This window comes from Bradysia coprophila, unplaced genomic scaffold (genome assembly GCF_014529535.1).
Source record: "Bradysia coprophila strain Holo2 unplaced genomic scaffold, BU_Bcop_v1 contig_197, whole genome shotgun sequence".
In the NCBI taxonomy this organism is placed as follows: domain Eukaryota; kingdom Metazoa; phylum Arthropoda; class Insecta; order Diptera; family Sciaridae; genus Bradysia; species Bradysia coprophila.
In genome coordinates, this window is record NW_023503460.1 from 1,164,162 (window position 1) to 1,432,362 (window position 268,201).

Genomic DNA, 268,201 nt, shown 5'->3' on the forward strand with positions numbered 1-268,201 from the left:
TTATATGGTCGCCAGTTCATGATCTTTTTGGTCCAACGTTCGTCTGTCCTTCTTGCAATATGTCCCGCCCAGCTCCATTTCAGAGATGCTATTCTTTCCATGACATCAACGACCCTGGTTTGTTGTCGAATCCATTGATTCGTCATTCTGTCTCTGAGTGTTATTCCGAGCATACTCCGTTCCATGGCTCTTTGTGTCACTCTCAATTTATCTTCGGATGCTTTTGTTAAAGTTAACGTTTCCGCTCCATAAGTGAGCACTGGAAGGACACAAGTGTCGAAAACTTTGCGTTTCAGACTATTATTCATTTTGCTTTTGAAAATTAGTCTGAGTTTTCCGAACGCTGCCCATGCAAGACCAATCCTACGTCTTATTTCTGCAGTTTGGTTGTCCAGACCTAACTTCAGTTTATGTCCTAGATATACATAGCTGTCGACTCGTTCAATGACAGTGTCACCAATTTTGATTTCTCTATCGTCCCCGATGTTGGTCATGACTTTTGTTTTCGATAAGTTCATCTTGAGGCCAACTTTGCTCGCCTCTTCACTTAACTGTTGTAGCATAAGCTGAGCCTGACCTAGATTCGCTGCTATCGGTACAATGTCATCAGCGAAGCGGAGATTGCTCAGGTACTCTCCATTTATCTTTATTCCCATTTTACTCCAGTTTAACTTCCTAAAAATACTCTGCAGAATCGCCGTGAATAATTTCGGTGAAATGGTGTCACCCTGCCTTACACCTCGGCCAATTCTGAATTTCTCCGTGCTCTTATGAAGTTTTATACATGAAGTAGCATTTTTGTACACATATCGAATTGTGTTGGAGTACCTTGAGTCTACTCTACATTCGTCTAATGCGTCCAATATCGACCATGTTTCCACTGAATCGAAAGCTTTTTCGAAGTCTATGAATAGCAAGACTATGTCGATGTTGTATTCACGACACTTCTCAATAAGCGTTCTCATCACCTGCAAATGGTCGTTTGTGCTGAAACCAGATCTGAAAGCAGCTTGTTCAACAGGTTGGTAGAAGTCGAACTTGTTAGTGTTCCTCTTCGTAATGATTTTCATAAACAACTTGTAGAGTGTTGACAATAGGCTTATGGGTCGGTAATTTTCCAGCTTTGTTATGTCTCCTTTTTTATGCAGCAATGTAATTACCGCATTTTCCCAGGCTTCTGGTACTTCTTCCCATTGGAGACATCGATTAAACAAAGCCGTGATTGCCTTTAATAATGAGTCTCCACCTAGTTTAATGGCTTCAACTGGAACACCATCTTCTCCGGGAGACTTTTTGTTTTTCATCTCGGCTACTGCAGCTTTGACTTCATCAACAGTTATGTCGGGCATATCCTCCGATCCCACGTTTCTTATTATTGGTCTATCTTCGGTTTCTTCCGTTGGGCTCTGTCTTGCTGAACAAAACAAATTCTCATAAAATTCTGTTGCAATGTTTAATATCGCATTTCGATCCGTTTGGATCGTTCCTGTTTTGTCTCGTAATTTGAAGATTTCTTTTTTGGCGTTTGTCATTTTTCTCCGTAGGACTTTCATATTGCAGTTAGCTTCAATTATGTTTTGAGCCAATTGGACATTATATTTTCTTTCATCTGATCTCCTTGCTCTGTTGATACTTTTAGACAGGTTCCGGTATTCCACCGAATCTCGTCCTCCGTTTTTTACCAACTCTGCTCTGCTTGCGATCAGGTCTAATGTTTCTCTGCTGAGTTTTGATTCTTTCCCTTGGACGGATTTGCATTTGGATTTCATGAAACCCATTATTGTATCGACGATTTTGGTATTCAATTCGTCCAATGTTTCACATTGATTGTTGACGTTATCTAATTCGGCAGTCATTTTCGTAGCAAATTCTTCATTTTGTGTGTAAAGCCGTTGTACGTCAATCCTTTCACTTTTCTGAACTAGTTGTGATCTTTGAAATCTGGTATTTAACGTGACTCTTGCACGAACCATTCGGTGATCACTACCGGTTGAAAAATTGTTTAGGACCGTAACGTTCTTAACGGTTGACTTACAGCCAGTTATGATGTAATCGATCTCATTTTTCGTTACACCATCTGCACTAGCCCAAGTCCATTTCCGTTGAGGCTTTCCTGCAAAAAATGAATTCATTGCGTACAAATTGTGTTGCTGTAAGAAGTTGAGTAAAGTATTTCCACGCTCATTTCTTTCAAACTAACTTTTATTAATGATAATTTTTGTAGTTTTTTATATTAATGATAATGTGTACATAAAATGGGGTTTAGAATACTAGATTCTACCAATCAAGCGCAGTGTATAAGCGTTATGCAATTAGACCGATGTATTTCAACAATGGCAAATCATGTTCATCACTGGTTAATCACTAAGACAAAAAGAGTGAGCAGCCCCTCGGGACATATACATACATCAATGATCGGTGAATGTATTTTTTGAACAGATAAGACCATAGGAATTCCATTTTCTTTAATAATTGTACCACAAGAATATCATAGGGTAAGCCCTTTTAGCACTGTTTTTCACACGATGTTCTCAGGCGTTCGAATTTTGGTTATGGAAACGTTTTTGTTCAAATAAAGAACTTCGTTACAGTGCGTAAGAAGTATTAAGAGTAATAAAAAGTGAGTATTATGTCACGGAATTACAATTACATTACATTTGATATTGCCCAACTCTACTCTGGAATGATAACCCTATGTAATTTAGATTACACGTAGAATATACTGAGTCTGACAAATATTGTCGTTCGGTCATCACCTGGGTTACCGATTTTTCAAACATAACAATAAATTATCGTTGACCAGTACAGCATTTAGGACTGACGGATAAATTCAACCATTTTCAATTATGTTTAGAAATTGACAAGAATCAAATATTTTTAAAGGATGGTATGAATGTATGTCAGCATTTGGGGTGTTACAGAAAACTGATGACATAGGTTATTTTGAAAATAATTTAGCTGGTCTGGCGTTGAAACAAGAAATTACAAGAAAAAAATAATAAATCAACGATAAATTGAGTACGTGCCTGATTCATATCATACACATAAATAAATTATCCGCTGACCGCCAACAAATAACCATCGAAATAAGTTCATAATTTGAGTTAAAAAAGAAATAGTTTTAGTGTACCTTGTGCATTCTTTCTAAGCAGTTAAAATTTGTTAAAAACTGAATGTTAATATGACTCAATGGAAAATGCGTCTCAACGTTGTGATTTTCTTATTTGTTTCTTTGAAAAGTGTGACCGCTCAAAGTACACAAAACATCAACGTGTGTAAGTATTATTTCAGCAACAAATTACTTCACGTTTTTCATTTTAATTACGAATCCAGACATAACTGACGTCATTATTACGTTTCTACAGAACTTTGAGCCATTCGGCTATAGAGCCACACAATTGTACCGAACGTATTGTTGAAGCATTGACTACTTAATTTCATTCAACGCGTCTCTTAACATCACATTGCAATGTGTATTATAATGCAGCCTTCTATGTATTTTGGTCGGTTAGCCTGACTCACGGTCAGTCTAACCCTAACACCCTAGCTTCTGAACCCATGAAACGATCTTTATAAAAAAATCCCTGGTTTCGTTGCCTGTCATTAAAACTGCGTCCAAAACAGATGCGTATACAACTTTTCATGCCAAGTGACAACGCACTGCTCCTAGCATGAACATAAGAAATATTTGGAGGCTGATGAAGTCACAGTAGGCACTGCGTTTCTTTCGTAAAGATAGATAACTTGTTTTCGTTGTGTGAGTTAAAACACACAATACAATCAATCTTAAGCGGTAGCTCTCATCACAAAAGCCTCCAAATTGGACATTTGTCAAAGTAGTGTTCATGCTAGGAGCAGTGCGTTGCAAGTGATCAAATTGCGAGAAAAATGCTGTAATTTTTTCCCAAAGCATGAAAATAATGATTGCATTCCTCTGATTTTCATACCTTCGAAATCAAGCAGATATATTTATTGATTTATAACTCTCATTCCATAAGCAGTTTTCAAACGAAATATAACACAAACATAATAACGTGAGGTTACGTTCAGTAGTAACAGTTTTTATGAATTAAAAATTATATTTATGGCGGTACCGACACATTTATATACACTCAGTATACACCGTTTATGAATCGATCAATATTTTCTAATCAAAAATTATGAATAAAATATGATTTCGTGAAGTTGATTGTGTATGTGAACAATATGTTGGTCTGCCGTTAAACAAATATGGTTTTGAACAGTCATATACAGTACGATGATAATGGTTAAGTTGAAGTGCTTTAAACTTTTTGCTGAATTTTCCAGTTTTTCTTTTTTTTTAATAATTTCATTTTTCTTATAGTATTCATTAACGAAGTGGATAACGATCAAGCGACTCAAGCCATTGACATCGCCCTTACATATATTCAAAAAAATCCAAATCTTGGCATGTCCATACAGCTCACAAAAGTTGAAGGCAATCGAACAGACTCAAAAAAATTTTTAGACACCAGTATGACTAAACATGAATAAACTTTAACATCTTCAGATATTGAATTAACTCTGTCTTGTTTAAGTTTGTGCTAGCTACACCGATTTGATATCAAAGAACCAGTCACCACACATTGTTTTAGATACAACAATAACTGGGGTAGCATCGGAAACGGTCAAATCAATCACATCTGCACTAGCATTACCGACTATTTCTGCCTCTTTTGGCCAAGAAGGTGACTTGAGACAGTGGAGAGACATCAATGAACAGAAAAGTAATTTTTTGCTGCAGGTCAGAATGTCCTCTCGTTTCTGTTAAATTTAATCTTAAATTATAATGTCGCTTGATACCTATAGGTTATGCCTCCTGCTGATATTATACCCGAAGTCATCAGATCAATAGTTCAGTACATGAACATCACAAATGCTGCCATCTTGTACGATAATTCATTCGGTATAACTGACTTTTTTTATAAGAAGTATATTCTGAGGGAGCAATTTTAATACGTATAACTCTGGCAGTAATGGACCATAAATACAAAGCTCTGTTACAAAACATTCCAACGAGACATGTAATAACAGCAATAGCGGAAGAAGCAGACCGTAGGCAACAAATCGAAAAACTAAGAAATCTTGACATCAATAATTTCTTTGTACTGGGCAGCTTAAGTTCAATTAAAGCTGTGCTAGGTTTGTAACAGCAGTAATATTGAGGACAACGTTTATTACAGTCAGATGCAGTGAAATTGCGAAATTGTGTGCATCAGCTGAAAAACAGCCGAAGCAAATTCATGCTGAAATTTCACTGTCTTTAACTGCAGTTGCAATGTGTTTGCGTAATCCAATGCCCTTATACAATCTGTAACTGTTTGCAGAATCTGCTCCAAAGGAGTATTTTGAGCGTAACTTTGCCTGGCATGTCATAACGCAGTATAATGGGGACATAACTTGTAAATGTGATAATGCAACCGTTATGTATTTGAAACCGGTATCAGATCCTCTGTCGAGAGATCGATTGGGACTACTAAAAACAACGTACAACTTAAAGAAAGAACCGGAAATTACTTCGGCATTTTACTTTGATTTAGCGCTACGCTCCTTTTTGACAGTCCGGTAAGAGACGAGTCTTTTTCGGCTGAATTTTTTCATTGTGCAATTCCCTATTTTAGAGATATGCTGATTTCCGGAACCTGGCAATCGAACATGTCTTATCTAACCTGCGATGACTACGACGGAAAGAATACACCGGAACGAGCTGTCGACTTAAAATCCTATTTCATTGGAATAACCGAACCAACTACATATGGAAATTTTTCGCTAGCTACGCGCACACCATTTAACGGTTACAGTTATATGAAATTTGATATGGACATTAGCTCTGTGTCTATATTAGGTGGTGCTTCTGTTAACACGAAAAATTTGGGTTCATGGACAGCTGGCCTTTCGTCTCCACTTTCAATTGTTGAAACTGAAGACATAAAAAATTTAACAGCCGATGTGGTCTATCGCGTTTATACAGTTGTGGTATGCGATTAAAGCAAAATTTAAATCAATCCACCTGCCAATACTATTTTCTTTTAGCAAGCCCCATTCATTATAAAAGATCCTGCAGCACCGAAAGGCTACAAAGGCTATTGCATCGATTTAATGAATGAAATAGCCAAATACCTGAAATTTGATTACGAAATAAAAGAAGTTGAAGATCAACGGTTCGGTAATATGGACGAGAAAGGGGAATGGAATGGAGTCGTTAGGAAATTAATCGATAAGCAAGCAGATATTGGATTGGGTTCAATGTCGGTAATGGCTGAGCGCGAAACTGTTATAGACTTCACAGTACCTTATTACGATTTAGTTGGAATTACTATAATGATGCAATTGCCCAGTTCGCCGAGTTCTCTTTTCAAATTTTTAACTGTCTTGGAGACCAACGTGTGGTTGTGCATCTTGGGAGCGTATTTTTTCACCAGCTTTCTTATGTGGGTCTTTGACAGATATAGTCCATATAGCTATCAAAATAATCGTGAAAAGTACAAAGATGACGACGAGAAACGAGAATTCAATATAAAGGAATGTTTATGGTTTTGCATGACAAGTTTAACACCGCAGGGTGGAGGCGAGGCTCCAAAGAACTTATCCGGCCGATTAGTTGCAGCAACGTGGTGGCTTTTCGGGTGAATTTGTTTAATATTAGTATGTTAGGTGTTTTACTTAAAGTTTACATTTGATTCCCAAACAGATTTATTATAATTGCTTCTTACACAGGTAATAACTCCTTCCTCTCTTCTTGTTAGAAATAAATGTAAAACGAAATTTATATTCGAATTGCAGCGAACTTAGCCGCTTTTTTGACAGTATCCCGTCTCGATACACCTGTTGAATCCCTAGACGATTTAGCTAAACAATATAAAATTCTCTATGCCCCATTGAATGGATCATCCGCAATGACTTACTTTAAAAGAATGTCGGATATTGAGGGGAGATTTTATGAAATCTGGAAAGATATGTCACTAAACGATTCGCTTTCGCCGGTTGAACGTTCTAAATTAGCTGTGTGGGACTATCCTGTTAGTGATAAATACACTAAAATGTGGCAAGCGATGCAAGAAGCTGGACTACCGAACACTTTGGAGGAAGCTGTGGCTCGCGTTCGAAATTCTACATCAGCTACAGGTAAAATGTACAATAACGCAATGATTTAAGGAAAATATTTTAACTGAAGTAAAAACCACAAAAGGCTTCGCGTTTCTTGGAGATGCAACTGATATCCGATACTTGGTTCTTACAAACTGTGATCTGCAAATTGTGGGCGAAGAGTTTTCACGAAAACCGTACGCAATCGCTGTTCAGCAAGGTTCTCCTCTTAAAGACCAATTTAATAATGCGTAAGTTTTGAATAATAATTCTTTCATCGGTCACACATAACTCTTCCAGTATTCTGAAAGTATTTCAAAGCCACCATTTAAGAGGCTTTTGTAAAAGTTATCATCAAAAATTCATTGAAAAATGTAAGCTTTTCATCTAAGCATCGATCGATCGTCTAGAATCCAGAGAATACATGAGATCTGTTCAAAATACTTATATTAATTTATATGTAAAATTAATGGACATATGTCTGATTAAAAATACTAGAATTCTGATGCTATTGAATAAACGTCAGCTAGAAAAATTGAAAGAGGACTGGTGGAAGAATGATGAATTTCAAAAAACATGTGAAAAACCCGAAGATCAAAGTGATGGCATTTCAATTCAAAACATTGGTGGCGTTTTCATTGTTATATTCGTTGGCATAGGAATGGCATGGTATGAGCAATACAATGAGATAATAGTGGGATAGAGAGGAATTACGTAGACGAAATCGTGAAGCAAAAGTAAACTCTGTGTAATATACACTTGAGACACACACACTTACACATTCCAATTATTTTTGACAAGTCGGTGAAACTGTTGCAGACTTTTCGAAATCAACTTTGACCACTTGAAACGATAGCTGCTACTATCAATTACACAGAAACAGTTCACTACCTAATTACACACATTTTCTGACAAATTTTATAATTTTTAAAAAGAAATGTCCCGAAATTTTAATATTGACGATGCTAACATTTTTATTATGCGTGACTACTGACCGTGAAAGTTTATAAATTCAGCCAACTGATTGAATTCTCCGATCGTCAAGTTTTCTAATAAAAAAAACATTCGATCGAAAAGGAGAAAAAATCACAAAATTAGTTCAATTTTGGGGACAATGAGAGATTGTTCACATGAAATAAAAATTTCAGTTCGATTAATATTTAATTTTCAAAGAAAGAAATGCTTTAAACCAATTTCGAAGAAAGAGTGAAAATACAAATTTCCTTCGCGCTTATATTTCAAAATAAGTACGAAAATACGTAAGAACCATAAATTTAAGGTACTCACACACACACTTGAATATTTCGTATTTGCTTTTGCTTCACCACTTGAACAAAATATTTGCATAGAAGGCCTGTCTATCCCACTATTATGTCATTGGGTATGAGTTATTTTTTAGCACATTATGTATGGCGTAGCGTAATCTGGCAGATGGTGCTAAAACAACGCATTTTTCAACTACGTAAAAAGTGAACTCGCACGTGACTTTTCGATTCCAAAATTTTGTAAAAGGATCATTATGTCAATCACAGGACATTTGCAATATTAAAGATACATGTGTGACCTTTTACGTAGTTGAAGAGTGCGTTGTGTCCCAAGAGTAATTATAGCCAAGGTTCTGAAAGAACCAGGTTAAGACAACTCTGAGTTGATCACGAAGGCGGTGACAAATTGTATTGTTTTGTTACATGAAATGGAGAAACCTCGTTTTGCGTTCAGCAAATTGTATTGTTTTGTTACATGAAATGGAGAAACCTCGTTTTGCGTTCAGCAAATTGTATTGTTTTGTTACATGAAATGGACCTGTTAATACAGTATTTGAAGCACGTATTTTTGTAACAGCCGAAAATTTTACCACTGTGAACAGTGGAAACACAAATTGACTTCAGCGGCTACGAAGTTTATATGGAAAAGGCAACGTAACAAAAACCAAATTCCGAATTTTCCTAAAAAACATTTTCTTCAAGTTGATTTCACATACAATCTGTACTGAGTGCGTTTATCGATTTCGGCGTCATCCGCCTTCGTGGGTGTCTTAAACTGTTCTTTCAGAACCATGATTATAGCTAGAGAGGAAATTTCGAATAAAATAAGGTTGTGTTGGCACCGTGTGCCAGATTCCCCAATATCTTACGTATGCGTTGCGGCTCCTAGTATCTCCATAAGCATAAAAATTAAAAATTTCGTACTTGAACTTTTGAAAAACATTTATGTGAATGAGGACGACATCGGGAGTGTACAAAAGAAATCCATGCCATATCGCATGCGTGCTCGAATTAGATATTTATTTGTTGTTTATGTATTCGTAATATCGCGTATGTAAAGCTGTAAATATTGCATGGACGAATCACTTAATTCCTGAATAATTGTGAATCGAGTATTTTCAGAATTGGTTCTACATACGTTGTGTTGACTCCCCTTCGGCAAACACAAGCCTATAAGTAAAAATAATTGTTTCGGTATAGGTTTGTTACAAGTAACTGTAAACACGAACTTTGACAACCCAAACAACGACAATTTAAATAAAATATCATTGAGGTTATGGTTCTGTGGATGAAATTTGACAATTCATATGGCCTTGGAACAAACCTATATGAATTCGAAATTATTCAAAAATTTCGTGTGGTCGCTCCATGTAATGCAAATATCTATTTCCAAGTACTTAAATGTTTGTCATGGCTGTCGTACGAAAGTCTGTGCTAGGAGGTGTAACGCTATCAGCTGTGATAAAGCTTCGTCTTTAATTAATTAATTTTGCAGCATAACCTTGGTCTTTGAATATTGGTATTACAAGTACCGAAAGAATCCAAAAATCACTGATGTTGCGGAAGCTGAAAATCGATTGAAAAATGATAATCCCAATGGTTACGAGAAGCAAGAAAAGGGATTTTTGAAAAATGCATTACTACGAACACGAACACAGCAACAATTTCCGACCGGATTCAGATCCAAGTTCTAATTGAAGAATAGCTAAGTTTAAAGTTTTGATGAAAATGGGTAACTGACAAAGATTTCTTTAATGCAAACAAATATATTTAAGGTGACTGAAAGTGGCACAAAAACATCATAAATTTTTCAACAACAATGTCCGATTGATTTTAGAAAAGACCTATATATCGTTTAAGCTTTTGATTTTGCGCTAGTTGATCATAGACATCTAAAATTTCATTAAATACTAGAAAAATAATGGACATGGTCCTTTCTGTATTAGTTTAGCGTTGATCTGATCCTAAGGTGAAGTCTATAAAATCGCACAAAATCACTACTTGAATCAAAATATTATTGGAAATTATGCCTAATTTCTAGAAGAATTTTTTTCAACGTTACAGCTATTAAAAGAATTTTTGTGCACCGGGCAACTGAAATACGACACATTTTGCCTTGATTTTTCGTTATGAAATGTCAGGTTTTCCCAACGATATATCGTGCGGGAAAAAATTCAAACGAATTTAATATGGTGAATGTGAAGTTTTAATTTTTTCAAGTAAATTGATGTCTATTTCAGTTGTCCGGTGCACAAAATGTTGTTCGTACCTCGACAGGAAATGACGATTTTTTCAGCACAAGTCCTAATTTTCCTTACTTAGCTTTGGTGCTGAAAAAATCGTCATTTCTTGTCTTGGTACGAAAAATACTATTACATGCCAATTTGGACAATCAAATAAAGTACGGCGAACATGTAGACTTTGTTGTATTTTGTCTACTGTAGTTGTATGCTGGTTACGTGGTTTGTATCTCGGTGAATAAGTTAATTTTTCAGCCCAAGCTCTAGAAGGATTGGTGCTAAAAAAATCGGTTCAATCGGTACAATAAGTACTATTACAGAAGACATTGGATATATCAACAACAAAGTTTCACAATTTGATTCAAGAAAGAATTTCCACGACGCAATAGTCATTCTCATATAAATTCAGTTATTTCATGTTGGTATTTGCCATGCCACTGCGTTACTGACATTCTATACAAAATAAGAGGTCTAAGAAAATCTGTTCTTGTGCCTGTTATTGGAGTGTGTTGTTCAAGTTCGTTACATCAGCTGTCACTTCTTTGATTAACAAGTGAAGAAATTATTGCTTAAAAACTGGAATTCTAAAATCTAACATTGGTTGTATTTGTATTTAGTTTAACCTAAAATCAAGTTAGCTCATACACGTTTCCACACAGTCGACATTTTTCAGTTGCATCAAGATTCTTCGTCGTTAAAGAATATTCTTTGTACAGTGATCTTAAGCAGTGTTGATGTCACCGTGTTGATTTAAAAGTAATATCTTCTACTTACATCGCACATACAAAAGTTCCTCGATTTTTCTTCCTTATTTTATTTTTAGAACCTTTTTTGTGTTTGACTGAAGCAAACAAATGCATTTTAGGTTAGATATTTACATTAGTTTAACAACTTCCCATTAAGGCTTCTTAGTTTATAACCTTGTATTTAACATTTACATCAGCTCTTGACTTAAAATTTCTAATTTATATGTACGACTTATACAGTTTTGAGTCATTCGCGTAAGCTCCAAAAAAAAAACAGTGTCGGATGAACAGCGGTCCAACATGCTCACGGCAGAGTAAAGTAACCCAGGCGAGAACGCTTGATTTGACTAGGGACTTGAATTATCTAGTAGCCTTTGTGTTTTGCGAATTAAATTTTTCAATTTATGTCAGTGTTCATTTGAGTTCATTTTCATACAGTGTATTAGGTCCCTTATTTGACGTTTCAAAAATGAACCGCTCCTGCCAGGTTTATTTTGCTCTGCCGTGAACATGCTAGAAATATTTTTTGAAAATTATCCGAAAAGAAAAATCAAAAATTTCTATCAATTAAGCACAAAACTGAAACGGTTTCCTATTTGTTTTATCGTATTATTGTAATGCAATTGACGTTAGTGAATTTAGATATAAATTTCCTTCAGCTGATCCATTAATTTAAACAAAACTACTCACACGTCTTTATACAGTTTTAGTAGTTATTTCAGCTACTTATGAACATTTTTGTTAGTATGAGTGTATCAGGTGAAAAATAGGTGAATCAAATACATGTCTAAATTTTACTGACGTCAACTGTAATTTCTCATTTTAAAAGTTTCAAATAATTAATTGAAGATGATGTCAATAAACATCAAAATATCTGCAAAATGAAAATGAATTTTTAATTTAATCCCTCTAGATCGTAACCGAAGAATAACTTCTAAAATTGGATATTATTTTTTTTGTCTATATAAGTCAGGCGACATACGATTGCGTCTGACCGCCGACATTATTAAATAATTATAACTCATAATTTTTATTTGAAAACTAATAATGTTGGGCTCGTTCGACAGTTTATATTTGACAGTCTACGTTTAGTTTGTACTATCTGTTACTGAAATCGAGACTAAACGAACTGATGTACACATAATGTTTAAAAACACGCACAATGTTGTTGTAGTTTGTATGAATAAAGTGAATAAAGAAAATCATTGCGTCTATTATCTGTTAACTGCTGACCTCATGAAAGCCGTAGGAACATAGCTTAAACTGGATTTTTGCGTATACGATGTGTTCTCCACCTCGGCTTCGCCTCGTGTCGACAATTTTCACATCTATTGCGTAAAATTGCCTAAATATTAGCGAAATACCTATTTTTTCTCACTATATCGATCATTACTCGGTCAATACATTTTCGTTCCAGTTGGCTTCGTCCACACGCAAAAAATTCATTGATGATTTGGGTAATAGAATTTCAATAGCAACAAACGAAAAGAGGTCAACTTTATATCTTAAACAATGAATTAGTTTAGATTTACAACGCGGCAATGCTATGTCTGTACTAGGAACGTTGCCATCAGCCAATGATCTTGAAGAAATTTTTTCTAGAATCTTTTATCTTTTGCCCAAGCAGAAATCAAATGTAAATTAATGGAAATTGATGTAAATTATGGAATATACAAATAAAAAAAATTTCTTCGACATTTATCATCATGACCTGTAGGGCCTACAGGCTATGTAAGTAAACAAGTTCGATTTATTTATTTACCCTAGCATTGAATTGGCAATAAAGTTTTTGTTTTAGTTCTTTCCAAAACTTTGTAAATGAGTTCTTAACAATGTAATTAAATTGTTGATGTTTTATCCGAAGATCAAGCAAAGCAAATTAACCACATCAATTAAATTCAACAAAATCAAATTATAAAAGATGAACATTCCAACTAAATTTAATACAAAAACTGAGAAACCGAGCGAAGACCACCGAAGAAATAAATGCTTAAAATTAGATTGTGTCAAAAGAACCGCCCTTCTGCAAAGCATAAATCGTTATAGTGCGTACATAAAAGCATGTAACTACATTATATATGAACTGTTGAGGTTTCTTAAAATGATCCTATTCTATAATTTCACATATGTTTTTAATTACACTCGAAGACAAATATATATTATTGGCCATGGAAATGAAGATAATATTTCGATGTGGTTACGTCGACTATAAGCACACTATGTAGACAGTTAACAATTTTTTTTTTAGTTTTTTTTCCTGAAAGAACGAGGAAGTGTTTAAGAGAATATTTTTTTTAACCCATATTGTTGCTTCATGTCTCTTAAATTCGAACATGAACATATAACTCACAATGTGGTTAGTTACGAGCAAAAAAGAAAATTTGGTAAAATAGGATCAAAGAAATTATAAATTTGGATATTACACGTGTCGAGTCGGGTGTTAAGTTATTTATTTGTTTTGTGGTCTATATTATAATTTGTCAGTTAACACATCGAATCTAATGATTACTTTTATTATTGAATTTGGTTAGTCGGAGGTTCACCGTTTACTGTAAGTTCCGGCATCAATTGAATTTTTGATACGATTAACTTGTATGCTGTTCTAACTTTTCATAAAAATTTAATTACATCTGATTTCGTAATGTTGTTCTAAACTTTGTGCGTGGTTTGTCGCTGAAACGAGAAATTAATGAAACCGCTACAATCAGTCAAAGTGTTACACGTTTAAGGAAGATTTATTCCTTGATCCCTAACTAAAACACTTTCTCACAAAATCATTAAAAACTACCATAAATCAAAATAGTAAATGGGAAATGAAGATAAAGTTTTCTTCGTCCCAATTTTTTGGTTTTCTTTTTCGTTCTATTCATTCTTAATTTTATGAAATTCGACTTAACACACTCACATAAAATGTAGAAAAAAAAATCTGTAATTCTAAGCGAACAAGAGATGGATTGACAAAATTGTTCAGTTGATCTCAGGACGTCGAACAAGTAAGATGTCGATCGGAAGTAATCTTTCAATAAATTAGTGCCTCGTAGCCTTAAGCATTGAGTATCAGCAACGCGCATTAACAAAGGAGTACAGACCTTTAATAAGTGAACGAAATAATCAAAACAGCGTAATGCTACGAATTGCCTTCATTGCATTTGTGATAATCACTCTTGCGTATCACGGTGAATCGCTTAGTGTTAATAATCTGTATCACAATAATAATAACGAAGAAAGTGGAATACTGCCGTTCGGTGATGATAATTATGAATTTGTGAAATTGGGAACTCCGATACATTTCTACATTGAAACTTATGACCATTTATATGTAAGATGTTAATACCCTCTATTCGACTGCCTCTATTCGATACTATTATTTTGTTCTGAATTCGGTTGATTATTTTTAGACATACTCTGATTCTGTTGAACTTTGACATCGGCGATAAAGTGAAGATGAACATTTTTTTTTGATTCAGGAAATTTAAGTCTATTTGTGTTGTTTCATTTCTGTACAAAAAAAAGTAATGCGAAAACGGTCGGTTTAGACTTGGGGGTCGAACATAAATTATCATGTAGGCTCGAGATTCAGATTGATTAATTTTTTGTTGTTTTTTTTTTCACTTTTTTATTTCATTTTTCGTTATTCCGTAAATTGTACGGTAAATTGTGATAGAGTTGAATATTTTTATATCTTATAATGTGAGAGGCTGTGCAAATCGAATCAGTTAAAAGATATGAGAGCCGAAGAAAAAAGGAAGCCTGACTGGCTTTATTTACTCATAATTTCATTTCATTTATTTCAGTTTAAAGTGATTACAAATACAAAAACATCTGCGTAGCTCTAGTGTGACGAAGTCAATTCGAAAGAGCTACGAAAATAAGTTAAAACTTATCCTATTTTAAAGGAGAATGATGTTTAGAAACTAAGAAGAATAAAATTACTGCTGTCACTGCGCTTATTTTCATATGAACCAACTTCACTGCTGTGACATTTCATAGGAATGAATCAATGTGAAGTTGTTTCACAAAAAAATAGTCCAGTATAAATTTAGTACTATAAAAAAATGTGGCGCCTCTACAGGCCAACCGACTAGGCGAATTGGCTTATCCTAACTTTTAAGTGCTTTCACTTTCACGTGACATAAATTTTTTTAAATTCTACGTGAAATCTTTACGGCTTGTCTGAACAAAAAAATAAGTTTTTTTTTGCTAATGTATCGAAAAACTGACTGTTTTCGAGGGTGCCAAGAATTAGTAGTCAGTAGAATCGTACCAGATGTTTCTCAATGTAATTTTTTTTTCGTACTCTATCTATGGCTTAGATTCTAAGCTTTCCAATGATATTATATTCGTTTCGACATAAAACAGTAAAAAGCAAAAACTATTATTAAAAATTCTTTGAGAAATAACTATTATACGACTCAATATCATTATGTTCAAAAACTGCGTATTATAGACAACTCGAGATCATAATGTTCGAAAACTGCGAACATTAGATGCCTCTGTTGCATAAAACGTTGTACGAATCTCGTTGCGAGATAATTTTAAGCTGAGATACGTTGCTTGGCATTGTTTTAGATAAAATGACTTCGAAAAAGTGAACCAGCAGCTAAAATTGCTGCTTTCACGTGCACGAAATTTTTTGAGTAGCGATACTAAGCATCAAATTTTCATTCCAAAACCACATTCATCCACATTCACCCATGCATGTTTGGTATTATTAGAAAGCTAAGACCAGTATCAGTTGGGGAAAACCGTTTTTTTGCGTTTCTGTTGCTTTTCGGATGTATGGAAACCGTTAGAAGTTCGCCGAAATTATCCATTTTTTACCCACAATTTCAACTACTCATAACTAAGTATGGATGAATTTTAAACCCAACAAGACCCAATCTGCCCCGAAAGTACATGCAATTACCTTTCTAATGACACCCCACACGAGCCTGTACGTTTCGTGGCCTACGAGAAATTTCCATAAGAAAAGTGCATGTTTTCGGTTTTTGGTCACCTTTCACTAGCCAGACAAGCTTCGACGAATTTTTTTGAAAGTGATTTTGGCTTCTAGGGACCAATACCTATCTAGGCACATATCAAAAAATCCACTAGAAAATGCGTCCGATTTCGGCAGGTCGTTTTTCAAAAGAATCCCTCGAAATCTTTTGCAACGGATTGATCGATGAAACACACATAATTTTACATTATTTGGAAAAGCGCCCGTTGCGCCACTCTACCTTTCGAACAAAAATTGTTTGTTATGACCAATACCCTCTCTGCAACCAAACGTCGTTTTGACGCAGTCAAAATACCACCTTATTTTGACAAATGTGACACTGATTTTTTTTGTAGTTGAGTTGCCGTGCCGCGTGGTTTTTTAAAGCAAAATCGACGTCACACGAAAAAGACAAATTTTAAACTTTGTTTGATTTTTGCACATCAAAGTGACGGAGCAACACATAAAAAAAAGACCTCACAATCATAAATTTCGAACACCGAAATGGTAACAGGAGACGTAATATTTTCAACACAAAAATGACATCGCTGCTCATACTTCATTATTTATTGTTAAATGTGTAAAATTTTCTATGACAGTATACACTGTTCAGTTTTACCACCTTAATTTTCCTAGTTTGGTTGCTAGATAGGGTATTGTTATGACCCAAAAAAGCGAAATACGAACAGAAATCAGAGGTTTGATTAAGTTTGCTTCAGTCAAACCGTGGTCAATGTAGTGAACATTTAAATAGTATAGATCATCTTCAAGGCCGTTTGAAATGCCATCCACGATAAGAAATGCCATCCACGTTAAAAAAATCTAATACAAATGAATGAATGAACGAAATATTTAATGAAACTTAAGTGAGGTTACGTGTGAAAGTACCGTATTTTGAAGATGATCTATTGTGGCAGGTAAAATATTAATTAATATTTTTTCAGGTTAACACCAACGGGATCATAACATTCGGCGTAGAATTTCCACATTTCGTAAATCTTCCATTTCCACTAGAAGTAAGTCAACGAATTGATTAGACTGCCATTTTGCCTTATTAAATTGTGCTACTTTGCTGTACCCAGTACCCAGCTATAGCTCCATTCTACTCAAACATTGATACAACAGACGCAAATGTAACGTCATCAATTTCATATTTTAAATCTTACGATCCCGAAATTCTGAACAAAGCAACGAATTACGTAAAGCTTGCATTCGATGAAGCTTACGATTTTCAAGCAACGTCAGTCTTTGTTGCTACCTGGGCTAATGTTGGTCACTACCAAGCTAAGAACGATGTCGGAAACACATTTCAAGTAGGTGAAGCGTATTCCGGCTTTAACACTTTCATTATATTCCTTTGTCTGCCGTGGTTAGGTGGCAATTATTAGCGATGAAATCGAAAGTTATGCACAGTATCTGTATCCAACGAGTGGTTTGAATTGGATTCAAGGAGATATTGGCGAATCTGGTCTACCAGACGTTCGTGCACAAGCTGGTTTCGTAAGTGATTACAAAATGATTTCCCTAAAATTAATTATTTACAAAAATTAACGTAAATTGTGAAAACTAGGTGTCCGAAGACGGTAGATTCTATTCACTGAAAGGATCAGGCACCGACAAAGTAATTTCATTCAACATTTGCCCCCATAAATCGTTTTATTTATTTATCTTTTCTCACCAGGCAAACTATTTGAGCGAATTGACTAATTGTGGTGATCCCGGTTCATGGTTGTTTAGAATCGGACCGTTAGGGGTCGAACCTACTAGTAATGTCCAGGAACCGGATTACGGTTCCATAAATGAGCCAGAAGTGGGTGTACCTACATGCGCGTCACTCGGAAGGTTAAAGTGTCATTCATCGGCAACATGTGTTGATACGAGTAAAGGATTTTGCTGTAAATGTAATAACGGATTTTATGGGAATGGTTATAGTTGCTTGAAAGATGATGTACCTGTCCGAGTGTCGGGAAAGGTTGTTGGAAAGTTAAACGACATTTCCATATCGTCTCAGCTTCAGTCTTACGTTGTAATGGCCGATGGACGGTCGTACACAGCGGTGAGTACTATGCATTTAATGGAGAAAAGCACATCATGTAGTGAATGCGTTTTGACAAAAGTATTTTGTTTTTTAAGGCATGTGGGTAGATTGGATGCAGAACGGTCCCCTGATCAAAAAAATAACAACAAAAACTTTAAATATTTCGTTTTTTACTTGCTACCCGTGTTATGGTCTAGGAATATATTTTCTTTTGGCCATAAACACATAGGTAACAAGAACACTTATTCGAGAGTTAGAAACTTGATTTCACCACGCGTGGTTCAGCTTAGTCCAACCATTGATAGGTTACTAACGAAGTTCGAAACTACCATGCGCACCTCTGTTCTGTGTAGAAAAAAATTTGTTCAGTTATATATGATAATTACTCATAGAGACGGTGGCTTCAATTTGGCATACTTTAAAATAAAAAATAAAATCGACTCACCCATGAAAAATTGTAAAAAGTGCTCCTGACCATGACTTTTTCAGAAATTTTTTGGATTTAAAGCTTTCTAAAATATGTGACTGGAAAGTAAAGTAGTCGTGTCGTAGACAATTTTACTACTACTAATAGATGAATTTGTGTCACACATTTTTTTTTGTGTCGCGTATTAGTATTTGAAACTAGAATTTTTTCGGTAAAATGTTTGCTTTTCTCTTTGCGAGTCGAAGCTGTAAGCGTCACCCCACCGATATCTGTTTTTTTGTAAGTGAATAACAGGACTTGCGTCACACCTCCACTATAAATACACATACCTCTATGAAAGGAACTAGAATTTTTTTGACCTGCTGAATTGTTAAACGTATTTGTTGTGTGCGGAAGGTCAATGAATCTGTAACCCGCGAAACTTTACGTCGAGTCTAGAGCTCGTTCAGGTGAACTTTTGCTTCACTTTTCTTATCAAAAATATACCAGGAAGGCCAGTCTTTACTTACTATGCCATTGTTCTGTGCCCAAAAAAGTCAGTTTTCGGAGGTGAGCATTGGAGCTTCGAACTTTAATTATTTTTTGCTATTATCGCGATCAGGGGACCATTCTGCATTTACCGGTAATTCATTTTGCACATAAATCGGTCAATTCAGTTTGATTTTATAACAACAAAACTCACTACTTTTATGCGTCGGAAATTCAATCAGGTTAACGACAAAGGACTTTTGAGTTTCAACCTAATTTCGTAAATTTTACAGTTCTTTGAGCCGCTGCTTTAGATCTTTCTTTTTCAATTTATAGTTAAGTCCACTCACTCCAAACATTGGCTACAATATGCAACTGTTGCAAGTCCTTGGGGGAACGATTGGGTGGCTTTTCGCGAAACTAAATGGTGACGTCAAGAACGGCTATCAGGTTATTGAACAAATAAAAGTGACGCTCACCGGCGATATCAATTTTCAATTGATTTACAATTTACAGATTACTGGCGGTAAATTCAATCACACAACAACGATTCGTTTCGACGGCACAAACCATCACTGTTTTATAACTCAAAGATTCGTCGGATTGAATGCGTGGGATCAACTTTCCGTTGACATTGAAATATCGGGAACTATTCCCGAAATTCCGAACAATGTTCCCGTGCAAATTAACGACATCACCGAAGAATACAACTACAATACAGAAACGAGTGTACGATCGATCGGAACACGTCGTGTATCAGTCAATGATCAAGATTACGTTCTGAACGTTGATCAGGAGGTACAACACAATCGACAACCGGCAAAACCAAGTCGATTTAACAATTATAGATTCGTTTTTTTCCGTTAGATTGATTTCGAGAAGTGCGAAATGTCTGAAGAGGAAAGTTACACGAATCAGCCGCCATTTTATAACAGAGTCTCTAAGATAAGTTCCAGTTATCAGAGTCGTGAGAGTGCGCTACGAATTGGCATGCTGAATAAAATTGTCGCCAACTTGGAAGCGAATCCATGTACTGATGGTACAGCACAGTGCGGTCAAAATACCATTTGCGTCGTTGATGGGGAAGATAGCTATGAAGTAATTTCGTCTTTCTTTTTCAATTTTATATTTTTGGACTCTAACTAACAATGGCAACTTTAGTGTAACTGCAAAAATGGTTTCACTTTAACACCGTACGCAAGTTATGATGGAATCCAGAACTGTGTCGATATTGACGAGTGCAGTTCCATAAACATTTGTGACGCAAATGCCGATTGTTTCAACGATCCGGGTGGATACAGTTGCAGATGTCGTGACGGATTTACAGGAAATGGTTATGCATGCCAACCAGTCGCATCAAATTTACATTCATCGGAATCTACTGTTCAGCCGGACCCGACTCTAACAACGCCAGAACATTATCAGGTTTTTCGTTTAGACTTTAACTGAACATGGAAGAATAGAATAGAAGAAAAATTTCTGTTTTCCAGTGTGATCAATGCTCAGATCGTGCTAATTGCTTGAACGGAGTATGCGTTTGTGCCGAAGGATATACCGGCGATGGTATTGTTTGTACATATAATTGTCCAAACGAATATGTATGGAATGGCGATACGTGTCTACCAGCTGTATCCGATGAAGATGAGGGTAAAAATTCAAAATTTTGTTCAAAAGTGTTCGCTTTAACCACGTCTGTACTCTTATAGCTGAAGTAGCTCCATTTTGCGAAATCACCGGCTGTACGTGTCCGACGGGATATGAATTGATTGAATATGCTGTTGGACAAACATGCCGTGCCTTGCCTGCCGAAGACCCGGAAAATGATAGAGAATCAGAAGGGCTACCGTGCGACATTGAAAACAACTGCAGTCCCTACGCACAATGTGAATGGGTCGAAAGCGAGCTAAGAAACAAATGTGTTTGCAATCCACAGTATGAGGGCAATGGTTACGTCTGCACCGAAGTGGAAGTGTCCTGCATTTACGTGAGTTTATCTTTACGACGTAATCACAATGCGATGACCTCCTTTAAGTCCCCGACAATTTTTGTGATGACAATTTTTGTGATGTCACAAATAATTTGTGACAACACAAAATATTTGTGACATCACAAAAATTGTCATCACAAAATATTTGTGATACTCAATATTTGTGATGTCACAAATATTTTGTGTTGTCACAAATTTTGAGCATCACAAATATTTTGTGATGCTCAATTTTTGTGATGTCACAAATTATTTGTGGCATCACAAAATATTTGTGATAAAAAATTTTGTGATATTACAAAACGGAAAAATATGGGTTATTCGTAAATTTTCATACAACGAAAACAAAGAAAATTTAAGCCACAATCGCATTTACACCGTTTAGTTCTTTGTTTACGTTTTAATAACAATAAAAAGTTGGAGGAACTTCCATTGTTCGTTCGTAAACGGAATGCTAAACGGCATAAGTGCGCGGATAGATGGTGGTTTCGCGGCTAAAATCAAATTTAAACTCGTAGCTCATAATAAAAAGAGGTACCGGGGACCTTATTAAAGTAGTGGCCAAAAGTTGTCGCCAAAAAAAAACTTGTAATCTCACTACCTTTTTCAAATCTCATCAAATCCTTGGACTTATAGGAAAGTAAGTTTCGGTTATTATCACAGAAATAGGCGTAAGTGGAAAAAGTGAAAATTCTATATATAGGAGGATTTTGTATTTTTCGGCGACAACTTTTGGCGACTACTTTATCCTATTAGACAAAAGTAGTCGCCCAAAATAAAAGCTAATAGAGATCGTTCTATTAGAGATCTCGTTACATTATGTAAAAGGAAAAATGCTATGGGTTCGTTCTATTAGAGTTTTCGTTACAATTTGTAAAAGGGCAATCCTGTGAGGTCGAACTAAATGCCTTTACGGCGTGAAGAGTTACACAGACTAATTATGAGACGATGCGAGAAAAAAAAATTAACTCCTAAGTTACCGACACCGTTCCGGCGCCCGGCTCACAGGATTGCCCCTTTTACAAATTGTAACGAAAACTCTAATAGAACGAACCCATAGCATTTTCCCTTTTACATAATGTAACGAGATCTCTAATAGAACGATCTCTATTAGCTTTTATTTTGGGCGACTACTTTTGCCTAATAGGATAAAGTAGTCGCCAAAAAATACGAAATTCTCCTATATAGAGAATTTTTACTTTTTGTACTTACGCGTATTTCTGTGATAATAACCAAAACTTACTTTCCTATAAGTCCAAGGATTTGATGAGATTTGAAAAAGGTAGCGAGATTACAAGCTTTTTTTGGCGACAACTTTTGGCCACTACTTTAATGGTCCTCTTTTTATTATGAGCTACGAGTTTAAATTTGATTTTCGCCGCGAAACTTAAGTTTTCTTTGTTTTTGTTGTATGAAAATTTACGAATAACCCATATTTTTCCGTTTTCTAATACAGTCCCTAAACTTTAAAAATATTTGATTTCAGTATATTTAGCTAATCCTTCTGTCACATCTTTTGACAGCTTTTTACGTTTTAGTACGTTTTCTCTCCCAGCAGCAAAAACCCTATCCCAGTACAAAAAGTATATCGAATGCCGCAAATGCATTTAAAAACGAAAATTCGTTGAAATACTTTTTTATCACACCAAATCTTTATCATTTTATACAAATATGTTCATCTTTATAATAACACAACATCGGTGATTTGCATGCAATTTAAACAAAACCAAATCAATTGTTCATGTGTTACATTTACATTATGGAATCTTCAAACTTGACCTGAGGAATTGAATTCCTCTTCGATAAAAAAAAGTTTTTGGAAATCCACTAAGAATTACTCGAGTTATCTTGTTATCAAGAGACAAGACAAAAATTCTTTTGAGAATATCTCCGAGCTCCCCAGTCTGTTATAGCCTATCTTCGAACTTAACCTAAAGAATTTAATTCCTCGTCAAATAAAAAAAATAATTTGGAACTCAGTTGAAGATTGCTCAAGTTATCGTGTTATCAAGCAATGAGACAAAAATTCTTTTGGGAATATCTTTAAGATCATCGGTACATCATAGCCCATCTTCGAACTTAACCTCAGGAATTTAATTCCCCGTCGAATAAAAAAAAAATTGGAAATCCATTGAGAATTACTCGAGTTATCGTGTTATCAAAGAATGAACAAAGTGTGACAAACATTTTCTGTATTTAAGATTTTTGGTCATACATTCATGTATTTTCAATAATAGTGAACATTTTGTGACAAACATTTTAGAGTGTTTATCATCCGAAGGACCCATGACTTTCAGTCAATGGAATAAATGCCAATATATATTTCGTCTTTAGTTCAAACATTAAAAAAAAAGTCAAAAATGTAAAAACAACTGATTTTGTCATGCAAAAATATAGATAAAAATTGATAAAATTGCCGACCACGAAAATATGTCGTCGATTTATATGCATTTTTTATGCATAGGTAAAAAAGACAGAAACACGCAACGCAATATTTTGTCTCACATCAAAGTTCGACTTCCTTGTAAGACAAATATTACGTTGCATGTTCCTGTCTTCTTTACCTATGCATAAAAAATGCATATAAATCAACGACATGTTTTTGTGGTCGGCAAATTTGTCAATTTTTATCTATATTTTTGCATGACAAAATCAGTTCTTTTTACATTTTTTATTTGACGAGGAATTAAATTCTTTAGGTTAAGTTCGAAGATAGGCTATAACAGACTGGGGAGCTCGGAGATATTCTCAAAAGAATTTTTGTCTTGTCTCTTGATAACAAGATAACTCGAGTAATTCTTAGTGGATTTCCAAAAACTTTTTTTTATCGAAGAGGAATTCAATTCCTCAGGTCAAGTTTGAAGATGGGCTATAACGGACCGGTGATCTTAAAGATATTCTTAATAGAATTTTTGGCTCGTCGCTTGATTCCACGATACCTTGAATAATCCTAAACGGATTTCCAAAAACTTCTTTTTAATCGACGTTGAATTCAATTCCTCACGAATTAAATTCTTTAGGTTAAGTTCGAAGATAGGCTATAACAGACTGGGGAGCTCGGAGATATTCTCAAAAGAATTTTTGTCTTGTCTCTTGATAACAAGATAACTCGAGTAATTCTTAGTGGATTTCCAAAAACTTTTTTTTATCGAAGAGGAATTCAATTCCTCAGGTCAAGTTTGAAGATGGGCTATAACGGACCGGTGATCTTAAAGATATTCTTAATAGAATTTTTGGCTCGTCGCTTGATTCCACGATACCTTGAATAATCCTAAACGGATTTCCAAAAACTTCTTTTTAATCGACGTCGAATTCAATTCCTCACGTTAAGTTCAAAAATGGGCTATAATAGACCGGAGATCTCTGAGATATTCCCAAAAGAATTTTTGGGTCAACGTTTGATAACTTGAGTATTTCTCAACAGATTTCCAAAACTTTTTTTTAATCGAGAGGAATTAAATTCCTGAGGTTAAGTTTGAAGATGGCCAATAACGGACGAGTCACCTTAGAGCAGGTCTTAGAGATATTCCCAAAAGAATTTTCGTCTCGTCGGTCGCTTGATAGCACGATAGCTTGAATAATCCTCAACAAAAAAAATTATTCGACTAAGAATGAAATTTGTGATGGCTCTGTCTCCTTATCATACGGAGTAATTTCGACAGAACTGAAATTACTAACGAAGTTAACGTTAATGGAAAATGATGGATCAATAATCTATGATTTGTTCTGAAAAGACTTCTATGCGTGATTTCTTGCTGTCTATGCTAGAAAAAAAATCAACGAGTGTGAACTTTGCGGCCAGAGCGAAGCGAGGGCCGTAAACACACTAGTTGCATACCTTATTGATGAGCAAATCGGGTCAATTCAGTAGATTTATTTGCTAAAAAAGTCTTTTAATCTAGAAAATTTCAACTACTGTGAGCTTTGCGGCCGTATTCACATGAGTTTAAATTTTATTCAAGAGGTAGACAAGAAATACCTCCTCTTTAAAGCATCTTTCAGCAGACAGCATAACTCTGATGAAGCATCTTTTGTTTGTTCTGAAAATTTCTTTGCAATCAAATAAAAGGAATGAACAATTTATGACAAAATAAGACAAAGAGGTGTTTTAAGTCAGTGCGGATCTTTGTGATGCGAATTTTTGTGATGTCACCAAATCTCACCAAAAAATCAAAATCAAAAAATCGCTAGGATTTAACAAACATTTTGTTAATTTTTTTTTCTTAATGATAATCTGTTTATTGTTAATCTTATGAATTAGTAATTTATCCTTTTACGAAATGTAACGTAAAGCCTTTACTGTAAAGTATTTTTGTACAATCCTTGGGAATTCATCCTTATACGAAATGTAACATAAAGGCGTTTGTACAATTCCATTTACGAAGAGAAACGTAAAGGCGTGTTGTTTCATCTTAGGGAATTCATCCATTTACAAACTGCAACGTAAAGGCGTTTTGTTCGAACTTGCAGATATTAGAGACATCATCAATATTATTGGCCATCATAATCACATATAAAATGCACAGCGGTAATACTTATACCGAATAGTTATTGCACATTTTAGAGGTTTCATGTCTCTCGATTTGTCGATCAAAAATATCCAAAATTGAAACATTTTCCGACGCTTCGTGACTTTATTGTCACATAACACATCATCAGCTATTAATTCAATCTTTAAACACATAAGATCACGTTAAAATTCCTTTTAAAAAAACTCGCACCTTACGTGCAAGCGAAATGACAAAATTATGTCTGAAGTCAATTCGACTACACGTAAGAAATTCTAATTTGATTTTTGTATTTATATTTCGAGCCACAGCTGATATTATGGCGTTAAGGTCACAAAATGTTTAAAGTTGTTTCAATTTATTGATTTTCGGACCGACGAATTGAGAAACATACTGAGCCATCTTGGTTAATAATATTGTTAACTATTCGAAACAGAATATTCCAAACAATGATTGTAGACGATCAAAACAGAAAACATTTTTACTGATTTAATACAACAAATCCAACATTTGAACAAGCAACTCCTTTGCATTTAGCTGAACTAATTTCGAAAATACTGATAGAAATTGATATCAAAGTCACAATAAAGCACAAAAATTAAATTAAAATTTACAAATTGAAGAACAAGTTTTATAATTCTCTTGTCGGTTGACTTTTGCACAATGAAAAAAAAAATCTCTAATGTCAAGCAACAATAATGAAATAATGAACAAAACGTATGAAAACGAGAGGGTAGTAGATCCGATCATAATTTGTTTCAGATGTCTGTTTAGTTTATTGAGATTGCGTCGCTCTTTCGTCCACAAAAATTTAATAAATTTGCATATCGTAGACGTAGGCAGGCCACAATACAATATTATTGAGTTATTTTGTAGTTTATCGAAATGTTTATTTAGTGCACAAATTTGGATAAAGAATAAGACATTCCTCTTCCATAATGTAAATGTAACACATGAACAATTGATTTGGTTTTGTTTAAATTGCATGCAAATCACCGATGTTGTGTTATTATAAAGATGAACATATTTGTATAAAATGATAAAGATTTGGTGTGATAAAAAAGTATTTCAACGAATGTTCGTTTTTAAATGCATTTGCGGCATTCGATATACTTTTTGTACTGGGATAGGGTTTTTGCTGCTGGGAGAGAAAACTTACTAAAACGTAAAAAGCTGTCAAAAGATGTGACAGAAGGATTAGCTAAATATACTGAAATCAAATATTTTTAAAGTTTAGGGACTGTATCACAAAAGTTTTTATCACAAATATTTTGTGACATCACAAAAATTGTCATCACAAAAATTGTCGGGGACTTAAAGGAGGTATGCGATGAGCGCTCAACGTTTAACTTGGAAATAGGAAAACATCTGTCACGCCCGAGCATCGTGCAGCTATGACGAAAAATTAGGAAAATCAATTTGCAGATGTGAAGCTGGTTGGGAAGGTGATGGTCGTCATTGCAGTCCCGCACCGGAGTGTCGCAGCGACGAGCAGTGTGGAAATAATGCGGTTTGTGAGTATGGCGTTTGTGTATGCCAGCAAGGATTCGAAAGAGACATTTCCAATTTGTAAGCAAAATTTAACGACAGCAACAGCGAAATCATAACTCTTTTTTACCATCCAGCTGTGTCCCCGGATCGTGCGGTGGAGCTATATGCGCTGAGAATGCTGAATGTCAATTGGATCCATTGGAGCAAATTTCTTACTGCAGCTGCCCGTCAGGCTATGAAGGTGATGGTATCGTATCCTGTAAAGAGATTACGCCACCTTGTAATATCCGAAATAATTGTGGATATTACGCGTCGTGTGCACCGAACTACAGGTACGTACAATTTCACGTTTGTAACTGGGCCCACCCGATCCATTTTGTATGTTTTCAAGGAATACTTCAATTTATGAATGTGTTTGCGATGTCGGATATACCGGGGACGGTTTCACTTGTGAATTGGAAATTAATTGCCAAAATCAACCGAGTCTATGCAGTGAAAATGCTCAATGCGTGCCAACGTCCGCTGGACTGCAATGCGTTTGTCAAGTTGGTTTTATTGGAAACGGGTCTGTCTGCTCGAAACCGCCCAGCCTAGAATCGGGATTCTTGTTACTCAGCCAAGGTGTTGCAACAGTGCGGATACCGTTTGATGGTAAACGAGGACAACCGGTCTCTATGTCAAATGTTAGTATGGTTTCAACAGTTTCAATTTCTTTTACTGATTTATTTCCTTGCACCACCAATTCAGATGGCAATTGGTGTAGACAAAGATTGCTCGCAGGGAAGGGTTTATTGGAGCGACATATCGAATAAACAGATTGTGAGCGTTAAGTATGACGGAACTGATCGTCAGATTTTCATAAAAGATGGTAAAAAAAACTTTAGTGGATGCGTGCGGTGATCCGATAAAATCTATTTATTCGTTTTGGTTTCCGCAGATATTCTCTCACCAGAAGGTATTGCAGTGGATTGGATCAATCGTCGGCTGTATTGGACAGATTCGACCAAAGACACCATCGAAGTAGCCAGTCTAGATGATCCAAAATTGAGAACGGTTGTTGTGCGTAAACATTTGGTAAATCCGCGAGGCTTGGCCGTCGATCCTCAACAAAAGTAAACAGATTCTTTTGCATTGACAATTCGTCGAATTGCCCTTTACTGAACCATTTACAGCAAATTGTACTGGTCGGACTGGAATCGAGATGGGCCGAAAATTGAATGGTCCAATTTGGACGGTACTGAACGAGAAATTCTGTTAACCGATCCCGATGTCAAATTGCCGAATTCATTGGCCATATCACAATCAACTGGCGAATTGTGCTTTGCTGATGCTGGCACAAAGAAAGTTGAGTGCATCGATACTTATTCGCCCCGTGCTGTTCGCACAATCGCTGCTAATTTGTCTTACCCGTTTGGATTAACCGTAACCGATGATCAATTTTACTGGACCGATTGGACCACGTAAGTTAATGCTATGCACACTTGCGCACTGCCGTTTTTTATTGGGCAATAAAGTGTTGATCTCTGATGTGTGCAAATTCAAATAGAAAAATCCGTTCAAAGACAAAATATATTGGAATTTTTCACAGGAAAAAGATTGAAAGTGTCGACCATCAAGGCAATCGATTAACGCCAATTTCCAGTCCACTATTCGGCAATCATAAAATGTATGGCATTACAGCAGTTGTGGAAAAGTGTCCATTGTTTTATAGTCCCTGCCAAGTAAACAATGGCGACTGTAAAAGTGATCGTATCTGTTTGGTGAATACGCGCTCACCGTCAGGCAAAGCCTGTAAATGTTTGGACGAATCGCGTAGTTGTAGCGAAACACCCAGCGACTACTAAACATTTTTCTAAACCAAAGAAAATGCGTTTTTATTTTGTTCGTTTTTTTGTGCAGAAATTTCAGGAAAATAAAACTTTAAATTTAACGGAGAATGAACAACTGCATTTTTGCTTAATAAAATTGATCGGCTTCGTGCCTCTGGCGATATCGATTATTTTGAAGAGTAGTCCTCCTGACCGTGATTCAGCAGTGAGAGGAAAACGTTCTTTCGGCAAAATGGTCAGTCCGACCTACTGTATTGAAGACCCTCAAATTATGCAAACTTCGGAAATTACAGGCGACGTCAGTGATATGTAGGCATAAGTTTACTCGTGCTGTTTTTCAGCTGGTCCACTCATACAGAAACTGCTCATATGTCTTTATGCGGTCTTACCACTGACACTCGCGTATGTGTAACTATTTCACTCGTGTAGAGAAACGGCTGCAGCCAATGTATGTCTAAATTGTACTGACATCGACTGTATTGATTTTTCGAATTCTTAGATGCCATTTACTCCAGGGTGCCACGTGCCAGTAGTCTGTAATATACTATTTCCGGGTGGAACTTATAATCTTAATTTCTACCTAACACCTAATTGTCAGCTTAACTTGAAGAAGGAAAAGTCAATGTGTTTCTTGCATTAATATTGACATTATTTGGAGGCTGATGTTTGGCTCGTGTGAGATTAAATTCGCAAAACTCAATTTGCGTTTGATGTAACATAACACTTAAGGAATTTTGAAAACCGACACATTTTCTGTTTCTGTGTTTTACTTGAGTTCCTCATTTCTCCACATAAAAGTACATGCAAACTGCACAACTGCACGAAGTAGAAAATGTGTCGGTTTTCAAAATTCCGCGAGTGTAGGATAAATTGTAGAAGGAAAAATCAATTTGCCTGTGAAGTAATTCCACCAAAAAAATTAGATTTTTTTCTAAAATTTATCATTTAGAAGTGGATTGATATCTCTTCTCGCTTACGAATGAAATATCATAGAAAAAAAGTGACATAACGGCTGCTCACCGGAGAACTATTGAGCTGCCGTCTTGGCTCCACATAAATTTAGAATCAGGAATCAATACGGAACAACATACAATCATCGCTACAACGATTCTGTAAGATGCACGATTTTTTGCCTAAGCAGGTCCACTAAGATTAGAACACACAAATGTAGACTATAATTTTAGCTATACTCTTTTAAGAGTGATATCGCCAAGACTTCAGGAACAAGCGGTCTCCGATTTAAATGAGTGATAGGTCATTCGATTCGTCGTTCAATTCTAGCGATATGATCAAGTGAGAGCACGAACTCCCATCACGTAGCAAATATTGGTCCGATAGAAAAACTAATTACTGTTCCGGACTCCTGAGATCATGCGCTATACGCTAGCTTCTTAGTTTGACTAAAATTCGCCGAGAAAATTTAATAAATTTTTTCTTCATATTACTAACACTTTATCTAATATATTCGCGACATAGCGAAGCGTTTTTCTATTGATAAGGTAAAGAAATAGTAGACGATAAAAAATAAATGTCTTAGAACCGTTCCAGCTGTAAAGCCCTCAGGAAGAAGGAAAAAATCGGCGTTTTGGCACCAACTTTTTTTCCAAGACTTCTGTAGGCTTGCAGCATGAAAATACTGGGTTCATTTATAAATGGAACGATAGTGGGCGAGGCCAGCAACAACACCCCATACTCAGTTCCGCTGAACAACGAAGCTGCAGGCGAGGCGGACTCTCCGAAAATTCACTATATTTCTAGTCATAACTCTTGTGGATCTACTCGCACCAAGCAGTGCGTAGGTCTTTCCAAGGCCGACATTCATACAACAGTACAATAATTTAAAACAATTTTTTCTTGAGTTATTGACGAAAAACTGTTTTCGGTACCCCCTGACATGTCCCCACTTTTGAACACTTTTCACAGAAAATATTTTTTTTTTGAAGAAAATGGCAGACACGTGTTCGCTAGAATTGAGAGACGAATCGAATGAGCTATCACTCATTTAAATCGGAGACCGCTTGTTCCCAAAGTTAATAAAATCACCTGAAGTCTTGGCGATATCACTCTTAAATTCTAAAAATAAAAATGATATTTGACGATCCTGAATTCGATGAGGTTGCTTGACAATAAACTTCGGAGCAAAAAAGTAAGTTTTCATCATTGCTACTGATGAAACCAATTTGAAAACCATAGAAACTTCACCCCAAAAAATCAATTAAAACTTTGTATTTTTGCATAATAAAATAAACATAAAAATCGAGAAATTAATTTCTAAAATATTTCTGTTTTTATTAAATTGCAGTGAGCTGCATATAAACATTTTATCTCTTTTTTTTTTGTATTTACAGGTGACGTGACCATATCCTTGTTTTCGTTCAATTCATCAACGTCGATTCCGCGGTAATGGTGTTAATATAAATAAGTCCACGCCAAATTGAAACCGAGCATGTGCAAAACAAAACAAAAATCCGTTCTAACTAAATCGGCTTGTATAGCAACGTGGTCACATATTTCTTTCGATATCTGTGAGTTGCACTCAATACCATCACGCCATCTTTAATGGAAAGGGCATACAAATGGTTCAACATAACGTGATTCGGTTCTGGCAATAGCGTTGGTTCGCACTAAACGAAATCCTTGTTTTAAATGCAGGTTCTTAGAAAATATCTGAAAACTTACCGATAATGGAGTGTCTTTGTTAAGAATTACTTGTAGCAAATGAGGCGGCAACACTGGTGGCCCGGAAACCTTTTCCCACGGTTTAGCAGCAGGAATGTCCTGTAATTGTTTTAATTTGTTATTTTTCTTTCGTTCAAAAAAAGCAACTCATTCCATTATTAACCTGAGAGTACTCCTTTTGAGTGGTATTTCCTCCTTCTTCGATGTCTTTGGCCAGTGCCTGGAATACTTCAAAATCCGATTTTCGCACGGATACTAAATTGTTCTTAGTGCCTATGTCGTTGTCAATATTTTTCTGAAACAATTAAAACCGTATGATCAATCATTTTTCGAATAAACAGCAGAGGGAAAGTGATTTTCCTTCATAATATTTAACGGCTCAACACATTGATCGAAAAAAGAATGCCTCATTTGATCTGTTGAGGCGCCACAATTTTTTGTTCAATGTTTCTTTGAGCTCTATTTTCTGGCGAAATAACTTCACCCTGGTAAATATGAAATATCTATGAAATGTCATTTTACGGTCATTTTTCGAGCGCCGACATGAGTATTGGAGAAAAACAGGTAAAAAATCGAAACGTTCACATTTCGGTCGCCTTCCACAGTGCCCAAAAAATAGTTTGAAAGTTTTGGATTCTAGGTTCAATTCCCATCTAGGCCGAGGGGTGACTCACTTCTAAATTAAATGAATTAAATGGTATTAAATGGATTTAATGGATTAAATGGAATAAAAATTGGATTAAATGGATTAAATAGGAAACGAGCCGTCAGAACAGTCGGAGCGTTTGCTGCGACTGAGCCCCGTACGAACCCGTACATCTATTGCGCACGTGACCCTAGTTCGTCCGTAGCCCTACTCTTCCCGTAAACGTCGGTAAGGTAAAATTCTTATGAAATTTGTACGTCTTAAAAATTGCGCATAGCGCAATTACGAAGCCCCGTACGATGTTACTTTCAAACGTAACACAAATTTCAAATTGACCTACAATTTCCTCAGTCCTATATTAACCTATATTTACCTATAAATAAACAATTTACTGATAAATATGCTAGTATATAGCTCAAAATAACTATCTATACCGTTATATAGCTCAATATACTATATATATTTATATATAGATATCCATATTTGGGATCCTTGAAACACCACACACATATACCCAATCACTTCCCACTGATCAATAACTTTGTAAGAATTATTTTCACCGATTTATATTGTTTTTACAAAAATCCAAAATGGCGGCTGACGGCCATTTTGTTAGGAGGTGGAAATTAGTACGGCTGCTTTACATTCGTTAGTACCTTTCAAACAAAAAAAATTCATGAAATTTGGTCAAATTTTACTCTAGATATTAACAAAAAACACCACCTTCACTCTACGGCCGAGTAACCTCATATAAGCTCACTCCAAGAGACCTAGCTCACGCTCCGGTGAACCGAATTTCATGAACTTTTTTTCCCTGATTGGTACGGTCAATACCTATCTAATAAAGCAAAATCTATCTAAATCCGTTCAAATTTGGCCAACGTTCAAGCAAAAACGGGTTGCCGCCCTGTACCTAGTTCACACCAAGGGGTCTAACTCACGAGTCGGTCATCCAATTTCCATACCCTTTTTTTTTCGTCGATCGGTATTGTAAATACCTTTCATTTGACGTATCACTTACAAGTGTAGCCTTTAAATGGCCAGAGATATCTTCGGAAAACGTTAAATCACTTATGGGGCCCCAGCTCGGGAGGGGTCGACCCAAAATCGCCCATCTTCGAACTTAGCCTCACTATTTTGACTATCTTTTAGGGAATTTTTTTTTTTTGAAATCGGATTTGATTTACTTAAGATATCGACGTGACAGACAGACGGACAGACGGCCCAAATTTTTATTGCGGATTCGTCATCTATGAACATAGGCAAACACTTTGCCCTTACCGTCTGCTTCGAATTCCATCAATTACACACGGCATCGTAATCCTATAAGCCCCTTCGTACTTCGTACGGGGCTAAAAACTTAATTTTACCAAATACTTTAAAAGTCTTAAAAATGGTTGATTTTGATTGAACGACGTACTACAACTAGAGATGTGCGGGCCGACCTATTTTCAAAACCCAACCCAACCCGGCCCGCTCCAATTTTTGAGACCCGAGCCCGACCCGACCCGAGAATTTCTTAGCAAGACCCGGCCCGGCCCAACTCGGCCCGTATTTTTTAAATAAGCGAAAAAAACCTAAAATTGTTATAGTTATAGTTCAATATGTTTTTCGAGGTCTTGGTAGTGTAAGGCAACCAGATTTATAGTTGGATATTTGTCTCTACTCAAAATTTTCGAACTTGCGTCAATAGGCTCGAGAAAAGCAACCAGACTCGCAACAAGGGCATCGCTCACGTGCTGGATCATGTACAATCGTTCGGTTTTAATCAATATCGCCTTAAGTGCCCACTCCACTCAACAAAAAGTACTCCGTGAGAGAGCAAACTGTCAAATAAACAAAGAAAAAATTGAAAAAATTCAATTCTGTCTCTCACACGGAGCACTTTTTTGGTAAGAGGAAACTAAGACTTAACTTCGTCAGACTCTTTCTGATACGACTCTAAGACAAACAGCAAGCTATTGAAACGAGTTGGTACTTCTTGTTTAAGGGTTGTTGACTACTTGGAGTTCAGATGTGACTTTTTGAAATATGTAACCACTTCCTTCACTCCTTCGATGGTAACGTCGATTTGTGGACAATCATGTTTTAGATTAAACAATCTTTTTGGATGGTATGGATTACCAGTGTCAGCACGTTTTCCAGTGTCAGCACGTTTTTCAACTTTTTCTGGATCGAGTACGGGTTTTACGCTGAAGGTCCACTCTAATACCAAGTTGATGTTGTGACAGTGGCACGGTTCATGATTAAGGAATACACCCTTGATGCTCGCCTCTCCATCAGTCACGACATTTGATTGTGCCATGATGTTGTCGATTTGACTTTCGTCGAAATATTGTTTCAAAATCTTCAAACAGTCTTCTCTGATATTTACTGTTTTTTGTTCGTGAAATGGCTCCATGCCAAGTAATTTTTTTTTGTAGAATCCAGTCCGAATCAATGAAATGGGCAGATAGTGCCAAACAGCTTTGTGAATGGTGCTTTTCAGTCCACATTTAACTCATTACATTACGGCTTTTTGTTCTCAAAAATATTCCAAACGCTTAAATGTAAGTGTAGCCTGAGCGTTCTGATTTTTTTTTTCTAAAAGTCCGAACATACTCGGGCCAACCCGAATCTTTGTTTTTGAAACCCGAACCCGCCCGAGCCCGACTAATTTTTGAAACCCGGACCCAAGCCCGGTCGGGCCGGGCCGGGTCAGGTAGGTGAATTTCGGGCGGCCCGCACATCTCTAACTACAACTCATACTACAACGTTAAAAAGCGTAAAATTCTACTTTTAGAAGTTTTTGGTGTAAAGTGGAATAAATAGATTAAATAAATTAAATACCATTTTTACCAATTTTTTTTTCTATACCTCACGAGTACTTAAACGGAGATCGTGCAGATCTAATTTTCGTAATTAGTTTACAAATTTTTTTAGGTGGGTAGCCTAATTATTTCGGTAAAACTAATTTTTTTTTTGGATTAAATGGATTTAATGTATTAAATGGAAGTGAGTCACCCCTCGATCTAGGCTATAAAAAAACAATGCCCAGCCCCAAAATCTCTCGATGTGTTCATTTCCGTCTATCAGTTTATTTATGTTCCTTGAAAGAAATGTTATCCTAGTGTAACTGTAGATACTACGCCTTTAGACTGTCGGACTGTCACCGAATAGGAGAGCTAAACGGTCACGCAATTTATTAGTTTGATTCAACTATTCAGCAAGCGCGATAGGTGGTGAACTGAATTTTTGATTTAGCGACACGGTTAATATTAGAGATGGTTGGGTCGAGGGTTCTTGAACAAAATCCTAAACTATACAAGAATGAAATTTTTGAGAACCGAGAGTCTGAAGTAAGACGAAACTGAAACCCAACTCGAATTAGATCTTTGAACCTCGAGAACCCAACGGTTTAATATTCAATAATCATCAATAAAGATACATTAAGTATGTGTAACTAGGCATTGTGTTACTTATTTCTCCATAGTAAAACTAATGGCTACTTATGAAAAATTTATTGAAAACCCGACACAAATTAAATGTTTGTTCGAAGTATTGAAACAACGAATCTCACTATCATTTCACAGTTGTAATGCTTAATCGGCAGCAACAATTCAAAGAAAATTCATTGTTTTCGACTTTTTTGAGGAAATATTCATATGAAAAAGTACTTTTTTAAATCATTTCCCGCACCTCCCACTGGAACGAAGGTAGATGTATCATGTTTGTTGACTCAGCGACAAGTGAATATCGATATGTTAAGGACTAAGCATTATTATACAAATTTCATTTGGTATTCTGCTGATTTGCTCATTTAAACTGATTGTGGTCTTTGTAGATACAAAGAATTTAAAACCAAAAACAAATACTGTCAATTCAAACGATCAAATTGCAGTTATACTGAACAAATTGTATAATTTAAGTGCGCAATGAAAATAGCATTTAACAGATGAGTGTATAGGTTAATTATCGTGCAAAGCGCTGCGTGAACTTTGCTATGGAGTGATGTGTCATGGGTTCTATCGGTGTAATACAAATTTAAAGAATTTGCTGAACGCAAAACGAGGTTTCTCCATTTCATGTAACAAATTTAAAGATCTGCTTCTTTCCACCTTTATATTCAGCCTGACTTGACACAAACCGTAACAAATACAATTGCAAACTCACCAGCTTAGGATCGTGCCTCCATTCCCCATCCACACAGAATTTGTATTGATGATCGCCTTCGGGCAGGTCTATAATAGTCACAAAATCGCCATGACTCCTTACCATCGGAATAGATTTCCAATCTGTGTCGCAAAAGTGGCTTTTAACATACGCAAAAATTGGACTACACAAAATTGATTTTTACAATACCCGAAAATGTTCCGCTTATATAAACCTGACGTCCGCCACCATCCCACTTGAATACTGTTGGTAGCGCTGGCGCTGTGTCCGCTTCATTTTCTTTGTCTTTACTTGCATCCAATGTGTTTGAACGCTTCCGTGGTTCTTGTTCAAATTCCGGATCGTGTTGGACCGGTTTCGTATAGTATGGTTCCTCTTCATGTGATCCTCCTTGAAAGATACGATTGTCTGGTCGTTTCTCGAACACAAACGCCTGACCTTCTTTTATAGGTGATCCAAGTATGTCGCAACTTGTACTAGATTTATGACGTTCGCGTGGCACCGTACTTCCTGCGTTACCCATTTTTGGAAATACTCGAAATATTTATTTCTTTCACAGAATTATTTGTGGACGTACAATGAAAAAAGTTTATTTTTTATAGAGGTTTGTCACTGTCAAAATATTATGGACGACCAAGTGTGTGACATTTCGAAGTGGTAACGAGAAATATACATTGTTTTTGTCAGGTTGCATTTCGATATGCAAACTGTATGATACCGGTAATACCACAAACTGGTACATCTATTATTCAAAGTATATAAACACTGAAGGAAACATTCATCGGATCACAAAAATAGAGCCCAAGTTTAGGTGAATAGGGTGAATATTATAAAATTTTTGTGTACTTGTGGCCAGAAAATACGTAATTACCGTATAAACAGAAACCAGGTTCTCAAAATACAACCTTTCCACAAGCCACAACAAAAATTCTCCCTTTAGGACAGCAATGTATAGCACATTACGTCCTTGTTTGGAGATTGTTATTTTGACGAGATGGAGGTTTGTAGCCCAAGCCGAAGACAAGGGCTATAATCCCGTGTGACAGACTAACAATCTCAAAACAATTAAGTAAGGTATTCACGCCATAAGTGCGCTTCAGAATCTGAATTTTCGATGAATCGATGGATGAACCAATGAATTAAATATAAATTTCAACGCATTCTTATATCAGCTGCCATTGATTTGGTTGTCCTGCGTTTCATTTTGAATATGCAGCGGACTTATGATGTGAATTTTACTTGCGAAGCCCTGCGAAAATGAAAATTGTTGCAAATGTCAATGGTGTGCCCCTTGAGAAAATTTTATTTTCGCAGGGTACTGCAAGTGTGTTTTAAGCGCTTCAAAATAACAGTTTTCAAACCTTGGCGCTCAAACACACACTTGTGAGTTCCGATCGTATCACAAATTGATCTCTCATGTTGTTAATGCTTATATGGAATAATTCTATGTAAGCATTAATGTATTACGGACACATGAACTTGTATACATGGCAGCATGACTATTCGATCGTATAGTGCACTCAATGATGCGCAAGCGTGCTGCGCATGTATATCAATGCTATACAAATAATATGCAATGTGCTATTGATGCGCAAGTATAGTGCGCAGGTATATCAGTGATATACAACTAATATGTAGTGTGCTGTATGATCTATGTTTTGTTGTTATGTATCATAGTAATTAAGAATGGACATAATTGTTATGGTATGATTCATCCTGATGCACATGCAGGATGCGCATGTCAATCATTCTAGAAGTTAATGACTTACGTGGGATTAAGATGAACCATTAAAGTAAATGTACTAATGATTCAATTGCGTGGGTTGATTCAGTGATAGCTCTTTGTTCTCATTAGAGTCAATGTACTAATAAATCAATTACGTGGGTTGATTCATTAACATCTCTTTGTTTAGATTAAATCCTTTGTTATATTTTAGTATAAATACTGTAACAATTGTTCGAATAAATCAGAGTTTAATTCTTCATTGAGAAGAGAACAACTTAAGTTTTACTTATACCAATAACGAACACGTATTATAGTAGTTTACTATACATAATTTGGTGACCCCGACGTTTGACGTGTAAAACGTTGGTAACAGTAATAATTTTAGAAAAGAATTTCTAAGGGACTGCAGCCCTGAAGGAATTCTTTAAGTGTTTGGACTTAGTTGGCAACCGTAAACCCTCAGCTCTAAGGCAATCGTTACGAAAGGAGCAAAGGAAAGTATTTGGACTTGGTTGACAACGGAAAGTCAAAGCTCTGGGCAGTTATTGGAACTACTGAAGGGAGCATAAATCAAGTATTGGGCTTGGTTGGAAAAACAAATCGCAGCTCTAAACCAGTCACATAGAGACGCTGAAAGGAATATAAATTAAAAACCGGTAAAAAATGTCAGACACCACGGCGATGCTCAATGAGCAACAGGTGATTGGGGATCGCATGAAACAAAGGGTGCAAGCATTCCAAGCATTGGCGTTGGAAAGAAAAAGTGTACAATACTTAAAAGAAAGAATTCAGAGAGTTGATGCTGATTGGGCAATTTTCTTTAAAAACAACACTGAATTAAAACAAAGCGATCAGGTAGAAAGCTCGCATTTGTACTTTAGTTCCGACTATTACAATAAAATTGAAAAAATAGTGAAGGAATATCGTGAAGAATTAATTCAGCACCTTGAGGAATTAACTAAAAGTCAGGATACAAATCCAGGACCAAATCCACAAAGCGGCATTACGGATCCAGCTATAATAAGTATGGTCTCAGCTAACCAGGATCCTGCAATGGTGGTGAATATTGCAAAAACAACTCTGGCTAACTTTGATAAAATGCTTCGTGAATACTATGACAATGAAGCTATTATGGACAAGATTGACGCAAAAGCAATGCGCCAGATGATCATCAAAAAATGGGAAATGATCACGGAAATGAACTCTAAAGTTATGTTCACGCCAGGGTATGACATTCATATCTACTTTAAAATGGAAAGTGGAATGGGCAGAATCTTCGCAAAAACAATCGAAGATAAGAACACAATGACATCAAATACGAAACTGCCAAAGTTGGAACTTCCGAAGTTCAAAGGTGACTACTTGGAATGGGAACCGTTCCAACAATTGTTCATGAGAATGATTGACAATCAATCAAATATGAGTGGCTCCGAAAAATTGGCATATTTAAAAGGACAACTGGAAGGTGAACCAAAAACGTTAGTTCAGGCATTACCAGTCATAGACGAAAGTTATGAAGCCGCATGGGATATATTGAACCGTAGATTTCGAGACAAGCATACGATTTTAAAAACCGCGCTGGATAAAATTTTTAAAGGAGAAAAAATGAATCCAAGATCAATCAGTCAAATGAAAAAAGTGTATGATAGCATCAACCAGGCGTACATGATAATCGAGAACATGAATATAAATGCGGCCTTACTGCAGTACATGTTTTATTACGCAGTGGAAGGACGAATCGATGGCCTTAGTATGAGCATCTACGAAAATACATTAACAGAAGTTGGCGAATTACGAAGCTATAAGCATTTCATGAAATTTATGAACATGAGAATTCATCACTTGAGCAGCAAATATGAGGCACCGAGTGAAAATGGTAAAAATTATCAAAAACCGCAAGGCAACCAAAACAATAAATCGAAAGTGAGCACTGCGCTAGTTGCAAATCAAAAAAGCAACAAGCAATTTAATAAAAGTGATAGTGATTGCTGCAATTGTAAAGAAAAAGAGCATAAAATAGTGAGCTGTCCTGTTTTCTTAAAGAAGACTCCTGCCGAGAGAATCAAAGAGATAAGAAAAAGTAGATGCTTCAACTGTTTAAAAAAAGGACATAAAAGCAGCGAGTGTAAAAGATCCAACTGCCCCAAATGTGACAAAAAACACAATAGCTTATTACATATAGAAGAAGCTAAAAAAGTGCAAACAGTGTTATTAGGAAATAACGAAAGAGAAGTGGAACATGTGTTCTTAGCCACTGTAGCAGTGCACATAATTGATAAAAATGGATCACCAGTGCAAGTAAGAGCATTGTTGGACTCCGGATCCCAACTTAATTTAATGACCGAACGAATGCAGAAAAAATTGGGATTAACATACAAGTGCGCAAACATGGAACTATTGGGAGTAGGTGAAGTAAAAACAAACGCCAAAAAACGAGCAATAATTATGGTCAAATCACCAGTATCCAGTTTTAAGGAAACTTTGGAAGTGTTTTTGTTGAAAACAGTTGCAACGGAGCAACCAGAAAAAAGGATTGACATAACAAATTGGAACATCCCTAAAAACATTCAACTAGCAGACAAGCAATTCAACGTACCATCAAAGGTAGATTTGATCTTAGGAGGAGAAATATTTTTCAAATTATTAAGATGTGGCGAAAGATCAATCGGTAATGGATTACCAACTTTACAAGAAAGTGTATTCGGATGGATAGTCACAGGAAAAGTACTAGGATTAACACCATCTCAAGCATATGTTGGCATTGCTACCGAAAGTGCATTGGAAACCCAATTGGCGAAATTTTGGGCAATCGAAGAAAAAGCTCAAAGCGAGAAACCATTAACACAACTGGAGCAATCTTGTGAGAAGTTTTTCCAAAATACTACAGAAAGAGACGAAAAAACAGGAAAGTTCATTGTCCATCTACAATTTACAAAACATCCATCCATTTTGGGAAATTCGGAAAAAATGGCAATTCGCCGTTTCCAGCATTTGGAGAGGAAATTTAAAAACGATCCAGATATGAAAAATGAATACGTGCAGTTCCTAAGAGAATATGAGAAACTTGGGCACATGACAGAAATTGGAAAAAACTTAGTTAGTCCAAAAAACTACTTCATTCCACATCATGCAGTACGAAATCCAGGCAGCAGTACTACAAAATTTCGTGTAGTATTCGATGGATCTGCAAAATCAACCAGCAACATATCATTAAATGAAATATTAGCCAACGGGCCGATTTTGCAGCAAGATTTATTTTCAATAATGGCCAGATTCAGAACTCATCAATATGCGCTATCCGCTGATATAACAAAAATGTACAGACAAGTGGATGTATGCAAAGAAGAAAGGCCGTATCAAATGATTGTGTGGAGAGAAAATGAAAATCAACCGTTGAAGTATTACGAATTAAACACACTCACATATGGAACAACTTGCGCTTCGTATTTAGCAATCAAATGTTTACATGCATTGGCTGAAAAGCATAAGGAAAACTATCCATTAGCATTCGTAGCAGCAAAAAGAGATTTCAATGTTGATGATCTGATGACTGGAAGTGATCAAATAGTAGAAGCTGTGGAGCTTCAGCGACAAATGATAGAAATGTGTAACAAAGCAAATTTTACGTTGCACAAATGGTGTTCAAATAGTCCTACGTTATTAGCTTCAATTCCAAAAGAGAAGCAAGAAGTTACTTTGGATATTAATGCAGAAAAGCAAGAAACAAAAGCCTTGGGCATAACGTGGGTACCGAAGGATGACATATTTAAAATATCTTATACACCGAAACAAAACACAAAAATTACTAAAAGAACAATTTTATCGGAAAGTGCGCAACTTTTTGATCCTCTTGGAATGGTAAATCCAGTCATCTTAATGGCAAAAGTGTTTATGCAACATCTATGCATAATCCATATGGATTGGGATACGGAATTAATTGAAGAGTTGCAAGACAAATGGAAAAAATTCAGAATAGAATTATTAAAATTGAATGAATTATCCTTTCCAAGAAAAGTAATAATTCAAAACGCAATAGACATTCAGCTGCATGGATTCTCCGATGCATCGGAAATGGCATACGGCACTTGCTTCTATTTGAGATCAATTGATGGTAATGGCAGCATTCAAAGCTCCTTAATCTGCTCAAAATCAAGGGTAGCACCTATCAATACCACAACACTACCAAGATTGGAGCTTTGTGCAGCTGTAACAATGGTTGAACTGGGGGAAAAATTAAAGCAAGCCTTAAACATCAATATTAGCAAAGCATTTTATTGGACGGATTCAGAAATTGTGCTTTCATGGGTGAAGGGAGACAAAAACTACAAAACGTTTGTAGCCAATAGAGTAGCAACCATCAAACGAAAAACAAATATTGATGAATGGAATTACATATATACTAAAAAGAATCCAGCTGACCTAATTTCAAGAGGCTTACTACCAGAGGACCTAAAGAAATCGAAATTATGGTGGCACGGTCCAGAATTTTTAATAAAACCAGAAAGTGATTGGCCAGAGGCAAAACCAGCATTCGTAAATGATCCAAATGAAGAAAAGAAAGTAAAAACAGTGCTTACAGTGAATTCGTCGGAGCACTTCATTGACAGAATCAATCACAAAAACTCATTTGAAACATTAAAAAATATAGTGGCGTACATACTGAGAGTGCAAAATAGGACAAACAATTCAAGTGAAATAACAGCCATTGAACAAAAACGAGCTGTTAAGATTATTTTGCAATATGTACAACAGGAATTTCATGTGGAAATGAAAATGATCAAACAAGGCATTGGTAGCAAATCGAAATTTGGACAATTGACACCATTCATTGACGAAGATGGAATAATAAGAGTTGGTGGACGATTAATAAAAGCAAAAATAAGTTATGAGCACAAGCATCCCGCAATATTACCGAAAAATCATTTCGTAACGCGATTGATTATGGAGGACATTCATAAAAAGAATCATCATGCAGGAGCGCAAGCATTGTTGTCATTTACCAGGCAGTATTATTGGCCTGAATCAGGAAAAAGATTGGCAACAAGGATAGTTAAAGATTGCGTATTATGCACGAGGTCGAAACCCATGTTAATGCAGCAAATTATGGGGAATCTACCAGCAGAGCGAGTTAATATAGCAAGAGCATTTGTGCACACAAGTTTGGATTTCATGGGACCATTTGACATACACAGCATGCCACGAGGCAAGCGAATAACTAAAGGATACATTTGCATATTCGTTTGTCTAACAACAAAGGCGGTGCACATGGAAGCAGCTCCAGATTTAAGCATTGACGGCTTTATTGGATGTCTAAAACGATTCATTGCCCGTAGAGGATTGGTAAAGAAATTAATATGCGACAATGGTACTAATTTCAGAGGAGCACATAATAAATTGGAAGAGTTGTATGAAATTATAACCAGTGAAAAGGGGAAGAGAAAAATCAGGAAATATTGTGTGGAACGAGATATAGATTGGTTCTTTACTCCAGCAAAAAGTCCGCATTTCAACGGATTAAGTGAGGCCGCAGTGAAGTCAGCAAAAATTCACTTAACAAAAATTCTACATTCAGTCCAAATAACAATTATCGAGCTTGGAACAATATCCGCAGAAATAGAAGCAATATTAAATTCAAGACCGCTTACGGCAATGTCTCACGATCCAAATGACATCCAGCCGTTAACACCTGGACACTTTTTAATAGGAGCACCACTTAACACAATTGATGACAGATTATTACCTTACAGTTCGAAAGCAAAATTATGGCACAAATTGGTAGCAATGAGAAATCAATTTTGGGAAAGATGGTCAAGCGAATACTTATCGGAACTGCAAGGAAAAACAAAATGGAAATCTGAAAAAGAAAACATAAAAGTGGGCGACATGGTAGTCATAAAAAAGGATCATGTAAAACCGTTAAAATGGAAAATAGGCAGAATCGTTGAAATAACAACAGACGAGCAAGGAAAAGTACGAGTTGCAAAAATAAAAGTTGCAAAAGCGGACGCATCAAATGCAATCAACTATAAAACAAAAAAAGTAGATACAAGCAAAATTCAATTGAAAACTCGTGTGATCACTAGATCAATTCATCAAATTTGCCCATTACCAGGAACTGCAAATGATGACGGCATAAATATTGAGAACAATTTTTCGAACAATGAACCAACATCTAAAAAATCAGCAGTCAAAAAAGCAAATAATGAAAATTTGAAAGACAAAAAGAAATTGAACCCTCAAGCAGAAGAATTTCAACCTATTGCTAGTCGAACTCGAGCAAAAGGATTGAAAGGAAGTATCCTGTTCCTATGTGCATTGTTTGCTCTAATACTTGGAATCAGTGCTAAAGAATGCGACTACACACCATTGCAGCATAGCCCTGGACTATTTTTCGAACAAAACGGAAAAATGGGATTAAGCACTGATAAATGGATAATAACGGGATACATTCGAATGGAACCGTATTGGAAACAAGAAGAGCAAATTCAATTTTTAATACGAAAATCGGAGGAAATATGCAATCGAATGGAAAGAGATAAATATTGCAGCGCAACAATTGACGTGCTGCAACAACAATTTTCATCATTAAGCACAACCAACGAAATATTTAAGTCGTTTTCTCAAGCAAGCGTGTTGAGAAAACGGAGGGGAGTACTCGATGATATCGGAAACAAATTGCCAAACGAAAAATTGTTGTCCAGAAAGCGTAGAGGATGGATCAATTTCATTGGAACTGGGTTAAAAGTGGTAACCGGAGTAATGGATGACAATGATGCTCAGCAAATAAGCAAGCAGATCGAAGAATTGAAAAATGATAACAATTATCTGGTTAAAGTAATCGGAAATCAAACAACAATTCAAGATCTAACGTTAAATATTATTAAACAACAAGAAGAAGGAATTAGACAGCAAATATTATATTTGAAAAACCAAATCGAGCTAATTCATAACCAAACCACTACAAACCACGGTACAACGTTTAATATGCTGGCAATACAAATAACATCATTGATTCAAAATCAATTAACGCAACAAAATGCAATACTTGATTTGGTTACGCACGTCCATCATGGCAAAGTTTCACCGATTGTCATTAGCCCCGCTCAGCTTAAGCAACACCTAATAGCAATATCCTCAAATATTACGAACGATTTAATGATACCTGGTGACAACATCCCGGAAAACTTGGCACACATATATAATTTGTTAGAAGCAAGAGTACGAGTATCAACGAATCAAATATTATTGAGAATTACCATCCCATTGATAAGCAGAGATATGTTTACATTGCACCATATAATTCCTGTTCCATTTCAACATGACAACAAATTTCGAGCAATAACAACGCCATATCAGTATATTGCATTGAACAAACGACAAGACAGATATTATATGTTAACACCTCAACTATATGCACAATGCTTGCAGTTCGATGGAAACGTAATTATTTGTAAACAAAAATATCCAGTCTATACTGTACAACAGGACGAGGCATTATGTGAAATGGCAATTCTTACTCATGCATCAAAAGAAATACCGCCTCGATGTCATACAACTATAATGAAGAAAAATCAAGCGTGGTCTAAATTAATAACGCCTAATAGTTTTATATTTTCAGTACAAAACAAAAGCATATTAAATATGATATGCAAAGACAGCATAACATCATGCACTGTGCAAGGTTCTGGCATAATTGCTATTTCTCGGCAATGCATGATACAAACAGAGAACCTTGAATTTGCCTCCGAAAATATTTATGATGAAGACCAGCCAATCATTATAACTCCAGCATTGAATGCTACTACAGATATTGACATGGATATTGATCAATTGATTCAACAACCCATGGAGAGTTTTCCAACGTATAACATATCTAACGAATTGAATAATTTGCAAGCAGCAGTTTCAGGTCCCTGCAATACCTGCAATATTGCAGGTACAAACTGGCAGCAAATGGCAATGGATCGTACGAAATGGAAAGAAGTTGGAGAGGCCTACATCCAGCAGTGGATAGAAACAGGCTGAAAAAGAAGAAGAAGAAGAAGAAGTTTCAGGTCAACAAAAAATCCTTCAACACCCAGCGGTTGATACTCATCACATACACCACTATACATTGGTGTATATTATCGTACTCGTGTTAATAGCTGCAGCAATTTGTATTTTTCTTAAAGAGCATTCAAAGCGGAAGAAATTCGTAATAAACAACGATGAAAAGAAAATAAGTCAAGGTGAAGTGCAATTGGAGAAACCTAGCACTGAATTACGATTCGCATAATGAAATTATTATATGTCAGTTTGTATTTTTGGTTACTAAAATTAAGGCGTACTTCTTTATATACTTACGTTTATTATATGACTAATTGATGAAATTCTTTTCATACTTACATTAATGATAAAACTTATTAGTTGACTCATGCTTGCTAGTAAATACTTACTTGAACTTTTGTTTCCATTTACATCGTTTTACAGTTACATAAAAAAAAAAATGCACGGTTTATGATTTTCTCACTGAAACGACTTATATTCAGAAAAGATCAAGAATAAAGTCATACTCGATTTCGAGTATTCGCAAAACACTTAAAACTCGTTGCAAGTCAATAGGTGGCGATACAAATGGAACAGCTCCCACTTTTAAAGGATGAGGGGCTCGAACAACGAATCCTCGAGATAGTCGATTGTTGAATGTCCAGACAGCATGTGGCCACCATGTTCCTGCTCGCACCACCAGTTCGATTGACAATGAGCGATGTAGCACACTACTCAGCGCTCTGTTATGTTGAGCTATGGCAATTTCGGATGGAGATAGATTGGGAATTTGTTCCCCACGACCATTAACACACACTCCTGGCAACACATTGGGTGAATCACGACCAATTAATGGATATCTTGATGCATTTGGAGGACCAGAGGTGAACGGTCCAATTGGATTTAACAAGCCAGATGTTCCAGCTACATTTCTGGCTCCGATGGGTGGCGATCTGTCAGCGTTTCCAGTAGAAATGGGAATATTGGATTCCACCGTTCCTGGACGAATGGCAGGACGACCATCTGTTTGCGAAAACGATACTTCAGGCAACGGTACAGTTGATGTCGTTTGTGCATTGAGCGATTGTCTGCGCGAAGAAATTGGTTCGTTGTTGTTAAAACCAAGTAGTGGTGGAGACGGATCCTCGAAAGTATCCCCAAATCCAGTTGTTAAGTCCAAAGGCTCGTCCGGAGTTTTTACCTTCCAAACAACCGTATCCCTAGATGATGATCTAGGACACGGCGTTTGAGAGCGTTTTAACGTAACTGACACACGTTTCATTGAAATAACACGAACGTAACGAATTGACTGAGTAATTGTTTGGAAAAAACATGTATTTATGGCCAAATTTAAGCAAATTCTGCATTTTTAAATTGTGGGAAACAAGTGTTCTAGTAATGTTTTACATATAATACGATAGAATTTGATTATTTAAGACTATTTGATACAATGATTCTAAGAAAAAATTAAGTAGAACTAAGGAGTTCTACGGCTGGGAGTATGTTAATGCTTATATGGAATAATTCTATGTAAGCATTAATGTATTACGGACACATGAACTTGTATACATGGCAGCATGACTATTCGATCGTATAGTGCACTCAATGATGCGCAAGCGTGCTGCGCATGTATATCAATGCTATACAAATAATATGCAATGTGCTATTGATGCGCAAGTATAGTGCGCAGGTATATCAGTGATATACAACTAATATGTAGTGTGCTGTATGATCTATGTTTTGTTGTTATGTATCATAGTAATTAAGAATGGACATAATTGTTATGGTATGATTCATCCTGATGCACATGCAGGATGCGCATGTCAATCATTCTAGAAGTTAATGACTTACGTGGGATTAAGATGAACCATTAAAGTAAATGTACTAATGATTCAATTGCGTGGGTTGATTCAGTGATAGCTCTTTGTTCTCATTAGAGTCAATGTACTAATAAATCAATTACGTGGGTTGATTCATTAACATCTCTTTGTTTAGATTAAATCCTTTGTTATATTTTAGTATAAATACTGTAACAATTGTTCGAATAAATCAGAGTTTAATTCTTCATTGAGAAGAGAACAACTTAAGTTTTACTTATACCAATAACGAACACGTATTATAGTAGTTTACTATACACATGTAATAAACTACCTACTCCGCAGCACCCACGTAACATACTATATGTTGCATCCTTCAAAGTATAAGAACACTGAAGGTGATGCAAATGCGCACTTACGCCCGGATACTTAAATTCAGTTCAGGTGAATTTATCTTGTTATGTTCCACACTTAGAAAAAGGGACGATAATAAAGTGAAATTAAAAAAAAAAAGTTCCACACATATTGAATTCATTCGCGTCAACAGCTAGTGGTAAGGCGAATTCGATCAAAGTTCAAAGTTTCTAAACAGAACAACTTAAAGAAAATATTTTTCTGAATTTGCTTTTGTCAATTTGTATTTTTCATATAAACTTCGCAGCCGTTGCCGCATTTGTGTGTCACCGCCCTCGTGATCAACTCAGAGTTGTCTTAACTACCTGTACTTTCCGATCCTTAAATTCGATTTCATACAAACTTAGCAGGTGCAACAACATTAGTTACAAGAAAATGTGATAACGGCAACCTTAAAAAAATTTATTCACTTGAAAGTCAGGATCCAAAATAACTCTGATCCGGCGAGGGTTTGCAATACATTCAGTACTTTGACATCCGTGACGCTTGGCTTAATGAGGTCGTTGGAAAGCTTAGTCTTGTCGTGTGTTGCAACCCAACAAAGTGAATGACTTGTGTGCAACATTAAACAAATTAATTGTAAGCGAAAGTAGGGTTCAGAATTGAAATTAAATCAAAAGCTGATTCTCTTTGTAAAAAAAACTCAAAAACGAGTAAATGTTGCTGAGCTGAATCCCATCCCAACTGAATCCCAACTTACAAAAAAAAACTTTCAAGTTTTAAAGTATCAGGTCTAATTTGTAATTTAGTGTTACAAACAGGTGTGCGACTTCATTGACAAAAGCCAATTGGTCAGCGAAAGATAATCGAAAAAAAGACTGCTCAAATTGCACAGCCAGTAAAAAATCGATCTTTTCATAAACAGAAATTACAATGAATAAAAATCGTCCACTCTATTCCTTCTCAATGTTCCTAGAATACATGCTGCGTTTCCTCTTTGAATAGCAATTGAAATTCTTTACAGCTTTACAGCTTTACAAAATAAAATAAGAGAAGAGATTTGTCGTGCTGCTGCACATCTGATTCGTATGACATTACCTCATAACATATCACCTTGGCGTAGAATTCATACGTTATTACGTATTCGTAGAGATGGCGTTAATTCACAAAGATAGCGCGATGACATCTCGCTACCTACTTCACAACTCATAGCGAATTTACACTCTGTCAAACATAAACAAAAAACTGGCTCGATTTTGCAATTGCGTGTATTTTGTTTAATATCTTAATTTATAAAGTTTTCATTTTCCTTCCGATCAGTAATTCTTCAGTCGCAGTTCATGTGCCGTTATGAAAATTAAAATCAAAAGCAAGTATTCGACTCATAAAAGTTTGCCAATATTGTAATATTGCCTTTGTTGCATTCTTTCCGTGTCCCACTGATTTTATTGATTTTGGAAACGAATTGAATAATTAAAAAGTTCAAAATTAATAAAAATTCCTGCAGATTGGATGGCAGTGGCGACATGGCGTTGGGTAGCTAATGATGAAAATTGTGGTATTTGTCGTATGCCCTTCGAAAATTGTTGTACCGAATGTACACTGCCTGGAGACGACTGTCCGTTAGTTTGGGGCGCTTGTTCGCATTGCTTTCACATGCATTGCATCGTCAAATGGTTGAATTCACAGCATTTAAATCAACAGTGCCCGATGTGTCGACAAAATTGGAAATTCAATGATAAATAGAACTGTGAGAACTGTTAAATTTTGTATCGATGTTTGAAGAAAATATAACCATCTAGTGTGTGCTGATCGTGCTGATTGAAACTTTTTTACGGAATATTTTAAAATTGAAAACTTTGTTCGACATAAGAAAAACAATTAACATTTTCCTGTAAAACATCGAACTTCCATCTAGGACTTGACACGTGAGTATGTTTTTGTAATTTTCTTGAGTTTATCAAAGTAAATCTTAATTGAATCGTCCAATTTCCCGAATATAATATTCGGTTACTTTTTCGGACACACATAATGTCGCTGTATAAGCAGTACTTTGATCGAACTTTTCGATCGCAAGTTCAGTGACAAAAAATGTCGAATTATGATCCTAGGCACAAACAATTCTATTTTGTAACTGTTGCTGAATTTTTTATAGCAATACCATCAGAGTACTAGCAATCTTTTGAGTTTCAAAATTTTTAAAAAGTTGCCGACAGCGTCAATCTTTGCGAGTCCTGGGAAATAGTTCTTAAATCCACAAAAAAAAAATTGGTCACGACGGACGGCGTTCGTTTCCAACGCAATGGTAAATATAGACAAGAAATGTCTGTTTGTCTATCATACTGAACTTTATCAAATCTTTTGATCTTAATGCATCAAATATTACATTATGTTAAGAAAGGATTCCATGTAACTCTAAATTTATTATTTTCGACGTTTCTGTCTGTATGTGGTGTAGAAATTTGGAATAAAGTTGGTCGTAAGGTAGGTTGCTAGGAATCTCGCGCCGCGTTATTCACAATAATGCACTTTTTGACACATTTTGTATAAGGAAGATGTCACTTTGTGAATTATTGTGAATGACGCGGCGCGAGATTCCTTAACACCGTAAGGTATCATTAGCAAAAGCCAAAACGAGCATATTATTATGGCATTACAGTGTGCAAGCGTTTTCACAATATTTTAATATTCATGTTAAGTTAATGGGTCTCTTCCAAGTGCAACATCGAAATGTCAATCGTCATCCACAGACAATATAACCAAACAATGTTGTTGACAAAATGTTTGGAAATGCGTTGAGGTTATGGCTATGTGAATGACGTTTGACAGTAAAGTGTACGAGCAATATTGGTAATGTTTCACTTATTGTTTTAATTAGTAAAAAAACGTGAAGCTAAAGTCAAATATGTGTAACATTAGATTATCGATACATTAGACGGACAATCGAGGCTTGCCGACATTGCCTCTCATGTATCGATATCCTATTTTATCATATGAGCGAAAACGAGACAACAACAGTTGCATTTATCAATAATTTCCATTTATTCATCTAGACAGCCGATTTATCCGTCTAGATAAATAACTGTGACGTTACAACATGGCGTGAGTATGATAAAATACAATATCTACGTCAAGTTTTGGGTCATGGGCCTACGTCAAGCCTCATCAAAAACCATTTTGAGGGATCTTTGCGCCATATTAATAATTTTTTTTACTTTATGCAATTCAGTGATGATATTTGTAACTTACGCCGCCTGTGTGCAATGTCGTATGAACGTACTAGTGTGATAAAAACCACGTGTTCATGGAGAAACACTAAAATTATCTTCGGTATTTATTCGATTTTCTTCATTGCATAAAACGTTGTATGCAACAGCAACACGAATCGTATGCTGGTATATATGGGATGTTATATTCGACCGATATAATAGAAAAATTCAATTTTACCGATAAACATGGACGTAGTGCGATTTTTTTTTTTTTTAATTGAGAGTGACTTCGTATGGGCTTTTGTAACTACGGTATGTGCAATTTTTAAGCTGAAGCGCAAGCGCTCGTATACGTACACGTCTCTTATATATACAGCCTTATAGCAGTAATGTACTATTTTTTCGAGGCAAAAAAAGATTTGCAAATGAATGGAATCAGTCATATTTATGTTCTGATAACAAACCATAAACGTAGTTGTAATTTTAAATTTACAATTTTTGTCGTGTTCAATTGAATGCAACCAAAGTAATGTTGTGTTCGCGTCGTTACGCTCTGCAGAAGTTGCTGCTTAAAAATGTCATAAAACACAATTTTATTACACAATACGGATAATTGAATGGAAAATTCATTTGATAACTGGAATAAACACAAATGCGGTAAACGTCAGCATTTATGCTGTGGACGTATAGCCGAATGTGACTAGCTATGTGAAAATTTAAAATGTTTCGAAAATTTCAATACAATCGCTAAAACGAACTGGTGTCCATACGTTATTTTGCACCAGCTGGTCACATACAATTCCAAAAGGGACCAGCTTGTGTAAAATAACGTATGCACTCCAGTTTGATTTAGCGATTGTACTTACTTCTGAAATATAAGTGGAACGGAAGAAATCAGCCTCAATACCAAGTACTAGTCTTCATTTTGCAACTTGATAGGACATACAATACGACAAGACCATAAACTTAACACTAAGATTTTGAGGATCTTAGTAAATGAGAGGCTTCCAGCACGATTCGATAGCGAGTTCCACAAAAATAGTCCATTTGTCATAAACTAACGAAATCATATTCTCTAAAGGATGCTGGAAATACGCGATGAAGTCGTATTATTTGTGCACTAGATAGAGAATAGTGGATTATACACCTCTGTCCACAAAATACCTTTTGACGATTTAAAAATCAGTTACCGAGCAGAAGGCAGATAAAAGCAGATTATCCAACTCTGTACAAAAGGTTTATTTTGACGATTTCAAAGTTATGTACCGAGCCGAAGGCGTGGTACATAATCCAAATCATCAAAATAAACATCTGGGATAGAGTCGCATACGCTGCCGAGAACAGATAGATCGAGATAAACAAATACTTACATATGTCTCTGTGTGGTATGACTAACATTATGCATCAGCTCGGAGATGGAGTTTGTGTTGATCTTTGCATCGACACAAAAAAAAATGAAATGCACCTGTGTCCAATTGTTTATTTTGACGAGTTGGATCATGATATGTGCCATTGGCTGTAACGCTGGTCCATTGGCTTAGGATCACGATCACCAACTCAAAATAAATATTTGGACACAGGTGCATAATATTTATTACTTCACGCCTCTTCGGTTCGAACAATGAATTTTACACAAGAAACCTCGTTTCCATCATTCGTGCAATTAATGTATTAGTGGACTATGCGTTCAATATACTATACTGTATTAAACTGTCTCCAAGCAAACAAGTGAGAAAATCAATTATTGAGAACAAACACGTAGTTCCCGTCATTGATTGAAGTGTAAACAAATATGCATAATGAAAAACAAAATCAACGTTTAAACATTTATTTCTATGTTTTATATTCCAACCGTTGTATAACATAAAAAGACAATTTAATTCGCAATAACAAACAGGAAACTTCGCGGTACTTGGTTTCGTTAAAGGTTGAATACATCTAATTGTAAAACTAACGAAAATCCACGGGGCTATGGTGTATCGTACGCTTATTTTTCTAAGTTCATGTCTCACTGTAATAGTGCAATAGTATGTTACGTCAATGTTTGTAAACATTTGTTTAGGCAAGTGTGAGGTTTGCGGAACGAGCCGAAGGCGAGTGGAGTAATCACACGTGCCTAAACAAGCATTTACAAGCAGTGACGTAACACATTTTACATGTTTGTGGACGGTAAGTGCATTTTCCCTGTCGCAAACAGTGATTTAAAGTGCACTTTACCGTGCATAAGCATGTAAACGAGTTTAATTCCGTAAACGTAAAATTTGGATGTTTTCTAATAATTCACAGGAAAGTAAAAACGGTAGCTAGATTTCCTCACATTTCAATAAACACATACCGGTGCCTCACGGCGTTTTGAGTCCTAATAAGGCTATGGTTCAAAACGTTCAAAACGTATGCCAAACTGCTACATTCCGTGATAAGAAAAACATTTGTCCTACGAATTTCGTAGGTAGAGCCATATCCAAAAAATTATGGTTGAAGAAATGTTCGTTTGTGATTTTATTGACTTTCACACACACGAAGCTCCATTTCTATCGTTTACGCCGTAGATACGTGCTGATGGCCATTGAAAAAGTCATAGAGTTACACTCTGATGGCATGGTTGCGCTATCATTTCTAAACATATCTGGGGGCCAGTGTATCTTTTGTGTGCCGATTAACATCAGCGCCACCATGTCACCTCTTTGAGTATAACTCTAAGAAAACTCATTGATCGATGAAAGGCGCGATGTTTGACTCTTAAGCATGTAGTGCGTTATTTTCAACGCATTAGTTCGTACGTCTCACACCTCTTACAACCAAGCCAACGACTCGCAAATCCGCTTCAAAGCCAGTATACCTTGAGTGTTAAATTCGCTCTGACTAAATTATATATTCCTCCTCAGTGAATGAGTGCTTGCTTATTGAACCGATAAGACACTTTACCTTATCTAATTTGCTTCGAACCAACTAAATACGATAAAATATTCATTTTACAACCATAAACAGCAACGTCAACTGGTGTTAGTGGAAATATAAACACAGACGAGCAACATATTTTTATTGGAGGGGCTTTTGAGTCACCTCAACTGTTTCATAGTTTTTAGTTTCGGTTCGAACTTCTATCTTGATGGTGTCTTTGTTGATTTGTTTTTCGATAATTTACTCGAATCGTTTTTTTTTTTGAAAGACAAATCCGTGTCTCCCAATTTGATGTGATGTGTGTAGCATAGCTGCCTTCTGTATAAAAATGAAGTCCGTGCTGTTATTATTATTTTGTAATATAAAGAAAGAAAAAAAGTTCGCTTGTATGTACTTTGAATGTAAGAGCATCCACAACGTGCGTTTCATGTTTCAGTTTCGAAAATCTTGTTTAAAACAAGCCTTTGCAAATTGCAACGATCATTACTGTTTCGAAACATATGACATAAGCAAGGTCTCAACGTTTAATTGGTTTAGGAGTCCTTTACCATCGTTGCTCAACTCTATGTGTGACACGCAAAAAATCGGTCAGATATCATAAGTTTTCCGGGGTTCTACACAAACTATACTTCCGCCTCTATTGTGAAGTGAAATATTGTTATTTAAAATAATTCCATAACATCCTATTTAAAGAAACCTCACAACCCTGTCAATATTTTATCATTTGATACATATTGATGTGATTTATCAGTGAGGCAAAAACATTTACCAAAACAGTAACGCTTAAACAAACGTTTGAAACTTACAACATGCAATGCATCTTACTTGACTCATTTAATATTAAAAAATTTATAGAAAAATGCTTAAGATATTACTCACGTTGAGGATGCTCTAATGCGATGCATGCGCACCATTTTCGCAAGTAAATAGAGAACGTTGTAAAACTTGTTGTGATTAGATAAGAAGTGGTTGTTGATGTATATTTCAGTAGGCAACTCGACGCAATGCATTTTCAAATGAAGTTTTAAATTTTGGTAGCCTTGTTGATTGGAAGAGAACGACAACAGTTCAAACAAGTTTTGTGAATAATATTTAAAAAAAAATATTTGGTCTGATACATCTTAGACCGTAAAACTTGTGTCGTGTATACATGAAATGTATGTAGCTGTTTCAACAGCAAAAACAATTTCATTTAAAAAGGTTGTGAATGATTGTGTTTTGTGTTGAGAGCCAAAACGTGATATTTAAAATGAAATATACTAGTGACGCAATTCTGATGGTTTCACACATACTTGTTTAAGGCAAACAGATATACCTTTACGTGCAACACAATTTACATGAAGAAATCGATCAGCTTTGTGTTAATCGTCTGAAATGATTACAACAAAGAAATCCGGTCCGCCAGTACCGCCACGACCAAATGCAACATTACTATCAAAATCACAAAGTAATTCATCGATGAGTCTGCCTCCAGGAAGAACAGTTATATATAAGTCACCATCACATGATAAACCTATGAGCGCTCATAATCAAGCCAATGATACATTACAACATAAGGTCACTAAAACAACTTTGCCGACTAGAACTTCGTATTCAGCCGACAACGATTTTACACCACACGGCGATGATGGTATATACAGTAATGGGACTGAAATTTTTATTGCAACCAACAATGCAATTAGTGTAAGCAATGTGAACTGTAAAAATGAACCAAATGTGATATTAGATAGTGGCATAGACAATAAATTGCATGAAGGAGAAAATGGTAGTGATGACAATAGAACTGTATGGGAAAATTCACACAAGCTTGATATTGTACAAAAATCACCATTGGCTAGCCCACGTCAAAACGTATCTAGTAAAAAATTTGTAAAATCAAACAGTGAGAATACAAGAGAAACGATGTCAATGTCACACGTAATTGTTCTCAGCGAAAAAGATCGAGTTATTAACAATAATATTGACGAATTATATTACAAAAGAGCTGTTGATGACCTGATAGAGATCCGAAATGAACAAGTAATCGCCCTAGTGGAACGCCGTATTCCTGACCAGTTCGGAACAAATTCTATCTTAGAAACCTCAGACAATCTGGAAAATGTGAACTGTTACGGTAGCGTTGTTGAAAAACTGTTCACCGAAATTGCGTGTGGCGAAAAGGCCCAAGAGAATCAGTTAAAATTGGAACAATACATTCCAGTACGAACACCTAGTCCGCTCAATGTAAACATCATCGATTCAAATTTGTTGCAAACGGCAAAACAAACTCTCCAGTCAGACGACGTCTGCGACATTAGTGAAGAAAAAGTAACCGTAGACAAGAAAGTAACTTTCCATGAGCAATTGATTTCGGAGCTCGCCGAAATGCATAAGGTGGAAAAGCCTATAACGAGATACTCCTCGAGTTGTTCCAACGATTCTTCGCCGAATGGTACTCATCGGTCGAGAATACGAACCGCAGATTGGGTTGAAGTCGGTGATAATGGTAAAGCAGTCCTGCTGTCAAGTTGTCAAATAAGCTTAGAGGATTCCGGTATGGAAGACGAGGAACGATTAGATGAAATTTCATCTGGAGTAGGAGATTCGTGGGATAGTGTAAAAGATTGTGTAGATGACAGGTAATTGTAAGCTGTAATTAATTATATAAAAAGGTTCATGCAAAATTTTTGACTTATGCTTATGCTTCCTAACACCTTCACAATAAACTACGCACTTTTTGAGTGTTCGACAACTCACTTCTGTGTGATTTGGAAGAATGGTCCCTTAAATAGGAAATTTCGGATGAAGTTCAAGGTGTTGACATCTACTTTTTTATTGTAGTTTGTTCACCTTAAGAAAACACAATTTTAGATTTATCAGAGTACTGAAAGCCATTGATGTTCGAATAAGTATAGCTCTAAATATGGTACTGAAACTGGACAAACAAATGAAAAAAAACAGGTAAAGAACAATTCTATAAACAAGGCATCAGAACAGTCGGAGCGTTTGCTGCGACTTAGCCCCGTACGACCCGTAATCCTATTTCGTCCGTAACCATAATACGTCCGTAGCCGTAATACGCCCGGAACCCTAATACGTCTACAACCCTCTAATGCGTCTGTTACCAAAATGCAAGTCAAGTTGGGCATGGTCAAATTTACTGAAAGTGTTTATTTTTAAAATTGCGCATAGCGCAATTACGAAAGCCCGTACGAAGTACCTTTCAAATAAAACCAACAATTTACGACATTATTTTAGAAACCCAAAATTTTTTGCCAACTTTCCATTGGGAAAACTAACTATTTATTTATTCAAAGCGAAAAAAAAGACTGCTCGCATACGGCGCAGTCAGTAAAAAAACGATCTTTTCAATCAACAAATATTACAATAAATAAAAATCATCTGCTCTATTACTTCCTGTTCCAAGAATACATGCCGCATTGCCTCTTTGTATAGCAATAGAAATTTTCTGCAACAGATAATCTTTGGAACGTGGCTCCCCTGATGCTCTCTTCATCAACGATCCCAACTTGTCAATAAATTTCTTTGTTTCTAGACCCATGCAACCTAATGATTCAAAGGCAAGGGGGGTAAATAAATAGTTTTCTTTAAGACGTATATAATGATTATGCTTAAATCTCTCCGCTTTATCTGCAATAGACCCTGCTTTCTTAGAGGATTCACTGATGTATGAAGGAGCCAAAGTATCACGTATTGTTACATCCCATTGGGTATTCAATTACCTCTCAAATAAAACAAAAATTAGCAAAATCGGATGATATTTACTCGATTTATGTGCAAAAAACACTTAGGGCCGAGTAGCGGCCTTAGTCCAAGGGCCCAAATTTGAAACTTTTTTTTGCCATCATTCTATTCGGCATTCAATTATCTCTCACGACCTTTGAGCCCTCCCAACAAGCCCGGGTTGCATCTTACCCAAAAACAATGTTGAGCAACTCGTCAATACCTTTCATTTGATATATCACAAGCAGCTATTGCGTGCGTATTTCGGTAGATATCGTCGAAAGACTGAAAAACACCTATAGGGCCCTAGCTCTGGAAGGGCCGACCCTACCATGCCCATTTTCGAACGCGTGTGGAAATTCATGCTATCCGCGGTATCCTGGATACCGGGAAGTTTTCAGAAAAATTCTTTAGATACCGGGAAATCGAAAAAATCGGGAAAAATATGTGGTGAAAAATCAAATTTACGATTTTAGATACCGGGAAATTTGACTCGGATACCGGGAAGAAAACAAAATTTCCACACGCGTTTTCGAACTTGACCTTACTTTTGTCGATACCAATCAGGGGAAAAAAGAATTTTGAAAAAAGGTTGTGATTTGCTCAAGCTAGAGGGGTCACAGACGGACGGACTGACGAATAGAATGCCGAATAGAATGATGGCGAAAAAAGTTTTAAATTTAGGCCCTTGGACTAAGGCCGCTACTCGGCCCTAAGTGTTTTTTGCACATATATGGAGTCAATCTCATCCGATTTTGCTAGTTTTTGCTTCATTAGAGAGATAATTGAATGTCGAATAGAATGATGGCAAAAAAAAGTTTCAAATTTGGGCCCTTGGACTAAGGCCGCTACTCGGCCCGAAGTGTTTTTTTTTGCACATAAATCGAGTAAATCGAGTAAATCTCATCCGATTTTGCTAGATTTAGTTTTTTATGGAAGGTAGTTGAATACAAAGAGAACGTGGTGAAAAAAGTTTCAAATTTGGGCCCTTCGACTAAGGCCGTTTTGTGGCCTTATGTGATTTTTACTCATAAATCGAGAATATTTCATCAAACTTTGCTTTGTTTCGTTTAAAAATTGAAAAAAAATTGATAAAAAAGTTGTAAATTCGGATTCCTAAAATTACATTGTAAACTTTTGTTTAATACTTGAGAAGTACTTCGTACGGGCTTTTGTAATTGCGCTAAGCGCAATTTTAAAGATGAACGCTTAGAGTTAATTTGCAAAAATAGGCAATAATGTCAAGTACGCAATAAGGTTACGGAAGCACTTTGATAACGGACGAATAAGGGTTACGGGCTTATTAGGGCTACGGTCGTATAATGGTTTCGGGCAAAATAGGTTTACGGGTAGTACGGGGCTCAGTCGCAGCAAACGCTCCGACTGTTCTGATGCCTTGTTTTTATTGCGGATTCGTCATCTATGAACATAACCAAATGCTTTGCCCGTACTGTCTGCTTCCAATTCGACGTGGTACAAACGGCATATTAATCTTATAAGCCCCCAGTACTTCGTACGGGGCTAAAAATAGTGATCATAGTCGACAGCTGCTAAATTGAGTGGCAGCCGAGGTGGCAGCTGTCGACTATGATCACTTTTACTCTTACAATGAGTTGTGAGAACTAAAACAAACCCACTGTTCGATTGGATCTCTTACGTTTTTGGTTTACTACTTCTTGTCTGATAAAGTTACGGTAGTCACAGAGAGCGAATGTCAGGCTACTCGTGCGTAGCATAGTAGGTGCTATAAAAAAGAAAAAATTAAAAAGAAACGGAAAGTACAGTGCCCTGGTATGGAAAATAAATGCACGAAAGGAACGGCATTAAATCTCTGCGGTTTGCGAAACTAATGACAGCACAGCTCAGTGCAGTGGATTAATTTGACGATTTTGTGTGCAAACTAATCGTAGTCAACCTCGAAAAAGCGGAATATTATTTAAATTCCTACAAATGCAGCAACAAATTTTAGACATTTTTTCGAGCAATTCAACGCTTTTATTTTCCTTGACTTCAATATCGAAATTTTACAGGTAGTAAAAGTGTTTAATTCAATTTTCCATTAGCATTTTCTATGGAACATGTTTTCCGAAAAAATATTTCAAAACTTCCACTCTTTGCGAAGTTGGCTGTGTTTAGTTTGCACACAAATTTTGTAATGCGATCGCACTGCAAGTGTCAGCCGAAGAGATCTTTAGGTGTTAGAAAAAAAGGTGTCCTCACTTTTCAATGAGAAACTATTCTAATAGCAAGAGACCGAAGCTCATTGATTCGCCATAGGAGGCGAACAGTGCATACTAACATTAAATATTTAAATTGTCCTATCCTTTTTGTAAAGCTCTGACTCTTTCTATTTACAGAATGTCGTTACCCGGACTACCGCCACTTCCAAAAAGTTTAAGTACTATTGAAAATACAGGTACCCATCCGCACAACACTTCTAACTTTGGATCGATCGAAACTCAAAGAGGAGTGTCACCGGTGAGCAGGAAGACATCCACTTTGGATACACAACTAGCTATACTTCGAAGAGAAATGGTTCGTACAATTTTGTTGGCTACTGTAAATAATTACCATTTTCACTAAAGTCCGCAGAATTAGATTAGTTCGATGTTGAATTGAATGGTCACAAGAAATCGTGTTAAATGCCGTGTTAAAAATTATTCGTTTCTCTTTACGATAACCTGTCAAGCTGTAAACATTCAATGAACAATTGATGATTCATTTATTTCTCTTAAGCCACACTCGACGGTGAAGATGAGTCATATTGAAAATTACCATAAAATTTATTTTATTTTCACATTGCGATAAAATTACTGGTTTGTGTTTCATGCATCGAATAAAATACAATTCCAGTTTCATTTTATATGGAAGATTTGCATATTTGAGTGTTTTGAACGACGCAAATTCGTTGATACACTTAACAATTTTTGCCGAAGATTTATAAAATGCACATCGCTGTCAATTCTTTGCTGTTCTATTCTCAGTTATTGGATTAACAACCACACCAGTTCACAATAATAATTGCTTAAATATGAATTTTTACGTGCTACGGCCTGTTTCATTTTCATTGCCTAATCACGTAAAGCATTGTACTTCCGAGGTTCCAAGTTGTGCATTTGACTTTTGACAAGTGGGGAAGACACCCCACTTATCAAATACACAACTTGGAACCTCGGAGGTAATATACTATTATCGCGTAGGGTGTGTGTATTGTGCGCTGTATACACGACGTACATAAGAGGAATCAAATTTACCCTAGAGTGCTAAAGGTTTTGCAAGCAAAATTATATCACTAGAAAAAGAGATGTTTGCCTACTGCGATAAAATACCTCACTGATATAAGGCTGTATATAAGAGACTCGTACTAATACTCGCGCAAGCTCTCGTATACCTACATGTCTCTTATATACAGCCTTATAGCAGTAATGTACTATAAACTTAATAGGGTTGATGAGTGGTCAAATTTTAGAAATTTCAGACATTTTTTTAGTTTGCATTGGGCCAAATCACATTTTTTTATTAAATGATTACAGTCGGAGAAATACAGATTACGGGTTTTTTAGAGATAGCATCATTTCTCTAATTCTCTCAATTGCCATTTGAAATAACATGCGCATTAAAAGAGAATACAGAAAAACGATGAAAACGATGATGTCTCTTAAAATCCTGAAATCTATTTTTCCCCGAATCGTTTTTCATAAACGTAAGTAGAAGTTCATTCCACCAGCCAAAAATATTTTACGTGCCAGAAGTTCCAAATTTTTTTTTTGACGAGTAAGAATACAGCACTCCCCTTCGTGCCACTCGTCAAAATAAAAATTTGGAGCCTCTTACGTAATGTACTAGTACGTGACTAGGAGGAAAGTCACCTTTTTGTGTGACGTAAATAACTATTACAATCTTCATGATCAAAGCGTTCGTATGCAGACGAAATTTTCAAGCCATGTTCGCCTATTGGCTACTCGGTCTCAGAATGACAGGTAGTGTTTTAATAAGGCAGGTACAGACAGACATCATCATTGTATTTCTATTGTTCATATGTAGGGCTACTTACAGTAGAGAAATTGCCCGTCATTTGCACATGCCTTATAACATAATATGGATCATCTTCGAATGCGTTTGGCACTGCGGCATTTTGTTTGATTAAAATCTGTCGCGTAAAAAATATCATTTTCTTCCAGGCGGCAGTTGTCAAACTTATACAGAGTTATAAGATATACAGAAATACATGAAATACGGAGTATATTTCTGTATATGTGACTTAATGAAAGAAACGTTCGTCTTACAGTCGGCGGCTCTGAAATAAGTTTGACATTTTGTTGAAGTTGTTTTCCAGCTGATCCACAAACGAAAGTGGTTATGCTCTTCAGAGAAATGATAACAGAGGGCGTTACTGCCGCCTCGTCGGATAGAATGCGTATGACGACATTTTTGAAAAAAATTGAACCCCGGCTGTCAAAATAATGTGGCTATGTCATCATATATGAAATAATAAAAAATAATTAATTTTCAAGCCAAACAAAGTGTGATTCTTTTTTTTTTTCATGTCAAATTGACCGTAACGAAATTTTTTCATCAATTGAACCCACCCGAAATATCATCGTATGAAATTTGAAAAATTTTGCGACGATTTTCAAACATCGATATGTTCACACAGAGCAAAAATGAATTACACTTTGTTTGGTTTCAATCCGTCAAGTCGAAAATAATTATTCAGCTTGTTGGTATTTGTGAGCCACCATATAGACATTGCATATAAACGCAAAGTAAATTTGACAGTTCACCCGTTGTATGAAAAGTGCCGTCATACTCATTCTATTCGGCTGGGCCGGCGCAGCGCCATCTGTTATCATTTCTCTAGCTAGCTTAAATGAAAAAAAAAAATTTACACCGCATGTGTGTGTAGTGGTAAAACCGTTTAAAGACGTAAAAAGTTCTTACTAAGAACACTTCCGTTTGTATGAGTGTATCAGCTGAAAAACGTCTGAAACTAGAGGCGTCACTTATTTTAGAATCGGCGACTGTACTTACAAAGACTTTTTTTTTGCAAAAAAGCAACTTCATGAAAAAACCGGCTTTTCAGCGACCTCGACAATACACGCCTGATATTCATTTACTTGCAAATCGCTCTGTTATTTTTATTTTCTAAAAAAATGAGTCTCTACCGTCGAGACTATTGTGTAAACAAAATTACGCGTCTTTTTTAGCTCTTACGTTGATAATAATTTGTAAAGCATTTTGATGATTAGGTCAATAATCCTTTTATTCATTCTTTTCCTTCTTTATCAATATAAATCAAATTTTTGCTTGTACAGTGTGTTCAAACTAAATTCGAACACCGTAAGATTTTTTAGAGTTTCTAAAGTCATTAATGTCAAATAGCAAAAATGCGTCCGTTTCAGCCTTTTTCTCAGGCGCACTTTTTATTTTGAATTTGAATTTTTCATCTTTTTCAATTTTTCGTTGTTTTGCTACAGAAAGTGTTCAATTTTAGGTTTTATTATTTTATTTTATAATTTGGAGGCTCAATACTGTAATTTACGTCCGGGCAAATAAAAGAATCAATAGAAATAAGTAACTTTTTTTAAAAGTTTTATCAGATTTTTGTCGTATAGTGGCCGACTTTTAATTTTTTGGTATAGTGGCCGCGCGACTTTCAATTTTGTGGACTATTTCGATTCAGCTGTTTGACAGTCTGGTCCATGTAAACAGGGAAAGTCAGTTAATTTTATAATCAGTTGTAGATGAAAGTAGCAACAGTGGTTTGTTTATTATCGTTAACAATACGACTAAAGATAGTGTATTCGTTGTTTTTAGAAGATATTTTTTTGCATGGAAAATATGTTTCGCATGGATAGCATGCTTCAGATGGAAAACATATTTCAGATGGGAAACATATTTCAGATAGAAAACATGTTTCACATAGGAAACATATTTCAGATATTAAACAAATTTCAGATGGAAAGAATGTTTCAAATTGAAAACATGTTCCAAATGGAGAACATGTTTCAAACGGAAAACATTTTTCTGATAGTAAACATATTTCCAATAGAAAAATATTTTAGGTAGAAAACATGTTTCAGATAAGAACATGTTTTAGATAAGGAACATGTTTCAGACAAGGAACATATTTAAGATAAGAACATGTTTCAGATAAGGAACGTGTTTCAGACAAGGAACATGTTTAAGATAAGAACATGTTTAAGATAAGGAACATGTTTCAGATAAGGAACATGTCTCAGATAAGGAACATGTTTCAGATAAGGAACATGTTTCAGATAAGTAACATGTTCCAAATGGAAAAAATGTTTAAAATGTCAAACATTTTTCAGATATAAAACATGTTTCAGATTCGAAACATGCTTCTGATGGGAAACATATTTCAGATAGAAAACATGTTTCAAATGGGAAACATGGTTCAGATAAGAAATGTGTTTCACATGGAAAAACATGTTCTGTGTGGAAAACATGTTTTGTGTCGAAATAGTATATTATCAGACGGAGAAAAAGTGCGATGAAGTCGCACTTTTTTGGTCCTAGGTATGAAAAGTTTTGTTTTTGATCCAGGTGGTGAAAACGTCCGAAAATGACATGAGTGGGTACGAAAATTGATGTCACTGGAAACGAAAAGTGATGCCACTGTAACGAAAAGTAGAAGAAAAGGTGAGAGAAAAAGTTGTTGTTTTGGCTCTCTACCTGGTGAGGAAATGTGAAGTTTTTTTCCGCCTGAATGAAAACTTTTTTTCTAATTTGAGCTGAATATTGGAACTTCATAAAGTACTTCATAAAACTTCGAACAGTTCTTTTTGTCTCTTTTACACATGTTTTTTCTTACAAATACAAATTACGGCATATTGGCTCTTCCTTTTCCTTTGAATTTCGATGAATCTAGAGCTTTTGTTTCATAACCCAGCTTTAGGCATTTCGTCAGAACATTTTCGAATGTTTGTATTAACCTTTACGAAGATTTTTTTATGCGATATTCCAAAGTATTAGCATCTAAATTATTCTAATAAGACTTTCCTCTTCGTCTAAAATGATTTTAGTTTTAGTTGAAACAAATGTCAGAGTTTACCGCCATTGATAAACTTACCTTTCGCGATTAAATTTAATTCAAGAAACTTCTAAGCTAGGCTTTGATTTTCTTCCATAAATGGTCTCAATAGAAGCCACACACACTGTACGGTCCGTTATAGTCCGTAGAATAAGAATGTGTGTTCTTAGTATTGAATCGACAAATGTGTCGTAAATTCTTTGAATTACCAAATCTGAAAAATTTTAATCAGTAGGGTAAAGGTTAGTCGTGCTTCTATACATTGACGCTGCCTTGTAACGTGTGTATAACCTTGAAAATGTCAATAAATGTTACGCGTTACCGAAGAACTATACTAATACTATTCATCTATGAAAAATTTACGACAAAAATCTGATAAAACTTCAAAATAAGTTATTTATATTAATTCTGTTATTCGCACAGTCTCAAATTAGAGTATCGAACCTCCAAATTATAAAATAAAATATTAAAACCGGAAATTAAACACTTTGCGTAGCAAAACAACAAAAACATCAAATCAAAAATTGCCAATGCGTCATATAGTGTTATTGACCTTCGTACCATTTTTTTACGTTGATTTTATTTCGTTAAGCAAAAAAAAAGGTTCCATTTTTCATCATAATATTTACATCACAAGAATTGAAAATATTCAAAACTCGTTCACTTTTTGTCACCATTTTTCAATCATTTTGAAAAGATCTGTTCGGTCTGTTCGAAGGCTTCCAAGGTTTTTTCAGCTTTCAAAACGTCATCGGTAGAGACATAATATAACAAAAAAATGGTTGTTGACTAATTGTTCGCAAACACGTTGGGATTGTAGCACTGTCATACACAGGCATCGTTTGTTTTCGGTTTGTCAAAATCTTTTTTACCCTAGCACTGACCCAAGCGCGAGAACATACTCAGTAGTCAAAACTTCTCGTATAAATTAAGTTTGTAAGGCTGATGTAATCATGCTGCGTCACAATTTTATATATCAGAAAATGGCCAATCCGTTAAAGAATCTGTTCAGGTGATTGGTTCAGTGCTATCTTATATGTTTTTACTGTACTATGGAACAAACCTATTTTTCAGACATTTTCACGAACTGTCTACTCACCTAAAACAGCTAAATAATGGTTATTTATGCAATCGAGGTGCAAAGTACTTTATTAGACTCTAGATGTTTCGTGTCATAATACACATCGTGATCCTAATAAAATACTTTGCATCTAGTTCCATACAACGTTTTATGACATAGATGCCTCTAAAATTTGCAAATTTTGCACATTATGATGCTGAGTGGCATGGCATAAAGAAATTATAATGGAATTAATTTGTTGTTGCAACCGTGTACATAAAAAGAATCTCTTATAACACTTAACTCGAATCTTTCAATAATTTATGGAAAGAAGTTTAATTACCAATTGAATTTCATTTCTTTCTTCATTGTTATTCCAATCCATGACGCTTTTATCTTGTATTTTAAGCTAGTGGATAGATAAACATTTTGTTCATAATTTTCGGTATATGAAACTTTCAGATAAAGAGCAAGTAACACATTTCCAAAAGGCTAAAAAAATGGGGGGGCATTCACAAACGAAACCTTATCACAACTTTCAGTTTGAGAAATTACCGACAGTTAATTATAGTGTGAGAAAAAAAACAATTTTTAACAACCGATACATTTTTTGAGCACCCCTCCCCCTTAATGGTGTGACGTCATTGTGTATTATTTCACACACTTTATGTCAAAACCAATTTATATCGTCCAATGCCAAAAATTTCACGAGGTTTTCTCGATCCCTTTCTATCCTCGACTTCTTTGTTTCGTGAACACTACCTCATTCTTCGGCCGATACATGTGTGAAAAATTATTCTGATCTAATTGTCCGTTGTTATAATTCTCAATCAGTTGGTAAAGATTCATCGGAAATTTATAAGAAAGAATTTCTAATTAATCCCATACATTAGATCTAGTGTGTAACCCCTTAAAAAACAAAAAAAAAATTGTTGATTGGCGGTGTAATATTATTCATAAAATGACCATTTTAAATTCATTTAAAATTTTCCGGTTTTATTTGGACATAATTATGTCTCTGAACCCATAGAGATTTGAAAAGGTCGTCCTAAATTCTTTTTTATTTGAAATTTAAACATAATTTTTTTTTTGCTATTATGGTCGGTTGGATATATGGATTTAGTTCAAATTATAACCGGGCCATTGAGAGATAAAACTTTTTTCTTTTCGTTCTTGTATCTTTGAGATTACGTTTTTTTATATTAAATGTATTCACCCCATTGCAAAGCTCACTACACAAAATGTAATTTGCTATCGTAATTAATCAAGGGCGGCTTTTGTGTCCAGTTCAGATAAGCTTAGAAAGAATGAAGTACAATTGAAGATGAAAATTAAAAAAAAATTAAACAACGGTAACTGGGAGCTGCGGGAATTAATTTTTATTCAAATTAGGGAGATCGCCTATGTTGGATCACTCGTTAATGATTCAAGAAACTGGTAACGTTATAAAAAATCACAAAATGTTAATAAGAAAAAAAATTACAAAAATTACATCTGCATGGGTAATTCCACCGGGCATTGCACTAGCATTTTAATCAAATTCGTCAATTTAACAACATCGTCTCGTTTTACACTCAGTCACATTCAATACCAGGACAAAATATGGATATATTAGGTACAATGGTACATACACGGTTTTTAATCCGGTTTGCAATTTTCCTGTCTATTTTATGATGAGTACAAAACTGTTGTTATTTCGTTCATAAAACCAGGTCATGATGTAAAACACCCTACGGTCGTTGAATATTTAATGCAAAAATAATATTTTTGTTTTTTTGTGATTATGCTGCTGCGGTTGACAATGGACGAGTTGATATTTTGTTTTTCTAATTTCGTTACACAGAATCTTAGTGTAATAGAATTTGGTCTCTACCCAAATATCGTTTAGACAATTGGAATTGTTAATTTTGATCGTGCATAGTTTTAAGCGCTTCTGGATCAGAAACATTACACTCTGTTTTCGCTATTATATGATAAGTTCTATTCTCTATCTATTTTGCCGCATTTATATTTATCTTGTGATAAATTCGGGATATGAAAGGTGTAAAATTGAAATATAAGTAAAAATAGTAGCATTTAGCACCCTCTCATAACTCGATTTAGTTGCTGACATCATCATACAGTTTAAAAAAAATTCTCCACATTAAAATGTTGAAAAAATGCTCAAAGATAGTCTGTTTTAAGAAAATTGCTTTTAACTGATGGTTTCATTATTCTCAGCAGAAAGGTGATAGGCGTATTCGAAATATAAGTTGTTATTGTTTTTGTTTTCTATTCTTTTTTCGATTTGCGCTCGAGCCTACGAGGCTGAAACTCAAAACGAACGTTCCGAAATACATTGAATTTACTGAAACGTTACCTAGTCAGCCCCGCTACTATTAAATTAACAAAATATTGTAAAGGGTAATCATTGCGAAACAAGAAATTTCAATTTCCAACACCATCTTTTCTTAATTTTGCATTTTATAGATGTTAAGAAAACATCTTTGCATATTTTTCAATTCAAGCCAATAAAATACGGAAATAATTGTACGAATTTTTCTTTTTTAGAATAAATTATGTTGGTTCAACGGTGTGTACTAACCTAATTGAAGCAATAGTAAAATTCAACTTTTACTTTTTCTATCTGGTTTTGTGTACTTCTAACTTCATTGTAGTCAATATACGTAAAATAAGATATTTTTCTCTGCTTAAAGCTCAATTTTGTAATTAAATAAAATAATAAATTGAACTTTGTTTATTGATACACAACTTCAGATAAAAAAAAACATTTTGTTGTTTTTTCTTTCATTCTTCCAACAATTCATAAGCTTTCATCGCAATGAAAATAATTCTAGTTTAAAAACGATTAATACATGAAACGTGATTTAATAGATAGCAGGGTGTGTCGTGCGTCTATGTAGTATTATAAAATCGCATACAACAATTAAAACAGTTTGAATTGGTTAAATTATGGTAATGCGGTCTACCAACTCTCAGTTATTGTTACGTAACGTACGGATTTCTGTTTCTATAATTTTGTGGATTGAAATAACGTTCTGTTTTTAATATCAAAAATTCCGACTGATATGGTCCTGATTCTGTAGACGACCTGCAGACTTTAATTCATCGAAATAAACTGCAGCCTCTGCAAATTTATTTCTATTCAAAAACGTGAGGTAAAGTTAACTTTACTGCACGGATCCAAAACTGTACCTCAAGTTTTTGAATAAAATACCTTACTTGGCAGTGGGTGGGGCAAATGATGGAAATGGTAAGTCTTGTGTGTTTACCGACCTCGGCTAAGCCTCGGTCGGCAAATTCCACACCAGAAGTGGCATTTCCACCATTATAAGTTTTGTATTATTACATGCTGAGGGCGTAGAACAGTAGTGCTTGAAACATGAAAAGTACAGTTTTCGACGCATGTAGGATGTAAAATTACTATCAATGTGATCTGAACTGCGGTAGAGCCGTTGTGTCACAGGTCTTGTATAAACAAAATGATTGATTTCTAGACATAAATTTCGTCACATTCTGACATTGTATATATTGTCTAGAACAATATAATAGTTAATTATGCCAATCTATCACCCAAATGTCTATATAATTACAATTTCGGAGAAAGGTTTCTGTAACTAAAACATAATAGTGTACACGATGCGAACACTCAACCCATCGCCATTATTAATTTATTTTGTTATATGATTACCAAGCTCCACTTGAATAGTGGTTGGTTAGTATTGAAAGTTCCACATTCTTTTATTTATATGGGTTAGCCGGGTTAGCTTGGCTGAGCAACAATATCATTATTTATATATACAGTTAGAGGCAGTGATATTTCAGCATGAAATTGTTTCAACCTTTTTTCAGCTGGTCCAGACATACAATGAAACCTAGTTTGTACGGTTTTACCACCTCCTCCAAACACTTGCGTGTAGCTCCTTTAACAGTAAAAACAGTAAACAAGAATTTACAGTTTTGTTTGTATGAGTGGATCAGTGGATCATCTGAAAAACAGCAAATTAATGCTGAAATTATTTTTATCACATACGCGCGGTGTTCGGATGTCAAAATTACTTAACTAGAAGAATTATTCAAAAATTACACTTCAGGTCTCGGCAAGCTTCGACTTCTTCGTGACAAGTGTGTAATATGTCTTATTTATTTATCAACGGCTTTAGAGCTAACTGATAACATAGCAAACATAGAAAATATAATTCAGTTTAATTCATCAAATTCAATTACATCGATGTCCAATGGACACGTGGCCGACGCATTCACAATGTAAAACGATGGGAATTGTGGCAGAAATTGCAATGAGCGCACCATTAAGTGGAACGAATTTCGGTTGACTGTATCCAGATCGTGAATTTTGAGGAAGAATAAAAACCTGTTGAAAATCTTGGACGTGATCGGTTCGCATAACCCATAGTCTGGCCCAAACGTATGAAGTCGTGGTTCCTTAAAGTACGTAAAGGAGTCGAGATATTTAATTTAAGAAGCAAATTTGGAGAGTCCACCCTGCCCTTAGGCAGATCGAAAACGAACATAGCACACTGGTTCACCCGCCTACCCTTCTACGATAAATCGATTCGAGACCCATAAGCGATAGTTTTGATCTCTTCAAATATCAGTGCCTCTACCTTTATGATGTAAATGAAATACAAATTTAATTTATTGTATTTTTTAGAATATTTTTCCTAAGCTTAACACTTATGAGATAATTCAGGCCCTCGCTCAAATCAAGCGCTTCTGCCTGGTTTCTTTTATTCTTCTGTGCTAATACTCTTAATTGTTGGTGAAATTACCTGATGTAATCACTGTTTTACTTGATCATCGGAGTGAAATCGTAGATGGGGTTTGCTGGTTCACGTTGATCGAAAATTTGAGTAAAATCCCATTTACGATTTGTATACTCTTAATATTGTCTTTCATTGATCTACACTGTACAACCAATATAATAGTCTTGTTACACATTTATTGACCTTACCTGATTCTTCAACATCCATATTGAGACATGAGACGTATCTGTGTACCGGATGCATTACTAAATAAACATCTGTCTATAGAAAAATATTAATTTTCCATCTTTTCTTTTGGTTTCCTTTCTTCAACATAAAAACACATAGGTATACTCACCACACTGCCAATTGAAATCAACCAGGTTTTCCTATAAGAAATAAGACAGGGAATTTAACGGAAATTTTCGCATTCACAAAACGAAAAAGTTTTGTCTTATTTCCGTGCTTAAACGTTTACATAAAATGATTGTAATAAAATTCATAATTCTAAAAAGTTTGCAAGTCTGAAAAATCGAAGCAGAATGGTGATTTGTTTACCAAGTGAAAAATGGAGTTTTCGTGTGAATTTTGTTGATCCGAGGCGTAGCCTAGATCAATAAACACGAAAATGAGACTTTTTATGTTTATATCGAGTTATTTAATGGATTTTACTTTACTAGGAAGGTAAAAGGGCCATTCTTTACCTAGGGAAAACTCTTTATCTCACTCGTAAAGTAGAACACTGCACACGGCCAATAATTTGATATTTCGTATCACGAAGAGGAAAAGTAACTCGGGCAGAAGCCCTCGGATACTTTTACTCATCTGGATAAGAGATATTAAATTACTTCCCTGGTATAGTGATCTAATATTACATGTTGCTGAGGGCGTCTAAAGAAGTGCTTTTCTTATACAAAAACTGTCATCAGAGAGAGCGTCAAAAAAACGTATACTTCTCACCGCATTTGAGTATAGAATGAGTATTTACGCCGCACGGATGAAAAATGTTTAGTATAACTTTTACTATTCGTTCTGTACTTCGTGAAAATATTATACGTTGCTAAAGTTTAGTCATACGATATCTAGATATTTTCGGTGTGTGTTGAGGTTTAAAATCGCTTTTATGAATTTAGTGCGATAAAGTACGATAAAATGCGATATAACATTGCACACAGGCTGCGTAAGTTGCAAATATCATCACTGAATTGCATAGACATCTATTATGCAACCGAGCGATAAATACTTTTACGTATTTTTTACCCCGAAATAGGACGCAATCCTTCGATATCATCATCATCAAACACAAACTCATCGATAATCAACAAACTCAATCTATGATCATGATCAATGCACACACGTCATCATCTGAACTACAGAGGAACCTATCGTTCGATCAAAGATTGTAATTTGCTGTGCTGTTCTCATGATCATTGAGTAATTTTGTTTCTCTTGTTTTCAGATTGTTTTGAACAGAAATTTAGTTCGATTTATCATGAAAGCCAAAAAAAGATGATGCAAATGTGACGAAGGCAGTTTGCTGCCAAAACTGAATGTTAATTTTTAATTTCTGATGGATTTCCCTCCCACCAAAATTGTAAATTAATTTCGGTTAAAATATTCAAAATTGAATATCAAACTAATTTTATGAATAACTTTGACATCTATATATAGTCATTAATAGGCACATGAAACTAAACGAAAAGCTCATTTGAAAGGCATAAATAAACGTTCAAATATTACCGCTGCTACAAATCACCGACCGACGGTGTTATTATGATATCATCACTAGTTGAAAAAGTGAACAAAGGTAGCATTGGAGTACATCATGGTATCATTGCAGAGCGATTAGTTTGATGCAATTTGGCCGATAGAATTCCTCTAAGACATAAACAAAACACAAAAATCAAAATTTTCATCGAAAAACAATCTAAAATCGGTATCAGTACACCACTTGCTTCTTTCTTCCAACTGAAGCGAAAATTGTATCGAATTCGTTCACTAAATTGCATAAATAACTAAATTGTGTATCTCTATGGTTTGTAAAACAAAACTTTGATTTTCCGATCCATCGCATTGTGGGTGTGCGTGCGCAATATTCGCTTTCAATTTACCGTGGATTTACATAGCAACGTAAAAGTGACAGATGCAATGTTTTTTAAATACTGCAACCCGAAATTTCATTCATAAAATTAAAATTATGAATGAAATTTCGAGTTGCCGTATGAGAAAATTTTTGCATCTGTCACTTTTACGTTGCTATGTAAATCCACAGTTATTTTTGAAGATAAAATGTCGGTCATCTGCAGGTCAATTTACATTTGAAATTAAAAAAGTATATGGTCAGTTGCTCACTGACTTCTAACTTCGTTCGGAAAAAATAATTTCTGTCACAGCACTGCTTCTAGCATGAACGTAGAAAATATTCGGAGGCCGATGAAATCACAGTAAGCACTACGTTTCTTTGTAAAGACAGATGAAGTGTTTTCGTTGTATGAGTTAAAACATACAATACAATTGTAAGCGGTAGCTCTTATCACTAAAGCCTCCAAATTTGACACTTGTCGATTCAGTGTTCATTGAAGGAGCAGTGCTGTGTTCAATTTTCTATACAATTTTTCAACAAAAAAGTAAATTTCGTGTTTTCAATTGTGGTAATTGAGTTACAAACAATTTTTTTTTTTTTATCGATGGAGAACCTATTTATAAGACACTTTGTCTCGTATCATACGCCAAAAAAAGTTAAAACTTTTTTTATAAATCATTTTGAAAGTCACTAAAAACACGAAAATTCGAATAGAAATACAGTATGTCATCAAAAATTTTTGTATTTCGATTCGAATTTTCGTGTTTTCAGTGACTTTCAAAATGATTTATAAAAAAAGTTTTAACTTTTTTTGGCATATGATACGAGACAAAGTGTCTTATAATTAGGTTCTCCATCGATAAAAAAAAATTGTTTGTAACTCAAATTAAAAAAAATTTATTTGATTATTCTAACAATGTTAAAATCTAACATAGATGCTTAAAAGTTTCTGTTTTATTGATGACTAATTTCTTCTTAAAAAATTTACATAGAAAGCTCATTTGAATAAAATTAAAAAATCACATCATGTACCGACAATTTATTTTTGTTTTAAATTTCGAAGATTCTTTTCTTATATTTCTGCAAATAAATTACGGCTAATGGACACTTCAACGATAATATTACATTTTGCCAGACTTCTACAAGCAATAAACAGTTTCGTTGAACAGCAAAACCTTTTCCTTTATTTTAAATTCACTACCTACTCTATTCAGTTCGAAGAGGATAATTGTAAAGAGTTCCATCGGGTTTCGTTAAAATTAGGTCAATAGCTTTCTATTCACTTTAAAAATTAAAAGTAACTGGCTCCGTGGATTTGCTATTTGAGGCTTTCCTTTAGGTCTAGGATCTAACATTTGGGTGGATCGGGTCACTTGAGTGACAATTTTTCCAATAGATGTTTGATAATTTTGATGATTATTTTTATTGGAAGAAAACCCTGAAATTTACAAGTGCTTTACATAATGAAGTTCAATTGATTCATTCTAAAAAATACGTCGGACAGTTTTTTGAGAGTTTTGAAAGTCATCGATGTTCCCAACCAATCACGTCTTTCCAGTCAAAGAAATTTGAATTCGCTTATGCGTATTCAAATTTGGCGCCAATTTTGCGATGACTGTTAAAACTCTGATAAATCTAAAATTTTGTTTTATCTAGGAGCTCGTTCAGAAACTCTTCGTTAAGTTTCACTGTTGAGAATTTTGACACTTCCTTCATAAAAAATATGTCAAAATCTTCACTTTGTGTAACGAATTTTTAGTTCCTGAACGAGTTCCTGAAGATAAACACACTGTGACCACTGTAATAATTTTGAAAAGGTTATTTTCCTAACGCACGCTAAAAGGCATTTTTCCCTAACTTGACTTGAAACAGTACTTTGTGTTTCTGCAGAAATTCTACAGTTGGATCAGATGATGATTCGCTCTGTTTCTGTTCATTAGATCATGGTGAACAAAAAATATAAAAAAATTAACAAATAAAGCTTTCTAACTAAATTTTTATTTTCATTCTAGTTCGGCCTGCGTCAACTTGATCTGTCTTTACTGTCACAACTATGGGCCCTAAACGAATCGATCCAAGAGTTTCGAACAATGATCCAAGAGCAAGAGGCACTGTCCCCGCCATCCCCATCACCATCTCCATCCGACACAAATTCTGTATCGTCAGGTGACGAAGGTGACTCTTCCATACAAGATCACAATCACCCGTCTGCCATGCAAATGCAACATCAATATAAACAACAACAACATGTACTCCAGCAGCAGCAACAACAGCAGACGACTCAGCAACAACGTATGCGTGCCGCTCCACCTCCACCACCAAATCGAAAAACAGTCAAAGTACCATCGCGGCCACAGATCTGATATTGCAATTTTAGTTGCATTTACTCAAAAGTGCAATTGTTATTTAAATCGTCGTCATCTCTTTTGGCTGTTGAACCGTAATTAATTTGTATTTTAAGTACACACTAAAATTTTTGTATTTTTATTCTAAATTTTCATTAATCGATTTATGAATGAGAATCTTAAAATGACAACAAGCATACTACTGGAAAAAGCAAAATAATAAAGATATTCCTGGTTACAATTCGCATTAACATAACAATTGAGCGATTGGGGTTGGAAAGCTAGCGACAGTCAGCTCAATACCTATCTCATCTTTATGAAACATTTTATTGGTGTCCGCGGCTATGTGCTTTTGTGTAAAGCTCACACAAAGATCAGACTTTGTTTCAAATTTCCATCTTCGTTCATAAAATTGTGAATCATCTATCAGGATTTAACAGTTCTAATCTTCTGTCAAAGTTAGATTATTTGACTCGCATTCGTACATTTGAACAAATGCTTCGCTCCCCAGATCTAAATTATTTTTTTTAATTCTAAAAAAAATACGGGTCCAATATTTTAGCCTTCCGGACCAGATAGACACCATGCCGGATGAATTTGAGACAATTTCTCTAAAATGAACAGGCCTACTGGGGACCTGAATTATCTAGTAACAAATAAAATTAGATCAACTTACATCGGTGTTCATTTGAGTTCACTTTCATAGTGTATTAGGTCCCTCCTTTGACATTCGGAAAATGAACAGCATCTGCCTAGTTTAACTCTGCCGTGGCTCGACCATATAGTTTAGTCGTCATTTTCAATCAGCTTTCGTGTAATGCCTCAAGAGTACCAAAGAATCATAAAACTTAGTGACCTTCTTCTGGCCAAGACATTTTTAGCCCCGTACGAAGTACTGGGGGCTGACAGGAACGTTATGCCGTTTGTGACATTTGGAATTCGATGCAGACGGTAAGGGCAAAGCATTTGCCTAAAGCAGAGAGATGGTAATATGACGGCTGGGACGCCCCAGCCGTTATCTTAGCATTTCTCTGGCCTAAAGTTATAGATGACGAATCCACAATAAAAATTTCTGTCTATCTGTGTACACGATAACTTGAGTAAAACGCAACCGATTTTATTTTATTTTTTCCTGATAGAAAATGACAATGGTGAGACCCCATATGATAGTGGAATATCTTGAGTTAGGGACGCCTAAGTAGTTTAGGGTTTTTTGAAGATATCTACTGACCTGACATTTAAACGCTTCACTTGTTAGTGATATGTCAAATCAAAGGTGTTTACAATACCGATCGGCAAAAACAAGTTTATCGAAATTGAATGCCCGACTCGTGAGGTAGAGACCTTGATGTGCACCAGGTACAGGGCGCCAAGCAGTTTTCCATATAGGTCGGCCAAATTTGATCAGATTTCGACTGTTCTTGCTTAATTAGATACTAGATAGGTATTGACCGAACCAATCAGGGAAAAAGGTTTATGAAATTCGGTTCATCGGAGCGTAAGCTGGGTCACTTCGAGTTCATTTTCATTCGGTGTATCAGGTCCCTCATTTGACATTCGAAAAATGAACTGCTTCTTCTTGGGTTTAGTGAAGACCGAGATTTAAAGTACGAAAATATTTGTTTAACACTGCCATCAAAACAATATGTAATAAATTCAAAATACATTTTGTTGGAAGGTACTTAATGTAGTTTACAATATAAATGAGCACGCAGCACTAGAAATAAGAATTCATTGAAAATAAAATAAAAAAGGGATCTTAGAACCGAACAAATTAACCGAACAAAAATGTCAATTTTGAAGAAAAGGAAACCAAAATAAACGACAGAATATCGAATTGGACAGTTTAGTGTAAGTGAATAAATTGAAGAGGACAACTTAATTAAACTGAATGATAATCCGCATGTCCCCTGTACATAAGTATATATTTAAGTTTAAGTGCATAATTACATGCCAAACTCGAAAAAGTAAGATTATTATCGTTAATTATAACCATCTACCGCTGGTGAATATCCATTTATAATAAAATACAAATTTACCGAAGAAAATAAACATAATTGAAGAAAACAGACTACATCTAGGAAAATGTTTCTTTTTCACGTGTGCGAGATTAACGATTAACGATTCGTTGATACTATCTGGCAATAGGATGGCTTCTACGTTGGTATGAGTACCCACTGTATTTCATTGTATTCCAGATGATTGGTGTGAATATTGATTTGATCAATGTTTTACAATAGAGCATGGACCGAGTTACGCACACTCATATGAAATTGTATACATACAGACTTGCTAAAGCGTACTAAAAAGCGGCCAAGTATTGAACTAATCCTACAATCTATGCAGATTTTGGTTCGAATCGTATCCAATTTGTCTCGCTTATCATTTTTTTTAAAGCTCAACATTACATTTCCAGTTTACTTTGTTGTCAAAGTTTAAGGCTGGATATATTGCTGTTTATGCCTGTGGATTTGCAGGCTTGAATGTTATTTTGGGTCTCGACGACGCCCTCTCCAAATTAGTCGTGGCCTAGCTTCACCGAGGAGTTGGTTACCACAAGCTTCCACTAAGTTGCTCACGAAATTCGAATTACAGTGTCTAATTCTTAAAAACCAGCCACTCTTCAGAATTTTAAATAAATCCACTAAATCCAATACACATTACATTCCATAATTTTTGGCAGTTATCAAGCGTACTATAGCTGCATATATTAGCGGGTCTTTTTCAAATGCCGAAATTTGCTTCAATTCAAGTTCAATTTTTACATTGATCAATTAGTTTCGGTGATCATTCTAGTAATTATTACGCACTACATGGAAATGGAGTTGATTTAAATTCTACTTTACACACATTAAATTGTTACTTTTGTTATTCAAATTCAATGCATAAAACGTATTATACAAAGCCAGTCCACTCAGCCAAATATATTTTCTATTGAATTGGCAATTGTCAAAAAAAAAATTCGAAGCCATTGATTTATGATGAAGAGAAGGTACATTCATCTCGCAGAAATTTTATTTTGTCATTACTTTTTCCTGCTTGACCTTTAGTATTTGTGTATTTACTTTGAGTTATCATGAATAATAAAAAGAATTTCTTTATAATTGCGCTCGAATAAAATTGCGCTAATATTATTGCGCCATGTATACACCCCCCCTGAACCAAAATAAAGTTTTACAGAAAATGCACCCAAAAATTGATTGCTGTTCTAAATAGAGTGACTCTAGGGGAGTTCAAAACGATGGTCCGTTAAGCTGGACCAGATGCCAGTGCCGCCACATCACACGGACAAAATGGACATTTGCCTAGGGCGCAGCGATTTGAGGGCGTAAAATTTTAGAAAAATGTGCTAATGTGTCGCTTCACTTGCATTTTAACATTATTGATTTGGACTTATATTTTTGCTGTAAAATACATAAGTTTTTCAAAATTTTCGCCTGCGGCGCAAACTTCATTTAATTTAGCTTTCTGATGTACTGTAACATTATTACAATTGAAGGTTGCATTAAATATCAATTGATAAATTTCCATACGAATATTTTTAGAACAAATTTGCAATATATCGTTAGTACCATTTGGAAAAATTATTGCCTAGGCTGCAATTGTGACTAAGTTACTTAGATAAAACGAACAAAACCGCGAGTTAACGCAACTCTTTGACAATAATTCAATTATTAGCATTATTATTAATTTAAAACCCTTGTACAAAATATCTCGGTAAAAAAACGATCTTTATTGCCCCGAATTCGCAATTAAAATACCTTTGGAATAAGCTTTCACAAGGAAAATTGCAAACTATTTAAACCGTGAAACTGACATTATTTGTTCAAAAATCACATGAAATTCAATCTCGGCTCAACTTGTAAGTTGTGAGAGGCCTACAAATTTAATGCAGAGTATCTGTACCTGCTCTCAGTACACAGGTGCTTACGAGAACTCGTCAACTTTCAGAAAATCCGACAGCTTATATTCAGTTTAAAAAAAAACTATTATTAAAATTAATTGTAGTGAGATGGTAACGTCTGTTGTTTTTTTCATTTAAAAATAATACCAAAACAGCTTTTGCAAAATCATATTTAAAATAGAATCTCTAACCTGAACGACATACAAACATGAAAGGAACGGCTGGTAAGCTGAAACCCATTATCAAGATATCAGACCCAAACACAATTTAATTCAACAAGAGATGAACGAAATTGCAAACACAAGACTCGTAACTCGATCGATGGGTAGGCAACCTAGACCATAAAGTTAACAATTCAACGCTAACCCTGAAAGTTAGTTGTACGCAAAGATAAAGCGAGGAAGAAGAAGAGTCTCGGGTAGAGGTGGAAACATTATTTTGCCTAGGGCGCCAAAAACCTGGTGGCGGCACTGCCAGATGCTTCCCCACAACATACATTTTTTTTCTTAGTTGTATGGGGTTGGGGTAGCATCTGGTCCAGCTAAACGGACCATCGTTTTGAACTCCCCTAGGGTCACTCTATTTAGAACAGCAATCAATTTTTGGGTGCATTTTCGGTAAAACTTTATTTTGGTTCAATGTGTTCAATGGTTCAATGGGGGGTGTGTGTATTTCTTGACACAATTATTATCGCATTCCAATTTTAGAGCGAAAGAGTTATAAATCCACGCCATTCATTAGTCGTATAAATTTATACGTCAGAGAGAGCTTTTTTCTCCTTTCTTACGATCTGACAGTTTTTCTATTTTGCGATTTAGTATGGAAATGAAAACTAAAATTGAGATATCTTTGCTGTTTTAAGTGGTTTTTCATATTTTTTTTTGGACCAAAATGTTTTAAAATGTGTTTGGAATCGATTGACATTAACAAAATAATAAAATAGAATTTTTTTTTTCACACAATCTGTTATATATAAAATAAATTTATGGCGTGGATTACAAAAATTTAATCAAAAGAATAAAAGAAATGAAAAAGTAAAATTTCTGAGTGATGAATGTACCTTCTCGTCATCATAAATCAATGGTTTCCATATTATCTTGACAATTGAAATTTCAATAGAAAATGTATGTTTTCTCAATTCCGGGCCATAATCATCACCTTTCCATGCATCCATTTAATGTCGTTTTGAATGTATTTATTTCACAGTGCGTTTTTGATTATTTTTTTCGCACTTGGGCTTTTTCACATTTTTTTCGCACGCTACATAGCTTAGTACCTTTAAGAAAGACTAAATTTTATAAATAAAAACTTTGCACAGACCAGGATTTGAACATCCAACACCAAAATTCTTCCAAACACCAAGCAACGACCATAGCCATTCGGCTACAGAGTCACACAATTATACAGAACTTGATTTTATTTAGCGCGTCTCTATACAGTATACATCACATTGCAATGTGTATATAGTGCAGGTTGCTTGATCGTTCAAATGAATTCATGTTTGCATGTGAATGTTTGGTAGAAATTTTGGTAATAGGTATTTTGCATTGGAAAGGTGATTATGGCCCGAAATTGCGAAAAACGTTGTATCTACCACGGTAGGTATGCCGGTATTTTTTCGCACACGACGTCTTGTCGACCTCGGCTTCGCCTCGGATCGACAATCGACATCTAATGAGAAAAAATACCTTCATACCTACCTTGGTAGATAAATAACTATTACTGATGGGACTGGTTTTGTAGAATAGATTTTATGCATCTAATAACAAAAACAAAAAATGTGTGTAAAGTGAATTTACATACTTTTGTTTTCCCTAGAGTCGAAAGTGGCGAATTACATCACTAGGGAAAACAAGAAAATTGGTTTAGGTTTCAAAAGCATGTAAAATCCATTACAAAACTCGGGATAAAAGTTGAAAAGACTCGTTTTCGTGTAGTTGTTGACCTCGGCTTCGCCTCGGATCAACGAAATTCACACGAAAACTCTACTTTTCAACTTTTTATCCCTTGGCATGTAAAATACTATTGTCTCATCTCTATTCGAATGTAGTGCATAATAATTACTAGAATGATCACCGAAACTAATTGATCAATGCAAAAATTGAACTTGAATTGAAGCAAATTTATTCGGTATTTGAAAAATAACCCGCTAATATATGAAGCTACAGTACTTTTGAAAACTGCCAAAAATATGGAATGTAATGTGGATTGGATTCATTTAAAATTCCCGATAGTGACTGGGTTATAATTGTTAACCGCTGTAAGTTAATATTTTGAAATTCATTTTGAATTTTTCCATGAACTGTCTCCCAATCTCACTGTACAAGTTGACTTTTAAGAAGGGATGTACTTAGAGCACTGCGCCGTTCAGCCGATGGACAGTTGGCGGCTAAAACGTAGCCGACACCCTTCGGCGGCCGGCTAGTATGATATTTATGGCGGCTAGCCGGCTCAGCCGGCTGAATAACATAATTAAAATACAGTAGAAGAAAAGTGAATACCGTTAGGTTTACTGATTTGGGACTAGTTTTGGATTTCAAATGATTCCACACAAAATGTGTTTAACAAAAGAGGACCTAGATTAATTTCATTTCAGTTGGCGATCGCGTGCCTACCAAAAATTCCGAATGTGAAATATTAGTCCTTTATTGGTTAAACAAATTTTGTGTGGAATCATTTGGAATCCAAATGAGTGCCAGATCAAAATACCTGACGATATTCACTTTTGTTCTCCTGTATTGCTACAATCGAATCAAATCTCAAAGAAGTACGCAAGTCAGAAGTCAGTTACAGAGATATTTGTTTCATATGGATTAGACGAAACCGCTTCCATTCAAAAAAGGAATCAAACATTCAACAAAGGCTTTAGCTGTTTAAGCTGATCTCACTCGTACTACAACTAAAACACGCGCACGATTTACCATTTCACATGTAGTACATTCATGACTTTATTGTACTGCCCTCTACCAGTCGACAGGTGCGTACACAATTTTGTAAGCCAACGAAAAAAATAGCTGCAAAATTCTCCCAAACTGTGTTAAAACCAAAACTTTCGCAAGCCATCTTCCGCCGCCGATTTTTAACACGGCTGAGGCGGCTGATAAGGGTAACGGCGGCGGTTCCGGCTGATGTGCTTTTTCGGCGGCGGCCTCGGCGTGGCTGAACGGCGCAGTGCTCTAGGTGTACTTAAACGTAGATATATCCTTACTCATTTGTGGCTTTTTTAATCCACTACTGGATGTAAGCATCCCAATGAAAGGTATTTAGCCATCAAACACCACGCGGGGTAGTGCGGGTCGGTGAGTGTGGACCACATGCTTTACGTGAATTCCGAACCAAGCCAACAGGTTAGCAAAGCCTTTAGGATTTTTCGTCTGGTGCTGATTTTATCTGCGCCTAAAGTTAAACTTCAAATTTAAAATTCATTGTGAATGGGTTACGTCATTCATGTCATTCTTCTATGCACGTTTCGTTAAGGACACCAAACACCTCAAATGCGCAGATTATGAAGCTTGGGTTCGCTTAGGAACGTTACTTTCATGCCACACATTGAGGAAAAAAACAATACAGAATTTACCCTCACCAGGATATTGAACCCGGATTTTCTTGGTGGAAGTACGTTACCACTGAGCCAACCCGTTCCTTGATGTCTTGATGGCTACAAATTCTAGACTTGCCGCAATCTGGTAAAAAATATGTTTTCTGAACTCAAATCAAATCAATTTTCTTATAAGATGAAGTTGTATTTAAGTGCGGTTCAAAATAATCTATGAATAGATTAGGAACGAAACAGCCCTAGTGTCGTCAAATGGAATCCAATCTTCTTTTTTCTCTTTTTTCAGGGTCAGCGTTTGATTTATTTTAAGGCCGATGTGAATTCTTCATTAATCGTGTTGTTACGGGCAGGGCCGTAGCTAGACAAGATTTTCAGGGCGGGCTCAAGCCCTTAGATTGAAACTTTATAAAAAGCTTTACGTTTATTGTGCAGAAGTAGATGTTAAAACGATTGTCGTAATTTATTATACTATTTTTGTTTGTGTTTACTAAAACTAGATTGTGTAAAGTATTAGTTAGTTGTGACAACGCGAGCGGAGGGAGCGAATTTTTTTCAGTAATAATGATAGAGACAATTTCAATTTTCATTTGATTTCTTTTGAACATAACATCGGTAGTCAGGATGACCATTTGATGCCGACTTCACTATTGCAACAACGCCCTTTCATTTTTGAAAACTTAAAGAAATGGCCATCCCCTCAAGAAAGACTCAAAGAATTGACTACAAAAAAAATTAGATTTCGAAAACGTACTGCCTTTTCAAAATCCATGCTTTGAGAAAAAACTTCCAAAAATTTTCTAGCGGTGCAACAGCCGTCTCAACTTGTCTATGAAAACCGCTGCCATGATCCGATATCTTTAGCAGCTTATCAGGTTTTAGTAGTTCAAGAACGAATGCTTTTTTTATGAGAAAGCAAATCGTACAGAAAAGCTGTTCAATGTCATTAACAAAGTCATGTAGCTACACTGGAAGTTACTTGTTGACGACCATTTAAAATTCAAAATGCGAAAAATGTAGCTACTGAGCCAAGTGAACGCTGAACATCTTTTATGACCTTCAGCTTTCAGCGTAGATCAGACCTAAAGCATTCATTTTTGACCTGAATTTACCTGATTCCGAGCCCTCAAACCTTGATCAGGATTTAGATGAACAAAAGTACTTGATGACTCAAAAATGAAAAATTTCAAAAATTTCGTGTTTAAACAACTAAACAAGTTTTTGTCTCAACACGTCCATCAAAGGTAATTCGGGATTAGGATAGCCAAAGGTTGAAGGAAAAAACGCTTTGAGCATCTTGAATGTTTTTCATACAGCGTCCTGCATTAAAACTCAAAATTGTTTTAAGTCTCTACCATGTAAATAGCCGCGCAGCGAGACTTTTTTTAATGAACTTAGAAGATATACACAGCAAATGAACAAACAGAATTAGGTTGATAAATACATAAGGCATATGAGAGACATCAACTTCAATCGATATGTCTTTAAGTTAACAGAATTTCCAGATGAACTCTAGAAGTTCCAGGGTGGGCTCGCAAGATTTCAGGGCGGGCTCAGCCCGCCTAAGCCCATTAGTAGCTACGGCCCTGGTTACGGGTCTCGCACTCACAATCAGTCAAATGGATTCAAATAAAATCTGCAAACTTAGGCTTAAAGCGCTTAAAAAGTTTTCAATAACATTTTTCGAAGAAGGTTGAGTGCCAGAGACTTTTGGAAAGATTAAAAATGAATCCATAAACAAGATTCGGTCTTTATAATCTAAAAAAAATTTCAATTTAATCCAGGATCTTTCTCGGTGCAGTTGGGTACCGACAAGAGTAATAAAAGAAATGCTGAGAGTTCGAAGACAAAATTTGTTCCAGCTTGGAGATGTATTATTTGTTATTATCCAATGCATGAGTGAATGGTAAAGTATTCAATCCATTCGTTCACACTTTACACACCTGAAAATATTGAATGAAATAAAGCTCTTAAATGAACAACATTTATGAATAGTGAATACGTGTACTGTAAAGCAAACACACACTTCCTAAAACGTATTCCCGTATGTGAGTTTAAAAGTTGCTATAGTGTGTATTGACTTTATAGTAAAATATACGACAAAACAATTTTTTTTTTGTGAATTGTACAAACACAAACATATGCAAAAGAACAAGAGATTTCAACAACAGGGTTTTCAAAAAGACTTATTGTTCTTCACAGGGTCATTCATAGGAAAAACAAAATATGAAAAAGGTAAGAATGAATCTTTCAACGCCCACGCAACCATATAACAAACATGAAATGTAGAAAGTCAATTCAGAATTTTCAAGTCGTTTTACGTCAGTTTACAATAAAAATAGCAATCTCACAATGAGAGAATTAAATTCATTATATTGGGGGCCTGACCTGCCCTCCCCAAGTATACAACCTAGATTAAATCGATAAATCGCTATACTGATTTTTGATCGAGTCAAATTTTATAATTGATCTACACTCCTATATGTGAAATTTCCAATCCGTCTCTGCTATAGTTTAATTTGTAAACTCAACACTCAAACGTAGAAAACAACGAACACCATATATTTAATGTGTTTGTGTTGAAGAATACATATAATTCCATGCAACATAATATCCATGCTGTTGAGAGTATGGTTTACTGACCAATGTTTAAGTTGATTGAAAATTTCCATGTAAAATCGTATGGGTTTGACTCGAAACGACACAAGAAGCAACCATACAAAGTTGTAAGGCTTGTTTGGTATCTGCTGAATTCGTAATTTGATTGTGGTTTTGTGACAAAATTTTCGAAAGATCGAGTTTAATTTTACCGAGTGTTTCATACGCAAAGTGTCGTCCCGAATGTGAAATAAAACGTGGTAATGGTGTAGAGAGTTTAATTGTTCGCTAAGCTAAAAACGCAAGTGTGAATTAAGTACATATGAAATAAATCATAGACTCTACAATGTTGAGAAAACTTTAAATTCAAACCAAACAAAAGAGCCGACGAAAATCCCTAGAATTATTTAGCTAACAAACTTTAACTTCTCTTTGACTAGGTATATCAAGAATTAAACGAAAAACAAAAATTATTCTTGTTCTTAATTTGTTGGAACACGGTATGCTGTTGATATTGTCTTGTTGAGTTATTGTATTGTGCGACGATTCTTCGAGTAGATAGTGCTATTTTGTGGCCTTACTTTCAAAATACTTAAATTTGTCTACGTCATAGCTAAAATTATTCAAATCTATTCGGAAACAAAACTTTTTCTTCATTTAACAATTTGGTTGGGTAGGTACTGTATTGTGAAATAAATATCAAGCAAAAAGAATTTCTTTGCTCAATTATATTATGTCCTATGACGGACGTGTGAAGTTGACCAGACAATAGCAGTCGATTCGATGAAGGACGAAAATGCATAGGTAGGCCTTAGATTTTGGTGCGAAACGCTTGCTAATACAAATACATGAAACGAATATGTCCTCTGCTCCTGCCTGGTATACTTTACTCTGCAGTGCTCCTATAGAATGATTTCCAATTCATGAAATACAAATACCTATACCATGTCACCTCTGTTTTTAAATGCATACTGACGGGTTGACAACTGAATGGTTTAATCAACAGTCATTTACAGATGAATCGGAAAACCTTTGATTAATTTGTTTTGACTGCTAATTTGTAAAACGAAACCCTAGAAGACCATATTGTCAGCTATGTCTGCAAGAGTGCAAGATCTCTAAGCCAACGAAGCTCGCGCTGCACCAATGAAAAATTATGTGTAATAGTAGGGCTTCACATACAATAAAAATTATGTTTTTGACATGTTTTCCATATTTCCAATCTTGTTTGCAATATGTAATCGTCAATCAAACATTTATCATCAAAAAGAGAGGAAATAATTCTCGCTGTCATTACTGGTTTGATGGTCCACTTTCTGTTATGGAATGAAAAAAGTTAAAAAATAAAATTCATCTTGGTTGGATAGATGTATGACAGTATGACCTCGATCCTAAACTTGATTTTTTTTGTTGTATATATTGCTACAAGCGATACAGTTATAAAAAAGAAATGTCGAAGGCTTTGTCAACAAAACTTTTTTAGACCCGTACGAAGTACTGGGATCTTATACGTTTACGCATACGTTAACACGTCGAGCTCGACTCCCTTAAACCTACAATGGTTGTCTAGAGATACCAAATCAGCAAAATGAACGTCTGTCAGCACAGTAACTTGAGTAAACCGAACCCGATTTTGAAAATTCTTTTTTCCCGTTTGGTAATGTCAAAAGAATAATCTTGGAGTGAGCTCATCCGGCTACTCGGTCGTACAGTGAAGGTGGTTTTTTGCCAACGAACATCTCGAGTAAACTTTGACCGATTTCATGCATTTTTTTTCGTTTTTCCCCTATCTAATAAAACGAAATTAGTCGAGATCCGTTCAAATTTGGCCGACTTACAAACAAAAACTGTATGGCGCCCTGTACCTTGTTCACACCAAGGAGTCTAGCTCACGAGTCGGTCATCCGATTTTTATTGTAAATACCCTACATTTGACGTATCACTTACAAGTGTAGCGTTTAAATGTCCTGTGATATCTTCGAGAAACCCTAAAGCACTCATTGGGCTCCAGCTCCAGAGGGGTCGACCCAAAATCACCAATCTTCGAACAGCCTTTCTTTTGACATTACCAAACAGGAAAAAAAGAATTTTCAAAATCGTATGCGTTTCACTCAAGCTATCGTGAAAAAAAATTAGCGAAAAATTCGTAACCAGTTCATGAATTAAATGGTTTACACAGTTTCCTAATAGAAATGACTCCGCCGCACATTGAATAAAATTGAAAATAAAATATAAAAAAGGCATAACGTCTTTCTTGGTCCAGATAAAAGAGAAGAGAAAGATCTCATAACCAGTTTTTGTACGAACCGTGTGCATATCCATCTACATGAAACAAACCACTGTAAAAGAGGTGTTTCCGATTCCACTCTCGTGTGCACAAGTGCGCATTTTATTTATAGAATTTGAATTTCGAAATCATTTAGTTCCATCGCAGACATTGAACAGAAGTAAGGTCATTGTGCATCAATATGACCGATAGTATGTGTGCTGTAAGGCAAAGGTAAAACAATAAAAAACGAGAAACGAACAGTGTCACTTCAAAACGTTGTGAATCGTTCTGAGAACAAAAATTCGTGTGGAACGAATCGAGTGATAATTAAGAAGTCATAATATTTATCCAAACACACATCACATTGCCGTCATGTCCACAAATACCAACAACCACAAATTAACTGGTAATATTAATAGTTTATCAAATAAACATCAACTACCGCCAACGTCGCAGCCTCAACCACAGCACCATCAGTCAACCAATTTAGGTTCAACCGTACAAGGAACACAGAATCAACAGCAGACCATTCCACCGCGATATCAGCCGCCCCCTCAACCACCTGGAGGAATTTTAAAAAACATTCCCAGCAGCAAAACCGTTTCGTCTTATTATACGGGTGAACAAAACAACGGGCCACAACAACTGAAATACCCTCCAGACGTTCCGAAGGTAGCTGCTGTTTATATTCCAGAAAGTGTACGTTCCGCCAATCCGAAAGTGATACCATCACGGTTACCGAACTATCGTCATTCAACCGGTCAGGTTTTGTCGCAACCACAACAAATAACTCAGCATACACAAATTCAAATACATCAGCCACCCCAGCAACAGAATTCCCGTTTAATATCCGACGAAAATCAGAACCATCGACAATCACAGCAATCACAAGAAATGTTGAAATTCGTAAGAAAACCGGAAAATGAAACGAGCGTCGCGACAAATTCAAATACTGGACGATTATCAGCAGAACAGAATCGTCATTTGCAGGTGAGTATTTATCCTTCTTAAAAGAAGGAAAAAAATATTTTGACAGTTGTCTTACTATATTTGACGTTTCGTTTTCGTACAACATTTGTTCGGAAAAAGTGTATTTTCCTGATATTGACATTAATTAATTTAATTTTTTCAATGCCATAAGTAAAGATTTCTACGACATATAACAATTTATCGATTTTTTGGTGGATTTAAATATTTCGTGCCATAATAATGCCTGATTTAAATAAAGTACATCTTGCTCTTGTATTTCTTGCTCAATAATAGGATATTATGTCCTTGGTTGTAAGTTTGTTGTTTGGGCAAAGGTGAGCTTTACGAAACCAGACGAAGGCGAGAGTAGTAATCACTCAAGCCAAAACAATAATTTACAAGCAAATACATAAGATATTTTATCGCGTACGGTGTATGCAGGCCTCTCACACCTCCTTATTTTTCCTTATTTTCATAAAAACCTCCTTATTCCTCTTTTATTAAAAGATCCTTATTTTCCTTATTTTTCGCAAATTTAATTGACGGAAATCAAAATTAAGAAAAAAAATTCCCTTGCCCGGCAAAAATAACAATTTTTATTATTTAACACAAAGAACTCTAATAAAAAGGTGGTGTCGTAGCTCATGATCGTTCCAACATATATTTGTGTGGTCTCGAGTCTCGAGTAGAACTATTTGATTTAACATGTGAATCACCCTTAACATTGTCTCAGACATGTGTCCTTATTACAAACAAATCAAGGTTTTAGCCTTATTTACTCTTACTTCTTTCAAATTTATACTTTTATACTTTCACCAATTTATTATTTTTTCGAAATTCGAACGGGGTAAAAAACAACAGCTTTTGCAGTTAACGAGATCAAAATCTAATCCAGCAAGTTTTTAAACTTGAGGGTGGGGTCAAGTAAGAATTCAAGCCGTAAGTACGTCTTAAATTTCAAAAATTTTGTCGCATCGAAAACTGATTGAAAACTACCGCCCTACAAAAACGATAGGCACGCTAGGGGTGACGCACTTCCATTTAATCCATTTAATCAACGCACTGCTCCTAGCATGAACATAAGAAATATTTGGAGGCTGATGAAGTCACAGTAGGCACTGCGTTTCTTTCGTGAAGATAGGTGACTTGTTTTAGTTGTGTGAGTTCAAACACACAATACAATCAATCTTAAGCGGTAGCTCTCATCACAAAAGCCTCCAAATTCGACGTTTGTCAAAGTAGTGTTCATGCTAGGAGCAGTGCGTTGATTTAATCCAAAAAATTTTTTTTTAGTTTTACCGAAATAATTAGGCTACCCACCTGAATTGTAATTGTAAATTTGTAAAGTAATTGCGAAAAATAGATTTGCACGATCCCCAGCTCGTTTAAGTACTCGTGAGGTATAGGAAATTTGTTTTTGTTAAAAATGGTATTAAATTTATTTAATCCATTTAATCCACTTTACACCAAAAACTCCTAAAAGTGGATTTTTTCGCTTTTTAACATTGTAGTATGAGTTGTAGTACGTGGTTCGATCAAAATCAACAATTTTTAAGACTTTTACAGTATTTGGTAAAATGAACTTTTTTCCTATTTAATCCATTTAATCCAATTTTTATTCCATTTAATCCATTTAATACCATTTAATCCATTTAATCTAGAAGTGAGTTACCCCTCGTAGGTACGTCAAAATGAACAGTGATGCGTTTTATTTTGAAGTGCACTTACAGTGATAATTGGTAAAGCTAAGCTTTGCTACAAATCTAATTCAAGCCTTAAACGCGCCCAAAATATCCAATCGTGATAAAAGTGAATTTTACGATACAACTTTACCAAAACGATACGTCAAAATAAACAATAATGGGTTTTATTATAAAGTTGAGGCGGACTTCCGATGTTAATTGCTGTATCTTAGAATAATTTCGATTTTAATCGAAAAATTTCTCCTCATTTTGCCTTAATTTCAACTAACAATTTCCTTATTTCTCCACAAAAAGCTAAAACCGAGGGATAAATCACTGATTTTATGACAAGGATTGTATGGGATCATTAGGGATTATTTGGTGATTATATGGGATTATATGAGAAAGTGATTACCTCCTCGGCTAAAACCTCCTTAATTCCTTAATAAGGAGTCCAAATTTAGAGTGAGAGGCCTGGGTGTGTGTGTATTGTGCGCTATATACACGACGTACATAAGAGTAAACAAATTTACCCTAGAGAGCTAAAGGTTTTGCAAGCAAAATTATATCACTTAAAAAAGAGATGTTTGCCTACTGCGATAAAATACCTCACTGATATAAGGCTGTATATAAGAGACTCGTACTAATACTCGCGCAAGCGCTCGTATACGTACACGTCTCTTATATACAGCCTTATAGCAGGAATGTACTATTTTCAACAATTTTGGTCAAGTCAAAGCAATACAACCTTTTTTTAATGTAGAATTACTGACCGAGCAAAACAACAATTGTTTTAGTACTTATTAAGTACTACTTAAAGAAGTATATCCTTGCAGGGCGGCATGTGACTTACTTTTCTCACTAATTCTGACTGTTTTTGAAAGAAGCGATAGTGACTTAATTTTTCTTGATTTTTTACTTTTCTCGCTATCTCCAACTATTTCGGACAAAACTATAGATAATCGGAACAATTTCTTATTTCAACTTAATATATTTAAAAAAAAATGTTAACAAATTTTCAAAGATGTGTTCGATATTATATGAATGTTAAGATGTGTAACGTCAAGTTTCGCCGAAGTCTTATTTTCGACATTTTTTTGAAAGGTAGTAAAATCCCTGTGTAGTTATAGAAAGCATTGGAAGAAGAAATTCAAATTATTATAAGTTTGTGTATTTGCAACGTCCAAAAATATGGCCCATTTGCTGGAATGAAGAAAATCGTCTCCTGGAAACCACAAGCTGATGTGATTTTTCGACATAAATTCAAAATTCATTTGTTAGTAACGAAAAACACATTAAAAATCGAAACAAAGTAAAAATGAGCTTTTTGGACAGAGTTCTATATTCTCGTAATTTCGCCTTGTTTTTGGAAAGCACGCTTTGGAACTTGACGTCCCACCAAAATCACATCTTAACATTTTTTCGATTCTTGTATTGTTGGAATGACGTATGTCGACCTCTAGACTCTAGAGTGCGTGCAGAATAAAACCTTTGCAGAAGTATCTGCAGGATTTTTTTCTACTGGTCCTACAGCTATACCTACCTAGCTTATATTCTACCAAAAAAATCTCTACGGATTTCAAATTCCCATAGGATGAGCAAACTAAAAGTGTAAAATGATTTTCCCTACTAAGAATCACAATTCAAAAAGCAATCGTTCGGGGAATCATGTATAGAAAAGAAAGGGGAAAATAATCTTTACTCGCTACATCCCCCAAACACTCGTTTTACGCCAATGACAGTTTCCAGGAGTAGTCATGAGTAAAAATACTGACGTTACATAAATAACACTTTATCATGGCGTTGTCAATAGTAATCAATAGTAATCAATACACGAATTTCGTGTTCCTTTTTCAAGATGTTTAATCCTCCCTCACGTTTCCAACAAGGACTAGAAAGTGAAAGTATGCGCTTCAAATTGACGATTTAGAGTTGATTTTTTTTTACTATCCGGTCACTTTTCTAAATCAATTATTAGTGAAGATAATTGATCACTTTTTTTACTATTTAAGAAAAATCACATGCCGCCCGGTCCTTGCGTTCGCCCATTTTATGTGCGCTGATACTGTAATTAAGGGCATATTTTTTTGAATTGGTACTTTAGAGCCTCGGCAATTCTCCGCTATCAAAATTTTGTCTCCGCCAATAACGGATTTGTTCCACAGTTTTTCCGGCTCTTTCCATCCCCATATATCTCCCACATATCTCGGCGGTTCGCTGATGGTAAATTTTCAAAATCTGTAAAATCGTCTATCAGCGGACGCCTGAGTTTCTATGGTGAATGAATAAAACTTGCTGGAGACGATAGAGCGTGAAAAACTACGGAACAAATCCGTTATTAGCGGAGAAAAAATTTTGATAGCGGAGATCGCCGTAGAATATGGGTTTGAAAACGCAGACCTCCGCCAATTGCAATAGTTTTGTATGACCAGATACCTCAGATCAAATTTTTAACACTTTGAGGCAATAGAGAAAGGACCAGTCTAATGCCTGAAACTACGATTGTAACGCAACAGACCGTTATTGGCGGAATCTGCCCTTAATGATTCAGTCTTTTGTTAAATGCGATGATGTTGATGATTAAATCGTATCACTGCATTTCTCGCATAACATGGTAATATATTAATGTCATCGAAGATAATTTATTTTGTTTGCAAAATTGAAAATTGAAGTGTCTATCAGCACAAAATATCACATAATGATGACAATAAAGATTATATTTTGAAATTTTTATCCGGCGCAAATATGCCGGGAATCGAATTTTAATAACGTTTTTCCCCATTTCACCATATTAATGATAAAACATTTTTTTCCCGATGTGTTTAATTTTTTGCTTTCGATTTTCAGACAATGATTACAGAACTGCGCACGTTGAAAGATGCCAATCAACGTTTGAGTGATGACAATCAAGAACTACGAGATTTATGCTGTTTTCTCGACGATGATAGGCAGAAAGGGAGGAAATTAGCTAGGGAATGGCAACGATTCGGCAGATACACAGCAAGTGTTATGCGGCAAGAAGTTTCGGCTTATCAAGTATGGCAAATTCATTAATAAGCATTTACTGAATGAACAGTTCATGATATTTATTTCACTAGAATAAACTGCGCCAATTAGATGACAAGCAACAGGAATTGATACGCGATAATTTGGAATTGAAAGAGTTGTGTCTGTACTTGGATGAAGAGCGAGCCAACATTGCCGCTAATGTATCTGTATGCACAAATTGCGGAGCATCGGTTAGGGCTCAACTGCGAGATGACGGTGATGGAAGTAGTTCCAGCACAAATGCTGACGAACCAATGCCCGCTGTTCGTCAATTCGAGAGACAAGTACCGGTATGATCTACTCCTCTTTTGTCGATAAAAATGTGACTATGATTGACTCAAACTTGAGTTTAATCTCTGATTTTTCAATTTAGGAACTTAATATTCGACCCACACTGAGTGATCAGACCCTTCAATACGTCCGTTCACTGGAACGGAAAATTCGGCAATTGGAGCAGGAAAATCACAGCGACAATTCTCAAAAGAATGGTTCGTCAACCGACCACATAACTGGTGGACGACCCGAAGCAGTTGTAAGGGCTTTGCAGATATTGGAGGTCCGTGAACAACTCGAACGCGAACGAACGGCGAATGGACTTCCAACCGTGTCCACTGAGCACATGGATGATGGGGAGAAGGCGCTAGTGCTCGAAATGTGTAATGTTGTATGGAGAAAGTTGGAGGATAGTCCGAACGGCCCTGAACCGATGTAATCGCTAGTTAACATAAAAATTGAATAAAAAACAGAATTTTCCCTGGTGTGTACAAACAAATATTTTATGATCAGCTAAATATGTTAATAAAACAATTTTCCTGCGTACAGTAGTTTCAAATTTTCCAATTTGTACGGGAACATGGTTTTAAGAATCTCCGTATTAAAGAAATAATCCCTCTAACTTTCTAAAAATTGCCTCCTACTTACTAGAAAATCGTCATGGAAACAAAAATGATAGAACAGCATAGAGTAATAGCATTTCTAAACGAGCCGTCAGAACAGTCGGAGCGTTTGCTTTGCTGCGACTGAGCCCCGTACAAACCTGTACATCCATTGCGCACGTGACCCTACGTCCGTCGCCCTACTCTTACCGTAAGTCTACTGCGGCCGTAAACGTCGGTAAAGTAAAATTCTTATGAAATGTGTACGTCTTAAAAATTGCGCATAGCGCAATTACGAAGCCCCGTACGACATTCCTTTCAAATGTAACACAAACTACACTTCTCACTGATCAGTGACTTTGTAATTATCATTTTCATCGATTTATATTGTTTTTGCAAAAATCCAAAATGGCGGCCGACGGCCATTTTGTTAGAAGGTGGAATAGTACGACTGCTTTACATTCGTTAGTATCTCTCAAACAAAAACGAGCCATCAGAACAGTCGGAGCGTTTGCTGCGACTGAGCCCCGTACAAACCCGTATATCTATTGCGTACGTGACCCTAGTGCGTCTGTCACCCTACTTTGACCGTAAGCCTATTGCGCCGGTTAATGTAGTTAAAGTAAAATTATTATGTAATGTGTACATCTTATAAATTGCGCATAGCGTAATTACGAAGCCCCGTACGACGTTCCTTTCAAATGAAACAAAAATTTCAAATCGCCCTAAAAATTTTATTTTTTTGAAGGGCCTAGTATCGGCCTCAGTCCGAGGACCCAAATTTAAAATTTTTTTCGGCCTTTGATTACCTTCCAAATGAAACAAAATTTTTAAAAAAACGGATGAAATTTGCTCGAGTTATATGTAAAATACACATAGGGCCCTAGTAGTGGCCTTAGTCCAAGGACCCAAATTTAATTTTTTTTCAACAACATTCTATTCGGCCTTTGATTACCTTCCAAATGAAACAAAAATTACGAAAAACGAATGAAACTTACTCGAGTTCTATGTAAAATACACATAGGGCCCTAGTAGCATTTCACTTCTAAGGCCCTAACTCACGGTCCACTCACCCGATTTTAAAAAACTTTTTTTTCCTGGAATGGTATTGACAATACCTATCATTTGCAGTGTCATTTACAGTTCCATCGTTTATTGTGCCATAAATATCACCAAAAGACCTTAAATCACTTAGGTGGCCCTAACTCACGAAGGGCCGACCCGAATATGCCCATCTTCGAACTTAGCCTCACTATTTCGACTATCTTTCAGGGACCCGAATATGCCCATCTTCGAACTTAGCCTCACTATTTCGACTATCTTTCAGGGAAAAAAAAAAATTTTTGAAATCGGATTTGATTTACTTAAGATATCGACGTGACGGACAGATGGACAGACGGACAGACGGACAGACAGAATTTTTATTGCAGATTCGTCATCTATGAACATAGGCAAACACTTTGCCCTTACCGTCTGCTTCGAATTCCATCAATTACACACGGCATCGTAATCCTATAAGCCCCTTTGTACTTCGTACGGGGCTAAAAATTCATGAAATTCGGTCAAATTTTACTCGAGATATTAACAAACGAGCCATCAGACTGTCGGAGCGTTTGCTGCGACTGAGCCCCGTACAAACCCGTATATCTATTGCGTACGTGACCTTAGTGCATCTGTCACCCTACTTTGACCGTAAGCCTGTTGCGCCGGTTAATGTAGTTAAAGTAAAATTATTATGAAATGTGTACATCTTAGAAATTGCGCATAGCGCAATTACGAAGCCCCGTTCCTTTCAAATGAAACAAAAATTTCAAATCGCCCTAAAATTTTAATTTATTGAGTATAAATACACATAGGGCCCTAGTAACGGCCTTAGTCCGATGACCCAATTTTTTTTTTCAACTACATTCTATTCGACCTTCGATTACCTTCTAAATTAAACAAAAATTACGACAAACGGATGAAATTTACTCGAGTTGTATGTAAAATACACATAGGGCCCTAGTACCGGCCTTAGTCCGAGGACCCAATTTTTTTTTTCAACAACATTCTATTCGGCCTTTGATTACCTTCCAAATGAAACAAAAATTACGAAAGACGGATGAAATTTACTCGAGTTATATGTAAAATACACATAGGGCCCTAGTGGCGGCCTTAGGCCAAGGACCCAAATTTAATTTTTTTTTCAACAACATTCTATTTGGCATTCGATTACCATTCCAAATCAAACAAAAATTACGAAAAACGAATGAAATTTACTCGAGTTCTATGTAAAATACACATAGGGCCCTAGTAGCATTTCACTTCTAAGGCCCTAACTCACGGTCCACTCACCCGATCTTTTTTCCTGGATTGGTATTGACAATACCTATCATTTGCTATGTCATTTACATTTCCATCGTTTGTTTTGCCATACATATCACCAAAAGACCTTAAATCACTTAGGTGGCCCTAACTCACGAAGGGCCGACCCGAATATGCCCATTTTCGAACTTAGCCTCACTATTTCGACTATCTTTCAGGAAAAAAAAAATTGAAATCGGATTTGATTTACTCAAGATATCGACGTGACGGACAGACGGACAGATGGACAGACGGACAGACAAAATTTTTATTGCAGATTCGTCATCTATGAACACTTTGCCCTTACCGTCTGCTTCGAATTCCATCAATTACACACGGCATCGTAATCCTATAAGCCCCTTTGTACTTCGTACGGGGCTAAAAATAGTCGAGTTTTGGTTGTGGATCATGAACAGGGTCGAACTGGCTACCTGACAGCCAATTAGGTGATCTTTGAAGCGACTGCTCCTCCCACTATGGCCAGTCCGAATCGGCATACTCTAGTATATTATACACGTACGTCGTTGATCGATGCTCCAAAACGGCTAGATGTTAATCATTTGATCAAACACACATGTATTCGGAAATCAATGCAACATGTTCTTCGCAATATTGACCTACTATTTGCCGACAAAATATAGACTATCTTTAGATACACGCATGGATTTCGATAAATAATGACACAGATTCATTGACTAAAGAAAACTGACCTTAACTTTCATTACATTATTCTTCCTACTCTCGAAAAAATGGTTTTCATTTGCATGTATATATGAAGAAAATAATTTCATTGTTAGCTCGGAAATACCAAAACTCTGCTGACACATACATAAGAAAAAAGAAAGTGATGCTGATGAAGCTGTAATAGTTTTATTTGGGGTTCTACAGAGAAGAGATAAATAAAATTTGGATTTTTTCAATGGTCGAGTGAATGAACATGATTATTCAGATGTGAAGTCTTACACTTCTACCGCTCTACAGAATGAATTTCTCATTGCTGTGTTGAATCGAATGGATATGCGATATTTCGAGAGAGCATTTTACAACAAAGATGATAAAATTAAAGAACATTTAAGTGGGTCAAGTTTGTGATCGGTTTCGTGTAATTGCAGCAGTCAAAGAATTCAGTTGAATTTAGAACGTCGATCCAACGGTGTGGTAAATACGATGTATAGACGAAGACAGTCTAATTTATCAATTCAAATTTTGAATAAATAAATTTTTTTACACGAAACGTTGTAATAGAGTAAACAATAATGGAAAACACCGAACGAGAAGCCGCATTACCACAGAAATTATTCCAATTTCAAAGTGGTTAACGTATTATGTAGTGTACGTGCGAAAATTAATTTTAATTACAAATTTAATTTAAAAAATTATCCGACATATCAACATATAAAACTGGGGGTTTTAATGGTAAATGAACAGTGCACTAATGTCTGTACCAATTAAAATTCAATTCATTTTCGCTGCAAACCACGGATATAATACCCGTATATTGTTTTCCCCTTTAATTGAATTACCTTTGACAGATTAGAAAAAGGGATAAAACATCATTCATTCTGTGTATGCAAAATTTACCAGTGGATATCTACCTATCTACTACACACATCAAATTAGACAACACAAAAGAAAGGACTGTTTGTTAAACGATTTTATGATTACACAATTAGTGTGATTTGATTATTTTTAAAATGTGTCGATGTAAAACATTAATTATTTCGGTGGTGTTCTGTGCCATTTGCTATACAAATATTGTTTTATCCTCACCGAATGCCTGGCCGAAAATGAGGAATTACGACATTTGGGAAACAATAAAGTCACCGAGGCATGAGCGATCTGAAGATATCAACAGTAACTCTGCAAATGTAACTGGTTCACGGGACAGTAGAGGTAAGAAGGTTTCAAAGCCATGCACAAATTGCGCATCATCATCATTATTTTCGCCATCGTCATTAACCTCTATTATCATTTACAATTTGAAAAATGACGATTTTCTGACCCGGAGACGAAAAGTTTAAGCAAAACGCTGTGTAGGCCTACCGCCTCGAGTGACAATTTACATATCTAGTGCATAAAAAAGCATGTAAGTTCCATATTTTTCAAAAAAAAAATAAAAATGGCGCAAATGTAGGCTACAATTTCAGCGACGCATTAATTGCCTTTAAATATTTACAACATTCTACTTCTATTGAATTTGAATCGCTTACCAAATAAATACCACGTGAAAACCTCTCTCATGATGAATTCTTGTCCGACCTACTTCTGAAATATTATTTCGGTGAGATATATGGAAGCTTAATATTCACGCATATATCATTTATGTCTTACAAGCGAAACATATAAACCATGAATATCAATGAGAACCCATCGTATACGCACGCACCCTACATTTTATCTTATTCTTATATCATGTTGCTATTATTATGATCACAATTTATGTGTTACATGTTAAATCGTCTCAAATCACCATAATTGTTGTATTATAGGCATGTGTGTGGAAATGGATTTGGCAATCTTTTATAACATGAAAGGAATAGTCATCTACGCAACAAGGGATAACAAGTTGAAAAGTCCACTTTCTTGTGCTTGATCCGGGGCGAAACCGAGATCAATGAACAGTCACATTGCGCAATATGGGAGGGACTGATCGATTCTTTTCGCGATTTTTTGTCACATATCAGCAGAAACACGAAAAATAAGAAACTCGTCTATCGGGCATTCTCAAAATATTGTCAAAATTAAAAGATTTTACAAAAAGAAAATCTATGAAAATTGCACTTCCCACTCAATTTCACACCCAAATCACATCCACCTTTAACTTAGTCAAATATGGTTTAACAAAGAAAATCGTCGTTAACGTCGCTTAGCGGTTGACTTAAAATATTCGTGAAAGCCACCAAAATGACGAAAAATTTGCAATGGCCAATCATGTAAACAAACACCAATATTGTCGCTTAGTGTGATGTGAGTTGCAGAAGAGATGACCCAGTAGAAATAAAATGACGGAGGTAATCTTAAAAATTACGTTTTATCGGAAACGTTTTAGTTTAAATGAGTGTATGTTTTCGGTGAAATAAATTAGTGCGAAAGCAATCACTTTTGACCGACTTTACGATAACACCTTCAGTTAGGGATGGGTCAGATCCCTCATTACGAAAGCCCGCCCTTCAAATAAACCAAAAATTAAATCACTTTAAGCCATGTAAAATTTTTTTTTTTTCAAATTTTTCAAATTTTTTCAATTTTTAGACCCGTACGAAGTACTGGGGTCTTATAGGTTTACGCATACGTTTGTAACACGTCGAATTGGACTCCCTGAGTAAGGGGAAACCTATTGTGGTTGTACATAGATGCCAAATCAGCGAAAAAAAATGTCCGTCTGTCCGTCTGTCTGCACGATAACTTGAGTAAAACACATCCGATTTCAAAAATTCTTTTTTTTCCCGTTTGGTATTATCAAAAGAGAGGCTAAGTTCGAAGATGAGTGATTTTGGGTCGACCCCTCCCGAGCTGGGGCCCAATAAGTGCTTTACGGTTTTTCGAAGATATCTCCGGACATTTAAACGTTACACTTGTAAGTGATAAGGAATACCGATCGACAAAAAAAGTTTATGGAAATCGGATGACCGACTCGTGAGTTAGACACCTTGGTGTGAACCAGGCACAGGGCGGCAAGCAGTTTTTGCTTGTAGGTCGGCCAAATTTGAACATATTTCGTCTGTTTTAGCTTTATTAGATAGGTATTGACCGTACCAATCAGGGATTTTTTTTTTTGAAATTATGTTCTCCGGAGCGTGAGCTAGGTCTCTTGGAGTGAGCTCTTATCTGGCTACTCGGCCGTACAGTGAACGTGGAGTATTTTGTCAATATCTCGAGTAAATTTTGACCGAATTTCATGAATTTTTTTTTGTTTGAAAGGTATTAACGAATGTAGAGCGTCGGTAAAATTTCAGGTATCCTAACAAAATGGCTGCCGGCGGCCATATTGGATTTTATTAAAAGTGATATATCTTGGGAAAAATGGTACTTAGAGAGTTTCTGTTAACATGGAAATAATTTGTTATGTGTGTGGGGTGTTTCAGACATTCCATATATGGACATATACAGCTATATACAGGCATATAGAGCTATATACAGGCATATAGAGCTATATACAGGCATTTACTAAATCTAATAATGTCTGTGGCTTATAACTAAATATAATTTCGAATGGTGGTCGTCCTGTTACGGTCGATGGTGCGTTGTTATGGTACATTAAAAATTTCTGTATTTTCTGCTGAATCGTCAATCCACTTCCGAGACCTAGTAAAAATTTTAAAAGACATTGTTTAACAGTACGAACAGATCTTTCCGCCTGACCATTCGATGGCGGATGGTATGGTGAAGAATTTATATAAATAATTCCATGCCTCTGACAAAACTTTTTAAACCCATGCGAATTAAAAGGAGGTCCATTATCTGCCACCAGTTTACTGGGTAGACCAAAAACAACAAAAAATTCAATTAACTTTTCTTCGACTTTAAACAACTGTGTACTAGTCATTAATTTAACATCACAATACTTAGAAAAAGCATCGCTAATCACTAATAAATCTTTACCGGCATGCTTGGCAAAATCTATGTGTATTCTCTCAAACGGAAATTCAGTTGGCTTCCAAGTCGAAGTAGTAACTGTTTTACCAACTGATTGCATTTTCTGACAAGGAAGACACTCATTCACAAGACGTTCTATGTCTTTATCTATCAGTGGCCACCACACATACTTTCTAGCCATCATTTTCATTCGAACAATTCCTGTATGACATTCGTGTAAGGTTTCTAACATAACTTTTCTAAAATTCTCAGGTATTATCACTCTGTTTAAATAATAGACACAATTTGACTCTGTAGACAGACTGTTTCTTTTTAAAAAATACGGATACAATTCCGGTCTGACTTTAAAAGGCCATCCCGATAACACATAATTGTAAACTTTAGACAAAATTGAATCTTTTTGAGTACCTTCCTCAATGTCTTTTGACTCTATCGGGATGTCTTCTCCAAAATTAATAAAATTTATTTTATCGACTTCCACCTCCGTTCCATCTAAAGGCAATCGTGACAATGCATCTACATGTCCCATTTTACTGCCACTTCGATGTTTAATTTCATAATCGTACATCGAAAGATAAATAGCCCACCTTTGCAATCTTGCAGCAGCAACAGGTGAAATTCCCTTACTAGGGTTAAATAAATCTCTTAAACTCTGAGCGTCTGACATTATCGTAATTTTTTTCCCATAAATATACTTGTAGAATTTCCTTAAAGCAAAAATTATAGCTAACGCCTCTCTTTGTGGTTGTGAATAATTTTGCTCAGCTGGAGAAAGAGTGCTTGATGCAAATAATACTGGTTTTTCTACCCCATTGACAATGTGAGACAGTATAGCACCTACTCCATATGGACTAGCATCAGCTGAGACTACCATTTCTTTCTCTGGGTCATATAACTCTAGGACTTGATTACTAATGAGAAGCTGTTTACTTCTTTCAAAGCTCTTCTGACAACTCTCTGACCAATCAAATTTTGAATCACTTTGCAATAATTTATATAACTCATGTATCTCACTAGACAAATTAGGAACAAACCTACAATAATAATTTAATAGACCAAGATATGACTGAAGCTGAGATACATTTTTCGGAATTGGAGCCTCAACAATAGCTCTGACTTTTTCCGGATTGGGATAAATATTATTACCCTCTAACACATGGCCTAGGTATTCGACTTTAGTTCTAAAGAACTTACATTTACTAAGATTTATCCGGACATTGTATTTCTCCAACCTGGACAATACTTCGAATAATCGACTTTTACATTCCTCAATAGTTTTACCACCAATTATGATATCATCAATAAAACTTTTGACTTTTTCTAAAGCAATCAAAATCTGATCCATAACTGACTGAAAATCCATCTGTGAAATGTTTATTTATATGTAAATATAGCGGTATATAGCTGTTTAAATAGGAATTTATGAAATTTGACTTCGTACGGGCTGTCTATATTGCCTCCGGCAATTTATTTGTGTATGATAACAAGAAAAACACTGGGTAATGTAAGTGAAAATTACCTAACATCTAATATAGGTTTTCAGTAGAGAATGAAGTAAAAGAAATGAAGAGTTTCACAGTAAAGGCTTTTGATACGAATAGGTGTTTCGTACGGGTCTTTTGGTACGGGTTTTTAAAATTTTTTAAATTTTTCAAATTTTTCAAATTTTTTAAATTTTTCAAATTTTTTAAATTTTTCAAATTTTTTAAATTTTTCAAATATTTTCAAATTTTTAAAATTTTTAAAATTTTTACAATTTTTTAAGTTTTTAAAATTTTTAAAATTTTTCAATCTACTAATTCTTCCAAAAGAACTGATATCAGTCAAAAACAATCGAAAGAGTAAAAGTGACGCAAGTCCCTGTGTATACTTCCAAAACAACTGATATCGCTGGAGGTGACGCATTCTGCGCTTGTACGCAAAATTTGACCAAAGAAATTCTAGAAACAAAATTTTACCAAAACAAGGCATCAGAACAGTCGGAGCGTTTGCTGCGACTTAGCCCCGTACGACCCGTAATCCTATTTCGTCCGTAACCATATTACGTCCGTAGCCGTAATACGCCCGCAACCCTAATACGTCTACAACCCTCTAATGCGTCTGTTACCAAAATGCAAGTCAAGTTGGGCATAGTAAAATTTACTGAAAGTGTTCATTTTTAAAATTGCGCATAGCGCAATTACGAAAGCCTGTACGAAGTACCTCTCAAATAAAACCAACAATTTACGACATTGTTTTAGAAACCCAAAATTTTTTGTCAACTTTCTATTGGGTATTCAATTATCTCTCAAATGAAACAAAAACTAGCAAAATCGGATGAGATTTACTCGCTTTATGTGCAAAAAACACTTAGGACCGAGTAGCGGCCTTAGTCCAAGGGCCCAAATTTGAAACTTTTTTCGCCACGTTCTTTACGGTATTCAATGACCTTCCATAAAAAACTAAATCTAGCAAAATCGGATGAGATTTACTCGATTTATGTGCAAAAAACACTTAGGGCCGAGTAGCGGCCTTAGTCCAAGGGCCCAAATTTGAATTTTTTTTGCCATCATTCTATTCGGCATTCAATTATCTATCAAATGAAACAAAAGCTAGCAAAATCGGATGAGATTTATTCGATTTATGTGCAAAAAATACTTAGGGCCGAGTACCGGCCTTAGTCCAAGGGGCCAAATTTGAAAGTTTTTTCGACACGTTCTTTTCGGTATTCAATTACCTTCCATAAAAAACTAAATCTAGCAAAATCGGATGAGATTTACTCGATTTATGTGCAAAAAACACTTAGGGCCGAGTAGCGGCCTTAGTCCAAGAGCCCAAATTTGAAACTTTTTTGCCATCATTCTATTCGGCATTCAATTATCTCTCAAATGAAACAAAAACTAGCAAAATCGAATGAGATTTACTCGATTTATGTGCAAAAAACACTTAGGGCCGAGTAGCGGCCTTAGTCCAAGGGCCCAAATTTGAAACTTTTTTCGCCACGTTATTTTCGGTATTCAATTACCTTCCATAAAAAACTAAATCTGGCAAAATCGGATGAGATTTACTCGATTTATGTGCAAAAAACACTTAGGGCCGAGTAACGACTTTTGAGCCCTCCCAACGAGCCCGCGTTGCATCTTACCCAAAAACAATGTTCAGCAACTTTGTTCTACTCGTCAATACCTTTCATTTGATATATCACAAGCAGCTATTGCGTGCGTATTTCGGTAGATATTGTCGAATTACTGAGAAACACCTATAGGGCCCTAGCTCTGGAAGGGCCGACCCTACCATGCCCATTTTCGAACTTGACCTTACTTTTGTCGATACCAATCGGGGAAAAAAAGAATTTTGAAAAAACGTTGAGATTTGCTCAAGCTAGAGGGGTCACGGACGGACGGACGAACCGACGGACGGACGGACGGACGGACATTTTTAGCCCCGTACGAAGTACTGGGGGCTTATAAGATTAATATGCCGTTTGTAACACGTCGAATTGGAAGCAGACAGTAAGGGCATAGCATTTGGTTATGTTCATAGATGACGAATCCGCAGTAAAAAAAATGTCCGTCCGTCCGTCCGTCCGTCCGTGACCCCTCTAGCTAGAGTAAATCACAACCTTTTTTCAAAATTCTTTTTTTCCCCGATTGGTATCGACAAAAGTAAGGTCAAGTTCGAAAATGGGCATGGTAGGGTCGGCCCCTCCAGAGCTAGGGCCCTATAGGTGTTTTTCAGTCTTTCGACGATATCTACCGAAATACGCACGCAATAGCTGCTTGTGATATATCAAATGAAAGGTATTGACGAGTAGAACAAAGTTGCTGAACATTGTTTTTGGGTAAGATGCCACGTGGGCTTGTTGGGAGGGCTCAAAGGTCGTTCCTCGGCCCTAAGTGTTTTTTGCACATAAATCGAGTAAATCTCATCCGCTTTTGCTAGTTTTAGTTTTTTATGGAAGGTAATTGAATACCGAAAAGAACGTGACGAAAAAATTTTTAAATTAGGGCCCTTGGACTAGGGCCGCTACTCGGCCCTAAGTGTTTTTTGCACATAAATCGAGTAAATCTCATCCGATTTTGCTAGTTTTTGTTTCATTTGAGAGATAATTGAATGCCGAATAGAATGATGGCAAAAAAAGTTTCAAATTTGGGCCCTTGCACTAAGGCCGCTACTCGGCCCTAAGTGTTTTTTGCACATAAATCGAGTAAATCTCATCCGATTTTGCTAGTTTTTATTTCATTTGAGAGATAATTGAATGCCGAATAGAATGATGGCAAAAAAAGTTTCAAATTTGGGCCCTTGCACTAAGGCCGCTACTCGGCCCTAAGTGCTTTTTGCACATAAATCGAGTAAATCTCAACCGATTTTGCTAGTTTTTGTTTCATTTGAGAGGTAATTGAATACCCAATGGAAAGTTGGCAAAAAATTTTGGGTTTCTAAAATAATGTCGTAAATTGTTGGTTTTATTTGAAAGGTACTTCGTACGGGCTTTCGTAATTGCGCTATGCGCAATTTTAAAAATGAACAGTTTGAGTAAATTTGACAATGCCCAACTGGACTTGCATTTTGGAAACAGACGCATTAGAGGGTTGTAGACGTATTAGGGTTCCGGGCTTATTAGGGCTACGGACGTATTATGGTTGCGGACGAAATAGGATTACGGGTTGTACGGGGCTAAGTCGCAGCAAACGCTCCGACTGTTCTGATGCCTTGTTTTTATTGCGGATTCGTTATCTATGAACATAACCAAATGCTTTGCCCTTACTGTCTGCTTCCAATTCGACGTGTTACAAACGGCATATTAATCTTATAAGCCCCCAGTACTTCGTACTTCGTACTATTAGTCCAAATTTGAAACTTTTTTGCCACGTTATTTTCGGTATTCAACCTTCCACAAAAAACTAAATCTAGCAAAATCGGATCAGATTTACTCGATTTATGTGCAAAAAACACTTAGAGCCGAGTAGCGGCCTTAGTCCAAGGGCCCAAATTTGAAACTTTTTTCGACACGTTCTTTTCGGTATTCAGTTACCTTCCATAAAAAACTAAATCTAGCAAAATCGGATGAGATTTACTCGATTTATGTGCAAAAAACACTTAGGGCCGAGTAGCGGCCTTAGTCCAAGGGCCCAAATTTGAAACTTTTTTCGACACGTTCTTTTCGGTATTCAGTTACCTTCCATAAAAAACTAAATCTAGCAAAATCGGATGAGATTTACTCGATTTATGTGCAAAAAACCCTTAGGGCCGAGTAGCGGCCTTAGTCCAAGGGCCCAAATTTGAAACTTTTTTCGACACGTTCTTTTCGGTATTCAGTTACCTTCCATAAAAAACTAAATCTAGCAAAATCGGATGAGATTTACTCGATTTATGTGCAAAAACCCTTAGGGCCGAGTAGCGGCCTTAGTCCAAGGGCCCAAATTTGAAACTTTTTTCGACACGTTCTTTTCGGTATTCAGTTACCTTCCATAAAAAACTAAATCTAGCAAAACCGGATGAGATTTACTCGATTTATTTGCAAAAAACACTTAGGGCCGAGTAGCGGCCTTAGTCCAAGGGCCCAAATTTGAAACTTTTTTCGACACGTTCTTTTCGGTATTCAGTTACCTTCCATAAAAAACTAAATCTAGCAAAATCGGATGAGATTTACTCGATTTATGTGCAAAAAACACTTAGGGCCGAGTAGCGGCCTTAGTCCAAGGGCCCAAATTTGAAACTTTTTTCGACACGTTCTTTTCGGTATTCAGTTACCTTCCATAAAAAACTAAATCTAGCAAAATCGGATGAGATTTACTCGATTTATGTGCAAAAAACACTTAGGGCCGAGTAGCGGCCTTAGTCCAAGGGCCCAAATTTGAAACTTTTTTCGACACGTTCTTTTCGGTATTCAGTTACCTTCCATAAAAAACTAAATCTAGCAAAATCGGATGAGATTTACTCGATTTATGTGCAAAAAACACTTAAGGCCGAGTAGCGGCCTTAGTCCAAGGGCCCAAATTTGAAACTTTTTTCGACACGTTCTTTTCGGTATTCAGTTGCCTTCCATAAAAAACTAAATCTAGCAAAATCGGATGAGATTTACTCGATTTATGTGCAAAAAACACTTAGGGCCGAGTAACTGAAGAATTATCCAGTCCAGTATCAGTGGAAATTCAGAGTAAAGCAAAAATAGCGACTGTTATATAAGAAACGTATAATTCGAATGAAGTAAAATATTTAATACAAGATTGAATTGCCAACTAGATTCGTGTAGATCAAATTGATTTCCAACACCACCTCTCAATTTGATAGTCCCAATCTCTCCCGTAACTTGACAAACTGCTTCGGTGGTAATGGCTTCGTCATGATATCGGCCAATTGATCTTCGGACGGTACATATTCAATTCGTGTGTCTCCATCCAACAATGTCTGACGAATGAAATGGTATTTCGTATCTACATGTTTCATTCGCTTGTTATCCTTCGGTGTGTCAGCAATTCGAATGCACGATTGATTATCTTCATACAGTGTAGTGGGCTCATCACATTCGACTCGAATCTCTTTGAGTAATTTTCGAAGCCAGATTGCCTCACACGCACATTCGGTCAACGCAATATATTCTGCTTCGGTTGATGATAAACTTACAGTGGTTTGCTTTCGTGAAGACCAGGAAACAACATTTCCAAACACTTGGAAAACGTAGCCAGATATTGATTTTCGGTCAAAGGGATCGTTCGCCCAATCAGCGTCAGCATATCCGGTTAACGGTTCAGCATTTTCATTACGCTTGTAGACCAATTGCAAATTCAATGTACCCTTGATGTACTTCTCGTTTCGCATACATGAAATGTTCCTGATTGTAATTTCCTTGATATCGACTGAAGAAATTTGCTGATTATGCCAAGTCTGGCCGGACAGACAATGAAACGTACATCAGGCAACCAATCAACTCACGATACGGCAAATCATTGTCAACATTTCCGGTTTTCCCCAATTTCAATCCAACTTCCATTGGCGTCACCACCGGTTTGCAATCACCACTTCGTTGAGCGACATACACGACTTTGTCTTTATACAGGATGTAGGCTGCTCCATTTTTGAAATGTATTTCCATGCCAGCTTTCTCCATTTTTCCGATGGAAATCAAATTGCAGCACAAATCCTCCATGTACAGTACGTCCCTCAGACAGCACTTTCTTTCACCGTTTCCGTTCGCCAAGATGCCATTGATATCTCCACTAGTGTTAGAAGTAATTGATGCACCTTTCTTAGCACTTCGTACTTTTTCTTCAGAAATCTTTCGCACATTGACCATCAACGAAACATCGTTCACCATATGACTCGTCGCAGCTGAATCCAAAAAAAATTTTACAATTCGACGCCGACGCTGCAAAGCACTGGAAACGCTAATTAACGCTTTCTGGTCTGCGATTGGTTTAGACCATTTCTCAAACATTCCAAATGCTATTCCAATCTCATCATCATCACTGTCATCGGAAAATTTGGAAGCCACATTTGCATTCTTCTCTGATTTTGATTTGTCCGGCGTTGACGGTGATTTCTTATCAAATTTCACTTTGCATTGCGACCATTTATGACCAGGTTTCTGGCAGCGATAGCATTTGAACTTGAAATTGGATTCACTCGCACTCATCGCAACTGAAGGATTTGATTTGCTAGTAATTGAACCTTCGCATTGTTTTCGTTTCGTGAATTCATCTAGCAGACGGCCCTTTACAAAACTGATGGTCAGTTTATCCGGATCCAACGTTTCCAACGCCGTGACCAAATTGTTGTAAGACTTCGGCAACGATAACAATAGGTGACAAATAATGTCTAAGTCCTCCAACTTAGCCCCAATCGCTTTTAACTCACGTACCGTTTTGTCGAAGACTAGAAAATGCTCGTTCATTTCATCGCTTTCTTCGTACTTCAAAGTGATCAGCTTCTTTCGTAGATACAACTGTCCAGCTACACTTTTTCGCTCGTAGACTGCCTTCAGTGCATCATACATTTCCTTGGCTCGCTTTTTATCTTGAACATATTCCAAGTGTGTGTCCGCGATACATTGAACCAGAATTGCCTTGCATTTCTTTTCTTCCTTCACACATTTGAGTTCGTCTTCGTCATCAATTGCTTGATGCATAAGCTCAGCCAAGTCATGCTCGATATAATCAGTCAGATTCTTTTCATCCAACAACACATTCACCCGAAACTTCCAGCTGTTCCAATTGGTCCCATCAAATTGGACGAATTTTCGGTATATGTTTTCTTCTGCCATTTTAATTTACTCAACTCGTTCTCTGGGCCCACAACCTGAAGAATTATCCAGTCCAGTGTCAGTGGAAATTCAGAGTAAAGCAAAAATAGCGACTGTTATATAAGAAACGTATAATTCGAATGAAGTAAAATATTTAATACAAGATTGAATTGCCAACTAGATTCGTGTAGATCAAATTGATTTCCAACAGTAACGACCTTTGAGCCCTCCCGACAAGCTCGCGTTGCATCTTACCCAAAAACAATGTTCAGCAACTTTGTTCTACTCGTCAATACCTTTCATTTGATATATCACAAGCAGCTATTGCGTGCGTATTTCGGTAGATATCGTCGAAAGACTGAAAAACACCTATAGGGCCCTAGCTCTGGAGGGGCCGACCCTACCATGCCCATTTTCGAACTTGACCTTACTTTTGTCGATACCAATCGGGGAAAAAAAGAATTTTGAAAAAAGGTTGTGGTTTACTCTAGCTAGAGGGGTCACGGACGGACGGACGGAATTTTTGAATTTTTTTTGCCATCATTCTATTCGGCATTCAATTATCTATCAAATGAAACAAAAGCTAGCAAAATCGGATGAGATTTATTCGATTTATGTGCAAAAAATATTTAGGGCCGAGTACCGGCCTTAGTCCAAGGGGCCAAATTTGAAAGTTTTTTCGACACGTTCTTTTCGGTATTCAATTACCTTCCATAAAAAACTAAATCTAGCAAAATCGGATGAGATTTACTCGATTTATGTGCAAAAAACACTTAGGGCCGAGTAGCGGCCTTAGTCCAAGAGCCCAAATTTGAAACTTTTTTGCCATCATTCTATTCGGCATTCAATTATCTCTCAAATGAAACAAAAACTAGCAAAATCGAATGAGATTTACTCGATTTATGTACAAAAAACACTTAGGGCCGAGTAGCGGCCTTAGTCCAAGGGCCCAAATTTGAAACTTTTTTCGCCACGTTATTTTCGGATTAGACGAATGTAGAGTAGACTCAAGGTACTCCAACACAATTCGATATGTGTACAAAAATGCTACTTCATGTATAAAACTTCATAAGAGCACGGAGAAATTCAGAATTGGCCGAGGTGTAAGGCAGGGTGACACCATTTCACCGAAATTATTCACGGCGATTCTGCAGAGTATTTTTAGGAAGTTAAACTGGAGTAAAATGGGATTAAAGATAAATGGAGAGTACCTGAGCAATCTCCGCTTCGCTGATGACATTGTACCGATAGCAGCGAATCTAGGTCAGGCTCAGCTTATGCTACAACAGTTAAGTGAAGAGGCGAGCAAAGTTGGCCTCAAGATGAACTTATCGAAAACAAAAGTCATGACCAACATCGGGGACGATAGAGAAATCAAAATTGGTGACACTGTCATTGAACGAGTCGACAGCTATGTATATCTAGGACATAAACTGAAGTTAGGTCTGGACAACCAAACTGCAGAAATAAGACGTAGGATTGGTCTTGCATGGGCAGCGTTCGGAAAACTCAGACTAATTTTCAAAAGCAAAATGAATAATAGTCTGAAACGCAAAGTTTTCGACACTTGTGTCCTTCCAGTGCTCACTTATGGAGCGGAAACGTTAACTTTAACAAAAGCATCCGAAGATAAATTGAGAGTGACACAAAGAGCCATGGAACGGAGTATGCTTGGAATAACACTCAGAGACAGAATGACGAATCAATGGATTCGACAACAAACCAGGGTCGTTGATGTCATGGAAAGAATAGCATCTCTGAAATGGAGCTGGGCGGGACATATTGCAAGAAGGACAGACGAACGTTGGACCAAAAAGATCATGAACTGGCGACCATATAAAAGACGAGCTATAGGTAGACCACCAGAGAGATGGACAAACGGAATTAAGAATATTGCAGGTACAAACTGGCAGCAAATGGCAATGGATCGTTCGAAATGGAAAGAAGTTGGAGAGGCCTACATCCAGCAGTGGATAGAAACAGGCTGAAAAAGAAGAAGAAGAAGAAGAGTTATTTTCGGTATTCAATTACCTTCCATAAAAAACTAAATCTGGCAAAATCGGATGAGATTTACTCGATTTATGTGCAAAAAACACTTAGGGCCGAGTAACGACTTTTGAGCCCTCCCAACGAGCCCGCGTTGCATCTTACCCAAAAACAATGTTCAGCAACTTTGTTCTACTCGTCAATACCTTTCATTTGATATATCACAAGCAGCTATTGCGTGCGTATTTCGGTAGATATTGTCGAATTACTGAGAAACACCTATAGGGCCCTAGCTCTGGAAGGGCCGACCCTACCATGCCCATTTTCGAACTTGACCTTACTTTTGTCGATACCAATCGGGGAAAAAAAGAATTTTGAAAAAACGTTGAGATTTGCTCAAGCTAGAGGGGTCACGGACGGACGGACGAACGGACGGACGGACGGACATTTTTAGCCCCGTACGAAGTACTGGGGGCTTATAAGATTAATATGCCGTTTGTAACACGTCGAATTGGAAGCAGACAGTAAGGGCATAGCATTTGGTTATGTTCATAGATGACGAATCCGCAGTAAAAAAAATGTCCGTCCGTCCGTCCGTCCGTCCGTTCGTGACCCCTCTAGCTAGAGTAAATCACAACCTTTTTTCAAAATTCTTTTTTTCCCCGATTGGTATCGACAAAAGTAAGGTCAAGTTCGAAAATGGGCATGGTAGGGTCGGCCCCTCCAGAGCTAGGGCCCTATAGGTGTTTTTCAGTCTTTCGACGATATCTACCGAAATACGCACGCAATAGCTGCTTGTGATATATCAAATGAAAGGTATTGACGAGTAGAACAAAGTTGCTGAACATTGTTTTTTGGGTAAGATGCCACGTGGGCTTGTTGGGAGGGCTCAAAGGTCGTTCCTCGGCCCTAAGTGTTTTTTGCACATAAATCGAGTAAATCTCATCCGCTTTTGCTAGTTTTAGTTTTTTATGGAAGGTAATTGAATACCGAAAAGAACGTGACGAAAAAAATTTTAAATTAGGGCCCTTGGACTAGGGCCGCTACTCGGCCCTAAGTGTTTTTTGCACATAAATCGAGTAAATCTCATCCGATTTTGCTAGTTTTTGTTTCATTTGAGAGATAATTGAATGCCGAATAGAATGATGGCAAAAAAAGTTTCAAATTTGGGCCCTTGCACTAAGGCCGCTACTCGGCCCTAAGTGTTTTTTGCACATAAATCGAGTAAATCTCATCCGATTTTGCTAGTTTTTATTTCATTTGAGAGATAATTGAATGCCGAATAGAATGATGGCAAAAAAAGTTTCAAATTTGGGCCCTTGCACTAAGGCCGCTACTCGGCCCTAAGTGCTTTTTGCACATAAATCGAGTAAATCTCAACCGATTTTGCTAGTTTTTGTTTCATTTGAGAGGTAATTGAATACCCAATGGAAAGTTGGCAAAAAATTTTGGGTTTCTAAAATAATGTCGTAAATTGTTGGTTTTATTTGAAAGGTACTTCGTACGGGCTTTCGTAATTGCGCTATGCGCAATTTTAAAAATGAACAGTTTGAGTAAATTTGACAATGCCCAACTGGACTTGCATTTTGGAAACAGACGCATTAGAGGGTTGTAGACGTATTAGGGTTCCGGGCTTATTAGGGCTACGGACGTATTATGGTTGCGGACGAAATAGGATTACGGGTTGTACGGGGCTAAGTCGCAGCAAACGCTCCGACTGTTCTGATGCCTTGTTTTTATTGCGGATTCGTTATCTATGAACATAACCAAATGCTTTGCCCTTACTGTCTGCTGCGACGTGTTACAAACGGCATATTAATCTTATAAGCCCCCAGTACTTCGTACGGGGCTAAAAATTTTGCGTCACAAGTGACAGATGTTGAGGAAAGTACTTTTAAGAAATTTTTAGCCCCGTACGAAGTACTGGGGGCTTATAAGATTAATATGCCGTTTGTAACATGTCGAATTGGAAGCAGCCAGTAAGGGCAAAGCATTTGGTTATGTTCATAGATGACAAATCCGCAATAAAAACAAGGCATCAGAACAGTCGGAGCGTTTGCTGCGACTTAGCCCCGTACGACCCGTAATCCTATTTCGTCCGTAACCATAATACGTCCGTAGCCGTAATACGCCCGGAACCCTAATACGTCTACAACCCTCTAATGCATCTGTTACCAAAATGCAAGTCAAGTTGGGCATGGTCAAATTTACTGAAAGTGTTCATTTTTAAAATTGCGCATAGCGCAATTACGAAAGCCCGTACGAAGTACCTCTCAAATAAAACCAACAATTTACGACATTATTTTAGAAACCCAAAATTTTTTGCCAACTTTCTATTGGGTATTCAATTATCTCTCAAATGAATCAAAAACTAGCAAAATCGGATGAGATTTACTCGATTTATGTGCAAAAAACACTTAGGGCCGAGTGGCGGCCTTAGTCCAAGGGCCCAAATTTGAAACTTTTTTGCCACGTTATTTTCGGTATTCAACCTTCCACAAACAAGGCATCAGAACAGTCGGAGCGTTTGCTGCGACTTAGCCCCGTACGACCTGTAATCCTATTTCGTCCGTAACCATAATACGAACGTAGCCGTAATACGCCCGGACCCCTAATACGTCTACAACCCTCTAATGCGTCTGTTACCAAAATGCAAGTCAAGTTGGGCATGCTCAAATTTACTGAAAGTGTTCATTTTTAAAATTGCGCATAGCGCAATTACGAAAGCCCGTACGAAGTACCTCTCAAATAAAACCAACAATTTACGACATTATTTTAGAAACCCAAAATTTTTTGCCAACTTTCCATTGGGTATTCAATTATTCAAACGAAGCCATAACGAATTATACATTGCCACATATAATGCCAGAACATTGTCGTCAAGACAAAAAATGCAAGAAATGGAAGAAGAGCTAGAAAAGATAAAATGGGATGTTGTGGGAGTGAGCGAAGTGAGAAAACCTGGAGAGGAATGCCTGAAATTACAATCAGGGCATACATTCTTCTACCGAGGAAGTGACAGTCAGATGCTGATGCACGGTGTCGGATTGTTCATAAACAAGCGGTGGTCGGATCGCATAATTCACACGAAAAGCATATCCGATCGAGTGATATACGTAAGCCTGAAGATAAATAACAGATACAGTGTCAAATTAATTCAGGTTTACGCACCCACGTCCACTCATGATGACGAAGAAGTAGAAAGATTCTATGAAGATGTCGAGAAAGCTCTGGACGAAAACCCTTCACATTACCAATATCTAATCGGTGATTTCAATGCGAAGCTGGGAAAACGAGAAGAAGACTCCGAAGTTTCTGTTGGTAGTTTTAGCAACGACCAAAGAAATGAGCGTGGAAATACTTTACTCAACTTCTTACAGCAACACAATTTGTACGCAATGAATTCATTTTTTGCAGGAAAGCCTCAACGGAAATGGACTTGGGCTAGTGCAGATGGTGTAACGAAAAATGAGATCGATTACATCATAACTGGCTGTAAGTCAACCGTTAAGAACGTTACGGTCCTAAACAATTTTTCAACCGGTAGTGATCACCGAATGGTTCGTGCAAGAGTCACGTTAAATACCAGATTTCAAAGATCACAACTAGTTCAGAAAAGTGAAAGGATTGACGTACAACGGCTTTACACACAAAATGAAGAATTTGCTACGAAAATGACTGCCGAATTAGATAACGTCAACAATCAATGTGAAACATTGGACGAATTGAATACCAAAATCGTCGATACAATAATGGGTTTCATGAAATCCAAATGCAAATCCGTCCAAGGGAAAGAATCAAAACTCAGCAGAGAAACATTAGACCTGATCGCAAGCAGAGCAGAGTTGGTAAAAAACGGAGGACGAGATTCGGTGGAATACCGGAACCTGTCTAAAAGTATCAACAGAGCAAGGAGATCAGATGAAAGAAAATATAATGTCCAATTGGCTCGAAACATAATTGAAGCTAACTGCAATATGAAAGTCCTACGGAGAAAAATGACAAACGCCAAAAAAGAAATCTTCAAATTACGAGACAAAACAGGAACGATCCAAACGGATCGAAATGCGATATTAAACATTGCAACAGAATTTTATGAGAATTTGTTTTCTTCAGCAAGACAGAGCCCAACGGAAGAAACCGAAGATAGACCAATAATAAGAAACGTGGGATCGGAGGATATGCCCGACATAACTGTTGATGAAGTCAAAGCTGCAGTAGCCGAGATGAAAAACAAAAAGTCTCCCGGAGAAGATGGTGTTCCAGTGGAAGCCATTAAACTGGGTGGAGACTCATTATTAAAGGCAATCACGGCTTTGTTTAATCGATGTCTCCAATGGGAAGAAGTACCAGAAGCCTGGGAAAATGCGGTAATTACATTGCTGCATAAAAAAGGAGACATAACAAAGCTGGAAAATTACCGACCCATAAGCCTATTGTCAACACTCTACAAGTTGTTTATGAAAATCATTACGAAGAGGAACACTAACAAGTTCGACTTCTACCAACCTGTTGAACAAGCTGCTTTCAGATCTGGTTTCAGCACAAACGACAATTTGCAGGTGATGAGAACGCTTATTGAGAAGTGTCGTGAATACAACATCGACATAGTCTTGCTATTCATAGACTTCGAAAAAGCTTTCGATTCAGTGGAAACATGGTCGATATTGGACGCATTAGACGAATGTAGAGTAGACTCAAGGTACTCCAACACAATTCGATATGTGTACAAAAATGCTACTTCATGTATAAAACTTCATAAGAGCACGGAGAAATTCAGAATTGGCCGAGGTGTAAGGCAGGGTGACACCATTTCACCGAAATTATTCACGGCGATTCTGCAGAGTATTTTTAGGAAGTTAAACTGGAGTAAAATGGGAATAAAGATAAATGGAGAGTACCTGAGCAATCTCCGCTTCGCTGATGACATTGTACCGATAGCAGCGAATCTAGGTCAGGCTCAGCTTATGCTACAACAGTTAAGTGAAGAGGCGAGCAAAGTTGGCCTCAAGATGAACTTATCGAAAACAAAAGTCATGACCAACATCGGGGACGATAGAGAAATCAAAATTGGTGACACTGTCATTGAACGAGTCGATAGCTATGTATATCTAGGACATAAACTGAAGTTAGGTCTCGACAACCAGACTGCAGAAATAAGACGTAGGATTGGTCTTGCATGGGCAGCGTTCGGAAAACTCAGACTAATTTTCAAAAGCAAAATGAATAATAGTCTGAAACGCAAAGTTTTCGACACTTGTGTCCTTCCAGTGCTCACCTATGGAGCGGAAACGTTAACTTTAACAAAAGCATCCGAAGATAAATTGAGAGTGACACAAAGAGCCATGGAACGGAGTATGCTCGGAATAAGACTCAGAGACAGAATGACGAATCAATGGATTCGACAACAAACCAGGGTCGTTGATGTCATGGAAAGAATAGCATCTCTGAAATGGAGCTGGGCGGGACATATTGCAAGAAGGACAGACGAACGTTGGACCAAAAAGATCATGAACTGGCGACCATATAAAAGACGAGCTATAGGTAGACCACCAGAGAGATGGACAAACGGAATTAAGAATATTGCAGGTACAAACTGGCAGCAAATGGCAATGGATCGTACGAAATGGAAAGAAGTTGGAGAGGCCTACATCCAGCAGTGGATAGAAACAGGCTGAAAACGAACGAACGATTCAATTACCTCTCAAATAAAACAAAAATTAGCAAACTCGGATGATATTTACTCGATTTATGTGCAAAAAACACTTAGGGCCGAGTAGCGGCCTTAGACCAAGGGCCCAAATTTAAAACTTTTTTTCCACCATTCTATTCGGCATTCAATTATCTCTCAAATGAAACAAAAACTAGCAAAATCGGTTGAGATTTTCTCAATTTATGTGCAAAAAACACTTAGGGCCGAGTAGCGGCCTTAGTCCAAGGACCCAAATTTAAAACTTTTTTTGCTATAATTCTATTCGGCATTCCATTATCTCTCAAATGAAACAAAAACTAGCAAAATCGGATGAGATTTACTCGATTTATGTGCAAAAAACACTTAGGGCCGAGTAGCGGCCTTAGTCCAAGGGACCAAATTTGAAACTTTTTTCGCCATCATTCTATTCGGCATTCAATTATCTCTCAAATGAAACAAAAACTAGAAAAATCGGATGAGATTTACTCGATTTATGTGCAAAAAACACTTAGGGCCGAGTAGCGGCCTTAGTCCAAGAGAGCAAATTTGAAACGTTTTTCGCCACGTTCTTTTCAGTATTCAATTACCTTCCACAAAAAGCTAAATATAGCAAAATCGGATGAGATTTACTCGATTTATGTTCAAAAAACACTTAGGGCCGAGTAGCGGCCTTAGTCCAAGGGCCCAAATTTGAAACTTTTCTCGCCACGTTCTTTTCGGTATTCAATTACCTTCCATAAAAAACTAAATCTAGCAAAATCGGATGAGATTTACTCGATTTATGTGCAAAAAACACTTAGGGCCGAGTAGCGGCCTTAGTCTAAGGGCCCAAATTTGAAACTTTTTTCGCCACGTTCTTTTCGGTATTCAATTACCTTCCATAAAAAACTAAATCTAGCAAAATCGGATGAGATTTACTCGATTTATGTGCAAAAAACACTTAGGGCCGAGTAGCGGCCTTAGTCTAAGGGCCCAAATTTGAAACTTTTTTCGCCACGTTCTTTTCGGTATTCAATTACCTTCCATAAAAAACTAAATCTAGCAAAATCGGATGAGATTTACTCGATCTATGTGCAAAAAACACTTAGGGCCGAGTAACGACCTTTGAGCCCTCGCAACAAGCCCGGGTTGCATCCTACCCAAAAACAATGTTCAGCAACTTTGTTCTACTCGTCAATACCTTTCATTTGATATATTACAAGCAGCTATTGCGTGCGTATTTCGGTAGATATCATCGAAAGACTGAAAAACACCTATAGGGCCCTAGCTCTGGAAGGGCCGACCCTACCATGCCCATTTTCGAACTTGACCTTACTTTTGTCGATACCAATCGGGGAAAAAAAGAATTTTGAAAAAAGGTTGTGATTTGCTCCAGCTAGAGGGGTCACGGACGGACGGACGGACGGACGGACGGACGGACATTTTTTTTATTGCGGATTCGTCATCTATGAACATAACCAAATGCTTTGCCCTTACTGTCTGCTTCCAATTCGACGTGTTACAAACGGCATATTAATCTTATAAGCCCCCAGTACTTCGTACGGGGCTAAAAACTAAATCTAGCAAAATCGGATCAGATTTACTCGATTTATGTGCAAAAAACACTTAGAGCCGAGTAGCGGCCTTAGTCCAAGGGCCCATATTTGAAACTTTTTTCGACACGTTCTTTTCGGTATTCCGTTACCTTCCATAAAAAACTAAATCTAGCAAAATCGGATGAGATTTACTCGATTTATGTGCAAAAAACACTTAGGGCCGAGTAGCGGCCTTAGTCCAAGGGCCCAAATTTGAAACTTTTTTCGACACGTTCTTTTCGGTATTCAGTTACCTTCCATAAAAAACTAAATCTAGCAAAATCGGATGAGATTTACTCGATTTATGTGCAAAAAACCCTTAGGGCCGAGTAGCGGCCTTAGTCCAAGGGCCCAAATTTGAAACTTTTTTCGACACGTTCTTTTCGGTATTCAGTTACCTTCCATAAAAAACTAAATCTAGCAAAATCGGATGAGATTTACTCGATTTATGTGCAAAAAACCCTTAGGGCCGAGTAGCGGCCTTAGTCCAAGGGCCCAAATTTGAAACTTTTTTCGACACGTTCTTTTCGGTATTCAGTTACCTTCCATAAAAAACTAAATCTAGCAAAACCGGATGAGATTTACTCGATTTATTTGCAAAAAACACTTAGGGCCGAGTAGCGGCCTTAGTTCAAGGGCCCAAATTTGAAACTTTTTTCGACACGTTCTTTTCGGTATTCAGTTACCTTCCATAAAAAACTAAATCTAGCAAAATCGGATGAGATTTACTCGATTTATGTGCAAAAAACACTTAGGGCCGAGTAGCGGCCTTAGTCCAAGGGCCCAAATTTGAAACTTTTTTCGACACGTTCTTTTCGGTATTCAGTTACCTTCCATAAAAAACTAAATCTAGCAAAATCGGATGAGATTTACTCGATTTATGTGCAAAAAACACTTAGGGCCGAGTAGCGGCCTTAGTCCAAGGGCCCAAATTTGAAACTTTTTTTGCTATAATTCTATTCGGCATTCCATTATCTCTCAAATGAAACAAAAACTAGCAAAATCGGATGAGATTTATTCGATTTATGTGCAAAAAACACTTAGGGCCGAGTAGCGGCCTTAGTCCAAGGGACCAAATTTGAAACTTTTTTCGCCATCATTCTATTCGGCATTCAATTATCTCTCAAATGAAACAAAAACTAGAAAAATCGGATGAGATTTACTCGATTTATGTGCAAAAAACACTTAGGGCCGAGTAGCGGCCTTAGTCCAAGAGAGCAAATTTGAAACGTTTTTCGCCACGTTCTTTTCAGTATTCAATTACCTTCCACAAAAAGCTAAATATAGCAAAATCGGATGAGATTTACTCGATTTATGTTCAAAAAACACTTAGGGCCGAGTAGCGGCCTTAGTCCAAGGGCCCAAATTTGAAACTTTTCTCGCCACGTTCTTTTCGGTATTCAATTACCTTCCATAAAAAACTAAATCTAGCAAAATCGGATGAGATTTACTCGATTTATGTGCAAAAAACACTTAGGGCCGAGTAGCGGCCTTAGTCTAAGGGCCCAAATTTGAAACTTTTTTCGCCACGTTCTTTTCGGTATTCAATTACCTTCCATAAAAAACTAAATCTAGCAAAATCGGATGAGATTTACTCGATTTATGTGCAAAAAACACTTAGGGCCGAGTAGCGGCCTTAGTCTAAGGGCCCAAATTTGAAACTTTTTTCGCCACGTTCTTTTCGGTATTCAATTACCTTCCATAAAAAACTAAATCTAGCAAAATCGGATGAGATTTACTCGATCTATGTGCAAAAAACACTTAGGGCCGAGTAACGACCTTTGAGCCCTCGCAACAAGCCCGGGTTGCATCCTACCCAAAAACAATGTTCAGCAACTTTGTTCTACTCGTCAATACCTTTCATTTGATATATTACAAGCAGCTATTGCGTGCGTATTTCGGTAGATATCATCGAAAGACTGAAAAACACCTATAGGGCCCTAGCTCTGGAAGGGCCGACCCTACCATGCCCATTTTCGAACTTGACCTTACTTTTGTCGATACCAATCGGGGAAAAAAAGAATTTTGAAAAAAGGTTGTGATTTGCTCCAGCTAGAGGGGTCACGGACGGACGGACGGACGGACGGACGGACGGACATTTTTTTTATTGCGGATTCGTCATCTATGAACATAACCAAATGCTTTGCCCTTACTGTCTGCTTCCAATTCGACGTGTTACAAACGGCATATTAATCTTATAAGCCCCCAGTACTTCGTACGGGGCTAAAAACTAAATCTAGCAAAATCGGATCAGATTTACTCGATTTATGTGCAAAAAACACTTAGAGCCGAGTAGCGGCCTTAGTCCAAGGGCCCATATTTGAAACTTTTTTCGACACGTTCTTTTCGGTATTCAGTTACCTTCCATAAAAAACTAAATCTAGCAAAATCGGATGAGATTTACTCGATTTATGTGCAAAAAACACTTAGGGCCGAGTAGCGGCCTTAGTCCAAGGGCCCAAATTTGAAACTTTTTTCGACACGTTCTTTTCGGTATTCAGTTACCTTCCATAAAAAACTAAATCTAGCAAAATCGGATGAGATTTACTCGATTTATGTGCAAAAAACCCTTAGGGCCGAGTAGCGGCCTTAGTCCAAGGGCCCAAATTTGAAACTTTTTTCGACACGTTCTTTTCGGTATTCAGTTACCTTCCATAAAAAACTAAATCTAGCAAAATCGGATGAGATTTACTCGATTTATGTGCAAAAAACCCTTAGGGCCGAGTAGCGGCCTTAGTCCAAGGGCCCAAATTTGAAACTTTTTTCGACACGTTCTTTTCGGTATTCAGTTACCTTCCATAAAAAACTAAATCTAGCAAAACCGGATGAGATTTACTCGATTTATTTGCAAAAAACACTTAGGGCCGAGTAGCGGCCTTAGTTCAAGGGCCCAAATTTGAAACTTTTTTCGACACGTTCTTTTCGGTATTCAGTTACCTTCCATAAAAAACTAAATCTAGCAAAATCGGATGAGATTTACTCGATTTATGTGCAAAAAACACTTAGGGCCGAGTAGCGGCCTTAGTCCAAGGGCCCAAATTTGAAACTTTTTTCGACACGTTCTTTTCGGTATTCAGTTACCTTCCATAAAAAACTAAATCTAGCAAAATCGGATGAGATTTACTCGATTTATGTGCAAAAAACACTTAGGGCCGAGTAGCGGCCTTAGTCCAAGGGCCCAAATTCCAGAGCTAGGGCCCTATAGGTGTTTTTCAGTCTTTCGCCGATATCTACCGAAATACGCACGCAATACCTGCTTGTGATATATCAAATGAAAGGTATTGACAAGTAGAACAAAGTTGCTGAACATTGTTTTTGGGTAAGATGCAATGTGGGCTTGTTGGGATGGCTCAAAGGTCGTTACTCGGCCCTAAGTGTTTTTTGCACATAAATCGAGTAAATCTCATCCGATTTTGCTAGATTTAGTTTTTTATGAAAGGTAATTGAATACCGAAAAGAACGTGGGGAAAAAAGTTTCAAATTCGGGCCCTTGGACTAAGGCCGCTACTCGGCCCTAAGTCGTTTTTGCACATAAATCGAATAAGTTTTTGTTTCATTTGAGAGATAATTGAATGCCGAATAGAATGATGGCAAAAAAAGTTTCAAATTTGGGTCCTTGGACTAAGGCCGCTACTCGGCCCTAAGGGTTTTTTGCACATAAATCGAGTAAATCTCATCCGATTTTGCTAGATTTAGTTTTTTATGAAAGGTAATTGAATACCGAAAAGAACGTTGCGAAAAAGGTTTCAAATTTGGGCCCTTGGACTAAGGCCGCTACTCGGCCCTAAGTAGTTTTTGCACATAAATCGAATAAGTCTCATCCGATTTTGCTAGTTTTTGTTTCATTTGAGAGATAATTGAATGCCGAATAGAATGATGGCAAAAAAAGTTTCAAATTTGGGCCCTTGGACTAAGGCCGCTACTCGACCCTAAGTGTTTTTTGCACATAAATCGAGTAAATCTCATCCGATTTTGTTAGTTTTTGTTTCGTTTCGTTTGAGAGATAATTGAATACCGAAAAGAACGTGGCGAAAAAAATTTCAAATTGGGTCCCTTGGACTAAGGCCACTACTTGGCCCTAAGTGTTTTTTGCACATAAATCCAGTAAATCTCATCCGAGTTTGCTAGATTTAGTTTTCTATGGAAGGTAATTGAATACCGAAAAGAACGTGGCGAAAAAAGTTTCAAATTTGGGCCCTTGAACTAAGGCCGCTGCTCGGCCCTAAGTGTTTTTTGCACATAAATCGAGTATATTTCATCAGATTTTGCTACTTTTTGTTTCGTTTGACAGATAATTCAATACCGAAAGAAAATTGGGATAAAAAAAGTTGTAAATTGGGATTCCTAAGATAACATCGTAAACTTTTGTTTTATACTTGAGAAGTACTTCGTACGGGCTTTTGTAATTGCGCTAAGCGCAATTTTAAAGATGAACGCTTACAGTTTACAATTTGCAAAAATAGACAATGATGTCAAGTACGCAATAAGGTTACGGAAGCATTTTGATATCGGACGAATAAGGGTTACGGGCTTATTAGGGCTATGGACGTATAATGGTTTCGGGCTAAATAGGTTTACGGGTCGTACGGGGCTCAGTCGTAGCAAACGCTCCGACTGTTCTGATGCCTTGTTTAAAATAGGCAAGAATATGTCCTAATACGTCCGAATCATCTGCCACTTTGTGACGCAAAATTTGGTAAAATTTTGTTTCTAGAATTTCTTTGGTCAAATTTTTGCTGTTACAGATTTTGCGTACAAGCGCAGAATGCGTCACCTCCAGCGATATCAGTTGTTTTGGAAGTATGCATAGGGACTTGCGTCACTTTTACTCTTTTGAGTGTTTTTGACTGATCGCGTAGGCGACGTTGCTCGATTTGTATGAAATATCACGTAAGTGACGTTGCTGTGGATGAAATTGTCGTTGTTCGGGTTGTCAAAGTTCGAGTTTACAGTTACTTGGAACAAACCTATACGAATTCACACATATGCTGTGATTGAGTGGTTTCAATCCTGTGATGTACAAAATTTTACACTCGTCACACCATGAAATACACAAACAACAAAACTAAATATAATACACACCGTTCAAGGTTGAATTTGAATGTATAGAAGAAGAAGGAGAATAAAAACGAAACCGAAAATACGCGATATAAAGCCGAACGAGTTGATCGTTCGATGTGAATCACACTACTCGGTGATACGGAGAGTAAGTTCCGCCTTTATCTATTTGACGAATAACATAAACAAACTCCACCATTAAGGAAAACATAGTCTGAATCCCTAGACCTGTTAGCAAGGGCTGCTGACCTGCTGAGAGAGAACTAAAAAAGTGTGGTTTTTGATAAATTTTGACGCGTGATATTCAGTGTTTTCATGGTTTGGCGAGTGTAAAAATTATTCTCGTGGCCTACGAATACGTATACTATAATTTCTTGGTTTCCTACGAATACGTATACTATAATTTCGTGGTTTCGCGATGCACAAAATTTTACACTTGCCGCACAAAATTTACAAATATTACAAATTAATGTCTTTGAGTTATGTCTCATCGACTTACGTGAGTTATCTACTGTTTAATATCTCCTTTTTCTGCCATAATAAACATAAAAATAGAAATTTCGTTTTCAATGACCCTAAATTTGCTAGTAGCCCGACCACGATGCAAAATCTTTATCATAAACAGTTCTTGCTGAGAATTATACATGGCATATTTGGTATCATTGGAAAGCTTAGACTTCAGGCTAACTGCTACAAGGTATGTCGTGTTGAAATAATCTATGGGAGTAGCCAAAATTCACAGAGGGTTGAAAAAAGGTGACTTTTCTGAAAATGTACCAAAAAAGACCACTTTCAAAAAAAATTTATTGCCATTCGAAAGAGCACATTAACCTTGTCTAGAAACGCTAATAAAGTGCTTGATCGAGAACTTCGTCGAGGTGGCATCACCCCTTGAAGAGGTGGAATTTTCGACATTCAGCTTCTATTGCTCTGCGACCAAATGACCGAGAGCAATAATTTTTACATGGTTGTTCTTAGAATTTGTCCCTCTACCGATTCCAGTTTCAAACACTGGTCCAGTTACTTCCGCGGAGCCAGGCGACGATATTCCTAGTTCTCAGAAACGGCTCAGCGGTTGCACCCGCAACATGTGCCGTTGGATAGTACACGCCTCCCCTAACTCAGCTATGAAAAGAACCGAGATGGAAGTCGACATGTTTATTTAAAGTTCGTTCAGCCCCACCGTGTAGGATAAATGTTTTTTCGAAGGATCAGCTCAGTTATAGTGGAACGGTTTTTCTGAGTCATTTGATGTCCCATCACTCCTAACAATACTCTTTTTTGGGTATTCTTTCAAGAAAGAAAGGTTTTTTCGCTTGAAAATGCCGTGAAATGCCGTTGAAAATTCATACGAAATTCAAAAAATATGAGAAGGGATCAGCTCCGACATTGCGTTGTGGTTTTTTTTTCCTCTAGGGTCCATTTTGCACTTCCATTTAATCCATTAAATCCATTTAATCCAAAACATTTTTTTTAGTTTTACCGAAATAATTAGGCTAAAATAGATTTGCACGATCCCCAGCTCGTTTCAGTACTCGTGAGGTATAGGAAATTTTTTTTTGTTAAAAATGGTATTAAATTTATCGCCCAATACAAAAGAACTGATATCGGTGTAGGTGACGCTTACAGATTCTACACGCAAAAAGATATGCGTCACAAATGGCAGCTGATGAGCAAAGTACGCGCAAGTTTTATCAACAAAAATCTTACCAGAAAAATTTTAGGAAGAAAATTATAATAAAAAAGTTTTCGTCACAAGTGGCAGATGTTGAGGAAGGAAAATTTTTATAATTGTGAAATATATTCCTTTAATGAATGGAATTCAAACGGAAGAAAGCCGAATCATCTGCCACTTTTTGACGCAAACTTTTTTATTATAATTTTCTTCCTAAAATTTTTCTGGTAAGATTTTTGTTGATAAAACTTTCGCGTACTTTGCTCATCAGCTGCCATTTGTGACGCATATCTTTTTGCGTGTAGAATCTGTAAGCGTCACCTACACCGATATCAGTTCTTTTGTAAGTGGATAACAGGACTTGCGTCACACATCCACTGCAAGTGGTTTTGGGCGATATCAGCTCCTTTGTAAGTTGTGATTTTTTAGAATTGGGTCGAAGATAATAGACAATTATACTATGCAGTTTGAACGAAAATATTCTTCTTAGAAAACTGTATAACTTTCTCTTTGATCTCAACCTTCCAGCTTTCATTTGACGAAAATCGAAAATTTTACGGAATTCAAAAATTTGATGAAAATCGAAAAATTCACGAATATCGAAAATTTGACCAAAATCGAAAATTTGAGGCACTTAAAACGCTCATAGCTCCCAAATAAGCGACTTTTTAAGAAAACCATGAAACACGTGTCGACTAGAATGTAAAACTCTATCAATTTGTCTTTTAAACGAACTTTCTAACTGCAGTATTTTCCGAGTTATGGCTGACATAGCTCGCACTTAAAACGCACATATCTCCAAAATAAGCGACTTTTTAGGGAAACCATGAAACACGCATCGACTAGAATCTAAAACTCTATAACTTTGTCTTTTACACGAACTTTCTATCCGCAGTATTTTCCGAGTTATGGCTGACATAGCTCGCACTTAAAACGCTCATAGCTCCCAAATAGACGACTTTTTAGGAAAACCATGAAACACGTGTCGAATGAAATCTGAAACTCTATAAATTTGTCTTTTAAACGAACTTTCTATCTGCCATATTTTCCGAGTTATAGGTTCCATAGCTCAATAGCTTAACACGCTCATAACTCCGAAATTATAAGCTTTTATAAAAATTCCTTCAAATTCTTAGAATTACGTCCTTAACATACCCTGAAAATTTCAGCCAAAACCGCCGGTAAATTCAAAAGTTTCGGTTAACAGAGTGACAGAGTGACAGAGTGACAAAGGTTGGTAAAATTCATCAATTTCAAAATGTATGAAAATGAATTTCTTCATATAAATTTCTGCAAATTTCCAAGTTTTGAAATTTAATATCTCGGCCAAATTTTAACCTTATGAGGCGTGTGATAGCTCGTTGAACTCGTATGGACGCCCAGATTACGAATAAAATACTTTGCGGGTAGTAGGAGCAAAGGGGTAAAAGTCAAAAAGTTCGTGTATATACGTTCCTCAGTCCTGCGGAAATTTTTTTTTGTCAAATTTTTCAGTGTGAACGGACTTGCGTCACGGCCCTTCACTAACGTAGGGCCATGATTTAATCCATTTAATCTAATCCACTTTACACCAAAAACTCCTAAGAGTGTATTTTTTCGCTTTTTAACATTGTAGTATGAGTTGTAGTACGTGGTTCGATCAAAATCAACAATTTTTAAGACTTTTATAGTATTTTGTAAAATGAACTTTTTTCCTATTTAATCCATTTAATCCAATTTTTATTCCATTACATCCATTAAATCAATTTGATCCATTAAATCCATTTAATACCATTTAATTCATTTAATCTAGAAGTGAGTCACCCCTCGGTCCATTTACTACTACCAGCAATGCTCATGTTGTGGGTACCCTTTCATAAAATTCACTTGAGGGCCACCGTGTAACATCAACATAGTCAAAAACGTGCAAAAAATAAAAAAAGCAAAAACCACAAATTGTTAAAATGAAAGCAAAATAAAATGATCGAGTCTGGTTTTTGACAATTGAATTTCAATTGTCAAAAACCAGAGTCGATCATTTTATTTTGCTTTTACCTTAGTTTTCCAAGTTATTCGATCCATTCCATTGTTGACTCCGCTTTTAGAGTTTTATTTATTTTGCAATGATTTTTTTTTATTTCCCGGATGTCGTTCTACTTGTTTTTTTTTCATTTAATCCCATTTCATTCCAGATGTTCCATTTATAATAAGATTTTTTTCGATTTGTATCATTTATTTTGAGTTTTATTCATAGATTTATTCCATAAAATGCGTCACCCGTTGGCCTTACCTACTACAAATTGTATACGATATACGACTATAAAATAAGAAAATCTAATTTCACATTTAAAATAAATAAATAAAGCAAATTGTTTCACCAACCATTTTTATTTATTTACAGTTCTCAACTTCTTTCCTGTACCTGTTGACGATGAGTGTTTATCAGATGACGGAAGGAGGTCTGGTGTTTGTCTCAACGTGTACGAATGTCGAATACAGGGTGGCAGTTCAAGAGGACAATGCGCTTTAGGCTTTGGCGTATGTTGTGTTTGTACGTATTTAAAACATCGTTTCTTTTCTTTCCAATCGTTCTTTCTCTTTTCTATCTATATATCTATTTCTTATATACGGCCTTTTAATGTGCAATAGCGCAAAGCGCACTTCAGTGAAACTCCAAGTAAAGACTTAAAAATTCAGCAAAAAAAACTGATGGAAACTTTCCAACACAAAGTATGTTTACCTAATTTCGAATGAACCTTGCAACAGCAAAAAAGAATGTTTAATCATTCTTTTTAAATTGCATGTTATAATGAGTTGGAATGGTGGAAAGTGGAATGATGCAGATGATAATGTAACGTATGAGAATCATGTATAAAATAGAATGATTTTTTTTTTTTTTTTTTTTTTTTTTTTTTTTTTTTTTTTTTTGAATGAATTGAAAAGTAAATGGAACCATATTTCAAGTCATCAGTCCAATCGCTAATGAGCTAATAATATTATAAAACCGATAAATCCAAGAAATTTTGATAGGACATTTCGACCACTGTTCCGATCTGTGAGAAAATTTGATACGCCTTTCGACGTTTTGCATTATTATGCAGTTCAAAAATGCCATTTCTCATCAGGCTATGGCGACAGTGGTACTCAATACAGTGCACTATACCGACTTGCTAACGAAAAAGTGTAGCGAATCATAGTTGAAATGTAATTTCAACTCAACACCAAACTTCCTTACTCGTGGCCATTTCTATGGTAAAGCTACCACAAAGCGAACATAGCAAAGCGGACGACATACGACAAATGAAAGTTTTTTCCAACCTTCACCAGAAATTTTATTTTTTCGATGATTTAAACTTGAAAAATTCAACAACAAAAACTCTGTAGTAACCTCTGGCAATGCTACGCCAGAATTTCTTGTTAGTGTAGTGGCAATACTGCAGAAACCGGCTCACTTCATTGTATAGGTGTGTGGCACACGTGTGTCATCCGCGTCTCTTCAACTGCGTGACCTCCTCAACCCCATATATCTTGGCGTATCTTTAATCTCTTTTCGCACTACTACAAATATAACCAATTTGTGGAAATCACAAATTTTGTGTATTACACTTAATTTTTGTGAAATTCGTGTTTTTCACAAAAAAATACAAATTTGTGATTTATGAAATCAGAAGCCATATGGGATATTTTTGAAAATTTTATTTTAAAGTTAAGAAAAAAAAACGTTTTACAAAGTACGTAACAAAACGGCAGATAAATAATTGAGAATCGGAGGTCAAAAAAATTAAGAAAATTAAGAAATTAAGAATTAAATTTTTATCTCCGTTTGAGATCTCTTAGATTTTTCAATTTTTAATCTCTGATGTTATCTCCTTTTCTGAAATTATTATCTCAACTTTTTAATATGTTTTATCCCCGGTTTTATTTCCATTCCACACATTTGTTATTTCCATATCTAGTTATAATATCTCCAGAACCGATTTTTATCTTTGTATGGCAAACCAAACACTTTCCTAATACAATTTATTGAAGGGTGAATTCAGTTGCTGTCTATAATTTTGTTCTGTAAATTTAAATTTTAAATAAAACAAATTACACAGACTAATTATTAGACGACGCGAGAGAAAAAAAATTAACTCCTAAGTTACCGACACCGTTCCGGCGCCCGGCTCGCATTGCCGCAATGCGAGCCGGGCGCCGGAACGGTGTCGGTAACTTAGGAGTTATTTTTTTTTTCTCGCATCGTCTAATAATTAGCCCGTGTAATTCTTCTAGCCGTAAAGGCGTTTACTTCGTTCCTAAGTAATTCATCCTTTTACGAAATGTAACGAAGGAGTTTAGTTCGTTTTTAAATTAGATCCCTCCAACCAATGTATGTTACGTTAGGCCCTACATGTTTCTCTAGCATCGAACGAAACACTTGCACGGTACATTTCGTAAAAGGATACATTCCACTAGGAATCCTAGTCTAGGATCGAGCAAAAGAATAAGTTTTATGAATTCACAAAATAATATTTGTAATTTCCACAAATCTCAACAAATTTTGTGATTTCCACAAATCACAAAAAAAATTGTAATTTCCACAAATCGGTTACATTTGTAGTGGTACGAAAAGAGATTAAAGATACGCCAAGATATATGGGGTACCTCCTCAAATAGCTCTATTCGGCACACTATTCATAATGCTCCTTTTTTTATGTTTTACTATCGCGCCTTTTCATACAAATATCTATTGTAATCTATTGAAAATAATTGCAATTTTTTCCACATTTTAGTTACTGCCACATGTGAACAGGAGGTTTTTAACAACATTACATATATTGTGTCCCCAAGCTTTCCAGCATTGATGTCGAATGATGTCAAAAGTTGCAAGCTTAAAATCAAAATGATTTCCCCAGACATCAGTCAGCTCCGACTAGACTTTGTTCATTTTTCCATTGTAAGTATTTGAATAGCTTCATATTTCTTGGTATGAAACGATAAAACGATGCCCATTGTGTATGTACTGTAAGTACAACATATAAGAACTTTCCAATATAATTATAAAAGTTGTGCCTAAAAAGTATAGAATTTTACCTTAACAAGCAACGAACGAAAAATTCATTTATTTATTTAAAAAGTTTAATATTCAATTAAAATAAATGTTTGCTTTTCCGTTGATAGGGGCAGCCGAATCGACGCACGGGAATTTGTGACGGAGATATATTTTCATTAACCGGCGGCATTGGAGGTGATTTTATGTTGTGTGGCCAAAACAATGGACAACACAGTGAGTAAATATGTGAAAGAGTGAGCGTGGCTATTCTATTTTACAAATCTGGGATACAGTGATTAAACAATTTCGGTGTGTCCATCTAGCAACAACTGGTTTTGTATCAGCTGGTGTCTATTTCATTGTCAGTACGATCTGTATTTATCGTTTTTTACCCCTCACACACACACATATATATATATATATATAAACAGAACAGCAGGATACTCGGCCCTAAGTGTTTTTTGCACATAAATCGAGTAAATCTCATCCAATTTTGCTAGATTTAATTTTTTATGGAAGGTAATTGAATACCGAAAAGAACGTGGTGAAAAAAGTTTTAAATTTGGGCCCTTGGACTAAGGCCGCTACTCGGCCCTAAGTGTTTTTTGCACATAAATCGAGTAAATCTCATCCGATTTTGCTAGTTTTTGTTTCAATTCAGAGATAATTGAATGCCGAAGAGAATGATGGCAAAAAAAGTTTTAAATTTGGGTTCTTGGACTAAGGCCGCTACTCGGCCCTAAGTGTTTTTTGCACATAAATCGAGTAAATCTCATCCGATTTTGCTAGTTTTTGTTTCAATTGAGAGATAATTGAATGCCGAATAGAATGATGGCAAAAAAAGTTTCAAATTTGGGCCCTTGGACTAAGGCCTCTACTCGGCCCTAAGTGTTTTTTGCACATAAATCGAGTAAATCTCATCCGATTTTGCTAGTTTTTGTTTCAATTCAGAGATAATTGAATGCCGAATAGAATGATGGCAAAAAGAGTTTTAAATTTGGGTTCTTGGACTAAGGCCGCTACTCGGCCCTAAGTGTTTTTTTGCACATAAATCGAGTAAATCTCATCCGATTTTGCTAGTTTTTGTTTCAATTGAGAGATAATTGAATGCCGAATAGAATGATGGCAAAAAAAGTTTCAAATTTGGGCCCTTGGACTAAGGCCTCTACTCGGGACTGGCAACACTGCGCTGAGTGACAGAAGTTTCATTTTTAACCGATCCGCGAAAAATTGCTAAAATACTTAAGTTTTTTGACAACGCGAGAATTTCTAGTCAGTGTTGTTGTGCCTGACCAACAGAAGTGCTAGGAAATCGTGAAGTGCGGTCGAATAGTTAAGTGATTTGGCGTGAGAACGTTTATCAAGTATTTCGGTGTAGACATAACCTATACTGGTAGCATGAATTCGGTCAAACATGTCAATAATAACGAGAGTAGTGTTGCGAGCTCACTGAACTTAACGTCATACTAGAATGGTAAACTGTCATTCAGTACTGACGACTTTCAGTGTGTGTACGCAGTAGCATGAAAAGATTATTGTGGATGTTTTGACGAATGATTCGAATGACAATCAGTATTCTTGTTTTGTCATTTTCATTGATAAACATTCTCTAGTCGAAAGGTTGAGTAGACGGTCATCCGTAGGTAGCCAGTTTCGAAGTCAAATGATCAACAGTGTCGGTTCCTGTGTTCATCTGTAATAAGCAATGATGCACACCTCTTTGCTCTGCTTAATGGGGACACATGAAGGAGTGGGATACGCGACAAGTGCGCGCACCTACTGGTGACATGAGTTCGATCAACAAAATCGTTGATTTCCAGTGATTGTGCGCATCAAGCACAAAAAGCTTTTTCTGCAGAATTTTTACAAGACCAATTAAGGGTCTCAACAATCAATAGTAATATCGAGGGTGATACACTCGAAATTTAGAGTAAAACGAGATAAATTCATCGTTGATGAATACTTCCTGAATGCTGGGTAGCATAAATTTCGATCGAACACGTAATAATTGAGCGAGTCGCTGCGAGCTCACTGAACTTAACGTGGTACTGAATTCAGTCTTCATTCAGTACTGTCGACTTTCAGAGAGTGTAGGCCTGTCGCACAATTATTGGAATTGTTCGAATTTCCAGAATGATAATCTTGATACTGTCATCGTTGATGAATACTTCCTGAATGCTGGGTAGCATAAATTTCGATCGAACACGTAATAATTGAGTGAGTCGCTCCGAGCTCACTGAACTTAACGTGGTACTGAATTCAGTCTTCGTTCAGTACTGTCGACTTTCAGAGAGTGTAGGCCTGTCGCACAATTATTGGAATTGTTCGAATTTCCAGAATGATAATCTTGATACTGTCATCGTTGATGAATACTTCCTGAATGCTGGGTAGCATAAATTTCGATCGAACACGTAATAATTGAGTGAGTCGCTCCGAGCTCACTGAACTTAACGTGGTACTGAATTCAGTCTTCATTCAGTACTGTCGACTTTCAGAGAGTGTAGGCCTGTCGCACAATTATTGGAATTGTTCGAATTTCCAGAATGATAATCTTGATACTGTCATCGTTGATGAATACTTCCTGAATGCTGGGTAGCATAAATTTCGATCGAACACGTAATAATTGAGTGAGTCGCTCCGAGCTCACTGAACTTAACGCGGTACTGAATTCAGTCTTCGTTCAGTACTGTCGACTTTCAGAGAGTGTAGGCCTGTCGCACAATTATTGGAATTGTTCGAATTTCCAGAATGATAATCTTGATACTGTCATCGTTGATGAATACTTCCTGAATGCTGGGTAGCATAAATTTCGATCGAACATGTTATAATTGAGCGAGTCGCTGTGAGCTCACTGAACTTAACGTGGTACTGAGTTCAGCTTTCATTCAGTACTGTCGACTTTCAGAGAGTGTACGCGCGTCGTACAATTATTGGAATTGTTCGAATTTTCAGAATAATAATCTTGATCATCATTGATGAATGCTTCATGTTTGGCAGTTGTTGTGACAGTCACCGAAAGTAGCCAAGCTAACAAATCTCCAGTATCGGTCAAAGCGCCCGATCACACCGATTCAGACTACACAACATGTTGTATGTCTTAAGTACCAACTGCCAACCGAATCACATCCAGTAATTCGGAGTGCGGCACAGAGAATATCAGCAGACAATCAGCGAAGAAAACAGACGATCATATGGTATTCCTTTTACGGGCGCAATCATCACGGGCCATGCTCATCCACCAAAGGAATCTAATCATTGTGGAGTAAATAGCGCCTGCCGAAATACCCCCTCAATGCCCAATCGAATAGTCAGCCCCTCGTTCGCCGTTAATTATCTGGACGACTAAGTGGAGTGGACACCAGTGCGAATCGTTTGCCCAAAGAATTCGATAATGGGTTGGATGAAGTGGATTGTTTTTTTTTGTTTTCTTTTCAATTCTCTCTACATAAATTTTTATTTTGAAGAATTCTTAAAACTTGTCAATTATTATATCATGATTTTGGTTGTAAAAGGGGCCCACCCATGCGGCCTAATTACGTCTAGTATGAAATGTATTTGTTTTTACCTAGAGCCAATAAAGAATCTAATCTAATCTAAGGCCTCTACTCGGCCCTAAGTGTTTTTTGCACATAAATCGAGTAAATATCATCCGATTTTGCTAATTTTTGTTTTATTTGAGAGGTAATTGAATACCCAATGGAAAGTTGGCAATTTTAAAAATGAACACTTTCAGTAAATTTGACCATGCCCAACTTGATTTGCATTTTGGTAACAGACGCATTAGAGGGTTGTAGACGTATTAGGGTTCCGGGCGTATTACGGCTACGGTCGTATTATGGTTACGGATGAAATAGGATTACGGGTCGTACGGGGCTAAGTCGCAGCAAACGCTCCGACTGTTCTGATGCCTTGTTTGCAGGAAAGCATCAACTGAAATGGACTTGGGCTAGTGCAGATGGTGTAACGAAAAATGAGATCGATTACATCATAACTGGCTGTAAGTCAACCGTTAAGAACGTTATGGTCCTAAACAATTTTTCAACAGGTAGTGATCACCGAATGGTTCGTGCAAGAGTCACGTCAAATACCAGATTTCAAAGATCACAACTAGTTCAGAAAAGTGAAAGGATTGACGTGCAACGGCTTTACACACAAAATGAAGAATTTGCTACGAAAATGACTGCCGAATTAGATAACGTCAACCAATGTGAAACATTGGACGAATTGAATACCAAAATCGTCGATACAATAATGGGTTTCATGAAATCCAAATGCAAATCCGTCAAAGGGAAAGAATCAAAACTAAGCAGAGAATCATTAGACCTGATCGCAAGCAGAGCAGAGTTGGTAAAAAACGGAGGACGAGATTCGGTGGAATACCGGAACTTGTCTAAAAGTATCAACAAAGCAAGGAGATCAGATGAAAGAAAATATAATGTCTAATTGGCTCAAAACATAATTGAAGCTAACTGCAATATGAAAGTCCTACGGAGAACAATGACAAACGCCAAAAAAGAAATCTTCAAATTACGAGAAAAAACAGGAACGATCCAAACGGATCGAAATGCGATATTAAACATTGCAACAGAATTTTATGAGAATTTGTTTTCTTCAGTAAGACAGAGTCCAACGGAAGAAACCGAAGATAGACCAATAATAAGAAACGTGGGATCGGAGGATATGCCCGACATAACTGTTGATGAAGTCAAGGCCGCAGTAGCCGAGATGAAAAACAAAAAGTCTCCCGGAGAAGATGGTGTTCCAGTGTTTAATCAATGTCTCCAATGGGAAGAAGTACCACAAGCCTGGGAAAATGCGGTAATTACATTGCTAAAAAAAGGAGACATAACAAAGCTGGAAATTTACCGGCCCATAAGCCGATTGTCAACACTCTACAAGTTGTTTATGAAAATCATTACGAAGAGGAACACTAACAAGTTCGACCTCTACCAATCTTTTGAACAAGCTGCTTTCAGATCTGGTTTCAGCACAAACGCCCACTTGCAGGTGATGAGAACGCTTATTGAGAAGTGTCGTGAATACAACATCGACATAGTCTTGCTATTCATAGACTTCGAAAAAGCTTTCGATTCAGTGGAAACATGGTCGATATTGGACGCATTAGACGAATGTAGAGTAGACTCAAGCAATTCGATATGTGTACAAAAATGCTACTTCATGTATAAAACTTCATAAGAGCACGGAGAAATTCAGAATCGGCCGAGGTGTAAGGCAGGGTGACACCATTTCACCGAAATTATTCACGGCGATTCTGCAGAGTATTTTTAGGAAGTTAAACTGGAGTAAAATGGGAATAAAGATAAATGGAGAGTACCTGAGCAATCTCCGCTTCGCTGATGACATTGTACCGATAGCAGCGAATCTAGGTCAGGCTCAGCTTATGCTACAACAGTTAAGTGACAGGCCCGTAGCTACGGGGGGGCTAGTGGGGGCTAAGCCCCCTCTGGAATTTCCAAAAAACAGTTTTTTTTTAATTTTCCCCATACTAAAAGTTTTTTAACATCGTTGAGCCCCCTCTGGGATGTCTGAGAAATGGTTTCTAGCTACGGGCCTGTTAAGTGAAGAGGCAAGCAAAGTTGGCCTCAAGATGAACTTATCGAAAACAAAAGTCATGACCAACATAGGGGATGATAGAGAAATCAAAATTGGTGACACTGTCATTGAACGAGCCGACAGCTACGTATATCTAGGACATAAGCTGAAGTTAGGTCTGGACAACCAGACTGCAGAAATAAGACGTAGGATTGGTCTTGCATGGGCAGCGTTCGGAAAACTCAGACTCATTTCCAAAAGCAAAATGAATAATAGTCTGAAACGCAAAGTTTTCGACATTTGTGTCCTTCCAGGGCTCACTTATGGAGCGGAAACTTTAACTTTAACGAAAGCATCCGAAGATAAATTGAGAGTGACACAAAGAGCCATGGAACGGAGTATGCTTGGAATAACACTCAGAGACAGAATGATGAATCAATGGATTCGACAACAAACCAGGGTCGTTGATGTCATGGAAAGAATAGCATCTCTGAAATGGAGCTGGGCGGGACATATTGCAAGAAGGACAGACGAACGTTGGACCAAAAAGATCATGAACTGGCGACCATATAAAAGACGAGCTATAGGTAGGGTAGACCACCAGAGAGATGGACAAACGGAATTAAGAATATTGCAGGTAAAAACTGGCAGCAAATGGCAATGGATCGTACGAAATGGAAAGAAGTTGGAGAGGCCTACATCCAGCAGTGGATAGAAACAGGCTGAAAAAGAAGAAGAAGAAACAATCGTTACAATGTTCTCCAGCTGATACAAAACCAGCTGTTCAGTGTTCCTAGATCGGCACACCAAAATTATTTAATCATTATATTTAAAAAAAATCATTCTTTATTTTTGTTATTTGATTGCTTTATGCGGGCGGCTCTGCAGTTTGAGCATTTAAAAAAATGTACACAGTTCAGCAATAAAATCATTTAAATGAAAATCCTCACTAGAGATTTGTGGGCGCTATGAGTTATTACGATTTTTCTTAATTCCTCTCCAGGCACACCTTTTTGCGCTAAAGCTAAATGACTCCGTTTAGAAAATCATTTATCCGCCAACATCCCGGGTAAAAATGTCGGACTCATGAGACCACGAAAAAAGTATTCTCAACGGTCTCATTTCGGTCTAAAAATGGTTGGTAGTCTCAATGCAGTCTCAAAATTTTTTTTTTTCGTGTGATGAAACTTTTGGAATTGTCATTTTCGAGATCTATTGAGTCCGAATGAGAAGTCTCTTTTCGAGTATTTTTTGATGGAATCGTCGAGACTAAGTGAGCAGTCTCACAGTGGATAAGTTTACAGACCGCATGAGATCGAATGAGAAGTCTCTTTACTGGTATTCTTTGACGGAATTGTCGAGGCTAAGTGAGCAGTCTCACCGTGGAAAAATTTTCAGATCGCATGAGATCGAACGAGTAGTCTCTTTTCGAGTATTTTATTCGATTGCTGAGACCGACTGAGTGGTCTCATTTGACGAAAATATTTTCTTCAACTTTTGAGGCTGGTTGAGTGGTCTCATTTGACGAAAATATTTTTTTCGACTTTTGAGGTTGGTTGAGTGGTTTCATTTGAAGAAAACTTTTTCTTCGATTTTTGAGGTTGGTTGAGTGGTTTCATTTGACGAAAATATTTTCTTCGACTTTTGAGGTTGGTTGAGTGGTCTCATTTGAAGAAAATATTTTCTTCGACTTTTGAGGTTGTTGAGTTGTCTTATTTGAAGAAAACTTTTTCTTCGATTTTTGAGGTTGGTTGAGTGGTCTCATTTGACGAAAATATTTTCTTCGATTTTTGAGGTTGGTTGAATGGTCTCATTTGAAGAAAATATTTTCTTCGACTTTTGAGGTTGGTTGAGTGGTCTCATTTGACGTGGTTGGTTGAGACTACTCATCTGGCCTCGGAAATTGTATCAACGGTTTAAAATTAGAACTACAAATAGATATATCTGATTTAGCAACACGCGTAACGTCGATGGCAGTCCAAATTGAAAGTTAAGCATCATTCGTCGCGGTTAGTACTTGGATGGGTGACCAGAAAAAATATTACAAATAAGAAAAAGGTAAAAAAAATCAAATATTACTAACGATTCTCTAAATAATTTCAGTCGATTTGGTCTAGCGAATTATAAGAAAAATAAAGGGCAGTGGCCATCTGTGAACTCAACAGAGAAGTACAAAAAAAATTTTGCGGATAAATAACGAGCGAAGAAAAAAGTTCCAAAGCATAGTCTAAAAAGAAATCAAATTTGAAAAGTCTCAAACGGTCTAGAAACAACTCAAAAAAGAGAAGTCTCAAACGGTCTAGAAAAAACTCAAAAAAGAGAAGTCTCAAAACGGTCTAGAAAAAACTCAAAGATCTCAAACAGTCTAGAAAAAACTCAAAAATTAGAAGTCTGAAACAGTTTTTTTTTAAAATAAGACACTCATTTATCCTCATCTAGTCTCACAACGTCTAACAAATCCAAAATGAGACCACTCAACCAGTCTCATAACGTCTAACAAGTCCGGAATGAGACCACTCATCCAGTCTCACAACGTCTAACAAATCCGAAATGAGACCACTCATCCAGTCTCACAACGTCTAACAAATCCGAAATGATACCACTCATCCAGTCTCACAACGTCTAACAAATCCGAAATGAGACCACTCATTCAGTCTCACAACGTCTAACAAATCTGAAATGAGACCACTCATCCAGTCTCACAACGTCTAATAAATCCGAAATGAGACCACTCATCCAGTCTCACAACGTCTAACAAATCTGAAATGAGACCACTCATCCAGTCTCGAACATCCTCCATAAATCTTTGAAATGAGACCTCTCATTACTTTCGGATGAATTCCGATGAATTTTTGGATGAATTATCGGTCTCAAAGGTTCGAAATAACTAGACTCATCCAGTCTCATCTCCATATATAAAAATTTCAGTCTCAAAAAGGTCTCACCGACACCTTTTTTTTACCCGGGATGACAGTTAAACGGAAGCCAGCGAATCAAAATGAATTTTCAAGGCACTATGAAAAATCGACCCGTACAATTTCATCTGTTACAAAATCGTCCAATCCAATATCATTTCTTCCAATATCGTTCTGTCCAACATTGTTCACGGTCTAATTTCATTCTGTCCATTATCTTTATGTCCAATATCTTTCTGTCCAATATCGTTCACGGTTTAATTTCATTCAGGCCAATATCGTTCTGTCGAATATCTTTCTGTCCAAGTTCATTCTGTCCAATTTCTTTCAGTCCAACATCGTCAAGTCGCATTTTGTTGGACTGAATAATATTGGACTGAATGATATTGAACGAAAAGATATTGGACTGAAAGATATTGGACAGGAAAATATTGGACAGAACGATATTGTGCTGAATGAAATTGGACGGTTGACGATATTGAACAGAAAGATATTGGACTTAAGGTTAGTAAGTCTTTACATACTTTTGGCTATTTGTGTGCAAATAGTCTCTTAACAGTGATATCGCCAAAACTTCAGGTGATTTTTGTAACTTTGGGAACAAGCGGTCTCCGATTTTAATGAGTGATAGCTCGTTGGATTCGCCTTTTAATTCTAGGAAACATGTATCTTTCACTTTTTCGAAAAAAAATTTACTTTCTGTGAAAAGTGTTCAAAAGTGAACACATGTCAGAGGGTACCGAAAACAGTTTTTCGACAATAACTCAAGAAAAAATTATTTTAAATTATTGTAATGTTGTACGAATGTCGGCCTTGGAAAGACCTACAGGTAGAGTATACGCACGGCTTGGTGCGAGTAGATCCGCGAGATTTATTATTAAAAATATAGTGAATGATCAGAGAGTCCGCCTTCTCTGCAGCTTCGATGTTCTGCGGAACTGCGTATGGGGTGTTGTAGCTGGCCTCACCCACTATCGTCCCACATATAAATGAAACCAGTACTTTTGTGCTGCAAACCTACCGAAGTCTTGTAAAAAAAGTTGGTGCCAAAATGCAGATTTTTTCCTTCTTTCTGTACGCCCAACTGCTGAAACAGCGTCTGGAACGCTTCTACGGGAATAATTTCATATAGTCTACCATTCTGTTTCCTTATACGCTTCGCTATGTCGCGAACATAGATCGTTACAACATATCCAGTGTTAGTAATTCGAGTGAAAAATTATTAAATTTTTCTAAGCGGATTTTAGTCAAATAAAGTGTTAGCGTATAGCGCATGATCTTAGGACTCCGGAACAGTAATTAGTTTTTTAACCGGACCAATATTTGCTACGGGATGGAAGTTTTGAAAAACGATATGATCAACTGAGAGCAAATGGTTTTCCGAACTCCCATCCCGTAGCAAATATTGTTCCACATAAAAAACTAATTATTGTTCCGGAGTCCTGAGATCATGCCCTACACGCTAACACTTTATTTGAGTAAAATCCGCCGAGAAAAATTTAATAATTTTTCTCTTGATATTACTAACACTGGATATTTTGTAACGATATATGTTCGCGACATAGCGAAGCGTGTAAGGTAACAGAATAGTAGATGATATGAAATTACTCCCGTAGAAGCGTTCCAGACGCTGTTCCAGCAGTTGGGCCCTCAGAAAGAAGGAAAAAATCTGCATTTTGGCACCAACTTTTTTTTACAAGACTTCGGTAGGCTTGCAGCACAAAAGTACTGGTTTCATTTATATGTGGGACGATAGTGGGTGAGGCCAGCTACAACACCCCATACTCAGTTCAGCGGAACATAGAAGCTGCAGAGAAGGCGGACTCTCCGAACATTCACTATATTATTAGTAATAACTCTCGCGGATATACTCGCACCAAGCTGTGCGTATACTCTACCTGTAGGTCTTTCCAAGGCCGACATTCGTACATCATTACAATAATTTAAAATAATTGTTTCTTGAGTTATTGCCAAAAAACTGTTTTCGTTACCCTCTGACATGTCCTCACTTTTGAACCTTTTTCACAGAAAGTAAAAATTTTTTCAAAAAAATGGCAGATACGTGTTCGCTAGAATTAAACGACGAATCGAATGAGCTATCACTCATTACAATCGGAGACCGCTTGTTCCTCAATCACCTGAAGTCTTGGCGATATCACTCTTAAGTCATTTGTCTTTGACTAATGCTTAGACGATGCGAGAAAAAAAAACTCCTAAGTTACCGACACCGTTCCGGCGCCCGGCTCGCATTGCGGCCCTCCGCTTCGCTCCGGGGCAATGGGCCGGATCGCTCGGCGTGTTAAAACGCTTTTTATGTGCAATGAATATTTGTATTCATTTCGTAAAAAATAAATTTTGTAGGGACGAGCTAAACTATTCTACGTTACATTTCGTAAAAGGATGAATTCCCCTGGAACAAACAAAACGCCTTTACGGCGAGAAGAAAATTATTAATTAAGTTGAGATTGAGATCACCAAAATTAAGAATTGAGTTCAAATTGAGATCTCAGTCTCAAGTCAAGATTTTCCTGAGATCTCAACTCAACTCTTGAGTTGTGCTAAACTAATGCACATAATAATATCCATAGTCAACAAGTTTTATCGAAATTTTATTTTTACGAACCAATTTACAAAATTAAAAAATATATAAAAAAATGCATTTAAAGGAAAACTATTCTGTGTCCAGTTATTTTATTTTTGTAAGTTGGACATGTAATATTTGGAGACGATCCAGGTATTGAATTAAAATCAATGTCAACCTCAAAACGCAAAATATGAACACAGACTCGAACACCACACTGGATTCAGACTCGGATGATGAGGCCAATATATGCCCCATCTGCTCGAGAGGTTTCTCATCAATGGCCGGAGTTCGGATTCATTGGAGAATCCATTCAGCTGATCAAATACAAACCGCTATTAATGAGAAATTGGCAACACAAAATTTAACATCAGCCACACGAGAAAATGCAACGTTGAACACAGTTGCGACAACAGCAGCAGAACCAGAGGATTTTCGTTGCTTCGAATGCGGCGTGGACGCCGTAAATGAACAGAATTATATCGCTCATCTCCGATCGCACCTGCAATCAAACAACGATACCGTGCCACAGCTATCCTCGTCGAACCGAGAATTCATTGAATACATATCGCAGCTGAAACAATCGTATCGACTAGTAAAAAGGATACCCAAAGGAGCAAGAAGCGTCGTGGCCGACCTGTCACTAGTGCAAATAATCAAGCGAAACGCAACAGAAACAGCGGAACTATTGCCTACGTTGGAAAACAACCGAGTGTCCTCTAAAAAACAATGTACGTTAACCAGTCGTATTGAAGCTAAGCTAGCCGATTTCGACATACGTGGGGCAGTCAGATTGATCAGTTCAACAGACACAATGGCCAGGGAATGCGATGAGACTTTCACCGAACTAGAAAATAAACATCCGGAGCCTTCAAGACCTCAAAATTTCCCATCAGACCCTGACGATTCAATTCAACCGCTGCAAGTGGATTCTAACATGGTACATTCAGCAATTATGTCATTTGCAAACGGGTCAAGTGCTGGAAGCGACGGTCTGCGTCCACAACACCTCAAGGACATCATTTCAATGTCGGCAGGCGAATCGGGTAATCGTGCACTTCAATCGATTACAAAGCTCAACAATTTCTTCTTAGCAGGAAAACTAAATGATGAGGTGTGCGAGCTGATGTATGGCGCATCGCTGTGTGCACTGCGAAAGAAAGACGGTGACCTCCGGCCAATAGCAATTGGCACGACCCTACGAAGGTTAACTTCGAAGATCGCCTGTTTCTCCGTTAAATCTGACATGATCAATTATCTGCGACCACGTCAAATAGGCTTCGGTGTAAAGTTTGGATGTGAAGCAGCTGTCCACGCCATCAGGTCGTATGTGCGCAATCCGAGAAATGGATGTAAGCTCATCCTCAAAGTTGACGTCAAAAATGCATTCAACAGCGTCGAAAGAGACGTTATGCTCGCGGAAATTAAAGATAAAATTCCTCAGCTCTATCACTACTTCAGTCAGTGCTATCTACGGCCGACATTCCTCGCCTATGGAAATAAAATTATTTTGTCTAGAGTCGGCGCTCAACAAGGCGACCCGGCCGGTCCGCTAATTTTCAGTCTCGCTATCCATCCATTGGTTATGAGTTTGCAAGCTGAATTCAATGTTTGGTACCTTGACGACGGTACTCTTGGTGACACACCAGCCAAGGTACTCGCGGATCTGTCAACTATCAAAGACACAGTAAAATCGATTGGTCTGGAGCTCAACAGTGCAAAATGCGAAATCTATTTCTGTAATGGTCCGGCGAATGATAATGTTGTAAGTCAGTTCGAGCTGTTAGCACCTGGAATAAAAGTAGTCACTGACGACGAGCTAGAGATTTTGGGCTCACCCATACTCGAAAGTGCCATGGAACCGTTCACAAGAAGAAAATTTCAAAAGATTGACGTCCTCATCGGTCGCCTATCGTCACTACAAACACACTACGCGCTGTTCATCTTGAAAAATTGTATGGCAATCCCGAAGCTGGTGTACTTGCTCAGGTGTTCCCCGCTTTGGAATTTTACTGCTTCACTACAAGATTTAGACATGCAGCTGAAGTCGGCATTAGAACATATAATCAACGTGCAGCTGACCGAAACACAGTGGATTCAGTCAACCTTACCAGTGAACTTTGGAGGTTTAGGTATTCGTTCGTTCACAGACATATCTCTCCCAGCGTTCCTATCCTCAGTGTATGGAGTACAAGACATCGTGTCTACACTAACCTTTATTCAGGACTACGAGTCAAAGATGCCATACATGATGGAAGCATTGATCGAGTGGAATGAAGTCAACAACGAACTCAAGCCTGAAATTTTGAAGTCACAATTTGCTTGGGACCGAATCAATGTCAACCGACTGATGTCGCAGCTAACATTCACATCCGAAGTTGAACAGTATCGTTTTGACCTGTTGCAAAACAAAATGTCAGGAGCCTGGCTGAATGTTATTCCTAGCCCGAATATTGGCACTTTTCTGAATAATGATGTGATGCGAATATGTATTGGCCTGCGTCTCGGATCAAAAATTTGTCATCCGTTCGAATGTGTGTGCGGAAAAGCTGTGGACGAATTGGGTGGGCACGCCCTTCATTGCAAAAAGAATCCGGGAAAATACTTCCGTCATGCCGAGTTGAACCGAATATTGCATCAAAGTTTGGGAACAATCAACATGCCATCCTTGCTTGAGCCGACTGGATTATATCGAGACGACCGGAAAAAAAGACCTGATGGCATTACGTATACCGCCTGGGAGAGAGGTAAATCGCTCGTTTGGGACGCGACCTGCTCGGATTCACTCGCCGTTTCTAACATGTCTGGCAGAATCAAAACGCCTGGAATGGCCTCAGAAAGAGCCGTCGCTCGAAAGCACTCCAAATACTCGTTGATAAAGGCAAATTACCATTTCGTCGCCGTCGGGGTGGAGACATTCGGTCCATGGTCGAAGGAAGCTATCAATTTACTCAACAAAATTGGCTCACACATGATTAGACTGACGGGCGAGGCGAAGGCGAGACTTTATTTGTTCCAAAGATTTTCCCTGGCTATCCAGCGGGGAAATGCAATGTCTGTCAACGCTTGCATTCCGAAGGGTGCCGCACTGGACGAGATCTACCATCTGCATTGATCAAGTTATTTTTCTTCTCTTTTCTTCTTTCTTTCATTTTTATGTTCTGTAATTACTGTGCTATGTAGAATGAATTGGAATAAAGACTCATTGGAAATCAATGTTGACAAATTTTCACATGATTACATGGTTCAAACATAACTGATTTTTCGTTCAAATCGCAAACAACACATAACATACTGTCTACCGTAGACTACGTCATCTTTATCACAACTTTCGTCATACTGGACTTGTGTCACGGCCCCTTACTACCGTGCGGCCCATCTGTCCAATATCTTAATGTCCAATATCTTCCTGTCCAATATCTTTCTGTTCAATTGTGAACACAGCGATTATATTGGGCAGAAAGATATTGGACAGAATGAAATTGGACAGAATGATATTGGACTGGAAGATATTGGACGGAACGATATTGGACAGAATGAAATTGGACGCTTGGCGATATTGGACTGTACGATATTAGACAGAACGATATTGGAGAAAATGAAATTGGACCGCGAACGATATTGGACAGAAAGATATTGTAAAGAAAGATAATGGACAGAATGAAATTGGACGGTTGACGATGTTGTGCAGAAAGATATTGGAGAGAAAGATATTGGATAGACCAATATTGGACGATTGACGATATTGGACAGAACGATATTGGACAAAAAGATATTGGACTGTAGCAGTTAACGATATTGGTCTGGACGAAAATATACAGAACGAAATTGGACTGGGACTAAATTGTACAATGTTCGACGGAACGGCAAACGGCAAACTATCCAAGGCTGTAAACTTTGGTTTACAGCCCTGAAACTATCACTAAAAAGTGATGTTAAATTGTTGCAGCAGCAACGAGTAAGAGCCCTACACCTAATGAAACATTTCATTCGGTTTGCTGTACGCATGAGGAATAATTAACCTAACAACGCTACATGTAGCCTCAGACCACAATTTAAATGTTAATTAAATTGTTCAAACAATTTTTTTTTCATTCTTTGCATTCACATTGTTCTACAGTTCTTTCTGAATTATTTTATATTTTGTCTGTTGGCGGGTTACGTGTTTTTCCCTGGATATTATACTCTCTAAATAAATAGTATTTTTAGCCCCGTACGAAGTAAGACGGTAAGGGCAAAGTGTTTGCCTATGTTCATAGATAACGAATCCGCAATAAAAATTTTGTCTGTCCGTCCGTCTGTCACGTCGATATCTTGAGTAAATCGAATCCGATTTCAAATTTTTTTTTTCCCCTGAAATATAGTCGAAATAGTGAAGCTAAGTTCGAAGATGGGCAATTTTGGGTCGACCCCTCCCGAGCTGGGGCCCCATAACTGATTTAACGTTTTCCGAAGATATCTGCGGCCATTCAAAGGCTAAACATGTAAGTGATACGTCAAATAAAAGGTATTTACAATACCGATCGACAAAAAAAAAGTTTATGGAAATCAGATGATCGACTCGTTAGTTAGACCCCTTGGAGTGAAGTAGGTACAGGGTGGCAAGCCGTTTTTGCTTGTAGGTTTGCCAAATTTGAACGGATTTCGATGGATTGGAATGGATGAGCTAGGTCTCTTGGAGTGAGCTTATATGTGGCTACTCGGCCGTACAGTGAACGTGGTGTTTTTTGTTAATATATCGAGTAAACTTTGACCGAATTTCATGATTTTTAGCCCCGTACGAAGTACGAAGGGGCTTATAGGATTACGATGCCGTGTGTAATTGATGGAATTCGAAGCAGACGGTAAGGGCAAAGTGTTTGCCTATGTTCATAGATGACGAATCCGCAATAAAAATTTGGGCCGTCTGTCCGTCTGTCCGTCACGTCAATATCTTAAGTAAATCAAATCCGATTTCAAAAAAAAAAATTCCCTGAAAGATAGTCAAAATAGTGAGGCTAAGTTCGAAGATGGGCATATTCGGGTCGGCCCTTCGTGAGTTAGGGCCACCTAAGTGATTTAAGGTCTTTTGGTGATATTTATGGCAAAATAAACGATGGAAATGTAAATCCCCGGTGAAAAAAAAAACGTATTTGAGACCCTTTTTGAGACCGAAACTTTTGTATGGCCGTGAGACTACGTATTTCGAGCCTTTGAGAATATTTGAGACCGAGAATTTATCGAAATAGTTCATCGGAGTTCATCCAAAATTCATGAGACGTCTCTCTTTAGACTCATTTGAGGATGTTCTAGTCTGACTGAGTGGTCTGGTTTCGGATTTCCTAGACGTAGTGAGACTGACTGAGTGGTCTACTTTCGGATTTGCTAGACGTAGTGAGACTGGATGAGTGGTCTGCTTTCGGATTTGCTAGACGTAGTGAGACTGACTGAGTGGTCTGCTTTCGGATTTGCTAGACGTAGTGAGACTGGATGAGTGGTCTGGTTTCGGATTTGCTAGACGTAGTGAGACTGGATGAGTGGTCTGGTTTCGGATTTGCTAGACGTAGTGAGACTGGATGAGTGGTCTGGTTTCGGATTTGCTAGACGTAGTGAGACTGGATGAGTGGTCTGGTTTCGGATTTGCTAGACGTAGTGAGACTGACTGAGTGGTCTCATTTTGGATTTGTTAGACCTTGTGAGACTGGATGAGTGGTCTCATTTTGGATTTGTTAGACCTTGTGAGACTGGATGAGTGGTCTCCTTTTGGGTTTGTTAGACGTTGTGAGAATGGATGAGTGGTCTCATTTTGGATTTGTTAGACCTTGTGAGACTGGATGAGGATAAATGAGTGTCATAAAAAAAAAAAACTTTTTCAGACTTCTAATTTTTGAGTTTTTTCTAGACCGTTTGAGACTTCTCTTTTTCAGTTTTTTCTAGACCGTTTGAGACTTTTCATATTTGATTTCTTTTTAGAACTTTTTTCTTCGTTCGTTATTTATCGGAAGATTTTTTTTGTACTTCTATGTTGAGTTCACAGATGGCCACTACCCTTTACTTTTTTTATAATTCGCTAGACCAAACTGACTGAAATTGTAGAATCGTTAGTAATATTTGAATTTTTTTATTTTACCTTTTTTTATTTGTAATGTTTTTTCCGGTCACCCATCCAAGTACTAACCGCGACGAATGATGCTTAACTTTCAATTTGGACGGCCGTCGACGTTCACGTGCTGCTAAATCAGATATATCTATTTGGAGTTCTAATTTTGAACCGTTGTTACAATTTCCGAGGTCGGATGAGCAGTCTCATTGGCAGGCGGCTTGAGACCGAGTGAGTGGTCTTTTTTGAAGAAAATAATTTCTTCAATTACTGAGACCGGTTCAGTGGTCTCATTTGAAGAAAATATTTTCTTCGATATCTGAGACCGAGTGAGTGGTCTTTTTGGAAGAAAATATTTTTTTCAATTACTGAGACCGGTTGAGTGGTCTCATTTGAAGAAAATATTTTCTTTGATATCTGAGACCGGTTGAGTGGTCTCATTTGAAGAAAATATTTTCTTTGATATCTGAGACCGGTTTAGTGGTCTCATTTGAAGAAATAATTTTTTCGATTACTGAGACCGGTTCAGTGGTCTCATTTGAAGAAAATATTATCTTCGATTACTGAGACCGGTTCAGTGGTCTCACTTGAAGAAATCATTTTTTCGATTTCTGAGACCGGTTGAGTGGTCTCATTTGAAGAAATAATTTTGTCGATTTCTGAGACCGGTTCAGTGGTCTCATTTGAAGAAAATATTATCTTCGATTACTGAGACCGGTTCAGTGGTCTCATTTGAAGAAAATATTTTCTTTGATATCTGAGACCGGTTGAGTGGTCTCACTTGAAGAAAATATTTTTTTTGATATCTGAGACCGGTTGAGTGGTCTCATTTGAAGAAAATATTTCTGAGACCGGTTCAGTGGTCTCATTTGAAGAAAATATTATCTTCGATTACTGAGACCGGTTCAGTGGTCTCATTTGAAGAAAATATTTTCTTCGATATCTGAGACCGGTTGAAACGTCTCTTTTGCAGAAAATATTTTCTTGCATTACTGTCTACACCCTCAAGATCAACAACACCAAAAAGAAATGAAACTCATTATAATGAACAGTGTGATATGAAAAACTAAAACAGCTGAAATTGAATTTTCGATGGAAAATGTAATACCGCTCGGTTGCCAGAGCCTTTATGTTTTAAATCTCTAAACCATCCCAACACAATCATTAAATCTGGTACATACTTTTTTCAAAATCCAAAATCTATCACTTGAATATTTTCGTCATTTATGTTTCGCTATATAAGGAGAGAGCTGAGACACAAACACATTTATTTCATCAATTGAAATTTCCCGTCAAACTCCGATTTGAGAAACGGTTGCGTTTTGTCATTTGTTTCCGAGCTAATACCGCTCCTTCAATCTTTTATTGTGTAAACCCAAACGCAAATATTTTTTCAAATTTTCAAGAAACGAGCGACAAAGATCCTGAATAGAAATTGTTACCTCTTTGTCTCTTACCTTTGGTGTACATTTGCATGAATCTTTTTTGACGCAAAAAACGTCATTTTCGTACCTTTAGTGTACATTCGCATTTATCTTTTTTCGTTTTGTTGACGCAAAAAGACCTTTAGTGTACATTCGCATTTATCTTTTTTCGTTTTGTTGACGCAAAAAACGTCATTTTCGTACCTTTAGTGTACATTCGCATTTATCTTTTTTCATTTTGTTGACGCAAAAAGCGTCGTTTTCATACTTTTTTCGTTGTTTTGACCAATTCAATTTCCTTTGTTAATAAAACGTTTGATTTAATTTAAAACAGTTGTCTCACTGGATCTGCAGAACGAACCAAAAGAACGCAAAACCTCAACTATTCGGTTGCATTTATTTTTAAAATTAGCATTTTCTTCGAAAGAGACCACTCGACCGGTCTCAAAGAATTGAAAAAATATTTTCTTGGAAAGAGACCACTCGACCGGTCTCAAAGAATTGAAAAAATATTTTCTTCAAAAGAGACCACTCGACCGGTCTCAAAGAATTGAAAAAATATTTTCTTCAAAAGAGACCACTCGACCGGTCTCAAAGAATTGCCAAAAATATTTTCTTCAAAAGAGACCACTCGACCGGTCTCAAAGAATTGCCAAAAATATTTTCTTCAAAAGAGACCACTCGACCGGTCTCAAAGAATTGCCAAAAATATTTTCTTCAACAGAGACCACTCGACCGGTCTCAAAGAATTGAAAAAATATTTTCTTCAAAAGAGAACACTCAACCGGTCTCAAAGAATTGAAAAAATATTTTCTTCAAAAGAGAACACTCAACCGGTCTCAGAAATCGGAAAAATTATTTCTTCAAATGAGACCACTCAACCGGTCTCAGATATCAAAGAAAATATTTTCTTCAAATAAGACCACTCAACCGGTCTCAGATATCAAAGAAAATATTTTCTTCAAATGAGACCACTCAACCGGTCTCAGATATCAAAGAAAATATTTTCTTCAAATGAGACCACTCAACCGGTCTCAGTAATTGAAGAAAATATTTTCTTCCAAAAAGACCACTCACTCGGTCTCAGATATCAAAGAAAATATTTTCTTCAAACAAGACCACTCAACCGGTCTCAGATATCAAAGAAAATATTTTCTTCAAACAAGACCACTCAACCAGTCTCAGATATCGAAGAAAATATTTTCTTCAAACGAGACCACTCATCCAGTTTCGCACAGTTCACCAATAAATGTTAGCAAAGAGACTACTTGTTCCGTCTCAAGCGATCTGGACATATAACTGCAACGAGACCACTCATCCAGTCTCGCACAGTTCACCAATAAATGTTAGCAAAGAGACTACTTGTTTCGTCTCAAGCGATCTGAGTATATTACTGCAACGAGACGACTCATCCAGTCTCGCACAGTCTGGCGAAATAATATTCGAAAAGAGACTACTCGTTTGGTCTACGGTCTCATTTGTTCATCCGAAATGATTTTAGCAAAAACAAAAATATTTTGAGACCTAATTGAGAATTCCAGCAATTTTGAGACTGGAATTAGACCGTTGAGAATACGTATTTCATGGTCTCGTGAGACCGATATTTTCACTGGGGATGACACGGCAAATGATAGGTATTGTCAATATCAATCCAGGAAAAAAAAGTTTTTTAAAATCGGGTGTGTGGACCGTGAGTTAGGGCCTTAGAAGTGAAAAGCTACTAGGGCCCTATGTGTATTTTACATAGAACTCAAGTAAATTTCATTCGTTTTTCGTAATTTTTGTGTCATTTGGAAGGTAATCAAAGGCCGCATAGAATGTTGTTGAAAAAAAAAAATTGGGTCCTCGGACTAAGGCCGCTACTAGGGCCCTATGCGTATTTTACATACAACTCGAGTAAATTTCATCCGTTTTTCGTAATTTTTGTTCCATTTGAAAGATAATCGAACACCGAATAGAATGTTGTTGAAAAAAAAATTAAATTTGGGTCCTTGGACTAAGGCCGCTACTAGGGCCCTATGTGTATTTTACATATAACTCGAGCAAATTTCATCCGTTTTTCGTAATTTTTGTTTCATTTGGAAGGTAATCAAAGGCCGAATAGAATGTTGTTCAAAAAAAAAATTAAATTTGGGTCCTTGGACTAAGGCCACTACTAGGGCCCTATGTGTATTTTACATTGAACTCGAGTAAATTTCATTCGTTTTTCGTAATTTTTGTGTCGTTTGTAAGGTAATCAAAGGCCGAATAGAATGTTGTTGAAAAAAAAAAAATTGGGTCCTCGGACTAAGGCCGCTACTAGGGCTCTATGCGTATTCTACATACAACTCGAGTAAATTTCATCCGTTTTTCGTAATTTTTGTTTCATTTGAAAGATAATCGAACACCGAATAGAATGTTGTTGAAAAAAAAAATTTAATTTGGGTCCTTGATTACCTTCAAAGGCCGAATAGAATGTTGTTGAAAAAAAAAATGGGTCCTCGGACTGAGGGCGATACTAGGCCCTATGTGTATTTATACTCAATAAATTAAAATTTTAGGGCTATTTGAAATTTTTGTTTTATTTGAAAGGAACGTCGTACGGGGCTTCGTAATTGCGCTATGCGCAATTTCTAAGATGTACACATTACATAATAATTTTACTTTAACTACTTTAACCGGCGCATAGGCTTACGGTCAAAGTAGGGTGACAGACGCACTAGGGTCACGTACGCAATAGATATACGGGTTTGTACGGGGCTCAGTCGCAGCAAACGCTCCGACTGTTCTGATGGCTCGTTTTTTTGTTTGAAAGGTATTATTGAATGTAAAGCAGCTGTACTAATTTCCACCTCCCAACAAAATGGCCGTCGGCCGCCATTTTGGATTTTTGTAAAAACAATAGAAATCGGTGAAAATGATACTTACAAAGTTACTGATCAGTGGGAAGTGATTGGTTATGTGTGTGTGGTGTTTCAAGCATCCCAAATATGGATATCTATTTATAAATATATACAGCTATATTGAGCTATATAACGGTGTAGATAGTTCTTTTGAGCTATATACTAGCATATTTATTAGTAAAATGTTTATTTATAGGTAAATATAGGTTAATATAAATTGTTGCAAAAATTTTTAAGTTTGGGTTACAGTTGAAAGGAACGTCGTACGGGGCTTCGTAATTGCGCTATGCGCAATTTTTAAGACGTGCACATTTCATAAGAATTTTAGGTTAGTAGGTTTAGGGTAAGAGTAGGGCGACCGACGAACTAGGGTCGCGTACGCAATAGATGTACGGGTTCGTACGGGGCTCAGTCGCAGCGAACCAGGCCCGTAGCTGCTAACGGGCAAAGGTGGGCATTGCTCACCCTGGAATCTTCAATGCCCACCCTGGGATTTTCTGTGCCCGCACTGAATTTAGTTCATAAATGCAGATGTATTGAAGAGTATACTTGAAATATTCATAATTCTATCATAGAATATAAGGTAAATGATGGAGAGTTGACCTGCCCAAAAATGAATGTTGAGCTGACAGTTTTGACATGCGAAGGCAAGATGATTATTTTCTACTGGGAAATGTTATTTATTCAAAATAATTTTTCCAGTTTAATATTCTATTACGGTTTTGATATTAAGTCAAACAATTTCACAGGATTTCGTTGCAAACAAATAATTTTAAAAAATATTTAAAATCGGTACATCGAAAAGCTTTATTTTGACATAAATTTTGCCCACTTTTTGGTGACCAATAATTCATGGCATATAGCCTGGGCTATTCTGGAAATGAGTTTAATTTGTTGTTTCAAAAAATACTTTTTCAATGCAAATGTAGAGTTGTCCTATTGTAAATCGTGAGTGGTCCTATTTTGAAATTCACGTAAATGATGAATGTTTTTAGTGTTATTTGCGTCTAATGTAAAAGAAATGAAGCACAGAAGCAGATATTCTCCAATAAATCCATAATTCCCCAGAAAAAGGCAAAATAGCATTTACGTTGATTTCCCTACTTTATTGTAGGAAAACGCATAATCAGATGATTTTCATTGAAGTCTGTTTAAAAACAAATATGCTTATAAAAATCAGCATAGGACAACTCACAATTTTAACCATAGGACCACTCACGATACCCCTAGGACACCTCTGCATTTTTATAAACTCATTAATTTCAATTAGACTACAAATTATTAATTAAATTTACGTGTATTAAGAAAACAAAAGACGAAATCTTAAAAATGAAAGTAGAATTAATTTTCTTCTTGCCGAAATCACCGAAAAATTTGAGTTTGCCAATTTAGGTCAACTCTCCATCATTTACCTTATATCGAACATTTAGAACTGTTTTGAATGTTACCTTATGTAACCATAAGTTAAATTGTGTTAGGGCATCAAGACAAGCTATTTTTGAATGATACAAAACATTGTTCTAAAGAAAAAATTGTTCTACGGTATGCCGATAAAATGCACCAATTTTTTAACAAGTTCACTTAAACATCAAAACGGACAGCCGCTCATTAGAAATTACGAAATAGCGGAACCATACTCTTGGTTTTACTCTTTTGTATTTTTGCTTCTCACTCCTAAGAATTTTTTTCATCTCGACTACAAACGGCCTCAATCAACTTTTGAGCGGATCACAAAAAGTGTTGTTGTTATCACAAAATGAATTTTATAAACAAAAATCTACACATTTTTGAGGCATGCTATAGAACAAGTTTTTTACTGAGAATTTCGTTTTGCGTCAGAAAGGTCGAAATGCTCATGTCTAATTGCCTCCGTGAATTGTGAAGAGCCAAATAAGTTTACATAATTATTGACTAATCTTATCAACGATAGCTTCGTCAACGTTCTAAAATAATTTCGCTCGCCTCGCTCGCAATTTTTTTCTTTTCTAAAATTCCAAAAAGTGATTCTCCCTTCGTCAATTCTGAAAGTCTTGTATGTCATAAAGGAAACGTTTACAGATGTTCACAATCTACATGCAAACATAGGAACTTTCGGTTACATAAGAGAAAGACGTTAATATGTTCAGCACAATTTGTGTTTACGTACCTACTGTTGTCGAGGAATAAAACACTAACTTACTATCTGCACTAATATTTTGAAAAGACTGTTTGGGCAATGCCCACCCTGGAATTTGCCTCTAGCTACGGGCCTGCAGCGAACGCTCCGACTGTTCTGACGGCTCGTTTGATAATATTTCAATTGTTTCTGAAACGTAAAATGAGAAATGGAATTCTATAAAGTTAGCAAATTTCTGGCAAATAAATGCGAAATGTTTACATAAAAAATTTGCTGCGCGAAAGCAATTGCATTCCCCATATTTCATTTCAATCAACTAAATGAAATGTAGCCTCAAACTTTCATAGGGCTGTTGTAGAGCGTATATAGATGCATTGCGGAATAACATTACTGAATTCATCTGTTTAGTCGGAATGAGCAAAAACGCCTGCCAAGTTTCAGCAATGATTCCCGTTTCTGCGGCGTGCGCCTTTGACACGAAAGTGTTCACAAGACTTCAAGAATATATTGAAATGAATAATGTAAAATTAAATACTCACCTACCTCACCACACAATGCAACAGCAATCGTAACAATTGCTATTGGCGAATGCGTTAAACTCAACCGAACAAAAACCAATTTCAAGTTTGTAATTCGATTAAACAAATAACTTATTAAAATAGAATTGCCTGGAATAAAATTTGAGATCTTAGCTTTTCGTTAAAAGAGAAGAATACTGAACGCTGGAGAATTTACACAATAGTATTCAATATACCGCGAGTGAACAACCTCTTTGACTGGAATTATTTACATACAGCTGCTGGTTGCGTTCGACATAGAAAATTAAACAACAACTTTGAAATACATTTTCGTTCGCAATGTTCACCAGTCAAGTGATCCTTTTTTCGATTGTTTCCTTTTAACAGAATTTCAATTGTACGAACTGCATTTATATATCTGCTCTGTATCCATCTATGAAATGGGTCGATCCGACGATACTGGATTTATTGTTTTGCAATCTGTAATTCAGTGAATTGAATTTTATGCTCAGTCTCGTTTGGAGCCTTTAAGCCGCTATTTAGAGATGAGCGGGCCGACGTTTTTTCAATACCCAACCCGACCCGGCCCGATCCAATTTTTTGAACCCGAGCCCGACCCGACCCTAGAATTTTCTCTTCGCGGACCGACCCAACCCGACCCGAAAAAATCATCGGCCCGACGTGACCCGACTTTTTTTTACTATAAGAAATTTAATGAAAAATCATTTTCTACGCATAAAAGCTTTGCAATAATCTTATACGCGAAGTAAAATAATAAAATAAGTTAGTGTTTCATGCTTTATAGGCTTTTATTGGCTTACTTTAAATTTGTATTTCTAAGTCGGGCCGGCCCGAATTTTTGTTTTCAAAGCCCGACCCGATCCGGCCCGAATGAATTTTCAAAACCCGGACCCGAACCCGATCGGGCCGGGTCGGGTCGGGTCGGGCCGATGTATTTCGGGCGGCCCGCTCATCTCTACCGCTATTACCTCTTCTTCGGTTCACATAATTCAGAGTTTGATTGCAATACGGTAAACTGCACTTCGTAATACCGACGCTCACGAAAATCAAATCTTATTTTTTTACAGTCTATTATGACGTACCGGTTGCCAATACAATGGGTCGACGGGGACGACAAGAAGTAAGCGATATAGAACTATTTATGAACTTTACCGATAGATTTGCATCAACTCGATTGTGGGAAATACGAGTCGCGCAGATACCATTCAGTCAAAGAGCGCCCAGTGGATGCCTACAATATTTTACTTCTCCCAGTGGAATTATTCAAGTAATTTTTTCTAGCGTCATTTAACACAACACCTAGACATTACATATCGTTACATTGCAGACATTTAATTTCGCTGAGAATGGTCGCCACTTAGCCAATCAAAATTATAGAGCTTGTGTTCGACAGGAGACAGGAATGTGCTCCATTTCGTATGAACCATGTACGGAGCAATCGTTCCGAATCGGTCAACGAAATCCAGCCAATATTGATAATATGCAGGATGTGCAAAGCGTCAGTATGGATCCCATAGGAAGTGACGTTACTTCAATGATGACAGGTAATTATTCAATTCAATGCACCGTAAACCAAGCCCACGAACCCATTTTTTACGGTCAAGCGAACCTTTATTTGGTATGTAATTCGGTGGCTTTATACCAACATTACAAACTTAATTCATATCAGAAATGGTAACTACCAAGGTGAATATAGCGCGTCTGAATGTCATTACATCCACACTGCATTTACCTTGAGTAGACCCAATATTCAAATTCTGGTCGGTCTGGTGCTTCGTTTACAGTGCGTAAAAGGACGTTTACGTTTACTTACAAGTAGATTTTACTTTTTGAATCGGTATTTAGCTCAAGCTCCTGCTACAACCAATCAGCAGCAAACAGCTCCAATATCTGAAACACCAGTTCAGGATGCGGCTCCAGCTGAACCCGTTCAGGATCAGCAAGTAGCTGCCGACACAGCCGAAGATGTCGTTGAAGGTTCCGGTGGAGGTGATATTCCTCCAATTGCACCAGTCCAACCAGGTTTCTTTTCATCGTTTTTCTCCCGACGCGTTTTCAGCTACAGACAAAGTAGACAATATTTTTCGCAGTGCAATGATCGCATTACAATGCCTTGCATCGTAGAAGGTGAGCATAGCTACTCACCGTAAATAATTTCTGTAACAAATATATAATTACCAACAGATTTCATAGCAGCTGGCATGGGAAATGTCCCTGATTGCACTCCCATTCACTGCGGTGATTCATTGTGCGCTCCTGGTGTGTTACCATGTCGCGTAGAATCAACAGTGACGCCATTTGGACTGGGTGTTCGTTTTGGCGATGGATTAGACAAGGGAAGCCCAGAGGATAATATAGGAGCTTGTTTGAGATTTAGTCAAGTAAATTGTGCGTAAATGTTGTAATTGTAGTGTTGTGATGATCCTGATTATAACTTTTAAGAAAATAAAGACGGTAACTTGAGTGGTTGTCAACTGATTCTTTTCATTTTTGGTTTCTTCCAAGAAGATTCACAAGAGCTCTAGTTTACAGGTAGACAAAGTTGGTCTAATTTCCTTGACTTTCTGTCGGCGACCTACTTTTTCCCTTTAAAAAAGTCTTTCACAAGAAAATCAAACGAAAGAACGCACTCCAAGAACAGGCAAAATAACGGATTTTATTCACTGATCACGTGGACGGTATCGGGGAATCAGGCACACGGTGCCAAATGAACGCACTTTTAAACTACGTAAAAGGTGAACTCGCACACGCAAGTTTATTGCTGCAAATGCTCTTTAGCAATGTCATTGACTTATTGACTCCTTTTACAAAATTTTGGTATCGAAAAATCGTGTGCGAGTTCACCTTTTACGTAGTTGAAAAATTCGTTGTTTTAGCACCGTGTGCCAAATTACCCCACGCCACGTGGACATATGAAGATTGCAGAAAGACATCGATAAAGTAAATTATTAAAATGAAAGAAAATCTCTTGAGTGAAGAGTGGAGTCCAGTACAGCTATCAAAAATTAGTTAATATCATATTTTTGTTTTATGTAGGATCTGATATTTCTAGTCCCACAGACTCTGACAGCTGTTATATTGAATGAAATATTTGAATTTTTTCCCAGTCGAAATTTTTGTCGCACACATGTAACGACCAGTTTACTGGGATACAAACCAAAAAACCATTCAATATCAAGACTGTCAAATCTGTGGATCTAGAAATTATGTAGAATCTGTTGAAAACGAAAATGTGATATAAAGTAAATTTTTTAAAGTGTATTGTTGGAGCCAGATATGTCATTACTGTTTATATGAAAATTCGGTGGCGGGACATTTCCACACCGTCAATATCGTCAGGAATGATATTATCGTTTTTTTAGTCCAAAAAACGATATTATCGTCCAAAAATTTTTCATCCAGGACGATATTATCGTCCGAATTGAAAAATTCTAAAATATTGCCTGGACGATATTATCGTTCAAAAAACGATAGTATCGTTTTCTGGACGATATTACCGTTCTAGAAAATCTAATGGATATTTTCGTTTTCTGTACGATAATATCGTCCAAAACGATACTATCGTTTTTTGAACGATAGTATCGTCCAGAAAACGATACTATCGTCCAGACAATATTTTAGAATTTTTCAATTTAGGCGATAATATCGCACAGGACGATATTATCGTTTAGTTTTGGGTCGTAATATTGTCCAGGACTCAATTTTACTCAGAGATGCAGCAAGAACCGAATTATCTTCCAAAATATCGAAAAACAATTGTCAGAGGAAATCACCTACCAAAAAATAAAAGAAGGACAATTTACTCGCACAAAGTCGGTAACTTCCTCCATTAAAAATCATATTTTTTATTGCAGCTATTTATCAAGTCAACGTCTTTCCTCAATGTGGAATATCTTAGCTCAACTCAAGACAATCTTGAGATTAAGTTGAGTTGAGATCTCAACTCAATTCAAGATTTTCTTGAGATCTTAATCTCAACTCAAGATTACCACAATCTCAAGTTGAGTTGAGATTGAGATATCAAGATTACCTCAAAACAGAGGCGCCGACTTCTAGGTGGCAATGGGTGCGCGAGCACCCGATAGACCAATTTGTTGGGTGCGAAGCACCCGACAAAGGAGGGCTGTACTTATTTTTGTTTCAAACACTTCCGAGCTCAAATCATTGATAATTGCACTATTGAATGTATCCCCGTAATTAGTGCCATGGACCATAGCCTATGGTTTTGTTAGATTGAGCCGAATTTCCAATTTCTTCTCTATTGAGATTTACAAACTGGTAGCTAATTCCGTAGATTTTAACTACGGCCTACGAGTCAAAAACTTCCATTCGCTTTTAACTTATCGATAATATCTTTGTTTAGATTCTGTTTTTTTAATCGGTTAAATTGTTGTTCGATGTATTAAATTATTAGCTCTATTCGTTTCACAGTTTATCGGCGTTGATCAATGGGGGACTGAAGTTTCAATAATTTCGATAGACAACATTATTCTAAGCAAAAAATTATTCTACACTATCGTAAAATTATAAACATTTATATTTTTAATTAATTGTTTTCTGATTTTCAAAGATCAGTCAAACATAAAAAAGACTATACGTCTCTATATGCCTCTCTTTTCTTCTCATGTCATTTTTTCTTAATTCTCTCACGAAAAAGGTATGCTTTTGGGTTGAATTTGGGTCGTAGTCGTAATTGAAATATAAATTAAAAGTAAAAAACTTGAAATTTCGGCAATAGTGTAGAACAATTTTTTGTTTACAATAACATTCTTAATCTAAATACAAAAAATGTCAAAAGTTCAATGTCCCATTTATCAGCTGTCAGTTAAACTTATCCGATCTTTTAACTAGTGTCGAGGCTTCGGGTAGTGGGGTTTCCAAAAAGCGTGCGAAAGGAAAATAGGCCTCACATCACATCTAGATTTTACATCTTCTTCGTTACTGTAAAAGAGCCAATTGTTCGTCTTTAAGTTGACCTAACAATTTGAATGCTAGTTCTATTTTGAATTTTGCTCTGTAATGAAGGGCACAATCATGCACAATTAAGGGTTGGCGTCACATTCTGAAAACATGAATCGCGACTAAAGATGAACCGTTTTCAACATTTTTTTGAATCGTCAAGCTTAAGAACTTTTTGCGTACTTTCTGGGGGTTTTCTAAAAAGCTTACGAAAGCGTGCAGACACATTCACCAACCAGCTAAATATGGGAATCAAATGAATGCTGAGTAACTCCAAACTCAAGAAAGACAATATTGTGATCACTATCCTTCGCTAGTACCGTCACAGAACTTGTTAAAGTTCACAGAAGTCAAGGTCGAGGTCTGTTTTTACTCCGAAAGGGTCTCACCTTAGCTTTCCAACGAACCCACACGATAAAAAATATGTTTTGGGCTCGTGGCATCCAAGGGACATATATAACACACCCGTGGAGAAAATATCACCGATTTTGGTTTGGCGATATTCAAAATAATCGCTCCTAAAATTTTCTCATAGGCTTTTTGGAGCTAACTCGGTACTTAACGAATCAAGATTTAACTTCATATGTAATGATAAAAAAATTCTTGTGTTTAGCAACTCAGGGTCTCGACTAATCAATTTCAGTAAGACTAAAAGTATGATCTGAGTCAGCGGTTTGAGCACCCAACAACTCAAACAAAAGTCGGCGCCTCTGCCTCAAAATTAGCAGAACCTTCAGGGAAAGCATAGTTTCGATACATTAAGTGAAAGGATGAGTTTACAAAGTATTTATTGATAGAAAGTAAATAATCGTAAAATCGGTTGTGTTCACTACATACATTGGTCCATACACATCAGTGTTTAAAAACTGCAGTGTTACATGTTACAGTCGCACGAGTCGAACTCTTTGATCCCAGGGAATTCAATCTTTTACAAAATGTAACGTAAAGACGTTTTGTTCGTTCCTTCCTAGGGAATTCACACTTTTACGAAATGAAGCGTAAAGGCGTTTAGTTCGTCCCTAAAGAATTCATCTTTTTACGAAATGAATGCCAACTTTGATTGTACATAAAAAGCGTTTTAACACGCCGAGCGATTCGGCCCATTGCCACGGAGCGAAGCGGAGGGCCGCAATGCGAGCCGGGCGCCGGAACGGTATCGGAACTTAGGAGTTAATTTTTTTTTCTCGCATCGTCTCATAATTAGTCTGTGTAATTTTTCTATATAAAATTTAAATTTACAGAACCAAATGAACCAATTTTTAATATATATTTGCCGTCTATAAAAAGGTGTTTATCTACAAGATTTTGTGTTTCGTCTTCAACAACCATCCAGAACGATAATATCGCTCAGGACGATATTATCGTCTAGAATTTTTGTTTTAAATAAATTAAACGAAGTGACTATTTGCACCCGAGTGCAAATAGTCAATATGAGCACTAATTGCACCCGGATGCAAATAGTCAATACAAACACTATTTGCACCCGGGTGCAAATAGTCAATATAAACACTATTTGCACCCGGTTGCACATAGTCAATATGAACGCTATTTGCACCCAACTTTTTGAAACTATCGGAAATAATTAAAAAATTATTGTTCGCAGCCTGTGCGAATTATATTATAGAAAATGCTACTCGCACAATTCGCTGCAAATTGTATATACAAAGTGTCTAGTTTGATCTAGCTGAATTCTATAGCTTCTACAAACTCTGTAGGGAAGGAGTTTGCTTTGTTCCTACCGAATTCATCATTCTACAAACTTTGTAAGGAAGGAGTTTGGCTTGTTCCAACTGAAACTGTCCTTCTACAAGCTGTGTAAGGAGGGACTTTCGTTTGTTGAATTCATTCTTTTAGAAACTGTGTAAGGAAGGAGTTTGGTTTGGTCCAACTGAATTCATCCTTCTACAAACTGTGTAAGGAAGGACTTTTGTTGGTTCCTATTGAATTCATCCTTCTAGAAACTATGTAAGGAAGGAGTTTGGTTTGTTCCTACTGAATTCATCCTTCTACAAACTGTGTAATGAAGGACTTTCGTTTGTTCCTACTGAATTCATCCTTCTAGAAACTATGGTCGGAGTTTGATGTGTTTCTACTGAATTCATCCTTCCACAAACTTTGTGAGGAAGGAGTTTGGTTCGTTCCTACTGACTTCATTCTTCTACAATTTGTGTAAGGAAGGATTTCGGCATGTTTCTACTGAATTCATCCTTCTACAAACTGTGTAAGGAAGGAGTTTGGTTTGTTCCAACTGAATTCATCTTTCTACAATTTGCGTAAGGAAGGACTTTCGTTTGTTCCTAATGAGTTCATCCTTCTAGAAACTATGTTTGGAGTTTGTAGTGTTCCTATTGAATTCATTTTTCTGCAAACTTTGTGAGGAAGGAGTTTGGTTTGTTCCTACTGACTTCATCCTCCTACAATTTGGGTAAGGAAGGATTTCGGCTTGTTCCTACTGAATTCATCCTTCTACAAACTGTGTAAGGAAGGAGTTTGGTTTGTCCCATCTGAATTCATCCTTCTACAATTTGTGTAAGAAAGGACTTTCGTTTGTTCCAACTGAATTCGTCCTTCTAGAAACTATGTTTGGAGTTTGGTGTGTTCCTACTAAATAAGGTAGGCCAAAAACGGTTTTTTCTTAAAATTTTTTGCAGAAATTGGTTAAAAAATGAAAATAAAGATACCCGTGTCTCGTCTTTTGACGAAAAGACTTGAAACCGAAAATATTTTTCACTTTATAAATTCCTAAAATATGTGATTTGCGCCATTTTCCACATAAATTCCACAGAAGGTATTAAGTTTGCCACTTTGATTTGTTCACCCATTCACCCATAGTTCAATGGATTTTTGTTTTGACAAATGGCAAATGGCAACAGTATTTTTTTTATTTTAATCAAATTTGAGTTGAAAGTTTGTGATATTTCGTTAAATAGATCAGTGTCAAATAACTGTTCTTCTCTCAAAATAGTGTCAAATGAGATGTCAATTTCACAAAGCTAACCTCAAACAATGACAGCTACATATAAATTTTTGTAACATTGTGGTTAGCTTTGTGAAAATGACAGCTCATTTGACATCTCAAACGACATTGACAATGATCTATAGGAAGTGATTTAGTGTAATTTTTGGACAGGAAGCAGATAAGTGTGTACATTAGTTACTGTCCTAAATAGATCATTGTCAATGTCGTTTGAGATGTCAAATGAGCTGTCATTTTCACAAAGCTAACCTCAATGTTAAAAAAATTTAGATGTCATTGTTTGGGGTTAGTTTTGTGAAATTGACAGCTCATTTGACAATATTTGAGAGAAGAAACCGTTATTTGACACTGATCTATAGAAGTGATGAAAAATTCTACCAAATAGTTTTAATCTCAAACTAATTCCCTTGAACCGTGTGTGTGATCAGAAAATGTAATTTTTCTGCACAATTTAACGTTCTTTGTACATTCCAATGTAAAATTTTCGAAATTTTTGTGTTTCGCAGCTTCCTGAAATAAATATGTTTTGCAAATTCAGTCGTAGAATTTTGAAGAAATCAAATAAAAAATATGTTGCCATTCAGGTGAACAAAATTTCTGACAAGTTTCGACAGTTTGACAAATTTTTGCTGTGAAGCTAGCCGTAAGTTACACAGGAAATTGCAAATTATTTTAGGCGCTAATTTAAAGGCTGTTTTGCGGAAATGCTTTAATTTAATTATGTGCACATTTCCGGTAAAATAAATAAGTGTCGAAGCAATCATTATTAGGGACTTTCAAGATATCATCGTCAATTTATATAAATAAGCATACCTTATTCATCCTTTTACAAACGTTGTGAGGAAGGAGTTTAGTTCGTTCCTACTGACTTCATCCTTCTACAATTTGTATAAGGAAGTGGTTTGGTTTGTTCCAACTGAATTCATCCTTCTACAAACTGTGTAAGGAAGGAGTTTGGTTTGTTCCACCTGAATTCATTCTTCTACAATTTGTGTAAGGAAGGATTTCGGTCTGTTCCAACTGAATTCATCCCTCTACAATTGGTGTAAGGAAGTGGTTTGGTTTGTTCCAACTGAATTCATCCTTCTACAAAATGTGTAAGGAAGGAGTTTGGTTTGTTCCTACTGAATTTATCCTCCTACAATTTGTGTAAGGAAGGATTTCGGTTTGTTCCAACTGAATTCATCCTTCTACAATTTGTGTAAGGAAATGGTTTGGTTTGTTCCAACTGAACTCATCCTTCTACAATACAAAATATGTAAGGGGGCTAATTTGTTCCTGAATTCTTCCATCTACCAACTGTTTATAAGGGAGGAGTGTTCCAAATAAGTAGCCTTTGTCGAAATGCGCCATATTTAGACGCCCTTCTGAGACCTTGAGAAAATTCAATTTCCACAAAATGTCGGAAAGCGTCGAAAAATAAAATATTGATTATTTCTGCTTTGTCACAATTCAACGTAATTCACTGAAACTATTTTCTAACGAAATGAATTTTTTGTTTGAAAAACATGTTTTTTTTGTTAGTTGAAACGAATGAATAGTCAATGTATGAGCTATTTGCAGTCGAATGGTCTGTTAACATTATGAAATTTGATTTCGCGCGGCGCGAAATCATATTTCATAATGTTAACAGACCATTCGACTGCAAATAGCTCATACATTGACTATTTACACCTGGGTGCAAATAGCGTTAATATTGACTATTTGCACCCGAGTGCAAATAGCGTTAATATTGACTATTTGCACCCGGGTGCAAATAGTGTTCATATTGACTATTTGCACCCGGGTGCAAATAGTGTTCATATTGACTATTTGCACCCGGGTGCAAATAGTGTTCACATTGACTATTTGCACTCGGGTGCAAATAGCATCTGCCTAAATTAAAAACGATATTATCGTCACAAATTTAAAAATAAAATAAATTAAAAACGATATTATCGTCCCAAAAATTATCGTCCAAAATACGGATAAAATTGTTCAGAAAACGATAATCCAGGACGATATTATCGTTAAAAAAACGATATTATCGTTTTTTGAACGATAATATCGTTTTTTAGACGATAGTATCATCCAAAAAAACGATAGTATTGTCCAAAAAACAATATTATCCTTTAAAAACAATATTATCGTTTTTTTAAACGATAATATCGTCCAGAAAACGATAATATCGTCCTGAAAATATTTTAGAATTTATAATTTTAGACGATATTATCGTCCTTGATAAAAAAAAAATTGGACGATAATATCGTTTTTTAGACGATAGTATCGTCTAAAAAACGATATAATCGTTTTTTGGACGATACTATCGTCCAAAAAACGATAATATTATTCCTGACGATATTGACCGTGTAGTTATGTCGCCTCATCGAAAATTCATATCGAAAATCGGTCTGTCGACGAAATTATTTCTATTTTGTAAAATGTACAAAAACTGATAAACACAGCCTACGATATACTAGTCACGTTCTACCGTTTTCTATTCCATCCTCGCCCTCGTCCTTATTAGTTTTTCATTTGAATTCATCAAAAATTTACATTGTTTTTCCTGTGGCTTTTTTCATTTATTATGTAAAAGGTTCTAGAGAAAAAATGCTTAGGTTTGCAAAAACGGTACATCTAGAATGGAATATTTGATTTTGCAATGTTTTTTGTTATTACCAAAATACTGTCTCTTTGCGAGCTGGTTGAATGTGTGCGTGTGAGATTTGGTACGGATGGTTGAGGCAATTGCAACCAAGTACGGTGACAGCATAACTTAATCAATGGTAACAATTTCATCTTATAAATATTTAAATCAAATAAAACCACAGTGCATTTTAGGAAAATTCCTTTTTATTGAACAGTATGAGTAATGTGGTGTGAGAAAATTCAATGTTTTTTTTAAAGTTTTGATATAGTATAGCATCTTGTGTCGAAAATGTCGCCTCGCTGGCTTTAAGTTTTTTGAATTTTTACTTTATCTCACGTGAATCAATTCTAAAATATGGTGGCGGGCCATTTCCACACCGTCAATATCGTCAGGAACAATATTATCGTTTTTTTGGACGATACTATCGTCTAAAAAACGATAATATCGTTCCTGACGATATTGACCGTGTAGTTATGTCGTCTCATCTAAAATATTGTTGACAGACTCTTTTTCAATCAAAATTCATCAGCAAACCTCAATTATGCGTCAAAGAAGAAAGAAATACGAAATTATGTTAGATAATATCAGTACTAAGCATCATTCGGAAGGCATTTAATGAAACCGGTTTCGATTTGACGGTGAACTCAAAGTTAAGGAATTTTTCGGTCACTTTTTGGGAAAATCTCTAAACAGTTTACGGTTAATGGTTCAAACGGAGTGGTGAAATAGTCATTTTTGTGCTTGAAGACAGAAATTCGACGGATTTCGACACGCTCGCTCCGGCCGAAAATGGATTTTCATATATGCTTTCCGGCCGCGATCAAGTATGCATGCTTTGTTGTTGAAATGGCTGTGAAGTGATTTCTATGTTAATGGTGTTGTGGTTTCGTCTCATTTCAGTTTTCAAGCACAAAAACCGTCGTTTGTGACTCATGATAAAATCTGAATTTTTCGGTACACGTCGTAAGCTTGTCCTAACGAGGCGGAGTCCTTTCGCGAAAGTTTATTACCTCCCTAGTGAGGTAATAGTACATTACCTACATCTTACAAGATTATCATCATTATAATTCTCAAACACTGAAACAAAAACAGTTCTTGTTGCTTTCGCTAAGTTCCTAATAAATTTTGCTGCAGTCGTAACTTCAATTGAATGCACAATAACGTAAGCAAAAGCTTTGTAACTTTCAAAAATTATTTTCAAGAAACGCACAATTGAATCTTTCGGCCATTGCTTTAGAAATAATTTCAATGTTGTCAACGAATACTTGTGGCCAATCAACATGCAATTGGGCTATTTACTTATTTTTTCTTTCTTTTCTTTATTTCACCGCCAACAAATTGGCTGAATATTCATTTACATCAATCTATCACTAGATTTATAACATCACATTTTCAAGCTTAGTTCTAAATTCACACTAGGCTGTGTAGATTTCAATTTTCTTTTAGTCATTCCTGGTTCCGCCCTACCACGATTCACCCTCGCACTAGCAATAATAATCAGCAACCAAAAACCAAAAAAAATCTACAGATGCCTTTGCATAGTTTTCACTCTGTACGGCATCTAGAGGGTCTACTAGAACATATAATAATTAAAAAAAGTTAAAAAAATGTTTAACCGTCATTTTGGTGTAGCACCAAGTTTCACCGAGGTGGAATTTTCAAGAATTTTGTATGTGAAAAAATCATCTCTTCTGGGTAAATTTTAAAAATGCCCCGTTTTTGAGCCTTCCAACAGCGAAACCAATAAATTTTTAGATTTACCTATCGTAAGTGTACGCTTGCTAGATTCGCTATTGAAAACCCTACAAAATGAGCTATCACAACAATAGCTTGAATAAAATTTACCCAGAAGAGATGATTTTTTCACATACAAAATTCTTGAAAATTCCACCTCGGTGAAACTTGGTGCTACACCAAAATGACGGTAAAACATTTTTTTAACTTTTTTTAATTTTTATATGTTCTAGTAGACCCTCTAGATGCCGTACAGAGTGAAAACTATGCAAAAGCATCTGTAGATTTTTTTTTGGTTCGGACCCATAATCCAAGTATCTCGTGTAGCTCGAAAATTTTTGAAAAAATGACGGTGCAAGCTTATATTGACTTATAAAAAAAATGCTGATTATTATTGCTAGTGGAAGGGTGAATCGCGGTAAGGCGGAACCAGGAATGACTAAAAAAAAATTGAACACCTCGACCTCGAATTTACAACCATCTCCGCATACTGATTTACAAAAGCTATTAAACGAGATATGGGCTGATTCATCAAATAGTCTACACTGAAAAACTTTTCCTCCAACAACCTACTATGCCTCAATTGTCTCACCGACCTTGACCTCACGAATTTCGACTTCAAAATTTCAACATTTGAGTGTCCCGTAAAAATATCATAAGCACACATGGCGTCCGCGATTTGTCTTCGCACGTACAAAGGCTGCAATTTCAACGTCTTACACCTGTCAACATATGGTGCAAGCCTGTACGAGGCGGCACGACTTCTATCGTCTAATAAATCAATCATAAACTGTTTTTGCACTGATTCAATGTCATCTTTATACACTCCTTGATATGGACTCCATATTACAGATGCAAACTCTAGCCTCGATCTCACATATGCACAATACAGTATTCTTAGCGTCTTTTCTTTAAACTTTCCGTTCGACTTCATCTTTATGTAACCAACCATTTGACGGGCTTTCATTGTTGTTAGTTCCATATGATGAATTAAATTGTATCTTTTATCAACGTTTAGTCCCAGATCACAAACCTCTTCTTTCCTTTGCAAGTCATGATCTTCAAGCTTGTACTTCGTTTCCACATTATTCGATGCTCTGCAAGCCGTGAATGTGGCACACTTTCCAACATTGAACAAAAGTCGATTTGTCACGGTCCACTGATAAATCCTGTCTATGTCGCTTTGAAATCTCAGACTGTCATTCATATCATATATCATCATTGATGCTTTCATATCATCTGCAAACAACAACACCATCACATGTATCACTACTTCCACCACATCATTGATAAACATTGTGAACAAAATTGATCCCAAAATGCTTCCAGGAACAATACCCGATGTTGCTTCATATTCACACGATTTTGTTTCACCAATCTGGACATAATATCTTATTTGACGAACATTTTCATATAACCATCTGGCTGTCTTTGGTCCAATGGAAAACTTTGCCATTTTTTTACCAACCAAAAATCGATGAAACACCCGATCGAAAGCCTTTTCAAAATCGCCTATAAACGTGTCCAATTGAATTCCACGCTCGAACGCTTCATGTGTCGCAATTGATTGACACAATAGGTTTGTTGTAACAGATATTTTTGGTCGAAATCCATGTTGTGAGTCACTCACATGCGGTTCTACAATCATTGTAAGGTGAAGCTTACTGGCTCGTTGAAAAATCTTTAAAATGCTTGAACCAATCGCCACCACCCTGTAGTTCTCTATGTTTGTCTTTTTTCCTTTTTTAAACACCGGTATCACACGCGACAGTTTCACCTTCTGAGGAATGTTCCCAGTCTCGAAAGTCTTTTGTCACAACAGCCACAACGGTAGTGCTACAACTTCGATACACTTTTTGAGAAAAAAGGGTGACGTTTGATCAGGACCAATGCCTCCCTTCCACTTCAGCGAATGGATCGCTAATTCGATGTCTTCGCAAGTAATGTCACCTTCTTGTGGTGCCTATGGCGCGTTGTAGACATTTTCAAACAGCCACTGCTCATCATCTTCCACATAATTTCCTTCAAAAAAGTCAGCAAATAACTGTACTATTCCTTCGGTTGATTGCTTTGTAGTGTCTTTATAATACATTTCATTAGGGTAAGACGATGATCTGCTATTCCGTTTGGCAAACTTCCAAAACGCCGCTGGATCGTCATTATTTATACTGTCTTGCACTTCATCAACATAATGATCAAACAAAGTTGATGACAGTTCGTCTCAAACACTGAAACAAAAACAGTTCTTGTTGCTTTCGCTACGATCCTAATAAATTTTGCTGCAGTCGTAACTTCAATTGAATGCACAATAACGTAAGCAAAAGCTTTGTAACTTTCAAAAATAATTTTCAAGAAACGCTCAATTGAATCTTTCGGCCATTGCTTTAGAAATAATTTCAATGTTGTCAACGAATACTTGTGGCCAATCAACATGCAATTGGGCTATTTACTTATTTTTTCGAACACTACTCATTTTATTGCTAACGTTATTAGGTCTTTACTTCACTTCAAAATTTATTTTAATATCAACAAAAGCAACAAAAACGCAAAATTTCCATAAGTAGCATCTTCCAGAAACAATTCAAAATGTCACCAATACAACAGTGACAATTTTTAAAGATGCGTGAGCCATCAATTTCGTCAGTGAATTAGATTCTTTTTGGGCAAACGTTTCAATGTAACAACAGATTTGTTTTGTTTCACTTTTTTTTTGTAGGAAGGACAAGTGTTTCGGTTAAATTTTTCTTCCTAGTTGTTCCTCGGACTCATACATACTAAATAGCCTCAATACGAACAACACACACTCTACGGATAATAGCGGCAGAGTCGAAAACTTCAAATTTAGCCGATATAATTTTGAGTCATTTTGACTCTGCCACTATTCCGAAGAGTGTGTGTTGTTCGTATTGAGGCTATTTAATACATACATGTAATGTTAAGTTGACGAAAGGGCATGCATTGGGTCCTGCTTGGTAGTTCATTAAATTCGGACCAATTTGTGAACTCGCGAACTCACGCGTGTGTTTGAAGCACCTCGGTTTGAAAACTGTTATTTTGACTTGGGTAGTTGCATACCTCGCCTTCGGCTGTTTTCGTGTACAGAGACCATGGAAAATAATGATCCCGCTGAAATGAAGTAGCCGCAAAATTTGTTGCAAACATGAAATTAGCTGGTAGCACTGAAATGTTATGATCGTCATACAGTGTGTTCTTGTCATAACGTTGGATTTTGTTCCCAAGCATTAGAGCCAGACGCTGTTTTTTCTGCAACTTCCTTTGCAACTACTTCAAAAGGATACAATAATGCATCCCATAACGTAATTTGTATTCATACAAAAACATCGTTCAAACATAATGGGCACTGGTGTGTATATGAGAATTTAACGCATACAAAAACTGTGAAGGATTTTCACCGCAAATGATGAGATGTTAGCAAAAAAGGACTAAGCTTCACATTCCACTTTTTTCAGTAACCAAACGCAGATGTTAAATAGTAAAAAAAGACCGTTTCTAACAGAAATATTAGAGAACTTTAGCAAATCACACAATAACGACAAAACCAATAATTTCCAACAATAACGAAAACGAAATTGACACGGAAAAATTTTATCATTGTGAATGGGGCGAGATGGGTAAATATGTTCACAAATCATGGTGTGTTATGTGGTGGCAGAATTCAAAATACTTCTGAAGTACTTTAACAGAAATTAAATTGAAGTAGAAAAATATAATTTGTGCACCGGACAATTATCTTAAAATCAGATATTCAGCTTTAAAATATTTATCTACCTAGGTGAAATAATAGCAGTGAAAAAGTGCTATTACTTCGTCTGGGATGAATATACACATGGTTTGAAAGGTATTTGCCAGTAGACCTCAAAACAGGCATCACACAGTCTCGAGCTACACTTGGTTCCTGGCTGAAGATATCCGAAGATGGAAAAAGGGTGTTTTTTAACCTAATTTTTTGGCGATCGTTCCGGGTGAGAGTGGGCTCATTGGAAAGCTGAGTTCAAATACTTTCGGGGAATGTCTAGTTTCATTAGATTCATTGATAGATGTTGTAAAAAATGTACAACAAAAATTTTCAAAATCTGTGTGAACTTTTGACAGGTCTGGGCTGGTACTGATGACGCTTAATGTGAACCTAATATGCTAGTTGTAACTTACATTATCTAAGCTTTCCATTGATACCTCATTTGGAGTGCTGGTGAATTTTATGAGTAGCGGGTGTACTTACATAAAAATCTGTTATGTGGACAATCTTTTTTAACTTCTTATTTATGGCTGTTGTTTCATAAACCACTTGAGAAAAATATAAAATCGCATTGGTTGCGCAATTTTTGACTCTCAATAATAATTGTCTTACAACTAGAAATTTTGAGCCAACTTACAAATTTAGAATTTTTGTCTACAACGTGTCTATTTGAATGGTAAAGGGAGTTACCCGAAAAAAATGTGTTTCGGGTGAGCATGTGCTCCACGTGCTGTTTGTGAGGTTATGCTCACCACAGCACAACTTGTTCTGTAAATTGTGTCGTCAAAAGGCAAGCTAATTTTTCCATCTCATTTCCACTAGCTTCAGAATGTTCTAGTTTACAGATTTCAATAAATCTATGTATGTTCAGAGACACACGTTGTAGACAAAAATTCTAAATTAAATAAACAATCAACTATATGACGATTCTGTCACCACATTTATAGACAATATAGTGGATATACTCAAATATACTGGATTGTTGGAGCTATACTGGATTACTGGATCTACTGGAGCATAAATTCGAGTCTTGATTCATTTGGGCGTTTGTCTATTTCAGTTGTCCTGTGCATAAATCGTTGTTTCTACCTCAACAGAAAAGTGATTTTCTCAGCACACGTCCTAAAACTGAAGACTAGTGCTGTTTCCTCTCGTTTGTCTTTCTACTTTTTCAAAAATTCCCATTGATTAAACCGATAGGCTAAATCAGCGATTTTATTTCACAAGGATTCAATATTATATTTATAAGTTCTCCCTAGTTGGAGGTGCTAATTCAAAGTAAATCCTTGACAACTTGTGAAGACTAAAACTAGGATTTATTCATAAAAATTCGAAATTCACTTATTGTCAACGCAAACGCTGTACTGGTCTATCGAGAGATTCTTATAAATTTATCATTTTCACATGAAACGCTTATATCCTCTGTGTGACTTTCATTTGAAAATGTCAAATCAATCGGATTCAAAAAATTTAAACACAAAATGAAAGAAGTTTGAATTCTGCCACCACATAACACCATGATTTGTGAACATATTTACCCATCCCGCCTCATTCACAATGATAAAATTTTTCCGTGTCAATATCGTTTTCGTTATTGTTAGAAATTATTGGTTTTGTCGTTATTGTGTGATTTGCTAAAGTTCTCTATTATCTGAGGTTCCATGGTTATACTTTTTGTTTTGTGTATATCAATGATTATCATTAATCATTACTAAAACCATTCAAAGATGAGTCTGATTTCCTCATGTCTTGTAAAATTTCACTTTACGGTAAATTTGTCGAATTTTCAGACGTTTGGTATTTAATAACTGTTTGTGCTGCATGAACTGGCGAACTTCGAATCGGTCGGTGCGTAGTTCTCGAATAGTAAACATCTCTGCCGAAAATTACGTTCGGTTGTCAGATACCAACTACCAAATTTTCGAATTGCAATGCTAATTATGAGCGATCGGTTATCAGATAACAAATAATTATTATTTGCCTGGTGTTGATTTGCTCATAGTAGCATTGCAATTTATCATCGTGGTAGCCAACTACCAAATTCTCGAGTTATAAATAGACAAGCAGGCAGAATAATTGTATCAGTCGTTGCGAAGCTCTCGAATAGTAAACATCTCGCTGGTAATTAATTCGGTTGTCAACTATCACCGTGGTAGTCAACTACCAACTACCAAATTTTCGAATTGCAATGCCAACTATGAGCGATCGGTTATTTGTTATTTGTGACACAGACACATGGACGGACAGAGAGACGGACAGATGAAGTGTCCACAATAGGGTTTTTTTCTAAAAGAAAAAAGACCTAAAAATCAGTTTCTGAATCTTAAATGGAATGTATGCAATGACATTAAAAACCAATCAAACAGAAAACGTTAAAACTCCCACGAGTGTGAAGATTGCGGCCAGAGCGGAGGGCCGTAATTCGCAATGAAAGTATACTCTGTGGGTATGGCCTAATGACAAATTTGTATGGAGCGGAGGAAATAGCGATTTCATATAAACAAACTCACCTTTCAATGAAAATCATTAAAGGGTGAGTATTTTATATGAAATCGCTATTTCCTCCGGTTTGTATGCACAGACAATACCTGGTTTGTAATTTCATTGGTAATTCGCACAAGTCGTGATATTTATTCATTTTAATTGATTGAAGGTTTTGTGAATGTAGTAAGTTCTTCTCTTACAACATGTAATTTTTAATTTTGTACTCAGGGCCTATTATTTGGGAATTAATTAATATTTGTGAATTTTTGGGAAGTGGAACATTGGAGAAGTGTACATGATAAAAATTATCTACTGTAATGCCGCTGGATATTCCTAAGCCACTCATGAATAACGAAAATAAACTTCTGGTGGATGACACTAAATGTCAGTGGTATTTTGACACGATTTATAAAGCCTGGTTGATAACAATAAAAAAGAAACCAAGAAACCAGAAGGTCTACTTCTGTGTAAAAAGCTCAATGGTTCGACTAACCATATGCGCGAGCAAGCTTGATTACACTGAATCAATGAGTTTAATTTGATTTACCTTTGCACATAAAATAGCAAGAATATTTATAGCAAGGAACTACATTTCCATTAAAACTCACTGAACAAAATAAAATAATTATTCAAAGTTGCTATGCAAAATGATGTTCATAGAAAATATACAAAAGCTGTTCACACGAGATAAGCTTAATGGAAGTTGTATAGCCCATCAAAAAAATTGTTTAATAAACATTTTTGTGTTCAAACGACTCATATTAAGTTATTTCTATTATATTTTATATGTAGGAAGTTGAATACACTGGCTATTACACGATTTTATATATTCTACTTAAATAAATATGTAGCCAAAAGATTACAAAATTTACAAAAGTAAGAGAAAAATTAAAACTTTTTTCATCTTTCCTGGTGAATCAGATATTATTTTACATTAATGTGTGAACGAGGAGACGGCAGACTGTGATTTTTTTGTTGTGGCTGTATCGTAATAAATGTCGATATTTAATTTACCTAAATTTTTTTTTCGCTGCTACAGTTGTCTACGTAACCTCATCACCTCATGTGAAACATTGAATGACACACCCACCATTCAAACAGTCAATTAAAATTCTGTGGGGCTTTCGTCTGGCAGGGCCATAACATTCTTTTTTCAATAGGACTCTCCATTGCTCCTGTCTCACTTCAATCGTTTTTACATAACATAAGCTAACTTTGCGATCCATGAGCTGTGTAATAATTTTACCAAAGGTTATTTAACTAACGTGGAAGTCAAAAACACAGAACCATCATATCGCGTCTATGTACATTTTGTGTAGACCTGACTGCCTACATAAAACGTATACACAACAAACATTATTTTTTCGGCAAGCTAAAACAGCTAAATTTTACAATATTGTTGGATAAGTTACAGCGTGAAACACAAACTTTATAATTAAATTTCTCTTCAAATTAAAAACTCCCAAACAAAAGTACAATAATTAGTCTTCTTATTATGATAATAAAGTGAAAGCTTTTTGAACACAAGGATTATTAATATTTATTGCAGACGAGAGGCGAGTGGTGGGAAATTGAAAAAAAAAATCTTGAATTGTTCAACTTCTTCTCGCTTAATGATAACAAATTAACGTTGTAATAATGTGAACGGGATATATCTACTCTTTAAAAAGACAAAGCTCAGACCATGTTTTATAAGTAAATGCGAATTAGCTTTGCAGCTATATAATGTGAAAGGTTAGTTAAGTAGCTAAAGTAAAGGTTATTCAGAAGATTATTTGATTTTTTTTTGTATAGCAATTACAAATAAATTGAAATTAATTAAAGAAGTTTGCGGAAAATTGGATTTTATTCCTTCTTATTTCGGTTGGAGCTAATTTGAACTTTGACAATTTAAATAGCGAAACAATAATTCACTTTAGTAAGTTAAACTGATAGAAGTAGAATATTCGACAAAAAATTATAGATCAAGATTTCTTATTTATATTAAGTTATGGGAAAAAAGACTGCTCAAATTGCACAGCCAGTAAAGAACGATCTTTTCAAAAACAGAAATTACAATAAATAAAAAAGGAAAAGTGACATAAGGATTTGATATTTTTTTAGGAGAACATTTCATGTTTTATTTAAAAGTATTTTACAATATTTTCAAATTTCAAAACAATTTAATTCCTGTTCACTACTCATCTAATTAATTAGTCCTCTAATTCATACCAGGAATATAAAGCGTCAGTACTATTTCCGGTCTACTAACAAAATGGCTGCCGGCGGCCATATTGGATTTTAGTAAAAGTGATATATCTTTGGAAAAATGGTAGTTAAAGAGATTCTGGTAACAGATAAGTAATTGGTTATGGGTGTGGGGTGTATCAGGCATTCCATATATGGACATCTACATATTTAACTATATGCAGCTATTTTGAGCTATATACAGGCATATAGACATATTTGTCTGAAAAATGTTTATTTATAATGAAATATAGCTATTCAAATAGGAATCTTTGAAATTAGACTTCGTACGGGGCTGTCGATATTGCCTCAGACTAGAGATGTGCGGGCCGCCCGAAAATGTCGGGCCGTCCGGGTTTTTATCCGGCCCGACCGGGCCTGGGCCGGGCAGGCTTCAAATCTGTCGGGCCGAGCTTGGACCGGACCTAAAAACCAAATTTTTGGCCCGATTTTCAAAGTTTCGCGCACTTTTTTATATGAAATTTGCTTTCGGGCCGCCCGAAAATGTCGGACCGTCCGAGTTTTTATCCGGCCCGATCGGGCTTGGGCCGGACGGGCTATAAATACGTCGGGCCAGTTCGGGCCGGGCTTTAAAAATGAATTTCGGACCGGGCTTCGGGCCGGACGGGCTTCAAAAAAACATCGGCCCGCACACCTCTACCTTAGACAATTTATTTGTACAAGATAAGAAGACAAAGAGTAAGATTGGGTAGATGATAGATAATAAGGCTTTTTGAAGGGTCCAGCTATAGTGCGGACAAGAACCTGGATCAACGATCGTTTGTTCTCAACCTCCAGATACCTCCGTTTATTCAATGATAAGGATTACAAAGTTTTTACATGATACAAAGTCTGATACAGAGTCGATACAGCAAAAAGGAACCATTTCTACAACTTGCAGCATTCTCCTTATGAATCCAGTAACCATTACTACTGTTGTTCACTCTGAGTGGGGCCTGCCCCTGCCGTATCCTTTACAGAAACCTTTGCGTTCTCTTGATTACTGTGAAGTAAGCCCGTGAGAGAGTTCCGCCCGTGAAAGTGAACGCATCCACATTTCTCTCAAAACTCTCATATTAACATTTTATTTCTCTCTCAGTGTTGACAGTAGATATTTGAGAGAGTTATATGTGATTTACCATCCGGCAAAAGAGGATTGTGTGGAGCAGCGTAATTATCATAGCTTGGAGTGCGGGAGGTACCGTGATCGAATCCCGATGAGATTTTTTTTTTCGGTTAAATTGTTATTATTGTAATTTGTTGTAAACATTTTATTATTATAGTTAGCAGTGTCAATACGTAATGTGTTTCGGAAATCAAACACAATTAGAAACTTCAGCCCGTGAACATTTTCTATTTAATTTTTGCTTCTTGTTCCTCAGAAGTGACCAGAAGGCAGCCTCGTACCCATGACTTATTATACTCGTTTGAAAGCTTGTATAAAAAGACTTCAAAATCCAAAAGATTTTGTTGGTACGAGGCTGCCTTCCCAAGATACAGCTTCCAGAATTTTTTGTATGGAAAGAATCTTTGTTCGAGAGCCACCAGAAGGCAGCCTCGTACCCATGTCTTATTATACTCGTTTGAAAGCTTGTATAATAAGACTTCAAAATCCAAAAGATTTTGTTGGTACGAGGCTGCCTTCCCAAGATACAGCTTCCAGAATTTTTTGTATGGAATGAATCTTTGTTCGAGAGCCACCAGAAGGCAGCCTCGTACCCATGTCTTATTATATTCGTTTGAAAGCTTGTGTAATAAGACTTCAAAATCCAAAAGATTTTGTTGGTACGAGGCTGCCTTCCCAAGATACAGCTTCCAGAATTTTTTGTATGGAATGAATCTTTGTTCGAGAGCCACCAGAAGGCAGCCTCGTACCCATGTCTTATTATACTCGTTTGAAAGCTTGTATAATAAGACTTCAAAATCCAAAAGATTTTGTTGGTACGAGGCTGCCTTCCCAAGATACAGCTTCCAGAATTTTTTGTATGGAATGAATCTTTGTTCGAGAGCGACCAGAAGGCAGCCTCGTACCCATGTCTTATTATACTCGTTTGAAAGCTTGTATAATAAGACTTCAAAATCTAAAAGATTTTGGTGGTACGAGGCTGCCTTCCCAAGATACAGCTTCCAGAATTTTTTGTGTGGAATGAATCTTTGTTCGAGAACCACCAGAAGGCAGCCTCGTACCCATGTCTTATTATACTCGTTTGAAAGCTTGTATAATAAGACCTCAAAATTCAAAAGATTTTGTTGGTACGAGGCTGCCTTCCCAAGATACAGCTTCCAGAATTTTTTGTATGGAATGAAACTTTGTTCGAGAGCCACCAGAAGGCAGCCTCGTACCCATGTCTTATTACACTCGTTTGAAAGCTTGTATAATAAGACTTCAAAATAGAGCCAATTGGCATTGCTATTACGGTAGCTAATCACACTTTAATTAGGAAAAACCGTATGAGCAACGTCGAAGCATCGAATATAAACTACTATTATCAATTGTATTCAAACGTTATCAATGTCATACGAACGCTGATTCATTAAGCTGCAGAATTTATTTCCACATTCAAATGTACTAACCAATTTCAACCTTCGACAAAAATCTGTGTTTCAATTAGTTTTCGCTAAAATGTGGATTTTATTCAAAAGAGAAAGAAAGAAAATCCCAACGAAACTTCAATCGTTATTTACATAAGAAGCAGAAGATGTACACATGCATAATACCGAACAAGTGTTTGTTGCTCTGTAAATTTTGTGTATTTTGATCAATTTGTGATTCACTTCAAATATTGAATTTGTGTTTAAATTGTTCATGAATCATTATGCGATATTGGTTTGCTGGAGGATGGCTTATTAATATCGTTATTATTGCGAATAATCATCACCAACTTTTTCGTATGGCAACATAACCTCAATTTTCTGAGTGTAAAATTTTTTCTGTGTGTACCCGAGGTAAATCATGATGTAACGAAAGATTCTGGCTTGCTTATAACTTAATTCACTAATACCGTTTGTGAGTCTATCTATTACAGCTTTTTCTGCTTATCGAAGAATCTTTACGTAAGACCGATTTGTAATTTCAATTTTTGAATGCGCATGAAAGCCCTGAATGGTACTGAACGAGTAATCTTTACGAAAGACCGAGCTCTAATTTCAATTTTTTAAATGCACAAAAAACCAGTTAGGGGAAACACTCCTGTAAGACCGCAAACGTAAGACCACAAATTTTGTTTCCCTTTGGCTGTGTTGTGCTATTCTGTAATTTCTTTTGTAACTTCGAAAATGGTTTTGAAAGTGTACTACCAAAATACTAGAGGTCTTAGGACCAAAACCGGTAACTTTTTGAACTGCGTTTTGGCGAGTGATCATGACGTGATTATTTTGTGCGAGACCTGGCTACATGAACATGTTTTGGATGGGGAAATTTTTGATGATCGATACGTAGTCTACCGTAAAGACCGTGATCCTTTGATTACCGGTAAATCGCGTGGTGGTGGATGTTTGATTGCTGTCAAGCGCAATGTTCGATCGAGACGTGTTCATGAGTTTGAGCTTGATCGAGAAGATGTCTGGGTTGCGATTGATCATGTCGATGGTAGTAAAACTTTTTTCAATGTCAAATACATTGACTGTAGGAGTGTCCTGTCTGCGTATAAGCCTCACTTTGACAAGATTAATGAGATAGTTATCAATGAGGAACCGAATTCTAAGTTTGTGTTTTGTGGGGACTATAACCTAGAAGATTCTATAACGTGGGTTTGTGGTGATGAGCAAGTTTGTATTGCGTCTAATTTGAAAAATGATGTAGCCCACGCTGTAGTTGAGATGCAATCTTTGACGGGTCTTAGTATGTTTAACCACGTAAGGAATGTTAACGATCGGTCGCTGGATCTAGTATTGTCGAATTTGGATCCTGAGTGCGTTAAGCTGAAACGTTCTGGCTGCCCGCTCGTGGGTGAGGACGATCATCATCCGGCTTTGTCTTTCACGGTACGGACGTCTCCAGTACGTTATGTGAACGAAAAACGCTCATGTAAAACTAACTTCTTCAAATCTGATTACGTGACCTTAAGTTCAAGGCTTGCTCTCGTTAATTGGGTAAGTCTTTTTTGTTTCCTTACTGTTAGCCAGTGCGTCGAGAAGTTTAATGAAATTCTTAATGAGCATATTGATAAACTGCCGAAGTCAACGGGTAAAGATAAACGGTTTCCTTGCTGGTATTCTAAAGAACTCATTACGTTGATTGCTAAGAAGGCTAAAGCCAGGAAGAAGAAGAAGAGTGGAGATGCAGTTGACATTGAGGAATACAAGAACTTGAGGCGTGCTGTGAAACAGCTTATATCTCAGTGTCATGATGATTATATTAGAAATACGGAAGATAACTTGAAGTCTAATTCGAAATGTTTCTTTTCGTACACTAAATCAATTAGAAAGACGAATTCTTTGCCTGCCAATTTAAGTCACGGAAGATCTAGCGTTAACGATAAGGATTCGGCGTGTAATTTGTTTGCACGATTCTTCGATTCAGTCTACCAGGATAGTGGAGATACTAGCGACATTTTTGACGATTTGTCGATTGACCGCCTACGTTTGAATGATGTCACAATCAGTGAATCGGATGTGAATTCTATTTTGAGCAGTTTCGATTGTAATAAGATGAGTAGTCCTGATAACATTCCGATAATTTTCTATGTTCGACTCAAAGATTCGCTGTCATTACCATTGTCAATTATTTTTAATAAATCGCTTTCTGAGGGTGTCTTTCCAGGTCTGTGGAAACTCAGCTTTATTTCACCAATCTACAAATCCGGAAAAAAATGTGACGTCACTAATTACCGTCCCGTTAGCATCATTTGCGCTAGCGCTAAGATTTTTGAGAAATTGGTCTTCCGTATGGTATTTGACTTCGTGAAATCATCAATCAGTTCATGTCAACATGGGTTCTTCTATGGGCGTTCAGTGCAGACTAATTTGGTACATCACATGACGTTTCTATGCCATAATGTTATGAATGGTGGGCAGGTAGACACGATATACACGGACTTCTCTAAGGCATTCGATATGGTGGACCATAGGCTATTGATCATGAAATTGCGCTCGTTTGGCATTGGTGGTACATTATTGGAATGGTTTAAGTCCTACTTGTCAAATCGCTCTCAATATGTGGTACTGGGTGACTCGAGATCTTTTCTAATGCGTCCGAAATCAGGAGTGCCGCAGGGATCAGTTTTGGGCCCGTTGCTGTTTTTGATTTTCGTCAATGACTTAGTGGAACAACTGAAAAGTAGCAGCCTTCAGTTAGCGGACGATCTGAAGATTTCCCGTAAAATCGAGTCCATTGAGGACTGCATTGCGCTTCAGGAAGACATCAATGCGTTGTGCCGCTGGTGCTGTTTCAACAAAATTCATTTGAACGTGAAAAAATGCTCAGTTCTTACGATGACTTTCAAACCGGTAAAAATGATCTACGATTATGTTGTCTCTGGCGATGTGTTGGAAAGAGTCTCAGTGAAGAAAGACTTGGGCGTCACCTTTGACGAGAAATTGAATTTCAACGAACACATTGACAGAGTTACAAGGAAAGCGTATCAGATGTTGGGATTCATCTTCCGTTCTTGCAAACGGTTCCGTAAACCTGAGAGTATCATTACTTTGTACAAGGCATATGTTCGTAGTCAGGTGGAGTATTGCACCGTGGTATGGTCACCGATTTACCAGAATTCCATTGAGAAAATCGAGAGAGTTCAGAGAAAGTTTACGCGAATGCTTTATCGAAAGTTCAATTGGAATTACGTCGATTATCCACAACGACTTGCGCGACTCAAGCTTCCAATGCTTGAATCCAGGCGGTTCATTTCTGACGAAATTTTTCTCTACAAAGTGGTCAATGGTCGTTTTACAGTTGCCTTGGATAATGATGTGGTCTTGTACAATTCACGTCGTCCGAGTAGACACGAAGCTCCAACATTTTATCCGGCAACGTATGTATCGAACATCGAGAGTAATGCGCCGATTATAAGAATGCAATCTAATCACAATGGTCTTTTTAATAGCTTAGACATTTTTCATACGTCGCTTAGTTCGTTCAAGGCTAAAGTTAAGAATAAGTATGTCATGTGACCCATTCTCGGTTGTTGTTTTTTTTTCTTGTTGTCGAACTTGTATGTTACCATTGATTCTGATTTCCTTTTGATTATGTTCTTGTTATTTGTAATTTCTTTTTTAATGTTAATTCTGTTATTGGCTGTAACAGGCTGTTGAATTGATTCAATAAATAAATAAATAAATAAATAAATAAAATGCCGAATATGAAGCGAGTACGAGACTGCCTTCCCGAGTTACAGTTTCTAGAATTTTGTTCCCATGGACAACATATACTAATCACTCAAACATTTTAAGCTCATGCTATTGGCTATTTTTTGAATGAAATATATGGGCAAAATATATGAAGGTTGTGACGATAAACTGATCTCATCATAAGAATGCAATTTTGGTGGAATTCGTTTGTTTCTTTCGTTTTATTTGTTCCACACGTGTTCCACCACATAGAAGTAGCGTTTGCCTTAACGCTTCTTCAATTAGGTTCCAAACATTTTTTTTTTTTTTAATCGATGGAGAACCTAATTATAAGACACTTTGTCTCGTATCATATGCCGAAAAAAGTTACAACTTTTTTTATAAATCAGTTTGAAAGTCACTGAAAACACGAAAATTCGAATCGAAATACAAAATTTTTTGATGACATACTGTACTTCTATTCGAATTTTCGTATTTTTACTGACTTTCAAAATAATTTATAAAAAAAGTTTTAACTTTTTTCGGCATATCGATAAAATTGAGAAACGGGAGTGCCACGTTAGTGGCCTTACTTGTTATACAAGCTTTCAAACGAGTATAATAAGACATGGGTACGAGGCTGCCTTCTGGTGGCTCTCGAACAAAGATTCATTACATACAAAAAATTCTGGAAGCTGTATCTTGGGAAGGCAGCCTCGTACCAACAAAATCTTTTGGATTTTGAAGTCTTATTGCACAAGCTTTCAAACGAGTATAATAAGACATGGGTACGAGGCTGCCTTCTGGTGGCTCTCGAACAAAGATTCATTCCATACAAAAAATTCTGGAAGCTGTATCTTGGGAAGGCAGCCTCGTACCAACAAAATCTTTTGGATTTTGAAGTCTTATTGCACAAGCTTTCAAACGAGTATAATAAGACATGGGTACGAGGCTGCCTTCTGGTGGCTCTCGAACAAAGATTCATTCCATACAAAAAATTCTGGAAGCTGTATCTTGGGAAGGCAGCCTCGTACCAACAAAATCTTTTGGATTTTGAAGTCTTATTATACAAGCTTTCAAACGAGTATAATAAGACATGGGTAAGAGGCTGCCTTCTGGTGGCTCTCGAACAAAGATTCATTCCATACAAAAAAATCTGGAAGCTGTATCTTGGGAAGGCAGCCTCGTACCAACAAAATCTTTTGGATTTTGAAGTCTTATTATACAAGCTTTCAAACGAGTATAATAAGACATGGGTACGAGGCTGCCTTCTGGTGGCTCTCGAACAAAGATTCATTCCATACAAAAAAATTCTGGAAGCTGGATCTTGGGAAGGCAGCCTCGTACCAACAAAATCTTTTGGATTTTGAAGTCTTATTATACAAGCTTTCAAACGAGTATAATAAGACATGGGTACGAGGCTGCCTTCTGGTGGCTCTCGAACAAAGATTCATTCCATACAAAAAATTCTGGGAGCTGTATCTTGGGAAGGCAGCCTCGTACCAACAAAATCTTTTGGATTTTGAAGTCTTATTACACAAGCTTTCAAACGAGTATAATAAGACATGGGTACGAGGCTGCCTTCTGGTGGCTCTCGAACAAAGATTCATTCCATACAAAAAATTCTGGAAGCTGTATCTTGGGAAGGCAGCCTCGTACCAACAAAATCTTTTGGATTTTGAAGTCTTATTATACAAGCTTTTAAACGAGTAGAATAAGAGATGGGTACGAGGCTGCCTTCTGGTCACTTCTGAGGAACAAGAAGCAAAAATTAAATAGAAAATGTTCACGGGCTGAAGTTTCTAATTGTGTTTGATTTCCGAAACACATTACGTATTGACACTGCTAACTATAATAATAAAATGTTTACAACAAATTACAATAATAACAATTTAACCGAAAAAAAAAATCTCATCGGGATTCGATCACGGTACCTCCCGCACTCCAAGCTATGATAATTACGCTGCTCCACACAATCCTCTTTTGCCGGATGGTAAATCACATATAACTCTCTCAAATATCTACTGTCAACACTGAGAGAGAAATTAAATTTTAATATGAGAGTTTTGAGAGAAATGTGGATGCGTTCACTTTCACGGGCGGAACTCTCTCACGGGCTAACTTCACAGTAATTTCTCTTGAGGTAAGTTGCTAGCCATAGAAGATTTATTTCGTTTTTATTTTACACCAGACATCCAAATTAAACAGTAAATTTATTTATTTTGGGAATGGAACGTGTTCCGCTCTCTTCAATCGAAATTTTTCCATTTAGCAGCTTTTACAAAGAATTTCATTTATACTACATTTGCACTGAGTTTTCCGTGTTTTAGTCACTATTGTACCATAACATCATTACTTTACTTGTTCCACGAAACAAGACACGATCTAAATATGAAGCTTAGCACAAGCATCTCTTTCTCATCCAAAGCAAATTACAGCGATAAAATGAGAAATTTGTTGCAAAATTCTTTGGTGCTAATATTATACTGAGGTTGCAGAGCTGGGCGGTATCATATGGTATGTGGGTATAAAATTGTATACATCATAAGGCCTTTCTGACCTCATTCTCATTCTTCGTTTAGCTTTTCTTTCTCAACACTCACTGGTCTTGAGAACATGAATTCATTATTATATTATGGAACATGCAAACTTGCCTACGAAATTGAAATATTGCTGTTGAGCACAGAAATTATACAGAAAGCAACAAAAAATGTTATTAGAGACCTAAATGGAAAAACTTTTCTTCTGTTTTTTTTTTAATCCGATGATATGTGTTGTGTATGCAGTACCCAACCCAGAGCGAAAAAATATGTTCGAGGGAAGGCAATTGTTGTTTTGGGGGAGGGGTTCACAATGAGGGTCGATGAAGACTTTGAGTTGGCTGGAGAAAATATTTCGAAGTTGGAAGGATGCAAACAGTAATGAGACATTAAAAACCGATTTTGGTAAGAAGTTACTGTCAAATGTCATTGGTAATGGAGTTAGAAATGTTTAAACCTAAAATCGCAATTGCTGCATCTTTCAGTGAAAAAACGTCTGCCGTGTGTAAAAAATGCAGAAGATTTCTCAAAAGAACCGTAGACGCTGTAGTGGCGTTAGAATAAGTAAGTGCTTCGCTTTACCGGAGCTACAATAAGTAAGCGGCATACACAAAAGTTAGAGGAGAGATCGACCATTTGAGAAAACTTTTGGGCTAACTTAACGTTTATTAATTATCGAGTTATTAGAGAACGTCAGATTTTTGAACGCTAATTGTCCCGAAAATTAAATAAAACAAAACTTTAGATTTGCGACACTGGATTTTCAAAATACTAAACTGACAATCACCAAAAATGTCAACGTCTACATGTGTTGGTGTAAATCTCTACGTAAATTCGTACGAAATATGCATCTTGTACAAACTGATGTTGGGGACACAGATTACTTTTGTGCCACCGAGAATTGAAATACGACTCTTTTCAGCACCCATTTTAGTGTTGTAAAGTGACTTATTTCAGCATCCGTTTGATGTGATATTACAACACTCAAAGCAGTGTTGATATGGAATTTGTATGAGTTGTTACAGCATTCGTTTGAGAAAATGCAAAGCAATGTGATCGATCAAATTTGAAGAGTGATTGTTTACAATGAAAGTTATGATTTTTTGTGCTCTTGTCTATTTCAATTCTCGGTTGGCACTTACTTTTTGTTGAGTGAAAATCATACTTAAATATACTCCGACAGAATATTTCATGTGCTATGCGGTGATTTTGTCGAATAACAACAAACCTCACACACATAGGTCACTGTGAACACCATGAATAGCCTAAAGTGCAATGCAAATGCTAACAACAACATAAAATTGTTAACATTCGCCACGTCTCAACAGGCAGTGTCAAAATGTCATCCCTAGAGCCATAGCCCAAAAATTATTTTTGACGAAATGTTTGCAAAAGCGTTGAGTTTATGGCTCTGTGGATGCTCTCGTTCGTTTTGGGCTTGTCAAAAATTGTTTTTAAATAAATAGAAATAATTTTACCGATGCGATGGATGGATGTTTTTCGATATAGTTCCCTTGACTGAGAGTCATGGGTCTTATGGATGATAAACACCCTAAAATGTTTGTCACACAATGTTTACTACTATGATTGAAAATGCATGAATGTATGACCAAAACCTTAAATATAGAAAATGTTTGTCACACTTTGATGATTTCTTGATAACACGATAACTTGACTAATTCTCAACGGATTTCCAAAAACTTTTTAACGAAAAAACTTTCGACGGGGAATTGAATTCCTGAGGTTAAGTTCGAAGATGGGTCGTAACGGACGGGTGATCTTAGAGATATTCCCAAAAGAATTTTTGTCTTGTTTCTTGATAACACGATAACTTAAGTAATTCTCAACGGATTTCCAAAAACTTTGTTTTAATCGACGGGGAATTGAATTCCTGAGGTTAAGTTCGAAGATGGATTATAACAGACGGGTGATCTTAGAGATATTCTCAAAAGAATTTTTGTCTTGTCGCTTGATTCCACGATACCTCGAGTAGTTTTCGATGGATTTCCAAAATGTTTTTTTTAATCGACAGCGAATTAAATTGCTGAGGTTAAGTTCGAAGATAGGTCACAACGGATGGGTGATCTTAGAGATATTCACAAAATAATTTTTGTCTCGTTCCTAGATAACACGATAACTTCACGTAATCCTCAACGGATTTCAAAAACTTTTTTTATTAGACGGGTAATTCCATTCCCGAGGATAAGTTCAAAGATGGGCTATAACACGGTCGGGGGATCTTAGAGATATTCCCAAAAGAATTTTTGTATCGTCCCGTGATATTATCGTGTTTAAGTTGAGTAATTCTTAATGGTTTTCCACAGAAGAAAATTATAAATACTAAAAAAGAAATTTTTTGGTTAAGTTCGTTAATGGAATATACTGGAATAATATTCTAGGATTTATTCCAAAAAAAATTTGTTGTGTAATATCTTGGTATCGATGATAAGAAAAAAATTAAAGTTTGGACGAGTGTGAACTTTGCGGCCAGAGCGAAGCGAGGGCCGTAATCACACGAGTTCCATTTTTATTTAAGAGGTAAGCGAGAAATTGGCCCCTTTCCAGGGTCTGTTAGCAGACAATAAAACTTAAGAGACATCGGTGGTTAGCTAAAATTGTAGTATTAATCAATATAATGGAAAAACTCGCACACGTTCGGCTGGATGTCTCTCACAGAGAGACAGTTGGAAAATTTGTCATTCTTCTTCTTCTTTTTCAGCCTGTTTCTATCCACTGCTGGATGTAGGCCTCTCCAACTTCTTTCCATTTCAAGATCCATTGCCATTTGCTGCCAGTTTGTACCTGCAATATTCTTAATTCCGTTTGTCCATCTCTCTGGTGGTCTACCTATAGCTCGTCCTTTATATGGTCGCCAGTTCATGATCTTTTTGGTCCAACGTTCGTCTGTCCTTCTTGCAATATGTCCCGCCCAGCTCCATTTCAGAGATGCTATTCTTTCCATGACATCAACGACCCTCGTTTGTTGTCGAATCCATTGATTTGTCATTTTGTCTCTGAGTGTTATTCCAAGCATACTCCGTTCCATGGCTCTTTGTGTCACTCTCAATTTATCTTCGGATGCTTTCGTTAAAGTTAACGTTTCCGCTCCACAAGTGAGCACTGGAAGGACACAAGTGTCGAAAACTTTGCGTTTCAGACTATTATTCATTTTGCTTATGAAAATTAGTCTGAGTTTTCCGAACGCTGCCCATGCAAGACCAATCCTACGTCTTATTTCTGCAGTTTGGTTGTCCAGACCTAACTTCAGTTTGTGTCCTAGATAGCTGTCGACTCATTCAATGACAGTGTAACCAATTTTGATTTCTCTATCGTCCCCGATGTTGGTCATGACTTTTGTTTTCGATAAGTTTATCTTAAGGCCAACTTTGCTTGCCTTTTCACTTAACTGCTGTAGCATAAGCTGATCCTGACCTAGATTCGCTGCTATTGGTACAATGTCATCAGCGAAGCGGAGATTGCTCAGGTACTCTCCATTTATCTTTATTCCCATTTTACTCCAGTTTAACTTCCTAAAAACACTCTGCAGAATCGCCGTGAATAATTTCGGTGAAATGGTGTCACCCTGCCTTACACCTCGGCCAATTCTGAATTTCTCCGTGCTATTATGAAGTTTTATACATGAAGTAGCATTTTTGTACACATATCGAATTGTTTGAGTCTACTCTACATTCGTCTAATGCGTCCAATATCGACCATGTTTCCACTGAATCGAAAGCTTTTTCGAAGTCTATGAACAGCAAGACTATGTCGATGTTGTATTCACGACACTTCTCAATAAGCGTTCTCATCACCTGCAAATGGTCGTCTGTGCTGAAACCAGATCTGAAAGCAGCTTGTTCAAAAGGTTGGTAGAAGTCGAACTTGTTAATGTTCCTCTTCGTAATGATTTTCACAAACAACTTGTAGAGTGTTGACAATAGGCTTATGGGTCGGTAATTTTCCAGCTTTGTTATGTCTCCTTTTTTATGCAGCAATGTAATTACCGCATTTTCCCAGGCTTGTGGTACTTCTTCCCATTGGAGACATTGATTAAACAAAGCCGTGATTGCCTTTAATAAGGAGTCTTCTTCTTCTTCTTTTTCAGCCTGTTTCTATCCACTGCTGGATGTAGGCCTCTCCAACTTCTTTCCATTTCGTACGATCCATTGCCATTTGCTGCCAGTTTGTACCTGCAATATTCTTAATTCCGTTTGTCCATCTCTCTGGTGGTCTACCTATAGCTCGTCTTTTATATGGTCGCCAGTTCATGATCTTTTTGGTCCAACGTTCGTCTGTCCTTCTTGCAATATGTCCCGCCCAGCTCCATTTCAGAGATGCTATTCTTTCCATGACATCAACGACCCTGGTTTGTTGTCTAATCCATTGATTCGTCATTCTGTCTCTGAGTGTTATTCCAAGCATACTCCGTTCCATGGCTCTTTGTGTCACTCTCAATTTATCTTCGGATGCTTTTGTTAAAGTTAACGTTTCCGCTCCATAAGTGAGCACTGGAAGGACACAAGTGTCGAAAACTTTGCGTTTTAGACTATTATTCATTTTGCTTTTGAAAATTAGTTTGAGTTTTCCGAACGCTGCCCATGCAAGACCAATCCTACGTCTTATTTCTGCAGTTTGGTTGTCCAGACCTAACTTCAGTTTATGTCCTAGATATACATAGCTGTCGACTCGTTCAATGACAGTGTCACCAATTTTGATTTCTCTATCGTCCCCGATGTTGGTCATGACTTTTGTTTTCGATAAGTTCATCTTGAGGCCAACTTTGCTCGCCTCTTCACTTAACTGTTGTAGCATAAGCTGAGCCTGACCTAGATTCGCTGCTATCGGTACAATGTCATCAGCGAAGCGGAGATTGCTCAGGTACTCTCCATTTATCTTTATTCCCATTTTACTCCAGTTTAACTTCCTAAAAATACTCTGCAGAATCGCCGTGAATAATTTCGGTGAAATGGTGTCACCCTGCCTTACACCTCGGCCAATTCTGAATTTCTCCGTGCTCTTATGAAGTTTTATACATGAAGTAGCATTTTTGTACACATATCGAATTGTGTTGGAGTACCTTGAGTCTACTCTACATTCGTCTAATGCGTCCAATATCGACCATGTTTCCACTGAATCGAAAGCTTTTTCGAAGTCTATGAATAGCAAGACTATGTCGATGTTGTATTCACGACACTTCTCAATAAGCGTTCTCATCACCTGCAAATGGTCGTTTGTGCTGAAACCAGATCTGAAAGCAGCTTGTTCAACGGGTTGGTAGAAGTCGAACTTGTTAGTGTTCCTCTTCGTAATGATTTTCATAAACAACTTGTAGAGTGTTGACAATAGGCTTATGGGTCGGTAATTTTCCAGCTTTGTTATGTCTCCTTTTTTATGCAGCAATGTAATTACCGCATTTTCCCAGGCTTCTGGTACTTCTTCCCATTGGAGACATTGATTAAACAAAGCCGTGATTGCCTTTAACAAGGAGTCTCCACCCAGTTTAATGGCTTCCACTGGAACACCATCTTCTCCGGGAGACTTTTTGTTTTTCATCTCGGCTACTGCAGCTTTGACTTCATCCACAGTTATGTCGGGCATATCCTCCGATCCCACGTTTCTTATTATTGGTCTATCTTCGGTTTCTTCCGTTGGGCTCTGTCTTGCTGAAGAAAACAAATTCTCATAAAATTCTGTTGCAATGTTTAATATCGCATTTCGATCCGTTTGGATCGTTCCTGTTTTGTCTCGTAATTTGAAGATTTCTTTTTTGGCGTTTGTCATTTTTCTCCGTAGGACTTTCATATTGCAGTTAGCTTCAATTATGTTTTGAGCCAATTGGACATTATATTTTCTTTCATCTGATCTCCTTGCTTTGTTGATACTTTTAGACAGGTTCCGGTATTCCACCGAATCTCGTCCTCCGTTTTTTACCAACTCTGCTCTGCTTGCGATCAGGTCTAATGTTTCTCTGCTGAGTTTTGATTCTTTCCCTTGGACGGATTTGCATTTGGATTTCATGAAACCCATTATTGTATCGACGATTTTGGTATTCAATTCGTCCAATGTTTCACATTGATTGTTGACGTTATCTAATTCGGCAGTCATTTTCGTAGCAAATTCTTCATTTTGTGTGTAAAGCCGTTGTACGTCAATCCTTTCACTTTTCTGAACTAGTTGTGATCTTTGAAATCTGGTATTTAACGTGACTCTTGCACGAACCATTCGGTGATCACTACCGGTTGAAAAATTGTTTAGGACCGTAACGTTCTTAACGGTTGACTTACAGCCAGTTATGATGTAATCGATCTCATTTTTCGTTACACCATCTGCACTAGCCCAAGTCCATTTCCGTTGAGGCTTTCCTGCAAAAAATGAATTCATTGCGTACAAATTGTGTTGCTGTAAGAAGTTGAGTAAAGTATTTCCACGCTCATTTCTTTGGTCGTTGCTAAAACTACCAACAGAAACTTCGGAGTCTTCTTCTCGTTTTCCCAGCTTCGCATTGAAATCACCGATTAGATATTGGTAATGTGAAGGGTTTTCGTCCAGAGCTTTCTCGACATCTTCATAGAATCTTTCTACTTCTTCGTCATCATGAGTGGACGTGGGTGCGTAAACCTGAATTAATTTGACACTGTATCTGTTATTTATCTTCAGGCTTACGTATATCACTCGATCGGATATGCTTTTCGTGTGAATTATGCGATCCGACCACCGCTTGTTTATGAACAATCCGACACCGTGCATCAGCATCTGACTGTCACTTCCTCGGTAGAAGAATGTATGCCCTGATTGTAATTTCAGGCATTCCTCTCCAGGTTTTCTCACTTCGCTCACTCCCACAACATCCCATTTTATCTTTTCTAGATCTTCTTCCATTTCTTGCATTTTTTGTCTTGACGACAATGTTCTGGCATTATATGTGGCAATGTATAATTCTTTATGGCTTCGTTTGAAGGTTTTTAGCATTAAAACACCACGCTTGCTACTGCGGGTTGGTGAGTATGAAAGCTTTACTTTGCTCGCCCCCGGTAATCCTCGAGCTCTGACCCGCACATTTCTGCACGTTCCGGGACCACCGTGCCTATCAAAGTGCACAGTGCCCGACGGGGTAGTGTTACTCTTTTTGAACATTCTTTTCCATAAAGCTTTGCCCATTCTTTTGAACCTATCTGAGCAAAAGGTTATTCGTCCTTTAAAAGCTTAACCTAGTAGCTAATAAGAATTCTGGGATCGTTCTATCCTTTGGCTTCCTGATCGTGTTGTTGCACCTCAACGTTGGTCCCTTAACCCCAATTCTTTTGGCTTCCAGCTCACGATTCATTCAACCTTAAGATTGATCTATCTAATCCTATCTTATTTACTGCTACGTCCTCGTTAAACTTCATTCCCTCCACTCTTTTTCAAACTGGCTTGGGACAGTCTTTGGCGGTGTTTAAGGAGTCTCCACCTAGTTTAATGGCTTCCACTGGAACACCATCTTCTCCGGGAGACTTTTTGTTTTTCATCTCGGCTACTGCGGCCTTGACTTCATCAACAGTTATGTCGGGCATATCCTCCGATCCCACGTTTCTTATTATTGGCCTATCTTCGGTTTTTTCCGTTGGCCTCTATCTTGCTGAAGAAAACAAATTCTCATAAAATTCTGTTGCAACGTTTAATATCGCATTTCGATCCGTTTGGATCGTTCTTGTTTTGTCTCGTAATTTGAAGATTTCTTTTTTGGCGTTTGTCATTTTTCTCCGTAGGACTTTCATATTGCAGTTAGCTTCAATTATGTTTTGAGCCAATTGGACATTATATTTTCTTTCATCTGATCTCCTTGCTTTGTTGATACTTTTAGACTTGAAAATTGTCATTAATAGTAATAAATTAACATATAAGTTACCATTGTACTATAGCATACCAATAAAAGGTGTCAAAACATGGTCTCATTCTTCCATGTTTTTATAAAAAAAACTTTACCAGCTCTAAAAAAAGTGAGCAGTGTAACGAAATTTTCATAAACTGCTTAGTTTTCTCATGGTTGGCCAAACTGCTACAACCAATACCCTCTCCAGCAAACAAACTACTTTTATTAAGGTGGTAAAAGAATCAAGTAGCCTTTACATGTAAATTAAATGTTGAAAGCTAACAATTCGTGGTCGTTATTGCAGTCGTACATACTTGAAAAATGATTCTGGTGGAAAGATATCATCAAAAGCCAGTATTTTAAAAACACCCAAATGTATACTTTTCAGCAAAGCATCGACGCCTCTTAAGTACTGAAAATACGTATGAGCCATTTTGAAGTACGTGATATGAACGATGTTTTTTATGTGGATTGAGAATCTGTGATATTGTACTTTTATATAACTTTTAGAGTGATTTTTTTTTGCTCGGATTACCAAAATCTTCTTGAGAAAATTAGTCAATCAGTCAAGGGATCTGACCCATCCAAAAGATGGGACCTAGTATTCTCTTGCAACAGTGGTAGATTGTATGCTACTTCATGCTTGTAAACTAAATTCGACCCGCGATGCGTAATTGTCATCTTATACTAATTCAAACTGTCTGACCAAAGCTTAACCAAAGTTTCTTCTTTGTTTCTAATACGCCATTCAAATACTTACCTTTTCTTTGTGAACGTTCAACGTTTGTCTCTGAAACATTTTCACGTTTGATTGATTAGACGAACATCTGAATTAAACATTTTTTAAATGATGGAATGAGTGGAAAATTTTAGAATATGACCTAATATTTCCTACAAATGATTCAAATAAAAATTTTGTGTTATTTAAACTTCACAAAACACCACAAATTTTTGTTTCATAACAAATATTTGTTCTTCTTCTTCTTCTTCTTTTTCAGCCTGTTTCTATCCACTGCTGGATGTAGGCCTCTCCAACTTCTTTCCATTTCGTACGATCCATTGCCATTTGCTGCCAGTTTGTACCTGCAATATTCTCAATTCCGTTTGTCCATCTCTCTGGTGGTCTACCTGTAGCTCGTCCTTTATATGGGCGCCAGTTCATGATCTTTTTGGTCCAACGTTCGTCTGTCCTTCTTGCAATATGTCCCGCCCAGCTCCATTTCAGAGATGCTATTCTTTCCATGACATCAACGACCCTGGTTTGTTGTCGAATCCATTGATTCGTCATTCTGTCTCTGAGTGTTATTCCAAGCATACTCCGTTCCATGGCTCTTTGTGTCACTCTCAATTTATCTTCGGATGCTTTTGTTAAAGTTAACGTTTCCGCTCCATAAGTGAGCACTGGAAGGACACAAGTGTCGAAAACTTTGCGTTTCAGACTATTATTCATTTTGCTTTTGAAAATTAGTCTGAGCCTTCCGAACGCCGCCCATGCAAGACCAATCCTACGTCTTATTTCTGCAGTTTGGTTGTCCAGACCTAACTTCAGTTTATGTCCTAGATATACATAGCTGTCGACTCGTTCAATGACAGTGTCACCAATTTTTATTTCTCTATCGTCCCCGATGTTGGTCATGACTTTTGTTTTCGATAAGTTCATCTTGAGGCCAACTTTGCTCGCCTCTTCACTTAACTATTTGTTCTACGACAACAAAATTTAACGAACTGTATGAAATTTTGTGTTGGCATAGAACTTTTGTGCAAGCACAAAATTGTCACCACAAAAATTTTCACTATCTTAACAGAGGTCTCTTTACATAAATAAGACACCATTATTCAATTTTTAGATTTTCTTTTTTCGAAAAATTTCAACGAAAAACCTAAATACATTCACAAGGGCAATCCATATACATCTTATTTCAGTTACGGTTTACGCGTTGTTAAGAACAAAAAAGGGATTTATAACTTCACTCTCACCTTTCATAAATACAAAAAACCTGATTTTGCGGTTCTATACATTTTCGAAATTGATTTCATCTTCAATGAAATTAGGAAATTGAAAAACGGAAAACAAAGAGGAAGACGAAAAGCATGATAAACGCGTAGATAATTTTATATTGAATTACTTACGGCAGTTAAAGAATAGTATTTTTTGTTATAAGTGATGAAAAGTGGAATTTTTCAAGACTAGTCGTAAGCTTGTCTAGCCGAGAAGAACAAGCTTACGACGTGTTACAAACGACGTTTTTGGCTTTGTTTTCCGGCTGACAAAGTTACTTTTTTGAACACACATACGTCGCTATATTAGCGGTACTTTGATCGAACTTTTCGTAGGTGCAGGGACGAAAAACGTCGAATTATGATCCTAAGGCACAAAAAAACTTTTTTCGTTTTTTTTTTTTGTATATTTCTTTTATACATATACACGACCTTCTTCTGAGTGAAATTCTGAGATGAAGAGATTTATTCCTAGCCTCAACAATTTGATTGGCTGACGAGTAAAAAACTTGAATTTGGGACAGAAATTGTTTAAATGAGTAACTTTTAAGCCGAAAACACAAGAGCTATTTTGGGTTTATGGGAACGACCATCATGCTCGTATATCCTCTGGTAAATACCGGATTGCTGGTGTGTTCAGCAATTTAAATGCGCTTTACATTCCTTTTACTCATCTATGACATTCACGAGTGCGGGACGACATTTTACAAATGCTTACACACGACAAATAGTAGATTATGCACCTCTGTCTAAAATGTTTATTTTGACGATTTGGAAGTTATGTACTTAGTCGAAGGCAGATAAACAAATTTGCCCATGGAGGATAACATCGAGATTATCGTTCTAGACAGATAAAAACAGTTTTTCCCTTGAATTAATAGTACATTACTATTCTTGCAACGTGTGTAACCTTCACACACTCCTCAACAAAAAATGTCCCAGCAACATAGTACGGTACTTCGTCTTGCGGCCAGAAAATACGAAATACTGAAAACAAAAAGTTTTACTTAACTAAGGTTGGAAGGTCAAGCACTGATTTTCATAACATAACGCCGGGATCTCGTTTTCGTGAGTTTATCAACCTCGGCTACGTCTCTTGCAGTTTCACGCCGACACAAAATGACAAATCAATGGATCGACAGCAAACGAAAGTATTTGGTGTCATGGCCAATATAGCGTCTCTATATTGGAACTGGTTATGAAGGGATAGACAAACACCATCAAGAGAGCAGCTGGTATTAATTGGAAACAAGTGAGGAGAGTAGGCCTACATTCAGCATTGAATATCATGAAGGCTGTACAACAGTTCTTGTTCTGAACGGGAAATCACAATTTTTTATGTTACTTACTAAAAAACCAAAATAAATAGAAAATTACTAAACACAATGAAAAATTCTGACTGTTTTGTAGCATAACATCTTTCGCAAAGTTTTCAATTAGAACATCAGATGTCGTGGGTATCGTAATTAAGTGGACACATATACGTAACTTTGATGCCTTGGGGCACATACACACACATACCAATTAAACTCTAAGTTCACCAACAATTTAATGAAATAAATTGTAACGGCAAATTTTTCAATAAATCTCATTTTCAGTGATACTTACGTCAATTACAGCGGAAAATTTATCGCCTTTGGCACTTCGTAGCTCGATGTAGATATGTTTTAAGCTCCAGCAACTTTCACATAAAATTAGCTATGAAACTTATGAAAGCAAAAAGGTATACAGAATACAGATAAACTTGGTAATGTCAACAACATGCAATTTAATTCCAAATCCTGACAAATTAATGCCATCAATCTAGGTTTAAATGGCAAGGAGAAATACTATTCTGTTTTTGGCTTGATTATTGGAATTGACATAGCGTTACGAAACGAATGGTAACTTTCATCATTTGTATATTCACTTAAATTTGCTTCATATCGAGACTAAGGCTTTTAATTGAGTTTACACAATATATAGAAAATGTGCCACACTCTCACAAGCTTATATTATTTATGATACATTTATACAAAAAAAAATCATGTTCCATATCGAGGCTGACTGAAATATGACTGCGCGGCTGTCTGAAAAGGGACATTGAGGTTCATTTCTTTATACGATACAAATCTACTATTATAGTAGACTGACACATTTCTCTCTATACATACGTTGCCAAGAATAGGTTAGCCAACATGGATATAGTGTTTGATGCCTTGGGACAAAATTACAGAATTTTCCTCGCAATTCACGCTGTAAGTGTGAATAAAATTTGAAGACAAGTAAACGATTCGATGAAAAAGTGAACCGAAAAGTAAATTTTAACGTACTTAATCGAATATTTTCAGCAGTAATAGTGACTGAAATAATCTAGAACTTGGAATTTGAAGTGAAATTATAAGAGAAATTGAATCAATGAAATTAAATCTGAAATAAAATCTTGGTGCCACGACTGGGACCCGAAAATAGAATCGCCACCTTGCCGTAGTGTTGCTCTAACCAATTGAGCTACCGTAAACATTTTAATTTCAGATCTAATTTCGAACTGCCTTCCCGAGTTGCAGCTTCTAGAAATGTGTTCCCATGGAACAATTCTTTGTTCAGAAGTGATCAGAAGGCAGTATCGTACCCATGTCTTATTATACTTCGTTTGAAAGCTTGTGTGATAAGACAACTAAACAGGGATCCCCAATAACGTTATTAGTAACCGAAATCATTTCGGTTACTCGAATAACGGTATTCGATTACCCAAATGAATTCGGTTACTCAAATAACGTTATTCGAATATCGAAATGAATTCGGTTATTCGAATAACGTTATTCAGAAAACCGAATAATTTCGGTTATACGAATAACGTTATTCAAAAATTCAGTTACATAGATTTCTTTTTAAACAAGGCATCAGAACAGTCGGAGCGTTTGCTGCGACTTAGCCCCGTACAACCCGTAATCCTATTTCGTCCGCAACCATAATACGTCCGTAGCTCTAATAAGCCCGGAACCCTAATACGTCTACAACCCTCTAATACGTCTGTTACTAAAATGCAAGTCAGGTTGGGCATTGTCAAATTTACTGAAACTGTTCATTTTTTAAATTGCGCATAGCGCAATTACGAAAGCCCGTACGAAGTACCTTTCAAATAAAACCAACAATTTACGACATTATTTTAGAAACCCAAATTTTTTTGCCAACTTTCCATTGGGTATTCAATTACCTCTCAAATGAAACAAAAACTAGCAAAATCGGTTGAGATTTACTCGATTTATGTGCAAAGAGCATTTAGGGCCGAGTAGCGGCCTTAGTGCAAGGGCCCAAATTTGAAACTTTTTTTGCCATCATTCTATTCGGCATTCAATTATCTCTCAAATAAAACAAAAACTAGCAAAATCGAATGAGATTTACTCGATTTATGTGCAAAAAACACTTAGGGCCGAGTAGCGGCCTTAGTCCAAGGGCCCAAATTTGAAACTTTTTTCGCCACGTTGTTTTCGGTATTCAATTACCTTCCATAAAAAACTAAATCTAGCAAAATCGGATGAGATTTACTCGATTTATGTGCAAAAAACACTTAGGGCCGAGTAGCGGCCTTAGTCCAAGGGCCCAAATTTGAAACTTTTTTCGCCACGTTGTTTTCGGTATTCAATTACCTTCCATAAAAAACTAAATCTAGCAAAATCGGATGAGATTTACTCGATTTATGTGCAAAAAACACTTAGGGCCGAGTAGCGGCCTTAGTCCAAGGGCCCTAATTTGAAACTTTTTTTGCCATCATTCTATTCGGCATTCAATTACCTTCCATAAAAAACTAAAACTAGCAAAATCGGATGAGATTTACTCGATTTATGTGCAAAAAACACTTAGGGCCGAGTAACGACCTTTGAGCCCTCCCAACAAGCCCACGTTGCATCTTACCCAAAAACAATGTTTAGCAACTTTGTTCTACTCGTCAATACCTTTCATTTGATATATCACAAGCAACTATTGCGTGCGTATTTCGGTAGATATCGTCGAAAGACTGAAAAACACCTATAGGGCCCTAGCTCTGGAGGGGCCGACCCTACCATGCCCATTTTCGAACTTGACCTTACTTTTGTCGATACCAATCGGGGAAAAAAAGAATTTTGAAAAAAGGTTGTGATTTACTCAAGCTAGAGGGGTCACGGACGGACGGACGGACGGACGGACGGACGGACGGACGGACGGACGGATGGACGGACGGACGGACGGACGGACGGACGGACATTTTTTTTATTGCGGATTCGTCATCTATGAACATAACCAAAAGCTTTGCCCTTACTGTCTGCTTCCAATTCGACGTGTTACAAACGGCATATTAATCTTATAAGCCCCCAGTACTTCGTACGGGGCTAAAAATGAAAGACGGAGCTAAATAACGAAATTAATTTCAATAATCGAATAACGTTATTGAAATAACCGAATTCATTCTGTTTTTTGAACAACGTTATTCCGATAACCGAATAACTTCGGTATTCAAATAACGTTATTCGAGTAACCGAATTCATTTCAGTTATCGAATAACGTTAATAATAACGTTATTCGATAACGAAATTGATTTCGGTTATAACGTTATGGATGCCTGCAACTAAATGCATAAGATCTAATGGGTATGAGGCTGCCTTCGCGAGTTATAGCTTCCAGAATTTTTTTTTTGAAAAATTGCTTGATCTGGAACGACCAGAAGGCAGTATCGTAACCATGTCTTATTATACTCGTTGAAAGCTTGTGTGATAAGACAACTAGATCCAAAACATCTAATGGGTACGAGGCTGCCTTCATGAGTTAAAGCTTCTAGAATCTTATTCGCATGGAACAATTCTTTGTTCAGAAGTGCCCAGAAGGCAGCCTCGTACCCATGTCTTACTATACTCGTTTGAAAGCTAGACTTCAAATCTCCGAATATGAAGTGAGTACGAGACTGCCTTCCCGAGTTACAGTTTCTAGAATTTTGTTCCAATGGACATCATATACCAATCACTCAAACATTTTATGCTCATGCTATTGGCTATTTCAACGAAATATATGGGCAAAATATATGAAGGCTGTGACGATATGAAAATCCGACCAAAATGTATGAGTTGTGACGATTAACGCCATGTGTACGAGGCTGCCTTCTGGTCACTTCTGAACAAATAACTATTTCATGGGAACAAAATATTGGATATCTAATTGCATGATCAGTAGACGTGTGTCTAAGCTAGTATGCCTTTGTATAATACAGTTAATTCGTTTATATCAGTCAAGCTATTCGGACGTTGCTTTAATAAATTCAATTTATTTTGTACTCAGTCGTTTTACTTTCGTTATTGGAAACTGGAAAACCAACAGGTTATGGGCCCATAGAATGTGGATCATACGGAACAAAAATTTAATTTTTTTAATACGAATTTATTATGTTCGATGCGGACGAAATTGGAAGTGTATCGGGATTGAAACTATCTGAGTGGGTACGATCGGAATTTGAGAGTGTACAATAATCGTCAATCGAGGAAGTCGTGATAGCTGAAATCGGGGAAATATTGGAATTTAGAATTGATCGTGGAATCCAAAGCGGTCATGGCATAAAAGAATTGATTATGGGATATGGGATCCAGAATCGGTAATGGAATATGAATTTATCGTGGAATCTGGCATCTGGAAGTGAATCATGGCAGAAACGAATTGGTGATGGAAACCGAAGTCACCATGGCAGTATTAATTGCGGAAACCGAAGCGATCATGGCTGAATTGAATGCAAGGAAGAGTTGATGACGAAAATGGCGATTGTATCGGATATGGAATGAACTTTGAAGAATCTTGGCTAAACATATACATGGTAAAGACACTGGCACTAGAGTCGGACAAGATTATGGAAAGTGAATTTAGACGTTGATGTGGGAGTTACATCGGGAAGTGGATTGTCAGTGGTATTGGGAGTGGTTTAAAAGCCATAGTCCAGCTTAAAGACCGATGGAAGGAAGTGATCGCGTGGAATTGGAAGTTTGAGGAACTGAGCAATAGGATTTAACAACATAGTCGGTAATTTAGGAATTGAGGAAGTAAATCTATAACTGTGACTGTCTGATGGATGGAATCTTAAAGCTATAAAAAATGTAAAATTAAGGAGGTGACCTAGATCATTCAATTAAGGAGCTGTGTTGGATATCTAATTGCATGATCTAGTGGACGCTGCAAAATAGTTGAAAAATCTTACCTTTTATTCCAATTGGTGTCTGACATTTCATGAAAATTGTCAGTTCTCCGTAGGCGTCCGAAAAGTCTCAGCTGAACAGTCATATCCAAAAAATTATTGTTGACAAATTGTTCGCAAAAGCGTTGACGTTATGGCTCTGTGGATGTTCTCGTTCCTGTAAAGGAACATTTTAGCCTTGTCAATCGTTCTTACCGTACGATGGACCAAACTTATAGAATAGTTTGTGTTTTTCGCACTGGCAGATACAATTTGCCACTCACTGGAAAATTTGCCTTCTTTCAATTCCAGTGATATTCTCAATATGATTATGATACCATTGAAACTACTGACCGGTTATTTTCCAGTACTGACTGAAAAGAAAATTGTAAATATTGCATATCAAACAAAAACAGACTTCAATGCCAAATTTATATTTTTCCGCAACTTTAAAGGGTGTGGTAGTGTGGTAACCATACTGTCTGTGGTTTGAATATTATATATACTTACTTGTAAGTATACATCTGAGATGCAGAGCTCGTCTATTTATATTACTTCTAAATGGATCACATGGGTACCATATTTAGCTGCGGTTGTCGCGTTGCTTGAAAAAGAACCAATAACAAAAAAGAAACGTTTTATTGACGTTTAAGCATAAAATTTATCGACAAAATATAATGCCAATATTTTGGATCAAATAAAAATAATAAATTCGAAAATAAATTTTGCTTATAAAATATTTGTTCAAGCATGCTCAGCAGTTCTTTCTGTTTCGATTTGTCTTATTGCTTCATTTCTGGCCCGTGACACCTGTGCCTCTCACTGACTTAATTCTCACTTAGAGTAGTGAAATCTACACTGCAGACAGATGGAAAGTTGTATATTATGTCTACAACATAATATTTCATCGTTAACAAAGAAAAAGAAAAGAAAAAACAATGCGTGTTGAAACTCTTGGAATGAGAAACCATCCACTCCACGTTCAATACGTAATTGTGAATGCTATCAACTATCAACAGAGTTGCTAAAAGTGAACATGTTCTTGTGTCGTATATAATGTCGTTTATATTGTGATGTAATGTGACCAAAAACGTCACATTCTCTCACCAGATAGACAGCGAAATACGAAAACAATCTTCCCACTTTTTCGTCCCAGTTGTGTCAGTTTTTGCTCGGAATGTGACTTTTCGATCAGCATGAGTCTAGTTACTCGGACCAAAAATGTTTAATTTTTAACCAAGGTGACTGAGTCAAAAGCACACCTTTTTGGTACTATTTGGTCATACCCTGGTATATTGTCTTTTGAGACGTGAGACCATTTATTTCGAACTTTTGACCCGGGTAACATTTGGTCGTATTTCTCACTGTGTAATAAAATAGTTATTTATGCCAACGAGTGATAAGTGCTTTTTTAGACACAATCGTATACCTCAAAAAACCATTTTTTTTATCACCGAGTTACATACAACGTTTTACTTAAAAAAAAGCTACGAACACATATATAGACTAAATCTTCTTCAGTCATACAAACGATTTTTTTAATCGTATGGCAGAAACCTTTATTTCAAAATTAACAAAATTTTCGTCGTAAGTCCATAAGACTTACTCAGACTAATACTTCTACATATTTTCAATTCAAGATAATAGACTGGGTAAGGGAAGAGTTTTTTTTAACTCTCTTAATAGATTTGCTTTTCAAACAAGCCTTGTCTGTGTTTAGCTTAAATTTGCATTTCAGGTACAGGAAGCGTTTTAAACCCTCAACATTCTACTTATGAGAATGTTGAGCGAATTGAAAATATTTAGATTAGTCTGAGTCTGAGTCTAACCGACGATGCAGTTGACTGGCTGCGTGATTTAACCATATAACCTGTGAACCATGTTCAATTGGAGTCATTGTCGGCAAGTTTCTTAATAGATGGTGCGCTATTCAACGTTTTGCTATTCGTTTGTAGTCATTATTTTGTTCTATTGTATATGCCGGGCTCTGCTAACACATAAAGTATAAATATCAACAGATTTGTAACGTATCCGTACTAATGCAGTCGAATTCAGATCGTTTGATATTTACTCAATTTATCTTATATTAGTCAGAAAATTGCTTACTAGAATTTTCTCCATTCCACCCAGACCTCTCTTATAATATTAATCAATTTTTTTGTTTAGGGTCAGTAGTCAATTAAAAAACTGGCTACCGGCTATAGACCTATAAGTCGAAAGAAAGAGATAAATTTAAACAAAAAAATCGATGCATCAAAAGCACATAAACGATAATTCTAAATCCATGCCCTATGGCCGCACCCGCATTTTATATGTATCAAAACCCATGTATCAAAATCATCATGTGAGAAAAACTGTATACTACACACACATGAGATAAAAGGCCATAAAAACAAGGATATAATATTTGACAAGCAAAGAGCAACACCTCCAGTTTATGGATATTGAAAACACCATAATGTATTTATTATTTATCCAGAGCTATAAATCTCCTACTAAACTATTATACTCGCACATATAAACCATTTCCTCTCTTTAATATTAAGAACGGAAAAAATCAACCCAGGGAACCACGTAATACGTGTGGTGTCTTTCGTTCCCTATACATTTTTTGTGTGTATTTCGGATCGGCTTGTTTCCGTTTACATATCGGGATTTTAAACACAAAAGCTACAAGGAAAAAAAATGTTTTCTCATTTATATGGATGCGGCACACACAAAATAAAATATTTACATAGCCTAAAATCCGCCATCAATCAAAATGTCCTCTTCACTTATTTTCGTTTTATCTAAGGAAAAGTATAGGGAAAACTGCGAAGAAAATAATATAAAAAAACTGTTCGGGATCGTCTTTCTTCTAACTCATCTAACCTCAATTTAACACAATCGGCCGATATTATGTTTTTTTCCATTGTTATAGCATATCCCTTCTCTATTTGTTGTTGTTGTTGATATATTTAAAGATGATGAGCAGAAAAAATAAATGTCCACATCGTCTAAATCGATCCAATATCGACCTTTCCGCTCCAACTGTTCTCCATATCCACCTCATATCAAACTCACACGACGAAAAAAGTCGCATAAATTGGTATGGCAATTTTGCGGTCACACGCAATCGTATTAGGTAAAAAGTAATCTACCAGCGGAAATTAGTTTTTGTGCATTTGTTACGCATCACACACTGCTTCGTTTCACTGTTCTTAGATGTATTAGCAAAAATTCACACACTAAACTTAAAAGATAAATAATTTCTAGGTTTTATAAGGCATGTACGAGTACGGATGACTGACAAGTACACACTTACAAGGAGAGAATGGAGTAAGAAACATAAGAAGGGAATAGTACGAATAGTACACGAAATAATAAAAGTAATGTATCTTGAAACTACACTCCTTTTCCTGCTGAGCATATCGTGATTCAACCAACGCTGCGGTAAGACCATTCTTACTTTTCATTTAAAATTTCCAGCGCAATTATGGCGCGAATTTCGCTCATAATGCCTCTATCTTAGGTAGTCTATATAATTGAAATAATGGAAATATTTGTGATGCAACATCAGATTAAATGGGCCAATTGGTTTCATAATTCATTGAATAAAATATTATTTATAGTGTATCTGTGTGGTAAGACTAACAGTATGCATAAGCTCGGAGAGGGAGTTTGGGTTTATTTTTGCATCGACATATGCAATAGTTTATTTATGTACCAAGAATCGTATGGAGGTATATTATCGCACTAGATGTCAGATTGCCAATCCGAGGCGAAGCCGAGCAAGACGTCGTGTGCGATAATATACCAGCATACGATTCTTGTTACAAATACCATCACTAAATTGCATAAAAAATGATATAAACCTTTGTCCAGATGTTTCTTTTGACGACTTGCATTATATCCGCGCCATCGGTCCGGCAAAATAACCAACTCGTCAAAATAAAAGTAACAGATGCATGAAATTTATAAGATTATAGAATTGCGCAATGGATAGTACGGCATGCAAAATATAGTGAGGATTCTTTTGAAAAGCAGCCTACTAGAATCGGACTGATTTTTTAGTGCAATCATTTTAATGTGCCTAGACAGAAATTGAACCCTAGAATCCAAAACCTCTTTTTTTACGTAAAATATGTGGTCCCAACATCAAATACGTAACTACATGGCCTCAGCTATCCAATGATATCATGGTCGGACATGTGCTTTGTCGTATGTGGGAGAAAACCAGAAAGAAAAATTTTGAAAGTGATTTTGGACATAAAAATCATTGCACTAAAAAATCGTTTTCCAAAAGAATGCTGTACTAAGGTACTAAGTGTAAGTACTAAAAAGCGAAAAACTATATGACGACGAACAACTACTAATTAGAGCTTAACGAAATTATTACCGAAGAGCTTGGAACACGTAAACATAATTCCCAGATTTGACGAATATTTATCAAAGCTAAGTTCTTATTTAGCCGACAAGAAGCTAATTACCGCATATCAACATTATATTGTCGAGCCAGATGTAACGGTGGTATTAAATGGTGCTAAAATTGTTGTCGTAAACTCTTTATCATCGCACATACTTTTCGTCATCCACACCCCATAATCACAGAAATAACACACAAAAACTCCGAAGATATGTTAAGATTCATCACACACAAACAAACACACACAGAAAAACAATGCTGTTCTTTATGAGCCGCACATTTATTACGATAAATTTTCCGCAGATTACTGCGATTTCAATCTACTCAGTTCTTAACGCACAATTTCAGTGCTACAGCAACTTGGAAAAGTATAATAAGTTTTCGTAGAGACAAGATTATCATTTTGATCATTGTGATTGAATATTTAGTATAGTGTTATTTACTAGAAATGCAATGGCATTAGCATCCAAAATTGTGTAAATAGCTAGGTAAAGTTACAAAGGAAAAAAATATGTATTGTAGTCAAAGACTAGGTCTCTTTCGCGTTGCTGTGCAGCCAGAGTTACTTGTAAAAAATAAAAATAAAAACAATAAGAATAGACTCAAGAAAGGATCTCAATATGTCAAAACTGACATCAGATATTTTCTATCTGTCTTTGGTTGACTGGAGCAGTCGAAAAAAGTCGAAATTATATTTTTTTGTCTATTGGAAAGGTCAAAATAGACATCAAATTGGAAGTAAAATCTTAGTTCCCTGTTACTTTTGATCTGTTAAGGACGGTTGGGGGTTAAAGAACTTTTTTTTAAATTCCACGGTGATTTCTCTGTAATTGCGTAGGTCTTGGATTCAAATCTCGTCAGGTGTGCATGAAATTTTTTTTTTTATCATTTCCAGAGAGATGCTAATATTGCGACTGGGTCGTTTCGACGGATAGAGGGAATATGTCGCATGATTTTTAGCCCCGTACGAAGTACGAAGGGGCTTATAGGATTACGATGCCGTGTGTAATTGATGGAATTCGAAGTAGACGGTCAGGGCAAAGTGTTTGCCTATGTTCATAGATGACGAATCCGCAATAAAAATTTGGGCCGTCTGTCCGTCTGTCTGTCACGTCGATATCTTGAGTAAATCAAATCCGATTTCAAAATTTTTTTTTCCCTGAAAGATAGTCAAAATAGTGAGGCTAAGTTCGAAGATGGGCATATTCGGGTCGGCCCTTCGTGAGTTAGGGCCACCTAAGTGATTTAAGGTCTTTTGGTGATATTTATGGCAAAATAAACGATGGAAATGTAAATGACACGGCAAATGATAGGTATTGTCAATACCAATCCAGGAAAAAAAAGTTTTTTTTAAATCGGGTGAGTGGACCGTGAGTTAGGGCCTTAGAAGTGAAAAGCTACTAGGGCCCTATGTGTATTTTACGGTAACTCGCATAATCCCCCAGTCGAATAACATCCAGACGTCCATAAAAATCGAATTCAATATCTTCCACGTCTTATTAATATCCATTTGATTATTGTCCATTTGAATAACGTCCAGTCCAATAACATCCTCCGTCCATTTTCGTCCTTTCAAATAACATTCAATGTCCAACAAAATCCATCTCAAAAACTTTAGCTCTAATATCATTCAGTACAATAACATCCACTGTCTATTAATATCCGGTTTAAGAAAATCCACTCCAAAATCATCCAGTCCAATAACATCCTACGTCCATTAATATCCACTTCAAAAATATCCATTCCAATATCTTACATCCTAATATTACCCAGTTTAATTTAGTCAATTTCATATAAATCCCACCTTCCAACAACATCCGCTCCAATAAAATCCTATCTAATATGTGCTAGTACAACAAAATTCTTTGTCCAATGTAATATCGTTCAATTCAATATTTTCCGATTCAAAAACTTCCATTCCAATATTGACCAGTCCAACAATATCCACTATAACAGGGTAGTGTCTAAAATATAATTTTTTGTGGGGGTTGATGCTATTTGCTCCCGGTTACTAATGTAACATAAGGTCGTTTTGTCCAATCCTCTGGAATTCATCCTTTTACGAAATGTAATGTAAAGGAGTTTTTGAACATGTAAGACCCTGATTTTCAGAAAACGATGTTATAGTTAACTGAAATTATATTATTGTTTTCGCAACCATAATACCGTCGTCAAAAACCATCATTTCCGTGCAAGTCCCTTTACTAAAAAAAATTTTAAAAAAAAATTTTTTTTCTTGTCTGCGGCACCATATATATACCAGAGCCTATTTAGCCTAAATTTCGCTAATACTATACTATACTAAAAAGTTGGCGTATGTACGAGTTCAAAATGTTTTCTTCTACGTCAGTGGAGGAGCCACTAGAAAATTCCTGTGCCACCGCCTTCATGCGGTCACCTCTGAAGTGTCGTAAACTGCTTTTCAAAACCTTGCAAATACTTGCATGTATTTCAGTACTCATAACGAAATGAAAAATCCTTGACTTTCTTAGTTAGTTAGTTCCAGTTAGACTAAAAGCTTAGCGTATCAACCAATTATTTTTAAATTTAAGAGATAGATTCTACCATGCGTGTAACTGTGAAGATGTATAAAAATAATTTTGATAGCAAAGAATGGATATTGGAAATCGATTTTTTTTAAGTCATAAGAATTGAACTTCCAAATTCATCTATATCATAAAAGTCGACAGTGGCAGATATTTCTTATTTAATTTTCTTAATATTTGTCAAGGTTCGACCCAGATTTATTCGGTTACATTTTTAGTTGTTCAATTTTTTGTGTTCAAGCTCAAAATGCGTGACCTAAAAGTTTTAGGCTGAAACCTGAAACTATATCAGATGCTTCGGAAGTATATTAAGGTACTTGCGTCACATTTCTCTATATGGTTTTTGACTGCTAATGTCGCCACAGAATCAATATTATCGTTCAGTATCCCTAATATTATCGTAACCGTTCTCGGAGATTTTATCACGCATCAATAACTCCTCTATAATCATGTAGGCAATGCCTACTAGGCATGAACAGATCTCTGTTCCAAAATGCAGACCTTCGTTGCTTCCAACAATTCCATCACTCCGAATAGTCCACTGTATTCCTAGTTTAAGAAATTTTCAAACTAATCGTCATCACAGTGATATGAAACAGTGTTAAATTCAAGGTAGATTGTACGATATTGGAATGGATATTATTGAAGTGGATATTAATGGACGTGGGATGTTATTGGACTGGACGATTTTGGAGTGGATTTTCTTAAGCCGGATATTAATAGACAGTGGATGTTATTGTATTGAATGATATTAGAGCTAAAGTTTTTGAGATGGATTTTGTTGGACATTGAATGTTATTTGAACGGAGGAAAATGGACGGAGGATGTTATTGGATTGGACGTTATTCAAATGGGCAATAGTCAAGTGGATATTAATGGATAGTCATTCATATTCAACGAGATGAAATTGAAATGGATATTATTGTAGTAGATTTTACTGGACAGTGGATAATATTATACTCAGCAATATTCCGATAGTCGCTTTTAAACTGGGCTATAATGAACTGGTAATTTTTCGAATGGATGTTATTGGACAGTAGATACTGTTGGAATGAATAAACTTCTAATGGATGACGTTGGACTGGATGTTAATGGACGCCTCTGGATATTATTAGACTGGGGGATTATTCATGTCATCGTATTTTACATAGAACTCAAGTAAATTTAATCCGTTTTTCGTAATTTTTGTTTCATTTGGAAGGTAATCAAACGCCGAATAGAAAGTTGTTGAAAAAAAAAAAAAATTGGGTCCTTGGACTAAGGCCGCTACTAGGGCCCTATGTGTATTTTACATATAACTCGAGCAAATTTCATCCGTTTTTCGTAATTTTTGTTTCATTTGGAAGGTAATCGAAGGCCGAACAGAATGTTGTTGAAAAAAAAAATTAAATTTAGGTCCTCGGACAAAGGCCGCTACTAGGGCCCTATGCGTATTTTACATACAACTCGAGTAAATTTCATCCGTTTTTCGTAATTTTTGTTTCATTTGAAAGATAATCGAACACCGAATAGAATGTTGTTGAAAAAAAAAATTAAATTTGGGTCCTTGGACTAAGGCCGCTACTAGGGCCCTATGTGTATTTTACATATAACTCGAGTAAATTTCATCCGTTTTTCGTAATTTTTGTTTCATTTGGAAGGTAATCAAAGGCCGAATAGAATGTTGTTGAAAAAAAATTAAATTTGGGTCCTCGGACAAAGGCCGCTACTAGGGCCCTATGTGTATTTTACATATAACTCGAGCAAATTTCATCCGTTTTTCGTATTTTTTGTTTCATTTGGAAGGTAATCAAAGGCCGAATAGAATGTAGTTGAAAAAAAAATAAATTTGGATACTCGGACTGAGGCCGATACTAGGCCCTTTACTCAATAAATTAAAATTTTAGGGCTATTTGAAATTTTTGTTTTATTTGAAAGGAACGTCGTACGGGGCTTCGTAATTGCGCTATGCGCAATTTCTAAGATGTACACATTACATAATAATTTTACTTTAACTACTTTAACCGGCGCATAGGCTTACGGTCAAAGTAGGGTGACAGACGCACTAGGGTCACGTACGCAATAGATATACGGGTTTGTACAGGGCTCAGTCGCAGCAAACGCTCCGACTGTTCTGATGGCTCGTTAATTTCGAAATGTAATGAATTTAATTTCTGACGAATTAAATTTTAATTTCAAAAAAAAGGTTCGGTCACGTACTGTAAAAGATTTAAATCTAGGTCTATATTTCGATCTGCTTATGCATAATACGTGAATTGTGCCTAATACTGCTCTTTTTTACGTCTATACATTCAACGTTGCGGTTACACAATGTATATATAAACACTGAAGGTAATGCACAAAATTATTATTGTACAAAATGTACGAGGAAATGGCATTGTCTTTTTTTATATACTTTATTCAAAAGACAATGCCATTTCCACCGATGGTAAATAAACATTTTGTTAATTGATCCTTATCATATACATATCCCAACAAAAATCTCTTCGAGAAAAGTGTGACGCAGTCTTTGAAATACAATTTCTAAAATGAATGATATCGCTAGAGTTGACGCTTTCAGCTTCGTTACGCAAAAATTAAATTTTACACCCAATTAGTTCAAACAAGCTGGCTTAGGTTTTCTCATCATCTGCCAAATAATTTTTACAAAAAAAATTTAGACTGTAAACAACCAAAATTTTACCAAAAAAATCTGCGTCGCAAAGTGGCAAAGTGGCAAAGTGGCAAAGCAAGAACATTTATCTGCCACATGTGACGCAGATTTTTTTGGTAAAATTTTGGTTGTTTCCAGTCAAATTTTTTTTTTGTAAAAATTATTTGGCAGATGATGAGAAAACCTAAGCCACCTTGTTTGAACTAATTGGGTGTAAAATTTAATTTTTGCGTAACGAAGCTGAAAGCGTCAACTCTAGCGATATCATTCATTTTAGAAATTGTATTTCAAAGACTGCGTCACACTTTTCTCGAAGAGATTTTTGTTGGGATATCAGTCGTTTTAGAAGTGTAGTCAACACTGCTTTTTATAACAGTTTACAGTTTTAATTCAAAAATTTGACGAAAATCGAAAATTTGACGAAATTCGAAAATTTGACGAAATTTGACGAAATTCAAAAATTTGATGAAATTTGACGAAATTCGAAAATTTGACGAAATTCGAAAATTTGACGAAATTTAAAAATTTAACAAAATTCGAAAAATTGACGAAATTCGAAAATTTGACGAAATTTGAAAATTTGACGAAATTTGAAAATTTGACGAAATTCGAAAATTTGACGAAATTTGAAAATTTGACGAAATTTGACGAAATTCGAAAATTTGACGAAATTTGAAAATTTGACGAAATTCGAAAATTTGACGAAATTCGAAAATTTGACGAAAGTAATTCTCTATCTGCCACCATTCAAGAAATATCTCCAAAACCCCAATTGACCCACCCATTTCCAACTTTCGACAATTTTCACATATGCCCCTCTGTACGAAGTACTGGGGGCTTATAAGATTAATATGCCGTTTGTAACACATATGTTCATAGATGACGAATCCGCAATAAAAAAAATGTCCGTCTGTCCGTCCGTCCGTCCGTCCGTCTGTGACCCCTCTAGCTTGAGCAAATCACAACCTTCCGGCCCTTCCAGAGCTAAGGCCCTATAGGTGTTTTTCAGTCTTTCGACGATATCTACCGAAATACGCACGCAATAGCTGCTTGTGATATATCAAATGAAAGGTATTGACGAGTAGAACAAAGTAGAACATTGTTTTTGTGTAGGATGCAACGCGAGCTTGTTGGAAGGGCTCAAAGGTTGTTACTCGGCCCTAAGTGTTTTGCCAGATTTAGTTTTTTATGGAAGGTAATTGAATACCGAAAAGAACGTGTCGAAAAAAGTTTCAAATTTGGGCCCTTGGACTAAGGCCGCTACTCGGCCCTAAGTGTTTTTTGCACATAAATCGAGTAAATCTCATCCGATTTTGCTAGATTTAGTTTTTTATTGAATACCGAAAATAACGTGGCGAAAAAAGTTTCAAATTTGGGCCCTTGGACTAAGGCCGGTACTCGGCCCTAAGTGTTTTTTGCTCATAAATCGAGTAAATCTCATCCGATTTTGCTAGATTTTGTTTTATTTGAGAGATAATTGAATGCCGAATAGAATGATGGCAAAAAAAGTTTCAAATTTGGGCCCTTGGACAAAGGCCGCTACTCGGCCCTAAGTGTTTTTTGCACATAAATCGAGTAAATCTCATCCGATTTTGCTAGATTTAGTTTTTTATGGAAGGTAATTGAATACCGAAAAGAACGTGGCGAAAAACTTTCAAATTTGGGCCCTTGGACTAAGGCCGGTACTCGGCCCTAAGTGTTTTTTGCTCATAAATCGAGTAAATCTCATCCGATTTTGCTAGATTTTGTTTTATTTGAGAGATAATTGAATGCCGAATAGAATGATGGCAAAAAAAGTTTCAAATTTGGGCCCTTGGACTAAGGCCGATACTCGGCCCTAAGTGTTTTTTGCACATAAATCGAGTAAGTCTCATCCGATTTTGCTAGTTTTTGTTTCATTTGAGAGATAATTGAATACCGAAAAGAACGTGGCGAAAAAAGTTTCAAATTTGGGCCCTTGGACTAAGGCCGCTACTCGGCCCTAAGTGTTTTTTGCACATAAATCGAGTAAATCTCATCCGATTTTGCTAGTTTTTGTTTCATTTGAGAGATAATTGAATACCCAATAGAAAGTTGGCAAAAAATTTTGGGTTTCTAAAATAATATCGTAAATTGTTGGTTTGATTTGAGATGTACTTCGTACGGGCTTTCGTAATTGCGCTATGCGCAATTTTAAAAATGAACACTTTCAGTAAATTTGACCATGCCCAACTTGACTTGCATTTTGGTAACAGACGCATTAGAGGGTTGTAGACGTATTATTGTTCCGGGCGTATTACGGCTACGGGCGTATTATGGTTACGGACGAAATAGGATTACGGATCGTACGGGGCTAAGTCGCAGCAAACGCTCCGACTGTTCTGATGCCTTGTTTTAATTATTTTTTTGTTCGAATCGTATTACGAATACCTTTCATTTGATGGGTCGCACGCGTCTGTAGGTTTCAATACAGCTAACCTACAGCCGAAAACGCGTCCCCGACCCTCGAAAACCACACTCAGAAACCACTTCGAGGCCAATAAAACAAAATTCTGGTTTTTCCTGGGGTAATGGCGTATCACATTTTCATTTTTATGCCCACCCTGAGGTTCCTGCAAAATTTCATGGAGATTGGCTGACTAGTTTCCGAGATCGACCGTCGATAGATAGATAGACAGATAGATAGAAACATACAGAGTAAGTTGAAAGATTTTGATTGTTTGGGAAAAGTCAATTTGGTGTATATTGTATGAAAATGACCAACTTCAAAACGATGTATTTCCGGCAATTTTAAAGTTACATAGTCGAGTGATAGCTCGTTTTGCTCGTATTTGAAGCGCGAATAAGATAGTGTAGAAGTCTCGGACTCCTATCTAATACGTAAAATGAAAGGCCACTGTTCGACTTACTAATTACAATTTATTGAGCTCGTTTAAATGATGCTGACGCTATGGTGGTCGAGTGAATAAAGATCTTCGTCGTAACTCATACGCTCTAGTTATATTACGGTCGGTTAACCGAATATAACGAGAGAGTTCGTACTAAGAGAATGCGATGTTATTTGACATTTCGACACTTGTTACGTAGGGGTAGTGACTCAGTTCACGACCACTACAATAGAATAGGATTTGTGGTGATACAGGCCAAAGGAAAGAAACTTAAATTCTCACCTATATATAGTTGCCGCGTCTCAAAAAAATTTCTTCGTTCTTTTTTTGGAAGTTAGACTGCGTCAAGTCCTCCGCTATCGCTTCGGACATGATATATACATATACATATTATTGGTGGCATTGTATTTTATGTATTTCCACCAATAATATAAAATGGCGATGTTGGAGCCCGAGTTTCACCCATTTAAAAGTCTCTATCTCCCCTTCCACTTGGTCGATTTGTGTAGTTTTGTTTCTCCTTAGACTCGTCTCGTCGGTAACTTTTGTGGCGATATAGATTAAAATGTAGAAATAAAAAAGTTCGGGTGTCGCACCCAAAAAATTTTCTTCGTTTGCTTTTTTTACAGAAGGAGTAGGCGCTAGCACCCCGGACTCCATTGCCGCTCCGTACATGATTTGCTGACAAGTGGTGAAAAGATCCATGCCCTATTTACATACAAATATATTGCAGAAGTGAACTAATTTTATAATGCGTTCACTTTCAAAGTATTTTGATGTGAAAAATGATGACATTTTCCGACCGGTTCAATTACTCTTTTTCTTAACTTAAACAGTCTATTTTTTGTGAACCAACTGCCTCATTCACTGCAATGACATTTCATGGATTTTTAGAATGAAGTACTAAAAAAATTGTGGCGAGTCTACAGGCCAAAGTTGGTTTCCAACATTACTTACCATTGGGGAAAATGATGGAAATGGCACTTCTTGTGTGTTTACCGACCTCGTCTTGATTGGCAAATTTCGCAAAGAAGTACCATTTCCAATGTAAATGCATATTTTATATGAGTGAAGCGCCATTTATATTGTAAATGATGGAAATGGTACAACTTTGCGAAATTTGCCGATCGAGACGTAGTTGAGCTCGGTAAACTCACAAGAAGTAACCGTGAAGTAAAGTTAACTTAACCTCACGTTTTTGAATAAATGTACTTTTAGTTTCATCCGGAATTTAGTCTGCCGTTTTATAGGTCTGATAACGGGATAACACTAAGTGGACATGTTGAATGTTGATTGATTGACGCATAATGGCTAAAATATTTGTAAATTTTTATTTCTTTTGCCAATGTCAATATATGAATATTTCTGTTTAGAGAGGTAAATTTGAACGTATGTGCCATATTTTTAAAATGAGTAGGTGTACCATAAGCAAACATTTGATCAATTTTATCTATAATCCCTTTTTTTCATTTCTAACGAGGACTACCAACGTGCGGGAGAAATTATTTTAGTATCAAACAATTATAGTAAGATCGATATAGATATTGAAAACAGCTGAAAAAAAAAATCCGAACATTTCAATAGGTGAATTCCTTTCATTTTTAGCCCCGTACGAAGTACGAAGGGGCTTTTAGGATTACGGTGCCGTGTGTAATTGATGGAATTCGAAGCAGGCGGTAAGGGCAAAGTGTTTGCCTATGTTCATAGATGACGAATCCGCAATAAAAATTTTGTCTGTCCGTCTGTCCGTCACGTCGATATCTTGAGTAAATCAAATCCTATTTCAAATTTTTTTTTCCTTGAAAGGTAGTTGAAATTGTGAGGCTAAGTTCGAAGATGGGCGATTTTGGGTCGACCACTCCCGAGCTGGGCCCCATAAGTGATTTAACGTTTTCCAAAGATTTCTGTGGCCATTCAAAGGCTACACTTGTAAGTGATACATCAAATGAAAGGTATTTACAATACCTATCGAAAAAAAAAGTTTATGGAAATTGGATGACCGACTAACTGCAATATGAAAGTCCTACGGAGAAAAATGACAAACGCCAAAAAAGAAATCTTCAAATTACGAGACAAAACAGGAACGATCCAAACGGATCGAAATGCGATATTAAACATTGCAACAGAATTTTATGAGAATTTGTTTTCTTCAGCAAGACAGAGCCCAACGGAAGAAACCGAAGATAGACCAATAATAAGAAACGTGGGATCGGAGGATATGCCCGACATAACTGTTGATGAAGTCAAAGCTGCAGTAGCCGAGATGAAAAACAAAAAGTCTCCCGGAGAAGATGGTGTTCCAGTGGAAGCCATTAAACTAGGTGGAGACTCATTATTAAAGGCAATCACGGCTTTGTTTAATCGATGTCTCCAATGGGAAGAAGTACCAGAAGCCTGGGAAAATGCGGTAATTACATTGCTGCATAAAAAAGGAGACATAACAAAGCTGGAAAATTACCGACCCATAAGCCTATTGTCAACACTCTACAAGTTGTTTATGAAAATCATTACGAAGAGGAACACTAACAAGTTCGACTTCTACCAACCTGTTGAACAAGCTGCTTTCAGATCTGGTTTCAGCACAAACGACCATTTGCAGGTGATGAGAACGCTTATTGAGAAGTGTCGTGAATACAACATCGACATAGTCTTGCTATTCATAGACTTCGAAAAAGCTTTCGATTCAGTGGAAACATGGTCGATATTGGACGCATTAGACGAATGTAGAGTAGACTCAAGGTACTCCAACACAATTCGATATGTGTACAAAAATGCTACTTCATGTATAAAACTTCATAAGAGCACGGAGAAATTCAGAATTGGCCGAGGTGTAAGGCAGGGTGACACCATTTCACCGAAATTATTCACGGCGATTCTGCAGAGTATTTTTAGGAAGTTAAACTGGAGTAAAATGGGAATAAAGATAAATGGAGAGTACCTGAGCAATCTCCGCTTCGCTGATGACATTGTACCGATAGCAGCGAATCTAGGTCAGGCTCAGCTTATGCTACAACAGTTAAGTGAAGAGGCGAGCAAAGTTGGCCTCAAGATGAACTTATCGAAAACAAAAGTCATGACCAACATCGGGGACGATAGAGAAATCAAAATTGGCGACACTGTCATTGAACGAGTCGACAGCTATGTATATCTAGGACATAAACTGAAGTTAGGTCTGGACAACCAAACTTCAGAAATAAGACGTAGGATTGGTCTTGCATGGGCAGCGTTCGGAAAACTCAGACTAATTTTCAAAAGCAAAATGAATAATAGTCTGAAACGCAAAGTTTTCGACACTTGTGTCCTTCCAGTGCTCACTTATGGAGCGGAAACGTTAACTTTAACAAAAGCATCCGAAGATAAATTGAGAGTGACACAAAGAGCCATGGAACGGAGTATGCTTGGAATAACACTCAGAGACAGAATGACGAATCAATGGATTCGACAACAAACCAGGGTCGTTGATGTCATGGAAAGAATAGCATCTCTGAAATGGAGCTGGGCGGGACATATTGCAAGAAGGACAGACGAACGTTGGACCAAAAAGATCATGAACTGGCGACCATATAAAAGACGAGCTATAGGTAGACCACCAGAGAGATGGACAAACGGAATTAAGAATATTGCAGGTACAAACTGGCAGCAAATGGCAATGGATCGTACGAAATGGAAAGAAGTTGGAGAGGCCTACATCCAGCAGTGGATAGAAACAGGCTGAAAAAGAAGAAGAAGATGACCGACTCGTGAATTAGACCCCTTGGTGTGAACTAGGTACAGGGGGTCAAGCCGTTTTTGATTGTAGATTGGCCAAATTTGGAGATATTTTGATAGATTTTGCTTTTTTAGATAGGTATTGACCATACCATTCAGGGGAAAAATTTTTACGAAAATTGGTTGACCGGAGCGTGAGCTAGGTCACTTGGAGTGAGCTCATATCCGGCTACTCGGCCGTATAGTGAAAGTGATGCTTTTAGACCCGTACGAAGTACTGGGGTCTTATAGGTTTACGCATACGTTTGTAACACGTCGAATTGGACTCCTTGAGTAAGGGGAAACATATTTGTCCAGAGATGCCAAATCAGTGAAAAAAAATGTCCGTCCGTCTGTCCGTTCTCTAACTTGAGTAAAACACATCTGATTTCTAAAATTCTTTTTTTTTTCCCGTTTGGTATTATCAAAAGACAGGCTAAGTTCGAAGATGGGTGATTTCGGATCGACCTCTCCGGAGCTGGGGCCCAATAAGTGCCTAAGTGTTTTTCGACGATATCTCCAAACATATAAGCACTACACTTGTCAGTGGATACGCCAAATAAAAGGTATTTACAATACCGATCGACAAAAAAAAAGTTTATGGAAATCGGATGACCGACTCGTGAGTTAGACCCCTTGGTGTGAACCAGGTACAGAGCGGCAAGCAGTTTTTGCTTGTAGGTCGGCCAAATTTGAACATGTTTCGTCTGTTTTCGCTTTATTAGATAGGTATTGACCGTACCAATCAGGGAAAAAAAGTTTATGAAATTATGTTCACCGTAGCGTGAGCTAGGTCTCTTGGAGTGAGCTCTTATCTGGCTACTCGGCCGTACAGTGAACGTGGAGTATTTTGTCAATATCTCGAGTAAATTTTGACCGAATTTCATGATTTTTTTTTCGAAGTGACTATTTACAGGCGCCTGCGAATAGTCTTTACATTCTAGAAAATGCTATTCGCAGGCGCCGGCGAATAGTCAAATTAGTATTGAAAATACTATTCGCAGGCGCTGGCGAATAGTCAAAGTATTGAAAATGCTATTCGCAGGCGCCGGCGAATAGTCAAAGTATTATTGAAAATGCTATTCGCAGGCGCCGGCGAATAGTCAAAGTATTATTGAAAATGCTATTCGCAGGCACCATCACATCGTAGTTCATCGAAACAATTGATGTGAGATTGGTTATGAGCGCAAATGATAGGGGGTGGTGAACTGATGTCATTATAGAACCAATCAGCCGACGCGGACCACCTTCCCTAGCAAGCTATGACAAACTATTTATAAAAAATTTTTTCGTAGAAATGCCCATTGACCATTTTTTGAACGACCGTACGTGGGTGCAACTCATTGGTGAACAAACGAGCCCGCAGGCAACTTTCACTGATCTAAAACAAATATTTTTAATATAAATGTACATATATCCTGATGGAATTAGAATTTTCGGTATTTTTATCGTTGCGCTTTAGCAACGGACTATAGCAGTACGTATGAGGAAAGTCTTCTAATGTGCGAAATTCTGAGTGTTAAGATGTAAATTTGGAATGTAGAGTGATTTTGAAGGTGAAATTTTAATTGAAAAATTGGTGCCAGGGTTTCTAAAAAATTCTAACAATAGACCGTGTGAAGTAACTTATTTTTAATTGATGTAGATTATTATTCTGCAGAACGAAAGTGTGAACAGAAAATCTGAAAAATGTCTTCTTGATTTTATATTTCACTTTAAAATCTGTAATCTGAATAAGCCTAAAATGATATCTCGATACATTCTAATTCATTCTAATTGGATTCTTACTAAGATTATAATAAGTGGGATGGCAATAATATTTTTCAATAATTTCTATAAAAAATGTTTAATATTTTTTTTAATGGTTTTCATGGTAAATCTTCTTTTTATTGAAATATGAAACTTTTTTCTCAAAATCGCACACGGTCTATTGTATTTTCCTTGTACAAAATAGCCACAATGCGGCTACTAAAACAACTGAATTTACTTGGACATAATGGTCACAAAGCACTGTAGATGTTGAAGCGATTGGATTTTCCTGATACAGAATTTCCACAAAGTGGCTATCAAAAGATATGAATTTTCCTTGTACGGCACTATGGCAAATAAAACAACTGGATTGCCTTACAGACAGAATTACTACAAAGTAAATAGCCTCAATACAAACAACACACACACGCCTCGGGTAATAGCGGCCTAGTCCGATTTTGCGACAAAATATGCGACATTACAAAATTTACGTGAAAGTGGTTCCAAATTAAGCGCGAATTATTTGAATATGATTTGCATTCACAAGAAAAACACTACAAAACTCGATGGAAATGCATGAACGCTGAATATTCGTTATGTATAAATAGTCTTGTTGATGTATTTTGTGTATGTTTCAAAATTATTTGTCGTAAAAAGACAAAACACTGCAAGGGATTTTTTTTAAATTATTCGTGTATAATTTAAAAGCGTAGGGAAAAATGTTCGGGTTTCAACGGGTGCAATAATTTATTTTTTCAAATAATCTAATTTTATTTTTTATACCTAGGAGCAAAAAAGTGCGACTTCGTAGCACTTTTCTTTCGTCGAATATGAAACGAATTATTCGTACCACGGACTAAAGTCTTTTTTAAAGTATTCGATTCCAGAAAGCGCCGAAGGCTAAACCTCTCACACGCTTAAAAAAAGAGACTTTTACTCCTAGATACGGCATGCACAATTTCGTTCTCTTTGTGTCCCGAAATGATACAAATCAATTTCCCTATGTTAGACTTATTTTGTTTGGGTGTGCTAGTCTGAAATACTTTTCAATTCTCTAGATTTATCCCAACTGGAATGAAGGCTACACTCGGTCTTAGAAATAACTCATGAATCTGGCATTGATCAAGAATGCTTTTATAATGAACTAAATCAAAGTGTACACTGGTACTAAGTAGTAAACTCAGTTACAGTTGTTCGACTGAAGAGAAATAAAGTGGGTCAAAATCACGGGGACAAAATCCCCAATCATAAGGTTTCATTTGTAGATGAACAAGTAGAATTCCTAACATGAGGAATGACGAGCTGTCAAGGGTTTGAACCTGCACAAGAAAAAAAACCTGGGTGATTTCAGTATTCCCAGTACAAGCCCTTTCCTAGTCACTGTAATTTGTTTCTGTTATAGAAAATACTGAATGATTGCTGATGTGATCTCGCAGAAATGATTTCACGCGATGTTTCGCCTTCATCCTGCATCTGAAACCACGGAACATAGCTGAACCATGTTGCTGCAAATGCTGCATACTTGTTATTTTGTTAACAAAAACATAAAAGCTAACGAGAAACACACAAAAATGCATCACGATTTTGCAAAATTTAAAATGTCATTTGTTTGTTGTGGTTCCAATACGACAAAATGTCGCATGCAAAAATTTGCGACAAATCGAGTAGGCCGCTATTACCCGAGGCGTGTGTGTGTTGTTTGTATTGAGGTTATTTACTACATTGTAGCTATTGTAGCTATTATTGTAGATATCAAAATGGCTTCAATTTCCTTGTACAGAATGGCCACAAAATCTGACCTGATGTGAACTTTTTTAGCCTAAACTGAATTTACTAAAATCTTAAAATCTGAATATATATTCAATCTGAAATGATCAGATCAGTTTCAGGTTCAGATTGATCTGACATTTTTAGGAAAGTTTCAAGTAAAATTTTTAGTTAAACAGATCACTTCAAATTTTAGCTCAAACTGAATCTGAAAAATCCGATCTAAAATTATGAAAAATATGAAAAAATATTTTTAATTAATCGGTCAGGCGTGGTCAAGGAAGGTGACCCGCGGGCTGTTTCGTTCAACAATGATTTCAGCTCCCGACCATGTATCATTTGCACTCACAGCCGATCACAAAAGAACTGCTTATATTACTGTATTCTTGCCATAAACGATTGTGTGAGAATAGCTCCATTATTTTAAGACGCTATTCGCAGGCACACAAGTATCGAATGGCCGAGAATACTAGATGTGATGGTGGATATTAACGAATGTAAAGCGTCGGTAAAATTTCCGGTCTCCGAACAAAATGGCTGCCGGTGGCCATATTGGATTTTAATAAAAGTGATATATCTTGGGAAAAATGGTAGTTAGAGAGTTTCTGTTAACATGGAAATAATTTGTTATGTGTGTGGGGTGTTTCAGGCATTCCATATATGGACATCTATATATATCTATATCCACCTATATTGAGCTATATACAGGCATATATTTATTTTATTTTATTTATTTATTCTTGTTTATAGACCAATTAACAGGCCGAGGCCCAATAATGAATCAGTCTTTTTTTATTAATACATTGAAAAGGAGTTGAAAGAAAAACTTAAATCGAACAAAAAAAAATTATACAAAGGTTTTGCAGAGAAAAATTAACGATAATTCACACAAATTAAGGCATACAGTCGTTGAAAAGTGAAAACTAACATGTTTTCTGTTTTGGGACTAGTTTTGGGTTGAATTGTGGGACAAAAATGCTTAATTTAATGAACAACAGTGGCGCTAGTTGTCCAGCAAAGTTTTTATTCAATAAAATTCTGACACTTATGATTCAGGGTGCTCACATTCGCACCATAAAAAAATCAAACGAGCAGTTAACAAAATCGAGAACATAAATGTACACATTTTTTGCGATGCTGACCCTTCCCAAGAATTGTTGACATTGTATCTTGAAATACACACAATATCCTCATATTTATTTCTGAAATTTAAAGTAAAATTGTGAAATCTTGATGCATTGGAATTGAAGCTGCTGGTCACATTTTTAAATGGTACGGTAATGAGCAGCCAAAATTCAAATGTCAGAACCACTGTTCGCGTAGTATTGTTCTTGCATTCATTATTCTTGTGTCAATTTGATTCGGTTTGTGATGTGAGAAAATTTCTGCTAAACTTTGTGCATTATTCGCGATTTTTAAGTGCGTTAAACATTGTAAATAGCCAAATATTTTTGTGAACGGCTAAAAGTGTTGAGGAAATTTCGGAAATATACGTGTGTGGAAGATACACATCAAAACATTGCTGTCGGTTTCAAAATTAAACATCCACAGCCAATGTTTCGATCGTGTTTTCCCATACAAATGATACGAAAAGTGAAATAATAAATTAACTAAGTATTTGGTCGCGGTTAATTGCTAATAATTTCTATTTTCTAATCGAAAATATTTAAATCGAAGAATTTGACTTCGGAGGAATTTTCTGCTTTTGATGTGGTCAGAAATAATCAATAAATTATTTGCTTTTCTTCATCCCGAATGAAATGGTCTACACAGCAATTAACGACAAATGGTTCCAAATCAAAAAATTCACCACTCTACCGAAAAGTGAATTTCTAAAAGGCATCAAAATGGTAATGGAAAATTGCACTTTTAGTTTTAATGGTACCATATACGAACAAATTTTTGGCTCACCGATGGGCTCTCCAATGAGTCCAGTTATCGCCGACTTAGTAATGGAGAAACTAGAAGAAATATCAATCCGAGGGGTAACTCACTTCTAGATTAAAAGGATTAAATGGATTAAATGGATTAAATGGATTAAATGGTATTAAATGGATTAAATGGATTAAATGGATTTAATGGATTAAATGGAATAAAAATTGGATTAAATGGATTAAATAGGAAAAAAGTTCATTTTACCAAATACTGTAAAAGACTTAAAAATTGTTGATTTTGATCGAACCACGTACTACAACTCATACTACAATGTTAAAAAGCGAAAAATCCAATTTTAGGAGTTTTTGGTGTAAAGTGGATTAAATGGATTAAATGGATTAAATAAATTTAATACCATTTTTCACAAAAAAAAATTTCCTATACCTCAAGAGTACTTAAACAAGCTGGGGATCGTGCAAATCTATTTTTCGCAATTACTTTACAAATTTTTCAGGTCGGTAGCCTAATTATTTCGGTAAAACTAAATTTTTTTTTTGGAATAAATGGATTAAATGGATTTAATGGATTAAATGGATTAAATGGAAGTGCGTCACCCCTCGTATCAATCAGTAAACTGAAGTTTAAACTACCGTTCTTTTCGAGATTTGTCCATGATGTTACCACTTCATGTCCAGACAACAAAATTGATGAATTAAAAGATGTATTCAACTCATACAGCAGTGACATCCAATTCACTATCGAAGTAGAGAATGACCGAAAACTACCATTTCTGGATACACTACTCATAAGACAAGAAAACGGTTTGGTAAAATTGGTATCACAAGAAGACTTGGTCTGGTCGGTATTTGAATTTTTTCTCGAGTCTACCGTTCAGTTATAAAAAGAACACAATATCTTTACTAACTGACAAAATACTGAAATTGGCAGATCCAGAGTTCCATTCAGCGAATTTTCAGTTATTAACTGACACATTGAAAAAGAACGGCTACCCGGAAAGGCTAATTCATACGACGATAAATAGTACGAAGAGAAAAGTCAAGTACGCCACGAACAATGAGACAAAGACCAAATTTGTATCTGTGCCATATGTTAATGGAGCTTTTGAAAAAATTCAATCATTGTTTGGCAAATATGACATCAAAGTAGTTGGCAAAGGAGACAACAATTTGAAAAAACATCTGTTCTCGAAAATCAAAGATGCTGTACCGATTATACACCGATCAAACGTAATATATCGAGTGACGTGTTCTTGTGGACTTGTTTACGTTGGTCAAACTTTACAATTTTTGCAAAAACGGATGTCAGATCATCAATACCACATAAGGATTAAGGATAGCAAACATAGTGCTCTATGTGATCATGTCGTTAATCAAGAACCTGGTACGCAACATATTGTTGATTGGGACAATGTGACGATTCTCCACACAGAAAATCACCAACAAACAAGAGACATCATGGAAATGATTCACATTAAGACTACACCTAATGCAATGAACAAACAAACCGAATGCAAGTTTCTGTCGAACACTTACAATCATATTTTGAAAGAGAAAGAGATGCGTTTAGGTAGTAGTGTTACGTAATCATGGATGGATGTAGAGGACAAGACGTGTAAAAAAGTTGTGTTTTGTTTTTGATCGGTTGAAGTTTTATATTTTCCGATATTTTCAATCGTCCGGCTAATTAATTTATTAACGTAGTGTAATCTAACACCAAAGACAAGTTAGTTCAATGCGAGATTTTGATGTGAACGTTAAATTGAATCGTTTTTTGAATGAATTTGTATTTCTAGAGTATGGAAATGATGTACATGAAATTGAGAATTAGACGAACGGAGTTGATAATTATGTAATTGACAAGCAAATAGGGTAGGTGATGTTAGTCGAATAAGTTTAGATTAACGATTGTAACTGTGATTTTTATGTTGATTCCAGCTACCACCATTGATAATGTTCACGAAAAGTGAACGAAATATTTGGTGAATCATTAATAAAGTTGAGCAATTCCGATAAAATTGAATTCTAAGTATTTGGTCGCGGTTAATTGCTAATAATTTCTATTTTCTAATCGAAAATATTTAAATCGAAGAATTTGACTTCGGAGGAATTTTCTGCTTTTGATGTGGTCAGAAATAAATTATTTGTTTTTCTTCATCTAAAAAGGTTTTTAGCCCCGTACGAAGTACTGGGGGCTTATAAGATTAATATGCCGTTTGTAACACGTCGAATTGGAAGCAGACAGTAAGGGCAAAGCTTTTGGTTATGTTCATAGATGACGAATCCGCAATAAAAAAAATGTCCGTCCGTCCGTCCGTCCGTCCGTGACCCCTCTAGCTTGAGCAAATCACAACCTTTTTTCAAAATTCTTTTTTTCCCCGATTGGTATCGACAAAAGTAAGGTCAAGTTCGAAAATGGGCATGGTAGGGTCGGCCCTTCCAGAGCTAGGGCCCTATAGGTGTTTTTCAGTCTTTCGACGATATCTACCGAAATACGCACGTAATAGCTGCTTGTGATATATCAAATGAAAGGTATTGACGAGTAGAACAAAGTTGCTGAACATTGTTTTTGTGTAGGATGCAACGCGAGCTTGTTGGGAGGGCTCAAAGGTCGTTACTCGGCCCTAAGTGTTTTTTCCACATAAATCGAGTAAATCTCATCCGATTTTGCCAGATTTAGTTTTTTATGGAAGGTAATTGAATACCGAAAAGAACGTGGCGAAAAAAGTTTCAAATTTGGGCCCTTGGACTAAGGCCGCTACTCGGCCCTAAGTGTTTTTTGCACATAAATCGAGTAAATCTCATCCGATTTTGCTAGATTTTGTTTTATTTGAGAGATAATTGAATACCGAATAGAATGATGGCAAAAAATGTTTCAAATTTGGGCCCTTGGACTAAGGCCGCTACTCGGCCCTAAGTGTTTTTTGTACATAAATCGAGTAAATCTCATCCGATTTTGCTAGATTTTGTTTCATTTGAGAGATAGTTGAATGCCGAATAGAATGATGGCAAAAAAAGTTTCAAGTTTGGGCCCTTGGACTAAGGCCGCTACTCGGCCCTAAGTGTTTTTTGCACATAAATCGAGTAAATCTCATCCGATTTTGCTAGATTTAGTTTTTTATGGAAGGTAATTGAATACCGAAAAGAACGTGGCGAAAAAAGTTTAAAATTTGGGCCCTTGGACTAAGGCCGCTACTCGGCCCTAAGTGTTTTTTGCACATAAATCGAGTAAATCTCATCCGATTTTGCTAGATTTAGTTTTTTATGGAAGGTAATTGAATACCGAAAAGAACGTGGCGAAAAAAGTTTTTAATTTGGGCCCTTGGACTAAGGCCGCTACTCGGCCCTAAGTGTTTTTTGCACATAAATCGAGTAAATCTCATCCGATTTTGCTAGTTTTTGTTTCATTTGAGAGATAATTGAATGCCGAATAGAATGACGGCAAAAAAAGTTTCAAATTTGCGCCCTTGGACTAAGGCCGCTACTCGGCCCTAAGTGCTTTTTGCACATAAATCGAGTAAATCTCAACCGATTTTGCTAGTTTTTGTTTTATTTGAGAGGTAATTGAATACCCAATGGAAAGTTGGCAAAAAATTTTGGGTTTCTAAAATAATGTCGTAAATTGTTGGTTTTATTTGAGAGGTACTTCGTACGGGCTTTCGTAATTGCGCTATGCGCAATTTTAAAAATGAACACTTTCAGTAAATTTGACCATGCCCAACTTGACTTGCATTTTGGTAACAGACGCATTAGAGGGTTGTAGACGTATTAGGGTTCCGGGCGTATTACGGCTACGGTCGTATTATGGTTACGGACGAAATAGGATTACGGATCGTACGGGGCTAAGTCGCAGCAAACGCTCCGACTGTTCTGATGCCTTGTTTTTATCAAATTTTCATAAGAAAGTTATCTTGTTCAAGAAGCTTTTTGAGTCTCTGTGCGCGTCAATATTTTCGAAATATTTAATAACACATGGAAATGTGCATCAGCATTTTATATGAACTGTACACTGATATCAACAGTTAGTATCTCTCACCGAAAACAAGAGCTTAGAAAATCGATGCATGCTATTCGAATGTTCGGTTTGTGATCAATACTATGTTCTAAGAAGTTCCTACTATCAAAAGATCAAGTCTTAAATGAGGACGTTTTTAGTTGGCAGCGAGATCCCTTTCAAGTTATAGCATTTATGTGGGAACGAGTTACCGTATAATCGGTAGGGCGAGTATGTCAATCAGATGTCGAACGATGATGCTCATCGTTCTCTCAAACAACGAGGTTAAATGTAATTAGTCGTGGGCGAAACGTAGAAAGGACAACACTTGTATTTCACATCACTGTGAATCAAATAAATAATTGTTCATTTTATGGAATCGGTTGGCGTTTTTATTCAACTAGAACTTCATCGTTTCCTATATGGGGGCTCAACCGGCCAGTGATCAGTATGGAATATAAGTGTTGAAAAGCGGAAAAACATAATTACGTTGCGGAAAGTAAAGCCAGACTCAAAAATTTGTGCAAAGAGTTCAGGTGAAACGGTGTTTTCACGCTGAACAAAAGACGTAAAGAATTTAGGTGGAAACGTTGCCTCCATGCTAAATAAAAAGGACGAATTGAACAGTAAAGTGTTATAGTACCTGAAAATTCATACAACGCAAAGTGAAAAGACGAAAAAAGATACGAAGGACAACTTTCGAGAAGGCTTTTGTTACGAGCGCGTGGTTTGTTCAGAGACAATAGACGCAGCACACACATCAGTACAGCAGACGATCGTTCGAGTGTGTTTCATACATTGGGTGAGAAGAGCAATAAACGGATCGAACGTACATGCACTGTTAGACAAATATTAGGCGTGTCAGCGAAATGGAATGCTAAACTGCTACGAATTGAAATAAAACCGAGCGAATTTGGATCGAAGTCAAGAGTGGTCGAATCAATGATGGTCGAATCAATGATGGTCGAATCAATGATGGTCGAATCAATGATGGTCGAATTAATGATGGTCGAATCAATGATGGTCGAATCAATGATGGTCGAATCAATGATGGTTGAAGCAATGATGGTCGAATCAACGATGGTCGAGTCAAAGATGGTCGAGTCAAAGATGGTCGAGTCAAAGATGGTCGAGGCAAAGATGGTCGAGTCAAAGATGGGCGAATCAATGATGGTCCGAGTTCATGAGAGGCAGTATATCAAGCGCAGTGGATTGCCGAAAGTCCGAAAATCTGAACATTTGAGGGCAAATGTTTTGTTAAGGGGGGTTGTGTGGGAACGAGTTACCGTATAATCGGTAGGGCGAGTATGTCAATCAGATGTCGAACGATGATGCTCATCGTTCTCTCAAACAACGAGGTTAAATGTAATTAGTCGTGGGCGAAACGTAGAAAGGACAACACTTGTATTTCACATCACTGTGAATCAAATAAATAATTGTTCATTTTATGGAATCGGTTGGCGTTTTTATTCAACTAGAACTTCATCGTTTCCTATATTTATAGCAAGTGATATGAACGATTTTCGTGATGTTAGAGATTTTCGAACAGAATCAATCAACCGCATAGTTCTACCAAAAGCATGACAACGTTTATGAGAAAGTACTATACCGTGGTAGGTACAGCTGCACTGACAAAGTCAACTTACACCTTGGATATTTCACTATGCAGCATAAAGAAACGAAGGGACCCATTTCTAAATTATTTTTTTGATCGACCAAAATCTCATGACTGTGATCAATTCAGTCAATACACGTGTAGCGATTATAACACACTCAGTTCAGTGTTGCTCTCAATACGTGGTTGACGATACAATGGGGCGTGAAGATTCTCGTCGCCGTTATGATGTGAATTTTCAAGTCACGCAGATCTTCCCAAAAGCTTACAACCTTGACAATTCTTTCCTTGCCAATTTTTACTGTTGAAGTAATTAGTTATTTGTCGCTGTTTTGGACGACTGATTAGAGGCAATTTCACGAGCTGTAGTTTGGGCAGAGCAAGGTCCACAAGCGAAAGTGCCTCAGATCAATCGTCCAACTGGTACACAAGTAATTTTTCATGTAAACGGCCGAAAACCAGATAAAACCAAAAAAGTTGCCCTAATTTTGGCCCCGAAACATGAAAACATAATTTACTTGGAAATTTACTTACTGACCTGGAAAGGGGCTAATTTTGACATTTAACAAAGGCAATTTTTTTTAACCAAGCGAGAATCTTGGGTGTCAAGAAGAGAGATCTTTCATTTTTTAAGTTGTTTCTCCATCTTTTAAGGAACCGTTCAAAAATTATCGCATTAACACGAAATCAGCAATAATTGAATCATTATTTTCACGAAATGAAGGTAAAGCGTTCACCACATCAACAAAACCTCGATTAAACATAGAGGATTGATGAACTTAAACTCGTCTAACAACCGGCAGCTGCTTTATCTTGATTTGAAGGAAAGTTTGATAAAAAAAACCTTTTTAGATGAAGAAAAGCAAATAATTTATTGATTATTTCTGACCACATCAAAAGCAGAAAATTCCTCCGAAGTCAAATTCTTCGATTTAAATATTTTCGATTAGAAAATAGAAATTATTAGCAATTAACCGCGACCAAATACTTAGTTAATTTATTATTTCACTTTTCGTATCATTTGTATGGGAAAACACGATCAAAACATTGGCTGTGGATGTTTAAATTTGAAACCGACAGCAATGTTTTGATGTGTATCTTCCACACACGTATATTTCCGAAATTTCCTCAACACTTTTAGCCGTTCACAAAAATATTTGGCTATTTACAATGTTTAACGCACTTAAAAATCGCGAATAATGCACAAAGTTTAGCAGAAATTTTCTCACATCACAACCGAATCAAATTGACACAAGAATAATGAATGCAAGAACAATACTACGCGAACAGTGGTTCTGACATTTGAATTTTGGCTGCTCATTACCGTACCATTTAAAAATGTGACCAGCAGCTTCAATTCCAATGCATCAAGATTTCACAATTTTACTTTAAATTTCAGAAATAAATATGAGGATATTGTGTGTATTTCAAGATACAATGTCAACAATTCTTGGGAAGGGTCAGCATCGCAAAAAATGTGTACATTTATGTTCTCGATTTTGTTAACTGCCCGAATCAACCCGAATCAAAAGTGTCAGAATTTTATTGAATAAAAACTTTGCTGGACAACTAGCGCCACTGTTGTTCATGAAATTTAGTATTTTTGTCCCACAATTCAACCCAAAACTAGTCCCAAAACAGAAAACATGTTAGTTTTCACTTTTCAACGGCTGTACCTAAAGGGAACGACATTACCAGCAAAACGAGTTTCTCACTATTCGTTTATAAGTACTAAGAGTAGAATCTATAATGTTGAGATTGCGGAAATGCGTGTCATGACTACGTTGAATCCGGTAATTTGGTGCATTCAGTTGGTAATTCGTAGCGATTTTTGGTAGATAGAAAACTGAATCACGTCTCGTGACCCTGGTAGGTTGATGGAATGTAATCCTCTCACGAAGAGTTGAGTCGAGTCGGTTGTGGATCAGTTTAAACAGCACTATTTCGTCATTTTCCAAACGCCGGGTCTCCAATGATCTTAGTTTCATGTGTCGCAAGCGTGCATCATAAGATGGGCGAGGGTGGGCGATTCCGAACTTAAAGTAAAACATTCGAGTGAATTTTTTCTGCACGCGCTCTATTTGATCGATGGCATTCGAGTAGTACGAGTTCCACACCGTTGCACAGTATTCGAGTCGGTTTCTCACCAGTGATGAGTACAATATTCGCATGCTGGACTGCTGGACTGATTCGAGAAATACTTTCCGCATCGGAATACAAATCCAAGCATTTGGTATGCCTTCCGAGTTACGTCATTCACATGACAATACACTGGATAGTCTCTAGACGTGAAAAAAATCTTCGGTATTGTGGCTATAGACGGTGTGAGCAAGGAATAAAATTTTTCAATCGCAGTATCAACATCATGGTCAGCAAGCTCACGTTCCCAGTCAATCTCACGAAGATCATAATTTAACCGGCAGTAATCGGCCTTAAAAAAGTTGACCTTGAAGGGTCGCTGTTCTGACAGAAACTTCAGCTTCGACAGGTTCGTACTTACCATAAGCGCTGGGTGATGATCGTCTTCTGGGACTAGCAAATCAGTCGATCTAGTAACTCTGACTCTATCCGATGGAATGTTCGTAATGACTAGATCTAGCGTTCTGCCAATACCATTCCGAATCACATTGACCTGGTTCATGGCACACAGGGCTATCATGTCTAATAACTCATTCGCAATGGCACCCCTCGCATGTAACGCTCCATAATCCCCAGTTGTTATGTCACGCAGCCACGTGATGCTGTCTCCTAGGTTATAGTCTCTGGTCAACATGAAGGAGTCATTCACATATATATTCATATATACAGGCATATAGAGCTATATAATAGCATATTCATCTGTGAAATGTTTATTTATATGAAAATATAGGTAAATATAGCGGTATATAGCTGTTTAAATAGGAATTTAAGAAAGTTGACTTCGTACGGGGCTGTCTATATTGCCTCCGGCAATTTATTTGTATATGATAACAAGGCAAAGAAAGATAATGTAAGTGATTTTAAAGGGCGAATAGCTTTTTAGTAGAGAATGAAGTAAAAGAAATGAAGAGTTTCACAGTAAAGGCTTTTGATACGAATAGGTGTTTCGTACGGGTCGGCGTTAGCTATGTTTTATTAATATCTCGAGTAAACTTTAACCGAATTTCATGTTTTTTTTTGTTTGAAAGGTACTAACGAATGTAAAGCATCCGTACTACTTTCCACCTCCTAACAAAATGGCCGTCGGCCGCCATTTTGGATTTTTGTAAAATCAATATAAATCGGTGAAAATGATCCTTACAAAGTCACTGATCAGTGGGAAATTAGTGGTTACGTGTGTTGGTTGTTTCAAGGATCCCAAATATGGATATCTATATATAAATATATAGCTATATTGAGCTATATAACGGTATAGATAGTTATTTTGAGCTATATACTAGCATATTTATCAGTAAATTGTTTATTTATAGGTAAATATAGGTTAATATAGGACTGAGGAAATTTTAGGTCAATTTGAAATTTGTGTTACGTTTGAAAGGAACATCGTACGGGGCTTCGTAATTGCGCTATGCGCAATTTTTAAGACATACAAATTCCATAAGTATTTTACTTTACCGACGTTTACGGGCGCAGTAGACTTACGGTAATAGTAGGGTGACGGACGAACCAGGGTCACGTGCGCAATAGATGTACGGGTTCGTACGGGGCTCAGTCGCAGCAAACGCTCCGACTGTTCTGACGGCTCGTTTTATACTCAATATGCGCTCGTATATCCAACCCAGCTTCCAAAGTCTTATATCGCTCGGCAGATATTGGTGCCATGCCGATTGAAAAATAACTAATTAGTTTACCGGATTCCTGAGATCAAGTACTACATACTGGCAGCTTGTTTGACCAAAACTCGTCGAGTCGAAATTTAATTATTTTTCAGGTGGCGGTTGTCAACGTTATGAGATTTATACGCATTTATACTCGATATGCCGGATATAAGAGCGTATATATGGTATAAAATAAAAATGAAGAGAATTCCCCTAATAAAACATAACATTTTCCAGCAATTGCACAAAAAGAGGGAAACAAAATTTCCGAAATTCCATTATACATAGAAATGTATAGAGAGTATACGTAATTCTGCTGATTTTTTTTACTCTACTTTAACAAATCAATAATATTTTGAATAAAGTGGTATAATTTTTGACCTAAATAAAATTGTGAAATAAAACGACCCATTCTCATGTTACGACAATCGTACTCATATGTAGATTTTCATGCGTTGAGTTTCATTAAACATTTTAAGGTGAGGAGGTGGTGTACTAAAAACGAATAAGTGAATAGTTTTTCAGTATTAGTAAGTATGGTGAAGTCAAATAAGAATTCTTTTGTTAAAAAACATCGAAAAGTTTTTCTTACAAATTACGGCAGAATACGACACAATGTTTTTCATAATATATTTATTTACCAGGTTGAATGTCTATTTAATCGTCTTTCCTTTGTACGGGGCAATGAATATACCCCAGTCAGTTCAACATTGTTGTTAGTGCAGTGGTGCCACAACCTTGCTCTCGACTTGAAAAACGATTATTAAAAATTCGACGTGTTCTGAGAGAGTATTGTGACATGATTATGTTAGGCACATGAAAATATTGAAGATTTCGAAAATTATACCAAAACTTTTGACAAAAATATTACAAGAACATGGCTCAGTGCCGGACTGGCTCCAAAAAGCCCTTCGGGGAAAAGTTCAAAAAACCCAACTTTTCGGGGGACCATTTCGTATTAGGCCCATGGGACTCTAAATTTTATATGCTCTAGGAAATATTTTTTTAGTTCGATTTCATAAAAAAATTAAGTAATCACGAGGACATTCGACATTGAAATACTGATTCTTGAAAAAATGTTTAACTTTTCTATTACCAATCTTTTTAATTATTTTGATGTTCATGCAAATGATTTCACATTATCTACAATGTTTAATTCAAATGTTAATTCATTCTACGAACATTGACCGTAATGTCTGGAGGTGTTGTTGTACAGATATGAAAGAAGGAGCGATTCTCTTATTTTTAGTCAATAGAAATTAGAAGTTAACTTTTAGTTATTTGAAAACTCAAGTACTCAAGGTCGCAAAGCAACCTGAAACTACCTGATGGTCCAGATCCAGAGCCAATTTGAAAATCGACTCTTTTTATCTTCATTTTTTTTTTGGAAAAGTTGTTGAAAAAGAAAATAAACTAAAAAAATCGGACAAAAGGAAATAATAAGTTCATTAGTTTTCTGATTCCGAGGTATTTTTTATCTTTTTATTTATTTTTTAATTTTTATTGGAAAATATTTTTTGTCATCACCATCAACAACTTAAATTTACAGTTTTTTTTTTGGTTTTCATTGCCAGTTTCAACAGCTTTTACTGTCGAATTCTTACATTACAGACCGAAATTCTTGGTTGCTTTATGTCTCTATGCATGTTTCCCGGTCTGTAATGTTAGAAATCCACAGTTAAAGCTGTTGAAACTGGCGACGTAAACCCCAAAAAAACCTCACTAATATACATACTGAATTAAAAGTAACAATAAAAAATAAAAGAAACAATTATTGTCGATGTTTCAAAAATAGCAAATTATTCATTTGTGGCATTATTATGTTTTAAGTTGACACATATCTTTCGCCTACGACGTTCACGGCTACAATAAATTAGGTATGTACAAAGTGTTTCAATATTTTCATACTGCAACCTTGGACCAGGGCAATATACTTTCTTTTATGACCTGTTCAATGTTAGGTACTTGCTTGAAAATTCCAAAATTGTTCGAAAACAGACTGTAAACTAGTACCTTTAAATTGTGCCGTATCCTCAGTATCCTAGATACCAGAAAAATATTCAGACAAAATCCAGAAAATCAAGCCTCGAAAAGAAAAAAATTAAAAACGACCAAAAATATATATAAACTAGGAAAAGACACAGGTCATAGGAAAGAATTTAGGAAATCACAACCAAAATAATAAAATTTACAAATTTTAGTTTTAGCAAATCACTCATTCAAATAAGAAAATTTAAAAATTTGATTCAGAGCTAAAGTATAAGAAAATTTGAAAATAGTAGTTTTAGAGAATCAATCACAGCCAAAATAAAAAATTAATTAGGCTCATTTCGGATGTGTAACTGAAACTACAATTTTGGTTGTGTGATTTTCTGAAATTGCAATTTTCAATTTCGGGACTTCGGCTATGTGGTTTGCTTTTTTTCTTCAAATTCCTTATTTGTCGGTGTTATTTCCGAAAACTAACATTTTTTTAACTTTGGCTGTGATTTCTTTAATTACGAAACGTTTTTGTGGTGTGACTCAGCTAGCGACAAAAACTTCCAATATAGTGATTTAGATGAGGATTTAGAACTACAATTTATTTATGTGTGATTTCCTAAAACTATAATTTCAAATGTCGAAGAATGTGGAAAAAATACTGAATCTCTAAATTGTTGGAATAACTAACAAAGAATTTATGTTTTTGAGTGACTTTAGCCAATTTGAGACAAAGTCCTGGGAGATGTATTTCGGTAGAGGGCTTAGCCAAAAAAGCGTAGAACTCTGTTGAAAAACTTTTTTCCCCAAAAAAAAATGTATTGGCTTGGGTGGCTTTTAAAGTTTGGTTAAAGTAGCTTTTCCTCGTTAACACATCAAAACTTCCACGAGTTTTCGCGCCCCAAAATGTAACAGAAAATTCTTAAACAAATTAATTTAGGTTCAACGTAACTAGGAAATATTGTGATCTTCATTTGAGTTGGTATAATAACGCAAAAAAATATTTAATTTGAAACTACAATGTACATTTTGAAACAGCGCTCTCACATTTTTCGAAACACAAGTAATCCAATTTCCACTATTGCGCCGAGATTAACAGATTTCACGACTATTGGGTAATAGTTTTTCAAACGAGGCGTTTGAAATTTCGCAATGTTAGGTGCAGGCTAGTAGGGTTATCCCCCGAACGCAAATGGTTTTTTAAACAAAGCGTTTTAAGATTTTGAATACGGCAGCTGGGTATTAGCCCGAGCGCAATCAATTTTTAAACGAAATTTTTCACACTTTTCAATCGAGTCGAGTCGAGTCGGGTTATCACCCGAACGCAAATAGTTTTTCAAACGAAATGTTTCAAACTTTTTAATGTTAGGTCCAGTCACCAGTCGGGTAATCACCCGCAAATAGTATTTCTAACGGAATGTTTCAATTTTTTCGATGTTAGGCCCAGTCGGGTAATCACCCGAGCGCAAATAGTTTTTCAAACGTAATGTTACAAACTTACTTCTAAATAATAATTTTTCAAGATGTCGCTTCTAAAAATTCTGAAAAAGCCCATTCGGGACTTGGCCCGAGTCAGGCAAAAGGCCCTTCGGGATCGCCCCGAATTCCCATAGGGCCAGTCCGGCACTGACATGGCTGCATATTATTTGTTAACGTTCGTATAGATCAAAACAGTGCTATCGCATGCCACAATTTTGTGTGCTAACTAAACACAACACTTCGCGAAACGGGGTAATTTTTGAATTATTTATTACGAAAAGTGCGGAGGTCTTTCTAACATCTAGCGTCATAGCGACATTTGATTTTCGTACTTAAACGCACTCATTTTCACATTATTTTGACATAAAATGTGAGTGTGTTTAAGACGAATTCGCCGATCGACCATACCTGTTCTAGACTTTCATTGTGCTTTTCCTCATCTGGATACGAGACATCAAATTACTTCACTCATATAGTAATGTGCTTTTATTTTCGCTAGGGTCGAAAGTGACTTATTACTCACCTAGGGAAAATTTGACGAGAAACATTAGGACATAGGTGCATATCATTTTTTATGTGTCGATGCAAAGATAAACCCAAACTCCCTAGCTTGAGCTGATGCATAATGTTAGACATACAACAGATGGACATATAAAATCCATTTAGTTATGTTATGTAAGGGACAAAAGTTGAAAAGTAGAGTTTTCGTGTGAATATCGTTGATCCGAGGCGAAGCCGAGGCTAATAAACACACTCAATAAATCCCTTGTTATGTATAATACTCCGAAAAACAGTGTTTAATACCGATGAAAAATTAAATAATAAAATTATTAATACTCTTTCAATATCGGTTGACATTGCATACACAATAAAAATTATATTTTTTCTTAGAGTCAATTATATTTAGAGTACTGAACTTTACATATTTATCCGGCTCGGATAATTATTAATACAAGTAATTTTAATTTGACTTCACTGCGCAAAAATTTTGCTCGTGGCATAAACTTTTAGCATCTACGAGCTGCTATAAGTGTCCTGTATAAATTTATTTTTATTAAAAGTTGAAGAGAAATGTGTCATGTTTTATTCAAATATAATTTACATTTTCTTTATGTCTTCTGTTTTCGCATAGAAGTAGAACAGGTTAGGGTAAGGTGTAAATTTCCTTCTTTTTATGTACCGAATATTACTACATTACATGCCAATGTGACCTATGATGGAAATAGTACTTATTATGTGAAAGTTACCGGCGTAGGCAACCACAGCAAACACACTAGGAGTGTCATCTTTATCATTTTATTTGTCTCATTGGCCTCTTAATATGGAAAAATACTAGATGACCCATGAATGACAGTTAAAATTGTCAAATTTCTTTATTGAAGATGGCGACGATGGCGACTGTCGAAAGTATTCGTTGTGATCGTGCTCGAGTTTTTGTTTATTTCGACTGTTAAAGGAACTCTGATTGATTTTTTGTCGCTATTTTTCACGAAACGAAGTGTTTTTTTAATGTAAAATCGACGTTAACGTCTAATTTAAGTGTTCATGTGAATATAATCATCGAACTATGAAAACTGCATTCTCTCAGTTCAGAGCTAAATAACAAAAAATTGTGTTCTGTATAACAATAGCGGCTTATTATTGTTATCGCTCGTCATTCAACGTATCATTTGTTGCTGTTCTGATTGTACCGTTCCAGTCAATTGTTTACATTGAATCAAGTAAAACATGAACAACTGTACGGTGTGCGATGACTGCTTCAGAAATGATTATCGAAATAAAGTTATTTGTGATGGAATTTGCCGCCGAGCTTATCACGCTGAATGTGTCAATTTCAACAAAGATGCGCTGTTACATAATAGAGAAATGCCGAATCTTCAATGGTTGTGTGCTACCTGCATCCAAATGCATTCGTTCAACGTTCCATATGCCTCATCTCGTCGATTCAATGAATTTAATTCCACCGTTTTCGCTCGGACATTATCACCATCGTATGTCCAAAGTTCGCTTCCAGCTGCCAATCGAAAACGTAAACCGATTCGTAGTGCAAAACCCGCTGCAAGTTCCGGGTTTTTGGTGAAAAAACACCCGAAAGTCAACCGTTACATAAATGAAGCCAACGACTACTTCAATCCTCCATCAAAACACCAAATGCGGCCCGTAAATCAGTCAGTCAAACTTCCTGCGAGCCCGCCGACCGCATCTGTCATCAATCGATCCGATGTCGCTTGCCACAAGCCGAAACATGCCGAAGATTTTGAAGTGGAATCCGAAAATGAAACAGTCCAATCTTCTCAACTTAAGCCACTACATGATTCCGCCGATGGTATAGAAATTCACAAGGAATCATCGGAAATTAAGAGATCCAGTTCCTTCGCCGAGATATTAACGAAATCGCCAATTACGAAACCGTCGTCTGCTGATGTCACGAACGTATCGCAAAGTAATAATTCAATCACGACGTATTCTTTCGCCGCTGCCATCCGAGGCACCTAAAGTAGCTTATGTGTCCAGAGTGCATCGGGATACTACCGAAGAGGAAGTTGTCAATTATTTGATAGAGATAAATGTAATAACGCCGGCAAAAGACGTGACGTGTACGAAATTGATTTCGCCCCATGTTGACTTGAACACTGTTAGCTTTGTGTCGTTTATGATACGGGTAGCTCTGAATTGTTTCATTCGATAACTAAAGATAAATTTTGGCCCGGTGTCATTACTTCTCGTGAATTTGTGAAGCGCTAAATCGTGGAATTTTTAATAGTTCTAAGCAAGTATTGTAAAAATGTTTTGTATCAAGAAATCAGCCAGTTATTTTGGCGGTGTAAATAAATCAATAAGTGCCAATAAGTAGGCAACCACAGCAAACACACTAGGAGTGTCATCCATATCATTTTATTTGTCCCATTGGCCTCTTAATATGGAAAAATACTAGATGACCCATGAATGACAGTTAAAATTGTGCATCGTGAAAGTAAAAGAAAAAAGAGATAAATGCTTGAGATGATCGCTATTAAGAAGACCAAACACTGTCCAAACACCTTTTAAACGTTCACTTCCCTGACTGCCAAATTTTTGATAACAATAATGTCGTACAATCGACACCCTCAGTCACAGAAACGCGGATTGACAATGTACTGATTGATGAGATCATTAATGATGAAAAAATAATTTGGGCTGTAAATTCCTTCCAACCATTCAAATCCCCTGGTTTGGACAATATAGTGCCAGCCGCACTTCAGAATTCAATTCTCGTTATGAAAAGCTACCTAAGCAAAATATTTAAAGCCTGACTCAAACTGCAGCACATTCCTAAATGTTGGAGAGGAACAAGAGTTGTCTTTATAATAAAACCAGGGAAAACAAACTACGCGCTTGCCGAAAATTATAGACCGATTAGTTTAACTTCCTTCATGCTTAAAACTCTCGAAAAAATAATTGATCGTTATCTAAGAGATGTACCGCTCAAAGTTACTAAAAAACATGAGAAACAACACGCCTATCAATGCGGCAAATCTACAGAGAATGCACTTCACAACATTGTTAGCAATATCGAACACTCACTTTCATACAATGAATTTGCGCTGGGATGTTTTATAGACGTCTTAGGGGCATTCAATCACGTCAAGTACGAAGCGATAAAAAGAGCTTGTCAGAGGCACAACATTAATCCTGGATTAGTTGGGTGGATAGTAGCTATGCTAATGAGTAGACTGATTACGGTTCAGTTTGGTACGTTATCACTTACAGTGATTGCTTCTAAAGGCTGTCCTCAAGGCGGGGTACTCCCTCCTCTCCTATGGTGTCTAGTAATAAACGAACTTATTAAAAAGCTAAACGACAATAACTTTCAGACGGAAGGGTTCTCGGATGATTTAGCAACGCTTCTCAAAGGAAAATTCCTAAACATATTATGCGAACTACTTCAATCTGTTCTAGATATAGTCTCAGAGTGGTGCGAAGAAAATGGTCTCAGCGTTAACCCCAGTAAAACAAAGATGATAATATTCACCAGGAAAAGAAAAATAGAAGGACTCAAAATTCCAATGATAAATGGCACACCGATAGTTCTAGTTAATGAGGTCAAATATTTGGGCATAATCTTAGACAGTGGAATGTATTGGGTAGCTAACCTCGACTCACGCCTTCAAAAAGCATTGATAGCTCTCTGGCAATGCCGTAAGGCATATGGAGCATCTTGGGGTCTATCGCCTAAAGTCATGTATTGGATTTATACAACAGTCATTAGACCTATAGTAACATATGGCTCATTTCTATGGAATCACAGATGTAATCTTAAGCACATCCAACAAAAATTGAGTAAATTCCAAAGAACGGCATGTTTAGCCATAACAGGCGCGTGGAAATCAACTCCAACTGCTGCACTAGAGGCAATGCTCAATTTACCGCCGCTACATATCCATATTACTAATGAAGCTATCGCGACGTTGTATAGAATTGGTAAAGCACCAATCAGAGAGACTGACCACACACGAGTCTGGGTAAAAGCACTAAATAGTGAACCTTCCATGAGAATGCCATCAGACAAAATAGTCACATCATTCAGGTTCAACAAAAAATTCGAAACTCAATTTCCTAAAAGAAAGGACTGGCTTGAGGGGGCATTACCACCAAAACAAGGATATGTGCTCTATTCGGATGGATCTCTCATATGCGAATCAGCTGGAGCAGGATTATATTGCAAAGAACTAAACATTGAAATAAGTACACCACTAGGATTCTATTCATCCATATTAGCCCTACTCACGTTAAAAAAATGTGGTACAGATCCTTCGGAGGAATGTCGATTTCGTTTCATTATCGGACACTAAATAATTCTCTAGAACATCATAATTGACAAAAAATTGTTTCTGAGTCGCGCAACGCAATCGAAAATGCATGCGTTTCTATACGTTACGATGCGTTTCTATGCGTTTTCATGTAAACTTTGAATGCGTTGCGCGACTCAGAAACAATTTTTTGTCAATTATGATGTTCTAGAGAATTATTTAGTGTCCGATAATGAAACGAAATCGACATTCCTCCGAAGGGTCTGAACCACATTTTTTTAACGTGAGTAGGGCTAATCCATATACTTAGCAGAAATAAGAGCTATCATAGAGGCATGTCACGTAATTATAGAGAAAAACATCGATAACAACACAATATCAATCTGCTCGGACAGTCAGGGGGCAATCAAGGCAGTATCATCCACCAAATTTGACTCAGCTCTGGCTCAAGAATGCTACGACAGTTTGAATCAATTGAGCAACCGAAATAAAGTGAATCTGATCTGGATTCCAGGACACTCTAACCTTGAGGGAAACGATAGAGCGGATCAATTAGCAAAGATAGGGGCACTAAGTGATCTGGTAGGCCCAGAACCAGCAACGGGAGTTTCTAGGTCCTACATAAAGCATAGAATAAACAAATTGAAAACAAAAATGTTCGTCGACTACTGGCAAAATATACCTGGCTGCCGTCAAGCTAAAAATTGTATCCGCATAAACAAGAAAAACACCAAATACCTTTTAAACATAAGCAGAACAAGACTCAAAAGATTTATCGGAGTTATGACGGGACATTACGAATTCAACAAACACCTCACAACCATTGGTAAACGAAACGATCCAAGTTGTGATCTATGTGGGGATCTCATGGACACGGCTGAACACTTTCTGTGCAACTGCCCTGCTTTTATCACACAAAGGAGGAAGCACTTGGGTGGTTACACCATCGATTACAACAGAATTAGAACTTTGCAACCCCATGATATCTTGAGTTACATTGCTCAGAGACACTTCTAACATACAAGCTCGTGGGACAAATCCCCCGCAGGCCCCTGTCTCGTCCCCCCAAGTTGACCTTGCTCTCTCTAACAAATCCCCCGCAGTGGGCCCCTAGTGTTCTTAGTCTAAAGGGTATTGTAAGGGCTCCCTACTAGAAAAAATTGGGCCCCTGCATAAAGCGGCCCCCGCACTGAAAAAGTCTTAAAAGTGTCTCTGTTGCTAGCTCAGGAAAATTCAGCCAAACAGCAAATGTCTAATCCATAACTAGTAAGCACAATAGGCCCATCGGTGGCCTCAGTGCGCGTTTCTGGTCCGGTATAGGACGAGCAACAACTAGCCTTAATAAAAAAAAAAACACTGTCTAAATAAGCAGACCGATTCGATAATGTTATCTACAGCATACAACAACATTATCGGGTTATGATACCTTTACAACAAGTTGAGATAGGTTTCTTCCAAGGTGAAATGAAATGTCAAACAGTCGTCCACATAGCCATAACCTCAAAACTATTAGCAATGCAATTGTCAAGATAACAAAGAAAAATAAGTTGTTCGGGTTAACCGTTGCTTGTAAGAAACCTATAGTAATGATTTCGGCTACAATTTTTGGTCTCTATTCTCTCTCCTTCTTTTCCTTTGTATCTTTTTACATAGTTACATTGTTCTGATTTGTCAATTAACGTACAGCAGATGCTTTAGTTTTGTTGCCGTTCGAGGTGATATACCTCGATTATTTATTTCAAAATTTTTTGCTTTAGAAGTGGTTTTATAAAGTACTGTTTAATAATGAGTTGTTATCATAACAAAAGAAATTTGTTACAGCCCTTGAAAATGGTCTCAATTCGAGACCGAAATATATCTGAAACATTTTTGGTCTGACCTATTTTTGACTTTCTATCAAAAATTTTCAGAAATTTCCTTCATTCAGCACCCGAAGCGGCGGCTTTTGTATACTCAATTCGATCTTGCGTATCCATTTAAAGATCCTTATACCGTCCTGTTATATGGTTCTGTAATAACAATATACGTTCTGCCATCCGTTAAAAATATTTATTTTGTTCGTTGCGATGTGCGATAGCACGTGTTATAAACGCGATATAAACATACCGTTTGTTGGTAAAATGTATAAATATCCTGAATAAATTTTAATGGCAGTAAGAGAGAGTGACAAATTAGTTGGTCGACGGTTCCAATTTGATAAGATAAGTGGTGGAAAATGTAAAAAAAATGAAAATAAAACAAAATTAATTTAACTCAGAAAGGTTTTGACGTTGAGTGATTAGTCAAATTAATGATAGAAATGCAGAAACAGAATTAATAAAATCAGGATGATATAAAATTTTTGTTTTCTTTGCGCCATTAATCACGGCGCGTAGAGAATAATGGTTGGTAATGCAGGCTAGAGTTGTTAACTTTATATTAAATATCAGAGAAAAACCTCTTAGGAGAGGAAGGGTGACGCAAGTCCTTCACTTACAAAAGTATTGATATCAGAAAGGGTGACGCTCAAGGCTCCGACACGCAAAAATTTAACTTTAACACCAATTCTTTATATTAAAAAAATTGCGTTGAACTCGTATTGACGCCCAGAATACGATTATCATACTTTAAGAGTCGTGGGAGCCAAGGGGGAAAAGTCAAAAAGTTGCTGTATATATGTTTCTTAGTCGCTAAAAAAAATTTTTTTAACTTTTTTAGTGTGGACTTGCGTCACGCCTGCTTACTAACGTGCAGGCATGATGGTGAGTTTCAATACTTTATGTACTTTGCTTATTTAAAAATTACATGAAAAACGGAAACTAGCACCATGCTGATTTAGGTCTATTGAATATTTTAATATAGTGTAGTCGATAACGCAAATTCTGTTAAGGAACGTTTACCAAACGAGCGAGTTCCGACAAACGAGTGATTGGAGGTTGTTGAAGAAATAATTTTCTGAAGAAGAGACAAAAAATTCCTCCTCGTCCTTCCCCTCCCCACCCCTTCAAAGTTTAAATGCAGAGGTGTCTTTGTCGAATTATTGACAGGGCTGTGTGAAACGGAGGGATACGTGTGATAGCTCATTTTAAAGGTAAAGGTTCAAAGTTTTTTTTGGCGCAGTTAGATTTTCCGAATTTTCCAAATCGTTTAAGACTTTTCCGACTTTTCTTCAAATTGATGTTTTAAATTTAAGGTTAATGTTAAATCATTTCTTAAATATGTTCCGAAGTAAAAAATTTTTTTTGGTAATATTGTTCTGTATATCATTTGCTACAATTTTGCCCAAGAAAGTAAAATTGTATTTTACAAAATGTAGGCGCCATATTAATTTTTCATGAAAAAATTCCATAGGATTTTTAGACCGGTTTTTTGGTTTTTTTTTTCATTTTCTTGTTTAGATTGCTTCGAAATCATTAGAAATACATAGAAACACAAAATTTACGTTTTTAAACATTTTTAAAATGTCATTTTTGTCAATTTTTCAATATCAATTTTCGATTTCCACGCCGTCAGGGCAATTTGAACAACTACTACATTACTTACGAGTGGAACAAATGAATGTAATGATACTTGTTGTGTGAGGCGAGCCGATGTCGGTAAACACACTTGGCCCCACCTCTTGGGTGGGTCAGGTCTATTGACTGATGGACATTTAAAAAATGGTCTTGCTTTATCACAAAATTTTCCGTTTACATAAAACTGCTGAAACATTGTCACATGTGCCATAGCTACATAATCTAGTACCCCGGTATTTCCCATTATCAAACTTAGCTCAAATACCTTGTCGAAAAAAAAAGGTTTTTTGGTAATAACTGATCACCAGTCCATTGTTGTCCACTTAACCTCAGGAATTCAATTCCTTGTCGAATAAAACAAATTTTTGAAAAGCAATTCAGAATTACTCAAGTTAATATTACCCAAGTTGGGTAAGTATTTTACTCGACTAGACTTAACGTGAGGTAACGTTTTAGAGAAAGTTAAATTTTTCTTTGCAATGGTCGGGACCTTTGACATATATATAAATCGCCCAAAACCGCTTTTACAGTGTCGGTATGACACAAGTCATTTTATCCATTTACAAAAGAACTGACACTTGCACTTCGACTCGCAAAAAGAAATGTGCCGCAAATGGCAGATCATAAATTTGACATCCCAAAGTTATTTTTTTTTTATAGCCAATGCTAGCAGCTTTCGATTGATACCATACTTGCCATATAAGTTTTGCAAAATCAACAGCTACTGTCCCTGTTGTGTGGTATAGAAGAAGAGTGTTTTTAGGAGCAAAGATTTAAACTGGGCTCAAAATAAGTTTTTATATTCTGTGTGGTTCAAGAGTTTTTTGTTCCACACGCAGTGCCGGACTGGCCCTATGGGCGTTGGGGCGATTCCCGAAGGGCCTTTTGATTTTTGTATGGATAAATGGCAACGAAAGGCCCTTTGAACATTTTGTAAGTCAGCACAAAAGACAAAAAAATCCACACTCGCGATTCGCATGAGAAAAGATAATCAAACCGTTGCCTGTTGAAATTTTAAATAAAACGACAGTGCAACGTTTGAATTTGCCTTTTCTGCATACTTTTTCTTAGGGAAAATAGTTGAAAACAAAATTATTTATCTAATTCACAGATCAAACCTCACAAGAAAAACAGAATTGGTTGACACTTGCACAACAATGATAATAAATAAAAGAAATGTCATACACCAAGTGTGTGTTCGTCGAAAGGCGACTATCGCAATTCTTTTCAGTAAATAGCCTCAATACAAACAACACACACACGCCTCGGGTAATAGCGGCCTACTCGATTTGTCGCAAATTTTTGCATGCGACATTTTGTCGTATTGGAACCACAACAAACAAATGACATTTTAAATTTTGCAAAATCGTGATGCATTTTTGTGTGTTTCTCGTTAGCTTTTATGTTTTTGTTAACAAAATAACAAGTATGCAGCATTTGCAGCAACATGGTTCAGCTATGTTCCGTGGTTTCAGTTGCAGGATGAAGGCGAAACATCGCGTGAAATCATTTCTGCGAGATCACATCAGCAATCATTCAGTATTTTCTATAACAGAAACAAATTACAGTGACTAGGAAAGGGCTTGTAGATTCTGGATAGTTGCTGATGTTCCGCATCTTTTAAAGGGTTTGCGTAATCACAATACCATCGACGTCATTGTGATTCACAATTTGTGAAATCGTATCATTTGCCAGGCAACTTTGTTTGTTGCAAAGACATTTTGGAATTGTTTGAGAGAAGACATGTGAAAGTCGGACCTAGGCTTATCTCACCATTGAAATCCAAATAATTTCGAAAAAAATGAACGAAAATGCACATTTGAAGTGAATGGAATACTGAAATCACCCAGGTTTTTTTTCTTGTGCAGGTTCAAACCCTTGACAGCTCGTCATTCCTCATGTTAGGAATTCTACTTGTTCATCTACAAATGAAACCTTATGATTGGGGATTTTGTCCCCGTGATTTTGACCCACTTTATTTCTCTTCAGTCGAACAACTGTAACTGAGTTTACTACTTAGTACCAGTGTACACTTTGATTTAGTTCATTATAAAAGCATTCTTGATCAATGCCAGATTCATGAGTTATTTCTAAGACCGAGTGTAGCCTTCATTCCAGTTGGGATAAATCTAGAGAATTGAAAAGTATTTCAGGCTAGCACACCCAAACAAAATAAGTCTAACATAGGGAAATTGATTTGTATCATTTCGGGACACAAAGAGAACGAAATTGTGCATTCCGTATCTAAGAGTAAAAGTCTCTTTTTTTAAGCGTGTGAGAGGTTTAGCCTTCGGCGCTTTCTGGAATCGAATACTTTAAAAAAGACTTTTAGTCCGTGGTACGAATAATTCGTTTCATATTCGACGAAAGAAAAGTGCTACGAAGTCGCACTTTTTTGCTCCTAGGTATAAAAAATAAAATTAGATTACTTGAAAAAATAAATTATTGCACCCGTTGAAACCCTAACATTTTTCCCTACGCTTTTAAATTATACACGAATAATTTAAAACGAGCCATCAGAACAGTCGGAGCGTTTGCTGCGACTGAGCCCCGTACAAACCCGTATATCTATTGCGTACGTGACCCTAGTGCGTCTGTCACCCTACTTTGACCGTAAGCCTATTGCGCCGGTTAATGTAGTTAAAGTAAAATTATTATGTAATGTGTATATCTTACAAATTGCGCATAGCGCAATTACGAAGCCCCGTACGACGTTCCTTTCAAATGAAACAAAAATTTCAAATCGCCCTAAAATTTTATTTTTTTGAAGGGCCTAGTATCGGCCTCAGTCCGAGGACCCAAATTTAAATTTTTTTTCAACAACATTCTATTCGGCCTTTGATTACCTTCCAAGTGAAACAAAAATTACCAAAAACGGATGAAATTTACTCGAGTTATATGTGAAATACACATAGGGCCCTAGTAGCATTTCACTTCTAAGGCCCTAACTCACGGTCCACTCACCCGATTTTTTCCTGGATTGGTATTGACAATACCTATCATTTGCCGTGTCATTTACATTTCCATCGTTTATTTTGCCATAAATATCACCAAAAGACCTTAAATCATTTAGGTGGCCCTAACTCACGAAGGTCCGACCCGAATATGCCCATCTTCGAACTTAGCCTCACTATTTCGACTATCTTTCAGGGAAAAAAAAATTTTTGAAATCGGATTTGATTTACTCAAGATATCGACGTGACAGACGGACAGACGGACAGACAAAATTTTTATTGCAGATTCGTCATCTATGAACATAGGCAAACACTTTGCCCTTACCGCCTGCTTCGAATTCCATCAATTACACACGGCACCGTAATCCTATAAGCCCCTTCGTACTTCGTACGGGGCTAAAAATCCCTTGCAGTGTTTTGTCTTTTTACGACAAATAATTTTGAAACATACACAAATTACATCAACAAGACTATTTATACATAACGAATATTCAGCGTTCATGCATTTCCATCGAGTTTTGTACGGTAGTGTTTTTCTTGTGAATGCAAATCAAATTCAAATAATTCGCGCTTAATTTGGAACCACTTTCACGCAAATTTTGTAATGTCGCATATTTTGTCGCAAAATCGGACTAGGCCGCTATTACCCGAGGCGTGTGTGTGTTGTTTGTATTGAGGCTATTTACTTTTCAGATGTCTGTTCTCACTGAACTTTCCATAATCGCCTCGGTATGTTGTCCACTAAAATGTCGTTACATTTTCATATTGTAGAACGTAGACTATTAACAATCCTAAAAATGTTTTATTCTTCGGTTAGTTCTTAGGAATTTTGTATTTTGTCCTTCATTAGGCATATGAGAACATAAAACATCACCAGCGGACTCGATTTGTAGAATAAATTTCGCACACTATTGATACATAAGATAAGAACTAAGATAGAAGAATTCTATATGTGCACAGTAGAGTCAACTCTACAATTAAGTAACGCGTCAGAATTTGTAAAAGAAGCACCAAAACTAATTGATCAATTACAAACAGAACCTGACTTGTAACACTTTGCATTTGAATCGCTTGGTATTTATGTAGTTGCTACAGTAAATATTCAACCGAAAAATTTGTATGTATTGTCTCGAATGAAATTGATAGCTTCGACTAAATTGAATGAGAGGGCAGCAGGGCATCTTCTTCATCTTCTTCTTTTTCAGCCTGTTTCTATCCACTGCTGGATGTAGGCCTCTCCAACTTCTTTCCATTTCGTACGGTCCATTGCCATTTGCTGCCAGTTTGTACCTGCAATATTCTTAATTCCGTTTGTCCATCTCTCTTGTGGTCTACCTATAGCTCGTCTTTTATATGGTCGCCAGTTCATGATCTTTTTGGTCCAACGTTCGTCTGTCCTTCTTGCAATATGTCCCGCCCAGCTCCATTTCAGAGATGCTATTCTTTCCATGACATCAACGACCCTGGTTTGTTGTCGAATCCATTGATTCGTCATTCTGTCTCTGAGTGTTATTCCAAGCATACTCCGTTCCATGGCTCTTTGTGTCACTCTCAATTTATCTTCGGATGCTTTCGTTAAAGTTAACGTTTCCGCTCCATAAGTGAGCACTGGAAGGACACAAGTGTCGAAAACTTTGCGTTTCACACTATTATTCATTTTGCTTTTGAAAATTAGTCTGAGTTTTCCCAACGCTGCCCATGCAAGACCAATCCTACGTCTTATTTCTGCAGTCTGGTTGTCCAGACCTAACTACAGTTTATGTCCTAGATATACATAGCTGTCGACTCGTTCAATGACAGTGTCACAAATTTTGATTTCTCTATCGTCCTCGATGTTGGTCATGACTTTTGTTTTCAGCAGGGCATGGTTACTAAATAAGCTTTCAAAGCGCTGTGGATCGTGTGGAACAAGAAAAACTCTTGGACCACACAGAATATAAAATCTTATTTTGAGTTTATTATAAGTTGAAAGAATACCAAAAAAAATAAAGTTTTCTTCAATTGTATAAAATAAAAATGTTAAAATCATTCAAAAAAGTGTGACACTCTAAACTTTTTATATCACTCAACAAAGACAGTAGCGTAGCTGCTAATTTTTCCAAAGTTATATGGTAAGCATGGTATCAATCGAAAGCTGAGTAACGTTAGTTTAGCATATCAAAAAAGGCCCAAACTTGCATGAGGTAGTGTACAATCAGTTGAAAAATAAACTCAAACATTTTCCACTCACTTCGCTGTAGATTGAAGCCCTCCGGTTTTTGATGTAGGCTCTAGATGAGGAACTTATTTGTGAACGTAGGGCTGCCGTTCCAGCACTTCTGCCACTGTTCATTTTCAGCAAAATTTGAAGTTTGTATTTCGGTGTCGCTCCAAAAGGGTGATCATGATACAAGGCACATTGTTCAGGTCGGATTTAATTGTAAGCTCATACGGTCTCGATTCTTCCATGCATTTCTTCCATAACTTATGTGCAGCCAAATTCCGCCTGATGTGACCATTGGTGGCTGTATATTTGACAGTACATGGAGCCATGGCATTGGTGTGGAGCTAACTGAATCAGTTCTCTTTCGCTTGACGTTGTTTAGTTGTACGTCAACTTTATTTGTGTGGCAGCTCTTGTTCCAGTAAAACAGTAAAGTAAAAATCAAAAAATTTCAAGAAATCCAATATTCGATTTCTTCGTAACCAACACGCCATTTTGACATAATGCCAATGACACCAGTTCACAATATACTGTAGGATAAGCGCCATCTATGAGCGACTAGTCGCTCAAAATGTATGAGTCATTAGTGATGGTTGTGGTCTTAGCATACCACTCGTGGCTTAGAGAAATTCACAACGTATGGGACGTTTACACGGTCGATTTGTGAACTATCTGAGTCGGGAGAGATATGATGAAAAACTCACAATTCTTATGATGAAGTGACTTGTGCAATAGCACAACAGGCCCACTAGAGGCTTAGGTGCTGGGCTAACCCCCTTCCCATACAATCCAATCCAATCCAATCCAAAGTAAAAATCAGATGGTTACTAGGACCTTAAAATTCCTAAGTTTCTGAAGTTTTAGTAATTTTGCAAGAATTTCTTGGAAATTTTAAGAAATAACGTTACAGAAAATAGGCCGTGATGGTTACACGAGTTTCAATACCACTGAAACTGAGAAAAAAACAACCAATCGGTATTTGACAAACTAGTAGAGCATTTCTGATCGGTGCCACAAACTTTCGTACGGTCGCTTTTTAACTAACCAATCACCATGGCAAATATGTTACACTCACGGTTCGTACGCGTCTAATAAATAAAGTTTTAAGGAGAACATTCAATGACGTTAAAGAAACTAAGAATATACCAAAACGGAAGTGTATGTATAGCGTAGAAGTTAATATCCTGTTCAAGATATGAACGAACATCTTTTGCAAATTTTATTCTGCTTCATGTCTGCACTCTGTGTCTCCTATCATGACCCAGATTTCGTATGCTCGGTTTTATGTACAATATGAGACGATGATGGTTGAAAAGGTATAACCGAGAAACACCATTATAATGAAGGTGTTAAGAAACCACTTTCCTGTTTGTGATTTGCAAAATTTTCGTTTCAGGATTGTCTTATCTGTAGGATTAATGCTTGAAATAATAATCAGGGCGTAAAGACGTAGGTATCATTGTAAATGTTCATTATATCAGTTTAAAACTTTTTATATTATAAAGTAAATGGATACATTCTTTCTGTGTGCATATTGTAGGTATCTTCTGTGTGTCTCGGCTATTTATGTTTGGTTCGGCAACAAATTATATTTGGCTTATATACAAGGTTACTAAAATGAGATTTAATTAAATTTCGGTCTTTTGTATAATGCTGCGGAGTTGGATGAATAAATTAATGGAACAAACAAAATTTTATCGATTATTATTTATCGAAAGGAATGAGGAAATTGTTTTCTTGTGTACACGTTTCGAATAGGATACCATCATGTTAGTTATGAGCCGTCAAAGTAGATTCCTTCAGATTATGTTGTATGGAAAGGTTTTGTTTAACTTTAAACATTATGTAGGTAGGTAGGTAGTTCGAACCCGCCGGTCCACAACAATGTAGTATTAATTCATATTTATATTAATTCATATTAATTGAAAATCAGTCAAAAGACCCTGAGGGTAAAAATGACGCAAGTCCTAGTATCTACTTACAGAAAAAGACTGATATCACTGAGGGTGGCGCATTCTGCGCCCTGTACGCAAAAAATTTATCAACAAAAAATTGACCCAAAAAATTTAAGAAAGAATATAAGATTTTACAAACAAAAAGCGTCATAAGTGGCAGATGTTCAGGAAAATAGATAAGACTAGAAGATTATGTATCATTCCAATATTTAGGAACCAACCTTGGAACACCTCACTTATATCGAAATTAACCTAAATCCATCGAAAAATACGATGAAACTTATTAAATGCCACAACAATTTTTTTTTTTTGAAGATATACGTGGTTTATTGACAAGGGAAAAAAAGACTGCTCACAGTGGCGCAGCCAGTAAAAAATCGATCTTTTCAAAAAATAAATTTTACAATAAATTAAAGTCATCTATTAGCTCCTAATGTTCCCAAAATGCATGCCGCGTTCCCTCTTTGAATGACAATTGAAATTTTCTGTAATAAATAATCTGTTGAACGTGGTTCTCCTGAAGCAGTCTTCATGATTGATCCCAATTTTTGAACAAATTTCATAGTTTCTGGCCCCATACAACCTAAAATCATCTGTCATCCCAAAATTAAGAACCAACCTTGGAACACCTCACTTATATCGTTTATAATCCAAATCCGTCGAAAAATCCTGATTGTATCCTAAATGCGACTCTGAATCCAAATTTTCAATATGTTTTGCTATACACTCTATACCGCCATTCGATATCAATGGAATACGCAAATCGAGGTTAAAACGTTAACATACTGAAATCCTACGGGAAATTATGTACAATAAAATACCAGAACATGTAAAATCTGTAAACCAAATTAATAAAATTTTTCTGAATTATATCGTGAGAATGAAACGGGTATAAGTTATGTGTAAAGCCAACCGAAGGAAACTCAATGCATAGCATATAGAGGTTATTGTAATACATTTAGTGTTGTGAACCGTGGTATTTCGAAAAATATATTTTTTTTTCATATTAGAACAAGGAGTCATGTATATAATTGAGTAAACTCCTTTAAGAATGTATTACGAAAATATTTGCATAAAAAGTATATCGAAATATTTATGTTACTCTGCTGATGCTTTATGATGTAGTACCTATGTACGGTTGAACGTATCTGTTTTCGTTTTGGGAAAAGCTGGTATATAATAATAAATACGTACATCCACTGTTTGTAAGCCAGAATGTGCTTGCATTCATGATTGTATTGAGGGGAAAGTCGCTAGCAGTAGAATTAGTGTCTAATCAATGAACTTTTTGATCATTTGAAAGTTAGAAGAATTCTTTTTTTTTAAATTAATTATTAAAATGTAATTGTTCAACTGAACATTTCGGTCAGATTTCTTGCCAATGCAATGGTTGACCCTCGTAGAATATTTTATCTTCTTTTGTATTTTATGCAAATGTGACACAGGATTAAATTAAAATTATGAAAAGTTCAAGGAACTATGAGTTTGAAACTTTTTCCAGATAAAAAAAAAATGTGGTTTGTGTTTGTAAAGATGATAAAATGTTTAAAATTGTATAATTACATTGACCCACAATGGTGTCGATGATTGAGAGACGTAGCGCAAAAGACTTTTGGCCAAAGAACATAAAACTTTACAATCAACATTATTGTTTAATTTAAATAGACGTCAGTTTGCAGGGCCTATTATTTGGGAATATTTGAGAATATTTGAGAATATTTGAGAATATTTGGGAATATTTGGGAATATTTGGGAATTTTGGGAATATTTGAGAATTTTTGGAAATATTTGGGAATTTTTGGGAATAGTTAGGAATTAATTCCAAAAAATTGATCCTTTTAAATATATTCTGCCAAAATGTTAGGTTTCTTTTTAGACCCGTACGAAGTACTGGGGTCTTATAGGTTTACGCATACGTTTGTAACACGTCGAATTGGACTCCCTGAGTAAGGGGAAACCTATTGTGGTTGTCTAGAGATGCCAAATCCGCGAAAAAAAAATGTCCGTCTGTCCGTCTGTCTGTCTGCACGATAACTTGAGTAAAACGCATCCGATTTTGAAAATTCTTTTTTTTTCCCGTTTGGTAATGTCAAAAGACAGGCTAAGTTCGAAGATGAGTGATTTTGGATCGACCCCTCCCGAGCTGTGGCCCAATAAGTGCTTTACGGTTTTTCGACGATATCTCCGGACATTTAAACGTTAAACTTGTAAGTGATACGTCAAATAAAAGGTATTTCTCGTGAGTTAGACCCCTTGGTGTGGAACAGGCACAGGGCGGCAAGCAGTTTTTGCTTGTAGGTCGGCCACATTTGAACATATTTCGTCTGTTTTAGCTTTATTAGATAGATATTGACCGTACCAATCAGGGAAATTTTTTTTTATGAAATTATGTTCTCCGGAGCGTGAGCTAGGTCTCTTGGAGTGAGCTCTTATCTGGCTACTCGGAAGTACAGTGAACGTGGTGTATTTTGACAATATCTCGAGTAAATTTTGACCGAATTTCATGATTTTTTTTTTGTTTGAAAGGTATTAACGAATGTAAAGCGTCGGTACTATTTCCGGTCTCCTAACAAAATGGCTGCCGGCGGCCATATTGGATTTTATTAAAAGTGATATATCTTGGGAAAAATGGTACTTAGAGAGTTTCTGTTAACATGGAAATAATGTGTTAAGTGTGAGTGGTTTCAGGGATTCCATATATGGACATCTATATATACCTATATACAGCTATATTGAGCTATATACAGGCATATAGAGCTATATAATAGCATATATTTATCTGTGAAATGTTTATTTATAGTGAAATATAGTTAAATATAGCGGTATATAGCTGTTTAAATAGGAATTTATGAAATTTGTCTTCGTACGGGGCTGTCTATATTGCCTCCGGCAATTTAGTTGTATATGATAACAAGGCAAAGAGTGGATAATGTAAGTGATTTTAAAGGGAGAATAGTTTTTCAGCAGAGAAGAAAATGAAGTAAGAGAAATGAAGAGTTTCACATTAAAGGCTTTTGATACGAATAGGTGTTTCGTACGGGTCGGCGTTAGCTATGTTTTTGTATTGTTATCAACCAGGCTTTATGAATCGTGTCTAAATGCCACTGACATTTAATGACATCCATCAGAAGTTTTTTTTAGAGGGTATTCTTTTGAATTTCGACTGACCGAAATCAGTCCCATTTTTTTCGGAACTTTCTTAGATGTAGTGGTAGTATATAAGAAAGTCCCGGAAAAAATAGCGCTGATTTCGGTCAGTCGAAATTCAAAAGAAAGCTAAGAGTAGCTGTCCACGAGTGACTTAGGATTATCCAGCGACATTACATCAGGTATCTTATTTTCTCCACTCAAAAAGCCATAAGAAAAGGATGTTTTGTTTTCTGATGACAGCTCAATGGAAAAAGAGTCTACAGGGTTCCTTCGAACTTTTGCTTTTGTTTAAATAAAATAACATCTCTCACTTACGAAAAACGTTGTGTGCACATCTGGACGAAATAGGATATTCGAACTCTTTAAAATTGTACAGTCCATGACATCTCAATTGTCGCACATCTTATGATTTCCACGTTTTCAATGAATTCCACACATTCCACACAGCTCACACTCTGTATCGGTATAATCCACTGTGGTTGCCAAGATTGTATATTATTAGGAGGTTGGGCCAACAGCCTTTTTTCGTGGTGGCATTAAATATTAAATCAAAAATAACTGGTTCCTACTGTGTTGCTGTTGTGTTTCAAATTAGTTGAACTCTTCGCTGTGGCATTATCGCGAAAAAATAAGTGACCGCTGCGAAGAATTCACCTAAATACAAATTCAGTTTCAATTTTGATTTTGTCGATCGTCATCATTGACGTACATATTTTAAATTCTCATTAACTACTTTGCATGTCCAAGCACTAGGTAGCGTCAATCAAAATTCTAAAAAGACAGGCTAGCTCACACCTGACTTGATCACGAAGACAGTAAACCAATTTAGAAGAGATTTTTTGTCTACTGAAATATTTGTATTGAAGCTATAGAAGCACTGACTGCACTCATCATACTTTAATGCCAGCTGCTTTAATGAACTTATTCGTTTAAATTAGACAAAATACTAATCATCAGAGGTTGTGTAACCAACACACATCTACCAAAATGATGATCGGCTGTACCTAGACCGTTTTGAGATCCGCATCCTTGGTATACATGACATATGTCAAATTCTTTTCATAATATTTTCATTGTGCATTTGTCAACAGATTCCAAAGTGACATTTTTTGTATTTATTTAGCTTTTTGCAAGATTCAATAGTTTTTGTGCAATTTTGCCCTTATTTACAATCAATTTTGTGTATAATCAATTTCGGAAAACATTACACTCGATGACTTCGATGACTAAATATAAATATTATTGGCCCTTAGTCTTTATATTTATGCTACGGGAATGTTAGAAAATTTATATATTTTGGGTCATCAGAAACGCATAACAATTTGTATACAGAAATTCGTAAGTTTTGTCCTATTTGGAGCGGTTTTTCTCCAGTTTATCGTGGCAACGAGAATCACAGAGATTTCGTGACATTATCGGTTCTTATATACAGCATAAAGACTTTTATATTCTAAGTGAATAATGTTTGTGGCACAATTCAACTTAGTGATCATATCGTTTCAATCTTATTCTTGACCAGAATTTTAGTGGATCTCTATCTCTGAAGAATTTCATCATTTCAAATGTAATCCTTAATTTGAACTTTAAGATTTGACGGACTTTTCAGATTAAGGATAACATTTGAAATGTACAGCTCGAAACTGAACTGTATATTGATCTCCCTATATATTAATTTGTGAAGTCATTTTATTTTATTTTATTTTTTCGGTCGTACTTCAACTCTGACTTAAAGTGGAGATCTCATTACTTGGAAGGCAAACACTAATCTAAGTGATTGTTGTTGTTGTTGCTGCTGCCGGTGCTTTTCTATGATAAAATAGATGCCTGTTTGTTTAATCAAACTAAAATAAATTCAGTCAAATACATTTCGAAGTGGAAATTGCATATAAATTTTTTATCAAACCTAAGTAGATATTACCGAGAAATAAATAATTTAGAAAGGAAAGTTAACGCTTACCATATATTATTGATGCGTACATAATATACGTATTCCATATTCCACACAACCATGGCATACAAATATTACCATGGCATATATTCATCGACATTCACATGAAAAGCGAACATAAAGAAAGGATATAATTTTCCTTCATAAATAGAAGGTATTTACAGCATAACAAATGTAGGGAAGATGATTTGCTTGTTGGTAAACGGTGTAGGACCTACACTGTAGGTATTGCCAATTGAACTGGATACGAGATTACCTGATTGACAGTAGCAAGAAGTTGAACATTTTATTTAACCATCTAACAGTGAGCGAATGTGAACTTAATATCATTTCGAAGAAGAAATATGAATATTCTTATTGAGGAATTACACCAGATAATGCGGAGATAGAAAAAAGTTGAAACATTTAATGATTTTTGCTGATAACAAAAAGTGTTTACTAACGTTCATATTCATTTCATCTTGGTATTTTCAGACAAATTTTTATCAATCAAAAGCTGTGACAAATTAGCAAACGACACTTTGAAATGTTTGTTATATTAATTAAACACTGATAGAATTGATGAAGGACAACACTTTATTTAGATACTACAATGTATCAGAAATGTAAGATCCGAGGATGTTTCGCACTTAAGAGGCTCCGAGGGTTCAGTTTAGACACACTACCAAAAACAGAAGCAAAATGGGTCTTCTTTAGGTAAATAAATCCGCCAGACGTATATTCTGAGTATATCCAGTATAACGAGTATATCTTCGTATAATCCGTATATCGAGTATAAGTCGCATGTGTTTGACAACAGCCACATGTAGAAAAATCAAATTTTCTACGCGATGGATTTCGAGATTTTTACGGGATTTGGGATTTGAGTGAAATAATTTAACTACGATCACAATTCTTAGTCTTTTTAATTTGTTTTTTGAATTTACTGGTGAATTGATTCGATCGCCATACGAAAATAACTACGATCACGGGACTTTTTCAATGTTAGTTCCGAGAGAAAGAAAATTAAATTCCTTACATTTGATTGAAGCAGAAACTGACAATGTCCCTCTGTAAATTTAAAGACTTGCCTTTCCATAAAATCCAATTTCAAACTGTTATAATCGGGAGGAATCTGGGACATAAGTTCCAGTGAAATAACGATTTAGCAGGGCCTATTTTAAGGAATTTAATTTCCAAAAATTTCCAAAATTTCACAAAAATTCTTAAAATTTCCAAATTTTGTTTTCTGTTAGATCTCATTCCGAAGTAATATCAGTTAAGCTCAAAGACATGAAAAACAACTAAAAAGGCAGTAAAAACAACATTTGCGATGCAATCTGTTGTGTTTTTAGATGAAATGACGAAAAGTGATGACAAAATTTGAGAATTTTTGGAAATTTATTTTTCTTAAAATAGGCCCTGATGTTGATCTTCAACACAAACACGAGTACAGAGCTTCAATTCGTATAATATGAAAATCATATGCGAGTTCATTCAAACTTTTTTTAGTTCCACCTTGCATTGCGTTCTATCAAATAATGTGAAAATAATTATGTTCAAACAGTTGCTGAACGAAAGCAAAACAATTATATAAATCTTTGGCAAGCGAAAAAGAAAGAAAATATATGACCTAATCTATTACATGTGGGACTGAGTTGAGTTATTAGTATTTTTAATGATGCTCCGTTTAATAAGAGGCTTCACGTTCATTTAAGTGAAACACAGGATAATTTATTGTTATCGAACGTCTTTTTTCCTTCTTCCGTGTTTTTAGCCAACCTTCTTTTACATACTGCCAAAGAAAGCTCTAAATACTCCATCGTCCTCGAACGTGATTCAAAAATGAATAAACAATTCCGAGTTCACACGCCGTATAAAATTCTTGCAACTTAATGTGCAAACAGTTAATTCTGAAGCACTCGTCAGGTATATTAATATGTATTGGTTGCATGTACGTATATTATGTAAGTAATAATACTAACACTGTAATAGCACGCAAATATACACGCACCCAATTTAATATCTCGCGAAGCCTATTATTAGTAGATTATGCAACTGTGGAATATAAAAAACATTATGCTGTCGCTCGTTCGTATATTCTGTACGTAAGCATAATGTGAGTGTATTCCATAGTTGCATATACAATTTAATGTGGTACAACATATTTTCAATAATTCACTAAATCTTTCTGTTGACTAGAACGTATATAGCACTTAGATTTGTGTGCACATTTACCACTGCCTGGTGAGACGTGGCGAATGTTGATAATTTTTGTACTCCGTTAGCATTTGCATTGCACTAAGTCTTCCAGGATCAAAACAGTGGTCTGTGCTTGGAGATGTTCGTTCTGAGAATGTCTTCAGCATATGGTAGGCAACTCTTTTTGTAATCATCACAAAACGCTTGTGGAGGTTACAGGACAATAGTTGGTATTTTTTTTTTTGATTGAACTGAGTATTCACATGGAAGCAAATTTGTGGTTGTTGTGAAGATTTTGTAAAGATTAGAAACAATTTTTAATAATAAAGTGAATCGTCACTTTTTAAGGCCGAACGGAAGAGTTAAAGAGCGGTTTTTTTAAGGTACGCTTTGCAGCACGTTTGTTCATTATGACTGAGTTAGTAGCGTAGTTTGGATGTACGCAAGAATTCCCCGGTTCAAATCTCGTGTGTGTCAGGTTGAGTTTTTATATTTGAAAATTCGATGATTTTCATTATTACCCTAGAGGTCATAATAAAATTATTAACCATGATGCTTAACTACTAGGAATAATGTTGGGTATAATCAAAGCACTGTCAAGCACCGAAGCTGACTTTGACATAACTCAATTAGAAGGCCAAAAACACACCTGTTGACTATTTTGTAAAAAATTTTGATAGCCATTGTATGAAAAAGAATAGCCAACTTTGATCGGTTCAGTCCTCTATTTGAGTGACGGCAAAGTCAGCTTCGGTGCTAGACAGTGCGTTGGTATAATACCTCGAAAAACAGCATTTAATGTTGATATAATCACGCCAATGCAATAAATATATAGAGGTATGACCTCTAGGGTAATAATAAAGTTATTGCGAAAAGAATCGCATTCAGAGACAAAAGGCATCTTGTATTCGGTTCAAATTGTGTGTGTCGTAACAATTTGTCTAGTTTTGGAGTCAACCGGAACATTATTTGATGAAATATAATCGTTGTCGATCTGCTATTTACGCAAGTTTTCACCGATTTCTTTGTGTGAAAAAATAAAGCGTGGACGAATACAATGGCGCTGGTGAACAAAAGGAATGAGCGCACGCGATCGACGATGGATGCTTCGGGAATCGTCGAATCAATGTTTGATGGTCAATGTGTGGAGTATGGAATTATCGCTTTTCAATCTTCAAAAGCGTCAGAGATGTTGTTTTACAACAACAATTTTCTGAATTCGAGTTTCATTATGCGATCGATGGATGCCAGTAAGGCTTGGTTGACGTCACCATTTCTTTGCTTCAATTGTGGTGAAAGGCAACGCACATGAGTTCGTAGTTTCAAAGTTGTCGTGTACAATAATCATCCATCAAAGAAAATCAACGGAGTTGAGCAGTGGTCATTTTATGGTTTCAATTTTGGTCAACTGCAATCCGTAAAGCGAAAATCGGAACTTTCAAGTTTGATTTCAAGCGATTCAATAGTCATACATCGAGTATTTCAAGCCTCAATCCTTTGTTCGTTTAGTTAGAGCCTCATTTCGAGCATTGGTTTTGGAAATTCACGAGACATGTTACGCGTTACGGCTTAAGAAGCACAATTGTACAAGTTTCAATATTCATCGAGTCAGCCTTCCTTTGGAGCAACTGTTTCGCTCATTTTTGGAAGTTGAAGAGAATCAACCGGACGAAATAATTTTAGTGTCGGTTGACGAGTTGGCCTGCGAGACATATTTTGAAGAGACGCATTACCGAAACAGCAAAGGACGCCATGGAGCTCGGTTGCCTTTCAAGTTGGCCAAAGGAAGCAAAGAACTGGGTAACTCAAGAGGACTAGCTGTTTCTAGTCAAATTCGAATGGAACATCGTTTCGAAAACAATCCAGTATTGCAAGAGAAGTATCACAAGTGCGAATCATCAGCTTTTTATTCGACCATGCGAGCAGTTCGGCAATCACCACAAGATGAACGAGACAAGTTTCCATTAGAATTTGAAGTGCTAATGACAGATTTATTCATGCATGATTTGGTGTCCGGCAACAAGGATGTGTCATTGGGTAAAGAGATTCGGAGATTCAGTTCATTTCAGCAATGTTTTCAAATCCGGTGGCATGAGCAACTTTGACAACTGTCACCTGAAAAGTACTTACATTTTAAATCGACGGATTTTGGTCAAACAAACTGCCAATGTGTTATGCGTGACTCAAGTCTAGAAGAAATGGTACTTGTATTTCGAACCGAAGGCGAGGATGGATCCCACACGCCTCAACAAAAAATTTCCCAACAAGACAGTACCGTACTTTGTTGTCTTGTGACCAGAAAATGCAAATTTACTCGATTTATGTGCAAAAAACAATTAGGGCCGAGTAGCCTTCTAGGACCTGACTGTCGTAAAGGTTTTTTTTTGCTCAATTCGTATCGTCAATACCTATCGTTTGCCGTGTTATTTACATTTTCATCGTTTATTTCGACGTAGATATACTAGAAAGACCCTAAACCACTTAGGCGGCCCTAACTCAGGAAGTATATGTCCATTTTCATCTGTGGTCTATCCTCCTTCATAACCAATCAGGGAAAAAAGAATTCTTAAAATCTATTACCATAGGCAAATGCTTTACCGTTACAATCTGCTTCGAATTTCACATGTTACAGACGGCACAGCGTTCCTATAAGCCCTCTGTACTTAGTACGGGGCTAAAAATACATGTGATTAAATTTTGAATATAGTATTGTTCCATATAACTATAAACACGAATTTTCACCGGCCGAACGAACACGATTTCATCCATAGAGAACGATTTTTATTTGAATATTGATGAGGTTATGTCACTATGGATGAAAATTGACAGTAATTTGCCAGCTCGTATGACCTTGGCACAAACCTATTACGACTACGATCAAATTTTCTTTTTGTATGCAACTTAAAACTTGGTTATATTTGAGTGTTTGTATGAGTGTGTGGGATTGATTCCGCCAACTACTAATTTATGTTGAGGTTATCAGTAATAATTAATCGAGCAATCTACTCTTCGTCTAGAGTTAAGAAAGCTCGGCATAGAATCTAATTTTATATTAATTGAATTTTCATTTTATTTATATTATGGTGTTTATATCCAGTCTATATAACAACATGTTGTGTGCTGAGAGTAAGCAACACCGCTTTGTGTCTTGTCGTATATATGTACTCCAACTACACAGAAAGTATAATTTACCATAGGTGCTAATACACGTCACTATGGAATATGTACATGGTGAATGGATGTTTGTAGATAAACAAAGTATCTACCTAGCTAGACATAACACATACATTCAAACGTATATATGTAAAGGAAGGCTGTTGATTTATGAGTACTTTACCATATCCTTATACCTTAAGGGAAGACGTGTTTTGTCAGTGACTTATGAAGTTGATATAATAACCAAATCTGAAGAAGATTTTCTGATTTATTTATGAAGTGATTCAGTTCATTTACTAATTGATGAGAAGATGTGAGGTGATTAACCTAATTCAAAATGCCGCCGAATTTATGTTTAGCTAAAAAGTTTCGTTTAAATAAATGATGTTTTTGGGTGATGTGTATATGCATGAAAGGCTGAACCATATTTATTGCTTTCGGTGTTGGGGGCGGTGGCCGGGTAAAAAAGATTTGAATTGATGTGAATTTCAATGCACAGGCATAAAGTTTAATTATATTCATTGAAACACATAAAATTTTCTCAGTTTTCGTTTCGGAAAATTTTATTATAACGATAGAAGAAACGAGGATATTTTAAAACTCATAAACAACAACAATGACAGCATTATATTGTGTACTTGAAATGTTGTGTTACGAATACACACGACGGCTGATGAAACAAGCTCGATGCTCGAAACAATTGCAGTGTAGTTAGACTACCATTTATGTTATTATCACCATACGTCTGCATTAAATGTTAATGTTACACCTGATAAAAGGTTAAATTGTAAAAAGCTTTCAAAATGATTGAAAATGTGAACAGAAGGTAAACTTGAATGATCGAAAAAGTGAACGGACATATTTATTACAAACAGAAATAAACGAGGTGGATTTGAAACTGTACCGGTATCTTCGGTCTTCATGATAGAATTTTCATCGTAATGCTTAATTTCCTCTTACCAAAAAAGTACTCCGTGAGAGAGACAAAATTGATTTTTTTTTTCAATTTTTGCTTTGCTTATTTGACAGCTCGCTCTCTCACGGAGTACTTTTTGTTAAGTGGAATGGAAACTTAAAGACACTATACTGCGCAAGGGTTGACAGATATCAATCCAGTTAGAAACATTTAATTCTGAAGTTTATAAAGTGCAATAGAAATTACACCCAAAAATACGACCCACAAACATCAGAAAACCTGACCTTTGAGTGGGTTATGCAAACTCTATCCTTGTCAAAATGACAGTTTTCAAATCTTGTTGCTCGTGAGTTCGGCTAGTATCACAAATTGATCCCTCATGTAATGAATTATTTTCGCAGCAACCAATGTAATCTACTGTTATTGTGTACGTAAGGTTTTTTCATACATAAAGAGGCAAGAATGACTAGCTGAAACTGGAGTCTATGAGCGTTTTGTAATGTATTGTCACTGATATCTTTTCGCAAAAATTCTTTTTTCTTTCGTTTTTAGCCCCGTACGAAGTAGAAGGGGCTAATAGGATTACGATGCCGTGTGTAATTGATGGAATTCGAAGCAGACGGTAAGGGCAAAGTGTTTGCCTATGTTCATAGATAACGAATCCGCAATAAAAATTTTGTCCGTCCGTCCGTCCGTCTGTCCGTCTGTCCGTCCGTCTGTCACGTAGTTATCTTGAGTAAATCAAATCCGATCTCAATTTTTTTTTTCCCTGAAAGATAGTCGAAATAGTGAGGCTAAGTTCGAAGATGAGCGATTTTGGGTCGACCCCTCCCGAGCTAGGGCCCCATAAGTGATTTAACGTTTTCCGAAGATATCTGCGGCCATTCAAAGGCTACACATGTAAGTGATACGTCAAATAAAAGGTATTTACAATACCGATCGACAAAAAAAAAAGTTTATGGAAATCGGATGATCGACTCGTTAGTTAGACCGCTTGGTGTGAACTAGATACAGGGCGGCAAGCCGTTTTTGCTTGTAGGTTGGCCAAATTAGAACGGATTTAGATGGATTTTGCTTTATTAGATAGGTATTGGTATAGGACCGTACCAACAGGGCTTATTATTGGGAATTTTTTAAGAATTTTTTAAGACTTTTTAAGAATTTTTGAGAATTTTATGAATTTTAAAGAATTTTTAGGAATTTTTAAGAATTTTCAAGAATTTTTACGAATTTTTATGAATTTTTTAAGAATTTTTTGTTTTTGCTGTAAAAAGATAAATTCATGCAATTCATTTGTCAGTTACGTTTATATAATCGAACAATTCAAAATTCAATTTTATCAGATGAAGTTGTGTCTGATACGATTTCGACTGATGAAGTCGCCCCTGACATAGTGCCGACCCATCTTAAACGAGCTGGACAAAACGCTCACAAACTCAAATGAAAGCATTGTCAAAGCGACAAAAAACCATTGTTAATGTTAAGACCATTTTGAGTTTGAAACTAGGCCCTACCTCTTAGGTGGGTCAGGCCGCTTGACTGACTAAATTTTCCAATAATTGCAGTCCCTTACCATTTTTAAATAAGCTGGTGTTTTCAAGAATGGTCTGTTTGCTACATCATTAATTGTGAATCTCTTTTATTTTCACTGACTGTTTAGAAAACTCAAAATTAATTTAATTTTCTGAAGAAACAAAGAGAGCTGTGAGTTGAAGGTTCAGCGAGCGATGTTTTACACCCAATAAATATGAGTCTACTATCTCTTGCCTACCTCTTGAATTAATTAAACTTCTCTGAATTACGGCCCTCGCTTCGCTCTGGCCGCAATATTTACACTCGTTCAAATATTACCTTTCATATGTCCTATAAGCATGGAAAAAATTCTTTTAAGAATATAATTTCACGCAAAAATTAACTTCTTCGAACTTAGCCACCCACTGGTCGGAACCACCAGAAAACATTTTAATGTCATGTAAATCCATGCTTAAACTTACTTTCAAAACTCACTTTTCTGAACTAAGACCGAGTGAAGTTATAAGACTATTTTCCTCCACCACAGACCACCTAAGCCCATATCTCTATAAACAATATGGCTAACAATTCGTATCATAAAACTAAATCTCTCTCTATTCGTCTTTCAGTGATTTTATGTGTGTTTTTCTTAGTAAAAAGTAGCTTTCTTCTACAATTTTTTTTCTTTTAACGAAAATTGTCCTTATACAAACCCAATTTCTAGAACTTAATGACTAGACTACCAACCAACGAAAAAATGTCGTGGTAATAAAAAGAAAAGAAGTTGTGTATAGAATTACTCCCATCTCACTACTTCAATATTGCTAATCTACGAACTTAACCTCATGATTTTCATTCTCCATCGAATGAGCCCAAAATTTTGAAAATCGATAAAGAATTACTTGAGTTATCGCGGCAACAAGTGTACGGACGTTTTCCGTATTTAACGTTTTATGCCAATGTAGAACATTTTCAAAATATCTGTCATAAAATCCTGACTTTCAGTCAAGGAAGTAGACGAAAAATTTAATCATATTAAATGCAAAATATTTTCGAAGAATTTTTTTTAGAATTTTTTGAGAATTTTTTGAGAATTTTTTAAGAATTTTTGAGAATTTTAAGAATTTTTTAAGAATTTTAAAGAATTTTGAGAATTTTTAGAATTTTTTAAGAATTTTTAGAATTTTGAGAACTGAAATTCCCAATAATAAGCCCTGCCGTACCAATCAGGGAAAAAAAAGTTTATGGAATTCGGTTTACCGGAGCGTGAGCTAGGTCTCTTGGAGTGAGCTTATATGTGGCTACTCGGCCGTACAGTGAACGTGGTGTTTTTGTTAATATCTCGAGTAAACTTTGACCGAATTTCATGCATTTTTTTTTTGTTTGAAAGGTATTATCGAATGTAAAGCAGCCGTACTACTTTCCACCTCCTGACAAAATGGCCGTCGGCCGCCATTTTGGATTTTTGTAAAAACAATAGAAATCGGTGAAAATGATACTTACAAAGTTACTGATCAGTGGGAAGTGATTGGTTATGTGTGTGGGGTGTTTCAAGCATCCCAAATATAGATATCTATTTATAAATATATACAGCTATATTGAGCTATATAACGGTGTAGATAGTTCTTTTGAGCTATATATTAGCATATTTATTCGTAAATTGTTTATTTATAGGTAAATATAGGTTAATATAAATTTTTGTAACAATTTTTTAGTTTGGGTTACAGTTGAAAGGAACGTCGTACGGGGCTTCGTAATTGAGCTTTGCGCAATTTTTAAGACGTGCACATTTCATAAGAATTTTACTTTAACGACGTTTACGGTCGCAGTAGGCTTAGGGTAAGAGTAGGGCGACCGACGAACTAGGGTCACGTACGCAATAGATGTGCGGGTTCGTACGGGGCTCAGTCGCAGCGAACGCTCCGACTGTTCTGACGGCTCGTTTTAATTTATGAGGGCAATAACAACCACCAATGTGGTAGTTTTCACTAAAAAATAGATGGTTTATATCTGTGGTAGATTTAAAGATACCGATTTTCTTCGCACAAAAAGGAATTCTCGAACATATACGTTGAAAATTAAATAAGACTAAAGCAATTTGACTAAACCTGCACGGAAAAAATACAATTATTCGAGCCAAAATCATATTTCCCTTCATACACTCCAATGACGAATGCTGCCTGTCCCACCATTCGCTCTTGTTTTTTTCCCCTCAGTAAAATCGCTGTCAACAGTTCAGAAATATTGAAAATATTGCGTGTACGATTTGTATGATTGTGACAGGGCCGTAAGTTTCAAATCAAGTCCAAGTTTTACATGTGATGATGTGATTTAAAATAAAAGTCAAATTAATTTTTATAAAACGATGGCATTTAATGTCCTTTTTCAACAGTTTGGTTTTTAAAATGTAATTTTTTATAATTCATCTTATCACTCTTGTGATGATATCTTTTTTGGTATTTTATTATTTTGTTGCCTAAAATACACCATAATTGTAGTATTTCTTTACCATACAATAATAGGTCAGATAATATGATTAAACAAGATTTTTTCTTTTTAAATTTTGTTCATTTCATTCATTATTTAAATAAAAATATATAATTTTATTAAATCTTTAAAATTGTCTAAAAATTTGATAACTTTTTTATTCTTATAAATTATTTTTAATTCTTTTGTTTTTATTAAATGAATTACAAGTTAATAGGTTATTTTAATAAAGAGCGTTTACAATTTTGTTTGATTATGTGTGTATTTTTTTTTGTTTGCAGAACATGATTCCACTTTTACATCAACTTTTCTTTTGATAAAAAATGTCTTGTCTTATCATCAAAGTTTAGAAATTAATTTTTATTTTTTTCATAATTTATTTATTTTCATTTTGCATTATACTTTATTTCGATTTTAATTTTAATTTAGTTTGCTATTGGCTCTCTAAGGCGAATAGTATTTTTTCGACTAACGGTTCATAAACATACAGTGAATTGAATTCACTATAAGCCAATTTATAGATTCGAGTTACTGTGGATTTACATTGCAATTTAAAAGTCAAAGATGCAATTTTTTTTTGTTCTTTGATTTTTGAACATCTGACACTTTAACATTACTATGTAAACGAAACCTTAGTTTCGTTGCAGTTGGTAACATGCTTTGTGTGTTTATTTATAAATCAATGTGACTAACACCCATGAATGACGATTAATAGTAGATTATTTAACATGTCTTCTAACAGACTCATTAAATAAACGTTTGTCTCATATACAAGAATACAACAGACAAAAATAGTTGTTTGCATCACTTGGGTTGAAACCACGAAATTACAGTATACGTGTGAATTCGTATACCAAGAGAATAATTTTTGCATAAGTATGCACGTTTCGTCGAGACGAGATGAATCATACATATGTATGCAAAAATTATTCTCGTGGTATACGAATTCACACATATGCTGTGATTGAGCGGTTTCAAACCTGTGATGCACAAAATTTTACGCTCGTCACACCATGAAATACACAAACAACAAAACCAAATATAATACACACCGTTCAAGGTTGAACTTGAATGTATAGAAGAAGAATGAGGATAAAAACGAAACCGAATATACGCGATATAAAGCCGAACGAGTTGATCGTTCGATGTGCATCACAGTACTCGTTGATACGGAGAGTAAGCTCCGCCTTCTATTCGTATCAAATTTCTCTCTTTGACGAATAACATAAACAAACTCCACCATTAAGAAAAACAGAGCCTGAGTCCCTAGACCTGTTTGTAAGGGCTGCTGAGAGAGAACTAAAAAAGTGTGGTTTCCGATAACTTTTGACGCGTGATATTCAGTGTTTTTTGGCGAGTGTAAAATATTTTCCGAGCGCTAGCGAACCTTTCGCTTTGTAATACATATACCAACTGCTAAAATAGTACAAAACTAAATCAAGCCGAATATTCAAATCGGTAATAGCAAGGATTGTAAGATGTTCTTTTTGTTCGTTTGGTGTTTCTTACCATCTTATATTTTGAAATACCGTTGCCGCAGATTGTATACACAATACAATGTGGTTTTCTATGTTCGAATTCGTCGACATCATGGAAAAGTCGAATGGCTACATGGTTGCCGGTTAATAGTCAAAGAATTCTATTCGCACCCAGGTATTACATAGTGTATGCCATTTGTTAGTGTTTTTATTAAAGATAGTGTAATATAGTTCGTTTATTGCTGAAACGTTAATGGCGTGTACAAAGATTTTATAAAATTGTGTGTCTTAAATAATATGGTTTTTCGTGTATTTTGTATTTATTTATAATTGAGCATGGCTATTCCAATTTTTATTAGATTTGGAATATTATGTCTAGCACAATAATTATTTGTATTGACTTCTTTCAATTACAAAAAGTCTGTTCTTGCTGTTTTTCAGAGATAAATGGTAACAGTTCACATTGCTTCCGAACCTCGAACCCCTGGCGATTAGGTCACCTTTAAATTATAAAAAATAATTTTCGACTCTACAGATTCGAACCAGGGCCAAATTTGACATTAGTTATGTTCTGTGGCAAATTCTCATAGTGCTCATTATATCTGTCGCTGTGGAACGGAACCAACGTCATCTGTTAATTTCTCTTTGGTTTTTCATGTAAATAAAATTCCAACCACTTCGTAGATAAATTTTTGTGCTCGCAGTGACATTTCAAATCTAGTTAGAATGGTAGCCATGGTCAATTGATACAATAGACTTTTCTTCTGAAAGGACATTTACTTTATGATGATTAACGTTATTGTGTGTGCAATGTTCCAGGTCAAGAAAAATTGTATAAAAGTTGATAGATTTATGATCTAATTTACAACAACATGAAATTTAAGGAATTCTTTTAAGGGCAGACAATCACATTGGTAAACAGAAAATATGGTTAGGAATTTTTGGTTTCGTATGATTTGAATTATTTTTAATGAAATGTATTTTAATGCCAGCCGATTCTGACTTTACTATGTTCAATGGTTGTCGGCAGCTACAGTAATCTACTTATTATCACATTAAATGCTTATTTTTTTCTTCATTTCTTTTTGCTTATTATTTAAAGTTTGCTTTTTGTTCTCCTTCTTTCTTTT

At 36.4% G+C, this 268,201-nt stretch overlaps 7 protein-coding genes and 1 long non-coding RNA gene across 13 annotated transcripts; 6 read left to right on the forward strand and 2 right to left on the reverse strand.

Moving 5' to 3' along the window:
* Positions 1-3,102: 3,102 nt before the first annotated feature.
* On the forward strand, positions 3,103-10,567 carry LOC119075283 (ionotropic receptor 25a). The gene is made up of 13 exons (XM_037181670.1): positions 3,103-3,275; positions 4,346-4,495; positions 4,560-4,765; positions 4,831-4,927; positions 4,996-5,163; positions 5,349-5,586; positions 5,643-5,997; positions 6,055-6,647; positions 6,713-6,738; positions 6,805-7,146; positions 7,211-7,358; positions 7,606-7,776; positions 9,868-10,567. Exons 1-13 carry the CDS (start codon positions 3,182-3,184, stop codon positions 10,064-10,066), a joined length of 2,787 nt encoding a protein of 928 aa, XP_037037565.1. The 5' UTR covers positions 3,103-3,181; the 3' UTR covers positions 10,067-10,567.
* A 3,755-nt stretch (positions 10,568-14,322) lies between these two features.
* Positions 14,323-29,185, forward strand: LOC119075301 (nidogen). Its single transcript, XM_037181711.1, has 19 exons — positions 14,323-14,677; positions 17,281-17,352; positions 17,419-17,649; positions 17,711-17,836; positions 17,907-17,957; positions 18,018-18,392; positions 19,606-19,719; positions 19,786-20,067; positions 20,137-20,367; positions 20,431-20,694; positions 20,760-20,916; positions 20,976-21,253; positions 27,122-27,330; positions 27,387-27,584; positions 27,644-27,935; positions 28,000-28,120; positions 28,190-28,364; positions 28,425-28,712; positions 28,841-29,185. The coding sequence occupies exons 1-19, from the start codon at positions 14,483-14,485 to the stop codon at positions 29,094-29,096; spliced, it is 3,915 nt and encodes a 1,304-aa protein (XP_037037606.1). The 5' UTR covers positions 14,323-14,482; the 3' UTR covers positions 29,097-29,185.
* Positions 29,186-31,349: 2,164 nt separating this feature from the next.
* Positions 31,350-37,218, reverse strand: LOC119075302 (5'-AMP-activated protein kinase subunit beta-1). Its single transcript, XM_037181712.1, has 5 exons — positions 36,748-37,218; positions 36,559-36,680; positions 31,924-32,055; positions 31,761-31,859; positions 31,350-31,705 (listed from the first exon to the last, which is right to left on the reverse strand). The coding sequence occupies exons 1-5, from the start codon at positions 37,079-37,081 to the stop codon at positions 31,559-31,561; spliced, it is 834 nt and encodes a 277-aa protein (XP_037037607.1). The 5' UTR covers positions 37,082-37,218; the 3' UTR covers positions 31,350-31,558.
* Positions 37,219-49,679: 12,461 nt separating this feature from the next.
* Positions 49,680-50,297, forward strand: LOC119075306 (anaphase-promoting complex subunit 11). The gene is made up of 2 exons (XM_037181717.1): positions 49,680-49,849; positions 49,988-50,297. Exons 1-2 carry the CDS (start codon positions 49,831-49,833, stop codon positions 50,224-50,226), a joined length of 258 nt encoding a protein of 85 aa, XP_037037612.1. The 5' UTR covers positions 49,680-49,830; the 3' UTR covers positions 50,227-50,297.
* A 4,462-nt stretch (positions 50,298-54,759) lies between these two features.
* LOC119075305 lies at positions 54,760-75,713 on the forward strand. The gene is made up of 3 exons (XM_037181716.1): positions 54,760-57,208; positions 60,671-60,848; positions 75,286-75,713. The coding sequence occupies exons 1-3, from the start codon at positions 55,965-55,967 to the stop codon at positions 75,634-75,636; spliced, it is 1,773 nt and encodes a 590-aa protein (XP_037037611.1). The 5' UTR covers positions 54,760-55,964; the 3' UTR covers positions 75,637-75,713.
* Positions 75,714-85,709: 9,996 nt separating this feature from the next.
* On the forward strand, positions 85,710-94,445 carry LOC119075307 (coiled-coil domain-containing protein 85C-A). Of its 6 annotated transcripts, none has more exons than XM_037181719.1 (5): positions 85,710-86,173; positions 88,097-88,932; positions 93,441-93,629; positions 93,692-93,931; positions 94,015-94,445. In XM_037181719.1, the coding sequence occupies exons 2-5, from the start codon at positions 88,315-88,317 to the stop codon at positions 94,351-94,353; spliced, it is 1,386 nt and encodes a 461-aa protein (XP_037037614.1). In that variant the 5' UTR covers positions 85,710-86,173; positions 88,097-88,314; the 3' UTR covers positions 94,354-94,445. The 6 variants fall into 6 exon arrangements, with proteins under 6 accessions (XP_037037614.1, XP_037037613.1, XP_037037615.1 ...); XM_037181718.1 differs by having other exon boundaries at positions 85,710-85,989; XM_037181720.1 differs by having other exon boundaries at positions 85,710-85,978.
* A 3,546-nt stretch (positions 94,446-97,991) lies between these two features.
* Positions 97,992-226,398, forward strand: LOC119075298. The gene is made up of 9 exons (XM_037181709.1): positions 97,992-98,752; positions 128,042-128,191; positions 130,413-130,576; positions 130,801-130,906; positions 155,829-156,028; positions 156,089-156,305; positions 156,607-156,888; positions 156,946-157,171; positions 226,175-226,398. The coding sequence occupies exons 1-8, from the start codon at positions 98,554-98,556 to the stop codon at positions 157,155-157,157; spliced, it is 1,530 nt and encodes a 509-aa protein (XP_037037604.1). The 5' UTR covers positions 97,992-98,553; the 3' UTR covers positions 157,158-157,171; positions 226,175-226,398.
* Positions 218,334-238,098, reverse strand: LOC119075300. The gene is made up of 4 exons (XR_005087364.1): positions 238,085-238,098; positions 233,323-233,325; positions 219,904-220,040; positions 218,334-218,346 (listed from the first exon to the last, which is right to left on the reverse strand). It is a non-coding gene; the product is annotated as an uncharacterized LOC119075300 (long non-coding RNA).
* Positions 238,099-268,201: the final 30,103 nt, after the last annotated feature.

Coding starts and splice junctions, on each gene's coding strand:
- LOC119075298 (XM_037181709.1), top strand. CDS start 98,554: ATGTGTCGATGTAAAACATTAATTATTTCGGTGGTGTTCTGTGCCATT. Junction 156,306..156,606: donor CGTTACTTCAATGATGACAG/GTAATTATTCAA, acceptor ATCGGTATTTAG/CTCAAGCTCCTGCTACAACC. Junction 156,889..156,945: donor AATGCCTTGCATCGTAGAAG/GTGAGCATAGCT, acceptor AATTACCAACAG/ATTTCATAGCAGCTGGCATG.
- LOC119075305 (XM_037181716.1), top strand. CDS start 55,965: ATGATTACAACAAAGAAATCCGGTCCGCCAGTACCGCCACGACCAAAT. Junction 57,209..60,670: donor AAAGATTGTGTAGATGACAG/GTAATTGTAAGC, acceptor TTCTATTTACAG/AATGTCGTTACCCGGACTAC. Junction 60,849..75,285: donor CTATACTTCGAAGAGAAATG/GTTCGTACAATT, acceptor TTTTCATTCTAG/TTCGGCCTGCGTCAACTTGA.
- LOC119075301 (XM_037181711.1), top strand. CDS start 14,483: ATGCTACGAATTGCCTTCATTGCATTTGTGATAATCACTCTTGCGTAT. Junction 20,368..20,430: donor ATGGGGAAGATAGCTATGAA/GTAATTTCGTCT, acceptor TGGCAACTTTAG/TGTAACTGCAAAAATGGTTT. Junction 20,695..20,759: donor CAACGCCAGAACATTATCAG/GTTTTTCGTTTA, acceptor TCTGTTTTCCAG/TGTGATCAATGCTCAGATCG.
- LOC119075302 (XM_037181712.1), bottom strand. CDS start 37,081: ATGGGTAACGCAGGAAGTACGGTGCCACGCGAACGTCATAAATCTAGT. Junction 36,681..36,747: donor TATAAGCGGAACATTTTCGG/GTATTGTAAAAA, acceptor TTTGCGACACAG/ATTGGAAATCTATTCCGATG. Junction 31,706..31,760: donor ACAAAGACACTCCATTATCG/GTAAGTTTTCAG, acceptor GATTTCGTTTAG/TGCGAACCAACGCTATTGCC.
- LOC119075283 (XM_037181670.1), top strand. CDS start 3,182: ATGACTCAATGGAAAATGCGTCTCAACGTTGTGATTTTCTTATTTGTT. Junction 4,766..4,830: donor AAAGTAATTTTTTGCTGCAG/GTCAGAATGTCC, acceptor TGATACCTATAG/GTTATGCCTCCTGCTGATAT. Junction 7,359..7,605: donor AAAGACCAATTTAATAATGC/GTAAGTTTTGAA, acceptor TAAAAATACTAG/AATTCTGATGCTATTGAATA.
- LOC119075307 (XM_037181719.1), top strand. CDS start 88,315: ATGTCCACAAATACCAACAACCACAAATTAACTGGTAATATTAATAGT. Junction 88,933..93,440: donor AACAGAATCGTCATTTGCAG/GTGAGTATTTAT, acceptor TTCGATTTTCAG/ACAATGATTACAGAACTGCG. Junction 93,932..94,014: donor AATTCGAGAGACAAGTACCG/GTATGATCTACT, acceptor TTTTCAATTTAG/GAACTTAATATTCGACCCAC.